At 34.0% G+C, this 244,080-nt stretch overlaps 31 protein-coding genes, 3 long non-coding RNA genes and 4 other non-coding genes across 60 annotated transcripts; 23 read left to right on the forward strand and 15 right to left on the reverse strand.

Moving 5' to 3' along the window:
- Window positions 1-12,146: 12,146 nt before the first annotated feature.
- On the reverse strand, window positions 12,147-16,369 carry LOC112326646 (uncharacterized). 2 transcript variants are annotated; one of them, XR_002980521.2, is made up of 3 exons: window positions 15,664-16,369; window positions 15,271-15,569; window positions 12,147-12,447 (listed from the first exon to the last, which is right to left on the reverse strand). It is a non-coding gene; the product is annotated as an uncharacterized LOC112326646 (long non-coding RNA). The 2 variants fall into 2 exon arrangements; XR_002980520.2 differs by lacking the exon at window positions 12,147-12,447 and having other exon boundaries at window positions 14,998-15,569.
- Window positions 16,370-17,432: 1,063 nt separating this feature from the next.
- LOC7494048 (shaggy-related protein kinase theta) lies at window positions 17,433-23,864 on the forward strand. 4 transcript variants are annotated; one of them, XM_002301298.4, is made up of 13 exons: window positions 17,444-17,778; window positions 19,346-19,600; window positions 19,742-19,834; window positions 20,236-20,295; window positions 20,407-20,682; window positions 20,834-20,908; window positions 21,347-21,403; window positions 21,490-21,630; window positions 22,068-22,118; window positions 22,221-22,316; window positions 22,407-22,490; window positions 22,644-22,746; window positions 22,833-23,864. In XM_002301298.4, the coding sequence occupies exons 1-13, from the start codon at window positions 17,716-17,718 to the stop codon at window positions 22,886-22,888; spliced, it is 1,410 nt and encodes a 469-aa protein (XP_002301334.2). In that variant the 5' UTR covers window positions 17,444-17,715; the 3' UTR covers window positions 22,889-23,864. The 4 variants fall into 4 exon arrangements, with proteins under 4 accessions (XP_024451570.1, XP_024451569.1, XP_024451568.1 ...); XM_024595800.2 differs by lacking the exon at window positions 22,644-22,746 and having other exon boundaries at window positions 17,439-17,778; XM_024595802.2 differs by lacking the exons at window positions 21,490-21,630; window positions 22,644-22,746 and having other exon boundaries at window positions 17,433-17,778.
- A 312-nt stretch (window positions 23,865-24,176) lies between these two features.
- Window positions 24,177-26,877, reverse strand: LOC7494049 (pentatricopeptide repeat-containing protein At2g03880, mitochondrial). The gene has a single exon (XM_002302527.4). It carries the CDS (start codon window positions 26,666-26,668, stop codon window positions 24,266-24,268), a length of 2,403 nt encoding a protein of 800 aa, XP_002302563.2. The 5' UTR covers window positions 26,669-26,877; the 3' UTR covers window positions 24,177-24,265.
- Window positions 26,878-34,425: 7,548 nt separating this feature from the next.
- LOC7461748 (E3 ubiquitin-protein ligase At1g63170) lies at window positions 34,426-38,183 on the forward strand. Its single transcript, XM_002301299.4, has 5 exons — window positions 34,426-35,241; window positions 35,697-35,819; window positions 35,915-36,047; window positions 37,093-37,257; window positions 37,714-38,183. The coding sequence occupies exons 1-5, from the start codon at window positions 34,703-34,705 to the stop codon at window positions 37,888-37,890; spliced, it is 1,137 nt and encodes a 378-aa protein (XP_002301335.1). The 5' UTR covers window positions 34,426-34,702; the 3' UTR covers window positions 37,891-38,183.
- A 564-nt stretch (window positions 38,184-38,747) lies between these two features.
- LOC112326719 (small nucleolar RNA snoR114) lies at window positions 38,748-38,832 on the reverse strand. Its single transcript, XR_002980649.1, has one exon. It is a non-coding gene; the product is annotated as a small nucleolar RNA snoR114 (small nucleolar RNA).
- A 5-nt stretch (window positions 38,833-38,837) lies between these two features.
- On the reverse strand, window positions 38,838-38,908 carry TRNAG-GCC (transfer RNA glycine (anticodon GCC)). Its single transcript has one exon. It is a non-coding gene; the product is annotated as a tRNA-Gly (tRNA).
- Window positions 38,909-51,848: 12,940 nt separating this feature from the next.
- Window positions 51,849-52,640, reverse strand: LOC7494050 (BON1-associated protein 2). Its single transcript, XM_002302529.4, has one exon. The coding sequence runs from the start codon at window positions 52,522-52,524 to the stop codon at window positions 51,973-51,975; it is 552 nt and encodes a 183-aa protein (XP_002302565.1). The 5' UTR covers window positions 52,525-52,640; the 3' UTR covers window positions 51,849-51,972.
- A 561-nt stretch (window positions 52,641-53,201) lies between these two features.
- Window positions 53,202-54,235, forward strand: LOC112326579 (uncharacterized). The gene is made up of 2 exons (XR_002980292.2): window positions 53,202-53,485; window positions 53,734-54,235. It is a non-coding gene; the product is annotated as an uncharacterized LOC112326579 (long non-coding RNA).
- A 3,864-nt stretch (window positions 54,236-58,099) lies between these two features.
- LOC18096349 (cell division protein FtsY homolog, chloroplastic) lies at window positions 58,100-61,512 on the forward strand. Of its 9 annotated transcripts, XR_002980623.2 has the most exons (7): window positions 58,102-58,250; window positions 58,341-58,399; window positions 58,811-58,848; window positions 58,992-59,989; window positions 60,081-60,163; window positions 60,843-60,905; window positions 60,979-61,512. XR_002980623.2 is itself a non-coding variant. In XM_024596286.2 (4 exons), the coding sequence occupies exons 2-4, from the start codon at window positions 60,104-60,106 to the stop codon at window positions 61,111-61,113; spliced, it is 258 nt and encodes an 85-aa protein (XP_024452054.1). In that variant the 5' UTR covers window positions 58,135-59,989; window positions 60,081-60,103; the 3' UTR covers window positions 61,114-61,512. The 9 variants fall into 9 exon arrangements, 1 of the variants encoding a protein (XP_024452054.1); XR_008058638.1 differs by having other exon boundaries at window positions 58,100-58,250; window positions 58,341-58,643; window positions 58,811-59,989; XR_002980624.2 differs by lacking the exon at window positions 58,102-58,250 and having other exon boundaries at window positions 58,257-58,643; window positions 58,936-59,989.
- On the reverse strand, window positions 61,327-62,733 carry LOC7494052 (uncharacterized). The gene is made up of 3 exons (XM_002302531.4): window positions 62,337-62,733; window positions 62,093-62,239; window positions 61,327-61,701 (listed from the first exon to the last, which is right to left on the reverse strand). The coding sequence occupies exons 1-3, from the start codon at window positions 62,568-62,570 to the stop codon at window positions 61,558-61,560; spliced, it is 525 nt and encodes a 174-aa protein (XP_002302567.1). The 5' UTR covers window positions 62,571-62,733; the 3' UTR covers window positions 61,327-61,557.
- A 2,021-nt stretch (window positions 62,734-64,754) lies between these two features.
- Window positions 64,755-66,994, forward strand: LOC7461751 (16 kDa phloem protein 2). Its single transcript, XM_002301301.4, has 5 exons — window positions 64,755-65,097; window positions 65,503-65,568; window positions 65,821-65,947; window positions 66,136-66,250; window positions 66,589-66,994. Exons 1-5 carry the CDS (start codon window positions 65,031-65,033, stop codon window positions 66,661-66,663), a joined length of 450 nt encoding a protein of 149 aa, XP_002301337.2. The 5' UTR covers window positions 64,755-65,030; the 3' UTR covers window positions 66,664-66,994.
- A 638-nt stretch (window positions 66,995-67,632) lies between these two features.
- LOC112326614 (uncharacterized) lies at window positions 67,633-69,431 on the forward strand. Its single transcript, XR_002980363.2, has 2 exons — window positions 67,633-68,891; window positions 68,975-69,431. It is a non-coding gene; the product is annotated as an uncharacterized LOC112326614 (long non-coding RNA).
- A 1,546-nt stretch (window positions 69,432-70,977) lies between these two features.
- LOC7494054 (uncharacterized) lies at window positions 70,978-74,358 on the forward strand. 4 transcript variants are annotated; one of them, XR_008058407.1, is made up of 7 exons: window positions 70,981-71,392; window positions 71,699-72,022; window positions 72,128-72,218; window positions 72,734-72,855; window positions 72,967-73,113; window positions 73,300-73,477; window positions 73,628-73,750. XR_008058407.1 is itself a non-coding variant. In XM_002301302.4 (7 exons), the coding sequence occupies exons 2-7, from the start codon at window positions 71,711-71,713 to the stop codon at window positions 74,124-74,126; spliced, it is 855 nt and encodes a 284-aa protein (XP_002301338.4). In that variant the 5' UTR covers window positions 70,997-71,392; window positions 71,699-71,710; the 3' UTR covers window positions 74,127-74,358. The 4 variants fall into 4 exon arrangements, 3 of the variants coding, with proteins under 3 accessions (XP_024451021.1, XP_052306166.1, XP_002301338.4); XM_002301302.4 differs by lacking the exon at window positions 73,300-73,477 and adding an exon at window positions 74,076-74,358 and having other exon boundaries at window positions 70,997-71,392; window positions 73,628-73,759; XM_024595253.2 differs by lacking the exon at window positions 73,300-73,477 and having other exon boundaries at window positions 70,978-71,392; window positions 73,548-73,750.
- A 169-nt stretch (window positions 74,359-74,527) lies between these two features.
- On the reverse strand, window positions 74,528-74,604 carry LOC112326721 (small nucleolar RNA SNORD18). The gene has a single exon (XR_002980651.1). It is a non-coding gene; the product is annotated as a small nucleolar RNA SNORD18 (small nucleolar RNA).
- Window positions 74,605-74,681: 77 nt separating this feature from the next.
- On the reverse strand, window positions 74,682-74,761 carry LOC112326703 (small nucleolar RNA Z199). Its single transcript, XR_002980633.1, has one exon. It is a non-coding gene; the product is annotated as a small nucleolar RNA Z199 (small nucleolar RNA).
- Window positions 74,762-77,565: 2,804 nt separating this feature from the next.
- LOC18096350 (uncharacterized) lies at window positions 77,566-80,695 on the forward strand. Its single transcript, XM_024595255.2, has 2 exons — window positions 77,566-78,286; window positions 80,360-80,695. The coding sequence occupies exons 1-2, from the start codon at window positions 78,098-78,100 to the stop codon at window positions 80,444-80,446; spliced, it is 276 nt and encodes a 91-aa protein (XP_024451023.1). The 5' UTR covers window positions 77,566-78,097; the 3' UTR covers window positions 80,447-80,695.
- Window positions 80,696-86,356: 5,661 nt separating this feature from the next.
- On the forward strand, window positions 86,357-93,213 carry LOC7494056 (NAD-dependent malic enzyme 59 kDa isoform, mitochondrial). The gene is made up of 19 exons (XM_024594277.2): window positions 86,357-86,677; window positions 87,087-87,183; window positions 87,633-87,751; window positions 87,845-88,012; window positions 88,168-88,296; window positions 88,564-88,624; window positions 88,769-88,872; window positions 88,966-89,049; window positions 89,178-89,284; window positions 89,458-89,560; window positions 89,890-89,997; window positions 90,129-90,194; window positions 90,562-90,634; window positions 90,726-90,812; window positions 90,962-91,016; window positions 91,107-91,178; window positions 91,743-91,805; window positions 92,344-92,458; window positions 92,890-93,213. The coding sequence occupies exons 1-19, from the start codon at window positions 86,537-86,539 to the stop codon at window positions 92,959-92,961; spliced, it is 1,824 nt and encodes a 607-aa protein (XP_024450045.1). The 5' UTR covers window positions 86,357-86,536; the 3' UTR covers window positions 92,962-93,213.
- A 923-nt stretch (window positions 93,214-94,136) lies between these two features.
- LOC7494061 (mavicyanin) lies at window positions 94,137-95,159 on the forward strand. Its single transcript, XM_024594134.2, has one exon. The coding sequence runs from the start codon at window positions 94,481-94,483 to the stop codon at window positions 94,976-94,978; it is 498 nt and encodes a 165-aa protein (XP_024449902.2). The 5' UTR covers window positions 94,137-94,480; the 3' UTR covers window positions 94,979-95,159.
- A 2,154-nt stretch (window positions 95,160-97,313) lies between these two features.
- Window positions 97,314-99,799, reverse strand: LOC7494058 (tyrosine-protein phosphatase RLPH2). The gene is made up of 4 exons (XM_002302532.4): window positions 99,061-99,799; window positions 98,643-98,710; window positions 97,978-98,157; window positions 97,314-97,775 (listed from the first exon to the last, which is right to left on the reverse strand). Exons 1-4 carry the CDS (start codon window positions 99,662-99,664, stop codon window positions 97,605-97,607), a joined length of 1,023 nt encoding a protein of 340 aa, XP_002302568.3. The 5' UTR covers window positions 99,665-99,799; the 3' UTR covers window positions 97,314-97,604.
- Window positions 97,314-113,161, reverse strand: LOC7494059 (tyrosine-protein phosphatase RLPH2-like). 2 transcript variants are annotated; one of them, XM_052450498.1, is made up of 5 exons: window positions 112,464-113,151; window positions 112,046-112,113; window positions 111,344-111,523; window positions 110,953-111,149; window positions 97,314-97,575 (listed from the first exon to the last, which is right to left on the reverse strand). In XM_052450498.1, exons 1-4 carry the CDS (start codon window positions 113,065-113,067, stop codon window positions 110,979-110,981), a joined length of 1,023 nt encoding a protein of 340 aa, XP_052306458.1. In that variant the 5' UTR covers window positions 113,068-113,151; the 3' UTR covers window positions 97,314-97,575; window positions 110,953-110,978. The 2 variants fall into 2 exon arrangements, with proteins under 2 accessions (XP_052306458.1, XP_052306459.1); XM_052450499.1 differs by lacking the exons at window positions 97,314-97,575; window positions 110,953-111,149 and adding an exon at window positions 97,786-97,962 and having other exon boundaries at window positions 111,329-111,523; window positions 112,464-113,161.
- On the forward strand, window positions 103,767-130,475 carry LOC7461753 ((+)-neomenthol dehydrogenase). Of its 4 annotated transcripts, XM_052450501.1 has the most exons (6): window positions 104,158-104,318; window positions 104,406-104,655; window positions 104,747-104,824; window positions 105,063-105,239; window positions 105,681-106,106; window positions 130,317-130,475. In XM_052450501.1, exons 1-5 carry the CDS (start codon window positions 104,284-104,286, stop codon window positions 106,059-106,061), a joined length of 921 nt encoding a protein of 306 aa, XP_052306461.1. In that variant the 5' UTR covers window positions 104,158-104,283; the 3' UTR covers window positions 106,062-106,106; window positions 130,317-130,475. The 4 variants fall into 4 exon arrangements, with proteins under 4 accessions (XP_002301344.1, XP_052306460.1, XP_052306461.1 ...); XM_002301308.4 differs by lacking the exon at window positions 130,317-130,475 and having other exon boundaries at window positions 103,767-104,318; window positions 105,681-106,268; XM_052450500.1 differs by lacking the exons at window positions 104,406-104,655; window positions 104,747-104,824; window positions 105,063-105,239; window positions 105,681-106,106; window positions 130,317-130,475 and adding exons at window positions 118,366-118,615; window positions 118,715-118,792; window positions 118,911-119,087; window positions 119,530-120,117 and having other exon boundaries at window positions 104,146-104,318.
- LOC127904995 ((+)-neomenthol dehydrogenase-like) lies at window positions 120,254-121,706 on the forward strand. Its single transcript, XM_052450506.1, has 2 exons — window positions 120,254-121,016; window positions 121,121-121,706. Exons 1-2 carry the CDS (start codon window positions 120,997-120,999, stop codon window positions 121,437-121,439), a joined length of 339 nt encoding a protein of 112 aa, XP_052306466.1. The 5' UTR covers window positions 120,254-120,996; the 3' UTR covers window positions 121,440-121,706.
- Window positions 121,763-133,432, forward strand: LOC127904994 (short-chain dehydrogenase/reductase 2b-like). 2 transcript variants are annotated; one of them, XM_052450505.1, is made up of 3 exons: window positions 121,763-121,898; window positions 132,632-132,808; window positions 132,995-133,432. In XM_052450505.1, exons 1-3 carry the CDS (start codon window positions 121,818-121,820, stop codon window positions 133,370-133,372), a joined length of 636 nt encoding a protein of 211 aa, XP_052306465.1. In that variant the 5' UTR covers window positions 121,763-121,817; the 3' UTR covers window positions 133,373-133,432. The 2 variants fall into 2 exon arrangements, with proteins under 2 accessions (XP_052306465.1, XP_052306464.1); XM_052450504.1 differs by lacking the exon at window positions 121,763-121,898 and adding an exon at window positions 132,121-132,256.
- LOC18096352 ((-)-isopiperitenone reductase) lies at window positions 122,151-123,177 on the forward strand. Its single transcript, XM_052450551.1, has 3 exons — window positions 122,151-122,164; window positions 122,241-122,385; window positions 122,501-123,177. The coding sequence occupies exons 1-3, from the start codon at window positions 122,151-122,153 to the stop codon at window positions 122,876-122,878; spliced, it is 537 nt and encodes a 178-aa protein (XP_052306511.1). The 3' UTR covers window positions 122,879-123,177.
- Window positions 128,504-130,475, forward strand: LOC7461754 ((+)-neomenthol dehydrogenase). The gene is made up of 5 exons (XM_052450502.1): window positions 128,504-128,652; window positions 128,738-128,987; window positions 129,083-129,160; window positions 129,279-129,455; window positions 129,891-130,475. The coding sequence occupies exons 1-5, from the start codon at window positions 128,618-128,620 to the stop codon at window positions 130,269-130,271; spliced, it is 921 nt and encodes a 306-aa protein (XP_052306462.1). The 5' UTR covers window positions 128,504-128,617; the 3' UTR covers window positions 130,272-130,475.
- LOC127904996 ((+)-neomenthol dehydrogenase-like) lies at window positions 130,924-132,064 on the forward strand. Its single transcript, XM_052450507.1, has 2 exons — window positions 130,924-131,374; window positions 131,479-132,064. The coding sequence occupies exons 1-2, from the start codon at window positions 131,355-131,357 to the stop codon at window positions 131,795-131,797; spliced, it is 339 nt and encodes a 112-aa protein (XP_052306467.1). The 5' UTR covers window positions 130,924-131,354; the 3' UTR covers window positions 131,798-132,064.
- A 4,924-nt stretch (window positions 133,433-138,356) lies between the features above and the next one.
- On the forward strand, window positions 138,357-140,950 carry LOC7494063 (ABC transporter G family member 20). Its single transcript, XM_002301311.4, has one exon. It carries the CDS (start codon window positions 138,546-138,548, stop codon window positions 140,766-140,768), a length of 2,223 nt encoding a protein of 740 aa, XP_002301347.2. The 5' UTR covers window positions 138,357-138,545; the 3' UTR covers window positions 140,769-140,950.
- A 1,386-nt stretch (window positions 140,951-142,336) lies between these two features.
- On the forward strand, window positions 142,337-154,837 carry LOC7494064 ((+)-neomenthol dehydrogenase). 2 transcript variants are annotated; one of them, XM_052450503.1, is made up of 7 exons: window positions 142,337-142,471; window positions 143,401-143,482; window positions 145,401-145,622; window positions 145,694-145,940; window positions 147,816-147,884; window positions 153,824-154,000; window positions 154,243-154,837. In XM_052450503.1, the coding sequence occupies exons 3-7, from the start codon at window positions 145,603-145,605 to the stop codon at window positions 154,618-154,620; spliced, it is 891 nt and encodes a 296-aa protein (XP_052306463.1). In that variant the 5' UTR covers window positions 142,337-142,471; window positions 143,401-143,482; window positions 145,401-145,602; the 3' UTR covers window positions 154,621-154,837. The 2 variants fall into 2 exon arrangements, with proteins under 2 accessions (XP_052306463.1, XP_002301348.2); XM_002301312.4 differs by having other exon boundaries at window positions 145,416-145,622.
- Window positions 154,838-156,933: 2,096 nt separating this feature from the next.
- On the reverse strand, window positions 156,934-159,099 carry LOC7494065 (bifunctional protein FolD 4, chloroplastic). The gene is made up of 5 exons (XM_002302535.4): window positions 158,679-159,099; window positions 158,172-158,497; window positions 157,834-158,070; window positions 157,538-157,705; window positions 156,934-157,428 (listed from the first exon to the last, which is right to left on the reverse strand). The coding sequence occupies exons 1-5, from the start codon at window positions 158,878-158,880 to the stop codon at window positions 157,258-157,260; spliced, it is 1,104 nt and encodes a 367-aa protein (XP_002302571.3). The 5' UTR covers window positions 158,881-159,099; the 3' UTR covers window positions 156,934-157,257.
- A 2,731-nt stretch (window positions 159,100-161,830) lies between these two features.
- LOC7461755 (K(+) efflux antiporter 2, chloroplastic) lies at window positions 161,831-171,656 on the reverse strand. The gene is made up of 21 exons (XM_024595448.2): window positions 171,339-171,656; window positions 169,552-171,188; window positions 168,934-169,105; window positions 168,732-168,822; window positions 168,280-168,416; window positions 168,127-168,186; window positions 167,902-168,021; window positions 167,405-167,473; window positions 166,952-167,017; window positions 166,529-166,618; window positions 166,218-166,322; window positions 165,979-166,107; window positions 165,382-165,591; window positions 164,870-165,019; window positions 163,950-164,003; window positions 163,784-163,842; window positions 163,300-163,366; window positions 163,055-163,231; window positions 162,907-162,963; window positions 162,436-162,510; window positions 161,831-162,293 (listed from the first exon to the last, which is right to left on the reverse strand). Exons 2-21 carry the CDS (start codon window positions 171,183-171,185, stop codon window positions 162,171-162,173), a joined length of 3,645 nt encoding a protein of 1,214 aa, XP_024451216.2. The 5' UTR covers window positions 171,186-171,188; window positions 171,339-171,656; the 3' UTR covers window positions 161,831-162,170.
- Window positions 171,657-175,077: 3,421 nt separating this feature from the next.
- Window positions 175,078-177,080, reverse strand: LOC7461757 (LIM domain-containing protein PLIM2b). The gene is made up of 5 exons (XM_002302538.3): window positions 176,616-177,080; window positions 176,184-176,283; window positions 176,043-176,068; window positions 175,743-175,832; window positions 175,078-175,528 (listed from the first exon to the last, which is right to left on the reverse strand). Exons 1-5 carry the CDS (start codon window positions 176,748-176,750, stop codon window positions 175,259-175,261), a joined length of 621 nt encoding a protein of 206 aa, XP_002302574.1. The 5' UTR covers window positions 176,751-177,080; the 3' UTR covers window positions 175,078-175,258.
- Window positions 177,081-179,736: 2,656 nt separating this feature from the next.
- LOC7461758 (uncharacterized) lies at window positions 179,737-185,221 on the reverse strand. 2 transcript variants are annotated; one of them, XM_024596028.2, is made up of 13 exons: window positions 185,053-185,221; window positions 184,735-184,936; window positions 184,561-184,635; window positions 184,357-184,458; window positions 184,238-184,272; window positions 183,821-183,934; window positions 183,162-183,276; window positions 182,848-183,038; window positions 182,647-182,763; window positions 182,021-182,101; window positions 181,614-181,852; window positions 180,867-180,906; window positions 179,737-180,496 (listed from the first exon to the last, which is right to left on the reverse strand). In XM_024596028.2, the coding sequence occupies exons 1-13, from the start codon at window positions 185,101-185,103 to the stop codon at window positions 179,939-179,941; spliced, it is 1,920 nt and encodes a 639-aa protein (XP_024451796.2). In that variant the 5' UTR covers window positions 185,104-185,221; the 3' UTR covers window positions 179,737-179,938. The 2 variants fall into 2 exon arrangements, with proteins under 2 accessions (XP_024451796.2, XP_024451794.2); XM_024596026.2 differs by having other exon boundaries at window positions 184,238-184,278.
- A 4,096-nt stretch (window positions 185,222-189,317) lies between these two features.
- LOC7461759 (DEAD-box ATP-dependent RNA helicase 8) lies at window positions 189,318-196,403 on the forward strand. The gene is made up of 11 exons (XM_024595470.2): window positions 189,318-189,800; window positions 189,905-190,226; window positions 191,600-191,660; window positions 192,322-192,556; window positions 192,998-193,236; window positions 194,274-194,525; window positions 194,601-194,781; window positions 194,932-195,020; window positions 195,166-195,239; window positions 195,340-195,481; window positions 196,042-196,403. The coding sequence occupies exons 2-10, from the start codon at window positions 189,937-189,939 to the stop codon at window positions 195,416-195,418; spliced, it is 1,500 nt and encodes a 499-aa protein (XP_024451238.1). The 5' UTR covers window positions 189,318-189,800; window positions 189,905-189,936; the 3' UTR covers window positions 195,419-195,481; window positions 196,042-196,403.
- Window positions 196,404-199,821: 3,418 nt separating this feature from the next.
- Window positions 199,822-209,978, forward strand: LOC18096353 (transcription factor MYB17). Its single transcript, XM_006386536.3, has 3 exons — window positions 199,822-201,017; window positions 201,919-202,048; window positions 208,977-209,978. Exons 1-3 carry the CDS (start codon window positions 200,885-200,887, stop codon window positions 209,659-209,661), a joined length of 948 nt encoding a protein of 315 aa, XP_006386598.2. The 5' UTR covers window positions 199,822-200,884; the 3' UTR covers window positions 209,662-209,978.
- Window positions 209,979-210,504: 526 nt separating this feature from the next.
- On the reverse strand, window positions 210,505-214,710 carry LOC7494067 (remorin). The gene is made up of 5 exons (XM_002302540.4): window positions 214,296-214,710; window positions 212,078-212,125; window positions 211,660-211,747; window positions 211,168-211,249; window positions 210,505-210,929 (listed from the first exon to the last, which is right to left on the reverse strand). Exons 1-5 carry the CDS (start codon window positions 214,471-214,473, stop codon window positions 210,735-210,737), a joined length of 591 nt encoding a protein of 196 aa, XP_002302576.1. The 5' UTR covers window positions 214,474-214,710; the 3' UTR covers window positions 210,505-210,734.
- A 2,387-nt stretch (window positions 214,711-217,097) lies between these two features.
- LOC7461760 (uncharacterized) lies at window positions 217,098-222,449 on the forward strand. The gene is made up of 6 exons (XM_024594880.2): window positions 217,098-217,452; window positions 219,587-220,107; window positions 220,327-220,519; window positions 221,300-221,364; window positions 221,526-221,736; window positions 221,835-222,449. Exons 1-6 carry the CDS (start codon window positions 217,342-217,344, stop codon window positions 222,174-222,176), a joined length of 1,443 nt encoding a protein of 480 aa, XP_024450648.1. The 5' UTR covers window positions 217,098-217,341; the 3' UTR covers window positions 222,177-222,449.
- A 1,357-nt stretch (window positions 222,450-223,806) lies between these two features.
- On the forward strand, window positions 223,807-226,498 carry LOC7494068 (uncharacterized). Its single transcript, XM_024595235.2, has 6 exons — window positions 223,807-224,313; window positions 224,389-224,915; window positions 225,054-225,246; window positions 225,328-225,392; window positions 225,480-225,690; window positions 225,795-226,498. The coding sequence occupies exons 1-6, from the start codon at window positions 224,230-224,232 to the stop codon at window positions 226,143-226,145; spliced, it is 1,431 nt and encodes a 476-aa protein (XP_024451003.2). The 5' UTR covers window positions 223,807-224,229; the 3' UTR covers window positions 226,146-226,498.
- Window positions 226,499-234,095: 7,597 nt separating this feature from the next.
- Window positions 234,096-238,957, forward strand: LOC7494069 (FT-interacting protein 7). The gene is made up of 2 exons (XM_002301317.4): window positions 234,096-234,317; window positions 235,574-238,957. Exon 2 carries the CDS (start codon window positions 235,659-235,661, stop codon window positions 238,683-238,685), a length of 3,027 nt encoding a protein of 1,008 aa, XP_002301353.3. The 5' UTR covers window positions 234,096-234,317; window positions 235,574-235,658; the 3' UTR covers window positions 238,686-238,957.
- The last annotated feature ends 5,123 nt before the right edge of the window (window positions 238,958-244,080 follow it).

Consider the following 244,080-nt stretch of genomic DNA (forward strand, 5'->3'; position numbering starts at 1 on the left):
CTTGAATTCAGTTATATCATCCGCACCCAAGAAGGCCAAAAATATTGCTACCTGTTGCTTATTTCCCTTTCAAGTGATGAGATGGAGAGACACAAGGACAATTTTCTGATGGTGGCTATTCATCTTCTCTCTGAGTACAGGGTAAATTGATATTCTTTTTTGAGAGTGTTTATCCACAAGCTAAACTTATGGTTGTGATTCTCTTTTTCTCTCATTCTCGCACACACCTGGGGCCTTCCATTAGCGGTATAATGAAATTTGTGGAAAACCTAAAGAATTTAAGTGGAGAGTAATGTAAATTGCTGCACCAACAGGTTGTTCATTATTTCTTTCTTTATCCCATTTGCTCGTTTATTTTTCATAATGCAGGTTGGAGATAGCACCCAGTGCAGAGAATGAAGACTCTAAAGAATTAAACCCTAGGAAAAACCTTGAGGGGGGATATTAGAGGAGTCTGGCTAGTTTTGTTGTTGTTTTGTGTTTTTAAATCTTGGGGGTTTTCTTATGTTAGATTTCTTTAGGCGTTTATGGGTTTAAGAGGAGGAGATCGATTTATTGCTGGGTGGTTCAGGTTAGTGTTGAGAGGGTTATGGTTTGAGGAGATCGGGTCGGTGGCTATGTGGTTGGGCGGTGGTGCTTTAGGGGGTTGCTAGGTCGTGCTGTGGTGAGAGAGGCAGATGTAGGGAGGCTCGGCCACAATGGAGCTTGGGTGTTATGGCGAATCGGGATCGTTGGAAAGAGACTGTTGAGGAGAACAATGGGTGATGTGTTGGCGGCAGCACTAGGCTTCTGGCAGTGGTTAGCGGGTATGAGAGGAAGGAACAACAACTAGTCTTTAATGGTTCGAAAAGGTGGTTTTCGATGGTGATTGGGCGAAGATTAGGCTGTGATTGGAGTTCTGTGATGGAAGAGGTGGTATAGTTGCGATGGTTTGGCCAGAATCTAGCGAGAAAAGGTAAAAGGGGCGACTGACGACTCTTTGTTGGTGTTTCAGCAAAATTTAGTTGTTTATGTTAATATTATATATGGCGGTGGATTTTTTTTTTAATCTAAGTTTAAAAATTAAACTGGACTTTAATGTAAATAGTAATTTTTAAAAGAAGACATGGGAATTGATAAATTATAGAATGCCTGTATAGTTTTTTTAAATTTTTTTTTTTTGATTCGATGAAACCCCACCTTCCGGAAAGCGCACTTTGTGGGTCCAAGTGGGTGAGTAAAACCTCGGCTGTCCCAGGCTCTTACAAGAGGTGCACGCCCTGACTCAAACTCGAGATCTGCTGTGCAGATCTCAAGCCGTTTGCCATTACGCTACACCCATCGAGGACAAAAGAAAAATTTACTTAACTCATGTTCAATGGGTTTTTTTGTTTTTTCATCTTATTATTTTAATTATAATCAAAGTTCACTAAAAACAATTTGGTATTTTAAAAATTATAAAATATAATTCAAAAACTAGAATTGGTTGGTGCATGCATTGCACGCATTAGAACTTACGCTACTCTATTATATTCAGGCAACGTGTGCGACAACTAACAACAACCAGAGAAGGCTTTCCTTGATTTTTTAGAATTGTCTAAGCGGATCCTTCGTCGCTAGACAATGTGTGGCTTAAGGACATCCAGTCTAGCACTAGAGGTCTTATCTCTTTTTTCCTCTTGTTTTCTCTCTCTTTGATTTCCATGTCTAATAGCCCTTTCACTTATTTTGTCGGTAGATTTGATCTTTATTTTTTTAATTATTAAATGATTTAATTATAATTAATTATAAAAATAGATTTTTTTAATTTTATCATTTTTAAAATTTTTTCATCTGTTAAATTTGGTTCTCATTCTTGTAATTGTTATTTGTTTTATTTGAGATAATTTTTAAAATAGATTTATTTTAATATTTTATTCTCCTTAGTTTTTTTTCCTATTAGATTCAATCCTCATTATTTTTGTTGCTATTAATTTTACTTTGAAAATTTTTTAATTTAAATTTTTTTTTATTTCATCATTCTATATTAAATTGGTTGGGAAATGAACTTTTCGATTGAATCAGGATCTAGGATTTCACAGGTTGCAAGTTTGGAAGATTAACTCGTGTTATTGAGATTTGCTCGAATTTGCTTGTTTTTCTTTTCGTTTTATAAGCTCATGTTTTTTTTTCATCATTGAGCATTTATTTAATTGGATATTGGGCTTCGTTATTTATTTTATTTGCTTATATAGAATTTCTCATTAATTTTGTAAATAACTTAGGTTATCTTGGGTTTTTTTATTTGTTATTTGTTTTGGTTAAATCTAGCTTGTTTTAAAGAAATTTTATTTTTGAATTAAAGTAATTGATTAAATATAAATATGAGATGTTTACTTTATGATATTGTTTTTTGGTTTGCTTTCCGGGTTGTTGCTCTAACAAGACGTTCAACCTTTTTCAGTGCTATTATGAAACCTTTTGTAATGTTGTTAGAACTGTCTAGGTGAGCTCTTTCTAGTGGCAAGGTGGTGTCCATGACAAAGCAATGTTAAGTCTCTGGAGGACTTTTTTATCTTTTTCTTCCGATTATGATATTGACAACTTATTTTTTATAGTTAATTATTTTTATTTTTTTGTTAGATTTATTAATTATTATTATCTATTTTTTTATCATATTATTAAATTAACCGAGCTTTTTGGATCCAATCTAGTCAGTAATTCGAGTCTCAATTTTTTTTTAATTTCTTAAGAAAACTAACTTCATTTGAGCATTTTTTTTATATTAAAAAAAGAATTGTTCAAGTTTACAACACAGCACTAAACACTAACCACCAATCTATCTAGCATGGTTACTATTCTTCAAAAAATTGTTTCGTATCCTTTAGTAGATTCCTTTCCATGCAATGTATGGCTTGAGCTTGAATACCTATTTCATGAACTTTTATTTCTTTCTTAATGGGTAAATTGCACAAATTGATTGTGGATCAATTAAAAAATTCATGAAATTCAAGTTGTGGTGTCCATTATTAATATTATGGAGGAGAAAAATCTTCTTGTGAATTTTAAAGCGCTAAAATTAACCATTTGCTAGCTTTACCATTTATCTACCAAAATATTACTGTTTTTAATCTATTTTTAGCTTGAAAAAACATTATTTTTTATATTTTTTTCAAATTAAACATAATTTAAACTATATAGACGAACATAATTTTAAGTCTCACACTTTATTCGCTCCATTTAATGGCAAATTCATTGAGAAAAAAAACGAAGAGGCAAAACTAACATTGTTTCTTGAAAATTACAGAGTCAATTTACTAGAAATAGCGTGGTTTTGTCCTTTTTTGGTCGTCTTAAAATACTTTTTTATTCTCAAAACTCATCTAGTCAAAAGATTTATGGTCTTACTTTTCTATTTTGTTCCTGGTTAAAAATTATATCGTTGTACCTTTTATTTTATTTCTTTTAATTTAAAAAGATAATGCCGTAAAGTCAAAAAAAAAAAAAAAAACTCGCAAAGCAATTATCGGCTATACTTTCGCTCCGTTTAGAAACATGATTGAAATCGTTTCTTCAAATTTCATTTTTTTTGTTAATTTTTTTTTATGTTTTTGTATCATTTTGATGTGCTGATCTTAAAAATAAGTTTTTTAAAATAAAAAATATATATTATTTAATACATTTCTAAACGAAAAACACTTTAAACTATAACCGCTACTACAATCTCAAACAGAATCTTAATATGTGTGCTTAATGAAAGGTGATACAATATTTTTTCCGGGAGGACGAAATAACTAGAAATACAAAGCACTATACAGTGATTAAATAATGGTTTTAACATGATATTTCTATATAGTCTAAAATCATTCATGATGAATGTGAAATTGATTAATTATTCTTTGTATCTAATTTTGTACATTGATTTTCTGCAAATTCAATGAATTATCATGAATTAATTCTACTGAACTGATTTTGTTTCATTGAAGCTTTTCAAGTACATTGTTTCTGCAATTCAATAAACTTTTAGGAATTAACTCTAATTAGTCTTAAATTAATTGTGTTCTATTAAATCTTCTCATATTTATTGTTTGTCCAATTCAATGAATTGTAAAGAATTAATTCTACGGCCCTAGCCTTTTGTATTAATTCTACTTCATTTTTAGAAACGAAGTAGAAAAAAAAAACACATTCTTCCTCTCTATCTACCTTGTTTGCCCTTATGCTCTCTGTAGATCGAGAAAATGAGCAAGTTTTCTAGTTCATAGGTCTTAATTGAATGCATAATTCTTTCATGATATTGATTTTGAAATCCTAAGAGGTGAGTTTTGCTAAGATCGTCTATACCTATTGATGGGAAATTTAGCCTTAAAAACAGAGGATACAATTATTGACAATACACTACTAAAAATTCGTTTAATACCAATGGACTTACCGATAGAATATTCCTATCGGTAATTTACGGTCGCAATTATCGAGGTAATTTTTTTCGTCCGTCATTCCGTCGGTATATACCGGCGGACTACTTCGGTTGGTATTTACCGACTGAATGACAGACAAAATATTTAGAATTAGAAAAAAAGAGCGGTTCGCTAACGTGAAAGTTTTGCGGGTGATTTTACCGACGGAATCACCGAGGGATTCAAACCGGAATCTTCGTACAGTGGCATGTCCTGTTTACCGTCAGAAAGGCCGACGGAATAGTTCCGTCGGTAAAACTGTGAATTCTTGCAGTGATAATTTTCTTTTCTTGTCTTAATCTTGATACGAAATTCTACAATTCTACTTGTAAGTATTCAATACTTTATCTTTTGTTTAATGCTTTATGTTCATGATTTATTATCTTGTAAATATATTTAAATGGTTTTACTAAACAATCTTCCCAATAATCTTAAAGCTAAATCAACTTGTTTGCTTAATTATTTAGTTAAAAACATTTTGGGGTTATTTGATTTATAAATTTTATACTACATTTTGGGGTTAAAACATTAATTTTTTGTTTAATTTTTATTTGATTTATAAACATTTCGTAGTCTTATGATCCAAGTCAAGGGTATAAAATTTTAAATTGGATCCATATCGGTCATTTTCTCCCCACCAATTTTATGTTTCAACTTCATCATTCAACATTGGATTTATTAAAAATTAAGCACCGTTATTTATTTTGTTTTGCTTTATATGATGATAATCTGACCTTGCAGTCCGACTCACACATTTGTCATTTTAGCTGAGATTGACTCGAGGTTTTTATATCATTTTATTTTTTATATCAAATTTATTTTCATTATTTTATTTTTTTTAATCCTTTTTTTAAAATTGATTTTGTTTTTTTTTTAATTTTTAGCCTTCTGCATTGAAGCATTAAATCGTTAAAGATTGAGTTTCTTTATTTTTTCCATCTTGGTGAGCCCCGTCTCATGACCCGAGTCATGGGTATGATATGTTAGCCTCTGTTGATTTTAATCTTCTTTTTTAATCTTTTTTTTACATATAATTTTTTTTAATTTTATCCCTCAACTTCGAGTTTATTAAATATTGAGTTTCTTTGATTTTTTTTATATATGATTTCTATTAGGATATCTTAATCTCACATTCTAGATTACAAGTTTGTTATGTTAATTTGAGTTGGATAGAATTTTTTTATTTATTTTTATCTTTATCTTTTAATATTAAGATATATAACTAGAGGTTTTTTTTAAAAAAAATTGATTTAAAACACACTTGCAGTGCTTTGTCATTGTTTTTGAAGTTATGAAAAAAATTGATGAACCACCAATTTAGTATCTAAGTGGTACACGTTTGTTTGCATGCCGTGCAAATATGATTGTGTTAGATTCTTCTTCTTCTCCCTCTCCTCTCTCTCTCTCTCTCTCTCTCTCTCTCTCTCTCTCTCTCTCCTTTTAAGAAAAAATGGATGAGATACGGAATGTTGGATGTTGTAGAATATTATTAAAGTTTTGTTTTTTTTTTTTTTGAAGATTGACATCATAATTAATGTGCATATCGTCCCCCAACTTTACAATAAAATTTTAATCGCTGGATTGTTTTAGAAGTTGTCGTACGTAGATTATTAAGTTACAACTCTTTTGGTGAATGAAGATTTTCTTTCTTTATATTCCATGCAGGCGCACGTAGGGAACATCGATCAGCGGTGTCTGTAGATCAGGAGAGAAGTACTGGGGACGAAGGAAATCAAAAGTCAAGGTGATGGAAGGCTATCCGGCGCCGAAGGAAATGGCGGTTCAGCTGGTCCTTTGCATGTAAAGGCCTTTCCGTATCTGGTACATTATTCTTCGTCTTTCTCCTCCTCAAATCTCAATCCCCTCATCTCTTCGACCTAGTATCATTATTTCAAAAAGTACCTCCGCCGAGACAGATTTTACTAGTCCCTACCTCAGATTCACATGCATCTGGGCTCCACCTCTTCCCCACCTTCGAACCAATTCAACTCGAGTTGATGGTGGTTGTAATCCTCCACAGTCCACTGCATTATTAGTCGTGGGCCACACCGGACTTGGACTATTGAGTGTCGATAGAAGTAGCTGTGGCTAAGATCATTTCGTCTCATCTCCGAAGAAGACTTCAAGTCTTCAGTCCATCTAGAGTATCTTTATAGCGAGAAGAAAGGATGGTTATGATTACTTTTAAAAATATTTTTTATTTATAAATATATTAAGATAATATTTTTTTTATTTTTGTAAAATTATTTTTGATATAATAGAATATAGCAGTGTAGAAAGGGTATTCCAACGCAGGCCCGGTCAACCCTAACATTGCAATCACTACTTCAAATTGTTTTCAAACTGTTTGGCGTGGACTCCCGAGAGCAATGCTGCTTTTTTGAGCTGTTCGATTACTACATCAAACATTAATTTGAAGTTGCCATGTTGAATTTGCTTAAATTGTTCCTACGCCGGATGCCAGCTTTTGTTGAACAGAGTGGCAAAATAGCCCACTGTATTATTTACCCGCGTTACATTATACATCAAATCAAATTTTTCTTTAATGTAAAAAATATTTAAATATTACTCATGTGTTTTTTTTCTAGTAAAAAAACAAAAATTAAATTGTTTCAGGATTGACCTTATATAACCCGGTTAACTTTATGAATTCAAAAACAACTTATATAACCCTTAAAAACATAATTTAAGTAAAAAGATTTCAAGATAACATTTTTTTTTAATATTAAGATAATATATTGGATTGTGTTAAATAATCAATTTAACCAAAAAACTTAAGCTGTTAAGTGAAGTTTCAAGATATGATTTATATTATTTTTTAACATACCTTCTCAAATAAAAATCTTCTTTTAGACTTGAAACTTGTATAAACACATATTATTTAATGCTTGATTTTTATCAAATAAATAAAATAATAAAATTCAATCTCCTACTACTTAATTATTAAAACTTTAAAGTTTAAGATGCTGAATCTTGTTGAAACTAGTGAGACGTCGTTATTATTTATTTATTGCCTTGATTGCAACGAAGATGATGCATGCAAGAAAACCCTTTGTGCTATGAATGAGAGAAATTGACGGTATGTAGGACCATAGGTAAGTAAATAGTAAATACACCTTTCTTATCTGTTGGCTGAGTGTAAAGTGTAAGCAAGCGGAAATATGAACATAGGACACAGTTGATATGTCTGTTTGTTCTCTTCTTTTGCTGAGAAAAGAAAATTCAGAGCTCGTGAGAATCGATTGAAGTGAGTAGAAACAAAAGACTTGACATTCTATGATGTTACTTGAAGAGATTATTCCTTTGTCATTTGGTTTGTGTGAAAGAGGGCTTCAAGACGTCCATCTTCTAACCTGCATCAACTTAATTCCTTCATTCAAACGATGATAGCTAGCTAGGTGCAGGTGGACCATTGCGATCTATGGCATGGCTATCATCATGCCTGGGGAGAGGTTGCGTGGATGTGGGATAAGGAGATCTTCAAGAAAAAAGAAAAGAACACGTGAATTTGCTGAAGTGAATCCCTTTTGAAAATAGAAAATTTGCTGTGTGTTTTTTTTGTTCAAATTATTTGCATGATTTTTTTTTTTTGATAATCCGGAATGTTCGGGCCAGCTTATGCGCATCACGACTAATCCCTGGATTCACTAAACACCCTGCAAATCCAATAGACAGATAAGACACCACAAGAATGACAAACATACATGCTAAGACTTGAACCCAGAATACAGAGATAGAAAAACTCTGTCAAGATCGCTGGCCAGAAGCGCCTCGGTGCTATTGGCATGATCTTTGATATGGTGATAGGGTACGTAAATTATATGTGTTTAACCGCCATTATTTGAGTGGATTTGACCCTTTTTTTCCCCCTCAGTTAGAGATCAAATTAACCATGAACTGCACAATGTCAATATTCCTTTTCGATCACTTATTCTCACTTCCATTTTCATAGTGAAATCTCTCGGTGAATTCCAATGTTTACTAGTATATTTGACATATTCACGTGAGCACTCTTTTTCGGTAGATATATTTATTTTGGCCAACAAAAAATTGAAGTATAAATTACTAATTAAATCAGAGAAAAATAATTGAAAGACAAATAATTATTAGAGAGAAAGAATAAAAAATTATTTATTTATTTTTTAAAATCAATAAGAGAGAGAGAGAGAGAAAGAAAAAACTAAAAAGTAATATCGATAAGAAGGTTAAATTATAATTATAAATTAAATTAAAACACATAAGTACTGTTTTACAATAGCAAATTACTGCAGTAGCACTGTTCACACACCCATCTCACTGTTCATAGCAAGTTTTTCCATTTTTGGTCCCTGATTTTTTTTACTCTTCTGTCAATGATCATTTTTTTTTTCTATTCTCGCAATTTCCGTTGGCATGGCTTTTTAAGTGGAAATTTATTTTGTTCCCCATACTATCGCATATGTAATATGTCAGTATTCTGATATTAAATTAAATATTGATATTATAAAATAAAATTTTAATTTATAATTAAAAAAATAAGGGTTAAAATTAAAAAAAAAAACAAAATTATTATATATATATATTTTTTTTTATATTTTAAAATAAAATCTTCTTTAAATTAATAATTACAATAATAAATAAAAAAATCATTTAATCATGCCAGAGCTTTTAAAATAAGATTGTAATTTTTATGGTAATAATTATAAATGATTATAATATCAAAAATAAAAATAAAAATTATACATGAATATTCAATGAAAATAAAATATATTTTTATCATTGATTTTTTATATAATTTTTACAAATTAATTATTCTCTTATTTTCTTCATATAGACACGTCAAAATTATCAAGACATATTTTTTTATTGTTCCCTTGAAACTTACTTTTAAAATCATGATAAGCTTTAATTATCTATTAAAAAAAAATTCAATGTCTTTCGAACATGTAAACTAAATTCATTTCTCATACAACGAGCATCAAAACTGAATTCTCTAGTGTTAGGATCTTCAAGCATGAGAGAGTTGCATAATTGATAATAATAATAAAAAAAAAAAACAGAGATAAATATCTTCTTGCCTTTTGACTCCCATTATAGCAATTGCATGTAGCTTTAGCCTAATCTCATGGCTCTAGTTAACCGTGTGCTTCACAATTCTTTGTAATGGTTTCTTATCGAGGATTATTCAGCGTTATACGAGCATGTGTTTCTTCTCAAGCCTCCAGGTAAATAGAAATACGCTGACATATGAACTATGAAAAATATAACTTAATTGGTTAGGTTCTAGATTTATTTTATAAAAATTACTAGTTCGAGTTTCACAAATCTCATGATAACTAGAAGTTTACATGGTCGTTAACTTCAGGACCTGTGTTATTAATCGAGATACGCACAAGCTGACCCAGACACTCATGTTAATAAAAAAAAAATTGAGTGAGTGAATACGTTCAGCTTTTCTACTCCATTTCTCTCTTCAAACACATGCAGACATTGAATTTTGACAACAAAAAAATATTCAAACTTCATGGAATCTTGGTGTCGTGACTCGGATTATTACTCTCATGTTTGAGATCGCATGTCTACTAGTTAGCTTGGTTGGTTTTTTTAAATTTTATTATTTAATATTGGATTAATTGATAATTATATTTCATAATTTATTTCAGTTTTTTAATGAGGCTATCTCTCTCTTATTACTTATGTTACTAGTTTGACATATTAACTCGAGTTGATTCAGGTTATTTTTTGTGTTATTTTTTTAATTGATTTTTTTAAAATTTCATTTTTTAACACTATACTGATTAGGAATTAGAATTCATTATTTATTTCAATTTGCTTTCTATTGGAGGTTAACCCAGGTTAATTCGGGTTATTTTTTTTATCTTTTTTTATTGCTTTTCTTTTAATTTCATCATTGAAAATTGGATTTGTTGGAAACTAGGCTTCATAGCTTGTTTTGATTTATTTTTTGTGGAGTTATCATAATCTTATGACCTGTTATACGAATTGGTCTATTAACCTAGGTTAACCCAAATCTATTTAATATAGTATTATCTCGGTATTTATAAAAAAAATTATCATTTTAAATATTTATTTTAAATTGAACCCATTAAATTGACCGGTCATACTAAAATAATCCACACATAGTATATAAAAAAATTTATTAGAAAAAATATTATCAAAGTTTAGACATTAGTTTTTTATGGGTTTTTTTTTTTTACTCGAAGTGTAGTACGATCCAGTTATTTAGTTAGAAAAAAAAGAAGGAAGGAAAGAAAACCAAGGACCTATCACGTGGAACTGGTGCAGGCTCATAGCCTGCCACCAGCCAGAAAGGCCCAAAATGCTGGCGTAAAGGCAAGAGCATACTGGGCTAGGAAGTGCATGACCACAGCAATAGCATATGATTTCAGCAGAACCAGTTTTACGAAGAAGGCCTTAAACTCCATGCCGTGAATGAATTCTTCGACAGAACAGAAAGTTGCCCGCAAGGCCTCCAAAACAAATACGATTCCAGTGCCATCTTCGGAAAATCAATGCTCGTAGGAAAACAAAACTGAGAAAAACTAAAAGCAGTCCTCGAGATTCTGCACCTGGCGACCATGAACCATGGCTGTAACTTGATTGCTACCTATCTGATAATTCAGCCCGACTTCTTCAAAATCTGTTCAGATAATAAAATGTTCCTTGTACGAGTGGAAAATGTCTCCCAAAACCAATTTTCTTTTCGTTGTTTCGAATCAGCCATGGCCAATATACAGTACCTTTGATTTGAACAGGCTTATACATGACTACTTGCCAACAGTACTCTGCTTGGAAGATTGCATTAAAAGTAGAAATGACACTACATGTGAATGGTGGGGTCTAATTGCACTCAGCTCGACCCTTTCACTGGATTACGGCAAAACAGAGACCTTTTCTATCGTACTACTAGAATTCACGTGCACGCTGTCCAGCGTGATGGATCCTCTCAAACTAGCAAGTTTGTCATCAAGGGTAGCTTTGCTATTTAAATTATTTTTTATTTGAAAAAAATATTAAATTAATTCTTTTTAGATAATTTTTAATGTGTTAATATAAAAAAATCTTTAAAATTATTATTTTAATACGTTTTTAATTGAAAAGCACACTCCACCACATTACTAAACAAACACACTTAGCTATTGTGGTAGCTATTGCGGTTGTGGTTTGAAAAAAATTATTTTATAAAAAGTACTTTTGATTGAGGTTGTTTTGGTATTTATATATGTTTGGTTAAAACTGTGGTTAAAATTGAGGTTGAACAAAAAATAGTTTAAATATGTTTGGTTAAGAATGCTTTTCAAATTGAGGTTATAAATTAATTTTTAAAAAATATATATTAATATTGATGGTTTTTAATTCAAATATTGTAGATTTAACTACTGTTATTACATCATGAAATGAATAATACTTAATATAAAATATTTTTTATTGTTCCATTAAACTATCTACAATTCCATCACGTATGAAATACATCCGACAAGGGCTACAGTTTCATTGGTTTCGTAAGCGTGCACCAACATCAGGTAAAATATTATCAGGAATAAAATTGGGATTGCGATCAAATTCTACAAATATTACGTTATCAAGCGATCTCCTTCTAATTTATGCAGTGTCATTGAATAATAAGAAACACTAGTTTTTCAAATAAAACATAATTAAAAATAAAAAAATTAATTTATTTTTATTTTATTTTACTGGGTCGGACCCAATTCAATGCATTTAGCTTTGGACTGGACCCGGTCCGGCCGGAACTGTTGAGACAATCTTCACTTTTCACGTGAACAGTGGAGACATTCTCTACTGTTCAAGTGAACAGTGGAGTCACTCTCCACGCAGAAGAGAAGGAGAAGCAAATAAAATTTTCTTTTCATAAACTGAGGTTCGACCTCAGTTTTTGAGTGGGACCCATGTGAAAAAAAGTGTAGTTTGTATTAACCAAACACTTTAATTCAATGTTTGCTTCCTGTCGCTGCCGCAATGCCAAACGGGCACTTAGTGTTTATGCTCCTACATCTTCAATTCTTCACTAGACCTTTCAAAGATGCGTCACATAGATACATAAGAGGCAAAAAGGTTATTCAAACTTCTAACATCATTCATTGTGTCCATGGCATTTAGACATTTTAAAAAACATATATCGATACTAGAGATAACAGACATGACCCAAACCCTAAGAATATAAGTTTTGGATTGACCACATGAGCCCACCTCCTCTAGGTATGGACTCAGGCTTAAACCCTGTAGGGCTCGCCATCTCGAGCCTAGCTTCTTGTGATAGGGATTGGGCTTTAAAGACCTAATATCTTAAGATTGGGTTCGGGATAATGGTGCCTGAACTCATCTATTCTTAACAAGTGGTTAGGCTTAATATCTCAAACCTGAACCCAACCATTGGACCAACTCATGCTTGTCAACCCTCTATTTTATAGGTATTAAACATTTAATATTAATATGATCTTTTTACAATTACTGGATTACAAAATGGTGTTAAGACATTCTTATGTTAGGACTTAGCCCACAAGAAACCTTTTTTCACACTCAATAACATCACCATCAATCATTATAGTTTATTCTCATATTTGCTAGTAACTCTATGTAAATTAGCATAATCCATTGGTATATAAACATTCATGAAACATCAGGTAAAGTTTTAAGCTTATTTACTCATATACAAAGACACACAAAAGACATTATATTCCTCTACATCTCTTGCATTCATCACCGTCATTCATTACTCATGCAATAGATAACACATATCATTGAAGGGTACACTCCTTTTATATATGTGCTAACTTAAACATTATAAGGTTTTTTACACTACATAAAAGACGTGTTTTGAAGGAGTTCGTGGACCACCAAACAAACATTTCACCTTCAACCTTCAAGGGTCACCAACCAAATATGAAAATACCTAGAATCTCTCGAAACTTGCTCCAAATTTTTTTTCAGGATCCCATCAAAATATCTATATACATGGACGAACAGACACATGAACCAAACTATCTTCTCACAATATGAATGAGAGTTTTAATTTTTGTATGGTTTTTGAAAAAAACAATTAAGTATTTTATTTTTAATAACTACTTTGGCTCACATTAGGGATACTCTAGTTTTTTTATTAACTAAAACTTGGGTTTGCACCTATCTAATCAAACATGTATGGATTAGATCTACCCCAATCAAGTTCTAATGGCCTTATAGCGAGAGAGGTTCTAATTCATGTATCTTTTCAAAAAAAAATAAAAATTTATGAATAATTTAATCCTATAAGCAACATGCAGTATGCTTTATACAATTGAAGTTATTATCAATAATTTAATTTAATAATAATTGTTTGCATGAACTATTATCTACATCCTTGTATAATATTAATGTAATAACACATTTACTACTATTTTTTTATTGAATTGGAATGATTGTTGGTGCAATGATAATATATTTATTTTCCTACAACATATATAATGCCACATGCAATTGTTTAGACAATATAAAATATATAAGTTACAAAACCATTACTTGTTACAGGTGTGGTAAAAAAGGTCATACGTCCTGTTTTTGTAAAATTAATACCAAACTTTTACAAAAGGTCATATATATATATATATATTATTGTTAATGTTGCCGGGATGTTTAAAAGGTGTTTGTGTGTTTGGTTTTGATAAAAAATAATAGTTTTGGAATATGTTAAAGGTAACAATAGGAATTTGATGGCTTTTTTCTATGTTGTTAATGCGTGTTCTTGATTCTTGAGTTTAGTTTGGATCTTAAAGTGTTTAAAGAGTTTGTTTGGATTGGGTTTTAATGTTTTTATTGGCTGATAATAGGGTTGTAGTTTTGAAAGTTGAAATTTTATACATGTTCTTGATTATTCGAGTTTATTTATTAGTGTTTTTTATTCAAACTTGTTTATTTATGAAAATATGGTTTGTTGGGACTAAAAGAGTTTAATTTGGAGGCCTAAAATGTATTTTCTAGGTGTAATAGTGTATACTGGGTTTTCTAGGCAACTTAGATTCATGTTCCTCATGTTCATTTAAGGAACATTGTCTTGAGTACTAGTTTTAGGTTTTATTTTGACTTGATTTTAGTTTTTACAATTTTATATATCATCATTAGTAAATAATTTAGGGTTTGTATGCATCAATAACATGTTTTTATGGGTTTTAATTTTAGGGTTTAGATTTTGAACCAAAACAGGTATATTCAATATCGGGTCAGTACCTTACAGTATAAGTTTACAACCCTAATATTAAGTGAAATTATTGGAAATAACATGCGAATGAGTCACAAATAATTTTAAAATAGTTCCTGAATTTTTTTTAGAATTTTTTGTAAATTATTTAAGGTTTGTTTGGAAAAAGTACAAAAAAATCAGCAAAAAAAACTGTAAAAAAATCATTAAAATGCGTTTGTCAAACACGTCCTAAGGATTAAAACAAAGGCATATCTTCTTTGTAAAAGTTTGACACAACCAAACACAACCTTAAAACCTTGAAGGGGTTCAGCCCAGTCATAAATTTATTCAAATATTTTAAATTGAAGCCCAATCCATGCAAAACAGGTAAATCAAGATACCCAAGGCTTAACTATCAGCCCATCAAGTAAAAATAATCAATCCATGCCCACGAACAAAAAAACGTAACCGTAGCTAATGACAAAAGATCTGTACCCAGTTTCTAAACAATACTTAAAAACCCCTATACTATTTAACCCAACATTCATTTAAACCCAGCAGCATGCATTCTCAAAAGTCAAAACACATGGAAATGGCACCATTTATGAGTTTCGAACTAAAAGATGTTAACTAAAAAAAAATATGCAAGAGTATCATAACAAGAAAAGGAGGGGGTTATACCTGGGCTGGAGTATTTACTGCTGGTGCTAACAATACTTGATCTTCCTTGCAACAAGATCCTTTTACTGGCAACGTGGGAGGACAATATTTGCTGCTTTCAGCTTGGAATGAGAAGCAAAACTTCTGATGCTGCTGTGGTTCATGATTTGAGGAGCTTATGGTACTGTTGCTGGAAACTACTGGTACGGCTGGAAGGAACCTACGGTGCTGCTGCTGGAAAAGTGGCTGTCCTTTCTAATAGAGGAGGTGCTGTCGATGTTGTGGTTCTTGTTCTTTGGCCGAAGATGTAGCTGTTTATGCTGTGAATGGAAAAGGAAGAAACTGGAAATGTTTGTTGCTGTTATCAAACAAACAATATTGTACTGCTACTGTTCTGGGCTAGAGAAAACCTACCGCTGCAGATACTATGAACGGGGGAGGAGAAGGTGTGAACGTTGCTTAGTTGTAGTGGTTGTCGTGAACAAAAAGAATACATAGACGCTATTGGTGTTGCCGTCATGACTCCTCAGCCAAAACCAGTTCTGCCATGGCTGTTACGGATCATAGAGGAGCTGAGGATAGTGGAATCAACGAATGATGCAGAGAGGAATGCTACCACTCACGATGGTTGGCCTTGGTCATGCTGTTGGTTGGTCTTTGAAGCTGTCGGTTGATTCTGGAGGATGGCTGGTGGCGATGAGGGTTAATTATTTTGCTTCTTTCCTTTGTATGGCTGACGGTTAAATTTGTGGTGGTTTCAGTCTTGAGACTGGATATAATTGGTTTCGGGTGTGAGAAGAGGGTCTGTGAGGTGTCGTGGGAAAAAATGGTGGTGAATAGCTTGGGGTCTACTGGTAAAGTGTTGGGTGCTGGTGTAGTGTAAGGTGTTGGCTTTTCTTTCAGCTGGAACAGGGGAGGCAATGGTGCTTTGTGTGGTTCTTTACGGCTGGAACCAGGGGTTGGTTTCAGGCCGAGATATAGATAAGCAGAAGACTGTTATAGTCATGGATGGGAGAAGGTGGTTATGACAGTGCTCATCCTCCTTCCAGGCTGCTTGCGTTAGGGTTTTCTGTGATTTTTATGGGAGAAATGGGGAGGTTCTAGCTAAGGTTTACGTGCTGATGGGATATCGATCCTTGATGTCAAGGAATAATTCTAGCCATTCATTAAAACTAAAGATAAAAATTTATTCTGCTCTACAACTAAGAAGAGAGGAAAAAAACATGTTTTTTATTATTATTTAAATATTGAAGAAATTTGTTGGTAGGAGATGCAGTACCTTTAATATCTATTATTTGGCTAGTTCATCCAGTTATTTGAACCGCTCAATTAGTTTAGCATAAAATTTATAATTTTTCAGGAATTTTTTTTTCTATATATATTTTAGGTGTCAAAATATTTTTTTTATCCAACTTATAAAATAGAAAACAAGCTACAATTATAATTTTCAAAATTTAGTATTCACATGTAAGCTTTATTTCTGTTTATGAATTGATTTAACTGATTATTCTAAAAAGATTGATTGATTTTTAAGGTTATTTGATTGAATATCATAATTATAAATATTGATATTTATTACAATCTTGTGATTTAATTGTGATTATAAAACTGATAAAAATAAAATATTTCACTAAATTTTTTTATTATTGTGTTAATATATTGTTTATTTGGATTTTGTATGCTAATTGGTCAATATATCCATATAAGAGTATGTTTGGAATTCTAGTAGTAGTGTTTAAAATACTTTTCACTTATAAATATATTAAAATAATATTTTTTATTTTTTAAAAATTATTTTTAATATTAGTAATCAAAACCATCTAAAAATATAAAAAAAATTATTTTTAAAAAAATTATTTTTAAAAATAAAATTTATACCGCATTTTTAAAAGAAAAAAAAAACTGTTTTGATCCAGTCCAGCCCGCCAAAAACAAAATCATCAAAGACCAGTCAAACCTACCCGAACATTCCGTTCAACATCGATATCTGCCCTCAAATCCCTTTCCAGTCATTACCGAACAAAGTCCAGGGCAATTTAGTAGCACCAACCTCTAACTTTTAAAAAACTTCTCAAGCAAGACCGTCCGATTATTCCTAACAATTACCGATCAACGGTTAAAAATACACTTTGACTGCCGTACAAGAATTGATTGATCCCTCAGGGCGATTAGATTTGACAAAGGAAATATATAAAAAAAACAGACACATGGTAGCTTCATAAGGATTATTTCTAGAGAGAGAGAGAGAGAGATTCTGAAAGAAACAGAAAGATTTTATTGTTGTTGTTGTTGTTCATTGTTTTTCTCTTTTGGGTTCCCTTCTTTTCCTCTCACCATTTTCTCCATCTCTCTCTTTGTTGGTGGAGAGAAGGTTGAGTTTGTGTCTCTTTTTTTTAATATTTTTTTATTTTCTTAAAAGGAAATTTAGGGTTTGGTTTGTTTGTTGGTGAAAAGAGAAAGGAAACCATGAATGTGATGCGTAGATTAAAGAGCATTGCTTCAGGTCGAACTTCTATATCATCCGATCCTGTAAGTTTGAATCTTTTCTGTTTTTATTTTGAAAATTCTTGCTTGCTTGGTTCTAAGAAAATGAGGTAAATAAATGAAAAAACAGGAGCTTTAATGTCTATGCTCATACCTTTTGGATTTTGAGTAAATTAGGTCAAGAAGGCTCTTGCTTGCTTTATGGTTTCCTATGGATGATAGCTAAATTTGAAACAAGCGGGTTATGTGTTTCTCTTTTTCTTCCATTTCTTTTCCTGCATGTTTCTCGATTTTTTTTTTGTCGAGCTTGACCACTTTTCATTGAGCTTGGACCGATTCCTGATTGGGCTTATGCTCTATTTTTTTTTTTTAAAAAAATGCTCAAAATTCAGTGGTTTTTCTGATTCCTTTATGGGAAGCACTGGGTCCAATCTGTTCTTATTTTGTTTTTTGCTATGGAAGGAGATGATATTTAGTAGTTGGAATTAGGCTTTCTTACTTTCAATGTGGTTTTAACTCGTGGGGCCCTATATTATAGCAATTCCCATTCTTGTTGTATGTTCATTTAATCCTGTAAAGAGGTTTGATTGGTTGGCTGATCAATGTCGGTTAACATAATGTTTGTAGCTCAGATGTAACATCAGATTCAATTATTACCTTATGATGATTCTATTACTGTGAGCGTTATTTTGATTGTGTGCCAACTATGATTATAATTTCTAGCAAATGTTATAGAATCTATTTAATGCTATTTGTTTATTTGGATACCCAATGGTGAAAGTGAAGTTTATCGGTTTTTTTTTTTCTTTAGCGTGTTGCTGTTGTGGTAGGTGGTACGTCATGCTGCAATTCTTGGTTCTTTTCTGAGAATGGTTAATATGTATCTTTATCAGCTTTTCCTTTTTTAAATAAAGGTGAAGCCGAGATGGAGCACTAGAAGAAAGTTATTCACATAAGATGCGGTGTCCTTTTATGATGATAACAATGAAATCTTATGATAGATTTGCACTTAATGATTAAATGCCTAAATAGAATCCTGGTTGATATCGAGAATCATTCTACTTTCAATTGCTCACTCGAAGAAGCATTAATTAGAGTGCAACATCTAGTTAAATCCTTGAATTATGAGTTTTTGGATGTGTCATTTCTGTTTACTTTGGTTCTACCTTGACTGAATTTCAAGTAGTAATGCTGGATGTGTTTTAGTAATCAAGTTGCCATATTGGCCTGTCTATAGTCTAATTATTTCGGTTCCACCTAGGGGTAAGTTTGAGTGTTCATATTGGATACATGTTTAAATAACCAAGTTGCCATATTGGCCCAAAGCTTATGAAATTATTAGCGTCCGAGTTATTTATTTTCTTTATTTCTTGGATCATCTGTTGATTTTTGAGAGTTGGTGCATCTTGTCTTGTCCTAAAATTATATTTTGTAATAAAATCTAATTGTCATAAATGAATATGAAATGGCTGTGCAATAACACTAGCAACTAAATGTGAGATATAATGTGCAACTAAATGTGAGATATATTTGTGAAAGTGTAAGATGAAAAAGAAAATGTAGTATGCTATTCATCTGATTTCTCGTGGAAAACATGATATTTTTCATATAGGGTGGGGATGCTGGAACAAAGAGGGCTAAGATTGATCAAGAAATAGAACGAAAGGTTGATGAAGAATCTTATTTAGTTGAAAGAAGTGTCACAGATCAGGAGCAGCATATGGCTTCTACATCACAGGAAAATGCTGCGAGCACATCCAACATTACTTCGGTGACAAGAACAGAAAAATCAGGCTATGATCAGCTTCCCAAAGAGATGCATCAAATGAAGATCAGAGATGAAAAAACCACTAGTCATGATGAAAAGGTAAATTTTTATATATAACTAACCCCACTCCACCTTAAACACCCAACACAATTGGGGAGATCTCAGTAATATTTTTATAAAATGAACTGTGACATAGTTTCTTGGGATGTTCTATTAGTCATTGAGTTTCTGATCATGTAGGAAGTGGAAGCTGCCATTGTGAGTGGCAATGGGACAGAAACTGGTCAGATTATTGCAACCACAGTAGGTGGTCAGGATGGACAGCCAAAGCAGGTTATTTGACGACCCTGGTTGAATGTTCTTGCAATTTATGGGTTGTTGTTTCATCACATTTTTCTTCATGTACTTAGGGAGCATTCTGAATGTTTTTATTTTGGAACTTCATTGCCATGGCTGTTTTATAAAAGTAGATTTTTTCCATGTCCTGAAGAATAATGCATTATAGATTTCCACTTGCATATGTGGAGATGTAATGAGGCACCATACCATCCCTCCAAACTCTCGGGTCCAGCAATACCATGCTAAGGAAGCCTTTGAGAAAGAATGTTATCGACCCTCAACTTCTCTTTATGTCATACTTTAACTATTTTAGATTCTTAGGGCTACATGTTAATTTTATACATCATATGGGTTAGTTTTTGACCATGCTGCTAAACATATGTTCCTTTTCCCAGACAATCTCATATGTGGCAGAACGCATGGTTGGCACGGGTTCATTTGGTGTTGTCTACCAGGTCTGTGGAATTAGCCAGCATCTTGCGTGCAACCACAATAGTTTGTTGTTTAGCATGTATTGTGTTAATAATATTATGTTCTGTTATTGTACTTTTTATTTTGGTCGGCAGGCTAAGTGCCTGGAAACTGGTGAAGCAGTTGCAATAAAGAAGGTATTGCAGGATAAGAGATACAAGAACAGAGAACTTCAAGTCATGCGCCTTCTTGACCATCCTAATGTCGTTCAGCTGAAACATTGTTTCTATTCAACTACTGAAAAAGATGAACTATATCTTAACCTTGTTCTGGAGTATATATCTGAGACTGTCCATCGAGTTTCAAGGCACTTTAACAGGATGAATCACCAACACATGCCCATTATATATGTTCAACTATATACTTACCAGGTAAACTTTGTAAATATGTTTATTTTTAACATGCCTTTTCTTGGTTTATTTTGGATACACTGAGATTCCTATGGTGTGCTCTGGATATTTTTCTAAAAAATTATGGTATACTGTTTCACGAGTCAAGTTATTCTACTTAATGGCTTTGTAGATTTGCCGTGCACTAAATTACTTGCACCATGTGCTTGGGGTGTGCCATCGTGACATTAAGCCACATAATTTACTGGTAAGTTTTCTCTCTGCCATTTTCCCCTTTGTTTTGGCATCAACATGAAAAAATGATATAAGTCTTTCAATCCTTGGTTATTCATAACCACCAAAATAAAAAAAATTCACCCGTCTAGTTTAGTTTCCTTCACATGAATTTTGTGCTGAAGATTACAGATCCTAATGAATTGCTTGTTCACCAGTAACAAATTGGAGAATACGCTGCCACAGTCCAGGACATGCTTTTTTTTTTGGCTTTCCTGCAATGAGACTAGAAAATATTTCCTTTTAAAGGGGAGTTGAAAGCAATTGGTCATCACCTCATCTTCATGCCTCTGAGTGATTTGTGCAATAAATATCATGGAAGTTTTTGCAAAAATTATAGCAGCTATGTGATGTTTTGTTGTTTATATATGTGGTAAAGGATTACTTTTTGAGGTTTTGTTGCATTCTGCAGGTCAATCCCCATACTCATCAGCTAAAAATCTGTGATTTTGGTAGTGCAAAGATGCTGGTATGTTAATTATGCTACTTTCTGTAGTGAATGTTAAATTATGCCAGTGACGTGTTGAAAACTCCCATTATCTTTTTTATCTTCAGGTGCCAGGGGAACCCAACATATCATATATCTGCTCACGGTATTATAGGGCACCAGAACTTATATTTGGTGCTTCAGAGTACACAAGTGCCATTGATATCTGGTCTGTTGGTTGTGTCTTGGCCGAACTTCTTCTTGGACAGGTGGGTCTATATGGCTTTTTTTACCTGGTAACTGTTGAGCTTGACAGCAAGTTATAGAATATTCTAAAGAATAATTTTGAATGCCTCTCTGCGCACGTTAAAAATTCCCACGCCCCTCCAATACTACCTGGTGTGCATGTAGTTAGGGCTCTAAGTTCCTGATCACTCATTAATCACCATATATATATATTCTCTTTCATGCTACTTAGCTGATGGCTTCTGAATTCTTTTCTACAATTTCACGTTTCTTTCTGGCTATGGAAATGCAGAGGGTTTACTAATCATGTAATGTTTACCATTATTCACTTTTCGCTTATTGATCACTTGAGTTTGATGCTGTGATTGTCAGGTTATTTGCATGTTGGTTCAATGAATTATTCTTTGAATGCCAGTATACACGATGACTTCTGATGTTTACTCAATGTTGCATTTTGCAGCCTCTTTTTCCTGGGGAAAGCAGTGTCGATCAGCTTGTGGAAATTATTAAGGTATGCTATACTACCTTCAAGCCCTTTGTTTTTATGTTATACTTCTCTACATGTTGGGTCCATTTCTGAAGTGTTCTTTCCCTTTCAATGGTCATAAATTAGGTCCTGGGGACACCAACCCGAGAAGAAATTAAGTGCATGAATCCCAATTACACAGAATTCAAGTTCCCTCAGATCAAGGCTCACCCATGGCACAAGGTCTGTTCACAATTTTATCTAAAGGATCTTTTCATTGTGATATTTTGTGTGTAGTTATTGGTGGATAACAGATTGATTCTCAAATTTCAGATATTTCACAAACGAATGCCACCTGAAGCAGTGGATCTCGTATCAAGGCTGCTTCAGTATTCACCAAACATGCGGTGCACTGCTGTAAGTGCTGATACTGCTTTAGATAAATTTAATCAGTTAACATTTCTTTCTATCTACTGCTTGTTTAGTTTGAATTGCTATTTTTCCTTGTAGAATTGCTAATTTACGCCCTACAACTTTTTTTTGTTAAAACTTCTCTTTACTGGCTGTCAGTTGGAGGCATGTGCACACCCCTTTTTTGATGATTTGAGACATGCAAATGCATGCTTGCCTAATGGGCGTGCGCTACCTCCTCTATTCAATTTTACTGCCCAAGGTAAACTATTATAGTATTTTGGTCGCCAGTTTTTTCACTAAAGATTCTCTTTGCCTTTCTCATGCCTATTCCTAATGCCTTTGCAGAGTTGGCTGGGGCATCAACTGAACTGCGTCAACGTCTCATTCCTGATCATGTATGAAAAGAAAATTGACGATGGGTACATGGTCAGATTTGTAGCCAAATCAGTGCACCTGAATTTTGAATGCCTAGTCACGCATGCAAGCATACTGCCTGCTCAAATAATTCAGACCAAATCAATTTTCAATCTTCACCTCGTTAGTTAGGACAAAGGGAGACCTTAGACAAGGTAGTGGGTGATGGTGGGTAGGCTATGCCAAGATTTTGGATGGCGCTTGAAGCATAATTATTTGACGGGGGCAGGATCTCTTGGTCACAGGGTTCCGACATTTAATATATTTAGACCCTGATTCTTGATTCTTTCATGTAAAGCCGAAAACTACTTTCAAAACTCTTTTTGTGTTATTTACTGACGAAAAATACTTTTCAGTTAAAAGAAAAATTTAATTTTGTTTTTAAAAAAGTATTTTTTTTATTATTTTAAACTGAATACTCTTCAGAATTAAAACTTCATAATTATCTTATTATTTGTTGTTGATGTTAAATTTCATTTAATTGATATATATTTTGTTTTGAGTTTTTTTAAAAATTTTCATTATTTAGAACTTGATTTATTTTAAATTTTATATAAATTTTGTTTTTTATTTTTTTATTGGTATTTATTTCTCTTATTATTTTTTTAATTAAATTTTTTTATATATTATATTTGATTTATATTCTGTTATTTATTTTATTCAAAATAATTTATAAATTTATATTTGTTTTTTAATTTTTATCCTAAATTTTATTTTTTTAATGTAAGATTTGGTTTTTATTTTTTAAATAAACAAGAATGTGGTGTGCTGTATGCCTCAATGCATGAAAGACAAGGTATTGTCATTACCCTTCCATGTTCCAGTTTCCGGTGTATAGTTTGCCAGTATTTGAGGAGAATTAACTGAATGGATGAGTTAGGATGTCGCGGTGTGTACTTTTCTTGCTTACCTCCTGTGTTACAAAGAAATTCAAGTTTATGAGAATTTCATGGCTGTTTACCATGTCTGTCTTCAGCTGATTGTTCCCAGGGTTTATTTATCAAGCATTGGTTTGTTTCTGCGCTGGGCTCCAATGTTGGTTTGTCCTTCGTGGTAGTTGCACGATCTGTATCTGAGAAGCCTGGAGAGATGGTGGGTTAAAGGGCACCTTGTGGTCGCTGTTTGTTGAAACTTACTGAACTTCCACTTTGGTTCGAGCTGTGAAATCCTGTGTTATTACTTGAGTTATCTGCAGTACACATTTCTGTTTAGTTAGTACCCAAAAGTGGATTGATGCTACGCATCAGCCTTGGAGGGGTTGTAGCTGCTGGAGGGTAAATCTTGTAAATAGCTCAACCACTCTATTAACCCCTTAAAAATTATATATATATACAAGTGGAGTAAATAATAGATAATCAAGCCTTCTACCAATAATCTCCACAAGAGCATCTTCCTTCTGTGAAATGATGGAAACAATTTGAATCCCTCAAAATTATATGACGAGCATATACTTTGGACGTGTATTTCATAGCTGTATGGCAGTCGCCGCAAACACGGAGATTCTTGAAAATACGAATTGGTGCTCCTTGTGGCACGGTGAGAAGCCCAAAGGCAACAGCTAGCTTCTCGCTGTGATAAGCTAGACCAAGCTCCTTGACTTCATCATCTGTGTCATGAAGGGCAAAACTCATGTCTGGCACATAACCAGCCTCCTTGATCAACATAATAATTTCATCTATCTTTGAATAAATCTCATTTCTCAATGGATGGTTTCTATCTTCAGACATAAAGGTGCTCACTTTGCTGTTTGTCTCAATCCAACTGTACCCAGGTTCCTTACATATTCCCCTGGACCTCATCAGTCGTCTGATTCTCGCAGCATCTTCCCATTTACCAGCTGCGGAATACATATTAGATAACATAACATAAGGCATGGAGTTCATGGGTTCCAATTCAAAAAGGTTCTTAGCTGCCATCTCTCCCAATTCAAGCTCCTTATGTACCCTGCATGCAGCAAGCAGGGCCTTCCATACTACTGCATCTGGCGCTACAACCATTTGATTCAGTAATCCTTTGGCCTCAGCAAGTTTTCCTGAGCGCCCCAAAAGGTCAATCATGCAAGCATAGTGTTCAGGACCTGGTTTGATCCCATATACTTTATCCATTGCTTCAAAGTAGGCACGGCCACTTCCCAAAAGACCATTATGGCTGCAAGCAAAAAGTAAACCTATGAACGTGATGTAGTCTGGCTTTGTTCCAGTGGCAATCATTTGATCATAAAATTGTAGAGAATGCTTTCCTCTGCCATTTTGTGCATATCCGACTATTAGAGCTGTCCAGCTGATGACATCCCGAGTTGGCATATTGTCAAAGGCACGATTTGCATCGACTATACTGCCACACTTAGCATACATTGTCACAAGAGAATTATCAACTGATAAGGATGACTCAAGACCAGATTTAACAAGGGTCGCATGAATCTGTTGTCCAAAGTCCATAACTGTCAGTTCTGCACAGGCACTCAAAACGCTGGCAACAGCAATTTGATCAGGATATACACCTGAAATTCTCATTTTACAAAATAGCTTGATAGCTTCCTCATAAGAGCCATTATGCGAGTATCCTGTAACAAGGGAGGTCCAAGAGACAACATCCTTATCTACCATCTTGCTGAACACCATGATTGCACAATCTAACTTTCCCTGTTTGGCATACATGTCAATAAGAGCATTATTGACAAGCTTATATGCTTCAAAGCCAGTTTTGATTATCAAACAATGGACAGAAATTGCATTCTGCATAACCTTCATGGATGCAAAAGAGTTCAAAACAGATGGCAACGTATATTCATCAATCTTCATATCTCTAGAACGCATTTTTTGGAAGAAAGATAGAGCGTCCTCTTCAAACCCCTCCCTCACACACCCCAAAATCAAGGAGTTCCAAGAAACCTCATCATCAAACTCCATATTCCCCAACACCCTCTTTGCACTATTCAAGTCCCTGCACTTTGCATACATATCAACCAGTGCACTCTGAACGAAAATGTTAGCACCAAAACCAGTCCTGACTATGCAACCATGTACTTGAGACCCAAAATCACATGCCATAACCGCTCCGCAAGCTCTCAAAATACTTGGAAAAGTAAATTGATTAGACTCAACCCCTTCATTTCTCATGTTTCGAAAACACTCAATCGCTTTATACCCATACCCATAATGAGAATATCCAGCAAGCATAGCACTCCAGACTGCATTGTATTTGCAATCAGCCACCATTTCAAAAAGACACTCAGCTTCAAAAACACATTTGCACTTCCCATACATGTCAACTAAACTAGTAACAACAAACACATTCCAATCAAACCAAGTCTTTATCGCATAACCATGAATTTGTTCCCCCTTTTGAAGCAAACCATTTGTCGAACACAACCCAAGAACACTCCCTAACGTGTATTGACTTGGCCTTTGTCCTTCAAGCTGCATTTCCAAAAACAATTCAAAAGCTTCATTTTCAAAACCATATCTACAATACCCCGATAAAAGACTCGTCCAGGTGATCGAACTCTTCATTGGGGTCTCATAAAACAATTTTTTCGCTTCAGTCAATCTCCCTGAATTGGCATAACCAGCAACCATTGTGTTCCATGAAAACTCATCTCTGTCAAGCATTTTATCAAACAAATTCCGCGCATCATCAATTCGACCCCGTTTTGACAAATCTTTGAGAACCCTGTTCGATTCTAGTCTTGAATAACTAAATCCATTTGACTTTGCAGCACTGTGTAGATAATCACGAGAGATATTTAAAAATCTTGATTTGTGCATAACCGCCAAAATTAAGAGTCCTTTTAATATGGGTGATTTTAACTCACAAACCTTGGTAGCTACCGTACAGGATTGGAAGAGGAAAACGGTAGAAAACAAGGAAGGCAGGAAAAAAAATGGTTGAGAAGTAAAAGAGCCTAACCCTCCCTAGAAAATCACTGTAGATGTACACTCAAAAAGACTGTATCTTGAAACAGTGTAGTGAACTTTTTGCCTGAAATCTTCAAAAATTTAACATTGGTTTTGAAGGGATTAAAGTATTTTCACTTATTTTTTTATTTTTAAATTTTTCATTAATAAATAAATATTTTTTCATATTAATTACACGGTTCAAATACTAAAATATTTTTTGAAGTCAAAAAAATTAAACCTAACATGAAAGAATATTTTTATATTTTTAAAATGATTTTTCATTATTATAATTTAAGTAGAGGAACAATTTGATATTTGATCAAATATAAAAAATAATAAACAATTAAAATACATAATGAAAAGACCAAAATGCTTGTAAAATTAAAAAAAAACTAAACTTGAAATCAAGGGGATTTTTGGTCTTTTCACAACAATTTTTTATATATATATTTATAAAGTTAAGGGCAATTTCATATTTGACTAAATAAAAAAAAAAAATGGACACATGTGCATGGCACTCAAGGGGCATGGGAGGTGCCCGCACACTCTGGATGGCACATGCTGCGCATCTCGCCAACCAAAAATGTCTTTCCACCATGTTTTTTTTTTTGATGCGACGCGTGTCTCTAGTGATGATTTGATTTGTTGTCGGTTGGTCTTTTATTTTTCCCCCTTCTTTTCTCTCTTATTCCCTAAAAGTTGTAACTTGGTCTTTTTTGTTGTTGATATTTCAACTTCAATCATTATTCTTTAATTTCTAATTTTTGTTCTTAGCCCTTTTGTAGAACTTTTATTTGTTTTTAATTTTAATTTTAACATTCAATCTTAATATACCAAATATTATATTTTCTAATTTAATCCTCATTCTTTTGATTTTTATTTTTTTTCATTAACCTTTTGTAAAAGTTTTATTGATTTCCGGTTTCATCATTCAATTCAAATGGATGATATTATGTTTTCTAATTTGATCTTCATTGTTTTGATTTTTATTTTTTTTCTTATTCCTTTTATAAAAGTTATTATTCTTTTCAATTTCACCTTTCAATTAAAAAGTTGTTTTTATTTTTATGTTAATTTTCATCCTCATTCTTTTGATGTTTTTTTTGTCTTTTTACTAAATTAATTTTTTTTTTCTAATTTCATCCTTTAATCAAATAAAAAACTCATTTTGTTATTTTAAATTTTGATCCACATTCTTTAATTGCTATTTTTTAATTGTTTTGTATAATTATAATTTTTTTTTTCAATTTCATCCTTCAAAATTTGATTGATTGAAAATTGAACTTCATGGTTTTTCTAGATTAGGTGCTTCAGATCCAATGATTCGGATCACGAGTTTGAAAAGTTAACACAATTTTTTTAAAAAAAAAACTTTAGAATTCTCTTTATTTTTTTAACGAGTTATTCGAATCTCATGATCTGGGCCTCAGGTTTGACAAGATATCTCAGGTTGGCTCGACCTTGATTACTAGGATTATAGGTTTATCATGCTAACTTGAGTTGATCAAGATCAGTTTTTTATGTCATTTTTACCCTATTTGTTTTTCTGTATTTAATGAGTTGTGGATTGATCTACTGATGTTTTATATTTTTTTTTATGTCTAATTGAATTAAAGTCAGCTTATTCGACCCAATCGGGTATATGACTTGAGTCGTGTTTTTTTTTCTTTTTTAAAATATGTTTGCGACGCGTAAACATTAATTTTTACATGAAAAAATAATTTGACCTTGCAGCAAAGCGCGCACACTAAGACTAGTATGTGCTAAAAGAATAAGGCATGTGGTAAAAAGAAGTATATATTGATTGTTGCAGAGAGACCAGAGCAAATAAATTGGAATTGGGATTTAAAGTGGCTTTTATACTTGAACTAGGATTGATTAATTCTTGTAATTGCAAATTGCAAATCAAGCCAAAAGCGGTTTCTTTGTTGCCCCCCCTTTTGTATTAACATTTTCTATTTCTTCCCTCTTTTCAACGGCTAATTTGGTAAGAAAATTTAGATAAGATAAATGAGCAAATAAAATTTATATGTAGGAACTTGTTTTTTAGGCAAACATCTAGCCATCATCTAAAGTAAAGGTTAAAGCACATCATTCCACCAACCCAACTAGGACGTAACTATGGAAAGTTCATATTCTATTTAAAATTTTTTCATCACTTCATTAGTGACACTGTTCATAGAAAACTAAACAAAAACTAGTTCATTCACTCTCACTTATTATATTTTTCTATAGCTTACACAACTCTTAGACATGAGAGAGTAATTGATCTCCTCATTATAAAAATCCCGATTGTTTTAGCTCTAGCCATACAATAATATTGTTCTAGTGGTATAAGAATAGCTTCATACTTTTTCATTCCATCAACAAAAAATACAACACACAACTCCATTACATGCACAAAGGCATCTCTAGTTCCACGAAAAAACAAGATAAAATAGCATGACAATACTCTAACTCTTCAAAGGATTCGTTTTTGCTATGAAGAACACTCCTCCATAGATCCTATCCATAGGCATAACTATCTTAAAAATGCACAATACTTTGGTACTTGAAAGTTACTAGGTGTATGATTATTTTATAAGAATGAAAAGAGAAGTCATATTTGATTGGCTTTATTAATAGTGATTATACAGAAGATCAAGATAATAGAAGAAATGCTTATGGGTTTGTTTTTTAGGTTGGTCCATGAGCTATGTAATAATCTTCAAATAAGCAGGTAATTGTTTTATCAACCATGAAATCTGGATTTATGGTCGGGACTTTGTGAGCATATCAAAATATGATTGAAAGATATTTTTGAAGAACTTAATTTTAAGAGACTAGGGCCTATGATAATTTTTTGTGACAACAACTCAACAATTAAACTCTCTAAAAAACCCAGTTTTGCATGTTAGAAGCAAGTATATTGATGCGAATCTTCATTTCTTAAGACATCTCATAAATGATTGAGATGATTTATTGCAAAAATAAAGAACAAGTTGCTGATATATTTTTCAAGTCCTTTAAATTAGAATCATTTGTGAAGCTCAAATATTACTTGGTGTTTGCACCCAAGAAAACTATGTTTAGAGGAGAGTTTATTATTAGTAAAGTAAATGTTTAAGAACATCAATTTAAAAAAGGTACTGTTAAGATATAAGTTGAAATCCTAGTTTAAGTAGAATTCCTTGATAAAAAAAAGTTGTGTTTAGAATCTTGTTTAACTAGTTAATTATAATTATTATTGAATTAGCATTTAGAATTCTTATTGGATCATGATACTTTAAGCTTGTAATTTCCTATGAATATAAGAGTCTTGTATATAAAGTTTACGAGGGTTGAATATATAAATAAGAGAAGGGATATTTAAATTGTTTATGTGTTTAGTTTTCAACAAGTTCAACTTTGTTCAGGTTGTCAAGTTAATAAGCAATGAAAATCTTTTTTTTCAAGTAGACCATTAAATAAGTATAATGATTAAACTGGTTATTAAGACTAATACGATGTTTTCATAAGGTTCATTGATAATTATTAGAATAATCAAAGACAAATTAGTCTTTTAATATTTTTTAAACATGGTGTAATAACTAAATTATCTTTAAAAACAAAACAAAAAATTGACATTTAGGAGCTTTTTCGAGTTTTCGCTTTTAGTTCTAATTATTTTTATTATTTCTTTTAGTTGTTGATTTATATGAAAAAAATGAAACAAAAATTCAAATTGCATTTATTTATCTATTTTTTTTTTCATTTTTAATTTCCTAACAATAATTGCCAGGTTTCGTCGTACTGGTGGCTTAAGTTAATTTACAGTTTGCCTTCGAGGTAATAAAACTAAAATCTCCTGGAATTTTATAATAGTTTATTTAAAAAAAACTATCTTGGATGTTTTCTAATATTGGGAAACACGTCACGCACATATCACTTATGGCTTGGTGAAATGATAAAAGGAAATAAAATAACTATTGATTCCGATGTCGAGTGTGGTGAAATGTGAATTTGATGCTTTTAACTACCGACAATATCTAATCTTATTTATTAGCTGGGCTATTTATTTTTATATTTTAAAAATATTTTTTAAAAAATTTAAATTTTATTTTATTTTTTATTTTAAAAATATTTTTTGGTATTTTTAAATCATTTTGAAGTACTGATTTCAAAAATAATTTTTAAAAAATAAAAAAAATATTATTTTAATACATTTATAAATAAAAAATACTTTAAAAAATAATTACGAATATATTTTCAGACTCTGGAAAAGCTTATTAGAATCAAAGGAACATGAAAACTGATAATACACAAATTTTATGGGGAAAAAATAATTTTTTCAGCCGTTTTGGACAATCCTAAACAGCTAGAATTCAACATGAAACTCTTCCCTATACCGTGTTGACTTGGTCTATCAAATCCTGTCTGACCATTCTTTTATGTATTTTTTGGCATGAACTGCTCACATAAAACTTTTCATACACACCAAAGTTTTTTTTATGCAAAGTAGGCACTATTTTTTTCTTATACTAAAAGCATGGATAACTCTCTCGAACCAATTTTTTTTTTAATAGATGATCAAGTGAAAAATACAAAGAAACTAGGTATTTGTTTAACACTTGGAGGGAAAAGTTCACTTTTATCCTTCTACTTTTAAGTTGATACATTTTCAACCCCTAGAGTTTTTAACAAATAACTTCTAGTCCATATCTTTATTTTTTTATTATTCCATCCATAGTTTGAGAGAGAAGATGGAGAGTCGCAAGATTTTAGTCAAAAAAAAAGAAAATCATTGCTTGAAATTGATTCAAATCATGAAAAATATTGATATTGGTGTCAATAAATTTATTTTTCACAAAGAGAGTTCTATAGGGTTTTTTTGACCTTTAACTTGTCAGAAAAAGTAGATATTGCCAACGGTATTTGTTAGATTTTGGTTGAGTTCCAATTTTTTCATCAAATTTTGGGTTATTTTATAGAAAAATGAGTTTATTTAGATTTGTGCACAGTTTTATAGGTGTTTTCAAATAAAAAATAAGTTTTTAGATCCAAGAATTACCTTCCTTATTTTTTCCGTCACCACAACAGATGATGTGTTGTTTGACACGAATAACTACGCGGTAGCTGCTTCATATTTTTAAAAAGAATAAAAACAAAGTGTTTTTTTAAAAATAAAGATTTGATGTACATTTTTCAACAATTGTTGACATGTTTGAGTAGTTATGAAAAGAGACATAAAAACTTTGTTTGTTTTTGTGTTTTATAACTGGTTTCATTTAATTAATTAATTAATTTTAGATTAATTTTTTACGATATTTTTAAATATTTTGATTCTAATATGAAAAATGTTTTTTAAAAAACATTTTTTTAATATATTTTAAATAAAAAATATTTTAAAAAATAGCAACCACATGAGATCTTCTTGGCTACGACGGTGCAAGTTCAAATATTGCTGTCGACATTTCTCAATTTTCTTCTTCATAGTTCATTTCTTTTTCGTTAATTCATTCTAGCTGGCGATTGAAATCAAGAAACCCCCATCAAGCCCAAGAACTAAAGAATAATGTTAATGCTTTTGCTTTCTTATGAGCTCTTCCTTCTCTGTTTATATATATATATATATATATTATTTGAAACACAGATTTTTTTATCTTATTTATTTTTTAAAATGTCATTTTTCGGAAAATACCTCCCATTTTACTTCCTGGGATTTGATATATGGAGTTTTTTACGGTGCATCGAATCATACTATCCATATTTTTTTTGTTTTAGTTTAATGTAGGTGTTCGGGTTAGCTTGCGTGCATCTCGCTTAATTTCACGGGTTCTAAAATTAACCACCATGTAATTGCTGTCCACATTTCTTGATTTTTGTCTTCTGTCTTCGTGTTTTTTTTTTTTTTTTAATTCATTTAAGCTGGAATAAGATTAATGATAATATAAAAACAATTCTCGTGGCTTAGAATTTTTTTAAAAAAGTTGTTTGGGTGAGGGAGTGTAGATCGTGGAGTTGACAAGTGGCAGCTCCTTTAAGTTTTGATGGTGGCTCCATAGATTGAGGTGGGACCCCTTTAGTTTATTAATTCTTTGGTTTATTCTAGGGGTTGAGAATCTCGTTCTCCGCTGCTGAGGTGTCCTGGAAACCAACTCGACGTTTTGCAATCATTCTCCTTTGTTTGGTGTTAACGTTTCCTACTTAAAAAACGAAAAAAAATATATGGTAAATTTCTCTGTAGGATTGGCTTGCAAATTTTTAATTTTTAATAATTGCTTTAGGATGTACTTAGATTGGTGGCCCAAACGATTCCGTGGGCCGTATTAAAAAAAATTAAATTAAAAAAAAATCATGAGATGGTTGCGTTTTTAAAGAAATAAAAAAACCTAATAATCGGATTAAATTTTAATTAAATTGATAAAAAAATAAAAAAATTAGACAGCAATAATAATAAATAATTTTTCAAAAATAATATTGTCTCGGGTAAAGCTGGGTCACGTGAAATCGTGATAATCCTATAAAAGAATGATATCATCAAGAATCAATTATAAAAAAACACTTGAAAAAAAAGATTTAATCCATCCCGACCCAATATTACAAGTCCATGACCTGAAAAAAAAAGTTTTTAAAAAATAAAATTAAAAACAAAATAAATAGCAAACAATAAAAATTTAACATAAATTAAAATAAATTAAAATATTGAGAGATGCATTTGGAAGATAATTTAATTAAAAAATAATTTTAAAAAAATCAAATTCAAAAGTATGGTGACCAAATCTAAAAGGTGAGAAAATCAAATGAAAATTAAATTGAAAGAAATTTTTAATTTTATGAATAATCTAAAATAAAATATCAATAAAAAAAATAACTAAGTTTGAAAGATTTATTGACTGATTTGAAAATGTGCATTGCTTGGCTCTAATGAAGGAGGATAGAGGAAAGAATGATGAAAAAAAAAAAACGACATGCACCGCCCAATAATAAAGGCAATGCCGTGTTAAATATCGTCGTGAAAACTAAAGTTTAGCCGCTACATTCCTTCACTCGTTTTTTAAGTGTAGTTGTGATTACTTTTTAAAGTATTTTTTATTTGGAAATGCATTAAAATGATGTTTTTTTGTTTTTTAAAAATTATTTTTAATATCAGCGCATCAAAATGATTTGAAAGTATTAAAAAAAATTAATTTAAAATAAAAAAATAAAATAAAATTTAAATTTTTTTAAAATACTTTTCAAATGTAAAAACAAATTAGGGGTGATCATTTTCGGTTCGGTTCGGTTTTTATCAAAAAAAATAACCAAACCGAAATTTGTTTTAAAAAAAACCAAAACCGGGTCAAACCAACTGGTTTCAGTTCGGTTCTGTTTTTTTAGGGCACAAACCGGTTCAAACCGGTTTTGCTCCGTTTTTTCAATTTTGGCTCGGTTTTTTTTCAGGTTTTTTTCGGTTTCGGTTCGGTTCGGTTCTTTTGGTTTTTTGCTTATAAAATCAAAATCGAACTGAACCGACAGGTTTTTTTAAAATTTTAATCGATTTAATCAGTTTTTTTCAGTTTGGTTTTTTTAATTATTTTTTTTTAATTTTTTAATTTTTTGATTTTTTTACATGTCCCTAAAACAAACAGTACTTAATTAAAAGAGAAGAGTACAAACGACAAACCCAAAACATGGGATAGACATATTCGGAGGTAGAGAGATCCTTTTCTTTCGATATCCAGCGAACAATAATTATTACCCTGACTCACAGCGCGAGCTCTCTCTCTCTCCAAATATAAAAAAAAGTTTTTCATTCCCTCAAAAATTTCAAACACCTCAAGCCTCAAGGAAGTACATCCCCTCAAATTCAAAAACTTGTTAAAAATTAAGCACACCTTTCTTTCAAATTCTGATTTTTCGTACAAATTAGAGAGAGAGAGAGGGGGGGCGAGCGGGGAGAAAATGATGCCTTCTGCAAATTCTTCACTAACATCACCACAATCCGATGCCATAGACTCATCACCACTCCTAGCCCATTCAATTGCCAACCACCTCCTCCGGAGCCGCCGCCTGTTACGCCGTCCACCACAACTCCGTGGCGCTGCCGCCCGTATCCTCCGTCGGGCGAGCAGCCGCCGAATGATGCTCCGAGAACCCTCTGTTCGTGTTCGTGAAAACGCGGCAGAGCAGCTTGAAGAGAGGCAAAGTGACTGGGGTTACTCGAAGCCGGTAGTTGTTATTGATGTTTTGTGGAGTTTGGCGATTGTGATAATAGCTGTTGGTGTCCTGGGGTTAAGTTTGGAGGAGAAGCCAAGGGTGCCTTTCAGAGCGTGGATTGTTGCGTATATTTTGCTGTGTTCGTGTCATGTTGTCTGTGTTGTTGTTGAGTATAGAAAGAGAAGGAATTTGGGGTTAAGAGAGAGTGGGATTTTGAGTTCCGACTCAGGGGATTCGTTGGATTTCAGTACTCAACAAAGTGAAAATGATGGTCAAAATACTAGGTAAGCTTTCGCTATTTGTCATTGTTTTGATCGTGTGCGTGCGTGTGTGTTTTGTTTTAGTGTAAAATAGAACAAAAAGGTTTGTTTTGGTAGAAATGATGGTTTAATTAGCTTGCTTTGCTTGCAAAGTTTGTTTGTTCGTCCTTTTTTTTTTGTGAAGTTGTTTGCATGGTTGTGCGATGTGCGGTTTTCAGCTTTATTGTTAATGGAGTTATTTTGGGACTTGGTGAGAATTGATTTTTTTATTCATGTTGTTTTCTGAAAATTGAGAACAATCTTGCAAGAAAATAAACTGGGAGCAATTCTTCTTCTTCGCTGTAAGTTGCTTAACTGTAGTGCATTTGATGATGCTCTTTTATTGTTATTATTATTATTATTATTGGAATGTGAAGATTTGAAGCCCATGGATTTTATGAATTCGTAGATATGCGAATGCTTATTCTCTATTCTCACAGTGTTGCTAAGCGTGTGGAATCTGCAATGACGACGTTTTCAATTATATGGTGGATTATTGGATTCTACTGGGTTACTACTGCTGGTCGCCAAAATGTGGCAAAGGATTCACCTCAGCTTTACTGGTTTGTTTGAACATATTTTTCTTTGATGTGTTTTAGCTTATGGCTCTCATACGTTTATTTATGTTTATCGGTTTACTTGTTGTTTTGCTTTGCAGGCTTTGTATTGCATTTCTTGCTGCTGACACGCTCTTTGTAATTATTTGCATTGCTGTTGCATGCCTCATTGGTATTGCTGTTTGCTGCTTCCTACCTTGTATAATCGGCATCTTATATGCTATGGCAGACCAGGTAAAAAAATACTCTGAACAAAATTTGTAGTAAGTGAACTGGCGATGCAACAACTGAATCTATAGGGAGTTAGAAGCGAGAGCAGAAATATTGTTACTCTATTTCTTGACATCATAATTTTGCAGTTTAGGACTTGGAAAAACTTGTCTTCTCTTCCCAGTCATAAATACAAATTAGATAAAGCTTGGAGCTTTAAATCTTACCAGATTGAGTCCCACCTCCAAACTCCCTTTAGATGATGACAAGTGATGAATCTTTACCCTTGCTCTTTTTTCTCAACCTTTGATGAAAGACCTTTAATGCCCCATCATGACTTTGTCCCTTTGATGAGGTTGGACCCTTTAGACTTAACATTTTTAACTTCCTATTGGTGGGAAGCTGGAGCAGTAGAACAACATTAAGGCTGAGAAGAATGAGCATATGCTGCTCCAACCTGCAAAGCCTTAAAGTCTGGTGTGTCGGCTTGAAGAAACAGTAACCTGGTACACTGTTGATTATGATGACGACGACCACATTTTGTGTGAATGATGTCAAATTATGTTGCATTGTTGCTTAATTTTGAGGACAGTGTAGATTCAGGTTTTTTTCTCTGTAGACCATTTTGATTTGTTATTCTTTGTGATCTTTAAAATTAACTGGAATAGTTGTCCATTTGAATTGGGAATAATACATATGAATTATCTTATTGGGCAAAGTTTAGAATCAATGCCCATCAAAGACCTCATGCCCGGGGAGAGACATAGACAAGTGTAGGGACATCATTGTTGTCTTAAAGCAATATTCTTTTTACCTCTTTTTTTTTTTAATCCGGTGATGTAGATATATTAAAGTTTGAGCTGTCACATGTGCTTTGGGTACTGGGCAATGGCTTTGCTTGCCAATTGTTTTTGGTCATCTGACCTTTTTCTTGAGATTCAGAAGGCACTGCCCAACCTATGCGCAAAGAGTTGTCATTTCTGTTTGCATTTCATTCGTAGATTGCATCTATGTCCTTGTCCTTCAATATTCTATGCCTAATATTGCATTGCCTTTAATTCGAAAACAGGAAGGAGCGACTAAAGAAGAGATTGATCGATTACTAAAATACAAGTTTCACAGGATAGGGAATTGTGAGAAAGTTAATGATGAAAGTCAAGAGTCTTTTGGTGGGATGATGACTGAATGTGACACTGACACACCCATTGAACGTGCCCTTTCCCGTGAAGACACGGTAAGTATCCCAACGGGAATTTATTGTCTCTTCTAGAAATGCATGCACTCTCTGCCTTCTAATGGTAGAAGGCCGGGGTAGGTTGGGCAGCTATTGGGTCTATAAGGCAAATTGAACGTGAAAAGTAGAACAATTGGCTCACGACTATTTCAGAGGGATGACTTGCACCTCTGCATTGAACCCGAAGCTTTACACTGCAAACACTCTGGTTGGGAAAGGAACACAGGGCACCTTTTTTTTTTTTTTAATTCCTGACCAAATTCCCTCATCGTACTACTCATGACGTGGGTGTATAAATATATTAGAAAAAACCTAATGGCTGGATCTCAATTTGCAACCTCACATGGTCTCCTTCTCTCAACGATATGGTTACTTTAACGTTAGGGGTTGGTTCCCCATTTTCAGCTCTTTATTCTTGATTCACTTCTGACATGAAAATTTTGTTATAAACCACAGGAGTGTTGCATTTGCCTTTCTGCCTATGAAGATGGAAGCGAACTACGTGAACTTCCTTGTGGTCACCATTTCCACTGTATGTGCATAGACAAGTGGCTTTGCATCAATGCAACCTGCCCTCTCTGCAAGTTCGACATTCTAAAGGCTGACAGTCAAAGTGGCAGTGAAGAAGCATAGAGATCAGCCATTTGGAGTAGACATCTTCCCTAGACGAATCATGTGGCCCTGTAATGTGGAGCTTTTTTTCTATTTTTTTGGTCACAAGCAGCATCTGCTCGGTGCTTTTGATAAGAGCGACCAAGCAATCTGTGCATTACTATTACTATTACTATCCACGAGTCCTGGAGGATTTTTTTTTTTTTTTTGTGTTTCTGTAAAGATGCAGTTTTCTCTACTTCTTCCCCTCTTTCTCAGTATGTAAGTGACAAAATAAACATGCTCAATTAGATGGTGGTTCCTCTTGTGCTAAATGCTTGCTCTTACCTGGCATATGTGAATGGTTTACGCTTTGCATGGATCATTAACGCTTAGCATCGATGTAAAGTGTCTGTAACGTGTGAATTTCATGTAATGTAATCGTATTTACTGTTGCTTTTCCAAATACTTTTGAGAAATGAAGAACACCAAATTGCTTTTACACCTCTTTTTTTATTTTGGCAGGTACCAGGGATCAGTAACTCATAAACAAATAAATAATAATAAACTATCAATTTTCAAGATCTCATTAATTTTTCTGACTCTATTATTTCGTGGAAGCAAATAATTTTATTTTTATAATTTCAAAAGAAATTAAAAAAAAAACACAAATATATTAACTGATAAATGAAAAAAAAAACTTGGTACACTTGATAGTTTTAAAAAAAACTATAAACCATCGTATTGTATTATAGATTTTTTAGGTGAGGTTGGATATAAATCATTAATCAATTATTTTTTAAAAAATGTTTATATGAATGTTAAATAATAATGAAAGTAATATATATATATATAATCACGCAATTTTATATATATAAAGAGGTGAAAAAATATTCAAAGAGCTCAGCAGAGCCAATATCATCTGGTGATCAGATGCTTGCGATAGACCCTACCATCGCTACGGCACAGCTTTCATCATTGCTCCTCCATGCACCAGCCGGGAATCGAACCCGGGTCTGTACCGTGGCAGGGTACTATTCTACCACTAGACCACTGGTGCTTGTTGATATCCATCTGCCTTTGATATTATAAATACATTCAACCAATAAGTCTTGTCGTTTTTGACCCATCCTTTGCTAGGTAAACTAATTCTATATTTTAATTTCTCCTGATCCCTAAACTTCTCCATTTTTTTTTTATTGAGCATCACATCTATTAATCAAATTTTCTGATTTTAACCATTGATGTATCTTATTTGATGGGTTTACCGATAAAATAACTTCATTAATATATTCCAAGAGAGAATTAGAAAACAATTACTATAAATACCAATATTATTGTTAACTCACCAACATAATAACTCCATTAATAAAAACACCGATGACATTACATATAGTTTTCTTTTCGATGACATGTTAAATTTACTGATGGATATATATACCAATGGAATAAAATGAGTGATATTTTTTTAGCGAGTTTTTTCTATCTGTAAATTCATCGGTATATTTATTACTAACGGACTTACCGACAAACCATAAATTACAGACGAGAGTTTTTTTGATGGATTGTTTCTGTTCGTGAGTCCATTGATAATATATATACCGACATAAATTTTTGTCAATAAAATTGTTAAATCTAACAGTGAATGTCGTTGGCAAATAAACACATCCATGAAGGAGGAAAGACACTAAAAAATAAATAAATAATTTCAGCTGGACTTAAATAGATTGAACAAAAAAGCTGGGGTTATACATGCAATTCTCCCACCTAGAATTGAAAAGAATAAATGGAATAAGTTAAAATAACACCCCCGAAAATCAAGAAAAAAATGATGAATAAATTACTTAAAGTTAAACAGCTTCTTAAATATTATTCATAACTGATATTTTCTTGCACTACCTTTTCCGGGAAATTATGCATAGAATCAACGTCCATGGCAAGCTATTTCTCTTATTCAGTTTCCAAGCATTTTCGATGATCCATACTAAGATCATAGATAGTTCTTCAAGTTTGGGAAAAGACTTTGATTGATTAGCTCGAAAGTTCGGATAGGAAGTTAAATAGAAAGCAACGAGAAACAGGCATGTTGTTTCTTGTTCTTCTTCTGCAGGGTTTTGCACCCTCGCCACGCGCGTGATATTCAAGAGCGTGCGTGCAACTATGTATGAAGAAGAGAATTACTACGACGTATTGACTTGGAAAGTTGGAATAGTATAATAGAATTCCACTCCCTTATATAACAACAATGGCAAGTTTCATTTTCAAAAGTCAATTCTCCAATCAAAAGTCAATTTATGTTGGCAAACAACCCTGACTAAGACTTCCACGTTTATATATATATATATATATATATATATATATATATAGAGAGAGAGAGAGAGAGAGAGAAGAGTAAAAGCTTGTGGAAAACAATCCCCGGCATTGCGAGACAACTCGGTTGACCTATTTCTCGAAAGTTTGTAACGTAAGGTGGTAAGCAGCTCCGAAGTTTATCAGAGGTTGACTGCGGTGTTTTGAGCCTCGGACGCTACTGGATATATAACAAGTGCTGTATTTGACCAAAAACTCTACCATAATTATGTGTATAATCTTAATTGAAAAATGGATGGGGAGAATGCTGCCTGCATGCGGTTTATTTTATCACCAAAGAATATTTCTATCCCCTAACTATCACCTAATTCTCGATTTGATCCCTGAACAAAAACATTTCTTAATTGAATTTCTCATTTATTGGGCATCACCTAATCAACCCTCTATTTAATTTTTTTTCCTAAAAAAAAAAAACAAGGTGGCCTAATTTGTCTTAAACAATGTTTTTTTTTTTTTATATATAAATCTCAATGGTCCAGTTATATACTGGGCAATGCTTGAAAGATAAGAGATCCAATTAGGAATTCTTTTTGTTTGAGGATCCAATTGAAAATTATATTGTAATTGAGAGACAAATGCTCCTCTTATCCTATTTAATTTATTTTTTATATTAATAATGGATTGTCAAAATTAGAATTCCGCAACATGATGCGCTTTGTCATTGTTGATAATTCAGGGTCCTTTATTTAGAAATTTTTCGACGGTAATTTTTTTTTTTGGTAACCTGGGGTGTCCGGGTCAGTTTACGCGCACTACAACTAACACTACAAGATTTCAAAGTTTTACCGACGGAAAAATTCCGTCGGTGTGTGATTAGAAGTTCGTCGGTGATTTTTTTACCGACGTCATCATCGACGGATTACGTCCGTCGGCTTTACTTTCGTCGGTGATTCCCTATTTTGTCGCTATATCGGTCGGCAAAACAAAAAAACCATTTGCCGATGGTTTTACAGACGGAATTTGCGCGCAAAAAAAAGAAAGATTCCTGCTTGAAATATACCGACGGATTTTTATTCCATCGGGATATTGTGATTGATCGACGGAAAATATCCGTCGGTAAATCTGTCGGTGAGTGTATGAAATACCGACAGAATATGTCCGTCTGTAAATTCATCGGTGATTGTGGAAGCTACTGTTAAATGCCGACGGATTAAGTCCGTCGGTACGTCTGTCGGTGAGTGTTTAAAATACCGACCGAATTCATCCGTCGGTAAAATCCTTGGTAATAGTTTTTTTCTTAATTTGTTTTTAAAAAATTATTTAGATATATAATATAAAACTATATAAATTAATTGTAATACAAACCAATTATGCAAATAAAATTTATATTAAACATAAAAAAAAAACAAAGTTAAATAATATTCATTACAAACTGAATATGTTTCAAGAAAAATAATAAATGAAGTTTTAAAGGTAAATAATGTTGATTACAAATTAATATAAAGATGATGGAGCTTGAGGAGGAGGAGGAGATCCTGGCGGAGGCTGGTGGTTATACGGCCAAAAAGGATTAGGCGCACGTGTTCCGCTATTTGACAATTTCATAATCATTTCGTAAAGCTGGTCATAAGCCGCTTTTTGCTGTTCCTGAGCTGCTTTTTGTTGTTCTTGAGCCGCTTCATACTCCGCTTTTTGTTGTGCTTGAGACGCTTTGAATTGCTCAGACTCCGCTCTTTGTTCCGCTCTTTGTTGTGCATGAGACGCTTTGAGTTGTGCGTACTCCGCTTGTAGGTTATCGTATTTCTCGGTGAGTTGCTGCAAAGCCACGAACTCCTTAGATTGGGAGCTCGATATTGATTGGGAGCTCCCAACGGTTGAAACACTACGGGTCGACCGCAAGTTGTCGGCCGTAGTGTTGGAGAGCCCGTAAACCCGATTTTTATCGGGTCCACCTGACGAGCCAACCTTCATCCACAAATCCGGATCGAATTCCGGATGGGTCAAAGTATCGTCCCCGTATCTCTCCCTCAACCGATTATTATAGGTCTCCTGAAAATTAAAAAAAAGAAGTAATCATCATATTCAATACAATAAACATAATAACTTACATAATAACTTACAAAATAAAATGGTTGAACAAACATACCACGAAATATTGAGCACGGTTATCAACGAACTGTTACGTCCCCTTCTGGCGGTCTTGACTCCGCACGTGCGTCTCCACAAACAGCTCCATCGGGCTCGGCTCACGTCCAAGAGACGCAGCCTATAATGAAAAAAGATATATTAACAACAACTGAATTTAACGATATATTTCATTTAAATTAATCTTACCATCCGTTTCTCATGTGCAGCAAACGGAACGGAGCCGCCAGTGTGAGTTGTCACCCCGCCATGAATTGGCCGATTCCGGTTGCCAGCACCGGACTGTGAGCGTCGTGTGAACCGCTCAGACGTCACGTGCTCAAGATAGTGCGGCCATATATCTTCCGGGATGTATATCGGTTTGAAATCCCTCCAAACCGCAACATCGTTCCAGCCTTGGAAACCCCTATCCCTCGCGGTTTTTTTTTCCTTTTTCTGTGTTTCATACCAAAAATCACGCAACCTGCTTCACGCAACCAAAAATTACATTTCGAAACATAAATTTTTGTCTAAAAAAAATCCTGTATTGTTTTCGATCTTACCTAGTTGCCGCGTGATTTTCCCACACCCTCCTCACAACAGTGTTATGCTCAATGTCCCAGCAGAATTTGTGCTTTGTATAAATAAACAAGTTTAAATAAAAATAATAATTTATTTACAATTATATTAATAAGCTGAAAATTATAATATAATACCAACCTCAAACATGTTAAACCATGCATTGATTTGAGGCATCCATTCAGGATGCTTGGATATCTGACTCCATTGAAACAATGGAATCTCCATCAACGATTTAAACGCCGATGATATTACTCGGGCGGCTTCAATATTTGTGAACCTGAAAATAAATGAAATAAATTCAATAGTGATTACTTGATATATTATGTTGTAATTTTTTTTAAAAAAAACTAAAACCTTAACAAACTTACATTGAAAGGTCGTCCTTCCACTGTGCCTCGTACTTGCGGGTAAATTGATTCCGCTGCGAAGGCACGCCACCTCTGCGCTGTGAAGTACCGCTGGAAGCGGCAGCATCGGTTGACGGCGCAGGTGGTGTAGGTGCCTCTTCTTGAGAGGCACCTAAGGAAATATCATCCTCGCTGCTAGACGAACTAGCTGCGACTGCACCTGAGCGACCAACTCTGGTTTTCGTTCTACGCATCTACACAATTTGATACAAATAATTATATAATTAAATTCAAATGTAAAAAAAAAATTCGACAGCACCTCCCCTATACCGGATACTACCCAAATCCACAAACCTGCACATATTAACAATAGCCACAACCAATTTACCCAATCTATACTAATTATTCCAACATATTCAATTACTAATCCTAAGGTAAATTCAACATTAAGAATTACAATTCAAGTAATTATTCAATAATTATGCCAATACAACAAAACAATAAATAAAAAAAAACTCTAGAATAACAATCAAAATAAATGGAAAAAATTAAACACAAAGCATGCAATAATAGAGTAAAACTAATAATTATTCCAACATATTCAATTACTAATTCTACGGTAAATTCAACATTAACAATTACAATTCAAGTAATTATTCAATAATTATGCCAATACAACAAAACAATAAATTAAAAAAAACTCTAGAATAACAATCAAAATAAATGGAAAAAATTAAACACAAATCATGCAATAATAAAGTAAAATTAATAATTATTCCAACATATTCAATTACTAATTCTATGGTAAATTCAACATTAACAATAAAAATTCAACAAATTAACTAATAATAATTATGCCAATACAACAATAAAAAATATTCAATAAATTCAAAAAAAAAACTATATACTTTAGCAATGAATTATGGAAAAAAAACTATAGACTTTATCTACATTACAAAAAATACACCAAAACAAAAAAAATAACCAAAATAATAGCAAAAAAAAACTATTAAAGTAAAATGAAATAGAGAAAACACTAACCTTTTAAACTGATGAAGATGATGAAGAAAACTTGCTAGAGATTGGAGGTGAAAGCTTTGAAGAATGGAGAGGAAAAAATCAAAAGCTTAAGGTGAGAAACGAAGGAGAAGAAAAAATAAACTGAACGGGCGGTCACTTGAACTTATATGGCAGTTTTACCGACGGATTCACCGACGGATATAAAATTAATTATTATTTTAATTTATTCCGTTGGTGATGTGTTAAAAATCCGTCGGTAAATTTTGAATTTCGCACCAAAATTTTTAATGACCCTCCATATTTTTCATGGTCCGTCGGTAATTCCGTCGGCAAGATTACGCGGTCAGAGGCGCATTTAATGCGCAACCCTTTGAAATTCGCGCGGTCCATCGGTAATGTTGTCGGTAAAATTGAACCGCCGACAACTTACCGACGGATTTAAATTCGTCGGTTTGGCCGTCGGTGATCGGGTGACATTTCAAGTAATTATTTTCGAACTCTCTGTGAAATGCCGATGGACGTAAGTTTGTCGGTGTGGCCGTCGGTGATTGGGGCATTTCAAGTAATTATTTTTGAACTCTCTGTAAAATGCCGACAGACTAAGTCCGTCGGTGATTGGGTGGCATGCCAAGTAATTATTTTCGAACTCTCTGTGAAATGCCGACGGACTTAGTCCGTCGGTGATTGGGTGGCATGCCAAGTAATTATTTTCGAACTCTCTGTGAAATTCTGACGGACTAAGTCCTTAGTCCGTCGGTGTGGCCGTCGGTGATGTGGTGGCATTTCAAGTAATTATTTCATGTCACAAAATATATCATCCATTATCAATAATTATTTCAAGTAATTATCTCATAATTGTGGCATTTCAACTAATTATTTCAAGTAATAAATATTTTGTGTTTCAAAATATATATATCATTCATAATCTAAATTACATGAAAAAAAGGGTTTTACATAGGGCTTCATTTTGGTAGTTAGTCAGAATTTTCTTCTTCTTCGTCATCAATTGAATTGTCATCACCTTCATCGCAATCTTCAATATGAATATCATCTTCTTCATCGATATTTGGTTGTCCGCTAGAGCTCAAAACAAAATTTAACTCATCCCGTGATTTGACTTGATGGTGAACACCTGTGCTACGACCGATAATTTACTGTGGTTCGTGCAGCCATCCCATAATGGTTCGTCAGAATCTTTCAACAAATAAAAAAACCTAGCTGCATCTACATTAGGTTCTTCTTCTACGATTGGACATTGACTGCCATTACCTTGATTCATTCTCATTGCATCCATAACCATATTTCTGTAAGGATTAGTGTTGTCATTTGCCGTTTCATGCACGTTGCTAGTACTAGAAGTAGACCCAACCACCGTTTCTTCCATTCTCCTCTCACTCTCGCTAACAAATACTTCTCCATGTGCATACCAACACTGGTAATTCTCCATAAACCCTTTGTGTAGAAGATGCATCATTACAACATCTGGATGCAGATACTTTTTATTTTCACACTTCCTGCATGGACACCTAATACCGCCTCCAGTAAAATTTCTGGGAATAGATGTTACAAAATTAATAAAACCCTGAACCCCATTACAATAATCCATCCTCCGCAATCCTTGGGGTGAATCTCGATACATCCATGAACGATCATCCATGACTTATATCGAACCTCTATAAAATTATGATGACATCATGTATTAATTAACTAAGTTAGGTAAATAAACTTGTAAAAATATTACTTTAACTCGAGATTATCCAACAAACCAATCACAACTTCTCATAAATATTAAATATTCATTATAATTTATCAACGTCCATACGAATTAAAATATATAAATTTACAGAAATTACCACTCCGCAATACCATTGATAAAACTTTAAACGGGCCCATTAAGCAAGCTATTAATTATTTCAAAATAGCACATGTAATTCGGTAATTCCATAAAGAAATAACAATTTACAAACAAATACAATCTTGCAAAATCTAAAACAAACCATAACAGGTACAAAATTATACATTCATATACTACAAGTTTGTTTGAGAAATAACAATAAAACATGTACATCTACTAACAAAATACATATACTAAAAAAACAATAAAATTGACATTTAATTAAATGTTAAAATTTAAAAAGATATAATTACTTACAAAAATTGATAAAATCCGTCGGTAAATCAGAACACGCGCGGATGCTGTGACCACAAAACTTCAAGAAATATAACTTGTTGTGCTGATATGAGGAAGATTTTTTTTTTGGGGGAGGGGGGGCTGGTTGTTTGCAGATGGGGAGAGTTGGGATGAGGAAGAAGAAGGAGAAATAGGGGATGAGAGGGTCGGCAGAGCTGTCATATATTAACGTTTTCCGACGGTTTTACCGACGGACACTCCTTCGGTTATTACGTCGGTTATTCTGACGGAAACATAGACATGTCACCGTACGGATCTGCCATTTCAAATCCCTCGGTGAGTCCGTCGGCAATTTAAACGGCGAACCGGTCACATCACTTTACGGGCACTGTACGGGCAGTCGTTTTGAATCCATCGAAAAAAAATAACCCGCCAAAACCTCCACGTCAGCGACCCGCTTTTTTTTTAAATTCGGAAACTTTTCCGTCCGTAATTCATTCGGTAAATACCGACGGAAAATTTCCGTCGGTATTTACCGACTGAATTACAGACGGAAAGGTTTTCGTCGGTTTTTACCGACTAAATTACAGACGGAAAGTGGCCGTCGGTAATTTCGACCTCAAAATACCGACAGAAAATATTCCGTCGATAAATCCGTTGATATTTAGCGAATTTCTGGTAGTGTAATCCCTACACTTGAGGTTGTGGCCCAGCAGTGGAAGGGACTTGTTCCCTTCCTCTGCACCAGGATTCAAACCTCATTATACACGTCTGTCACTCCCGCGGTGCCTTACATGCTCACTGGGCTTGCCATATATACATACATACATTTTAATTATTTAAAACATGAGATAATTCAAATTCACACACGTGTGTGTGTGTGAATTTGAATTCTCTCATGTTTTAAATAATTAAAATGGGTTGTTTTTAACTCAATCTAGATCATTCGTTTGCAACAAATTAATGCTAATGATCTTGTTAGATTTCAAGGATATGTCAATGCCTCGTACACAATATCGCAATTATCACTATTTAACATTTATAAACTTGATTTGTTATATAAGTGGATCGAAGTGTGTATAGCAAACAGATTGAGACGCGAAGATCATCATATTTAAAATATTAATTGCTTTTATTATATTTATTATAGGATTAAAGTAATATATATTTAAGATACAACAAAGTCATAAACTTATAAATAACAAATTTTATAAATTTCTTAAGAATTTTTGTTTGCATACAGACATCTTCTGCTGCCCACTAAAACAATTACGTAAATTTAGCATTCCAAACAGGAATACCGTTCACAACCGCATCATACATAATTCTTTCCATCCAGTACCGGCAGCGCCGACTTACGCAGGTTGTGATGTTGAACATTTGTTTTCAGGCACAATGCCAAATATTCCGGCACTCTTAGTCTCACCGAAACATTAATGATACCGTTCTGATCAAACCCTTTTGGGACCTTCAATCTATAACTCAAAAGGATGAAATGACCCTCTGGTAAATGCTCTCGATCCCATGAAATCATTCACAGTCAAAGATCCTGCAACGCCCTTCTAGGGTTATAAAGATTTCTCGTATTGACATGTCTAGAACAAGTTTTTGGTCCCATGAAGGATAGCTTCCTCCTCCGTGCCGGTTGTTGTTTCGCGACAGTTCAGAGGGGCCGTTCGAACAACGTAGGTGTTTTTCTTCACCGATCTGCCATTAAACCACCTTCGGTTTAATTTGATCTAATTAAAATCTCTATTCGATATCTTTGATGTTTCTATTCAATATAAATTATAATTGATTTATTTTCAATGAGAAGCATAGGGCATCGTCAATTGTTAATTTAATGACAGCCTTTTAAAAACTTTAACTTAATTTTTCATTCTCTGAAAATAAGTCCGTTGGTTAAAAAATTGTCTATCCAGGTAGGCAACACGTTGTCGCCTATATTTCTTTTAAAAAGAAATATGCGCCGGCCAGCATATTGTCTGCTATTTTTATTTTATTTTTTTAAAAAAAAATGGTATTTGAGATTTTTTTTAAAGGTTAAGCATACAGCCTGACCCCACTTTATTTATTTTATTTTAAAATAAAATACTTTTTAATTAATATTATTATAATAAAATCTAAAAAATCAACCAATTATGCCTTGCTTTTCAAATAAGATTTGAAATTTTTATAGTAACATTGTCAATTAATTTGTAAAAACAATTATATGACTCTAATATACATAATATTTTTTAAAAAATTGTTCATAAATATCTAATAAAAATTTATTTATTTTTATTTACTTATGTTAATTTTTATGTAGTTTTAAAACAGTAATCATTGTTTATTTTTTTAATTATATAGTTGAGCTATAGTAATTACAACAAAAAAATGTTTTTCAATTGACATTTTTTTTCATATAATACTAAGTTTTATTTAAAAAAGTATTATTCTTATAAAAATATATTTTTACTAAAAACAAATCATGAATAAAGAGTCATATAATATTTATTTTGATTGTGTTAAGAGTTTTATTTAAAAAATCATGCTATTTATAAAAAAATACATATTTTTTATCAAAATAAAAATGAAATGTTTTGATAAGAAAATAATATTTTTTCTAAAAATGAAATTCTTTCTTTAGAAATTAAATAATCTAAGATTATTTATTCTGGATAATGTGTAGATTAATAGATTTTTTTTTTTAGTTTAACGTGGGTGTCCGGGCCAGTTTGCGCGCACCTCGACTAATCCCACGGGCCCTGAAGTTAACGATCATGTAAGCCTCCAGTGACCATCATATGAGCAACCACATGGTTCGAACCTGAAACCATAAAAAAACAAATTTTTTAATCTCAAATTTTTATCACTAAACCACTACCTACATCATTAGAAATATAGAATTTTGTATTTGCTTGTCCACCGCATTTGATTTGTTGAGCCGACAACTCAAATCAAGTGCTAAAACCAGTATTAGGAACGACCATTACGATTTTTCCTACAACATGACAAAAAGGTGTTCGGTGGGAGCTTCTAGACCAGTTGCAGCGTTATTGGCGGCGCCTTTATTATAGCCGGCAAAGATCAGATCTCGCTTGTGTCAAGGGATCTCTACCAAACGTGGCAGCCACCTGGTCTTTTCCTCTTCGGTCATATATTTTGTGCTGTTCCACTTGTTTTATTTTGCAGGCAACGAACATGATTCATGCAAAACGCAAAAACAATGGTCTAAGATGGACTAAATTAATCAAGTAAATCCTTATTCATAAATTATAAATAAATAGAAAGATGAAAACCAGTTTGGCCACGTCCACCCTTTTTCTTTTTTCTTTTCTTTTTCTCTTGGTAAGGTTTATTACTGTGAAAATTACTGACCGGCGAAAATATTCGCATAGTATACACCGAGGGAATACAATAAGAAAAAGAAAGAATAAAAAAATACAAACAGTACGATGACATATAAGTTTTGTAAACGAAGTTACCAACGTGATTAACTCGACAGTAAAATTCGTTCGTGAATATCCCGACATAAAACTTTCATCGGTATATATCGACAACATTACGGACAATATTATAGTGAGATTGAAGAAAGTAAACCGTACGGTGACATGACATTTCTACCAACAGAATTGCTGATAGAGTTATCATCAGAATAATTCTGTCGGTCTATCCGTCGGTAATATTAAATTTATGATCTGCCGCTCGACCCTCCTCTCCCTCTGTCCTATTTGTACTTCTTTCTTGTTTATTTTTTCTGCAACAAAAAGTCACCCCCCTCAATCTCAATACGACTCAACCTCTCATAACTTTTCTAGCACCACAATACTTTGTTTGTCAGCATCCGAGTTTCGATTCAAATTTTATTGAGGATTCTTCACATTAAGCGAACAAATCTACCTTTTTTTTTTTTTAATTTGAACACAATTTTAAAATGTTATTTTTTTTGCATAATTTTTGTAGTATATGTTTTTTATTTGAGCGTTTACTTGTTTTATTGTTTTTTTCTTAAACAAACTTGTTGTATGGATTTATGATTTGTACATGTTAGGATTTCTTTCAGATTTTGTAAAATTATATTTGTTTGTAAATTGTTGAAACATATGTTGAATTATCAACTTAGGATTTGGAAAAATCACGTTGCAACTAGATAACATCAAATCATGATAATTTTTTTATTCCTTATATTAAAATTTTATTTGTCATTTACTGATAGATAATTCGTTTGTACTATATAGATTGCGTGATTTTTGGTATGAGACACAAAAAAAATCTAAAAAATATAGGAAGGAAAGCGATCTACCAGGCTGGAATGACACAGCGATTTGAAAGGATTTCAGGTCGCCATACATCTCAAAGGCTATATGGACAGAATACATTCAGCACGTGACGTCCAAGCATTTCACGTGATGGTCATGGTCTGGTGCGGGGAATTGGAGCCAACAAATTCAAGGTTCTGTTACTACACACACTAATGACTCCGTTCTGTTCGTTTTGCATGCAAGACAGATGGTAAGATTTTTTTAATTACATCAATTTTTTAATTTCTTGTTTTTTTCTTATAAATATATTTAACTGATAACATTTTTATCTTGCAGGTTACGACTCTTGGACATAAGCTAAACCCAAAAAATCTTTTTGTGGAAACGCACGTGCAGAGTGATGACCGCCAAAAAGGGATCCAACAGTTCATCGATAGCCGAGTTCAACACTTTGTGGTATGTTGGTTTTCAATCTTTTTTATTAAGTTATTATTTACTTGAATTTGATGGTTTTATTTTTTATTTCCATGAGATATATAACAACCAGTTGAAGGAGAGATACGAAGACGAACTTTCGACCCACCCGGATATCGATTTGGATTTGTAGTTGGAGGCAGGATCATCCGGTAGCCCCAATAAAAATCGGGTGTACGAGCTTTTTAACACTACGACCGAGAACTTGTGGATGACCCGTAGTGTTTCAACCGTTGAGTGTTTGCAATAGGTCCTGAGCACTAATTATCCGGAATTCGTGGCCTTGTTAGATCAAGGAGTACAAGAACGTATTACCCATTTCAATGAAAAATATGAATGACTCTCTGCGGATTATGAAAAATCCATAGATATGAGATCATAGATGGGTGGTACATGTGTATCATTTTATTGGTCTCACGGTTTCGGAGACGACCAGCCTCCAACTCCTCCTCTAGCATCGCTTATATTCTAGTTTCTTTGTATTTAAACGTATAAATTTATAATAAATATTTGATTTTTATACTAAGATAATTGATTTTTAAATATTTGAATTTTATATTAATTTAATTTTTATATTAAAATAATTTTCGTCGGTTAAATATGGTAGTTTGTAAAAAGTAAGAGATAGAATTTATTATACTTACAGTAATGTTCAAAGACATCACGACAAAATGATAGGATATTTTAAGTTAACAAAACTAGTTAACAGGTAACATAAACGAAGCTAAGTACATTAAACCACACGAGGTTAAATCATTCGTAAAACCCTTTTATGCTCAATTCAATAAAATTATAGCATTAATGATTAAATTGGGATCGATCAGTCAAATAATTAACAACGCTCCAAATTCAATAAAACAAAAAGCCTCTAAAAACCACTAGAAAATTAAAATTAACTCCAAACAGGAACCCCAGTCACAACTCCACCGTAATATCTCTTCTGGTGACCAGCAGGCACCCCCAGCGTAGGCTGCTGCCACGACGATGAGCACCCATTCCTCATCGGATTCTTTGTCACTGCCGGACTCATGGACTCTACCTGCACCTTAACTCTTGCCGAGACATTAATAATACCATTCTTCTCACCTCTGGAATCCCTTAACCGGTAACTCAAGAAATGTAAGTGACTCTCCGGTGTATAATCACCCGATATGTCAGAAATTGGAAGGCTTGCTGTGCCAACAACTCTGTCACCTGAGCTAGTCTTGCATTTCACTTCAAGGGTTATAAAACGAGTCTGAAATGGCATGTCTAGGGTAAGCTTCTCGTTCCATGAAGGGTTACAGCCTCCTTCAAAATCAGCTTTAGTTGATCCATAGTTAATAGGGTCGATTCTAGCAATAACGTATGCATTCTTCTTCACGGATTTGCGATCGAGGCTTAGGTTTTCTGCTGATAAGATAGTGATTTCTATAGTGCGAGAAGCCTTGTGACCCTTGTCCATACTGAAGAAAATCGCTAAAGATTCAAGAGCTTCTAGGCGTGTAAAAGCAACTGTGTGCGCGCTTTAATGCTTGGTTTTCGCAGCTGAAACAATTGTTGATGGAAACTGAGGGACATGGGAGGGCTTTTTATAGGAGTAACGAGTAAGTTCGCTAGAAGCAACACCGAAGGAGGGGCGTTTCTTCTGTTCAATATTGTAGCCGTTTTTGACGAACGGTCCACCTAAACCAAAACGACTAGTAAAACAACGTGACCTTCTACGCTCCTTTAATACGGAACCCGCCTGCGTTGGTTCCTTACCGATGCGAAGTATACGGTCAGAAAGTAGAGGACAATTATGGGTTAATTTCTTTATTGGTTCAATCGGAATCCATTTAGTTTTTTAACCTAATTTTTATTTTATGGAGTTGTTATTTTATTTTTCAAGATAATTACACGGAGCTTTCTATAATTTGCTCATGATTTTGACTTACCCCCAGCTTACCTTTATTCTTTCAAAAATTATATTTTAAATCCTTAGGTTTATAAATTCATAATATTTTACATCTCACCAAAATAAAAATCAATATAAATATTGAATTAATTACAAAATTATTATTATATTTTATTTAATAATTAAAAAAAAACTCTTATATTAAACATCTCAACTTTTCCATCAAATTAAAAAAAAAACTAGCCACCATTGGCTAACTTCTTCTTCTTCCCTTTTCTTTTCAATTTTCAGTAAGCCCACAAGAAATAACCGAAGCCATGACAAAATAATCCCCACCACCTCTTTTCTTTTTTCTTTCTATGTGCCGACGACCATCGTCTAGCCATCACAGCCACCATTGATAATTCAAGGCATATACTTGCAAAGATCAGTACTCCGTGCTCGCTGAGTTTGGAGATCGGGGACTAAACCTTAAACACATAAATTGTTTAAGATCCAAATCCTAAATCACAAGTCATGTTCAAGAAAGGTTTGTTGTTGTTATGAACTCTTCTCCTCTTTCATATGCTATCATCTATGAAGATCCAAAGATGTTTTGGTGGAAAGGGAGAGAGGGTTGTTGCATGTTAAGGCATGTTTTGGTGGAGAGAGGATTAGAGTAATTGGGGTTATCTCGATGTAATCGAGGGTTTTTTTTTCTTTTCTCCAGAAAATCAAGTTTTTCTTCTCTCAATTTCAATCCAATGTTTTGGGAATTTTTTTGGTGTTGATGACCAGGACAGTAAGAATCTTGGGTGGCTAGATTCTTAGCTGAATAGAGATTTTCAGCATGTTGGATGAAGGAAAAGAAAAGATGGACCTTTACACACACACCATCGACAACAACCACCAGTTCTTTCTCTCTACGTCTAAAAGACCCAGTCTGTTGATAGAAGGAGGCTTGGTACTTCTTCAAGGCCAAACCCTTGAATGCCCACTGAAATGTCAGCTGCAACAAATATGTTGATTACTTCAAAGAGTTCATCGATTTCTTTTCTAGAAGTTCTCTTGTCGGAGATTCTCTTGTTCTAGAAATTGGTGAAAGAAAAACTTTAGCAAACAAAGATAACATTTGCTGGGTAATTACTAATTTGGACACTGGAGTAGCAATCAATTAATATTACTGCCCCTGTTACAATTAAGATGTTTCCAAACATGTTGATAATGATTTGAAATTTAGATTATAATTTATGATTTTATGATTTATGGATATGGATATGGTTTGTTCTTTAAACTTAAATTTCATTTTTTTATAAATCAAATAAAAAAACTAGATCAGATCGTGCATCTACAGAGTAGAGAAATTCCTTCCTTCATCCAATTCAATCCAACTGGGCGGGAGTTAGGTGGGGATGGATAATGGATTTAAATATTTCAGATTGGCGATGAGCAGACAAAATCTACCTCTTAGCTAATCCATTGTCATCCCTGCCGTCACCAACCTCTCATCTGTACAAAGAATTATAAGGTTAACTTCCACACGTAGCTGGTGTAGTCCTATATATTTCTAAAACGTTGACCAATACATTCCTTATTGTCCACACCCTCGTATTCTAGGTTATGCTCAGTTATAAGAGTTTGAGATTAAGAGATTTATTTTTTCTGTGGTTTCAGATTCTAACCCTGTGGTTGCTCATATGATGGCCACTGGAGGCTTATATGGTCATTAACTTCAGGGCCCGTGAGATTAGTCGAGGTGCGCGCAAGCTGGTCCGGACACCTACGTTAAACTAAATATATATATATATATATATATATATATATATATATATATATATAAATTGGATACATAATTTTCTATATTTTATGTTTCTCCTGTCCAATTAATTTGTCAATAGTTGAGGTTTGCTAACTTTCCTAATTATTAAACTGAAATCAACGTCTTATTAGATGACATATAGTTAATGGAGATTATTTAATATATATTGAAAAATAAAACAAAAACATGTTTTGAAAAGAATAGAATTGAAAGGGCTAGAGAGAGGGAAATTGAAAAGAAAATGCATGGAAAAACTCAAGAATTACGTCAACGTGTAATTTTCTTCAAACAATAAGAGTATTGAGATGAAAATTAAAAACAACTCACTATTAATCGCGTGAGAAGTTTCTCGAGTACATATAAAACGACTAATCAATCATAGATACATATCGATCATATACAATTTAATTGATATACCCTAATACACGTGTGGACAACTTGGGGCCTACACACCTCCACGTGGCTTGATAAGCTGACATGCCAAGAAGAATCGTGCCCCCTTTTGGATTATCAATGGAAGCTCGATCAGGGCTCAACCTGAGAAGGCCCTTCACTATAAAAAAAAAAAAATCATTTAAAAAATATTAATTTAATGTTACATCTAAATGAAAAACAATTTGAATAACATAAGCTATTACAGTGCGAGCACTCCCGTCTAACCTGAAATCATGGTTGGCATGTGAATTGACCAATTTGCCCAGAATCCATTCAAGCCACGTGATCGTTGAACCCTATAGTAAAGAAAGCTCGGTGCATTTGGAAACGTGGTTGGCATGTGAATTGACCAATTTGCCCAGAATCCATTCAAGCCACGTGATCGTTGAACCCTATAGTAAAGAAAGCTCGGTGCATTTGGAAACGTGGTAGAAATAATGGTTTTTAAAATTTTAATTTTTTGTAGTAAGAATTATTTTTTTATATATTTTCATATTGTTTTGTTGTGCTAATTTTAAAAATAATTTTTTTAAAAAAAATATTATTTTAAAACATTTTTAAATAAAAAATAATTTAAACCGCAATAATCCCAAACAAGCCAACTTTATTTATATTTTTAATAATAATACATGTACAAGCATAACACATTAAGAAAATAATAATAATAATGCCCTTGCTTTATGTCAGTGGGTGGTTTGAGCAAAAAGTAGAATACTCGATGTGATCTGAAGAAGTGTTGAGATGAAGTACCATTACCTAGTTTTCATATTGTCGAAGTAGCATCACTTGTAAAAAATATGTAAGACTTTGTCTCAATTGACCTTGTTTCGGAGAACACGTTCCTCTAACCAAAAGTACCGAGTATGGCATTTTCGTCACGCAAATTATTCTCGGTCCATTCGGCCAATGGATTACACATAGTCTTCCACCGTGTAATTAAAATGTATTAAATGATAAGAACACGTTCCTCAATTATATATTTAGAAATTATAACTATGGATTTCCTCGTTTGATTCATTCGACTTGATAATCTAAATATTAATTAGGAGCTGTCTTCCTCAAATCCGCACCTCTCGTAATATCGGGGTTAAGGCCTTGTATTTTGAGTTGATTATATCTAGGTCGGCCTTCATTATTTTAAAAAATATTATATAATTAATCCTTTGGTCCCTTCTGTGTCCTTTCCAAATTACTTTTTTCTTTTCTTCTTTTAGGAAAATATAAATAGGAAAAATAAGTGGGAGACAGGAAGATTTGTGTAGGAAAGATTTGAAAGAATTATGTATAGGATGATAGTCAACATTGATCAAATAATTATTTAAGCTTTTGAAAATGTGTCTGTATGGAGTGACTGTCTGTTACTATATAAACCACAAAGAAGACTCTTGTAATGAACGTCACATATATTTCATGTAATAAAAAGGAAAAAGGAGGAGGAGGAGAAGAAGATGAGGCACGCCACCTCAATTGCGTGCAGTAGTGGAGAAGATACTGATCGTGTCAATACGTGATGAAATTGGATGCTGACGACGTTTCCCCTTTCTTTGCCTTTGAACAGTGAGTGGATAAGTTCTTGGAGCATTTTACACATTTTTAACTTCCCAGCATGTACTGTAGATGGATCATGGATGAGGGTGAGGCGACTGATAATTTCCACGAAAGGGGGAGTTGAAATTGGATTCACAGGTTTTGTCTCGCAATTCTCCATGGTAGTTGAGGCCAATTATGGAGGAGCTAGATCTGAAGGTTCTTGGATGGATACGTGGGGTGTTAGAATTTGACCTTCTCATGGTGAGAGAAAAGAGATTTGCTGATGACTCTCGATTTTGTTTCTGCCGCCATTGCATATGCATTCCTTGTATTTATTTATTTATTTATTTTGTCAAGATTATTCTCGAAGCAACTTCACACTTTTCAATTAAATCCACTTCTTCAGTATAGCTGAAGGGAGTTTATTTATATCAATTAAAGATTAGATAACGTTTGAAAATTTCACTTCTTGATTTGAGGTTTCAACTCTAGTAGTTAAGAAAAGAGTGTATACTCTCTTGATCAATGAGCCAATTTCTTCAAGAGAGAGAGAGAGAGAGAATTGTAGATCAATTCGCAATAAAAATCTTGAATTTGACCTTCTTCAATTAAATTAATTTTATTGAACATGTATTGATTATATATATATGTGTGTGTGTGTGGGGCAATCAAGTTATAAAACCATTTTTTTTAATAATATCATTTAATTTGCATTTATTAAAGTTGGGGGGGGGGGGGGGGGGGGGGGGGGGGGTGGAGCAGCTGCTCAGGAAAAAGAAAAGGAAAACAATGGGTGGTGGAGCTTTCGAAAATAAGATTATAGCTTACACTAGATGGATATCACATCATGATATAGCTTACACTAGATTATAGCTTATGAAAATTATGAATGCTGTAAGTTGGATTTAAAAAATAATATAAAAAAAATTCTAGTAAAAAAAATTAAAAAATATAACTTGACTAAATAATCAAGGCTATATTTTTTTAAAAAAAAATATTAAAATGTCAATATATAAAATTAACCCGTAAAATTGACGGCTTGTGCCATGAGACTATAATAAATTAATAATCTCATATAAAGTAAGTTAAAATAAATTATAAAACTTAATTTTTAATTAATTCAATATTAAAAGATAAAATTGAAAAAAACTCAATTAAAAAGAGATAAAAACTGACTCAAGTCAACTTGCAAGATCCATAATCAAAGTCATGAGATCATAATAACCTCATAAAAAATAAATTGAAATAAATTATGAAATTCAATTCTTAATTAATTTAAAATTAAAAAAAAATAATTAAAAAAACATAAAAAATAATCTGAATCAACTCAAATTAACTAATCAAACCCATGATTTTAGTGATAAGATTAGGATGACGTCGTAGTAAGAACAAGAATTCATAAAATAAAATCATTGCCATTTGAATTGTAATGGTTTTTTTTCTCTTTTGGTTTGTAGGATGCATCGAAGAAGAATGTGTTGAATTTGTTAGAGAAGAAAGGGAATAAAACTGAATTTCAACTAGGATTCAGGTTTTTTTTTTTTTTTTTTTTTGTGTGGTATGTGATGATCAAGTTTGGTTTTTCAATCTGGAGCTGTTATGGTTTACGCTGTGTTGTCAGGAAACCGGCTGTCGCTATGATAGCTGGTGTTGATGGAGGTGGGAAGACAACATCCCTTGGTAAGTCAAGAATTTAGCTACTAATTATTGGTTTTGATTTGAATTTTGGAAATGAGGTAATTTTTTTGAGTGGTTGGAATATTTACCTAAACCAATTTAATGATTGCCAAATTTTTAATGGTTTCTGGTAATATACACATTGAGAGAAGTGTGGCTCCAAATTGTGAGAAGGTTTGAGTTGTAGAATTTGACTTGGAAGCTTAGAGAGGCTTCATTAGTTCATTGCTTTTTTGAGAAGTTTCAGGTCCGCCCAAATACAGTCTCATGGACTTGTGTTCTTGAGACTCTCTCTCTCTCTCTCTCTCTCTCTCTCTCTCTATATATATATATATATATATATATATGCAACTTCTTTTTTTCCTATTGGTTGCTAAAGAAATGTGATCTCATTCGCTGCTGCTGCTGCTGCAGGAAAGCTAGCATATAGATTGAAGAAATCAGGGGAAAAGGTGAGATTTTGCTTGCTTTTGTTGCAATGTGATAGATGCCTTTACAAAGAGAGAGTATTAGGATATTGAAATTTGCATTATCTGTAGAGCTGAATTGAAGATAATATTGATCCAAGTTTCTGGCAACTGATTTGACATCCCAGGGAAAAAGTGCTCATTGTGATAAGGACTCAAAAGGTTTATGAATATGTTGTTGAATTTTGGCTCTTGACGATGCTGTTTTACCAAATACCAATACTATCTGTTGATTCCACTGGTATGGATTAAGATTTAGATTTATTTTGGAGAATTTGAAAGTTGTAGCCTTTTCTTGGCTTGCAATTAAAGTGCATGGTCTATGTTTCAGAAGGACTTCCTTGTTCCTCCACACAAATTCCGTAATGAGTTGTGGATGTAGAGAAATGCATGCTGTATAATTTTTCTTTCAAAAGACAACATTTATTCTTCCTTTTGGCTGTATCCTACTACCCTGGGTTAAACTGGAACACTGTGGAAGAAAATTTAGAACTGCCCTTTATTTGAATGTTGTGTTATAGATCTGCTGGAAAAGCATTATATCAATTGCTCGAATATATATAACTATCACAGGAGCTTAGTAAATTGATATTGACTCCTAGGGATATGAATAAAGTTATTACTTTGCGAATGTAGAGGAGGGTGTACCGGTGAGTGCAGTCAGAGGACATTGTTCAGGGATCTTACTGCAGTACTTGTGCACATGTGATTTATTTTCTTTCCATTTTTTCTCGTTTGGCTTGAATTGTTGCTTAGTTTATCCTTTTGTCCTTTCTGAATCTCCCAAAAAGAGAGATTGTCTCGTTCACAAAAGGTCTTTCCTTGGGCTTTTGCTATCATTCCAGATACTGATGGCAGCAGGTGATACATTTAGGGCAGCTACCAGTGACCAGTTGGAGATGTGGACTGAAGGATCTGGGTGTGAGATTGTTGTGGCTGAAGGAGAGAAGGCCTAATCATCATCAGATAGACAGCTTCTTTAGCTTTTTCCAATCTTTAAAAGTTTGAATACTTGCTATAGCTACTAACATATGATCTTGAAGTGTTTTTCAAATAGTTCTTTCTCAGGCTGTAAAGAAAGGGAAAGAACAAGAATTTGATATTGTTTTGTGTGGCACATCTGGACGTAAGTCAACAGATATTCCATGATTAGCTATCTAAGTTCTATGTGCTTTCTACCTGTTATATCTTAACTGAAACCTATATATATTTATCAGGTCTCCACACTAATTACAGCCTCATGGATGAGTTAAAAGCATGTAAGAAAGCTGCGGGCAAAATAGTTCGTGGCGCACCTGATGTAAGCTGTGATCATGATGTTTTATATTCAAGTCATTACTTCTATACCATTTATTTCTGTCTCCAACACCATCTTTCATGGTCAATTTACACGTTCCTAATCTGAAAGATTTTACCAGAAATTTTAATCCTTTGAAATCTCTTGTTTGGTGTTTTATAATTACAGTTCTATCTGGATTTATAAGATAAGATATATGGTTATAATCATCGGTTATGGAAAACTCGTTTTAGGGATGAAATATCATCAAGCAGTTGATAATTTACTCTTAAAAATTGCTTTGCACTGCCAAAGACTAAGCTTGAACAATTCTTGTAGAATGGATTAGCAAAATATTTTAGTGATTGCCTCTTCATTTATATCGTATATGTTCTCAACGTTTTTGTTGGCATTATTATGCCCGTGGTAATTTTTGGAAGAAAGGAACATTCTTAGAACATCCAAAGGGAGGAAAGAGAGAGAGGCCACTTTCTAAACATGATTATCTAGGTGTAGAAACACGACCTAACAACCTTTTTGAGCAATGAACAATTAGGCAAGTTACTTGCAACACAATCACTTATTGCTTTTTTCTGTTTTTCATATATGTAATGTTTCCCGATTGCCACGCTTTGATGCTATTATTCTTTCTTCAAGTGTTAAACATCTTGTTCAAGTCTTTAACATGCAACTGTGCTAACAGGTTGTTGGAATAACTGGTTTCATTTTGACAAAACTCGATGGTTCTGCTAGAGGCGGCTGTGTGGTATGCTCCAGTTTCAATGAATTCCTTTTGTTTCATGACTTTGGTGATTAGATAGGCTAATTTCCTTATGCAGGTCAGTGTAGATGACGAGCTTGGCATCCCTGTAAAGTTCGTGGGTGTTGGAGAAGGTGTAGAAGACCTCCAACCCTTTGATGCTGAGGCTTTTGTTAACGCCATATTTTCAACGAGACGTTCATGTCGCAGATGATGTGAATATGCAAGTCCGATTTAATAATTTTGCCAGAGATGCTTCATCATTTGAAACAGTGATTGCAGTTGGCCATGATGCATATCGAATTTCCAAGCAAAGAAGGAATCTTATCAAAGAAACATGCATCTAAATGCACAACATTACAGAGGACGAAAAGGCAACAGCAGCAGCTGCAGAACGCAGAAGTGAACACTAAATGACCCACAAAAATATTAAATTGGTTTTCTAAGATTATTATGTCCTGTTTTGAGTTCAAGCACGCCCACACACTCGCACACTTTGAAAGGCACATAAACATAAACTATCAGCTACCTACAACAGGATATCAGAATACTGCAACGAGCACCTCATTCTTATTGAACAAATTAAAAGAACTCGTTAATGTTTGCAGGCAAAGCATTCAAATAGATAAAACAACAACATATTTCAAATCACAGAAATTCATAACTTGGCAGGAGGCATGTGATAGATGGTAGCACGAGAAGTGTAGACCAACTTCCTGGTTTTCTTGATTCTGAATTCGGATGCAACTACAGTCAAGTTCCTTCCACTCCTCGCTACGGCCGCTTCAACAACCAACACCTCCTGCCAAGATAATTTTTTTTAAAAACTTGTATGACTGTAGTATATCAGATAAGAATCCTCAGGCATGTAAAGCCAATATAATCAACACAGGGGAAATAGTCATTATACAGAGTTAAGTACCACATTGTAAGCCAACGAATTACGAGTTAAACTAAACCATAAAATAAATGCAAATGAAGGAAATTGAGTGGGGGGGGGGGATTTTTCTAAACTTACACAAGTTAATTGCATTTCATGACAGCGTTTCTTTGTACACACACTTGCATTCTCAAACACTTACAATCTTGAAGAAAGCAATACGGCTAATATTGACAAACCACGCCATTAGTCTTGAGGCTTTTTCTATATTGCAAACGAGACAAGCATAAAAGACACCAAAGGAAAAACTCACATTTAGTGTTGCTGCAGAGAGATAAGAGATGCTTAATTCACCAAGAAACAGCTCTTTATCACCAGCCACTACCGTTCTAGCACAAGCAATGGACACCCTCTCTGCTATAGCTCCAACAGCCCCTCCGTGTAGCCCATTAAAGTAATTCTAGAACAGTAAATTAAAAAGACGGTTAAACAAAAATAAATCATTTTCAATCCCATTTCTTCATGAATTTTTAGAAAGAAATGAGTGAGAATCTTACACCAAGAGCAGGTGAGACAGAGAAGATGCAAGAGACGCGGCCACGTAGGACATTGTCGACTTTAAGGAGATCGCGAATGAGATCAGAGTAGAAGTCTTTGGAGAAGGAGTTTTGAGGGAGAGAGGCATGGATTCCGACGTCTGCAAAAAAACCTTTGACTGCTGAGACATAATCTGAAGGTAGGTCTTTGGATATGGTTGTCGTGGAAGAAGAAGAAGAAGAGGTTCCTGTCATCTCTCTCTGCCTCTGCGTCTATCTGCTCCTTCAATCCCACCTAATCTTCTGGGTAGTTATGCTCATAATTTTTGGATTTAAATCCTAGGACCGGCTCAAATAGCAAAATTCAACTTCGTGTCTAGATCCACTCTAAAATTTTTATTAGGGGATGTTGGAAGAAAAAGTGAGGGAAAAAATAAAGTTGTGGTTATAACGTCCGCTCTTTTTTATTAATTTTTAATTTTTTTTCTAATTTATTCAAAAAAAATATATTTTGTAATTTAATCCTTTTTTCATCAAATTCCATGAAATTAATTTTTAAATGGTGAAAAATAAAATAAAATAAGAGAGAATTGCAGTGTAAAATAGGGAGAAAAAAAACCTCAAAATAGAAAAAAAAAAAAGGGTGTTTTTAATTTGCCAATTTTCCTTATTCTCTGATTCAGTCCCTTTCACTCTTAAAATTTTGGTTTTGGTCTAAAAACTTTTTTTTTTCTAATCCTTGGTTTTTAAAGGATAAGAGAGAAACTTATTGAAAAATAACGTGAAAGAAAAAAAGTTGTTGATTGATCATATCCCGTAACAAAAAAAAAAAATCAATTTTAATGTAGGTGGATTTCATTTGACAATACGAGATCCATTGAAATGTTTTTAAACTTTCTTCAAACTAGAAAAAGAAAATTTTTTCTCAATTTAACTTTATGTTTTTAGACCAATTTTAGATATTTTGAGTTTAAAACATGAAAAAATAAAACCTTAGAAGGCATGGGTGATAAGCCATGACATTAAGTTGGAGATTTTTGTTTAATTTGATGCGGAATTGTTGAATTGGGTTGTTCTGAAATTGTATTGTAACTCATGTTTCAATAATATTACGAAAGTCATGTGTTGAATAAGTGATGGAAATACAGAAGATTAGATAAATGGCATGAAAATTATGTGATTGAAAATAATGATTGGAAACGTGGAATGATTGGAAAATTGTATTGAATTTGATGTTTCAAATGGATACTTATGTTTTGGAATGAGGATGGGATGGTGCTGAGTTCAACTGTAATTCATGTGTAATAGATCATATAAGTAATGGGTCTTGTGGGTAGATGAGCAAGAGAAGAAGTATGAAAATTTCATAAAAATTATTTGGAAATGGAATTGAAAGGTTGTAAGCTGGTTTGTCTTAAATTTTGCTATATAGTTGTGAAGATAGAGAATTTGAAAAACTTGAATTGATGATGTGATTTTTGTGTTAATTGATGATATGTGAGTTAATTTTTATAGAAATTAGAGTGAATTTGGAATTATTGTATGATTTGATAATTGTCACCATGTTATTGAAAAATATAGGAATGTTAAACCCTAAGTTTGATGATATAGTTGAGATGTGTATTTGCTAAAGACTTGGTTATGAATTAAGAAATAATGGAAGAGATTAGTTATCCAAAAGGTTTTACTCATAGTTTTTAGATCCGGCCTAGTTTAAAGCTCGGGTTTTGACTGGATCGCTCAGATCAAATTTTTTTTTAAAAAAAAATCAAAATGATGTCGTTTTAGGAAAAAAAACAAGACAAAAGTCAACGGGTTGCAACAGGGTTTTGTCGGGTCACACCGGGTTTTTTCTTCCCCTGTTTTTTTTCAACCCGGCCCGGTTTCAGTACCGGGCCGGGTTTTAAAACTATGGTTTAACTTAAAAGTGGCCAAAATGTTGGTGGAGGGGATTTTGGAGAATTCCAAATAATTATTCTAGATTCTTTATTAAATTATATTGTTGTAATGTTTTGCGTTTGATTTTGAGTGTGAGTAGGATTGCGTGATTATTTATATGTGAGACTATGAAAATGGAAATTAAATTATGTAGGTGTGAGAATTGAATATAATTAAGGTTTTGGGGTCAAGTTGCCATGTGTTTATCAATATAAAAGTAAAAAATTGTGTATAACATTATATTGAAATAGTGGAAATGTGGAAATTTCTATGTTAAAACCATGTATTGATAAGTTAAATATTAACTATTGGTTTGTGATGTATTAAATAAGAAATTAAAAATTTGAAGTGTAAAATTCCTAATTATTTTTAGATTGATAAATATCGAGCTTCATAAAATTTTTATTATATAAATATTTTTAGATTTATTTAATTAAATGCAAAAAAGAATCATCATAAATGTCTACGGTCAGAGGATGTTGTTCCCAAATATGAATTTTGTCATAATAACCGCTCTATGTGTGTATGTGTGATGGTCAGCAATCACTAAAAACAGGTCAACTCCCCAAATAAATAAAACAAGATCGGACAGATCATTCCCCATGTCTAATTAGCTGGAAAAAAGTTGGCAATCTATAAAAAAAAGAAGCTGATTCATGTATTTATAATTTCGAAATCCTCGGAGAATCAGAAAAACACAATCGTCTGATTCTCCATCTCTTCTCTGTAATTTAGTGCAACGTTTCTGGTCCTAAAAGAATAACCAGAGTTTGCAAGATGCCTGAAGGGACTATTCAAGTTGTTCTTGTCGGAGCCAAAGGTCTCGAGAACACCGATTTCTTCAGTAAGATTCCTCTCCGTCTCTCTTCCTTTCCACCTAAGTCCTAAGATATGTTTTCATAGATAAGTTGCATCTCGAGTGTGCTTTATGATCAAGGAAGTTTTGTTTTATCTATAAATTCAATTTCACACTAACCATATGATTTCTTTCAGTGTTTTCTTTGAGTTTTATGTAAGATCTTGCTATGATCGATCCAGATTATAGGGTTCCCTGCAATGATGTCAAAACATATCCATGTAATTTAACACTAACCATATGATTTGTTCGTGATCAGATCAGACAAGTTTCAACTTCTCAATTTCTAGTTGATGATGCTGATTTTGAAAATCTACATACACTATTTTATTCATTAGTTTTGTGAAATTAACCTGGCAAATTAATGCATTTGATTTACATGTTCACGAGCAGCCAATATCGATCCATATGTGCTTCTCACTTGCCGATCTCAGGAGCAAAGAAGCAGTGTTGCTTCAGGTTCATTTCTAGACCCCTTTCCAAATATATTTTTAGGCATCGCATATTCAAGATTAATTTGGTTGAATAACAGAGGATGCCATAGATTTTTATTTAATTAGCGTTTGTTTCTGAGATCAAATTAGAAGGATATTTTGCTGATCACAACACATGTTGGTCAACTTGTAATGTATCTGCTTAAATCCTTCAGGCAACTACAACATGACTATATATATATATGTTTTCAAGTGAATAAGTGACTGGTTTATGCAGGACAAGGATCTGAACCAGAATGGAATGAAACCTTCGTTTTTACCATTTCCGAGGGTACTTCAGAACTCGTTCTGAAGATAGTGGATCATGACACTCTCACGGATGATGATTACCTTGGAAAAGCAAGGTGGGTCACATTCATTTTCATCTAATTTTATTTTATTTTTTTCACCAGGAAGATCGATATACCAAAATGTTTGTGGATTTTATCAAAGAGGACCGTACTATGCTGTTAGTTCTGTATATGCATAATTATTTCTTTTGCATTGGAACATGCAAGGACTAAGATTATCTGCATCATATTCCCTGTTGCAGCATTCCTTTGGAGCCACTATTCATAGAAGGAAATCTGCCAACAACTGCATACAATGTTGTCAAGGACGAGGAGTACCGTGGAGAGATCAGAGTTGGCCTTAGTTTTACTCCCGAGGTATTTTTCTAGTTCTTCGGTTCTCTTATATGTAGCTCCTTTAGCTGGGTAATAACGGTTCATTTCATGGTCCTTTTGGGCCCTAGCTGGCTCCTGTGACCAAGAGTTCTACGATTTGTCTCGAAGCCATTAGTTAGCAGTAAAATGGTCAAGTCCCGGAGACACGGTAGATTCCAAGCAAGAACACGGGCTGATATTTTAACTGTAGTATGTGAAGAAAAAGTATTGTTCAGTTCATTTTCTGATATAATTACTGTTTTCTCTCTCTGATTTCATAACCATGACAATTTAATGTTTTATGCTAATTTTTCCCTAATCGCAATATCTCCATCCTGCAGCGTCGCACTAGTAGGACATTTGATGCTGGGGAGGAGAGTTATGGAGGCTGGAAAGAATCAGCTTACACAGATTGATTTCATGTCTTCAGGGCAAGCTCATTGTTTTCTGATCCTTGGTGTTGAAAGTGAAGGGAAAATAAACACTTTGATTTGTTTTGGGAATTCCAGTTTGTACGGGTTTGTATTAATAAACTCTTCTAGTCTTCTTCATGGATAAAATTGTTGTAGAGACCTGTATTTCCTCACTTTGCTACCCATGGTTTAACCCAGTGGCCAAGGATAGTTTTGAGATAGGAATTTTATACACCACAGGGAATCTGCATCACTGTACTCATTTTCTACCACTGGGCGATGGTTAAATATATTCAACAGCTGAAACGCAATGTAAAACAGCCTTTTAATCCAAGTGATAGTGCTCATGTTACTATCATGCCCATATCACAGTGCATGTATATTAGGAACAAGGACAGCAAAACCATCACCAGCATTACCAGAGAAACCTCCAGATAAACTGGAGTAGATTTTGAACAGGATCGTTTCAAGTCTAATGCAAACTGCAACAGGTACAGGTTTAGGAAAAAGTACCAAACTTCTGAATCACAGGTACAAAAACATTTCTGCAGAGACCATACCTCCTAGAGGCTCGAGTTCGTTCGTTCTTCTATATATATATATATATATATATATATATATATATATATATTTATCATCTCTTTGCACAGGTGTTGTTGCCCTTAGAACCCTTTTACCCCTGCTAAAAACTGGCTTTTGCAGATGAGCTGTCTCAGCTCGGATAGGTACCTGCTTCTCTTCAAGCTCAGCCTGAGTAGCTCCAAAAGGTTCTGATGCTGAAACGAAACCTTTCTCCCTTGATCAATCCCCTTCCAATGTCAATTTTTTTGTTGCGAGGCCAGTAGCGGATTAAAAAGTATTGTTAACAAGAAAAAATAGAAAAAATTCAAAATCAGTGACCGAGTAACGGTAATGTTAAAATGTCATAATTTTAGCATGACCTCTCTCTACATTATACCTTGCACTATAAGTAATGCTCAACTAAAGCTTTTTTAAAAAAATATTTTAATATATTTTAAAATAAAAAATACCCTGTATCACAATATCAAACATTATACTTTGCACTATCTCACAAAGTAATGCTTAACTAAAGCTTTTTTAAAAAATTATTTTAATATATTTTTAAATAAAAAATATCCTGCATCACAATATCAAACACGATTATTAACAAGAAGCTTATTTTTTAGCATAATTTTATTTTAGTTTTTTCTTGTTGTGATCTCATTATTTCCTCTCGAATCCTTATAAATGTTATGATTTCACATTAAAAGACGTAAAGACCTAAAAAGTCTCAAAAAAATGGATTAAAATAGCAATTTATTAAATTGTTTGGAGTAACATTCGAAACTTTATGAAAATTAGAAGAATAACATCGGGTTTTCACCAAGATACATTACATTAAACAGTGTTTCCTAATCTCTTTTAAAATATTAAAAAGAATAAAAAAATATTGTAAAGATGGATGCAGGAAAGAGGGAAGGATAAAGGATTGGGACAGAATTTATCAACAAAGGAAGCGTTGGGACAATTCTGCATGAATGAAGAAACAGAATCAAGACATAATCCAGGGAACAAGAGCTCCCTAAATTAAATTTGATGATGGATAATTAGATATACGGGTGGTTTCTATTTCTTTTGTCATGTTCATAGAAATAGAATTTTTTTGAATGATCAGCTATACAGTAATCACAACTGACTCTAGGATTTATGAGGAAAGATTTTGGATGCAACGAACATAAGTAGCCTAGATGAGTAACATGGTTTTGTTAGAAGTTGGAAACTTATAGCACCTTTAATCATGTTTGAACTGCTTTTGCACCTTTAGATATGGTTGAGTAGTCTAACATGGATTATTCGTAAGCTTAATGTTTTTTATGGTATACTTTTCCTGGTTGCTTATTTGATACAAGTTTCTTTTTTATGTGATTGGTGGATGGGTTCCAGCAGAGTGTTAAAGTTTTGCAGGCAAAATCTATCTGTTGTGCCCTTGATATTTTTCAGTAGCCACCTCATACTGAAAGAGAAAACCATTAATGCTGGCTGTCGAACTTTAAACTCTCCTTTTCTTCACAAAGTTTGATCTGAAGGTTCTGGGTTTGAAAGAATTTTTTATTTCACAGATTCCACACTTGAGACCTGCTGAATACAAGAGGGTCTAGATTGTCCAGGAACCACAGGACTGTGAATCGTGTCTATGGTGGTGTGTTGTCGGGAGGTGCTGTTAAAGAGAGGTACAGTGTCTTGATCGTGGTTGTTTTTTGTTTTGTTTGAGGTGGGAAAACATGTTAATTTGTTTTGCTGTGTTCATTTGTAGGATTATTCGAGCCTTCCTGGTGGAGGAGCAAAATGATTGTGAAGAAGGTCTTGAAGATTCAAAAGGCGAAGGAAAAACAAGCCTCAAAGAGCTAAAAGAGAGGTTGGTAAAATGAAGTCTTCCAAGCGACATGATTGCTTGAGCGAAATTCAACTGATTAATCCAATGAAATATCGAATTGCTTTTGAATATTTTGATTTCAGCTTGTTAGATATAATTTCGGTACCCTGTTTCATGACAAATACAAATGAATACCTCTGCCTTTTAACATTCTAGTGTTATCCACTGAAGTGGGCAACACCACCTGATCTTTCTCAGGTTGGGATCTCTAAGTGCTTCCAATCCGCATGATTTTTTTTCTTCTTTTTATAAGAACTTGCTGCCATATCCAGTTGTGCAGTGGTTTGCTTGTAGTTTGTTTCACACAAAATGGCTCGTCTCTGCTGCTTTGTTTGTCGATGTGGTTCTGTAATTTCTCTAGCTCGATTATGCCCGAGATCTTTCAGGTGCTTGGGATTTATTACTTGCATTCCAGCGTCCCATAATCGATTTTGAATATCAACAGGTGGCCTTGTGTTTACAATGTCTAGGATTTGACGTCTCAGTGTTTCGAATGAAATCATAGGCCCATTAGTGTCTTGCAACCTGGAAGTTTCTGGGCTCATTAATTTCTGGGCTCGGGCCCTATCTCATGCTCGACACCTTGGGTACTAGGCTTTGCCTCGTATCTTGTGATGTTGGGCCTGGGTTGTTAGTATAAATTCCTTGACCCATCTTCTACTACAATCTTCCGAATCATCTTCTCTTTTTTTTACCGCCCCGGCAAGGAAGACGTGCATCAAATGCTCTGGCATTTATTGAAAAATCGATTAAGATTTATAAATCAACTGAAACTGGAGTCATAGCAAACTCCTCTATCAGCCGTATTTGTAGAGCCTCGCTTGTGGCCTCAACAATTTTGCCCATTGCTAATGCTTCTGCTGTCGTTGTGCAAACCACGTCTGTGGAACACTTTATAACTGGTGGAAGAGCAAGAAGGACATTCATGAAAGTTCCCCGTAAGAGGAAGAAAAAAAAACAACAGAAATGGTAGATACTCCTGATTGGATTGCAGTTGCAATTTACTGATAAATTTCAAGAAATTACTCGATTTTTCCGGATTTAGAAATTTAATCTATGTATTAATTATATTTTAATTTTTAATTTCTAAAATATATTTTAATCAAGTCATACTTAATTAAATCATCCTAGTTTAATTTATCACTAATAATTTTTAATATATGTGATCCATTAAGTTCCTAATATGTTGACTCGTATATAAATTATAATTATAATTAAATATAATTAAATAATTTAATTAATTATTAATTAAACAATTGATAATTTATATTTCAAGATCATGTGCATCATCTAGCAATGTGTCATGATTCTCCAAATATTAGAAAAATCATTAGTAGTTTAACTTAACATTTCAGTTATTAATATAATTTTATCAATATTATTATGATTTAATATTAGAGCATAAAGTATGTCTCCCGTATTAAATCATGTTTGTTATCTACATAAATGTTCAGTATTTAAGAGAGTATCAATCAGGAATATTTTAGGAATAATATTTTGATGCAATAAAAATCTCATAATTATAACAGCTCTATAATTTTTTTTACAAAGTATTTTTATTTCATAAACTTTATTTTTATTTTAAATTTATTAATTTAATAATAAATATATTTTTATTTAAATAGAATAATAACACATATAACCAACTAATTAAATACGAAAAATATTAAATCTACCTTAAGCCCAGTCAGCTTCTTTTGCCTGTCTCGAAAACGTTTAATAAGCTCCCTGTAGCTTTTGCTCCATACTAATTTTCCAATGTAATAAACATCTATGGGTCTACGGGTCTACCGGGTCTCGAGTCTACCCTCTAGATTAACCAGGTATTGCTAGGCTAAATTTATGGCAAATATTTGTCCATCGTTTTTGCATGATGTCAATAATTAACGTAAACTAGAAGTAAGTTAGACGGAGAAATCACATAAAAAAGAGTTTTAGATTAGAGGTGCCTTGTTAAAAACAAGAGTAAGCGGGCCATATCGAGAAACTTTCAGGAGAATAGGAACCAAACAGTACGATTAATCAAGTTGTTGAATGTTAAAGTACTTTGGTGGTGAGAACCATGTTTAAGGCGCTTCCTTTGGTCTTAAAATTCTCTGATTATTAACTTCTGGAAGCATAAATAATAAAGAATTGAAAAGGAAGAGAAGGGAAGAGAAGAGCATGGAGTGGACTGGTAGTTTTGGCTAACCATAAACCTCCCCAAATATTCAAACACCAAACCCCTAACAACATATCTTACAAAATTCAAAACTCAATTTTAGCATTTGGGCTCTCAAGATTCGGAAGACTTACCAGGTAAAAGCTAAAATACACTCTCTTTGGTAATCTAAGACTTCTTTTAAGTCTTTATTTTCAACTATTTGGTTGCTTATAAAAGCTCTAATAGCATCGATTTAGCTAAGTGCTTCAAAATGAGAGTGATTGTCTAATTCTGAACAATATTGTTATGAACGTTTGATGTAAAAATTTTGGGGTTTATTTCTTTTAGCATTCACAACTGTAGTTTAGCTTTAATTTTTGTTCTGTTGTGTTTTTGGATCAATCAGTGTTATTGAATTAGAGTTGCGAATGAAGTTTAATTTTGATGTTTTGTATTCTCAGAGAGCTTGAAGCATGATTTTGGGACATACTGATGGTTTATCAGAACTTGGGTCATCAAGAGATCCCCTAATTGCCTATCCTGAATCAGAGTTGAATGTTGAGGATGACGAAGAACAGATATTGTATGCAGCTTCCTTTGAAGAACTTGCGAAAAATCATGTTAAATATGACACCATTATATGGATTTCTATATCTTTGTTGCTGGTTTTAGCTTGGGGGATTGGCATCATTATGTTGCTCTGTTTTCCCATTAGAAGATACATGCTTCAAAAGGATATTTCCTCGCGCAAACTGTATGTTACCGCTAATGAGATAGTTTACAAGGTACTCGTATGTGTAGTGTTTTTTTTTTTTCTCTGGATAAATACAAGGGAGAATTGGCAGCATAGATGCAATTCTTACATTCAGTATTATTTTTATTGTGTGAAGTTTTCAAGGCCTTCGATACTCTTTTGGCGTGTTTCCACAATCGAGAAGTGCATTCCTCTTTCCTTGGTGATTGATATCATTATCGAGCAAGGTATTGATGCAATATCAAGAGATTTTTGTTGTGACAGATTTCCATTGCTCTTTTCTTGTTCGCTCTTCCACTTGCTAGATAAAGTTTATAATTTGTGTGTTACATGTATGATAGTTTAGGCTAGAAGTATGTATGTCTTTCTCTCCAAATCCCTGTTGCCCAAGGCCAAGGATATGGCCTAAAGAGAAGTATAGGCTATGCAGTTTTTTTTTTCCTGCCAGGCTACATGATTGTAAATGCTATTTTCCTGTTGGTTGGACAGCTGCTATGCTTTTTTTTAATTACTTTTTTTGGTTACTCCCAAGTATTCTTGTCAAAAGTCTGGCTAGCTAATCATTGAATGCACTGCAAATGTGCGTATTTTTTTGTCTTTTTGGATGACTCGTGAATTGTATATGCTTCTTCTTCAGTGAAAGATGAGTGATTTAATCAATTTTCTTTGTATGCGAACCATGTCCTCTTGAATGAACGCTTCATAAAGACTGGTGAGATTAATATGTTCTGATTCTTCATAGGTTGCTTGCAGTCCCTTTATGGAATCCATACATTTAGAGTTGAAAGCATTGTGCGTGGAAAAGCAGCACCTGTAGATGAACTCCAGGTTCAAGGTGTTGCCGACCCTGGAGTTTTGAGGAAGGTATTGCAAACTTGATTGGTTATTTTGTTGTCTTATTTCACTGTGAATGTTCTTGTTTTTGAAACAAGATGAGCAGGATACAAGTTGGCTATAACAATGCATTTCTTGCAGGTGATAATAACAGAAGCTTCAAAGAATGTACAGGATTTCGGGAAAGGTTGGAATCCTACTCTTACTATTGAAGAGGAAGGCCTGTCCAGAGTGGGATCATTGAACGAGGGACCAGCTGTCTTTAAATCACCACCCAAAAGCTGGAAGGTAATTTAAACTTCAAACTTTTTCTATGTATTCTTTAGAAGTTGTTTCCAATTCTTTATTTATGAATGCCAACACATCCTTTTCCTCCCATTGAAATATCCTTACTCTAACGACTTCAATCTCACTGTAGTAACACAGTTGAGGTTTTTATGCCTTGTTCTAGCTGAATTATTCAATTTGTAACAGCCCGAACCATTATGGATTAAGTTCTTATTTTAGCTACCTTATGGTGGAGAATGAACCTTGGATGCTGTGGTTCTTATGATACACCTTAAGGTGCGAGTCGAATTTGGTGCAGCGCAAGTTCTATTCTCCTTTGAAACCAAGGGGTACCTTAAACTGATTCTGCTTACAAGACATTGAGGTTCCGTGACTTCTACTTCCCTTGCAAAAGTGGAGTCCATTTCATTAGTATATGTTTTCTAAACTCTCAGGAGGATGGATGGTGGGTGCGGATGTGTTGCTGCATTCATCAAATTGACTTTCCTTAAGAGATGCCGCCTATGCTTTGCAGATGACAGGTTCACCACGCTATGCTTCATCAGAGCATAGGGGTTCACCACGCTATGCTTCATCAGAGCATAAAGGTTTAATACACGGGGAAATGCTGCTAAGTAAACTTGGAGAAGTCTGTGAATCAGTAAAGGTAAGGACCTTTATCTGGTCTTGGCAAATGCAAATAAAGAAAGAGTTTCCGGTTTTCTGAAAATGTTTTTCAAGTGTTCATCCATGAATGAAGTGGTAAGCATTCCGTGAAACACTTGCTCGCTTCCTCGGAACATTCAAGTCAAATGATTTTTTGAGCTGTCCATCCACACAAGCATAACTTTCAAGTAACCTAGCACATCATGCTTTTTTTTTCACCTTAGTTTCCTGACAAGCCAACAATAGTTGCTTCTGCTTGTATTCTCATTTGTTTTTGCAAGTGTCCCTCATTGCTCTCTCTTTTTTTTTCATACCAGAAAATTGAGTCTCTTATTGAGAAGTCCCAGACTTCCCCAGAAAGCAGATAAAGTGGAGCAAGGCTCTTTTGGACTGGATCATCAAGGCACAAGCGTATTATACAGAACTGCTTGACTAACCACCCTCCAGCAAAGATAAGGGTGGAAAGTTTTGATTGCAAACCTCGCAGCCGACTCATTCGCGGCTCGTTTTGTTTAAATTCAGCTGGGATTTTTTATTTCATAAATTGTTGACATCTGTGGCAATTGTTCAATGGATTTTTATCGAGACTGATTAGCGTGATGATTAGTAGTCTAACTTTCCTGGTAGGAAAACATCTCTGAAGTCTGACATGTGAATTCATTCATGACTCATCACAGCAACAGATAACTTGAGTTTAACATTCCATTTCTAATCTAATGATGATAAAAAAAAAAAAAAATCACCTTAATTCTTGAGGCTCAAATTGGAGGAGATCAGAAATTGGTAAAAATTATCGGTCACGGTTAAATCAGAAACACGGACCAAAAGTTTATCTCATCATATCTCCCAGTAAATCGCATTGAGATTAAGAAAATATCCACATTACTAAACATAAAATTAATAAGAAAAGGTAGGGCAAATGGAATCATCAGAGACTTAAATACAAGTAATCACGAAATTAATCGATCATTTTGTTGCAGTTTTTTTCTTCATCGCATGATTTCATTTTGTCCCTCTAGTTTTAAAAAACAGATCAAATTCCCAGAAACAAAACCTGATGAATTTCTACCTAAAAAGAAAGCAACGTAAAATCAGAGAAAAAGAGATACACGAGCGAAAATACACGCCGATAAATAGAGGGAAGGTTGAGTGAGCTTGGTGAGGGAAGGAAAGAAAGGGTCGAGCACTGGCGGAAGCGAACGAGTGTGGATTATATTTATATTGTAGGAGGCTACGGGTGGAGAAACCCTAATTCAATGCGCTCCAGTTTTGCAACTTGTTGGCGTTTAGTTGAACCGTTCGATTTTCCTGTAAAATATTTACATCGACGGTCCTTCTTTTTCTCATTTCTTTCTTTGTGTTTTTCTCCGTTATATAATAAAAACCTTTTAATTTTTGTGTTTTAAAACTATTTTTTAAAAAAATATTTTTTTTAATTTAAAATAATTTATTTTTTTTATTTTCAAATTATGATGATATTAAAAATAATTTTTTTAAAATTAAAAAAAATATTATTTTAATATATTTTTAAACAAAAAATATTCTAAAAAATAATTATTACTATACTAAAATAAATTATTTTAATATATTTTTAAATAAAAAATTCTCTAAAAATAATTATTACTATGCTCAAAACAATCTCTAAAACTAGTTTAATTAACAAAAAAAAAACACTTTTTTTCTAAATAAAAAAAAGAGGAGTTTTTAGTAGCATTTCCTTATAAATTACTATTTATTGAAATTGAAATGGTGCTTTTTTTTCTTTTTTTTTTTCAATACAGATTATGGATTTTATATATTAATCTAGTTGACTTATATTTTTTTATTTTTTTAATTATTATTTTTTTTATTTCATCATTTAATATTGGGTTGATTAAGAATTAAGTTTCATGATTTTATTATTTTTTTTGCTTTTTATTATGTTGTTTTAGTCTCATAACCTGAAAATAGTACTTAATGAGTTAACCTGAGTTGACTAAAATTGTTTTTTGTGTCCTTTTTAATTTAATTATTTTTTTAATTTTATCATTCAACATTTGATCGATTGAGAATTGAACTTTATAATCGGGTTGATTTATTTTCTATAAAGGTATTTTGGTCATATAATGAAGGTCACAAGTTTTGACATTTTAATCCCGGTTAAATCGGGTTATTTTTTATTTTATTTTTAATATGTTATCTTGATCTCATGACCTGGGTCATGGATCCTTCAACATTGAATTTGCTTTTTATTATGTTGTCCTCGTTTCATAACCCAGGTCGCGTGTTTAGCGGATTAACCTAGTTGACTTAGTTTTTTTTTTAATTGAATTTTCCCTAATTTTATCATTTAATATTGTGTTAAATTGAAAATTAAGCTTCATGATTTGTTTTGATTTACTTTTTATTAGGTTATTCTGATCTCATGATATAAGAATAGTGCTTAACGAGTTAACTCAACTTATTTTTTGTATTATTTTTTTAATAAAAGTTTTCATAAATTTCATTGTTTAACATTGGATCTGATATGTCAATTAAAAATTGAACTTCATAATTTGTTTAGATTTGTTCTCTATAAGGTTATCTCAGTCTCACTACATAGTTATGAATTTGACAGGTTAACACATGTTAAATCAAGTCTTTTTTTTAATTTTTTTATATGAGATTATATCGATTTTATGACTCGGGTCATGGTTTTGACTGATTGACTCAAGTAATTTTTTTATATTTTTTAAGTGATTTTTTCAATCTCATCCTTTAATACTAGGCTGATTGAGAATTAGAATTTGTAATTTGTTTTGATTTTTTTTTTATATGGTTATCTCGGTCTTATGACCCGGTTTGCAAGTTTGACAGATTAATTCGGGTTGCTCTTTTAAATCCTTTTTAATTGATCAATTTCATCGTCCAAAATTAATTTGATTGAAAATTAGACTTCATAATTTGTTTTTATTTGCTTTCTACATTATTATCATAGCCTCATAACTTCAGTCGTGAATTTAACATGCTCATCGAGTTGACTTCAATCAATCCAATATGTTGTTATCTTAATATTAAAAAAATATATCCCCTTTGTCAAATTATGGTTTTATAGATTATCCAGGTTGTTTTTAAACTTGCTTTTCTCAACTAATAAAACATATTATCAACGTTTGAATTTTTTTTTATGTTAAAAAAATTTGATCCGACCCGCAACATAATAGTATCCAATGATCTCGTCTTTATAATTTTCAGAAGGGGATGGATTGTAATTATATGCTCCTAAAAATATTTCAATATGCTCCTAAAAATATTTCAAATAAAACTAAAAAACATTAATGTTTTATTGTGTAGTGTGCATAATGCAGCTCACAATAAAATGATTTTTATTGATGCCCTTCCTTGAAAAACTAAATAGTTTAACAAACACTCGTGAGGTAATTTTATATTTTCATTTATTTATTGTATGATGTAATTGCTCCTATGTCCTTGAAAAAAAGAAAAACACAACTAAGATTTGAGTCAAAATTTTATTTTTTTATATAATCTAATTACTCCATATCTCATGAGGTTAATTTTTTTCTTTCAATTATCGTGGGCGTCAAGACTGTTATAATCATTTTATAAATAAAAGAAAAGGTGATTAATTGCACGCGTTAACAGGTGAGAAACACCAACACCTCCCGATAACTGTTAATCGCCTTCAAGAACAGCATCCAAAGGGGCGCCACCCTTTACACGGCAGGAAACATTCTCCACACACATCTGAAAAGACACCGACTGCATCTATATCGAAACCGAAGCTAAGGATATCTCCTCAAAAAGAACATACTAGTTGTCTTCTATTCTTGGCTGTTGAGCCTTTCAACCACAGATTTTCCTGGCTTGAAGAGAACACCAGCCAAATGAAACGTGGCAGTCTCGAATCTAGCAACGCACTCGGGTACTGAGAGGAGACGTGCTTGAAAAAATTAATTTGTTGTGATTTTTATTTTTAAAAAGCCCAGAAAGAATTACCAAAAACAAAAGAAAAATAGAGTTTAAAAAGGACTTTAATTTCTGAAATGAAAACTGCAAACATTATATAATGGAAAGGAGGCGTCGGTGCTAAAATCGGAGCACAAGTACTATTACTTTTTCGACCCCATTTTACCTCGTCACGTCTGTAAGGACAAAAATACCCTCCTCCATTCCAAGACATCAAGACCAAGCACACGCACGCCGTACGCCTACTCCACAGCCCCCACTTGGCTGGAATGACCCCAACAGATTGAACATCTTCATTTCCAACTCTATCCGATTGATTGGTTATTCACCTGTCATCATCGTCTCTCAGGTAAACTCAACTTTCTAATATTAGGGTTTTGACATTCGATCGAAGATGGGAGGAGGAGGAGCAGATCATGGACACGGAGCAGAGGGGGCCCACGGTGACTTTAGGGCGAAGGTTTGGAGCATGAGTGGAGGTCCATACTGCAGGCCTAAGCACTGGCGCCGTAACACCGCCATCGCCATGTTCGGCGTCTTTCTCATCTGCATTCCCATCGCCATGAAATCCGCCGAGCTTGAGGTAATTTTATATTCTTAAATGCTTTTCTTTCTGTTTGTTTGGTTGCCGAGAAACTGTAGGAATGATAAGGTGCTTGAATTCTAGATCTTAGATCCTTAAAACAGTGCAGGGGACGGCGATTTAGTTAGAGGGTGTAGCGTAGGACTTTGGAAGGAATTGGATTCTGGATTCAAAATTTTTGATTGGAGTGTTTGGTTTTAGTGAAACCTAAGTTGAATTACTTTGGTCTAGTTAATCATTGTAAGGGAGTCTAATTAAGTTCTTTTAATCTTTTGATTTTCAGTATTTTCTCAGTTCATACCAATACTAATGCTTAGTAAATTATCTACATCCAATATCACTTATCATTGGGTTTAATTAAATTCAAATTCCTAATCAGTGTTAAATAATGATGTCTTTCACTTGAAAGGATCAGCTATAATTGGGATAATTGACACTTTTCCTCTTCTTGTTCCTCTTCTTTTTTTTTGCCAGGATCCCTTATAGTTTTATTATTATACATTTTCTATGCAGTTTATATGACCTGTGGCAATTCTGATAGTTTCTGTACATGGGCGGATACCTCTTGGTGCCTACATTAATTGTGTCTTTAACACTTTTACTCATAAAAAAGGTACCAACAAGTCTGTATCTAATCAATGATTAGCTATATCAATAATGGGCTTAGTGGTGGTTTATTACTAATGTAGTGGAGTCCTTGAATTTTTTTGAGATCAGTATTTCAAATATGTTCATATGTTGTGTAAGTCTATGAAATTGTAGTTCCTTTTGTTTCTGTGTGCGGGCCATGTCTTGTGGGGGACTGCATTAGTTGTTTCTTTTATGCATATTGGAAAGGATTAGCTATATTGATGGGTAATCTTATACTCCTGTTTCCAACATGTTTCTGGGTTCCTGCCATCACCAGCAATGCCACTGTAACTCATTCATTTTAGCTCCTTGTTCTGCTAATCATCCTCACAAGTCCTCCAGCAACTGCCACTGTAACTCAATTTGTTGCTCCATTTTCCATTATCCTTGAACAGTTGCACATGTTACAAAATGTTGTTGCTCAAACTTCCAGTGGCCCTTCTTGCTAATGACAGAGGTTCAAATTGATAACATCTCACTAGTTCCTAACATTACTAGCGTAGATGATCATTTCAGCTTTCTCAAGCCAAATGTTTTTCTTCTTGATTTTTTGGTGACCAGGACGCTATTGTCCAAATCATATTTCAGATCACACAAACACTGTTCTAACAAAGGAATGTATACATTTCTTTTATATCAAAGGAAAATATTTTTTATGATTGAAGTCTTATTTAGTCTTGGGACTCTCGTGGAGTTGAGTGTTTGGTAAAATCTCTGCTAAGCCGTTCTGTTTGTCTCATGCTTTTCCTTTTTAAAACCCAGGTGTTAAACTTTTCAAGTGGTCAAATTTTGGCTGTCTCATTGTTCCTAATTTAATAATCACTACGTCCAGTTCTATTGTCTGTGTTGCTCTTTTTACATTTAGAAATAGCCTATAGATTCCTGAGCTATATTTTTGAACTATGTACTTGTTTTTATCAATCTTAGCGAGTGCAGTATCCCCTCCCTGGGGTATCTTTTTGATCTCACTCCTTAAAGGTGAGAGGAATCAAGTGGTCCCTGAGACATGCTGTGTGAATTGATTGAATATTGATCCATTCTTGGAATGCCGTGACTCATGAGATAGTACAGAGGTTGCTGTATATGCTGATATGGAATGGGAGGCCATTCCAGGGTTTCTCCTGAGAGACTGCAACATGATTGTTATGGAGATCTCTTCCTATCAAATGGACATGATGCTGATTATTTTTTTTGCGTTTCCTTCTTTGGTCTCATAGTGTACTCACTTCATTTAGTAATTATATGTTAATGGATGAGTATGATATAGAGTTATAGACATTATATGCCTAGCTTTTCTAGCATCAGTCCGATTCTCCATTAGTAACTTAGCAGAGTAGGGAGCTAAGAAGAGACGTTGCAAGCACTTGCTTGTCTAATTTATGTTTGGTTTTGAATTCATAATTTGGTTTCGCATAAATGCCTAAAATGATAATTTTACTGCAGCAACGGCCACATCATCCTGTTCGCCCAATTCCATCACAACTCTGGTGCAAGAACTTTGGGACTAAAGATTACAATGACGTGCAGTAATTTTGGAGCTTCTATTGCTGGAAGTTTCTGCCTGGCAAAGTGCCTGCTGTATCTTTTTGGTTGCAGGTTTGAGAAAATTGAGACTTGTTCTGGTAATATTGGAACACGATTTTAAATCGTACAATTTAAGGAGTGGATTGTCATCCTTGGTGATATTGTTAATAAATCGTTGTCTGTCTTTTGCCATCAAGAAAATGTTGAAACTGCTGCTTGAGATTTCAATTTGATGCTATTTTCCTTTCCTTTTCATCCGAGTCTTGAGACATGTGACGCAGGAAGAGAACTAAAATAAAAGCAGAAAAGCTTAGAATTAGAAGAAAGTGGTCGAAGGAGGAGAAATGGGGGTTGGAAAACAAAAAGTTGGTAATATTTTTATCAATTCATTATACTATGATCATAATGTTAAAAATTACAAATAAATAGTAAAACTCTAATCATAATTAAATTTGGCTAAAACCCACCAAGTAATAAAAGTCCAACAAAAGAATATTAACTAAATTTCAATAATAAAACTAAAAAAAATCGTGCTTGAAAGAGTACATGATTGTGTTAATTATCATTCTTGGTGGCCTCTCTTGGTGTCAAAGAAACCCAATTCTATCGAGTGTAGTTTAAGGTTGCTTTGATAATATTCTTGAATATCAATTAAGTTATTGTTGTTGTGATGTTTCCACGCAATTCAAGTACAATTTGAATTTAGTCACGTAGCTTATTTACTGAATGAAAACTTCATTATCCTAGTAAAAAATTAAAAAAACTTGTGGATTCAAAATAACATTAATATGTTTATTTTATGTAATGATAAGAATAATGAGATATGAGTTTCAAAAGAATCATCATGGATATGTTTTTGTGTTCTATATATAACAAAATTTTTCATATTGAAAGTAGAGTTAACATTAAAATTTGATGGAAATTTAATGATATAATTAGATGGTATAATCATTTAAAACAATTTGAATGATCTAATACCATTTTTTTGCTATTTTTTGTTGGTTTGTGAAGTACACCATTCATGTATAATCTGTATTTTAAAATAATCTTTAATAGTGCATCATTATACTTATATAAATCAACTTGAAATTTGAATTATTCATTATTTGCTTGAATTTGTTTTATGATTTCAACATGCAAATTATAAATTATTATACATGCAAAAAACTCAGTTAACTCAAATATCATAGCTTCAAGAGATATGAGAAGATGTATATGTTTCTTACTCAAATATCATAGCTTCAAGAGATATGAGAAGATGTATATGTTTCTTAGTTTTATAACTATGAATACTATATAATTGAAATAAACACTATTCAAAACATATATATATATATATATATATATATGTGTGTGTGTGTGTGTGTGTGTGTGTGTGTGGACTTAGTCTAGTAAATTAAGATTATCTTAATCTTTCTCATCACGTGTTGAGGTTAATGTATTAAAGAGTTTAACATGATGCTTAAATCTATTAAGTTTTGGATGTCAAGCTTAGAAAATAAAGAACTTGAAAGCTTAGAAAGATAATATATAGAAACTCTTTTAACATTTTATTTGTCACTTCAAGCGATTCTACTAGAGAGTTTCCTAAAACTTTTTCTACAACTAAAACGAACACATTTGATTCTTCCTTAACCTCATTCTCAAACTCGTTTGGACTTATTATGTTAAGATTTTTTTCTTACACATTATTTTCATCTAGATCACTAAAATCCTCAAGATTAATCTCGTACACTTGATTACTATAATTTTTTCTCTTTACCTATATCCTTGTTTTCTTGGATAACTACATTTGATGAAAATTTAACTGAAATCTTGACATTTAACACATTGAATCTTTGAACTCATCCAAGATATTTTACTAATAACTTATTTGCCGTCGTCTTCTTTTTCTTTATAAATTGAACACTATTAGAATTAGGTTTATAAAATGAAATGTCTAACAAAGAATTATTATTTCTGAATTAAAACCTAATAGAGATACTACAAGGGTTCTAACGTTTTGTTTATTTACTCTCGTAACTCATTCATAGTTATGCACTAAGGTATAAGCTTGGTATGAAAATACATTGGATTACAAACTCTCTTCAAATATCATCTTTCAAGCCTTTACGAAATCTAAGTAAGAGTGTGGCCTCGTTCTCTCTAATGACACATCAAATTGTGCTATATATTTGCTATTAGACTTGTATATTTGCCTGACATTGTTGGATGGTGATTAGCTTGATTTGTGGATGTGGCTGCGGCGATAAAAGAGATTGAGTCGAGCTATTGGTGTATCTCTGGTATATGGTTGTCTCTAGCATGGTGGTTGTCTGTTGATGGGTGTACTATTGGTGGCTGGTGTGCCGGGGAAGAAGGTGAATAGTGAAGAAGAGAAAGAACGGACTTGAAGAAATAGAGAAAAAATAAGGGTTGAAAAACTAAAAGTGCTTGTATGTGTACAATCTCCGAACTAAAGAGTAATTAGTTGAGCTATCTTTTTGTCATCTTTGTTTGTACACATACGTAATCTATGCCACGAGTCCCCCATTAACATGACTTCAAATTTCCAAGGTTTGACACTGACAAAGCAAGAATTTGCAGTAACAAGAGAATTGTGGGAAAAAAACTGATTGACTTGTGTCTTTGTGTGAGAAAGCTTGTTAGATAGTGAAGTTGCCGGATCACGGCAGAACCCTTCTAGGTACCGTGGGGCAGACTCTGAAGCAGCAGGGGTTCCAAGCGACCCCAGTAAAGTGGCATGGAGTCCTAATTTTCGAGCATAGTTTTGAAATCTAGTTTAGCTTGTCGGGTTAACTTGGGATCTGGCTGATCCGGAACTGGAATTGGATTGGGTTTAAAAAAAATAAAAGAAGTAAAAAATCCGGCTGACCAGGCAGGTTGATCCGGTGATTCAGTCAAAAATCCAGTTTCAACCTGTTGACTAGTTATTTTTTTAATAAAAACAATATTGTTTTGATTTCTAAAAAAAATAAGATTAATCCGGTTGACCCGAATAAATCCTGTAATCTAGATCTTAGACCAGGTTGAACATCGGCGGGGGTTTAAAAACCCTGTTTTCAAGTGCAGGTCACCTTCTCCTTGTGTCGCCCACAAATGAAAATGTGGAAAAAGAGATGAGAACAACCTTTCCATGTAATAAAAGGAAAGCATCAGAAAACCAAGGACAAATGAGCAAACGACATCAGTTCGCCGCAACTGGAAAAAAAAAAAAGACCAAAAAAGTTTGTTTTCAGTCTTCTAGACAATGGAATAGGCATCGCATTTCAGATGGAAATATGGAATCGATACCATTCGATTGGTTAGAATTTACAAGGTCTGGCCAGGATTACAAGCACTGCTCAAGATTATCGGTATCAAGTTCTCTCTGGGCTTACAAGCACTGCTCAAGATTATGAAAAAGGTGAATTATTTAGCATCATGTTCTCTTAGAGTCTATACTTTAGGAAGTATCTATCACTGCTAGCCATCCATCCATATGACCCTTCAGTTGATCTGTACAAGATGAATTCGTGATGTTCTCCTTCGATGCACGAAGCGAATAAGAGAAGCTTTTTGCTGTGGCCATTCTCCTTTGAGCTGCAGACTTTAAATTCTTCACTGCTACAACTTTGGAAACCAATTTGCAATGTATTTATGGAACAAGATGGATTAGAGCAAAACCAGCGTGCTGTATATGACCAAAACTGTCCCCATGCTTGAAATAATTCCAGCTGCGTCACTTAGAGGGTAGAAGAAGTGTGAAAGGAGAAGGAAATATGCGGAGAAAAGTCAAGTGAGGGGTCATGGAAGATGACATATTCTTAATCTCCTCGGAACAAAATCTATAATTTGATGGTTTCTTGATATGTATAATGAGGTGTACAAAGTAGTCGTATATTTAAAAATATATTAAAATAATATTTTTTTTATTTTTTAAAAATAATTTTTAACACTAACATAGTAAAACAATACAAAAACAAAAAAAAATTAATTTAAAATAAAAAATTAAAAAATTAAAATTTTTTCAAAAATATTTTTGTAACTTAAAAAGTTAAACTGTTAAGTTATATAATTTATATTATTTTCTAATATATATTCTCGAGTGAAAGTTTTTTTATCTTGAAATTTGCACATGGTTCATATTATTTTATTTTTTATTTTTATTAAATAAATAAAAATAATAAGATTTAATTTCGTGATTGATTGATTACATATTAAAAAATCAATTTAAATATAAAAACTTAAAAAACAAAACATCACATCATCCCTGTTCCACTTTTTCTACACGGGATCCACACGATGAAACCTACCCAGGTACAGCCAAGCTCTTTTTAACTTTATGCTTGATTTTATTCTTCCAACATCATGAACATCTTCCCTGGATGAACTTTGGATTTTCAACACTGTCGTGCTCAGAATGAAAGACCTGAAAACTAAATTGCTCTGGTCCACCCTTTGTCCTGATGTTGATTCATGAACAAGGATCGGCATTTTATTTGATTGGATAGAAGAGAAAGATCAACGGAATAAACCAAAATCAATGTTCGCACCACAGAAAGCAGTGGACGACCTCCTCTCTCTCCTCTTATGCTCCGAGTTTTTTTCTTTAATCCGCCTAAATCGTTTTATCAAGAAGAGTAGTAGGTTCTATAACTATTTATTTTTATATTTTTAAAAAAATTTAATTTTTTTTTAAATTAATAGTTTTTTAGTGTTTTTATATTATTTTGATGTATTAATATTAAAAATAATTTTAAAAAATTAAAAATATATTATTTTAATATATTTCTAAATAAAAAATATCTTATAAAACAACTACAACAACACTCCTAAACACTCATCGTCTCCCTTATTTTACCTGTATGTATTTAAGGAAATACGAAAAGCTGTCCCCTCTAGTCTTTACTGGCTAGCTAATTAATTGAGTGCTTTTTTAGTATTGTGTTTCCAGTCTGTTTCCGTCTTTAAAGTATATTTGTTTAAAAAGGAATATTATAAAATTATATTGATATATTTTTAAATAAAAAATAATAAAAAACTATTTATCATAATACCAAATAATTGAAACTTTATTCATCATTCTTCTCATTCCACCCTTTCTTTTCTCCTGTTGAGTTTGTCAGCTATCTCCTATTGATCCCTCAACTTTGGCACGAACGAGTTTGAAGACAAAGGGAGTGTTGGTTTTTAAGGCAGAAATTGTTTTCTTACTAGGAAAAAATATTAAATTAGATATCATTTGATGTGTTAATATTAAAATAAAAAAATAATTTATTTTGATATATTTTATATTAAAATAATACCATTGAACCACATCACTAAACACACATCAAATAACTTTTTAATACAATCCTAAATGTTAAAATAAACTAATAATGGTAATATTTTTTGTAAATAAATATGATTGAGTATGATAATTTTACCTAACACTCAATTTAGGGTGCTTAAGATAGTGATATAGATTTTTTTTCAAGGTATTTTTTGTTTGAAAATATATTAAAATAATATATTTTTTTATTTTTTAAAATTTATTTTTAATATCAATCCATCAAAATTATCTAAAAATAAAAAAAATAATTTAAAAAAATAAAAATAAAATCAACAAAATAATGATGCAACTGCTGATACCATGATAGTCCACCTAAAACTGCTCGTAAATACCTTACAACTAAAATAAAAAAAGAAAAAAAATCTTCCAATCAAGCATGAAACAAAAAAAAACCGACCCGAATAACTTGATCCACGTGGCAGAAATTGACAGGAGACTCCTCGGCTAAAGGGACCCCATAACCTACCCGATTCAATTTCAACCAGTCCTCGAGCTATTTTGGGCATCTTAGCCTACTTTTCCTTTAAAAATAACAGCTCCAACAATTTCTATTTCATACCCCGACAAAAATAAAAATAAAAATAAAAATAAAGTGAGAGAAAGTGAATTCATTTTAATATTTTTATTAACACACTATAAATTGACCTCAAGCAGTGAGCTTAGTTGAACTGTCATCATTACTGGTCTGTATTTAACATGCTTTGAAGCCTTCTGTAGATTTTTTTGATTCAGCTAACAAGGTCTGGTTGGTTCTAGATTTGTTTGTGTCTAAGGAAAAAATAATGTGGAGATTAGCGCGATGTGCGTCGTCGAATTTGAGCAGATCGTTGCGGAGGCGGTTTTTCTCCACGGCGGCGATTCCAGCTCCTTGTATTATTCATAAACGTGGCACTGATATTCTCCATGATCCATGGTTCAATAAGGTTAACAGTTCTTTATCTCTCTCTCTCTCTCTTTTAGTTTTTGTAACTGTATTTTCAAGATAGCTGTTTCTGTTATTATGTAACTTCTTGATTGTCTTTGCAAGAAAAGAAGCTGTAGGATTCGTTAGTTCCTCGTGAATTGCAAGATTCTGATTTTGTTGAAATGTACTATATTGTGATGCATTTTGAGTTTTTTTTTTAGGTTTTCTGCATAGAGTGAATTTATTGGCTCTGAAATCTTGCAATTTCTTTGTTTTTTTGCACATCTTGAGTTGGACTTTTTTAAGAAACTACAAGTCTTCGAAATCCTTGGCTTTTATATTTTCTTAACCCTCAAAATAATAATTGCTGCTCAAAAACTGAATTTTTTTTTAAATTTTTCATGGTTTCTATTTTAATTTAAGAGCAGGATACAGGATTTCCTTTGACTGAAAGAGATCGACTAGGGCTGCGTGGCCTGCTTCCACCTCGTGTTATATCCTTCGAGCAGCAATATGATCGTTTTAGTAAGTTTAATTCCGACCTCCTTGAAGTTGTCAGTTTCTGCTTTTTGCTCAAGTAACATAAAGCTAAGCTAACGTGCTTGTGGAATTGAAAATATAGAATAAGTTGAAAAAATAAAAACTTGATGAGTGCAATAATTAGTTAATCCTTAATAAAATTGCCTCTGAGATCTCATAATTCTGGAATTAAGTAGGCAGTTAATTATTTAGGTTGTCAAAATACAAAGTACAGTAACTTTTGCAAAACATGTTTATTGGAATTATTTGATGTCTCGTCTTTATAAATGCCTATGGTCTTATCTCTTCATAGTCCATTTCTTTGATAGAAATTGGAATTTTGAGGAAAGCTTTCTCTGTCTTCTTTATCATGTAGTTTTCCTTGCACTGCCTCTTTTAAGTGAATGGTCTCTCTGTTGGTGCTTTAACTAACATTAATAAGCTTTGGTTGTTAGTGGAATCTTATAGGTCCCTTGAGAAGAATACCCAGGGCCAACCATACAGTGTTGTATCTTTAGCAAAATGGAGGATCTTGAATCGACTGCATGACAGGAATGAGACATTATACTACCGAGTAAGTTCCATTGCAAATTTCATCTTTAATATGTTAAAATACGGTTGAAATTTAACTTGCTTTAATTGAACTTTTATGTCTTTTCCTCGCCAGGTCCTCATTGATAACATTAAAGATTTTGCTCCAATTATATACACTCCAACAGTAGGGTTAGTATGTCAGAATTACTCAGGATTATTTAGACGCCCACGTGGAATGTATTTTAGTGCAAAGGATAAGGGAGAGATGATGTCAATGATCTATAACTGGCCTGCTCAACAGGTATTGTGTGAATCTTGTACGAGTGTGGCGGATATGACAACATTTTCCTTTTGCCTCTCTTCCTTATTGGAGCTTTGTTGTTGACAAAGTAATGAAGATTGTGTTTTATTCTATTCATGATACTGCGTGTTTAAATTGCTTTTTGTGTGGTGCAGGTTGACATGATAGTGCTTACTGATGGCAGCCGTATTCTTGGCCTAGGTGATCTTGGAGTTCAAGGAATAGGAATACCCATTGGAAAACTAGATATGTATGTTGCTGCTGCTGGTATCAATCCACAGAAAGTATGTACTCTTTTTCTCCCTGCTGGTTTCTGTGTGTGCTTTTTAGCTCTGTTTAAATATTTAGAGACGGAATTTTGCTACTATGCTTGTTTTTTTATCTACATGTACAAAAATATATAATGAATGACTTGGCAGTGCTTGCTTGAAGATCCGGAGTTTCTGAAACTTTGGAAATTAAATTTAGTTCTACTCATTCTCATATATTATTGGTTTTGTTACTAATTCTATTACCTCTTGTATCACTGAACCCATGCTCATGGCAAACAGATACTCCCAGTTATGTTAGACGTTGGTACTAACAATCAAAAGCTGCTTGAAGACCCTCTTTGTGAGTAGAACATACACGTTTAGACCATTCTGTTTCATTTGGATCGTAACAATTTCTTTTTGTTGCAGAGAATGAATGAATTGTATAAAGTGCTCTTTAAACTGCTCTTTCTAAGAAAAGACCTTATGACTTTCATTTTCACAGATTTAGGACTTAGACAACCTAGGCTGGAAGGAGAAGAGTATCTATCAATTGTTGATGAATTCATGGAAGCTGTTCATACTCGCTGGCCCAAAGCCATTGTACAGGTATTGCCTTTACTAAGAATGTCATTTTTTTTCCTTTTCAATTATGGTAGTCTCATTCATGCCATTACCTTGATGATTGGGAAAATCTGCCAGTTTGAAGACTTTCAGATGAAGTGGGCGTTTGAAACACTGCAAAGATATCGTAAGAGGTTTTGCATGTTTAATGATGACATACAGGTGAGTACTGCATACTTGCTGCAGTATGCCAGTGCATTTACTTGGAGTATATAATCTATTGCCGAGTGCTATACACTATCATGGATGATCTGCAATTAATGCAATTGTGCTTGCTTTGGGTCTTATAGGGAACTGCTGGTGTTGCTCTTGCGGGGTTACTGGGAACAGTGAGAGCCCAAGGCCTACCATTATCTGACTTTGTTAACCAAAAGATAGTCGTGGTGGGTGCTGGGAGGTAATTCCAGAAAATCATTTTGATATATTAAATTAACAGGCTTTCTCATCTTTTTATCCCCCACCCCCATAAAAAAAAAGAAAAAAGGTTAATGCATTCGCAAATGATTTTTCCATGCTTGCATGTGCTTATCCTTTGTATTATTTTTCCTTTTCTTTTTTTCCTGCTTACAGCGCAGGGCTTGGTGTCCTAAACATGGCAATACAGGCTCTTTCAAGAATGTCTGGGAACAATGAAATGGCTGCAAAGAATAAATGTTATCTACTTGATAAAGATGTAAAATGCTACACTTTTCTCTTAGACCACAGCATTTTGTGATATCAATTTTCTATGTTTTTCTGACATGCCAGTAGGTTCTTATCCTTGATAAAATGGATCAGTGATCTGATGGATTTATGAGAATCTATTTTACCAAGTGGTTCAATTATTTTGTGCTAATGATCAGCATGATATTAATGGGGTTGTTTTTTTGGGGCTACTGGTCAGAATAAGAAAATGTTATTAAGATCAAAGGGTATTTATCGGCATGTGATTGAAATATCATCTGCATGATTGGGATCATTCACAGAATTTTGTTTGAGAAAGAGAACTTGTCTCACATGCAGGGCCTCATTACAAAAGAGAGGAAAAATATTGATCCAGCTGCGGCACCATTTGCTAAAGACTTGAAAGATGTTGAAGGGCTTAGGGAGGGAGCTAGTCCATTTGAAGTGGTAAAATCTCCATGAACTCAAGGCAGATGTTTTATGATCCGTGAAAAGAAGCATTTACTTTTTACCCGTTCAACCTTAGAATTATATTTCTTTGTAAGAGTTATAGTTGCTGACAGCTAAATTTTGTTCAGGTTAAAAAGCTGAAGCCCCATGTGCTTCTTGGTTTGTCTGGGGTTGGGGGGGTCTTTAATGAAGAGGTAAAGTCCTTGGCTCTTTGTTGTCTTTCATAGTTCCTTATAATTAGTTGTTACTGACTTTTGGTGCACTATTACCTTCCTTACTGGTGGGAGTTCTACTGCATTTATGTCATTACTTTTTCAACTGTGTTCAGACATAATGATTTCAACCTGAATTAAAATAAAGTACTGAATGAATAATATTTCATCCCCATATTCTTTAAACAAGAACTCTGAACTACCTGCAAATATGACCTTTACAAGGATCGTAGTAAGTTAGTTTCCATATAGTCCCCCAAGTATAATACTGTGAGATGTTGCTGTCAAATAATACTACTTTCATAGTCACCCTTCCATCAATCTTACTATTGATTGCAATTTGAATCAGGTGCTCAAGGCCATGCGAGAATCAGATTCAACTAAACCGGCTATTTTTGCTATGTCAAACCCCACAATGAATGGTTTGTTGTGGCAATTTCCTCAAACTTCCAGAGTTTATGATGGCTGTTAGATTTTTTCTATTTATACCCTGTCTGTTTTTCGGTGGAACAGCTGAATGCACTGCTGCTGATGCTTTCAAGTATGCCGGACCAAATATAATTTTTGGAAGTGGAAGCCCATTTGAAGATGTTGATCTAGGTACGCTACTTTCATATTTATGTTTTTTGTTTCGAAGTCTTTTGACAGAATACAACAATGATCTAGAAGAGTTTGTCCTGTTACTGCATATAATAATATGTTTAATGGTTGTTTTTATTGCCTTCAACAACCTCGTGACGTGTTTGCAGGAAATGGAAAAGTAGGACATGTAAATCAAGCAAATAATATGTACCTGTTTCCTGGGTTCGTGTGTCTCTGTTGTTTTACACTTTGAATTTTTTCCAACCAGGCTTAAATGATGAAGTTTATGTATAATTTTGTTTCCCATTTCAGGATTGGTTTGGGAACTCTTCTCTCAGGTGCGCACATTATAACTGATGGAATGTTGCAAGCAGCTGCTGAATGGTATAGACATAATTTGCTCACTTGCCTCCCTTCTCCTACCTAAAACTGTTTTGCTTTATTTGAATGAACTATAGTTGATGTTGTAGAAAGTTCATAAATGTTTTCAATGATAGCAGTAGTTTACTCACTATGATGCAAACTGACACACTGTCCTGAAAATTATCAATAACTAGCTGGCTACTGAATTTTGGGTGATATTAGGTGTTACCCATGTGTCTTATATTTTTGGATTGATAGATCTATAAGTTGGTTATGAATTTTGCAGTTGAAAGTTGTCACATCCTTTTGCATTAGGATATTTATGTCTTGATAGTTCTGTTAAGCTGTTCAATAAGATTCATGCCCACCTAGATGGCTTGCAGAATTATATATTTAGTTTATGTTCTTAGACATCCACTATTGGTGAACAAATTACCTTCATGAAAACGAAACATAATGCATGCCTTTCAAAGGTCTGCAAGTATCTTTAATATTTAGTTGATATTTTTTAAATGTTTCTGATGATATCACTTGGCTTGAAGTTTGTTTTCCCTGTAAATTGCTGACACGAGTTAAGTTGTACAGCCTCGCTTCATACATGACGGATGAAGAAATCCAAAACGGCATTTTGTATCCATCTATTGATAGGTAATGTTTCCAGTTGTAGGTGGTTACAGTTTCTTTTCTCCTTTTGGGAAGTAGGGGATTTCATACCTGCATTTTGCTATTTGAAATATTCAGTGTTGCATGACTAATCTGCATTCTTATAGCATTGATATAATTTTCGGACAGTACAATTGCTTGATGAACCTGCTTCTGGCCACACACATTATCCGTCTGCAAACTATACCACTATCTTCATTTTGTTTCATTTTATGCCAAAAATGTCATATTCTACTTGCATATCACTGCAATTTGAGCAGCCAATCATTCCTTGATGGAAGCAGATTATCATTTTCTTAAAGATCATGATTTAGAAAAACATCATGTAATTAGACTTAGAGGGTAGATTGGCAAATGGATATTAAAATTTATATTGTAAATAAAGTGTAACTTATTTGTGGTTGATACCCACTGTTGTCTTGCCTTGCTGGTTAGTTGTCATCGCCACAAGAAGAGGCACATTCCACTCTACTTTATTTTGGAGGCTCATTGTTGACTGATGCCACTTTGTTTATTTATGCAGTATACGACATATTACAGCAGAGGTAGGAGCTGCTGTTCTGCGAGCGGCAGTTGAAGAAGACCTGGCAGAAGGACATGGTGAGGCAGGCCCCCGGGAGCTCAAGCACATGTCAAAAGTAAGTAGCTATTGTAAATGCAATACGGATGATGAAAATACATCCAATAAAACAAAAATTCTATTTTGATTGGAAGCAATACAATTACAGGAACCTATATTAACTTGAGAAGTGTTAATAAATAGAGCAAGGAATATGTGCAAACATAAATTTCTTTTTCTTTGTTGATTGAATAAATAAACACATAATAGAATCATATATGTATGTTTTCTTTATCAAAGTAATTGGGTATTTGCACTGTATGGAGCAAGATAGCTGGAAGACATGATACAAGGAAATTACCATCTAGTCGTTACATATCTCGCATGCATATACATCATCTCAACCAGCCTTTGCTTGTGTAACAACTATAAGAATTATCTACTCGTTTATTTTATCGTGTGAATGTCTTAAAAATGTCTACTTATTTTTTTCTGTGATTTTGGGTGCAGGCGGAGACAGTAGCATATGTGTCACGGAATATGTGGTTCCCTGTTTACAGCCCTCTTGTTCATGAGAAATAGGGCTCGAGTGGCCTTTCCTAATATTTTCCATTGGGGCCATTTTCTTCAAACTAGGTCAGATCCTGTAGCCCAACCATTATATTTTATTTCTGTTTTGTTTTCCTGAACTCATAATTTGCCAACTTCAGAAATAGAAGGGCAAGTAATGGAAGCAGGAATTTAATATTCTGGCTCATCCACCTGAGTTCGTTCTGATTTGTTATATGTAACGGATTAGTTTATGTATACTAATGAATTCATTTTCTGGAGGCAGTGTCAGAATTAGCATTTTTCGTTTTGAGATCGTGCCAGGTTTCATACAGAGAAAAATACCGTGTTTTTCCTATGCCTATGCTTACAATGAAAAGTCAATTCGCATCCTCCGTTTCGCTTTTGGTTGATTGCACTTAAAATTACCGGTCCATGTGAATAACGTCCTTTCCTCCTGAATTGATTAGCATTCCAGGATAGAAAGTAAAAATGTGTATTGAATTGGGAGATATTGATCCACAAATAACAAAAGTCGGTATCTTGATGAATATACCGACTTTTGTCGTTTTTTTAAAGTCGGTATCACAATTTAAAGTCGTTTTTTTTTTCCTACTCACAAGTACAACTCAGATTTTCAAATGAATATGCACCACGTGTATTATCTTACATGTGCATTTTTTTTAAAATATTTTCTTTTTACCTATAATGATGTTAATTGTTTTTCATTCAAATTTAGTTTATAAAAACTTATATAAATAGTTAATCAAATTGAATAAATATATATGTTTGGATAAGTAAAATATAATATGTGTAGAGGTTGGGTGTTAATTGCATTGAGATTTGAGCGAATTATTTTACTATAGTGTCTCAAATATGCGCACGGACACTCAAAAACACCGGCTCATACACTAAAAACAATATTGAGAAACTAATTACATTAATTAATTCAAGTTATCATATAAAAAAATACATTTTTTAGTATAATACACAAGTTATATATATTATAATTCAAAATATTTTTATAATCAAACTAAAAAAATCTATAAAATAAAAACTGAGAATCACCTTGTAATGGGATGTAGACAATTAGATCAACATCATATGATCTCTAATAATAATTTTTAAAAACTATACGATCAATTTACTATTTAATTAAGCTAACATAAACGTAATGCTTATCGCCTATTGGTCTCATTCATATGCAGAGATCTGCTCAAACCCGAGTTCGCTACGTAAAGGATTAAACATTCTTTAGCCCAGCAAGGTTTGAATTATGGCAGCTTCACCAACGCGAATCCATCCGAACTCAGTATGGACACCTGAAATTAGGAACTTCTCCTTCAGTGATATGGATTACGTTAAAAAGAATATACAAATCAGGAAATCCGTTTCCTTGAAGAATCCGGATTAGATCCGCACTATAAATACAGGATACCTGAGGCGATTTATCTCACAAACCCATTCAAGCAAACCTTAGAATTCTCTCTCAGTGCTCTCTCTTTACGCACCAGCTTCCTTGCAACCCATATTCATTGTCTTCCAAGCGATCATGGCTAATTTCAGGAAAACAATACTGGTGGTTTCTTTCTTGACGACGGCTCTTTGCGGAGTCTCCATGGCTACCGTTTACCAAGTCGGTGACTCTGCTGGTTGGACAAGCATGGGTCAAGTTGATTACCAAGATTGGGCTGCCAGCAAGAATTTTCACGGTGGTGATACTCTTGTCTTCAACTACGACAACCAATTCCACAACGTGAAGCAAGTGACGCATCAGGGTTTCGAGTCATGCAATGCAACGTCACCACTAGCTACTTATACCAACGGCTCCGATACAGTCACTCTTGGAAAGCAGCTTGGCCACTTCTACTTCATATGTGGTTACCCTGGTCATTGCCAAGCAGGACAAAAGATTGACATCCTGGTCGTCCCTGCAACTTCAAATTTGAGTCCTGCTGCGTCACCTAGCAGCGCTTCATCTCTTTATTTTAGTAATCTGTCTTGGACTCTAGGGGTGCTAGGATTCTGTCTCTTGGGATTTGCTTATTAGGAAGGTTTTCAAGTTGCCTGTCTTCTGCCAACCTCTAGGGGTTTTTTCGGTTTCATTGATGCAGTGCTTAGTTTCTTTTTTCTTATTTTAATTAGCAAAGAGATGATTAATGACAGATTAAAATTGTTTTCTGTCTAACTTTCTTTACATGAATACTTTGAATAAAAATACTATTCGTCCATTATAATTGCTGCCGCTTATTGCACTTTGTAATTAACCACGTTTTCCCCCCCGATCTGATAAAGCAAGGAGTAGCAATTAAAATTAAAAGAAAAAACGAACGAACAAAAAAAAAAAAAAAAAACAAAGGAGGCTCAGTGTTTTACCATGTACCGAGAATAATTACACATCGCAATGCTACAGTTTAGATTATTAATGAAATCGTCTAAATACATTTTTAGATTATTAATAAGACATTAGTTTCTTTGCTATTATAACAGCTAAATTGTCATCACAATACAAAGCTACTAGATTAATAATGTTAAGAATCACATCTAATTTAACGATGAACTTATTAATCCAAACGACGTATTTGTTGCCTTAGACATAGAAATGTATTTAGTTTTAGTTATAAAATCTATTATGATCTTTTATTTGAAACCCTTATAACTTATAATACCATCATTCATAGTAAAATATATCAAAACTGAGATTTGTTAGTGTCAATATCTGATTGAAAACTAAAATCTAAATAATCATGAACTACAAAATCATCTCTTACATGGACAAGAAACACACTCATAGTTACTTAATAATGTTTTTAACTATCAATCTATGACCTTTAAATGGATTAAATTGATATATAATCATTATGCTTAAAGCATAAGATAATTTGATCTTGTACATAATGATATATACATGATAGATCCTATAACCAAAGCATATGAATTTCTTTCCCTCCTATCTCTCAAGATTTGTGTCTTAAGGCTCATGTCTTTAAATAAATGTATCCATATGTATTAGATTGGTATATACTCATGCTAGATATGAAGTTCTTCAGGATTGTGTGCTGGCGAAATAAACTCGGGAGTAGCTGAATCCACATGTATGGATGAGACCAATCGACTTTCAACCAAACAAGTGAAGAAGCATCAAGCCGGCCTAATTGAATCCTAAAGTTCAATGATGCAGGACAACTTTGATGATGGCTAGGATTACAGGTTATAGATCAAGGGCTGGGGTTGATGGGTGTGTGTGTCATCAAATCCTTATATCAAGCCTCTGAAAAAGAGGTGCTGCTAGTCGCTAGTCAGGAGAATATGAAGCCAGCCTCATGCAGCTACTGAACGAACTAAAAATGATTCACTGTAATCTAAAAATGACAAGAGGAGCAAACTTAACATATAACAATCTGGATGTTTGTATTAATAGTTGAATGAATCCATCTCTGTTAGTCCTGAGGTAGTTTTACGCGAACAAGCAAGACAGTCCGAAGTGTTCTTAGATGTTTCACACTCTGTTTCTGTTTCTATCAGCATAAGATTAAGAAATCGTCAATGATCGCAATGGAGATTTATATGGACATCAGCGAAAGATTCCAGGTAGTTTTTGGAGTAGTTTAAAGAAATTTAGAATAGAATGATTGAATCAATCAAAAGAAATTTAAAAATTATTATTATCACAATACCAAACATGATTCATAGGTTATCATAATTTAAATTTGTATTTATTTCGGTACAGCTATCATTAGTTTTCCTTGATTTTTGATGGCATCCCTTTCTGATGGCATCTCTATGGTATCTATGCCATTTGATCCAAAGTCGTCTGAAATATGCAGGACTAGAAACTAGGAAACAAAATCGATCCATTTTCTGCCGTGCTCATTAAAATGTCAGAAATAGACTGTTGTCCTACTAAGTCAACATTAAACTGTGAATGCTAACAGCTACAGATGAAAAGAGAGGTCTTCGAGCTATTGAGAAACTGAAACGGTCTCTGGTCTCTGATTATGTGGTCTTTTAACAGCTTGATGTGATGGACCCTGCAAACATTGCATCTGCAGATTTTATGAAGACCAGATACAGAAAACTTGATATTTGGTATGGCCGAGACTCCATTTCTACAGAACCAGTTGGTTGGGTTCATGTCAGTTTAACCAATCTTTTTGAACAGGATACAAATCATATATGCACTCGACCATTTTTTACATTTGCAAATGAAAAACTGGTATAATTAAAGGCTGCTTTTGTGTGTATACCCCAACATAAATGTAGGCCAGCCTCTTAGCTCTCATCTTAGAAATCAGTAGAAACTGACAGACATGCCAGTTTCCCATCAGCATTTTCGTTATTTTTCTCAAGGAAAAAAAAACTAGAATGAAACTAAATTCAATGTATTGGACAATTTCCATTAGGCAAGTGCAATGGACACAAGCCCATTTTATTGATATCCCCCAAGAAATTTCTACAATATTAGATACGACATTTGATAAAACCAAGCATCCCCAGTCACAGGGTGAGAGAAAAAAAAAGCAATGAGAAGAACATCCAAGGCCAGTACTGAAACGATTGCTCGGGGTATGCATCCAACAATGTTACCAGTAAGATTACATGCCTGGATGTGTATGCTAGGCTAAATCTGGAAAGATTGTGGACACTTGCTGCATCAATCTATAATATACTCCAAGCTATTTTGTCAAATTATCAGTATCACGAACAAGCTTCATCGAGGGAAGCGCAATTGCAGCCAATGGTTTATTCTCAAATCCACCACTTTCATCAATAATCAATCTTAGACCTTCAATATGAAGTTTCCCGTGGTGGCCGCTAACCACAATGGTCGGTTTCTCAGTTAATTCCTAAGCGAAATTAAACATCAAACATCCACACTTCAGTTATATATATATATACATATAAAAAAAGAACAATGATTTATAATGTCTTGAATGTGTGACGCTGTCAACATCCGAGTCCTTTCCCACTAAAGAAAGCTGGAGAAAATGGTAGATTAGGATAAAAAGTTTCAGATAAAAAAATTAATAGCAGGTATCGAGCCATCACCTTTGGTATATCCCAAACTGTTTTCCTCCCACTTAGAGCCTCTATCTTGGGGACATGAGTCTCCTTAGCTTTCAAAAATCTCAGTTGTTCGCCTACATTTTTCCCTTCCTCTAAACCAGCATGCGCGGCAATCAATTTACAGTGTCTAATTCCTTCTTCATCCTCTATGCACACATCATCCTGGAAAAGAAAATGTTAAGAGATTAATATAAAATTATTCTTGAGACTTCACCTAATAGCTTAAGTTTTTTAATTGATATCTTAAGTTTTTGAGTTGATAGCTTAAGTTTTGAGGTTGAGATAATTATTTGATATGATTTTAAAGTTTTCATAACCAAACGCTTATGAATTCAAATATCACATGGTATTAATAATCAAATGATTATGAGTTCAAATCTCACCATCTTTTTCTAACAAATAAAATTAATCACCGGGTAATAATATAAAACCATTATCGGGGCTTCACTTGATAGCTTATGCTGTTGGGTTGGGTTTTTTGACAGAAAATTGCACATTATGAAACCCACCAAGCTTCATCCATTGTCCCTACTGATCACATCAAACTACAAAGTATGGAACTCGCGTTATGTAATATACTCGCGTTATGTAAAATCATCATTGATCAAAGTTCTAAACGATAAAGGTGGCAATGAAATAAACTTCACCTCTTCATGGACCCAAACCGTATCAGCTAGAAACTTCTTGTGATCATCAGGAACTGCCTTCAATAAGTCTGTCTCGATACAAAAATTTACACCAATAAATCACACTATTAATTGTATTGAATTCAGAACCATCTCAAGTGTAAAAAATGCAAGAATCTAAAGATTCCAATCCTCCATTAATGATTATACTAATCCAAAATATATTATTTTTACCCTCTTACATTAAAAAACTAAGAATCAAACAACTCAAACACAATCTACTCAGTTCAAAACTGATAGACAACAATAGCCTATTTCATATTTAACAACTAAAAAACCAAACAACAGCGATACATTTCCAAACAAACATGGAGACGTAATTAAGCTATTGATAATTAAAACTTCAATCAATGAAAGACTAAAAGAAAACAAGACATACCAGAAGATCCATGAGGGACACCATAAGAAGTGAAAGTGGGACCAGCATCATAAATAGAGCCCTTACATTCAGTCCCTTTAATGGTATTGAATCCCACCTTAATATGACCAGCCCACCTTCTCCCTTCCAAATGCATATTCTCATACCCGTCTCCTTTATACCACCCTTCCCTGTCCTCACTCTCTTCATACTCCTCCCATCCTTCCTTAAATGACACCCCATTTTGCGGTTCAGGCAGGACACCAACAAAAGCAGCAAAAGCAAAGTCATGATTTCCCGAAAGAAACACATGCTTTTGATTTGGATACCTTGAAGGTAAGTCTATCAAGAAATCTAGGACTTTCTTGGTATCTGGGCCTCTGTCACAGTAATCGCCTAAGAAGATAATTGTTGCAGCGTTAAAGTGTTGGGGGTCGAATTGGGTTTCGAGATTTGACCAAAGATTTTGAAGCTTTGTGATGTGGCCATGGATGTCGCCTATGCAGATTACTAATCTGGGTTTTGCGACCGTGCTGTTGTTGCTTGGCTCTGCCTCTGTCATTTTGGGTTCCGTGGTGGTTCTGTTCTGTCCTTCGATTGATAAAGAGAATGCTTTTGGGTACATCTATTAGTATTGGTCTGGTTTAGTGCTTGATTTTTTTATAACTAGAGCTTGAAAGAGAAGTTCTTCTTGCCTTCTTGGCTGGCTGATAACGACTCTTTCTGTTGCCAGTTGTGTCGTAGGGATAGGATCCCCTCTTCTCAATAGGTAAGCATCAACCATCATATATTGGTATTGGTTGATTATGCTTTTTCATTTTGTTATCATTTATTTTATATAAATTTATCTCATTTTGATTATACGGATTATAAATTTTACAGTTAATTCAGGTAAATTTAAATTATTTTATTGTTTTATTTTTTTTAATTTTTTTATTTAACAATAATTTTATTATTTATATGATATTTCATGATCTCGCAATATTAATTTTACAGAATTAAATTTTTTAATTTATTTTGATTTGTTTTATATGATATTTCATGATCTCGCAATATTAATTTTACAATTGCTTTTAATTTAATTTTTATATATTATTTTCCTACTCTATATGCTCATCTCGCTTATCATTTGGTTTTAATAATTTTTACATCATGTTTGATTTTAATACTAGTCCCTATTCTTGAGTTGATTTAAATACTTTTCAAACTATATCCCCACTCACGTGGTTGGCTCGATATACACATGATCAATAGCCCTCATGGGTTATAAACATCTGATTAGTAGTCCCTACTTATATAACCAGTTCAATAAACATCTAATTAGTTGCCTCCACTCATGTGACCAGCTCATAAACATTATGTGACAAGGTCCATCATTGGGAATGAATACAATTTATGCATAATTATTTTTGTTATTGCTATCAATATATGGTTACCGTCATTGCGATTAATTTATATTCACATTATTGTCATTGCATTCAGATCTCAATTTATATACTCGGTATCATTGTTGTGGTCATTTTCTAAGAATATTGAGAGCAAACAACGTGAATGATATGTATGATAACAAATCTAAAATTTGTTTCCCAAACAACATCTTATCATAATCATAACAATTTTTAATTAAAAATACAATATTTTGATAACTTAGATATGAATGAATTTGAAATATTAAAAAAATACACTGCTCACATTTTATCATGGGAGACTTTCTTGGCAATGTTAGTAAACCTGACCCAACGGTTTAACCTAGGAATCCCTAACCAAACCTCTTATCTTATCTGACTTTAAAATCAAACCATATTGAAGTTGCTCTGAAATGACCTTTTCAATTTGGCATTGTTTGAACTTAAAAAAAATATATTAAGACAACGACATTTTGGATCGATCCGAGTCAACTTGAGTTAACCCGCCAAACCATAATTTAGATCCTAAACCTTGTTGGGTTTAATAAATTTATTTTCTAGATTATTTTTTTATTTAATAAAATAATAATAAAAACAGATATGCATAGAAAAGCAATAAGAAAAATAAGAAAAAAAAATCATAAAAGATTATACAAAAAGAGTGCTTTCAAATCTTATAAAAACACTATCATGATATAATTCAAGAACTAAGTAAATAATTAAATGGCATTTAATAAACAACATCCCTAATATATTTTTGATCAATTAATTTTAATGAAATTTAATTAAAATAGTAGGAAAAAAGTTCTTAAAAAATCCATGAAGGGCTTAACAAAAAGAGTTTAGGTGCCTACACCCGGGGCAAACATGGTAGGCCCGTAACAAAGAAGGCAAGATGCTCCTGAGCCTACAAGCCCAGACTCACATGCCTGACCATTCTTTTTTTTTTTTAACATATCGTTCACTCCTTTAAAAAAAATCGAACAAAACGTCATTTACAGTGGTAGATGACATGTTGTTTGCCAGTGCAATTTTCAATCACATGAGGTGACTGAAAGGTTGACTTCACCTTCTTTAACCCAAAATACCCACTTCCATCCCTTTTTCTCATTGTTAAACACCTAATACATACTCCATAAACCTTGACAAACCCATTCTTAACTTTAAACCAACCTTTAATGGGTCAAAAAACTAAAAAATCACCTCAAATTCAAAAATCTCCCGAGTCTCGATCTATGTTTTCCCAGCATAAAGGGTTAAAATCACTCCAATAAAACTCTTCTCATCAAATGAAATTCATTGAAATCAAGATCAACTTTTTTATATATTTTTTTATAAAAGGTTTAACAAAAAAAGTCTAGACAACTAAGCTTTGGGAAAAATACGTCTAGCCCATAACAAAGAAGGCAAGACACGCGTGGGCCTACAAGGCAAGACCCATGTGCTTGCCCATTCTTTTTTAATGCATCCTCCATCCCTTTAAAAAACAAATAAAATGACATGCCATTTGCAATGAAAGACATGTTGTTTACTAATACAAGTTTTGATCACTCGAGATGACTGAAAAATTGAGCTCTGCCTCATTTGACTTAAAAAAACCACTTTTAACCATTTTACCACTTTTAACCATTTTTTCACCTAAAACCCCCAAATATATAATCTATAAACCTCAATAAATCCATATCTAACTTCAAACGAACCGTTAACCTGTCAAAGAACTGGAAAATCACCTTGCATTTGAAAAAACTTGAGCTCTTATCTATGTTTTTCCAGCAAGATAAATAATAAAAAACACTTTAATGGAGCTCCTCTAATTAAATGAAATTCACGAAAATTGGTTTTTTTTTTTGTTAAATCATGGCCAACCAATCAATATCTCTCTTATTCATTGTTTTTCAATAATATTCTTTTGAAACGCGATTAAAATGATGTTTTAGATAAAAAAAAATTCTAAAACTAAATGTACCAAAATATAAAAAGCAATTGGGGACTAATTTTATAAATTCACACCACATTTACAATAAAAAAAAATTAAAAAGAGGTTTTTAATTTTATTGTCAATTTTGATACTTAAAGTTTCAATTTTTTAACAATAAAATTGAATTCTATTGTGTCAAATCAAGCATCAACCTAATGCTGAAATATTTTTTTAAGGGCATGAGAACCTTATAAGAAGTTAATAAAAAAGATTATTAGCCTTAAAACCTATTAAACACACTATTTAAAGATAAAATTAAGAGAAAAGTTAGCAATCAAATTAGAAAATTCTTCAAAGATGAAAAAGAGAAACATGGTTGAAATTTTCATAAGCCCAGTTTGTTTGTTTTTTCCTTTAGTAATTCAATATTGGTCTGTATTTTTTTAAAAAAATTTAAAGGTTATTTTTATTCTTATTAAAAATGATTTTTTTTAAAAGTGTTTTTCTATGGTTTTTCAATTTTTTTATGATTTTAATATAAAATTTCAAAATCATAAGAAAAAACATAGGAAAAACATCAATTTAATATCTTTTTAGTAAAAAAACAAATACTTTTAAATAAAATTTTTAATCATGTTATCAAACAAATACTAATGTTAGAATATTAGTTCGGTCACTAAGTCATTGAACTACGTATAACTCAACTGATTAGGTTCTAAGTTTATTTTTTAAAGGCCACCAGTTCAAGTTCTACAAATTTCAGAGTCACTGGAAGTTTATTGCTAAATATTTTATTTTTTTTTCTTTTTAACACTTATTTTTCATATATATCAAACACCCAATAATTATTTTTAAATATTTTTTATTTACATAAACAAACAAAGAATATTTTTAATATTTTTTTTTACATTCAAAAGTCTTTTGATCTAACCCGTAAGACAATGCCGGCTTATAAACTAGTATAATAGAGACTCAAGAAATCAACTAACTTGAAAAACAACTTTGCTAAAATAAGGAAAGGAGACGTACACCAACCCTTCAATCTCTCCTTTTTCTTGTTTTCTTTTTATAATTGGCCTTCTTAAAGAAATATATATTTAATGAAAAACTTTATATATGTCAATGCATGGCCATTTTTGGATCATGAAGGGACATACTTGATAGAACAATAGACATACAAATAAATAAATAATAATAAAAAAGGGTTCCTTTTTATTTTTTTAATTTTAAAGCTTCTTGGGTGAAGGAAACGCTTTCTTGCAATAATTAAAATGCATTGAGATAAGCATTGACAGCATCTAATTCAACAAAAAAATAATAAACAGCACTGTTGTTGTTGTTGAAGAAGAGGCCAACGAAAGGATAACTATGGAGGTGTATAAAACATATTTTCAGTTTTTTCATGTACGAGAATGATATCATAATCTATGGAGATGAATGATACGGCACCAACATGCAATAATATTCCTCTTCCGCTCGTAAGAGAGCGACAGCCATACAGAGGCATCACATGAAAACAACTAAGCATGTTTGCTCTGTAGCACGGCGAAAATGAACGACCTGCTTTCATCAAATTCATCAACTCATCATTTACTTGTCATCTTCCTGGCCAGCTATTGCTATGATGATTTTGAATCAACCATTGCGGGCTAAATAAATTCAAAGAAAATCACCTTTAGATTTTTTTTTTTAATTTGTATGACAAAGAAATCAAGTCTATTTTATATTATTTCTAGAAAGAAGTTTGATTCTTGCACCGTCTTCGGCTGATTTTTCTCCTATGCCTAGTAGGTCTGGCACATGGGATAGTGACGGATATAAGAATCGAATCTATTTGATGTTTCTTACAGTCATTAAGAAAGCCATTAACTTCTGCCTTCTTTCTAAATTCATCCGATATCATCTTTCACACCATCAGCCATGGCTCAAGAGTCCACCAGTCTTGCAACAAAGAGGTAGCTATATGCTCTTTCATCTTCTTCTTTTTTTCCTTGAAGAGTTGTTAAGAGAATCATTACGTTCTTAAAGTATTTCTGTCTCAGGTATGCAGTTGTGACAGGAGCAAACAAGGGGATTGGATATGAAATATGTAGGCAGTTGGCTTCTAATGGGATTTTGGTGGTGTTGACAGCCAGAGATGAAAAAAGGGGTCTTGAAGCTGTTCAAAAGCTGAAAGATTCTGGCATCTCTGATGACCTTGTGATTTACCATCAACTTGATGTGGTTGACCCTGATAGCATTGTTTCCCTTGCTGAATTTGTGAAAAATAATTTTGGAAAACTTGACATCTTGGTATGAAGTAATGAATTTCTTGGGCTAATCCTTTTATTTATTTATTTATGTTTATCTGATAGTTTCTTGAAAATCTTGTAACCTTGTGCAGGTGAACAATGCTGGGATTGGTGGAGTTGCACTAGAGGCAGATGCTTTTCAAAGAGCCTTTGAACAAGCTGGTGAATTTGTAAGTCTTCATATTGTAATGACTAATCACTCGGAAGATCATTGCCTGTTCTATGTATATTTACGTAACCCTTTGATAGACCAGGAATCAGGCATTGGGACTAATTATTGCTTGTAAACATCATTTAACGGATATTGAGGTTATTTTGAGTAGTAAATTAAGTAGATTTTCATTTGTTTCCGTGGATATGGTCTATGAAGTGTTGGAGAGGGTCTAAAATTCTTTTGTTCAAATGCAGCCATATGGGGAGCAAGTGTGGGCTGAAATTGGAACTCAAAATTATGAGATGGCAGAGCAATGTGTGAAAACAAACTACTATGGTGCAAGAGGAATGGCTGAAGCACTTGCGCCCCTCCTACAGTTGTCTGATTCACCAAGAATTGTAAATGTCTCTTCAATGCTGGGGCTTTTAAAGGTACACGACTGTCTTTCAAGAACGGAGTCTTGGTATTTTGGTAGTAGTTGTCTTATCTTGAAATTTGGCCGAGTTATTTCTCCTCTTCAAGGAAATCCAAATTTTACTTCAGACTGGTTGATGTGCAGTAACATTTACATGCTTTCTTATTCTGAATTATCGTACTTTCTTTATGGTAATGTCCAAGAATACAACTCCTAGAAAACATGATTTTTCCCATAATCCCTGTTTGTCATATTCTCCCCTGCTTGGTACTTTCATGTACAAATTGTTCCGCAAATGCAAATTCGCTTCCTGTGTTAGCTCATAACAATTAGCGTTACAGGAATAGTCTTGTATTTATTATCCTCTGAATTTGTGTTTCATTCAGCTCAGACTAGTACTTGCAGCATTTCTATAAGCAGTCTTACCAAAGTGTTTTTTTCCTGTTATGTGGCTTAGAACATACCCAATGAATGGGCCAAAGGATTGTTAAATGATGTTGAAAATCTCAATGAAGATAGACTAGACGAGGTTGTGAACGAGTTTCTTAAAGATTTTAAAGAAGATTTGTTGGGATCCAAAGGCTGGCCAACTTATCTGTCTGCCTATATTGTTGCTAAAGCTGCCATGAGTGCCTATACAAGGATTCTGGCCAAGAAGTATCCAAGCTTCCGCGTCAATTGTCTCTGCCCTGGCTATTGCAAAACTGACATCACTACCAACACCGGCCCCTTCACCGCTGCCGAAGGAGCCGAAAATGCTGTGAGATTGGCATTGCTGCCTGATGGTGGGCCTTCTGGTTGTTTCTTTTATCAGAAACAAATGCTACCGTGCTTTTGAATGAAAATCAAACATGATAATCATGATGTCGTAAACGGCTACAAGGTTTTGAAAATTTTCTCGTCGATGTATTCTCATCCAGACAGGTTAAACTGAAAGATATTGTCTATGTTTAAAGAATGTCTTAGAAAGCTGCAGAAGACCAGGAAGCTTTGCTGTTACTTGTTCAGGGGATTTCGTCAATAAAGATCTTTAATTGAAAACCAAGATTTTAGGAATAAAATTTCTGATCACATTTGATTTGTTGTTATGCAATTTTTAAATTTTGAATAGTCTTGGTTTCCAAGTAAAACTCTATCTTTATTTAAGAGTATTCTAAAATCAATAATACTATCTTCTTCTAATTCTTCTAAACGTCTCCTACTGCAACTAGAGAATTAAAACCAACAAATTGATATCAGAGTCATAGATTTTCTTGAGGGACTTGTGAGTTGAGAGAAACAACCAAATCCAACCACAAACACAACAAAAAAAAAACACAAAAATGGATTCTAAAACAATCATCTCACACGGTTCACCAATGGTGAAAACTATGAAACTTGAGCCATCAGAATGACAATTCATTTGGAGGCGTTAGATATCTGGGAAGCTGTGGAAGAAAATTATGTTGTTCTTTTTTGCCCGCAAATCCAACAGTAGCCCAACTAAAGATTCACAAGGAAAAGAAGACAAGAAAATCCAAGGCTAAAGCTTGCTTATATGCTGCAGTGTCAAATACAATATTTACAAGAATCATGAATTTCGAATTTGCAAAAGGTATTTGGGACTATCTTAAAAAGAAATATCAAGGCAATGAAAGAACTAAAAATATGCAGGTTCTTAACTTAATCAGAGAATTTGAAATGCAGAAGATGAAGGAAACCAAAAATATCAAAGATTGTGCTGACAGATTGCTAAGCATAATAAACAAAGTAAGATTACTTGGAAAAGAATTTTCTGATGACAGAATTGTGCAGAAAATACTGGTCACTATGCCTGAAAAATATGAGTCTAAGATTTCTTCATTAGAGTCAAAAGACATAACCAATATTTCTCTTAGAGAATTTGTAAATGCACTGCGTGCACAATAGCAGAGAAGATCAATGAGACTTGAAGAATCAATGCAGGGAGCTTTTCAAGCAAGAGCTCAATACTAAGGAGGAGGCAAAGACAAGAGATTCAACAAGAAGAAAAAGGTTCAAACTTACAAAAACAAGGTGGAAAAATTTCCACCATGTACCTACTATAAAAAAACAAATCATCAGCCGATCAAGTGTTGGTGGAGACCAAACATCAAGTGCAGAAAATGTGGACAGATTGGACATGTTGAAAGAATCTACAGGACACAACAACATGAAGAAAAGGCGAATCCTGTTGCTTAACAACCTGAAGAGGAGCAGCTGTTTGTTGTGTCATGTTTTTCAACAAGCAACAGCTCGACAGATTCCTGGTTGATTGATAGTGGTTGCACAAATCACATGACAAACAATCAGGATTTGTTCAAGGAACTTGACATAACTGTTATTTCCAAAGTTAAAATTGAAAATGGTGATTATATTGATGTCAAAGGCAAAAGAATTGTTGTTTTAAACAGCCTGTCAGGTTTGAAGTATAAGTATATTTCAGATATATTATATATGTCTGACATTGATCAAAACTTGCTTAGTGTTGTACAACTTATGGAAAAATGTTTCAAAATAATATTTAAAGATCAATGGTGTTTGATCAAAGACAATTTGGACAACAACGTGTTCAGAGTAAAAATGAAAGCAAAAGGACTTATGACTGATGTATATGCAAAAACATACTCTTGTAAAAGGAGTTCCACAATTGGAGAACAGATCAGCTAACTGCGCAGCATGTCAGCATGTCAATATAGAAAGTAGGTCAAACTAAAAAAATCTATAAAATAAAAACTGAGAATCACCTTGTAATGGGATGTAGACAATTAGATCAACATCATATGATCTCTAATAATAATTTTTAAACAATATACGATCAATTTACTATTTAATTAAGCTAACATAAACGTAATGCTTATCGCCTATTGGTCTCATTCATATGCAGAGATCTGCTCAAACCCAAGTCGCTATGTAAAGGATTAAACATTCTTTAGCCCAGCAAGGCTCGAATTATGGCAGCTTCACCAACGCGAATCCATCCGAACTCAGTATGGACACCTGAAATTAGGAACTTCTCCTTCAGTGATATGGATTACGTTAAAAGAATATACAAATCAGGAAATCCGTTTCCTTGAAGAATCCGGATTAGATCTGCACTATAAATACAGGATACCTGAGGCGATTTATCTCACAAACCCATTCAAGCAAACCTTAGAATTCTCTCTCAGTGCTCTCTCTTTACGCACCAGCTTCCTTGCAGCCCATATTCATTGTCTTCCAAGCGATCATGGCTAATTTCAGGAAAACAATACTGGTGGTTTCTTTCTTGACGACGGCTCTTTGCGGAGTCTCCATGGCTACCGTTTACCAAGTCGGTGACTCTGCTGGTTGGACAAGCATGGGTCAAGTTGATTACCAAGATTGGGCTGCCAGCAAGAATTTTCACGGTGGTGATACTCTTGTCTTCAACTACGACAACCAATTCCACAACGTGAAGCAAGTGACGCATCAGGGTTTCGAGTCATGCAATGCAACGTCACCACTAGCTACTTATACCAACGGCTCCGATACAGTCACTCTTGGAAAGCAGCTTGGCCACTTCTACTTCATATGTGGTTACCCTGGTCATTGCCAAGCAGGACAAAAGATTGACATCCTGGTCGTCCCTGCAACTTCAAATTTGAGTCCTGCTGCGTCACCTAGCAGCGCTTCATCTCTTTATTTTAGTAATCTGTCTTGGACTCTAGGTGTGCTAGGATTCTGTCTCTTGGGATTTGCTTATTAGGAAGGTTTTCAAGTTGCCTGTCTTTTGCCAACCTCGAGGGGTTTTTTCGGTTTCATTGATGCAGTGCTTACTTTCTTTTTTCTTATTTTAATTAGCAAAGAGATGATTAATGACAGATTAAAATTGTTTTCTGTCTAACTTTCTTTACATGAATACTTTGAATAAAAATACTATTCGTCCATTATAATTGCTGCCGCTTATTGCACTTTGTAATTAACCATGTTTTTTTTTCCCGATCTGATAAAGCAAGGAGTAGCAATTAAAATTAAAAGAAAAAAAAACAAAGGAGGCTCAGTGTTTTACCACGTACCAAGAATAATTATACATCGCCATGCTACAGTGGAATGATAGTTTTGCCCTCTATAAGGATAGCCAAGAAAGTGCAAATTTAGAGGCAAAATGATCTATACTAACAAATGAACAAGTTATTAAATTTTAGGAGTACATAATCAAGTTTATGAATTTTACGAGGTAACTTAAATTATCTTAGCTCATAGATTTTGCGTCACACTTATAATATATTTTAGCTATACAATATTATATACATGATCATCTCTTACATGGACAAGAAACACAAGGGCTGGGGTTGATGGGTGTGTGTGTCATCAAATCCTTATATCAAGCCTCTGAAAAAGAGGTGCTGCTAGTCGCTAGTCAGGAGAATATGAAGCCAGCCTCATGCAGCTACTGAACGAACTAAAAATGATTCACTGTAATCTAAAAATGACAAGAGGAGCAAACTTAACATATAACAATCTGGATGTTTGTATTAATAGTTGAATGAATCCATCTCTGTTAGTACTGAGGTAGTTTTACGCGAACAAGCAAGACAGTCCGAAGTGTTCTTAGATGTTTCACACCCTGTTTCTGTTTCTATCAGCATAAGATTAAGAAATCGTCAATGATCGCAATGGAGATTTATATGGACATCAGCGAAAGATTCCAGGTAGTTTTTGGAGTAGTTTAAAGAAATTTAGAATAGAATGATTGAATCAATCAAAAGAAATTTAAAAATTATTATTATCACAATACCAAACATGATTCATAGGTTATCATAATTTAAATTTGTATTTATTTCGGTACAGCTATCATTAGTTTTCCTTGATTTTTGATGGCATCCCTTTCTGATGGCATCTCTATGGTATCTATGCCATTTGATCCAAAGTCGTCTGAAATATGCAGGACTAGAAACTAGGAAACAAAATCGATCCATTTTCTGCCGTGCTCATTAAAATGTCAGAAATAGACTGTTGTTCTACTAAGTCAACATTAAACTGTGAATACTAACAGCTACAGATGAAAAGAGAGGTCTTCGAGCTATTGAGAAACTGAAACGGTCTCTGTTCTCCGATTATGTGGTCTTTTAACAGCTTGATGTGATGAACCCTGCAAACATTGCATCTGCAGATTTTATGAAGACCAGATACAGAAAACTTGATATTTGGTATGGCCGAGACTCCATTTCTACAGAACCAGTTGGTTGGGTTCATGTAAGTTTAACCAATCTTTTTGAACAGGATACAAATCATATATGCACTCGACCATTTTTGACATTTGCAAATGAAAAACTGGTATAATTAAAGGCTGCTTTTGTGTGTATACCCCAACATAAATGTAGGCCAGCCTCTTAGCTCTCATTTTAGAAATCAGTAGAAACTGACAGACATGCCAGTTTCCCCATCAGCATTTTCGTTATTTTTCTCAAGGAAAAAAAAACTAGAATGAAACTAAATTCAATGTATTGGACAATTTCCACAAGGCAAGTGCAATGGACACAAGCCCATTTTATTTATATTCCCCAAGAAATTTCTACAATATTAGATACGACAATTGATAAAACCAAGCATCCCCCGTCACAGGGTGAGGGGGGAAAAAAGCAATGAGAAGAACGTCCAAGGCCAGTACTGAAACGATTGCTCAGGATATGCAACCACCAATGTAACAGTCAGATTACATGCCTGGATGTGTATGCTAGGCTAAATCTGGAAAGATTGTGGACACTTGCTGCATCAATCTATAATATACTCCAAGCTATTTTGTCAAATTATCAGTATCACGAACAAGCTTCATCGAGGGAAGCGCAATTGCAGCCACTGGTTTATTCTCAAATCCACCACCTTCATCAATAATCAATCTAAGACCATCAATATGAAGTTTCCCGTGGTGGCCGCTAACCACAATGATCGGTTTCTCAGTTAATTCCTACGTGAAATTAAACATCAAACATCCACACTTCAGTTATATATATATATAAAAGAACAATGATATATAATGTCTTGAATGTGTGAAGCTGTCAACATCCGAGTCCTTTCCCACTAAAGAAAGCTGGAGAAATTGGTAGATTAGGATAAAAAGTTTCCGATAAAAGAAATTAGTAGTAGGTATCGAGCCATCACCTTTGGTATATCCCAAACTGTTTTCCTCCCACTAAGAGCCTCTATCTTGGGGACATGAGTCTCCTTAGCTTTCAAAAATCTCAGTTGTTCGCCTACATTTTTCCCTTCCTCTAAACCAGCATGCGCGGCAATCAATTTACAGTGTCTAATTCCTTCTTCATCCTCTATGCACACATCATCCTGGAAAAGAAAATGTTAAGAGAGTAATATAAAATTATTCTTGAGACTTTACCTAATAGCTTAAGTTTTTTAATTGATATCTGAAGTTTTTGAGTTGATAGCTTAAATTTTGAGGTTGAGATAATTATTTGATATGATTTTAAAGTTTTCATAACCAAACGCTTATGAATTCAAATATCACATGGTATTAATGAACAAATGATTATGAGTTCAAATCTCACCACCCTTTTCTAACAAATAAAATTAATCACCGGGTAATAATATAAAACCATTATCGGGGCTTCACTTGATAGCTTATGCTTTTGGGTTGGTTTTTTTGACAGAAAATTGCACATTATAAAACCCACCAAGCTCCATCCATTGTCCCTACTGATCACATCAAACTACATAGTATGGAACTCGCGTTATGTAATATACTCAGTTGATCATCTTTCTTTTCTGGCAACTTACACCATAACACGAGTCAAAATCATCATTGATCAAAGTTCTAAACGATAAAGGTGGCAATGAAATAAACTTCACCTCTTCATGGACCCAAACCGTGTCAGCTAGAAACTTCTTGTGATCATCAGGAACTGCCTTCAATAAGTCTGTCTCGATACAAAAATTGACACCAATAAATCACACTATTAATTGTATTGAATTCAGAACCATCTCAAGTGTAAAAAATGCAAGAATCTAAAGATTCCAATGCTCCATTAATGATTATACTAATCCAAAATATATTATTTTTACCCTCTTACATTAAAAAACTAAGAATCAAACAACTCAAACACAATCTACTCAGTTCAAAACTAATAGACAACAATAGCCTATTTCATATTTAACAACTAAAAAACCAAACAACAGCGATACATTTCCAAACAAACATGGAGACGTGATTAAGCTACTGATAATTAAAACTTCAATCAATGAAAGACTAAAAGAAAACAAGACATACCAGAAGATCCATGAGGGACACCATAGGAAGTGAAAGTGGGACCAGCATCATAAATAGAGCCCTTATATTCAATCCCTTTACTGGTATTGAATCTCACCTTAATATGACCAGCCCACCTTCTCCCTTGCAAATGCATATTCTCATACCCGTCTCCTTTATACCACCCTTCCCTGTCCTCACTCTCTTCATACTCCTTCCATCCTTCCTTAAATGACACCCCATTTTGCGGTTCAGGCAGGACACCAACAAAAGCAGCAAAAGCAAAGTCATGATTTCCCGAAAGAAACACATGCTTTTGATTTGGATACCTTGAAGGTAAGTCTATCAAGAAATCTAGGACTTTCTTGGTATCTGGGCCTCTGTCACAGTAATCGCCTAAGAAGATAATTGTTGCAGCGTTAAAGTGTTGGGGGTCGAATTGGGTTTCGAGATTTGACCAAAGATTTTGAAGCTTTGTGATGTAGCCATGGATGTCGCCTATGCAGATTACTAATCTGGGTTTTGCGAGCGTGCTGTTGTTGCTTGGCTCTGCCTCTGTCATTTTGGGTTCCGTGGTGGTTCTGTTCTGTCCTTCGATTGATAAAGAGAATGCTTTTGAGTACATATATTAGTATTGGTCTGGTTTAGTGCTTGATTTTTTTTTTAACTGGAGCTTGAAAGAGAAGTTCTTCTTGGCTTCTTGGCTGGCTGATAACGACTCTTTCTGTTGCCAGTTGTATCATAGGGATAGGATATCCCCTCTTCTCAATAGGTAAGCATCTACCATCATATATCAGTATTGGTTGATTATGCTTTTTCATTTTGTTATCATTTGTTTTATATGAATTTATCTCAGTTTTTATTATCTTATTTTTTTTTAGATTTTATTTTTTTAATTTTATTATTTATCAATAATTTTATTGAGAATTTAGGTTCGTAAATTATTTTATACGAAGTTATCATGTTTTCATAATATTAATTTTAGCATTGCTCTTAATTTAATTTTCATATATCATTTTCCTATTTTAGATGCTTACCTTGCTTATCATTTGGTTTCTTGTCCTCTAACAATTTTTACACCATGTTTGATTTTAACACTAGTCCTGTTCTTGAGCCGACTTAAATAGTCCTGTTCTTGAGCCGACTTAAATAATTTCCAAATCATATCTCCACTCACTTGATCACTAGCCTCCACGGGTTATAAACACTTGATTAGTAATCTTAATTTATGTGACGAGTTCAATAAACACTTGATTAGTAGTTCCTACTCATTTGCCGACTCATAAGCATTGTGTCACCGTTGTGAATGAATACAATTTATGCATAATTATTTTCATTGTTGCGGTCAATTTTTATTTACATAATAGTTACCATCGCCGCTGGGGTTAATTTCTGTTTACGTAGTGATTACTGTCATTACATTCAAATCTCAATTTATATACTCGGTATCATTGTTGTGGTCACTTTCTAAGAATATTGAGAGCAAACAACGTGAATGATATGTATAATAACAAACCTAAAATTTGTTTCCCAAACAACATCTTATCATAATCATAGCAATTTTTAATTAAAAAAAATAATATTTTTATAACTTAAAGGTGAATGAATTCAAAATATAAAAAAAATACATTGCTCACGTTTTATCACGCGAGACTTTCTTGGCAATGTTAGTAAACCTAACCCTACGGTTCAACCTAGAGACCCCTTGACCAAACCTCTTGTCTTGTCTGAGATTAAAATCAAACCATATTGCACTTGTCCTAAAATGACCTATTCAACTTGACGTTATTTGAACTTAAAAAAAAATATTGAGACAACAATGTTTTGGATCGATCTGAGTCAACTTGAGTTAACCCGTCAAACCATAATTTGGATCCTAAACCTTGTTGGGTTTAATAAATTTATTTTCTAGAGCCTTTTTTTTATTTAAAAAAAGAATAATAAAAACAAACATGCATAGGAAAGCAACAAAAAAAAATAAGAAAAAAAATCATAAAAGGTTGCACAAAAAAAGTGCTTTCAAATCTTATAAAAACACTATCATGATATAATTCAAGAACTAGGTAAAGAATTAAATGGCATTTAATAAACAACATCCCTAATATATTTTTGATAAATTAATCTTAATGAAATTTAATTAAAATAATACAAAAAAAATTCTTAAAAAATCCATGAAGGGCTTAACAAAAAAGTTTAGGTGGATAGGCCTAGGGCAAACATTATAGGCCCATAACAAAGAGGTAAGACGCTCTTAAGTCTATAAGGTCAAACTCACATGTCTGACCATCTTTTATATATATATATATATAACATATCAATCACCCTTTAAAAAAAAATCAAACGACACATCGTTTACAGTGGTAGACGAAGTGTCATTTTCTAGTGTAATTTCCAACCACCTGAGATGATTGGAAGGTTGACTTCGCTTTCTTTAACCTAGAAAACCCACTTCCATCCCTTTTTCTCACCCTAAAACATCTAATACATACTTTATAACCATTGACAAACCCATACCTAACTTAAAACCAACCTTTAATAAGTCAAAAAAACTAAAAAATTTCCTCAAATTTAAAAATCTCCTTAGTCTTAATTTATGTTTTCCCTGTATAAAGGGTTAAAATCACTCAAATAAAACTCTTCTCATCAAATGAAATTCATTGATATCAAGATTTTTTTTTTTTTGTTTTTTTATATAAAAGGTTTAACAACAAAAAGTCTAGACAACTAAGCTTGGGGACAAATGCATCTAGCCCATAACAAAAAAGGCAAGACACGTATGGGCCTCCAAGGCAAGACAATGTGCTTGGCCATTTTTTTTTAATGCATCCTCTATCCTTTTAAAAAACAAATAAAATGAAATGTTATTTCCAATGAAAGACAACATGTTGTTTACTAGTATAATTTTTTGACCACCTGAGATGACTGAGAAGTTGAGCTCAACCTCATTTGACTAAAAAAACCCATCTTTTAACCATTTTTTCACCTAAAAACCCCAAATACATAATCCATAAATCTCAATAAACCCATATCTAACTTCAAATGAACCTTTCATATGTCAAAGAACTGAAAAATCACCTTGCATTCGAAAAAACTCAAGCTCTTATCTATGTTTTTCCAGCAAGATAAATGATCAAAAACACTTTAATGGAGCTCCTTTAATTAAATGAAATTCATTGACACAAAGATTGATTTTTTTTTTGTTAGATCATGGCCACCCAATTACTATCTCTCTCATTCATCGTTTTTAAATAATATTTTTTTGAAACGCAATTAAAATGATGTTTTGGATAAAAAAATAAAATTCTAAAACTAAATGTACCGAAATAGAAAAAAACAATTGGGGACTTATTTTTATAAATCCAGACCTCATGCACAATAAAAGAAATTAAAAAGAGGTTTATTATTTCATTGTCAATTTTGATCCTTAAAGTTTCAATTTTTTAACAATAAAATTGAATTCTATTGTGCCAAATCAAGCATTAACCTAATGTTGAAATATTTTTTTAAGGCCACGAGAACCTCATAAGAAGTTAATAAAAATAATTATTAGCCTCAAATTCTATTAAACACACTATTTAAGGATGAAATAAAAAAAAAATTGGCAATCAAATTAGAAAATTCGTCAAAGATGAAAAAGAGGAAACATGGTTGAAATTTTCATAAGCCGTGTTTGTTTTGTTTTGTTTTCCTTTAGTAATTCAAAATTGGTTGGTATTTTTTTAAAATGTTTTTAAAGGTGATTTTTATTTTTAAAAACTAAAAAATATTTTTTTAAAAGTTTTTTTCTATGGTTTTCCATTTTTGTTTTATGATTTTAATTTAAAATTTCAAAATCATAAAAACAAAACATAGGAAAAAATCAATTTAATATCTTTTTAGTAAAAAAACAAATACTTCAAACAAAATTTGAATCATGTTATCAAACATAAGTCAAATTTTATTATCAACTGAAGGAGTAAATAATAATAAAAAAATTAATTGAGAGTAGGAGGATGATATCAGGACTAAAAGAAGACGAGAGCAGGAGTAATAGGAAATTAAGAAAAAATTAAAAGCAAAGAGGCTTAAAATAGACCTTCAGCCCGTTCGCCTGCAATTCAAGAGCAGTCTACTGCTAGGGCCTAGGAGGGTTATTGAGATCCAATAGCTTCCAGGCCCAATTAATTGGAAATCGGGCTTTCCTAATAGCCTTAGCTACCCAAGTTGCCACTTTTAAGCGCTGCTACCATTTCTAGACATGGACTCGTGACACGTACGAAGTAGGTGTTTTCTTTCTAGAAGGCCCTCAACTATTTTTTTTATGTTTTGGATTTAATATGAATAGCATTTTTGGTCCATTGAAATATTCTACAATAAAAGAGAAAATAAATTTGAAATAAGAGAAAATGGTTTACAGTTTTCAAGAGATAAAAATATTTTAGAATATTAGTTTGGTCACTAAGCCATTGAATTATGTGTAGCTCAACTGGTCCGGTTCTAAATTTGTTTTCTAGAGTTCATCAGTTCGAGTCGTACAAATCTCAAAGTCACTGTAGGCTTACATGGTCATTAACTTCAGGGTTAGTGAGATTAGTCGAGGGGCGCGCAAGTTAGTCCGAACACGCACGTTAATAATAAAAAAACTAATTATTTTATCTTTTTTCTTCTTAACACTTATTTTTCATATATATCAAACACCCAACAATTATTTTTAAATATTTTTTATTTACATAAACAAACAAAGAATATTTTTAATATTTCTTTTTTTTTTTACATTCAAAAGTCTTTTGATCTAATCAGTAAGATAATGCTGGCTTATAAACTAGTATTATAGAGACTCAAGAAATCAACTAACTTGAAAAACAACTTTGCTAAAATAAGGAAAGGAGACGTACACCGACCCTTCCACTATAATCTCTCCTTTTTCTTGTTTTCTTTTTATAATTGGCCTTCTTAAAGAAATATATATTTAATGAAAAACTTTATATATGTCAATGCTTGGCCATTTTTGGATCATGAAGGGACATACTTGATAGAACAATAGATATACAAATAAATAAATAATAATAAAAAAGGGTTCCTTTTTATTTTTTTAATTTTAATGCTTCTTGCGTGAAGGAAATGCTTTCTTGCAATAATTAAAATGCATTGAGATAAGCATTGTCGACAGCATCTAGCTAATTCAACAAGAAAATAATAAACAGCACTGTTGTACGTTGTTGTTGAAGAAGAGGCCAACGAAAGGATAACTATGGAGGTGTATAAAACATATTTTCAGTTTTTTTCATGTACGAGAATGATATCATAATCTATGGAGATCAATGATACGGCGCCAACATGCAATAATATTCCTCTTCCGCTCGTAAGAGAGCGACAGCCATACAGAGGCATCACATGAAAACAACTAAGCATGTTTGCTCTGTAGCACGGCGAAAATGAACGACCTGCTTTCATCAAATTCATCAACTCATCATTTACTTGTCATCTTCCTGGCCAGCTATTGCTATGATGATTTTGAATCAACCATTGCGGGCTAAATAAATTCAAAGAAAATCACCTTTAGATTTTTTGTTTCTTTTTTTTTTGTTTTTTAATTTGTATGACAAAGAAATCAAGTCTATTTTATATTATTTCTAGAAAGAAGTTTGATTCTTGCACCGTCTTCGGCTGATTTTTCTCCTTTGCCTAGCAGGGCCTGGCACATGGGATAGTGACGGATATAAGAATCGAATCTATTTGATGTTTCTTACAGTCATTAAGAAAGCCATTAACTTCTGCCTTCTTTCTAAATTCATCCGATATCATCTTTCACACCATCAGCCATGGCTCAAGAGTCCACCAGTCTTGCAACAAAGAGGTAGCTATATGCTCTTTCATCTTCTTCTTTTTTTCCTTGAAGAGTTGTTAAGAGAATCATTACGTTCTTAAAGTATTTCTGTCTCAGGTATGCAGTTGTGACAGGAGCAAACAAGGGGATTGGATATGAAATATGTAGGCAGTTGGCTTCTAATGGGATTTTGGTGGTGTTGACAGCCAGAGATGAAAAAAGGGGTCTTGAAGCTGTTCAAAATCTGAAAGATTCTGGCATCTCTGATGACCTTGTGATTTACCATCAACTTGATGTGGTTGACCCTGATAGCATTGTTTCCCTTGCTGAATTTGTGAAAAATAATTTTGGAAAACTTGACATCTTGGTATGAAGTAATGAATTTCTTGGGCTAATCCTTTTATTTATTTATTTATTTATTTATGTTTATCTGATAGTTTCTTGAAAATCTTGTAACCTTGTGCAGGTGAACAATGCTGGGATTGGTGGAGTTGCACTAGAGGCAGATGCTTTTCAAAGAGCCTTTGAACAAGCTGGTGAATTTGTAAGTCTTCATATTGTAATGACTAATCACTCGGAAGATCATTGCCTGTTCTATGTATATTTACGTAACCCTTTGATAGACCAGGAATCAGGGTCTAAATTCTGTTGTTCAAATGCAGCCATCTGGGGAGCAAGTGTGGGCTGAAATTGGAACTCAAAATTATGAGATGGCAGAACAATGTGTGAAAACAAACTACTATGGTGCAAGAGGAATGGCCGAAGCACTTGCGCCCCTCCTACAGTTGTCTGATTCACCAAGAATTGTAAATGTCTCTTCAATGCTGGGGCTTTTAAAGGTACACGACTGTCTTTCAAGAACGGAGGCTTGGTATTTTGGTAGCAGTTGTCTTATCTTGAAATTTGGCCGAGTTATTTCTCCTCTTCAAGGAAACCCAAATTTGACTCCTAGACTGGTTGATGTGCAGTAACATTTATATGCTTTCTTATTCTGAATTATCATACTTTCTTTATGGTAATGTCCAAGAATACAACTCCTAGAAAACATGATTTTTCCTATAATCTCTGTTTGTCATATTCTCCCCTGCTTGGTACTTCCATGCACACATTGTTCCGCAAATGCAAATTCGCCTCCTGTGTTAGCTCATAACAATTAACATTACAGGAATAGTCTTGTATTTATTATCCTCTGAATTTGTGTTTCATTCAGCTCAGACTAGTACTTGCAGCATTTCTATAAGCAGTCTTACCAAAGTTTTTTTCCCCTGTTATATGGCTTAGAACATACCCAATGAATGGGCCAAAGAATTGTTGAATGATGTTGAAAATCTCAATGAAGATAGACTAGACGAGGTTGTGAACGGGTTTCTTAAAGATTTTAAAGAAGATTTGTTGGGATCCAAAGGCTGGCCAACTTATCTGTCTGCCTATATTGTTGCTAAAGCTGCCATGAGTGCCTATACAAGGATTCTGGCCAAGAAGTATCCAAGCTTCTGCGTCAATTGTCTCTGCCCTGGCCATTGCAAAACTGACATAACTACCAACATCGGCCCCTTCACCGCTGCCGAAGGAGCCGAAAATGCTGTGAGATTGGCATTGCTGCCTGATGGTGGGCCTTCTGGTTTTTTCTTTTATCAGAAAGAAATGCTACCGTACTTTTGAATGAAAATCAAACATAATAATCATGATGTAGAAAACGGCTACAAGATATTGAAAATTTTCTGGTCGATGTATTTTCACCCCAGACAGGTTAAACTGAAAGATGATATTGTCTAGATGTGTGAGAAGTTGCAGTTTATCTTCCTGTTATATATTGAACCAGATTCATGTCCTGTGGAATAAAATTTTGGCAATGCTCCAATTATGAAATCCTGGAATACTAAGCACCAGGTCACATTTGACAATGAGTAGATGATTCTGATGGATAAAGTAGTTTCACAACATTATGTATTATTGGATTAAACTCAGGTTTGAGCTAAATCTATGCATATGAATGAGACCGATAAGCAGCGTCCTTTATTATGTATTTTCACATCAAGCTAACCTTAATTAAATTATAAGGATCATCCAATAATTTTCCCTATCCCTGTTATCCTATTTGTATGATCAAGGAGTACTCGCGCATTGAAAAGAGGTATTGCAAGGGAGGAGAAAATGGAGCTGTCCTGATGCTTACCCAAACAAATTTCAATATGCCAATTAATCAGTTTCTTTGTTTCGATTGTAACGAGCATGATTGGAAGTAACTTAACATATTATGATGAGATTTGGATTTATATAAATTGCCTATTGTAAAATGCGAACACATTCTTGGATGCTCACACTCTGTCTTCATCTTCGTCTTGTTTTGATTTGTATGTCTGAGAATTGAGGACTCGGAATCTGTTAATGATGGAAATAGAATTTTATGTTGATGTATGTGAAGGGTGCCGGATAGTTGTTTTATTTATTTATTTATTTTTAATTTTCAGTAGTTTAAAGACGTAACAATCAATGCAATCAATATATATAAATATATGTGCGCGCAAGACAGGCAGCTTGATGGATCAGCAGATTATTGCTATGCCGTGTTAAGTTTTCAAGATATGGAACTCGGCTAAATAGGCAGGACAAGAAAGAAGAAACAAAGCTGACCTATTCGCAGTCCTCCCATTAGAGTGTCAAGAATATACTGCTGTGATATTAAGCTAACCACAACACCATATAAAAATGAATCCGTAATGCTCATATTTCAGTACCTCGTCATCTATGGAAGAATCAACAAAGAGGTAAGAATCATTACTTGTATCTCCGACACTTCCTACACGGCTTCTAATGACGTTAATCTCTCTTTGCTGACCACAGTTTTTTTTTGGGAAAATTCTTTTGCTAGGTATGCAGTTGTTACAGGAGCAAACAAGGGGCTTGGTTGGGGAATAGTAAAACTGTTGGCGTCTAAGGGGGTGATGGTGGTACTAACAGCTAGAGATGAAACGAGAGGTCTTGAAGCTGTTGAGAAACTGAACGAATGTGGTCTCTCCGATCATGTGGTCTTTCATCTGCTTGATGTAATGGATCCTGCAAGTATTGCATCTCTTGCAGATTTCATCAGAATTCAATATGGAAATCTTGATATTTTGGTACGACCGAGAGCCAATTTACACAAAACCTGTGGTGCTAAAGTCAGTTTAGCGTTAATCTTCTCAGTTTAATGAATTGCCAGATGGAAAAGTAAAAGTTCGGTTAAGTTTAGAAATTGTCTTCATCTTGATTTTCCTGCTTCCGTATTTCTTCAACCTCACATTCAAACGAGGAAGTGGTTTAGACAGCAAGGTGTCGCAGTAGAGGGTTCAGTAAAAAATTTCAAAATTGCTATGCTGACAACTTCCATTGTTATTTTTCTTTGTAAATAGATGCTGAATGGAATATTAATAACTGATGATCCTTGAAACATCAATAAATGACTATACGGTTACTAAGGTCAAGGGATATAAGGTTCTTGAAAATAGTTCAAACGAACCTGATAAATTGTTCATATTGCTGAGTTCTGTAATGTGGAAGAACTAAGACATGATGGCTGCTTGAAACATATGCAAGTGAACAATGCAGCGATCCGTGGAACCACAATAGACTCGGACGCTTCAGCAGCTTCAAAAATTACTGGTACAGAAGTAAGTACTTTCCTCAGGATTTATCTCAGTTGAAACTAAACACGAGTTTGGAAATGGACATGAAAAGCACGTTTATTTGCAGAATTAAGCTTAGAAACACTTACATGGAGTGAATAATATTTTAATTTCTTTTCATCAACTGCAGATGTTTATATTGAGTCAAGGATAGAATCCTAACATTAAGAAGTTAAATTAAGGAAGAATGTTTCTTAAAAATATAGAGTTTCTATTTTATTCAGGACGATTTGCAGAATGTTTGGAAGAAGGTATTGATTCAAAATTATGAGTTAGCAGAAGAGTGCCTGAACACAAACTGCTACGGTTCTAAAAGAACAGCTGAAGCTCTTATTCCGCTCCTCCAGCTATCCGACTCTCCAAGGATTGTCAATGTTTCTTCCTTCTTGTCAATGCTGAAGCTACAATACTAAAGCAACTCTCATTTAAAAATAAACCGTTTGCAGTGGGGGTAAGAAAAAGGAGGACTAGGGTAATTCTTTAATTTGCTTTTAACTCACGAGTCAGCTGAGCTGAAAGCAGATGATTCAACTTAAAGTTAATATCCATAAAGATGTTCACCAAGCGTTATTTTTCACGTTTTTCAGAATATACCAAATGAATGGGCTAAAGGGGTGTTCAGTGATGTTGATACCTTTACAGAGGAGAGAATAGATGAACTATTAAGTGTATTTCTAAAAGATTTCAAGGAGGATTCTTTAGAAACCAAGGGCTGGCCAGCTTTACTGTCAGCCTATGTACTCTCAAAAGCAGCCTTGAATGCTCACACAAGGATTCTAGCCAAGAAGTACCCCAATTTCTGCATTAATTGCATCTGTCCAGGGTTTGTCAAAACAGATATGAGCAATAACACCGGCACCTTATCGGTTGATGAAGCTGCAGAGTATCCTGTGAAATTGGCGCTGCTTCCTGATGGAGGACCTTCTGGCCTCTTTTTCATTCTGGATAAATTATCTTGTTTCTGAATGCAAAACAACCCCACTATGATCTTGGATAAATTAACCTTGCTGAATGGAAAATGAATAGAACAGCAACCTGTTCTATGCATTTTCCTTTCAGCAAGATTAATGTAGAACCTCGTGACATCTTAATTCTCTTTGTCAAGTTACCTCGGAGACTCATAATAGAATACGAGAGAGAAATAGCTAGAGAGAAAAGGAAGAAGCTGTCATGGATTATAATCGCATGTTGCTTTCCTGTATTATGTTCCAAAATAATCAATCTGTACAAGTATGTATAAATATATTGGGATTGATTCAACTAATCCTATGAGCTTTGTACAGTAGACCCTAATATCATAGAAATAGTACTAATAAGACAACAAATAGCTGGGTCTCGAGTTATGTTTGATTATATTGCTTTAATACTCCCCTGTAAATTCAACGGGGGAGGCACCGCCTTCAAATTTGGTTGTAGAAATATAAAATGAGATGACGAGAGAGGTTCAGTGAGTGCATTGATAATCTAAGATTATTTTGGGTCCATGATTTCATGTGGTTTTAATCAATTGTTGGAAGGTTATTGATCATTAATTTAAAATTATAAAGGCTTGAAAAGATGACGAGATTTGATGATCTCGTGATTGTTTGGTTAATAAAAAAATAATACAATGTTAACAAATCAATTCAACCTAAAAACTTAAATTATTAGATAAAATTTTATAATATAATTTATATTATTCTATACCATACATAAATTCTATCAATTATAAAAAAAAAGAGAAACTATATTTGAGTGGTTCTCCATTGTGAAAGCGAGTCAAACTATTAGTAGCTATTATTAGGAAGCAATGAAGCATGCATATATAGCAATTATGAGAAAGAGTGAGTGCCGGAACTTATTGCATCTCCCTCTTGTTTAATTCTGTTGCGGCCATCAAGAATTACAAGGGTCATGAATCCCTTGTAATACACTACTCACATTTTATCATAATCATAATCATAATAATTTTTAATTAAAATTTGTTTTTCAAACAACATCTTATCATAATCATAACAATTTTTAATTAAAAAAACAATATTTTAATAACTTAAATGTGAATGAATTCGAAATATAAGAAAAATACACTACTCACATTTTATAATGGGAAACTTTCTTGGCAATGTTAGTAAACCTGACCCAACGGTTCAACCTAAGGACCCCTAACCAAACCTCTTGCCTTGTCTAAGTTTAAAATCAAACCATATTAAAGTTGCCCTAAAATGACCTATTCAACTTGGCGTTGTTTGAACTTTTAGAAAAATATATTAAGACAACGATGTTTTCAATTGATCCGAGTCAATTGAGTCAACCCGCCAAACCATAATTTGGATCCTAAACCTTGTTGGGTTTAATAAATCTATTTTCTAAAGTCTATTTTTATTTAATAAAATAATAAAAAAAACAAACATGCATAGAAAAGCAACAAAAAAAAATTAAGAAAAAAAATCATAAAAGGTAGTACAAAAATAATGCTTTCAAATCTTATAAAAACACTATCATGATATAATTCAAGAAATAAGTAAAGAATTAAATGACATTTAACAAACAACATCCCTAATATATTTTTGATCAATTAATTTTAATGAAATTTAATTAAAATGATAGGAAAAAAGTTCTCGAAAAATCCATGAAGGGCTTAACAGAAAGAGTTTAGTTGCCTACACCTAGGGGCAAACATGATAGGCCCATAATAAAAAAAGGCAAGATGCTCTTGAGCCTGCAAGGCTAGACTCACTTGCCTGACCATTCTTTTCTTCTTTTTTTTTTTAACATATCATTCACTCCTTTTAAAAAAATCGAACGAAACGTCGTTTACAATGGTAAATGACATGTCGTTTGCTAGTGCAATTTTCAATCACCTGAGATGACTGAAAGGTTGACTTCACCCAAAAAACTCCACTTCCATCCCTTTTTCTTACTGTAAAACACCTAATACTTACTCTATAAACCTTAACAAACTCATTGTTAACTTCAAACCAACCAAGGGTCAATAAACTAAAAATCACATCAAATTAAAAAATCTCCTGAGTCTCAATCTATGTTTTCCCAACATAAAGGGTTAAAATCACTCCAATAGAACTCTTCTCACCAAATGGAATTTATTGATATCAAGATCAACTTTTTCTTTGTTTTTTTATAAAAGGTTTAACAAAAAAAGTCTAGACAACTAAGCTTGGGGACAAATGCGTCTAGCCCACAACAAAGGAGGCAAGACACACGTGGGCCTACAAAGCAAGGCCCATGTGCTTGGCCATCCTTTTTGTAATGCATCCTCCATCCCTTTAAAAAACAAATAAAATGACATGTCGTTTGCAATGAAAGACGACATGTTGTTTACTAGTACAATTTTTGACCACCTGAGATGACTAAAAAGTTAAGCTCTGCCTTATTTGACTCAAAACATCTAGTTTTTAATCATTTTTTCACCTACAAACCTCAAATACATAATATATAAACCTTAATAAACCCATATCTAACTTTAAATGAACCTTTAATATGTCAAAGAATTGAAAAATCACCTTGCATTAAAAAAAACTCGAGCTCTTATCTATTTTTTTCCAGCAAGATAAATTATCAAAAACATCTTAACTGAGCTCCTCTAATCAAATGAAATTTTTTGATACAAAAATTGACTTTTTTTTTGCTAGATCATGGCCAACCAATCACTATCTCTCTTATTCATTGTTTTTCAATAACATTTTTTTGAAATGTGATTAAAATGATGTTTTGGATAAAAAAATAAAATTTTAAAACTAAATGTACAAAAATAGAAAAATCAATTGGGAACTAATTTTTATAAATCCACACCTCATGCACAATAAAATAAATTTAAAAGAGGTTTTTTTTTATTTCATTGTCAATTTTGATCATTTAAGTTTTAATTTTTTAACAATAAAATTGAATTTTATTGTGCCAAATCAAGTATGGATTTAATATTGAAATTTTTTTATAGGCCACGAGAACCTCATAAGAAATTAATAAAAAAAATAATTATTAGCCTCAAATCCTATTAAACACACTACTTAAAGATAAAATTAAAATAAAAATTAGCAATCAAATTAGAAAATTCTTCAACGATGAAAAAGAGGAAACATGGTTGAAATTTTCATAAGCCCTGTTTGTTGTTGTTTTTTTCCTTTAGTAATTCAATATTGGTTGGTATTTTTTAAAAAATGTTTTTAAAGGTGATTTTTATTTTTAAAAAATAAAAATGATTTTTTTAAAAGTTTTTTTCTATGGTTTTCCAATTTATTTTTTATGATTTTAATATAAAATTTCAAAATTATAAAAACAAAACATTGGAAAAAAATCAATTTAATATCTTTTCAGTAAAACAAAAAATACTTCAATTTTTTTTTTTTTTATCATGTTATCAAACAATGCTATTATCAACTGAAGGGGTAAATAATCACAAAAAAATTAATTGAGAGGAGGAGGAGGATATCAGGACTAAAAGAAGACGAGAGCAGGAAAAAATTAAAAGCAAAGAGGCTTAAAATAGACCTTCAGCCCGTTCGCCCGCAATTCCAGAGCAGTCTACTGCTTGGGCCTAGGAGGGTTATTGAGATCCAATAGCTTACAGGCCCAATTAATTGGAAATCGGGCTTTCCTAATAGCCTTAGCTACCCAAGTTGCCACTTTTAAGCGCTTGCTACCATTTCTAGACATGGACTCGTGACACGTATGAGATCAGCCCTGTATTTCCGGAAGTATGTGTTTTCTTTTTAGAAGGCCCTAAACTATTTTTTTATGTTTTGGATTTGATATGAATAGCATTTTTGGTCCGTTGAAATATTTTACAATAAAAGATAAAATAAAAATAAGAGAAAATGATTTACAGTGTTCAAGAGATAAAAATATTTTAGAATATTAGTTTGGTCACTGATTCATGGACCTATAACTAATTATTTTTTCTTTTTTCTTTTTAACACTTATTTTTCGTATATATCAAATTATTTTTAAATATTTTTTATTTACATAAACAAACAATGAATTGTTTTTATTTTTTTAATCTCTTTAAAATAATATATTTTACAAGAAGGTTAAATCTCTTTCCAAGAAAGGATTTTAAGCAAATTAATTCACAAAAACTATTTTACATTGAATGAGTAGTTATACTGAAGGATTATATTATACATTAAAATTAAAATAGTTGGGGTAAAATTCACTTGTTTTTGTATAAACAATGAATCAAGGTCCTTTTTTTTCCTTTCAATCTATTTTTTTATATAAACCAAATAGTTGGGTTTGTATTGAGTTTTTTTATTAGTTTTTTAACTTTATCATTTAATATTTAATTAATTTTGAATTTTCATAATTTATCTCAGTTTGTTTTTTATAAAGTTATCGCAATCTTAAATAAACATTCCGATATTTAATTTATACTTGATTTTGCGAGCGTATAATTTTTTCATCTATCAAATCTAGTAAAGTTCATGACTCGGGTCACTGGTTTGACGAGTTAAGTCATGAAACCTAAGTCGATTCAATATGTTGTCACCTCAATATTCAAAAAAATATCATCTTGAATTTTTTGTAAAGCCAAACTATGCTTTTTACCTGTCATGTCTATGTTGCATTTGAACTTGTCAAGTTGACCGAGTCATATCGAAATAATTGTTACATGATTTAATTTTAAATTTGAATAGGATAAAAAATCAGATTGTGAGGTTTCAGATTGATATACTAAAATAAATTTAATAATAATACTAAATAATTCTAAAGTTTTTTGATCTAACCCGTAAGACAATGCTGGCTTAGAAACTAGTATTATAGAGACTCAAGAAATTTGCTAAAATAAGGAAAGGAGGCGTGCACCGACCCTTGCACTATAACCTCTCCTTTTTCTTGTTTTCTTTTTATAATTGGCCTCCTTAAAGAAATATATATTTAATGGAAAACTTTATATATGTCAATGCATGGCCATTTTTGGATCATGAAGGGACATACTTGATAGAACAAAAGATATACAAATAAATAAATAATAATAAAAAAGGGTTCCTTTTTATTTTGATTTTTTTAATTTCAATGCTTCTTGCGCGAAGGAAACGCTTTCTTGCAATAATTAAAATGCATTGAGATAAGCATTGACAGCATCTAGTTGAACAAGAAAATAATAAACAGTACTGTTGTTGTTGGAGAAGAGGCCAAGGAAAGCATAACATCCTGCTTTCCAAACTTGTGAGAAATCCCCTATCTGCATCGTTTATTGTTATGAAGGTGTATATATTGCGTATTAAATAAAGCTTCACTTTTATTTGACGAAGGAATTGAAATCTTAGAAATTGTTGTCACAACTTTCCAGAACGCCACCAACATCTCAAAGCAGATGAATAAAGCTCTGTAGCACGGCGGAAATGATGAGCGACCTGCTTTCATCAAATTCATCAACACATCATTTACTTGTCATCTTCCTGGCCGGCTATTGCTATAATGATTTTGAATCAACCACTGCGGGCTAAATAAATTCAAAGAAAATCACCTTTAGATTTGTTGTTTCTTTTTAATTTGTATGACAAAGAAATCAAGTCTATTTTATATTTTTTCTAGAAAGAAGTTTGATTTTGGCACCTTCTTCGGCTGATGTTTTTCCTTTGCCTAGTAGGGTCTGGCACATGGGATAGTGACGAATATAAGAATCGAATCTATTTAGTAAGAAAGCCATTAACTTCTGCGCGCCTTCTTTCTAAATTCATCCGGTATCATCTTTCACACCATCAGCCATGGCTCAAGAGTCCTCCAGTCTTGCAACAAAGAGGTAGCTATATGCTCTTTCATCTTCTTCTTTTTCCTTGAAGAGTTGTTAAGAGAATCATTACGTTCTTAAAGTATTTCTGTCTCAGGTATGCAGTTGTGACAGGAGCAAACAAGGGGATTGGATATGAAATATGTAGGCAGTTGGCCTCTAATGGGATTTTGGTGGTGTTGACAGCCAGGGATGAAAAAAGGGGTCTTGAAGCTGTTCAAAAGCTGAAAGATTCTGGCATCTCTGATGACCTTGTGATTTACCATCAACTTGATGTGGTTGACCCTGATAGCATTGTTTCCCTTGCTGAATTTGTGAAAAATAATTTTGGAAAACTTGACATCTTGGTATGAAGTATTTAATTTCTTGTGCTAATCCTTTTATTTATTTATTTATTTTTGTTTATCTGATAGTTTCTTGAAAATCTTGTAACCTTGTGCAGGTGAACAATGCTGGGATTGGTGGAGTTGCACTAGAGGCAGATGCTTGTCAAAGAGCCTTTGAACAATCTGGTGAATTTGTAAGTCTTCATATTGTAATGACTAATCACTCGGAAGATCATTGCCTGTGCTATCTATATTTACGTAACCCTTTGATAGACCAGGAATCAGGGTCTAAATTCTTTTGTTCAAATGCAGCCATCTGGGGAGCAAGTGTGGGCTGAAATTGGAACTCAAAATTATGAGATGGCAGAACAATGTGTGAAAACAAACTACTATGGTGCAAGAGGAATGGCCGAAGCACTTGCGCCCCTCCTACAGTTGTCTGATTCACCAAGAATTGTAAATGTCTCTTCACTGCTGGGGCTCTTAAAGGTACACGACTGTCTTTCAAGAATGGAGTCTTGGTATTTTGGTCCAGATTGAAACTACCAGTTGTCTTATCTTGAAATTTGGCCGAGTTATTTCTCCTCTTCAAGGAAACCCAAATTTGACTTCTAGACTGGTTGATGTGCAGTAACATTTATATGCTTTCTTATTCTGAATTATCGTACTTACAACTCCTAGAAAACAAGATTTTTCCTACAATCCCTGTTTGTCATATTCTCCCCTGCTTGGTACTTTCATGTACACATTGTTCCGCAAATGCAAATTCGCTTCCTGTTTTAGCTCATAACAATTAGCGTTACAGGAATAGTCTTGTATTTATTATCCTCTGAATTTGTGTTTCATTCAGCTCAGACTAGTACTTGCAGCATTTCTATAAGCAGTCTTACCAAAGTTTTTTTTTTTTCCTGTTATGTGGCTTAGAACATACCCAATGAATGGGCCAAAGGATTGTTAAATGATGTTGAAAATCTCAATGAAGACAGACTAGACGAGGTTGTGAACGAGTTTCTTAAAGATTTTAAAGAAGATTTGTTGGGATCCAAAGGCTGGCCAACTTATCTGTCTGCCTATATTGTTGCTAAAGCTGCCATGAGTGCCTATACAAGGATTCTGGCCAAGAAGTATCCAAGCTTCTGCGTCAATTGTCTCTGCCCTGGCTTTTGCAAAACTGACATAACTGCCAACACCGGCCCCTTCACCGCTGCCGAAGGAGCCGAAAATGCTGTGAGATTGGCATTGCTGCCTGATGGTGGGCCTTCTGGTTGTTTCTTTTATCAGAAACAAATGCTACCGAGCTTTTGAATGAAAATCAAACATAATAATCATGATGTAGAAAACGACTACAAGGTTTTGAAAATTTTCTCGTCGATGTATTCTCATCCCAGACAGGTTAAACTGAAAGATACTGTCTAGATGTGTGAGAAGTTGCAGTTTATCTTCCTGTTATATATTGAACCAGATTCATGTCCTGTGGAATACAATTCTGGCAATGCTCCAATTATGAAATCCTAGAATACTAAGCACCAGGTCACATTTGACAATGAGTAGATGATTCTGATGGATAAAGTAGTTTCACAACATTATGTATTATTGGATTAAACTCAGGTTTGAGCTAAATCTATGCATATGAATGAGACCGATAAGCAGCGTCCTTTATTATGTATTTTCACATCAAGCTAACCTTAATTAAATTCTAAGGATCATCCAAGAATTTTCCCTATCCCTGTTATCCTATTTGTATGATCAAGGAGTACTCGCGCATTGAAAAGAGGTATTGCAAGGGAGGAGAAAATGGAGCTGTCCTGATGCTTACCCAAACAAATTTCAATATGCCAATTAATCAGTTTCTTTGATTCGATTGTAACGAGCATGATTGGAAGTAACTTAACATATTATGATGAGATTTGGATTTATATAAATTGCCAAATGTAAAATGCAAAAACATTCTTGGATGCTCATACTCTGTCTTCATCTTCGTCTTGTTTTGATTTGTATGTCTGAGAATTGAGGACTCGGAATCTGTTAATGATGGAAATAGAATTTTATGTTGATGTATGTGAAGGGTGCCGGATAGTTGTTTTATTTATTTATTTATTTTTAATTTTCAGTAGTTTAAAGACGTAACAATCAATGCAATCAATATATATAAATATATGTGCGCGCAAGACAGGCAGCTTGATGGATCAGCAGATTATTGCTATGCCGTGTTAGGTTTTCAAGATATGGAACTCGGCTAAATAGGCAGGACAAGAAAGAAGAAACAAAGCTGACCTATTCCCAGTCCTCCCATTAGAGTGTCAAGAATATACTGCTGTGATATTAAGCTAACCACAACACCATATAAAAATGAATCCGTAATGCTCATATTTCAGTACCTCGTCATCTATGGAAGAATCAACAAAGAGGTAAGAATCATTACTTGTATCTCCGACACTTCCTACACGGCTTCTAATGACGTTAATCTCTCTTTGCTGACCACAGTTTTTTTTTGGGAAAATTCTTTTGCTAGGTATGCAGTTGTTACAGGAGCAAACAAGGGGCTTGGTTGGGGAATAGTAAAACTGTTGGCGTCTAAGGGGGTGATGGTGGTACTAACAGCTAGAGATGAAACGAGAGGTCTTGAAGCTGTTGAGAAACTGAACGAATGTGGTCTCTCCGATCATGTGGTCTTTCATCTGCTTGATGTAATGGATCCTGCAAGTATTGCATCTCTTGCAGATTTCATCAGAATTCAATATGGAAATCTTGATATTTTGGTACGACCGAGAGCCAATTTACACAAAACCTGTGGTGCTAAAGTCAGTTTAGCGTTAATCTTCTCAGTTTAATGAATTGCCAGATGGAAAAGTAAAAGTTCGGTTAAGTTTAGAAATTGTCTTCATCTTGATTTTCCTGCTTCCGTATTTCTTCAACCTCACATTCAAACGAGGAAGTGGTTTAGACAGCAAGGTGTCGCAGTAGAGGGTTCAGTAAAAAATTTCAAAATTGCTATGCTGACAACTTCCATTGTTATTTTTCTTTGTAAATAGATGCTGAATGGAATATTAATAACTGATGATCCTTGAAACATCAATAAATGACTATACGGTTACTAAGGTCAAGGGATATAAGGTTCTTGAAAATAGTTCAAACGAACCTGATAAATTGTTCATATTGCTGAGTTCTGTAATGTGGAAGAACTAAGACATGATGGCTGCTTGAAACATATGCAAGTGAACAATGCAGCGATCCGTGGAACCACAATAGACTCGGACGCTTCAGCAGCTTCAAAAATTACTGGTACAGAAGTAAGTACTTTCCTCAGGATTTATCTCAGTTGAAACTAAACACGAGTTTGGAAATGGACATGAAAAGCACGTTTATTTGCAGAATTAAGCTTAGAAACACTTACATGGAGTGAATAATATTTTAATTTCTTTTCATCAAGTGCGGATTATTAAAGTAGAAATGGTTAAATAGGCATGCCTTAAATTAACCCCCATCTTACAAAGACTGCAGATGTTCTTTTATATTATGGCCAACACAAGGCTGAAGGCGCATGGAGATTTCAAGTACTGGATGCCGTACCTTTTCCTTGTTTGAGTCAAGGATAGCATCCTAACATTAAGAAGTTAAATTACAGGAGAATGTTTCTTAAAATAAAGAGTTTCTATTTTATTCAGGACGATTTGCAGAATGTTTGGAAGAAGGTATCGATTCAAAATTATGAGTTAGCAGAAGAGTGCCTGAACACAAACTGCTGCGGTGCTAAAAGAACAGCTGAAGCTCTTATTCCGCTCCTCCAGCTATCCGACTCTCCAAGGATTGTCAATGTTTCTTCCTTCTTGTCAATGCTGAAGGTACAATACTAAAGCAACTCTCATTTAAAAATAAACCTTTTGCAGTGGGGGTAAGAAAAGGGAGGACTAGGGTAATTCTTTAATTTGCTTTTAACTCACGAGTTAGCTGAGCTGAAAGCAGATGATTCAACTTTAAGTTAATATCCATAAAGATGTTCACCTAGCGTTATTTTTCACGTTTTTCAGAATATACCAAATGAATGGGCTAAAGGAGTGTTCAGTGATGTTGATACCTTTACAGAGGAGAGAATAGATGAACTATTAAGTGTATTTCTAAAAGATTTCAAGGAGGATTCTTTAGAAACCAAGGGCTGGCCAGCCTCACTGTCAGCCTATGCACTCTCAAAAGCAGCCATGAATGCTCACACAAGGATTGTAGCCAAGAAGCACCCCAATTTCTGCATTAATTGCATCTGTCCAGGGTTTGTCAAAACAGATATGAGCAATAACACCGGCACCTTATCGGTTGATGAAGCTGCAGTGTATCCTGTGAAATTGGCGCTGCTTCCTGATGGAGGACCTTCTGGCCTCTTTTTCATTCTGGATAAATTATCTTGTTTCTGAATGCAAAACAACCCCACTATGATCTTGGATAAATTAACTTTGCTGAATGGAAAATGAATAGAACAGCAACCTGTTCTGTGCATTTTCCTTTCAGCAAGATTAATGTAGAACCTCGTGACATCTTAATTCTCTTTGTCAAGTTACCTCGGAGACTCATAATAGAATAAGAGAGGGAATTAGCTAGAGAGAAAAGGAAGAAGCTGTCATGGATTATAATCGCATGTTGCTTTCCTGTATTAAGTTCCAAAATAATCAATCTGTACAAGTATGTATAAATATATTGGGATTGATTCAACTAATCCTATGAGTTTTGTACAGTGGACCCTAATATCATAGAAATAGTACTAATAACACAACAAATAGCTGGGTCTGGAGTTATGTTTGATTATATTGCTTTAATACTCCCCTGCAAATTGAACGGGGTAGGCACCGCATTCAAATTTGGTTGTAGAAATATAAAATGAGATGACGAGAGAGGTTCAGTGAGTGCATTGATAATCTAAGATTGTTTTGGGTCCATTATTTTCAAGTGGTTCAATAGATTGTTGGTTCTTACATATAAGCTTACATATTCGTTTAAGTATAAGTTTGTTAATCATTAATTTAAGATTATAAAGGCTTAAAAAGAATGAAATCTCACAAAATCAAAAAATCATGACGATTGTGATGATCCATCCTCAAAATTTTGCCTGAACAATAATTTTATATATCTTTATGCCTATTTTGTAAAATCTAGTTTGAAATTGAATCTGTGTTTTTTTTTTTCTTGTTTGTGGCCCGGGCCTACCAAGCCTAGGTTATATGGCTGGGCTGACCCATAAGACTTTAAGATCTTGTTTGGCCCGTTCTAATTTTGCAAGAAAAAAACCATTTTTTCCTTATTAAGGCCGTGTTTAGCAAACACGATCTTAGCCTTAATTATATATTTTTCTCTTTTGAATTTTTTATCCATTACCAAAGAAACCTCAAATGATTTCCAAAAATTATGAAAAAAATTCAGGAATCATTTTAAAATTATTTGTGGAACCCTTGCATATTTTTCAACTATTTGATTTAATATTTGGGTTGTAAACTTACACTATAAGATACTGACTCGATATTAAATATACATGTTTTTCTTTCAAATTTTAGAAAAATACAAAAAATTCAAAATCCCTTATTTTAAAAAAATACAAAAACAATTTTTTTGTGCATATGGCTAAATTAAGAAACTTTTCATGCATATTTTATTAAAAAATAATTATCATACTCAAAAAATACAAAAATCAATTAATAATTATCATAACAAATTTGTGATTATCCATTAATATTTGGCCAAAATCTAAAAAATACCACAAAACCTAATTTGTTTAACTAATATTTGGGGTATGAATTTTACAACGTAATGCATATTCCAGTATTAAATTAAATGAATTAACAAAAATAAAATGTTAAGAATTAATTATAGACTTTAATATTTGAGATATAAAATTACACTATAAAGTATATCCTCAGGTATTAAAGACACAAAATAAAAATAAATACTCAATTAAAATTTGGGCCTTAAAATTATTAGATTTTAGCTTAATAAGGTAGAGACATCCTTACAAAGAAGGATCTGTCTTGAGCCTATAAAGATAAAAATCTCCTTATCAAGAAAGATCTACCTCAAATTTATAAGATAAGAACTTTCTTATTAAGGAGAATCTTTTTTTAATCTTAGACAGACCAACAAATAGAAACATGATTTAGAAAAAATAAAGATAAATAATTAATTAATAATACAACTTACAATAGGTAGGGTTTACTAGAGGTGATGTGTTTTTCTCATGCATAACTAGTCATTTTATCCATATTCTTGCAAGCCAGTATGTTTTCTAGTGATCATAATACTAAATGACGACTTCGAAACCTTTCAGATTATAATTTTATAATTAATTCCAACACATCCAAATTAAAATCCCCTCGATCTAGAGGGAAGATCTGGCATTCAACGGTACCATGCACACAACGACATTGTGCACTAATAGTTATTCAAAATGTACTTGATAACTAACTGTTGTTTTTGGTTTAGCCATTGAAGTGTGCTTGTTGAGTTTTGCTATATAGCACGGCACGAATTTGGTGAACCTATTTAATAACACGTTGATTTTCTTGCATGTATAGCTGTGGATACTTCGATATTACTGGTTATAGCACTTAAATTCCTGCAATTATTAATTTTAATGGTTGCTATGGCCTATGGACAGACAATTCACACTACTTGCTCATAAATATAGTTTTCAAACCCACTCTTTATTCGTTAAACCAGTACTGTCAAAATTCGACGATTTGATTTAATAATCTAATAATTTGATCAAATGAAGATGATCCAATGAACCTGGTTGGAGTCCAACCATGTCTAAAGAACAAAGTGAAATCCTTTCTTTTCCTTTTCTTTTTCGTGTTTCACTAAGAACATAGAAAAAAGCTGATACAAGTGGACCTAATGACGTGATCAATTAATTATCTTGATTGGATCAAACAGTTTGATAATTATGCATTCAATCAAGGACCCACTGACTATATATATATATATATATATATATAGAAATGGGGCAAGAAGAACCTCCCACTTTTAGACTTTTCTTCAATCTCTTTGGCAGTACTGAGTCCAGAACAGATGAACACCCCAACGCTTTCCAGTCCACAGTAGATATAACATCCATACCTAACACTCCCATAAAGCCAGCCCTGTGCTGTGATTTTATTTAAAAAGGCATGGATTTCAAGTGAGGTGATGAGAAAAGTAGAGTCATATGAGCCATCGCCATGTGGGGGGTTTCGTGAGGTAACGAAGGCGTGTAGTAAAGGGATTAGGAAGTGTAGGTTCACCGCTTAGATAGTCTTTAGCTAGCAACAAGGAACAAATGAAAGGTTAGCAGATACAAGAAATCAATTGCACACGTCTACTATTATTGAGGTTTCTTGTTATAGAGAGACAATGGCATGTTGATGCCACTCTCAAGTGATGTAATCGGTGCATTAATTCTTATTTTTGCTTCTGGAAGTAAGATCGATACCTTTTGTCTTGGTTATATGTGGCCCACGCACCGCAAGGATTTTCTTTTCTTTTTGTAGTGATATTAAACCCAGGAAATCGTCAACATTGTTACCCAATGATACGATCTTTGAATTGTACTAAGATGAGGTAAATTGTTTCCAACTTAACCTAGTTGACCCGGTCAAAATCTAGGTTAATTTAAAAAAATTAAATTGACTTCAATTAAATGTTTTTTATATATAAAAAAATAAAATAATGACGCATTGGATTGATCCAGGTTAAATCAAGTTAACTCGTTTAACCCATGATACGATCTTTGAATTGTACTAAGTTGAGGTAAATTGTTTCCAACTTAACCTAGCTCACCCGGTCAAAATCCAGGTTGATTTAAAAAAATTAAATTGACTTTAATTAAATGTTTTTTATATATAAAAAAATAAAATGATGACGCATTGAATTGATCCAGGTTAAATCAAGTTAACTCGTTTAACCTATGATTTAGATCATGGTCTTTATTGAGTTTAATAACTTTATTTTTTTAAAATTTATTTTTTATTTAATTATATGATTATAAAAATAAATATTTTTAGAAAAGACAACATATAAAATTATTGAGGAAGAAAATATTTCTTCAACCTAAACTTCATTTCCTTATCAATGCATCTCTTGACTGTTTGAAGGGAAGCATGTTTTTTTTTTTTTTAATTATGAGCATTGTTTTTTAAATAAAAACCTATCATAATATTAAAATTAAGTTTTTTTTTAATTATTATTGTTATTATTAGTTTAGGGATCCAGGCCCCACTAGCCACCTTGTCTTCACCCCTGGTCCGCTATTTATTTGTAAAAGATAAATGATGCCTTTGTCTGTCAGTTCAAATTCTAGCCATAGAAGAAGTGGTTGAAAAATAAAGCTAGGGTTTTTTTAATCTAAAAATTTATTTTTAACTTATTTTAATTTAAAAATATTTAATAAACACCTTTACTATCTCAATAAATCAATTTTCAACTCAAAACATCCATAAATCAGTTCAAAAAAATAAAACTAAATTAATACAAATTTTCTCAGTTTCAATCTATTTTTTCCAGCAATATGAAAATTAAAAAATATTTTAGTGACATTCATCTCGTCAAGAGAAAAAACAGTGACATCAAATTTGACTTCTTTACTTACTGAATTTGGAAAACCAATCACTTTTTTTTCCACTGCTTTCTAGAGACCCTTTATCTCTCTCATATTTCAAATTGAAGGACTGAACGTGAATAAAATAAATTTTTGGATCAAAATATAAAAGTTCAAAACTAAAGAGATCAAAAATAAAATTGGAAAAATCTTACCGGCAATTAAAAAAAAAACTGGATGAATAGTATCTAAAAAGGAAAAATATCTTTTCTTACCTCATTGTCAATTTTTATCCTTGAATTTTTAAATTTTCTTAGGTAATAAAACCGAATTTTTCATGTAAAATCGAGCACCTTGTAATAAGATGTAGAATAATAAAATTAAAAAAAATTAATAACCGAAGCAGGAAAAAAAATTAAAAGACAAAAACAAAAAACACAATTGAAATCCAGTGTGTTATGAGGTGATGAAGATGAAGTCAGATGAACAATGAAATCACCTTCTATTATAGATATTTTTTAATAAAAATCTTTAGACTGGCCTGGAAGTTTTAATAAGTGGACATTGTTATTAGCAGGAAGAAACAATTCATGATATGAGAGGTTTTGTTTGATTTTGACTGCCTACCTGAATTGGTTATACAAATCTTTCAAGTTTTAACCTTTTCCATTCGACTTATTGTATTTCTTTTTACAGAGAAATGATTTTGGGAATTTTATCTACCAAAGATCTCCAATATATATAAAAAAATTTGATAATGAATAGAAAATAAACAGATTGGTTTGGTCTCACGACTATACAAGAAAAACTATTTAATTAATTCATGTTGCCACCTGATCCTTCGCTTGAGTGAGTTTATCCAAATACGAGTTGACTGGGTCACCTTCTTCTTCTCTACAACTTCTCTCACCTACTATATACTCTGTACCATGGTTGGACACTTGATACACCAAACCTACTAAACTCCTCTCCCTCCCTCTCTATAAACTCTCTGCAAAAGCAGTGGTGCAAGGACCGAACATTCACAAATGTCCGATTCAGGACATTCAAACATGTCACAAGGAAAAGGACTGCCACCCTTTAACCATAACAACCACCAAATGGAGCTCCAAAATTATCCTAGAAGATCCAAACCATCTCTTTCTCCCACTCTTGCCGAGCTCCTAAAGCGTGTAGACGATGCGCAAAGCGACACATCCAATTACAGCACTCCCGTCCATCAGCATCAAGTCCTTGAGCTAGGATTTGCTTGTAGCTCTATGCCACCATTAACCCCTTTTGTCCTTTCTTTTAACAACTTGATATACAGTGTCAAAGTTAACCAAAAACTGTCGTTTCCATTCTGTGGAAAGGACTCTTCACTTGGTTCTTCGGATACTTCTGGCATGAAGGTTTTGTTGAATGATATTTCAGGAGAAGCAAGAGAAGGGGAAATTATGGCCGTTCTTGGGGCTAGCGGGTCTGGTAAATCCACATTGATTGATGCACTTGCTGACCGAATTGCGAAGGAGAGCTTGAAAGGTTCTGTGACTTTGAATGGTGAGGTCTTGGAGTCAAGGCTATTGAAAGTGATATCTGCTTATGTTATGCAAGATGATCTTTTGTTTCCTATGCTTACTGTGGAAGAGACGCTAATGTTCTCGGCCGATTTCAGGCTTCCTCGCTCCCTCTCCAAGTCGAAAAAGAAAGCAAGAGTTCAGGCCTTGATTGATCAATTAGGCCTGCGTAATGCAGCCAATACTGTGATTGGAGATGAAGGACATAGAGGCGTGTCAGGAGGTGAAAGAAGAAGAGTCTCTATTGGAATTGACATTGTTCACGACCCAATTCTCTTGTTTCTTGATGAGCCAACTTCAGGGCTTGATTCAACTAGTGCTTTCATGGTTGTTAAGGTCTTGCAGCGCATCGCACAAAGAGGAAGCATTGTAATCATGTCCGTACACCAACCAAGTTACAGAATTCTGACCTTACTTGACCGTCTGATCTTTCTTTCACATGGACAAACAGTATATGCTGGCTCTCCAGGAAGTCTTCCAGAATTCTTTTCTCAGTTTGGACATCCAATTCCTGAGAATGAGAACCGAACTGAGTTTGCTTTGGATTTGATTCGTGAACTTGAAGAAGCTCCAGAAGGAACCAAGACGCTTGTTGAATTCAACAAGTCATGGCAAGTCATGAAAAACCCCAAGAACAAAAACTTCAACGCATCCAAGCTTTCACTTAAGGACGCAATAAGTGCCAGCATTTCGAGAGGCAAACTGGTCTCTGGTGCCCCAAATAATTCAAGCTTGACATCTTCAGTTCCAACCTTTGCCAATCCACTTTGGATTGAAATGATGGTTATAAGCAAAAGATCGTTACTAAATGCAAAAAGAATGCCTGAATTGTTTGGAATTCGCCTTGGTGCTGTTCTTGTTACTGGTATAATCCTGGCCACCGTTTTTTATCATCTTGACAACTCTCCTAGAGGTGCGCAAGAGCGATTGGGATTTTTTGCTTTTGCCATGTCCACTACTTACTACACCTGTGCAGAATCTATCCCTGCCTTTCTGCAAGAACGTTATATTTTCATGAGGGAAACCGCCTACAATGCTTATCGTCGCTCATCCTACGTTCTTGCTCACTCTCTAATCTCGATTCCCTCTCTGGTTGTACTTTCTATTGCCTTTGCCGCAACAACATTCTGGGCAGTAAGACTCGATGGTGGGTTTTCTGGGTTCTGCTTCTTCTTCTTCACAATCTTGTCTGCATTTTGGGCTGGAAGTTCGTTTGTTACGTTTCTTTCAGGAGTTGTCTCTCATGTTATGCTGGGTTTCACCATTGTGGTTGCCATTTTGGCCTACTTTCTTCTCTTCAGTGGGTTCTTTATCTCTCGAGATCGAATTCCTTCGTTTTGGTTATGGTTTCACTATATTTCTCTAGTGAAATATCCATATGAGGCAGCTTTGCAAAATGAATTTCATGATCCAACTAAATGTTTTGTTAGGGGCGTGCAAATGTTTGATACCACACCTCTTGCCGCAGTGCCAATTTCATTGAAATTGAACATGTTGAAGAGCATTAGCAACACTTTGGGCATGAACATTACAGGAAACACCTGTGTAGTCACGGGAGCAGATATTCTTAGGCAACAAGGGATAACAGATATAAGCAAATGGAACTGCTTGTGGATCACTATCGCTTGGGGGTTTTTCTTCAGGATTCTATTTTACTTTGCTTTGTTGTTTGGTAGCAAGAACAAGAGGAGTTAAATTATTCTCATGCTAGTTATTGATTACTATAAAATCCATTGATGGTTCTTGGCTTCTGTACCAGGAAAAAAAAAACCCAAGGCATGCTCACAGCTTTCCTTTTTCTTCATATTCTTAGGAGGCTTATTTTGTATCTGTTCATTTATCATTCAGAAACTATCTTTCTCAAAATTCATGATCAAGTTTGATGTAATTCAATCAGTAGAGAACAATTGACTGGCCATGGACGATTCGGAAAATTTTGGAATAAATCATGCTACCCATCAATGTTTTTTGAAACATTAATAATGACTTTGTATGATAACTGAGGATATGGATTCTTCACATGACTGGAAATAAACTAATGGTTATTGATAGGATTTGCTAAAGCAATAGCAACAGTCAAATGCAATATACCTGCTGGAAATCTGTGCAGGGGAACAATGCAGGGTTGGGCAAAGTATTTAGACTCTGATGCTTTAGCAGCCTCAAGATTTTCTGCGGATGGGGAAAGGGCGTTGGGGACTTGAAACTGGTTTAAATCAATTACATGAAGTTGCATATCTAAACGTATTGAATAATCATAAAATCTCTGACTTGGTGTTTCATCAGTTGTCTACACTACTTGATGGGCTTTTCCAATGTCACACTTGGTCAGTTTGACATTATTGCTTAGAATAGTCCCTGTCACTCACTGGTATACCTTAACTAGACCGCCGCCATCATCTTAGTCCAATCTCCTTGCCAATGACAACCAAGATCCTCTCCTCTCTGCTACAAACTCAACCACAGCAGTCCTGAATTCCAGTCTCCATCCTCTCTGCCGGAAATTCAGCCACAACAGTTCTGAATTCCAGTCTCCATACTTTTGCAAATCCACTTCGAAGTCAGAGGCAGCGCTTGAGGAGCATCCTCCGCCTGTGTTCAATCAGTCAGTGCGTACACTCCAAGCGCCACTACTGCCCCTTTCGGTTCCACCCAATTCCAGCGGTTTTCGGTCAAGTTCCAGCAGCTCTCAAGAGATTAACTTCAATCCCATGTGATTTACCCTCTTTTTTTTTAATGATTTGTATCTAAATGCAATATTTTGACGGGGCTTTGATAATTGATGTAAGTTTAAATTTTTTTGGGGATGTTGAGATGTGAGAGTGCTGAGATTTTCATATGTACAAATATGTTTTGATTTACATGCATCCTGCATTCAGAGTTTACATATGGTTGAAACTGCAAAATAATTGTCATGTGTGAATAATGTTTTGACAAATATGGTTAGAATCATGAACTGCATATCTTTGTGCATATGTTTGTGTATAATTTTTTTTAAAAAAAAATGGTAGTCAAGTTTTGTAAAAAAGGAGGGGTCTTTTGATTTCATGTTTGTGTGTTTGTGCATGTAATTGTTTGTTTCTAATCCATGAAAAAAAGAGGTTTTTCGTAAAAAAAAAATTATGAGTCTTTGTGTAATGTTTTGAAAATAAAAATGAATAGAAAAAAGCAATAAAGCCCTTGGAGGCTTAGAAGTAAATATAAATGAATAAAGGGTATTATGGTAATTAAATAAAATTTGATAAGTATAAATAGAGAGGAAAAAAAAAGAAAAGGAAAGAGTGATCTGAAATTTGAGAGTGAGAGACGACAGGAGAGAAGAAAAAGAAAAGAAGAAGAAGAGAAAAAAGAGAAAGATAAAAGGAAGGAGAAGAGAGCTAGAGAAAATAAGTTTGAAGGTAAGATTTTGATTTTGATATATATAAATGAGTTTTTTTTTAGCTTTAAATTTTTGTTTTGTTGAATATTAGGGTTTTGAAGATTGTATTTTGGATTTAATTGATGAATTGATTTGAATGTTATGGGTTGATTGTTATGAGTAATGAGTTATTTAGTTGATTTTGAAAGATTTTAGGTAAAGATGATGATTTTGAGTTATAATTTGTTTAAATGAATGAAGTTGAGTTAGAAAACTTGATATAACAGTAGGTGATCTATGAAAATTCTGGGTTTGAGGTTGAAGATGACAAAAATTTAGTTTGGTCCCTCAATTTGTGAAAATTACAGTTTAGTCCTCAAACTTTGGGAAAATTACAGATTGGTCCCTGTAGCATAATCCGAGATTCTGGACATAATAAAAGATGAATTATGGGCAGAATTCCAGTATAGTTATGAATTTATAATACTTTCAATTTGGTCCTCCCATTTGACAAAAATTACAGTTTGACCCTACAAATTTGATAAAATTCCAGAATGGTCCCTGGAGCCTAATTAGAGATTCTGGACAGAATTGAGGTGAATTATGGGCAAAATTCTAGTATAGTCATGAATTTATGATATTTTTAGTTTGGTCCTTCAATTTGACAAAAATTACAATTTGACCCCTAAAAATATGATAAAATTCCAGATTGGTCCCTAGCTGTAATATTAGATTTTTCAGATTGGTTTGATGAACAATTGAGGGTTATTTAGTGAATTATTATCAAGTTTTATTAATTGTTTTCTTATGAATTAGATTTCAGTAAAACCGTTTAATTTTTGGATTTTTGGAAAAAATGACTAGTTTAGTTTAATAACATATATGGTTATGGAATAGACCCTTAGTTAAGTGTATTAAATAGGTTGTATGTTCTTTTGAGTCGTTTTTGAATGTCTCCTTTGTATTCAGACAATCCTGATATTCAACCGGCGGGACATTAGTAGGATTTCTTTCGGTATCTACTTTCGAGTTCTGTTTGTTTTCGAGTCAGGTGAGTGGATAATTTCCCATATGCATGAGAAATATTATAAATATTTGAGTTGTTAATATGAACTGGATCATGCTTTTTGATAATAAATATGTTGATTATTGTTCTTGTTACGATAAAGCATGATCAATTGTTAAATCTGAATTCTTGATATGAACCAATATATATTTTGAATTGATTTTTGAATTGATAGCTCTTCATTTGATTGATGTCATGAGTTAAGCCTTGAGATATGAATATGTCTATTTGATTATGATTATGAACGTATGGTATGCCAGTCAAAATACACATGCTAACAGGGTAATGTTAGTCTTTGTGCACATCGTATCTGAACCCTAGTTGGTTGGAGGAGTAACCAACCTGTGTTGACTGATCATCCCACATTACGGAGCATCATTCTCATTGCATTTTGATTTTTTAACGAGTTTTACCTTATGATATTCTTATTATGGCCTATTTGAGAAACCTTCCTATAAGAAACTAGAGCCGTAATTATATATATGTTCCTCATTGTTGTATTATCTTTTGTGTGTGTGTGTGTGTATTGAACGTTATCTACTCACTGAGTTGTTGAACTTACCCTCTCATTATTTATCTTTTCAGGCTTATAATTTGTTAGCGGGTCACTTTTATTGGACCTTCAAAACCTGTTTTTTTGTTGAAATTTGTACTTTTCCTTTATGTTTAGTTAGTGCTCCACAACTATGAATTTATATTAACTTTTGTATTAAGACAATCAAATTATATTATGAAGTTAATTTTGTTATTAGTACTGCGTTGAACTCTGATTGAGTTATTTGAATGATAAGTTTGTATGTAAGTTTGGGTTCGCATAGGTATGGAACCTTAGAGAGAAATATTATCTATGTACTGATCATGAATCCGGGAATCGGGTCTTGACACTTTGATTTTGTGTTTGTGTGTTCTGTCCGAAATGAATAAAATGTCTTTTTAGAAGTGAATATAATTTTTTAAAAAAAAATGGTAGGAAAGTTTCGTAAAAAAGAAGGGGTCTTTTGATTTCATGTTTGTGTGTTTGTGCATGTAATTGTTTGTTTCTAAACCATGATAAAAAAAAATGAGGTTTTTCGTAAAAAAAAAATTTAAGAGTCTTTGATTTTGTGTTTGTGTGTTCATGTCCGTAATGAATAAAATGTTTTTTTTAGAAGTGAATCCGAATCCGTGAGGTGATGGATGCCTTGCAATACCTTTCCAACTTACTTTTTCTATAGATAATGACTCGTTATCCTACCAATAAAATCACCTTTAAGGTGATAATATTTTTTAAAAATATAATAAAACAAAAAAAAGTAAAAAAATATATATTTAACATGTCCTTATATTTTATATCTTTTATTTTATTTTATGTTTATTTTTTTATTTTAGAAATAATGCATGCTAGAATTTTCTTTTATTTATTTATTTATTTATTCATTCCTTTTTATTATTCCTTTTTTTTTCTAAACATTTTATAATATATTATTAGTTGATTTGGACTAAGTTTATGTGACCCCAAAAGTCCATTGAGGATAAGTGATAACCCATGATCTAAATATTCATCATCTTACGAGTTCAATGTCTGTAATTTCAGGAGGATTGGGCCTTCAATCCCACCCAGATTTCAAATTACTTTTAAAAAAACTTAGGTCTAAGTTTAGACAAATAATTAGAAAGGCATAATATAATAAATATAACATCACAAGTTTAGAATATAAAAATAGCTTATTTTAGGTATGATATATACTTTAAAGATGTATTTTCTTTTTAATATAATCAGCTCTTTAACTGAGAATCTTTAATTACTAGTTAGAATTCTTAGTTACTGTAAACTAGGTGGTAACACGATTTATGAATTATGACGCCGTCTGTATTTTTTTTTATGGTGCTACGTTCATCTCTCATAATCCATTCATTGGTTAAGTGGTCCTCATTCCAGCCAAGAGTTGTCCAGTTTGCGATTTTTTCTTCTTGTCGGGCTACGGAAACTTGGACTGGTACTACTTGATGATAGCATAAATAAGGCAAGAGATTACCTTAACCGTGGATCGAAGCTGCAAAACCATTACTGTGGACAAAGAGACTTCAAGCTTGTGTCACTCTTGAGTTCTCAAATCCTATCATCAATGGCAGAAGCAACCAAGAGGTATTCTTTCATTACATGCATAACCCCAATAATAGCTGCTGCTTCTTGGTGACAATTTTTTTATTTTTCAGTTATGCAGTGGTTACAGGAGCAAACAAGGGTATTGGGTTCGAGATTTGTAGGCAGTTGGCTTCTAAAGGGATTGTGGTGGTCTTGACTTCCAGAAATGAGAAGAGAGGCCTTGAATCTGTTCAAAAGCTCAAGGAGTCTGGCCTCTCCGATTTTGTGGTTTTTCATCAACTTGATGTGGCCGATATCAACAGTATCGCTTCTTTGGCAGATTTCATCAAAAGCCAATTTGGAAAGCTTGATATCTTGGTATGATTAAAGCCTAGTTTCTTCAATGCTCTAGATTTCTTGTTCTTCTTCGAAAACTCAAATTTAAATTTTTTTTCAATATTTTATCTAATCAAAACTCTATATTATATATAGCAATTCTGCTTATATACTAGGAAAAACATTCTACTCAAAGTTGAAAATAATAATTCTAAACCAAATAAAAAAATAAACCTAAATCAACAAAGAAAATATTATAAATCCTGAATAATAATGTTTGGGCTTTTATTTGAAGGCCTTCTCAACCTTCGATGACCAAGGAATGTCAACCCAAAAGTAAACAATGCATTTAGAATCTCTAAGCAAAATTTCATCCTAAGCTAACAGTCGGATCAGACTTTATATTCATTAATATAAAATTGTGAAATGTGAAAAGATTTCTTACCTTTAATGTAAAAGATTTCCCTTTACATTGAAGGTATACGCGTTACGTTGTTTGCCATGTATAACATTTGTATCATATTTCCGTGACCCGCCTAATAGTTAATGACACATTTATAGTAACCATATCACATCAAAAACTATTAAAATATTCTTTATAGAAAACAAAACAAAACAAAACAGTACTTATCTATGATTATCTTATTGTTTTAATTAAGTCAATTTAGTTTGTAGGGCATGTGATTTTTTTTTCTATCTTAAGTTGCAACTTATCTACTACCTCAGCCAACACCATATTTTTATGGATATCACTGTTGATGATTAGATTACATACCTTGTCCTTGACAGTATAAGTATAAAACCTTCAATCTCATTATAATAATTTATCCTGCATAATTTTTCGGGTGAAACTTGATACATGTAACAATGATCATCCATAATTATATGAAACCTATATAAAATATTAATGACAACATGTATTAATTACTAATATGAACTAAAAAAAATTATCAATACCCAAATAATTAGTTATCATTGGTTTAACTTAAACTTATTCAATTTATTTTGATAGTACCCTTAAATCATTATCAATTTTCTACAAAAATTCAAATTCCTTCAAATTTATCAAAATTTTCAACTTAACAATAAAATTGATAAAATGTGAAACGTACTCATTAAATAAGTCATTATTTATTTCATTATAAAACACCCAAGTTACAAAATTAAATTAAATTCATCAAATGACAAACAAATATAATTTTTAAAATCTCAAAGAAACCCTAATATGTATAAATGATATATTCATACAATAAATTTCTACATAAAAAACTATAAAACAAGTAAACACACAAATAAACTACATATATTACATCAAAATGCCAAAAAACAAATTAACATTTTAAAAATAAGTTACAAAAAAAAATGGATAGTTTTGCTTACTTGATGTGACAAATCTTTCAAAAATATTAAACCAGACCAAGGATATACTGATAGGTTGAGTATTGGGGTGGCTGGATTTGTGATGATGGGAGCTTGATTTGTGACAAAATATAGGGGTGTTGTGTGTGTTTGTGTGGGGTTTTTTTTTTTTTTTTGTAGAATAAAAAGGAAGAAGAAGAAGAAATTAGGGAGGGGTAGAGGGAGGGTCGTCTATCAGGTTATAACTTAAATATTATCGATGGATTTACCGACGGGTATTAGGAACGGGCATATTCCCTTGGTATTTTTGTTCATGATAATGACACATTATTTTTCTTTTTCTTGTTTTTTTTCATTTCTTGATTTCCAACTTTTATTCCCTCGGTATTCTCTGATGGAAAATTATTCTCGGTGAATAACAAGAGAAATAGCAAGGTAATATTCCTTCGGTAAAAATTATTGTTATTTACCAACAGGTTTTCATCTGTCAGTATATTGTATTTGACTATTTTCTGTTCCGACTCCATTGTCTGATGAAAATGTTGGAACTATGCACAGGTGAACAATGCAGGAGTAGGTGGAGTCAAAACAGATGGGGATGCTTTAAAGGCTGCCATTTCGGGTAAGGTAAGTCTCTAAATGAAGATGTTTGATGAAGTTCAAAGGAAGAGTAATTAGCTTTACCGTCAATTGAGGTTAGACTTCTTACCTGTCAGAAGAGTGATGTCGAGGCTGAAACTTTTGTATTAGACAAGATCTAAGAATTTCCTGGAATCTCCAGTCTTCGCTATATTTTCTCTCAGTAATTCATATAGGATCATGCATGTGTTGGTAAAGATTATTGCTTATATCTGTGTTTTTCATTTTCTTAGACATATGCGGCCATTACATGTGCTGTTTAGATCAGATTTACTATACAAGACTTTTTCCAGATTTGTGGGATAGGCAGACAGGATCATGTTATCACCTCGAAAATTCCTTCTCTTGTATGATTGACAGTGATGCATATAGCTGCCAAGTGTTAGTTAGTGGAGACAAACAATGTCCCACCATATGCAAGTGGGAATACCTAATCTCCCACTTGGCACATGGTGGAGGACACAAAGTGGAGGCAATGGTGGGCATCAATCATGCCCCTTCAATCATCAATTGTATATGTATAGCTGTGTGTGTATGAAGAACAGAGTGAGCAGCGTGAGAAACACAGAGAGAAGAGAGAACAGAGAAGAATAGAGAGAGCTTGAGAGAGTAGAGTTGAGTTGAGAGAGTTTTATCTCCTCCTCCTTTGTTTGTATTGTTTGTAAGCTTCATTAATACAAACCAGTAGCTCCGTGGAGTAGGCAAGTTGCCGAACCACGTAAATTGTGTGTGTTTGAGTTCTGGAAATATCCCAACAACTGGTATCAGAGCTTGTTCTTGACAAAGAGGGTGTTTGATCCAAACTCAAAAATCAAAGTTCTCCAAACGTGTTTTTAAACATACCATCGTGTAGAGGACAACCGGACGAATCCACTGTTGCAAACCCGGCGAAGAACCGACGTCCTGCATGCCCGCACGCGCCAACACGCGCCGACGCCCAGACTGCCCACGCGCACCAACGCGCCGTACGCGCGCCACGCTCCATCTTCGCCCGGCTTCTGCAAAACGGGTCGGGCTGACCCGCCACGTCATCACAGCCGTACGGTCCACGTCCGCGTCACCTGCCACGTCACCTGCCACGTCACCTGACACGTCATCTCTGAGTTTTGTTCCGATGTGTCGCAGAAGCTGATATTCTGACACGTGGCTACATCATAACCGTTGAGGGGTTTTGATCCAGTACGACGCAGGATCCAATCAATTGACACGTGGTTAAATCAGGACCACTATTGAGTATTGATCCAGTGTGACTCAGGCCATAATCTGCTGACACGTGGCTTCAGCATAACCGTTACTGAGTTTTGATACGGTGTGACGCAGGACCTAATCTGCTGACACGTGGCTTCATCAGAACCGCTACTGAGGTTTTGATCCGGTGCGACGCAGGCGGTACTCTGGTTGACACGCGGCTGCATCTGCACCGTCCGTTAATTCAAAACTTTGATTGCTAAAATCTGAGCCATCCGAAGTCCGATTGGGGTGATCTCAGTGTCATTTCCAAGGTTTTCGGCTGTTCCGGACACATCTGTAAGGTCAGATTTGGGAAATTCGAATCGGAGAAGTAGTAAAAATGGCAGATGAAATAAAAGCAGCTGGAATTGAAAAATTTGACGGGACAGATTTTGGATACTGGAAAATGCAAATTGAGGATTATCTATATGGGAAGAAACTTCATCTTCCCTTGTTGGGGAGTAAACCAGAAAATATGCAAGAAGAAGATTGGCTACTTCTTGATAGACAAGTTCTGGGCATTGTCCGGTTATCCTTATCAAGAAGAGTTGCTCACAATGTTACGAAAGAAAGATCCACTGCAAGATTGATGGAAGCCTTGTCTGGGATGTATGAGAAGCCATCAGCAAATAATAAAGTGCACCTGATGAAAAAGTTGTTTAACTTGAAGATGGTCGAAAACACTTCCGTTACGCAACACCTCAACAACTTCAATACCATCACAAATCAATTATCATCTGTTGAGATTGAGTTTGATGATGAGATTCGTGCACTCATCTTGCTAGCTTCACTTCCAAGCAGTTGGGAAGGTATGAGGACAGCCGTGAGCAATTCAGCTGGAAAATCCAAACTGAAGTATGATGACATTCGAGACTTGATTTTGGCTGAAGAAGTGCGAAGGAAAGACTCGGGTGAAAGTTCAAGCTCAGGATCAGCTCTCAACATCAACACTCGAGGGAGGAGACATGATAGAGGCTTATCCAGAGGCAGATCAAAATCAAGATATAGAAGTAAAAGCAAGTTTGGACCCAGAAAGCAGGTTGAATGTTGGAATTGTGGCAAACCTGGTCATTTCATGAGGAATTGCACAAAACCAAAAAAACCTGAAGCTGACTCTGCAAACGCTACCACAAATGAGGTGCAAGATGCTTTGATTCTTGCTGTGCATAGTCCTGTTGATGATTGGGTTCTTGATTCTGGTGCTTCATTTCACTGTACACCACACCATGAAATGATGCAAAACTATATTGCTGGAGATCACGGTGTAGTCTATCTGGCCGATGGACAACCATTGGATATTGTGGGTTTAGGAGATGTACAAATCAAGACAATGAATGGATCTATATGGACCTTGCAACATGTAAGGCATGTTCCTGATCTAAAGAAGAAGCTGATCTCGGTCGGACAACTTGATGATAGTGGTCATTCAATCCTTTTTTCTGGAGGTATGTGGAAGGTATCAAAGGGAGCAATGGTTTTGGCTCGTGGAAAGAAAACCGGCACCCTGTATATGACCACAAGATTTGCAGACATTATTGCCTCTACTGAAGCAGAAAATCAAGCACATCTATGGCACTGTAGACTCGGCCATATGAGTCAAAAGGGGATGAAGATACTTCAGTCGAAGGGAAAACTGGCAGAATTAAAAAATGTCGATCTAGACATTTGTGAAAGCTGTGTTCTTGGAAAACAGAAAAAGCTCAGTTTCTTGAAGGTTGGCAGGACTTTAAGACCAAGAAAGCTAGAGCTGGTACACACAGATTTATGGGGACCGGCTCCAGTAGCATCTCTTGGAGGTTCTCGGTATTACGTGACTTTCATTGATGATTTCAGCAGGAAGGTATGGGTTTACTTTCTGAAAAATAAATCTGATGTGTTTGAAACATTCAAGAAATGGAAGGCTATGGTTGAGACTGAATCAGGTCTGAAGTTGAAATGCTTGAGATCCGATAACGGAGGAGAATACATTGATGGAGGTTTCAAAGAGTATTGTGCTGTCAATGGTATCAGAATGGAAAAGACCGTTCCAGGCACACCGCAACAGAATGGCGTTGCTGAACGGATGAACAGGACCATCAATGAACGAGCTAGAAGCATGAGGTTGCATTCAGGGTTACCTCAAACATTCTGGGCCGACGCAGTTCATACTGCAGTTTACTTGATCAACCGTGGACCATCAGTTCCTTTGGAGTTCAGACTGCCCGAGGAAGTATGGAGAGGAAAAGAGGTACAACTCTCTCATTTAAAGGTCTTTGGGTGTGTTTCCTATGTTCATATAGATTCTGATGCTCGCAACAAGTTGGATGCCAAATCCAAGAAATGTTTCTTCATCGGCTATGGAGATGAAGAATTTGGCTTTCGGTTCTGGGATGATCAGAATAGAAAGATTATCAGAAGCAGGAACGTGATCTTCAATGAGAAAGTTCTGTACAAAGCCAGATCAAGTGCAGAAACAGATAAGGCTGATTCAGATACAAGGCCACAAGAATCTGAATTCATAAGATTAGAAGGCCTTCCCGATGTTACTGAGCAGAACAACAATCAAGAGTCTTTACAAGAAGACTCAAGCATATCTGTACCCGCTACTACACAAGAAGATGCGGAGCAAATTGAACCAGCTGTTCGCAGGTCTTCGAGGACGATAAAGCCCCCGCAACGGTTCACACTTTTACTGAATTACATTTTGTTGACAGATGGTGGTGAACCGCTAACTTATGAAGAATCCTTACAAGATGGAAACTCAAGCAAGTGGGAGTTAGCCATGAAGGATGAGATGAGTTCGTTGCTGAAGAACAAGACTTGGGAGCTAACCACACTGCCTGAAGGAAAGAAGGCTTTACAAAACAAGTGGGTTTACAGAGTGAAGACTGAGCATGACGGAAGTAAACGGTTCAAGGCAAGACTTGTTGTCAAAGGGTTTCAACAAAAGAAAGGCATTGACTACTCTGAGATATTTTCTCCAGTTGTGAAGCTCACAACAATCAGAGTTGTTCTGGGGATAGTAGCTGCAGAAAATTTACATCTTGAGCAATTAGATGTAAAAACAGCCTTTCTTCATGGAGAATTGGAGGAAGACATTTACATGCAACAACCAGAGGGGTTTGAAATACAAGAAAAGGAGAACCAAGTCTGCAAGCTAAAGAAAAGCCTATACGGTTTGAAGCAAGCTCCAAGACAGTGGTACAAGAAGTTTGACAACTTCATGTGCAGTTCCGGGTATACAAGATGCCAAGCTGATCATTGTTGCTATGTCAAACATTTTGACAACTCCTACATCATTCTACTATTATATGTAGATGATATGTTGATTGCAGGATCCAGCATTGAGGAGATTGATAAGCTGAAACAACAGTTGTCAAAACAGTTTGAAATGAAGGATCTGGGAGCTGCTAAACAAATACTTGGCATGAGAATCTTCAGAGATAAAGACAAAGGCGTACTAAAGCTTTCACAAACAGAGTATGTCAAGAAGGTTCTCAGCAGGTTTAGTATGGATAATACTAAACCAGTAAGTACACCACTGGGGAATCATTTCAAGCTCAGCAAAGACCAGTCACCAAAAACTGAGCTAGAAAGTGGATACATGGATAAGATTCCATACGCCTCAGCTATCGGCTCTTTGATGTATGCTATGGTCTGTACCAGACCAGACATTGCCCATGCAGTGGGAGTTGTAAGCCGATATATGAGCAATCCTGGAAAGCAGCATTGGGAGGCGGTCAAATGGATCATGAGGTACTTAAAAGGGTCATCAGAGACATGTCTCACCTTCACAGCTAGTGGTTTGAAACTTGAAGGTTTTGTAGACGCTGATTTAGCAGGAGATGTTGATAGCCGAAAGAGCACTACAGGATATGTATATACTCTAGGAGGTACTGCTATTTCCTGGAGTTCTACCTTACAAAAGATCGTCGCTCTTTCAACAACAGAAGCTGAATATGTTGCAGTCTCAGAATCTGCAAAAGAGATCGTATGGTTGCAGAGTTTTCTGAAAGAATTGGGCAAGATGAATGAAAAGGGTACTTTGTATAGCGATAGTCAGAGTGCAATCTTCCTTGCCAAGAATCCAGCATTTCACTCCAGGACGAAGCATATTCAGATCAAATATCACTTCATCCGACAATTGCTAGACGATGAACAACTGATGCTAGAAAAGGTCTGCGGAAGCAAGAATCCAGCTGACATGTTAACCAAAGGAGTTACACTTGATAAACTGAAGTTGTGTAAAACTTCAGTTGGTCTTCAAGGATAAATGATGATTTCATTGTTTGTCTCCAAGTGGGAGATTGTTAGTTAGTGGAGACAAACAATGTCCCACCATATGCAAGTGGGAATACCTAATCTCCCACTTGGCACATGGTGGAGGACACAAAGTGGAGGCAATGGTGGGCATCAATCATGCCCCTTCAATCATCAATTGTATATGTATAGCTGTGTGTGTATGAAGAACAGAGTGAGCAGCGTGAGAAACACAGAGAGAAGAGAGAACAGAGAAGAATAGAGAGAGCTTGAGAGAGTAGAGTTGAGTTGAGAGAGTTTTATCTCCTCCTCCTTTGTTTGTATTGTTTGTAAGCTTCATTAATACAAACCAGTAGCTCCGTGGAGTAGGCAAGTTGCCGAACCACGTAAATTGTGTGTGTTTGAGTTCTGGAAATATCCCAACACCAAGATGATTGAGTTTCATTTCATTGATGCAGGAAGGTGCAAAGATCAATTGGAGTGAATTTATCACTCAAACTTGGGAGTTAGCCGAAGAGTGCCTGAGAATAAACTATTATGGTGCAAAGAGAATGGCCGAAGCACTTATTCCCCTACTCCAATTGTCTGATTCACCAAGAATTGTTAATGTTTCCTCTTCCATGGGAAAGTTGAAGGTAATACCTTTCAAGACTTCTCAAGAAATAATTCGGTGTTTTCTTGGTGAAGAAACTCATTCGATATGATTTCAGTTTCTGACTGGGTTAAAATCCAACTAAGTTGAAACGAAAGAAAACTTCTGGAAATGAAGATCTTCATTCATCCACTGAAAATCTTAAACAGGCTTTGCTACACTGCTAGATGTTACTTGATGTGGTAGGAGCAATCATTACAGACTTCTCTTGTGATGTCTTTACAGGGTGTATCAAATGAATGGGCTAAAGGAGTGCTAGGTGATGCTGAAAACCTTACAGAAGAGAGAGTGGATGAGGTTTTGAGCAAGTATTTAGAAGATTTCAAAGAGGGTTCTTTGGAAACGGAAGGCTGGCCTGCTATGATGTCTGCATATATACTCTCGAAAGCAGCTATGAGTGCCTTCACACGGGTCCTGGCCAAGAAGCACCCAACTTTCTGTGTCAACTGTGTCTGCCCTGGTTATGTTAAAACAGATATAAACTTCAATACAGGCATACGTCCTGTTGAAGAAGGTGCTGAAAATGTAGTTAGGCTAGCTCTGCTGCCTAATGGTGGTCCTTCTGGTTGTTTCTTTGATAGGACGGAGGAGTCGCCTTTCTGATCGGATGCTATCCATCTCTACAGAAACAAATTAAACCTACACCCTCTTGCTTACTTTGTCAGCAATAATATCTAAGAATATACGTGTATCTAAGAATATATGTGTATCTAGGACTTGAACAAGCCAGTTTGTAGCTATCCTCCAGAATTCGGTCAACAGTACGTAAGTGTGACTTTTTTCCAATGGTCATGAATGCAGCGCATGTCTGATTGGTTTTGCTTGCTGAGACAATGATCTCAAATGGCAGATTAATTATATACTTACCAGGATGGAGTATATACTGGTAAATGAGTTAGTCATTCACAAATTTTTAATCTGAAATGTGTTATGTTTTCAACTGGACTAAGAACTTATTTCATCACTAAAATAAATCCTAACCTATATATTATCTAAGAAACAAATAAAATAAAAACATATATCAACTGAAAATTGGTGTAAAAAATGGATAACATTTTTTTTAAAAAATGAAAATGTTTAAAGAGAGATCATTTTACAAAAAAAAAAATAGAAATTTTAAGGAATAAAAAATCCTGACGATACTTAAACATTTAAAAAAAAACATTATCATATCAAAAATTTATTTTGAAAACATTATAATTTATTTTATTTGTTTAAATTATATATATATATATATATATATATATATATATATATATATATATATATAACTGTTTTTGTTTCTTGATTGCTACTTTTGTTTTCTTTGGGTTATTTTTTGAATAATTTTTTAAAAGTTTCATCTTCAACGTTAGATTGAGGGGGAATTAGACTTTTTTATTTTTTTGATGGGATAATCCCGGTCTTATGACCTGGGTTACGGTTTTAAAAGGTTAACCTAATTTGACATCGGTTTTTTTTTAGATTTTTTTTTTACAATGATTTTTTTTTCAATTTTGTCCTTAAACATTGATTTTGTTGAAAATCAGGCTTCATAATTTTCTTCACTTCTATTTCTACGGGGTTATCCAAGTTTCATGACCTGGTTGCGGGTTTGACGAGTTAGCTCAGGTTGAATTAAATCTTTTTTTTAGGTTGTATTTTTAAGATTTAATATTTTTTTATTTTATCTTTCGACAATTTGTTTGTTTGAAAATTAGGCTTCATAGTTTTTTTCATTTTATCTTCTATTAGGTTATTTTATTCACATGATCTGGCTCACAAGGTTTGGTGGGTTTACCTGACTTTGCTAGTGTTTTATTTTTTTGGGTTCTTTTTATTAACTGATTTTTTTTTTTTTTCATCCTTTTATATCTGAATTGGTCTTTATAATTCTTTTTTAGTTGCTTTTCATGAGGCTATTTGGCCTTTATGACTCAGATCGTAGGTTTAACATAGTAACTCAGATTGACTCGTATTGTTTTTATGTTTTTTTTAACTTTTTTTCTTTCAATCTTATCCTTTAATATTAGATTGTCTTGAAATTGAGCTTTATGATTTTTTCTCTTTTAGTATTTTTTGTTTTTATGGAGGTTATCAAGATTACTTTTTAAAAAAAAATTAGTTCATTTATTATTATTTTTTTATCATAAAATAATTTTATTAGACTAAACCGAATCTATAACCTGAATTATAAATTTGTTTTTTTATGTTAAAATTTTTTTGGCTAACCTGTCCCACGGTGTAGCGCCGCAACCTATTTAGGCACCACTAGGCTTTTAAGTTGCAAATTACGTGCTTTGTCAATTGTGAATAATAACAATCCCTATAATGTTTTCCTGATAATGTTTTTTTTTCCTCAGGTTTCTGTTATCCGCAGTACGAAACAGCAAAGCACAACTGGAACAGACCATTTTGAAGCACGAACTGATCTTTCGGCCAAAAACTTATTGCGACTGGATTTTAATTCCTCTGCTTCTAGATTTTCAAATTCATTAGGAAGTAAGGAAAATACAGAATCAGTGGCAGTGGCAGTCTTTGGCATTGATGAAGTGCGTGCTGAACTTCTATGAATCTCTTTTTAATGGATAAACGAAGTCCAGGTAGATTAACTGGTGTTGTGTTCTCTCCTGCACTTTGCCTTCCAGAACAGTTTGTGTTTGGCAAAAAGCAGATAACTATGCACAGTTTGATTTCTACGGCTTAGACAATTCAGGAAAACGAAAGACATGGTTTTGTAACACTATGTTATTTGCAATCTACTTTGTACGTGGCCTGGGAATTGAAATTGGGCGTACATAACATATGAATCCAATCCATAATTGCTGTCTTGTGTCGATTAGTTGACTTGTTCAAGACATCTGAACCTGGGACTGATCAGTTCTTTTTCTTATTCTGTAAGCACCCATAAATCTGGTGAATTAAAATAGCTCAAGCTGTCCAAGATGGAATGCTGGGTTTTGGATTGACATATGACAATGATGGCCAATTCAAATGTGGTTGAACCTACAAGCTCTCAGCATTAGGTAAAGGAGGGTCTAAACTCCCACAATCTGTTGTCCAATTTTCCTAGCTATATAGAATATCTTAAAACTGCATAAAACCTCACTTTGTCAAAAAAGATCAACTACTACAAAGGCAGCGCAGTGGCTGAAACTAAATTCTCCCTGAGACGAAATGGGAGCTCAAGCAAACACCAACCTGGTCCCTGAGAAGCCACCCGTATCCTATTAAGCATAGATCTTTAAAATCTCATAGCAGTCACTGGAAGTTGTGTGTCCTCTTTGCTGAGCTGAGAGTATTAGAGAGGAGCATTGCTATAGTCATAGGACCAACACCTCCTGGAACTGGAGTGACAGCTGAAGCAACCTTGCAGGCCTCCTCATAGCAGACATCTCCAACCAATTTGTAACCTCGAGGGCTATTTGCATCCTTTTAGACATGCATGCATACAAATAGAAATGGCCAATCGCATAAGAATATAACCAGGAAAGCATGTTGAGGAAAGAAAAACCACAGGCCACTATAGAATTTTTCTCACCTCAACTGGATTAATTCCAACATCAATTACAACTGCACCGGGTTTTAACCAGCTGCCTCTCACCATATTTGGTTGCCCTACAGCAGAGATTATTATATCTGCATGTTTTATAATCTCCTCAGGGTTCTTGGTTCTAGAATGGACAATGCTCACTGTAGCATCTTCCCTCTTACAATATCAAAAACATCAAGACGAGTTTAAAAAAGGACAGATTCAGAAACATTACACATATATCTGATAACATCAAAAGGTAACAGAAAATGAAAAAACACTCCCTTTCAGGAAGACTGAATTACCTGAAGCAATAAAGCAGCCGGCATCCCAACAATATTGCTCCGACCAATCACAACAGCTCTCTTCCCTTTGATTTCAACATCGTATCTATGCAACAACTCTATGCACCCTTTAGGCGTACACGGAACAAACAGCGGGTCTCTTCCTCGCATTGCAAGACGACCAATGTTCAATGGATGGAAACCATCCACATCCTTCTCAATGTCAACAGCATTCAACACATTCTGCTCATCCATATGCTGGTAAGAACATACAAACACATCGATTTCTAATCAAACAATCACAATTCAACACAAAATTCTTTCAAATTGTCAAACATTGATCAAATTCAAAACCATACCGAAGGCAGAGGCAACTGGACAAGGATGCCATGAACTGAAGGATCATTATTGAACTCCGAAATAAACTTAATCACTTCTTGTTCGGTAGAGTCTTCTGGCAAACGTACTTCAAAAGAATTAATCCCAACAGACTCACAAGCTTTTTTCTTGTTGCGTACATAAGTAGCAGAATCTTTCCTGTCGCCAACAAGAATCACCGCTAACCCAGGAACAACACCAATTGCTTCCTTCATCTTTAACACTTCGGCTGTTATCTCATCTCTTATTTGCTTTGCAACCATTTTCCCATCAATTACCTTCGCAGACGCTTCCCCACCCGATTTATCTGCACAATAAATCCATCAAGCACATTAGAGTTGCATACAGCATGTTCGACAAAATAACTCCTTGAAATAGACTCACAAACGCAGTCACAGTTCTTTTTTTTTTTAAAAAAAAAAAAAAAGGTTCAGCGAAGGATGCATAAAAATGGAAATCATCAAACAATGTATCAGGGAGTGGTTAACCATTGATTACAGGAGACGGGTTGTTTGAAGAATTAACAGAGAGGGTTCTGAGAGGGGAGAGGACAAAGGGTCTGACATTGAGAGGACCCACTGAGCGGCGAAGAGAAACGGCGCCATTAAAAGGGGTGCTGATTCGCGAAAATGGAAGAAGATGAGAAGCTGTGGAGGTGGAGGAGTCGATGAAGACGAGTGATGAGGACATTTTGGTGGTAGCGAAGCAAAGTCGAAGTAACCTCGACGTTTTGTGTTTGTGGGTTTGAAAAATAATTGGACGACTTTGGAGGTTGAGCAGGAGCAGAGACAGAGAGAGGAGTGCAGTTTTTCAAAAAAGTTTTTTTAAAAGCAAAGCGGCGTCTGTGGCTTTTTACAGGGAGGAACTCGGGGAGTGGTGTTTTTCTATTTTGTTTATGAAGATGAATCAAACGTTGCGTTTTACTGCCTTTACAGTCGCATGCTCTTGTGTTTTACATGGATTGGATTTAACATAAAAAAATCAATTTTATTACATTTGTTTGATTAATTAATGTATAGTTTTCAACTAGTTTTTTTTTTTTTTTTCAGGCTTTCAATGAAAGCATCACTAATAAAACCGCGAAAAAACTTTATACAAAAATGAGCTTTCCACATATTTTGATCTTGGCACAGTACAAGTAGGGTTAAATTAGGATTTGTATCCGGACTTGATTATTCTAGAAAAAATAAGTTTTTCGTGGAATGAAAAACTCTTCAATGTTAAGTAAGTAGGTGTGTGAGAAAAATAATGTTTGAGAGAATTATGAGTTTTAAGAATTTGTAATTTGTCTTGTTTATTTAGTGAGTCAAGATATTTATAGATTTTAATAATGTAAGCTTATTTCAGGAGTTGTATGGAAATTGATTAATGAAAACGTCGATACCTACCATTGGATATAGTGTTTAGTATATTATTAATAATATATTGGTTAGAAATAACCATCAATGATATTCTCCACTCATAACAAGGTTCTTCAACATTGCTCCGCTCGTGATAAGCTGCACGCTTCACGAGGCAAGTGTAATCAAAGTATATAAAAATCTTAAATCACCAAGTAAAAGAATATATAAGTAACTATCCAACACTTTTAATAATCACAAGTAACCATCCAACACTTTAATAAGTTCACATAAAACACCTAACATTTACAAAGATACTTTCTCGTATATTTTATTTTCTTGTTCATTATTTCCCTCCTATATTTTATTAACTTAAGTATCAAGGGGTCCCTTATTTTGATAGAAAATTTATTTTGCAGGAAAGCTTGTGGACTAGTGGCAAAACTAGTTACTTCTCCGGCCTAAGATTATAGCTCAGGAAAAGCTCAACCCAGTTTAAAGTTTTCCATGACTTCACCAATTAGGTTGATGAGATTGTAAATAGGCTTGATTAACATTTTCTTTCCTTGTTTTATTATATTTCTAATATTTGATTCATCTAAAGGTTCAAAAAATTTAAGGTAAATGATAAGGATACTTGTCTTCCCCGTTAGCATTATAACGGAGAAAAATAGAGTTATGGGACTTAACTTGTTTTACCAAAACAACCTACCTTACACATCATCCTAGCCCAAGTGTGCTTGTAATTTCTAACCACCCATTTATTTATTTTTTTGTTAGAAACAGAAATATTTAGAAATAGATTAGGATAAAAATAAAATAAAATACAACAATTATTGGCCCTACAATTAGTAACAAACTAGACATGACTAGAATGGCCAATAAGCTAATAAAATTAGATCATATCTTTTGGATGTCAATGTACCCAACTTAGACCAACATCATCATAAACATTTGTTTTCAATAACCATTATGTTATCACCATACTTTTTAGATACCCAATAGAACTATTTAGATATTCTAATCAATTTTAACTCCTCCCTAGTTAAGAAAGGATAAAATTGTTAATGAACTTGTCGCTCAACCAGAACCCATGTTGATGGACTAAGATTTATTGATATTTTTAAATATTTGTTTGATTTGTTTTTTTTTTTTTTGCATAAACCTACAATGGGCTTTAAGAACATGTTTTGGCCCTGTTCGTAGTCATAGGCCCAATAACTGGGCTCAGCACCCTGTGGACTCGAGCGACATGCTCGAGTCCAAGTGATGGGCTTATGCCCAACATCTCGTGGGCCTGGGCGGCATGTCTGATTCTAAGTGTTGTGCATAATATGACCAAATGTTCATGGGCTCAACAAGTGTCCTGAATCACTATTTATCATTCATTAATGTATGTGTAATATATATTTATCATTTATTAATGTTGGTGTAAGAGATATTTATCCCTCATTAATGCTATTAGAAAAAAATAACTCTCAAGCACCGTCATTAAAGCAAAAAAAAAGTTCATGAGCTATAAATACCTCTTGAACTATCTAGGTAAAATGTTCATGATTTACATTAAAAAAAAACACATAAATATCCAAGAAGAAGAACAAATAACATTGTTATTAGTATTTAGTGCTCTCTAGCATATTTATTACTCTTTTCCTCTATAAGATTACTAATTTTATTATCTAAGGGTTCTTGAATCCTCTAAAAGATGACTTTTTATAGGTATCATGAGTCATTCTTCAAGAGATATTTTTATTTACTGTGAAGAGTAAAGTTATTTGAATGAACATTTGATTAATTCATAATTCAACTACAAAAAACTTTATTCCTAATCATATTGAATTTAAAAACATCATCTTCTCCATTTCTCCAAAGATTTCAAGTTCAAACCCTTGGTCCGTAAACAAAACAAAGAAAGGATAAAATTGAATAAGATTTTGACTTAGCATGAAACTTGCACCCTTGTTAAACTACGTTAAGCAACAAGTACGGCATTCTTTCCGTAAACATAGAAAGAAACTTCAGAATTAGATTAAGTTTTCCGTGGCTTCGTCTTGAACTAAAGTGCGTGGACTTGAGATAACTTTTTGTGTTTGGGCTTGATTGTTCCTACAAAAACAAGTCCTCCAAAAAAACAAAGAATCATTCGATGATCAAGTCAATAAATGAAGAAGAAGAAATAATATAAGAGAAATAGAATGAATGTCTTAGACAGTGTGATTGAATGAACTGGAGTGAAGTTTTTGAATGACCTTAACTTGCCTGGCTTAAATGAAATATGAAATTGATACATTGCTGGAATCTTTCTATTAATGTAGCTGCATTGCAGGAAACCAATTCTTCATAGCAATGAAATATGAAATTGATACATTGCTGGAAGTTCCTGTTAGATTCCGAGGTCTCAGTTCCTTTTCACTGTTTCTTAGGAACCGAAGTGAGATTAGACTATTAGACAAAACTGGAAAAGTAGTGGTCTTTTCCACTTGTTCTGTAAGAATGTCGATCAAAATTTTATCAAAAATGGTAAGTGTGCCATTGCATCTTCTTTCACTGTATTTCTGTACAATTTATGCCAATAGAGAATGCAAATTGCTATAGATTTCTCCGGAATATTTTTTTCCCTTTGTTCACATGAGGCAATTTTCATATTGCTAATGTTCCTTCACTGAATTGGTTTTCATCTGAAGAATCCAAGGACTGACTTTTGGGTTTAGTCATGACACGAGAAAATCCATATCCGAGAGAACTTCCACTAGTTTCGCATAGCTGCAAGGGAAAGTAAGCTCCCAAATGTCAAACTAAGTCAAGGAAAGTGGGGTAATAAAGTTATACACTTGTGAATTAGGCAGATGACTGAATTTGTCAAGATAAAAAAATTAAATTAAATAAGACAAACAGCACTGATTACCTCAGTAAGCTCAGACAAGTGGCGGGATCTAAATGCATTGATGGTTGCTGCAATCTCTGACATGGGCAGTTTAGCCTAAATGGAAGAGGAAAAGAAGAAAACCCGAATCAAAAAAGATCCACGAGAATGTTATGAGGGCACTGTGGCCTAATGAATACTATAATATGCTCATTTGCTTCCAGAATTGCTTTGTTATATTGTTTCTCGCAGTCTTACACCTACAACCTGATTTTTTATTGCACTTGGCCAGTTCAAGCAATCAGATTCTAAGTTTCAGATATTTCCATCATATAACTCAAAAGAATGGAAGTTAAAATAAAGCCAACACAAAGGACTCGTTTGGACAGCATAAATGGTTATGTAGCTCCAGCTTGTTTTGACGTAGAAAAACTTAAGTATTTCCAGTTTTCAGCACTTCAAAGTAACTGTGACTAGAACAAGTGATGCGCAACTCAAGAAGCAAGATGTTACCTGCGCAAGAACAGCAGCTGCCAACTGTAGACTTGGTTCCAATGTCTCAGGTACAACCTGTAAGTATTAGTTGTTAACAGGGTGTGATCGAGTTGTTTTATAAATCAAAGGAAACTAGTAAAAAAAGATTCAGAAGTTTAAGTATTACAGCTGTAGCCCCAGCCTTCTCCAAATTAAGGCCATGATCAACATCATGAGCACGAACAAACGTCTTCACATTGGGAAAGTACTTGCTCAGAGCCCAGACAGTTCTATAATTTGCACCAGGTGTATCTAGAGTTATTGCAGCAGCACATGCTCTTTCAGCACCGACTTTATGGAGGACCTAGTCACACAATACAAAATCAATTGTTGAACCACCACATAAGCAACCCATGATGCATTTAGCTTTACCTCTCGACTACCAGCATCTCCAAAGTACACGGGAAGATCCAGGGCACGGCCTGCTGCCACTCTATCGCTGAAAAAAGCAAACTTCTAATCATCAAGAATCTTGCGACACCTCTCCACTCATAATCACAAAAAAATAATATTCCAAGCAATATTATGGCCACATCCTGGCATAAACAAGTAATAAGAAGGGGAATATATTTTATTTTGTAGCATACCAAGGAACACAAGAACCACTGTAGCTGATATCTAAATCCAATTAGCTAAATGGTATCTAAGAAAAAAATTTAATTTCTATAAAGTCTTTGATAAAGATATGTTGTTTTTAAAGGAGCACAGTAATAATTTGTTGGGGGAATCAAAAAAAAGAAATTCTTGTAGAAAAAGTACTGCATCAATAGGGAGAATAGGCAATGAACCAAAAACATAAACATTCTGAAATAACACCAGAAAGTTTGCTGGTAGTATTTCTCAATCTTTGGCTTACCTACTCACGTCAAGAGCAACAAATGGAATTAATCGTTCTGAGAGAAGCTGTGCTATAATCTGGCAAATCCAAATGAATGTCATGAGCATGTATATTAAAAACTAGCAAAATTCACAATATTAGCCACTTTAACATATGCAACAAATCAAATAAAATATGTATCAACCTGGCCAACACGTCCAAATCCACAGATAATAATATGATCCTGCAAATCATCTGTCTGTAAACAAAATAAACCAAGAGAAAGATTAATCAGCAAGTACTCATATAATTGTCAAGCAAACCTAGCATCACAAACATATAATCTTAAACAGCTGAGAAAAATATAACTATAGGTAGCTGTTACGCTGGTATCAAGAAAATATTCAGTATCACTTCCTGAGAGAGGATAGCACTGGAATTTGATTTTTAAAAGAACTGCCTATGCAACAAGAAGAAAAAAATCCCAGGGTGCCAATAAATGATACATGCAGATTAAATTATTATTTTTTATCATATGGGATGCAGCTATTTGTTTATTAATGGTGATGGAGATGAATGAATGACCTGATTTTTGTAATAGCTTATACACTATGACTAATACAGGCTCACCAACATTCAAATTAGGTTATACAAATACGATCAAGAGAAGGAAATTACCGTGAAAAACAAACCACGATTAGGCCACTTATTCTTGTTGCTGTAAAACTCAGAGTATGAAATTTCACACTTGAAAGGCAAAACTAACAGGTTCTAACTCAGCATGCAGGAAAAAATGGATGTTTTGAAAGCACATCTACAAAATTCATGCATTACACTCAAGCAATCAATTGAGATTTTGTTTGTTTTCGCTATTCATTGCCCCTCCCATGCATGGTAATAATGATCACATATTTTCTCAGGGACACGTCACTCAAGTAGCATAATTTTTCCAAATGACAATGATACTTCAATTGTTTATATGAAAGCACCCATGTTTAGCAATTCACCATATCTATCAAGTGGAACCCAGTCACCATGCAACAAAGCATCAAGCTCAGTAAACTACCAATAGCAAGGTTTGAACTTTGACCAATGTATCACTGAGGGCTAAAACTGTGACCTTACCTCACTCTCAACCGGTAACAAACTACGAACATCATGCTGCTCAAAGCGAGAGGCTATTAACTGGCCGCCAGCAGCCAGCCATGGTGTGAGGGCCATTGAGATCCCCACCACAAGAAACAATAAAGAGGATAGCTGAGGAGACATTATACCCTGCAGATGACAATAATTAGGCAACAAGTGTACAAGAAACAAGCATTTTTAAATATTATCATCACTTGGAGTGAAGAAAATTATAAGAAAAAAAATTGCATTTCCACTTCTCAATTTAACTAGTGAAAATTATTCAGTACTGATTTCTTCCTTATTAAACATTATGAATGAGATACTTCCCATATCTCAATATTTTTGTGAAATGTAAAAAAGATATTTTGAAACAACACCAAATGCAGAGAGGATATTAAACACATGGCCAACTAATTTGTGGACTTTGTATGGAACACTATAATAAAAAGTTGAATCCACTGACCATGGACACATTAGATTGGAAAAAAATATATATTTAGAAAAGAGACCTGGTTAACAGCTTCACCAAATGCTACAAATGCAAATTCTCCACCCGGAGCAAGAAGAAGACCAATCCTTATTGCAGATATAATAGAAATACCAAAAAACCTGCCAACTAAAGCAACCAACACAGTCTTGCCTCCAATTAAAAGCCCTAATGATCCCATAATGGCAGGAAAATTTGAAACCAGAAGCTTTGGGTCAATGGACATTCCAACCTGAGAACACATAAATGGACCGATGTTAACAGTTAATGATTGAGGATCAACATATTTGCATCATCAAGAAAAAATCAAGCAAGTTCAACAATTAACATATCATCAATCTTATAACAGAAGAAATGTTGTAAGTTGTATGCTAATATAGTAAAAGAAATGTTGGAAGACACAATCTTGCAGAGTTGGCCTGTTCTTCCAGTACAAAAAAGAAGAGAAAAGAGAAAGAGCCGGCCTGAAAAGTTACTATACTGACGAAGGAGAAGATTTCACATATAGTCCTTATATGTTATGAAAAGAACCAACAAATGGCTTCTACAAGAATTAAAAGAGAACTAAAAGTACTTAATAGATAGATCTTACAAAAGACTCCTTTTTTAAAACACCTACCGTCATGAAAAAAAGGCCCAATAGAAGCCCGCGATATGGAGCAATATCTGATTCAACCTGCAAGGAAAATTCGGTTTCTGCAAGAAGCAAACCAGCCAGAAATGCCCCCAGTGCCATGGAAAGTCCAGCCTGCTCTAGGAAAAAGATACAGCACAATTTCATTAACAACAGCAGCAACAACAATAATAGTAACAGAAAGCAAAACATGCTCAAACAATCTCCTGGAAGCATTTCCATACCCTGGCAGTAAGGAGACTGGTCCCCAGAATAACAAGAAGTGTATTGGCTGAGAATATCTCTGCATTTTGATTTTCTGCAATTTGTTTATAAATTGGTCGAAGCAGCTGCAAAAGGCACAGAAAGGGAACATCAATAAACTGTTCAGATGACACCATGCATTGCCAACTAAAGTCAACGCCACCTTGTGTAAGAAATTTGCCAAGATTTCCAGTCAAGACCACAGAAATGGAAAGTTTAAGATATAACTTCAATCAAGAGAAATGCCATCCATCCACTTAAATGCCATAATTCTAGAGAAAATAAGATTTACCAATCTTCCACCAGCAATTATCGCGGTGATGGCAACTGCTGCCTTAACAGCAGCCAACCCAAGAGCCTCAGCAATTGCTTGAAAACCAACCTGGAAAGCAGCATCATATCACTCATAAACCAACATTGAGCACAACAGCAGTGGGAATGACAATAATAGTAAAAGCAATTGATGTACTTTGGTAACTTTATTTGCATTCGGCAAGAAATAGAGGATAGATTTTGCATTTTTTTAAAATCTATCAACAGCGGGTGCTGTTGAAAGAAAAGGAACACACTGAAAAGTGCCTTCATTATATCCAGAATATTCTGTGTGGCTCACAAACTGACAAAACATGTGCAAATTTCTTTCACTTTTAAAGCAAAAAGATACCAGAAGCTCACCACCACATCCATATACAAACAAACTAGTATAGAAAGTTACCCCTCCTTTGGATGAATTTGGTGAAATAAGTGGAATGAGTATTAGCAACACCACAACAGCCAAATCCTGAAAAGAATAAATAAGATCAAAGATTGCAATGCAAAAAAGACTACATATAACATGAACATGGTTTAAAAGATATTTCAAAGGAATTATAAGGAGAAATTCCTACTCCACAAAGGATTGGGGAACTTTTACATGATTACAGGCATAATTTTACTACAACATACAGCAGTGGAATTTTATTCTCATCTTGAATATTATTATGATACAGATACATGTGATATTCACTAAAGAAAGTGTGAGCATAAAGAACCACTCCTATGGCATAACATGGCCAACAAGAAAAAGAAACCATGTCACTACCAAGACAAAGTAGCTTTTTTCTGAAGCTATACCACTACCAAGACATAAAAGCTTTTTTCTTTTCTTTTATGGGAACTGTGGAGTGACCTGGAATAGTAGGACAGAGAAAGTAGCACGTCCATGGCGTGATGTGCTCTCACCTCGCTCCTGCAACACCTGCAAATTAAGACCACTATCTATCAATTCTCTTGTTCATCAAAATAAGTAATTGCAGATTTGACAGACAGGTTCATAGAAGAAATGAGCCTTGATCAGAAGCTCATTTTCAGTGGGGGAAGTATGGCATGATCATGAGTGTGCAATCATAATATTGACAGATTGCATCCAAAACTGACTTTAATGAGTTACAAAGATTCTAGATATGCGATCAAAATGTTGATATTTCAGATCAAAATTACCAATGGTGTTAGTTTAACTTTACCATTTTGCTGGGTGTGGACAGTAGATAATGTAAAAGGTTCAAATATTTTGGTCTAGGAAGCTTGTGTTTGATCCAGAAAATTATCTTTCCTGAACCGAGGGACTCTTGGTTAGAGAAAGCTGCAATGCTTAAATTTAAAGCAAAATCTGCACTATTATGCTACCTGTAGAACAACAGCAGTAGAAGATAGTGCCAGGCCATTTCCAATGACAATTGCAGCAGGACCAGGCAGCCTGGAAACAAAATGTGTGACCAAGCCAATAACCACTGCTGTCACCAAGACCTGCATCATCCACATTAAAATGTAAGTTAATCGACATATGAATAGAAAGCACAGAGCATAGATGGATTGAGCAATGAAAAATGTGGGAGAAAAAATCCCAAGTACCTGAGCAGAGCCTAATCCAAAAACATATTTTTTCATGGAACTAAGCCTTTCAACAGAGAGCTGTAAGAAACAGAAGACTACTTTAGCATCAATAGTTTAAATTTGAATGAATGTTAAATTCCAGCCACATAGTCTAGATGTAAAGACTCCAACCTCAAGGCCAATATTGAATAGCAAGAAAACAACTCCAAATTCAGCAATCGCTTTTGTACCAAGCACATGACGGATGATGGAGAGACCATAAGGACCAATCAAGATGCCAGCAGCCAAGTATCCAAGAACAGGACTGCCTGGAATTGCAGATCAAAGACAATTCGTGAAACATGATCACACAAATTTCCAATTTCATTTTGGAAAACAACTTGTTGGCATAAATATAGATAATGATCAAGTAGAGAACTGGCAAACAACAGCAAATCAATAAACTACTATGGACTAATATCAAGAAAGCATAATTGATATATAAATGGCAGGAAAAAAATGCTTGGCAGAAGGACTAAGCTAATATTAAAAAAATAGAAGTTCTTGAAATTTCACATTGAAACTTTAAATGCATGTATAAAGGTACAAACTTATTTTTACACTACAAAATACAGTGAGTTCACCTCCTGGAATTTTCTGAAATAAAGGCACAAAAATAACACTAGCAAGCAGCAACCACAAAACATCAAAGAGAGATGCTTCCTCCTCATTCATCTGTCAAAACAGAACAAGCAACCAGATTAGAAAGTACTGCATACATGTTGACTTGAGAGATGTTAACAGATTAGACCCAAAGCAGAAGTGAAGGATAGTGTGAACTTATGCCTCTTGATGAGGAAGCATTGCAATTAGTTTTTTGACTCTCTTTGGGAGTTTCTGAATATGTTGAATCAGAGGCTTTGCATTTGATGAAACTTCTTCAATGCTTGTGGTGACCACTTCTGGTTTTTGAAGCATCTGGGTACTCTTCTCCACTCGATTAGAGTAGAAGGCAAATCTGTGCACAGTTTCAGTACACTGTGATAAAAACAATGCAACTTCTATGCTAGATGTAAGAATCTAGTAACAGAAGCAGATAGTGAGACATGAACCTATTGAAATAGCCTTCAGAGTCCTCTAGGTCATCACAACCAAGATGCAGTTTATTTCTCTATTGAATGCCTCAATAAAAAACAACATGAAAAAAGATACCAAGAAAGGCTTTGGCAAGGAATTGTATTTTCATGACATGTCGTGAAGATACCAAGAAAGGCCTTGATAAGGATTGTATTTTCATGACATTTCGTGATTACCCTGCTGATGCATTATTACAATCTCATTTTATTTATAACCTGAAAATATTTTTTTTAGCATCTTACATCCACTGGGACAGGTGACATGTCTCTTAAAGGAGGACTGTTGACAGTGATGGAAATAAAATTAAAGAGCAACAGTAATACATACCCTGCTCCAAACAACAATAGGCCAAGAAGAAATTTGGGCAGTTGCTTCCTTGCAGGCTCCATTAAGCCCTGAAAAACTGATGCTGCTGTCAACTCCGTCTCATCTCCACTGAAAGAGAAGAAGGATGCAGAAAAGAAACGAGAGGATTTCTTCAACAACGCCTTGGGAGCACTGAGAGGTGAAGATGAACTCTCCCTGGTCAGGTCCTTCTGTAATTCCTGCTTTTTTGTCTGAATGCCACCTTTTGACTTTTCAGCTTCTGCTTCAGTATCTTTAATAGAGTGCAAACTCGATTTTCCATTCTCGTGGTCACTAGAATAATCAGAAAGATATAACTCTTCAGAACTCGGGCTGGTTTTATCAGATAGTCTATCTATTGAAGGCTCGCCAACTAAAACATCACCATTTACAGTCATATCTGTTTCTTTCTCAACATCGGAAAGACTGCCTCCGCGCATCTTCTCCTCCTCGACTACTGCCTCATCACCAGACACATATCCCCGAGCTGTTTGCTGGATATCAACATGAGAACTAGAGAGAGATTTCTCTGCCTTTTGTAACGCAATTTCTGCATCACTCACTCGTTGGGTAGCCTCAAGTTCAAAGGCAACAGCTTGCTCTGCTAGAAGCATAATGTTTGCAACATCCTCCTCTGCTTTCAAAGCATTCATTTGTGCTTTCTCTGCTTTCTCATTCAACACGTCTACCTCCTTTTGTAATTCTTCCTTTATACTTTGCAAGCGCCTCAGCTCTGCTTCACAATTTGCCAAATTTGCCTGGCATTCCCTAATATCATTCTGAGCAGCCAAAATTGTCTCGTAATCTTCCTTATTATCATTTTGCACATCACTCTCTCCAGAACCCTCCAATGAATCAACCCCTTCTTTCGTAGATTTTATCGACTCCACTGCCACCTTAAGCCTTGCCTCAGCCAAAGAAAGCGCCATAGTTGCCTTTTGAAAAGCTTCTTTAGCAACACCCTCCTTGTTCACAATGTCCTGAATCATATCAAGTGTTGAGTTAACATCATTCCAAGCACTCGATGCCTCATCTTGCAAAGCTATTGCAGTTTCTGATATACTCTGTGCCTTTTCCTCGAACATGGTACTATTAAGCCGTGCAACCTCCAATTCCCTCATTGCTTTCTGTAACAATTCCCTCAATTCATCCAAACTAAGTGCCTCTGCCGCCATTTCAGTCTCCATTACCTTTTCTCCTCTTCCATCCTCTTCTCCCAAGCCACCATTAGACCCTGCTCTCAAGTTCTTATCATTACCCTTACCAATTTCTACATTTCTACCATTCCCATCAATATATGTTAACGAATCATTACCTTGACACCGCAACTTAACACTTCTCAATCCCTCAAACCCATCAATAAAATTGCAAAACAACGGATTACTTGCATAACCACCAACAAGCAAATGACTACGCATTCCACTTCCACTACCATATAAAACACTTTTCTTTAATGTCTTTGAAGGTCTTTCTCTCGAAACAATCTTCAAATCACCAGCATTATACCCATAACTTTTATGTCTAAATCTCGAATATAACCTATTTGATACCCTACAACTAGTACCTTGTCTGCTATAAAATGCATTCGTCTGCTGAATATTGCACGCAAACTCCATGCCCTATAGTAAAACATATAATCAGACTCTCTTAGGCATTTAATCAAACACGTTGAAGTCAATCATTAAAAAAAAACAAGAAAGAAAGAAAAAACACTCAAAGCAAAACCCCTTTGCGTGTATAACTAAAAATGAAGAGAGAGTGAAACTAACCGATCAAGAGGAGTCAAAGATAAGAGAAAATCAATGGTGGAGTTTGTTAGAGTAGAAAAGGACACAACAACACTGACTAATAACAAAAATCAACAACACTGACTAATCAAAAAGGCAGAAAGGAGGGGGAGAGAGCTTGAAAGGACATGCCGAAAAATAGTAATATAGTACAGTTCAAATACTACTGTGGTCTTAGAACTTTCCTTTTCTTTTCTTTGTTTGGAAAGTGAGAAAATAAAAGGGAAAATTATTGGTTGGGAAAGGAAATTCAGTTATTGGTGGATTTTTTTTTTTTTTTTTTTTGCAACACCCATATACTACAGTTTAATATTGTAACGACCTTATATTATTACGTAGGTGGATTTTGATATTCTCAAATATGCTTAAGGATATTCTAATATTTCAGTAAACTATAATTTAGTCCCTTATTGTTTAACAATTATTATAATCAAGTCCTCTGTTTTCTAAAATCAGTAGTTAATCCTTAATTTCTGGTTTCTTGCTAATTTATTTATTAAAAACAAAAAAATACTGGTTTCTTTCTAAATACCAAAAAATTATGTTTTTGCCAATTTAAATTCTTAATGTATTTTCTAATAAGAGGCAATTGACAGTTAATTTGAAAAGATATTGATTGTTTTTATAGTTTTAAAATATTTTATATTAAAATCATTAAATGCATAAAAAATATTATTAAATTTTTTTTCTTTTTAATTCAAACTCAATTTAAAAATCACTTTCAATTACAGTCCAAGCATAATCTTTGAGAAAATTTGATTTAACAAGTTTATAAAATATCCAAAACGTTTTAGGTTCTGTTTGCAAATGTAATCCAAATCATATTTTATAAAAATTCAAAAAATTAATTTAAAAATTAATCTTTTTATATTTTGGATTGTTTTGATATACTAATTTTAAAAATTATTTTTAAAAAATAAAAAATATATTATTTTAATATATTTTAATATAAAAAATAATTTAAAAAAAAGATATGACCAGGAATTTAGGTACTAATTTACATGGATTTTTCAAAAAATATAAACCTGGAGAGTGAGATACACGTTGAAATCTTATTGGCCTAAGTATGTCCCCGGTGGGGGGAATATGTGATGAGAGTAAAACTGTGAACATGAAATGTCAGAAGTTTGATTTGATCGAAATTTCCAATGGAACCCCCTCGTTTGCGGAAAAGAGAAAGCATCGACCCGGATAAATCAAGAGTTACTTTTTGGAGGCTTGATCTGTCCACCGGAAACCCTAGTGGAAATCCAGAAACTGCATGTTTCAGGCTTTCAGCGACATTAAATTTCGGAGCATTGATTAATGGTGGCTTCCTCCAGGTGAAGCGACAAAAGTTGCAATTTCTCAAGTCGTTGGCTTGAAATATTGATCCTGTTCGAAGAAGCGAAGACACAGCGCGTTCAGCTCTTCTCGGGCCCTGCTTTTTCGAACCTTCAGGTGGTACCTTCACAGAACAAGCAAAAGCAGGAGGGAATGGCGAAGGCCGACGGACAATCCAAGAACAGGACTTTAAGGCAGGAAACTCACAACTCAGAAATAAGGCAGTCGTAAGCGTGGTCCACAGTACTAGTACTTGACTTGAATTCAAGCACCTCTAGATTCTTAGGGTTTTATCCCTCCATGCATGAAGTCAAAAGGCTTCTTGAATGTCATGCATGAACAATTTGATCATTCTGATAAGAAATTAGCTAACACCATGATGAAAAGGCTTTCTGAAATATCATTTTACTATTCTAAAAGCGTGCGGTCATTTTATTTTGAACTCTTTTCCTATAAAATATAATCCATTTGAGAAACTTGAAAGTGATTATTTGATTTCTCAAGCTAAGAGAAATGCCCAAAAAAACTAAAACAATTTTTCAAGTGAAAAACAGAAAAATATACCAATAAAATAACGAGTCAAAAATAATCAATGTTTCTTCTACAAAAACTATGGACATGTTAAGAGAAATGATCTTAAGTATAAGATTGTCCTAAAATAAATCATAAATAACTTTAAATCTATTTCACAGGATCTTGAGACTCTAGAAAAAATTTTAAATTTATTTATATATATTGCATATATGTATTTCAATAAATCCAACCTAAATATCATCACTCATTAAAAGTTTCTAATTATAGGTCAATTTCGTATTGTTCAGCCATTTACAAATGTATCTCTAAGGTTCTTGATAATAGTTTGAGGAGATGTCTTTCCTCTCTTACTAGTTTGAACCAATCAGCATTTGTAGAAGGGAGAAGAATTGGAGATGACATTTACTTGTTAAGAAGTAGCGAGGGGTTATCATAGAAATACTTAGAAGCTAAGTTGCACTTTGAAGGTTGATATATTGAAGCCATTTGACTCCGTTAACTGGGATTATCTGTTTGTATTGGAAGCCATGGATTTTCCAAGATACTTCCTGTTATGGCCAAAAGCTTGTATAACATCTTCTATATTCTCCATTATGATATATGACGGGTTGTGTGGCCATTTTGAAGAAAGGGTTTGAGACAAGAAGATCATCTTTCCCCCTATTTGTTTGTTTTCTCTATAGGAATCTTGTCCTGTTTATTGAATGATGCTGTTAAAAATGGATTGCTTGCTTATCATCCAAGGGGCAAGTGCTGAGACCCTAAACTGGCCTCAGCTTGTGAGGGGTGCTCACGCCTTAGAATGAAAAATGACACTTGGATGTCCAATGAGCGAGTGAAGCAAAGATGATTCATGGCAAAACCAAGCTTATCATGGGCAAATGGCGAAAAGACAAACATAAGGTCAATGATGAAACAAATAAGCGAATGGCAGTATTAAGGATATGGGCAGTTATTTGCCCAGTTAGTCACATATCTAAATTTTAAGAAAAAATTAAGTTTTTTGTTGGAATCTATAAATAGTCCTTGCAGATATTCAGTAATAAGGTTCGACCAGTGAGTATGGGGAGAAATATCGATCCTCTATGTGTTCTATGCAGTCAAGAGATAGGGATCATCTGTTTTTTACTTAGCTCGTTTGCTAAAGATATTTGGAGTTCTATTTTGCGGTTTTATTGAATTCAAGGAGCTGTACGAGACTGGCAATGTGTTTGTTTATGCTAAGAGAAATTTGAGGAAGAAGTGCTTTTCTTCAGTTATCCTCAGACTTCGTTGGTGTGGGGTCATTATTCTGTTTGGAAGGAGGGGAATGCCAGGATGTTTAATGAAGAAAGCTCCCAAGCCACTGCCGTAGTTGCTCATATTGTTCAATTGATTTAGTTGAGATTGTGCAATGCTAAATTCGCTGATCTTTGTAGCAGGTGGAATTTTCAAATTTCTTTATAATCTGGTCATTGTTTGTTTTATGGATTGGTCTTCAATACAGGATTGTCTATTGTATTGGTTTCTGGGATTTGTAGCAGATTTTAATCCCCTGCTTGGTTGCTTCTTGATGAAATAAATAAGAAAAGAATTTGAATCTTCTAGTTTATCTCTTTAATCAAGAAACTTGTATACAACAATTAGGCCAAAACTCGACGTAATTTTGTTCTTCTTCAATGTTCAAAAAGTTTAAAATCTTCAAGGTTGCTGGAATATAAGTTTGCATGGTAGAGAGTTCAAACTCTGGCATCCACAGAAATGCAGGAAGCCATTTAAGCAAATAGCCGAGAAAGAACAATCATTCAATCAATGTTGATATTACTACTTGAGATCTTTCATATTTTCTCAGTTTGCCAAGGGTACTAAATTTCAAGAGAAAGAATTTGGAAAAACTAGTGCAGTTCAATATCTTGTACCAAGGCATAATTTGTAACAAAGTTAATCAAATCCAAAAATAGACTTTGAATACAATCCGGCAATAATATTCAACAACATGAAAATTCAAAACAGTCCTGACAGCTTGAACAGATAGCAGTGCAAGAAACCATGATGTGCTGCTTCGTTTAAGATTGTTCTTCTGACTTATCCTCAGCAGCAGCTGCTTCCTCTGTGTTTGACTCGGCCAGTTCAGGAGGTGGCGTGGAGGTTGATCTCTTATGTGTAGCTCCTGCGAGGACATGGCTATAGGTTCCCTTTTCCATGAAGAGCTGAGCAAAGTGGACCTTGCAGTAGAGGACTCCGTCAAGAGCAGCATAAGATGAGTGTGTGAGTGGACACCCACCATGAGCACACCTGAAGCACGTCTTGTGGTAACATTCTCCCTCCATGGTAACCTATGTCATGAACGGTTGCAACACATGCTTATTCCAAATTATCATAAGCAAGACTGTTAAATAATACACTTATCAAAACTCTTAGATAGGTCCATGTCTATGATAGACAAGATGTATCTCAGAATAGTTTGTCATTCGTATGATAAATGTAGAGGTATAGGACATAGATCTTTAAGACCTGTGTATTTATTCAAGTTTAGAGTTAAAAACAAACCTTCTCCAATGGGTACACTGTTTTGCCGCAAGTGGAGCATTTGTCTTGGGTTCCACAGAACACGGAAGAGAGTTTGCTTGGGGTCCTAATCTGTAAAATACAGAGAAAATACAGTAGCATTATAAATCTTGAAAGAAAAGGATACAGGATCTGAAAGCTGGAATGGATTTTGAAATATCCCAGAATAATATCATTCATCAGGGTGGTTTCCAAAGGCCACCATAAATCAGTTTACGGGACATACAAACACGCCCCAAGTTTTTAAATTAGTGATACGATATATATGTACGAATATCATACCAGCTCATGAGTCCTCTCAGGCTTGCCTGCAAGAAAATGTCATAAAATTGTTAAATGTGTATGGGAAAGAATTAAACAATGGCAACTCGTTGAAATACTGTAAGAGAATTGCATAAAAGACACGTGAGAAAAAGATATCACCTTTCTGAAAATTCTTGCTGAAATCGCCACCCTCCTTGAAAAGTTGCTCAAAATGAGTCTTGCAGTAGAGGACTCCATCCATGGATGAGTAGTTGCTCATCTGCCAAGCACAGATCAATTTTCAAATCATGAACATTTTATTTATTTTTTATTGTGGAATATCATTTGTCACAGATCCAGATTAAGCCAAAACAATGAAAAGCAATGAATCACTATCCGGCGATTGACACCATTGTTGAATGCTGGCCTGCTGTTTTCCAAACCCAATTGATCCTAGTTAGCTTGTCGTGTATGAAGATTACATAAATTTTAGCTATGCTATTGGCCTTCAATTAGAACCCATTGCATGTTGTTTAAGATAATTCCCATTCTAATAACACTAAGATTATCAAGAAAGGCTATGGAAAGGGAAGATCAGAAAGGAAAACATACCACAAGAGTTCCTTTGCAATGGGAGCATTTGAAGCAGGATTTATGATAAGGCACTCCTTCAAGAGACATCATATCAACAACATAAACAGTCTTGTCACAAGCCTTGCATTTATCCAGGGTTCCAGTGAATGCCATTGCTTTCTTTCCTTAGCTCCTCTTTCCTCGTCTCTTCCAAAATGATCCTGGAAGTCAGGAAAGTATTTTTTTTGTTCAAGTTGTCTGAGAAACCAAGAAATGTCCTAACAATAAAAGCACCCTGGGATTGTTGTTCGCTCCCTCCTCAGACACATGGAAATTAAACAAAGAAGTCTTTGTTTTGTCAAAACAAAACTAACTTATATCACAAATTTTTGCCTTCTCGTGTAATGGTGTAAATTGCTTTGTGTTGAGCTGTATAAGATGGACGCGTGATTGGAGATCCCAAGCATCGTGAGATATAATTAGACTGCTAATTATGGATGTAAACCTGTTGGATTGGAGTAAAAAAAGGTCTGTGCTCTGACTTTTTCTTGAGGAAAATTGTAAGGGAGGCAAAATGAGGAAAATCTTTATCAAGAAAATGAAAAACCAACTGTTTTTTGTAATTTCCCTTGATTTTTTTTTTAAGTTGTAGGATTAAGATATGCTATCAATTTGTCTAATGTACACACCAAACCAGACTGTTTAAATGCTGTTCCAACCCCTTTTGTGGCCCTTATGTGAATCAATGTTCCTAGTAATTAGGCATTACAGCAGTCAAAAGTTCAAAAACCTCTGGAATTCTAACATTATCACAGGTTGGGATTGGTGGTCTGCTCTGCTCTGCTCTGGGATTGTTCTCGCCACTTCAAGGATTGGATTTCTTTTTTCTAACTTCAAACTTGGACATTCAGATTACGATGACTGGTTGCTCTTCCACAGTTCCATCCACCATGTCTCAACTATCTTTTTATTGTCATCACGTTACACACACACACACACACACATGCTGTCTTTGACTTCGAATCTAGAAACTAATTTGATCTTTAAGTTATATAACAGGCGACATGCTTTTCTTTATCTTTCCAATTCGAAGTATAAACAAGGTTTTAACTCATCCCGTTCAGTATTGAAAAAAAAAAAAAATTTCACTGCGCATCAGGACTCATTGTAGTGTAGATTAAAATAGTATAATGACTAATTTGTCTTTATTAGAAAAAAAAACAATAAAATTTCTATTAGGGTGAAATTAGTCTAGTCTTGCTGAACATTCCCCTGTAATTATACATGCTTCCAATAACATATTTCTATTCCGGAATTTGTTCGAATTGTTTGTTGACACGAATTAAGTCCTCTGAAATTATTTCAATATTAGACCTTGGAGATAGAATAATTCTGAATTTAACCTCTTTAAAAAAAAGATTTTTTGTTTTATGGTAGCCTGCTTTAGTCCCCTTACAAAACTTTCGTTATTGGATTAGCCATACACTTTACATATTTTGTTTTTTATACATAGTCCATTAATTATTATCAGATTGATCAGTAACAACTCGGTTTTTTTATATTCTTATAGCATAGTACAATAACTAAATTATGCTTAAAAGTAAATTTTATTTAACTGGTATATAGGGATGTTTTTGAATTTTTATTTTTAAAAGTATAGTAAAATGACTAATTACCCATGAAAATAAAATTTCTTTAGTTGGCTTTCAAGGGCTTTTTGTATTTTTATCATCGTTTTTTTTATTATAATTAAGTTAATTGGGAGAATAATATGATATTTTAATAAATATAAAATATTATTTAAAAAACAAAACTATTTAGCATGTGCATGTGTCTCCAATCTTCAAGTGGTGCACAAGGGGATGACAATAAAAACCAGCACAAGCAAGCCACCTAAATAAATTGACGAAAAAAAATCTACAAAAGATCATAAAAAAAGAATGTTTTCTAATGTTATAAAAATAATGTTATAATCTTACTAAAAACAAAACAAAAATCAAATGGAATTTAATAAAATAATATCCTAGAAATCTCTAATTAATTTATCATAATTAATTGCAATTAAAATGAAAAAAATACTATAAAAAAAAGTTCAAACATCTAGACTTGGGTGAGTCAAAATACTTAACCCGTACGCCCACCCATTAATTCCTTTTTTAACTTGAAGTCGGCAAACGATCATCTTTCCTTTTTTTTTTTTTATAGTCCCCAAAAATTTTTATCTTATAAACCTTTTTCCACTTGAAAATATTTAACAAACATCTCATAAATCTCAATAAACTCACATTTAACTTTGAAATAATTTTTTATAAAATCAAAAAATCAATCTGAAATTAAAAAAAAAAATCATGAGCATGATTTTTAAACTTGAAAGTCAAAAACATTTAAATAGAACTCATCTTGTTAAATATACTAATTGACTTCAAGATTAACTTTTTTTAGTTGTTAAAATGTTAACTAGCAGCAATTTTTTTTTTCCTTTATTATTTTTCAATGACTTTATCTCATGTCTCTCAAACTCATTAATTAGACCAAAGATGAGATTTGCAAAACTCTGAGGCAAATTTCTCAACAAAGCAACCTATGAACAGTGTTTAAAAAAAGCCTCCATCTTTGCATTATGTCAATTTTGGTCCCCTAAGTTTTGTTTTGTAGGAAGTAATAAAACCAATTTTTTTCTTGTAAAACCGAGCATAAACCCAACATTGTAATGTATTTTCAAAACTGTGAGAACCCTTAAAAAAAAAAGAAACTGAAATAAATTATCAAAATCAATTCCCAAAGTGGAAGGACAAAATTGAAGGGAAAAAAAAGTTTGATAACCAGAGTGAAAAGAAATACTATTATAATCCACAGAGTTTCCCTCACATTTTAGGTTTCTTGTTAATTGTTAATGTTCTTCCTTGTGACAAATTTCTGTTATACAATCTATTTATCCTCCAAAATTATAATCAAATTGCTTTTGTAGCAGGTTGAGTTTTCAGTTTCGGAGGTTACCGTACAAAATCTGAAAACCCTTCTTTGAGTTTCTTGAAACAGAAAAACTGGTAGACCGATAGGAATTACATCATCAGGTGAACCGTTTATTTTATCTTATTTCGTTTTGAGAATTGCAGTCTTTCAGAAATTCTTCGTAGTCTAAAATCGAGTAGAAATACAATTTACGAAACAGAATTATATTATGAATATGACGATTCAGTGCTGCTAAGTAGATTTTCTAAGATCATTTAATCATGTTTCATTACATTTCAGTATCCTTGTTAACATGTAAAGGAGGCCACGGCCACGGGCGATTTACAAATTTATTGCAGGAGTATGTGCCCCAAGAGGTCAAACAACGCTAGGGGAATCAAGGATCACAATCATGGAAGCAACACAACTTTCTGACACAATATAAGATCTGAGATGGTCTTTCCATGCCGGTCGATCCTACGGGAGCAGTTGACGCCGCCATCTAGAATGTTCCGGACCACAATATTCAAAGACTTGATTCCCTTGACTTCATAAATTTCTACATTAACATGTTCACTCACCCATTTGTCTCTCTTCATTGTGGAAACCGAGTCAGGAAAAGAAGAGGTGTTTAGAAGAGTTGAGACAACTTCCTTCACCCACTGGGGTGTTATAATTAGCTTCAGCCTCTCAATATCGGAGGGGAAGTGCGGGATGATTGAAAAATTCATGTCATTTCCTTTGTCTCCAACTCTGCTATGAGCTACAGAATAAAGAGGAATCTTCTGGCCAGATGGAGCGGGAGAGGTCTCGATTACTGGTGAAGAACTTTTTGGATGAGGTGGTGATAAAGGGTCGTGCCAAATAGTGGTTTTCACTAAATTTCCAAGGTCAACTTCTTCCTTATTTGGACGCATTCCCTTCCAGCTCTTTACTCCAGTCCGCCAGAAAACACTTTCACGCTCAACCTGAAAGCACAATAAACTTCTCGATGTAAGAATATCTCCCAATGCCGACAGAGAATTCAACCTCCCTCGCAACATGATCGGATTAAAAGACTTGCGAATTCAAGGTTGATTAAAGTCATATAAAAGGAACAAAAAGAGGGTTCAATAGCAAAGGGGAGCAACAGGAACAGAACATAGTTATAACACTAAATTTGTAGTGGAGATGACAGATGAAATGCAGTCAGATTTCCACATGACTCCAGCAAGCGAAACTGAATTGGCTAGCACATCCTTTCAAGTAATGATATTGACTAGCACATTGTTTCAGGTAAATATCAATTGCAGATAAAATTTCAGAGGCAAAATATGCACAGAAAGAGAGAGAGAGTACCAATTGCTTTCCGAGAATTATCTCTTTCTTGTGTCCAGTGCTGCGACAGTTAAAAAACAAGAATGGTCACTTTCCAGCATTAAAAGGGATGCTAGGGAAGTAAGGAAAAACTAATAAGTAGAATCTAAAAGTAATTTCCATGCAAATAAAGCCTTCAACCACGCAAACTCTGTATAAAATGCATCAAATGCCATCTTTCGCTTTCTTTGAGAAATAAAAATAAGCTATCAACAAATTCAAAACAGAAAGGTTTACCACACCCTAGTGCTGTTCTATCAGTTCTTTAAGAATTCTTTATTTCTTTTCTTTTCTTTTCTTTTTTCTATTTTCTTTTTTTTCAAATGAAGATCTTTTTTTTTTAGTTACACTAATATTGTCTTCAAGTAAAACATAAAACTGTGCATAAAGTAGTCAAAATTTCATTTAGACAACTGTTGGTATTCAGTAAAATCCACACCCAGATGGGTTAAATCATTCCTAGGTTTAGAAATCTGACTAACTAATCCTAGAACCTTCTGACTTAATGATCAAATTACTTAAAAATCAAATTAGCTAGTGCAGAGGAAAAAAAAGGCTGACACTGAGAACAAGTACCCCTAATAACAAGATTGAGTTTTCCTTCTATTGGCTCATTCATCAAGATGAATATATAATGGTTAGTAACCAAGGCCTCATTGAAAAACTTCCTTAAGTGAGCTGCTTCTGATCTTAAAAACTATAAGAAGGACGAATTCAGAGGAAACTGACCTGACACCACCACCACCAGCTGGGCCATTTGTATATAAAGCCGTAAATTCTGTTTCAAATTGGACTGCATGCTCCTTCAACTCAAATAGTCCATCCATACGTAACCTTATATCTTCACAAGCACCACATGATATATTGTTATCATGAATGCTAATTGTCTTCAGGCTATCAAGTCCAATAATATATGAAGCAACATTACAGCTAACACCAGGAAATACTTCTTCCATCCATGACCTGACCTAATAAAATATGACAGAATTATGTTACTTCACAGACTGTGAAAAGGGAAAATAAAGAGACTTCTATGAGCTGAACTAGTCTCTTCAAAAGAAAAATCGGCATGATGATGGTCTTCGACAAATTTGGCAACAATTCAGTCATCACACTCTAGTTAACAGTGTGCTCACCAGATATTCAGCGGCTTTAGCACGTTTTACACACTCATACCCTCCATAAGATATCTCTCCCCATCCTTTCCATCCACAATCCTGATAAAAAGAAATCAAATAAAAAGAAGAAAGAAAGCAGCCAGAAACCAGGTGAATGCCCATTTGCTGACCAAGAAATGCTCAAGTATAAGCATATCATACAGCAATGATCAGCCCCAGATTTAGTAACATAAATGAATGAATTATAGGATATCCAGTAACCATTCATAGTGGTTTTAACTGCATTGTCCTAAAGAAAACATAATTTCTCTGCTAGTCCTCCTACAAACTAATTTCCAGATCAGTCAGTGAATGTATCATTGTGACCATTGTTGGCAGTGACTGAAGAAATGCCTCTTACTTGCACACTCACATATACACACAATAATACTATTATTCATAAATATATGGTATCATTCAAGTGACTAGAACGTAAATAATTCAGACTTTGAATGTGAAACTGCACTATTCTCAGCAAAAGCTGAAACGAAAACAAAGCAGAAATTTGAGGCTGAACTAAAATGATAGTTACTTGTCAAAATTAATCCTTCTATTAGTTTATGTTGTGCAATAATTAGAATCAAATGATGAATACAAAAAGCTACCTTTGGAATCAAGCGCAAGAGTTCATCCGGTACTGAATTAACAGATGGTTTAGCTCCAGCACAGAGAACTTTATGAGCTGACAGTGAGTGAAATGAAACATTCCGGAAATCAATTACCTGCATTTCAGTACAGCATTCCATCTTTCAGTTCTTCAATACTCTCACCTTTTGCAAGTTCTCAAATATGCACATCTAACTTACCACATCAGGGGTAATATAAGCACCTGGATCCCCAACCTCATAGAGAAGTTGTTGAGCACAAGTACTAAAATTTAACACCCCACCACTACCCTCTGCTTTTGCTACACAAAGGCTTCCATCGAAACTTATTTCTGCATAAGGAAGTGACAAGTCTAGGAGAGAAGGAAAAGAAATGTCTCGGTATTTATCACCTACAACAGAGCAAATTCAGAATATTACATCAATAGTATAAAATTTGACCAGTAGCTGCAGTTCACTCTTTATGACATAATATATCAATTCAGTACTGATCAAATAAAGCTAATCATGCTCACCTGGATGCATGAAGTATCCCCCTGTGAGTTGACAACCACACTCCAGGAGGTGGCCAGCCATAGATCCTTGTGCTAGCTCCTCTAAGTCATTCCAATTCCAACCTAGTTCATAAACCTAATCATATATATACCAAAGTCAATCAGATTGCTTTCTGAAATGGAGTTAAAACTTAAACAGCAGATTTGACAAAACAAGAGCACCCGGGCTCTACATATGAGAGTAGCTGTATGTCATTGACTAGCACATAAGCAGCCAACCCATCAGCTGCATAGTAATCCAACAATCTAGCATTACAAATGAATACACAAATTGTCTGTGCTAGTATACTTCTTCCAGCAAAAGATGTCCGCTCAACCATACACTTGAATATCTTCATTTCCCTTGGCATTTAGTTAATGTACTTCAAAATATGCACCTCAACGTATAATCCTACTAGATGCTTAACATACCAATGACTAACATTTGGCCAAAAAAGGCCTCTTACAGTCATCCTTCTCAATGCAAAGATTTAGAAACATATAAAATAATGCAACAGTGTCGTGGAGATGCAGAAGAACTGATTTCATTAACTAAATTAGGAAAAGAAAAAATTACCAAGCTTCTTGAAGACATAGGGAGGAGGAGGAGGAGGAGGATGAGAAGTAAAAATATATCATACCATCGGAGCTAAAAACAAGGCAGCATCGGCAACCCGTGAAGTAATGACAACATCTGGTTGATATTTCTCCAAACATTCAACAATAGGAGCTGCTCCAAGATAAGTGCTAATACCCTTCAGAGATCACAGCCAAAAATTGAGTTATTGTTTTGACTAAGGAAAAAATTGAAGAGAAATCAAGCTCCCCAAATTGGGTACACAGATGTCAACATTTTCTTGTTCCTCAAATTTGTAATCAATCATAAGAAAAGTTTACCCCCTTTACTTATATTCATGAGCAGATTGAATTGTATACAAAACCAACAATAAAACTGCCCGTGTCAGTAACATGCAATGCCAACAGCAAATTAAGCATAAAAAGTAGAACAGGCTTGGATATACAAAAATAAAAGCAAACAAAAAGTACCGGATTCTTACACCTTCCATAATATAGGACTTCTTGGTCGACGATCCTGAACCTGAAAATGAAAACATCTTACTTCATATCCACATCCATTAAGCATTTTTACAGTAACGAATGACGATATCACCAATACCTAATTTAGCAGAAGAAACCTCATGAGCCACAGCAACAGAAACGCCAAGCCCCAAACTACTAGCTAATTCTACAACCTTCTCTTGTGCACCAACCGGATCCACTAACAAGAAAACCAAATATATTTAAGCAAAAAACAAATAATGATAATAATAATAATAATAATAATCCAATATTTATTCAATCTATTTTAATTAATCCTCACTTGCACCCATATTGGTGATTATACAAGTCCCTCTCTCCACAGCCAAAGGCAGTAACAATCGCATCCAATCCGTAACTGCCCAGAATTATTAGAAAAAGAAATCAAACTTAAAACAACAACATCACATAAATCAGAATGAGGGAGAGAGGTGACATTGCGTGAAGGAAACGTAACTGCGAGAATCATAACCGTCGCCACCAGAAATCATTATCTGATAACGATCAGCTAGAGTTCGCTCGGCTAAGCATTCAAGAACTATGTAGTTTAGCTCTTTGACTCTTTGGAGTAATTTAAGCGCTGCGATTGGTCTGTCGCCGCCAAATCCTGCTCCGCAGCCTATGTACACCTTCTCTCTACGTTTTTTTGGTTTCTCTCTCTGCATTTATTTCAAAATTAAAATAAATTAGCTCCTTAATTTCATTGTCAGGTAATATAAAGTGAGAGGAGGAATGGGTTGCAGAAATTAATTGATTGATTGATTGATTAACTAACCAGTTTGATCACGCAATTGTGAATTTCATTCCCGTCTTGATCTTCTTCCATTGACAGGTCCGGTAGTAAGCTACACAGTACACACTAGTAATGGATAGGTTCGTTTTGAAGAGAAGCAAAAATGGAACTGAATTGCAAAATCAAAATCGCCACTTGGTTGTTGTTTGTAAGTGGCGTTATCAACAAGTTTTTTTAAAAAAACAAAATTTTTAATATATTAAAATAATATTTTTTTTATTTTTTTAAATTTATTTTTAATTTCATAACAACAAACAATTTAAAAATATTAAAAAAATAAAACTAAAATAAATTAAATAAATTAAAATTTTTAATCATAAAACTGAACTACCATGTCAAATACCTCCTCAACTATTTGATAAAGAAAAACAAAGCTCATCTTGTAATTTGTTTTTTATTTTTATTTTTATATATTTTAATAATTAAATTTTATTTATTTTCAATTATATCTTTTATAATTATTTGACATTTATATATTTTATCGTATTTGATTTGTCATTATATTTCAAGATTGAATTAAAGATTAATTTTACAATAAAAAAAAGTATTAAATTATTTTTATAACTAAAATTAGAACATCAAAAATCAAATTTGATATATATATATAATCATATTCAAAAGGCACATAAATGCTCAATTTGATCCCTCAAGATATATTTTGTTTATACCCGATCTATCTTTTTAGGCTTTTTATGATTCAGTTTGTTAATCTATTTTTTTGCAATTTAGTTTTTAATATTTATAAAAGAGAGAGAAAGTCTTAAAAAAAATAAAAGATAAAGTTTTTGGATGGTTAAATTCTAGACATTAATAATTGTGATTTTGATATTTCTGAATTTGTTTTTAAAATAGTAGTTTATGTCTTTAATGATACTCGAAATGAAAGATTGGGCTAGAAAATAATTTTTTATTTGGTTTGATTTTAAATTTATTGTCCCATTAAAATATATTTTAAAGTTACTAATTCATTTTATGGATACATGTGATGTTTTTTTATTTTTTTGAATTAAATAAGGTTTAATTTTAAGTTTTTTGGATTAGAAAACTTGTTTCTTTACTTTTCAATCATCAAAGTTAGCTCAAATGATTAAAAAAAAAAATCATGGATGGATAATAAATCGTCAGGCCATTTGAATATGTGTGTGCGCGCGCACGCATTCATGGACAACATATCCTTCATTTTTTATTAAAAGTAAAAGAGTATTTCCCTTACCTTTCAAGCTTCACCGTGTCAGACTTTATAGTTTTAGGATAAGCATGTGTATCGATCTTTTTAGCCTAGGTGTGCTAAGCTTTTTTTAAATTGCATTGAATTTTAATTTTTTATTACATTTTATAATTAGGATTGGCTTTAAATAAATCTATTCAAATGATATCTAAATAATTATCTGATTATATATAACATAGTTTTTAAATGATAAAAAAACTTTATGATAATATTAATCATTATTTTTATAATAATTATATATGAACCTAATATGCTTAATGTTTTAAAAAATTTCCTCGTGAATATTAAGTGCAGATAAAATATTTATATAATTAGATTTTATTATAAATTCTTTATATGTTTTTTCTTAGTTTTTATGTTTTTTAATATTTCACATAGAAATTATTCATCTGTGATTTTATTTTGTTTTTTTTTTATTCAAACTTTATTTTAAAAGTATAATAAGTTTTAATTTAAAAAACAAGATTTCTAAAAATGACATGTTTTTATAAAAAAAAAATAAAGAAAAAAAACTTGAATAAGAAAAACCGATTAGGGATATACATTTTTTTACTCCTTGTTTCAAATAAATATATATTTTTATAATTTTTTATTGGAGTTCCCTTAATTGTTTATTCAATAAACCATATTGCTATTAAAAAAGATATTTTTTTAACAAAAAAATAATAAAAAAGAAATTTTGACTAAAAACCAATTTTGTTTCATAATTAAATCATTATTGTTATTATGAATATCCATTTGTATTGTTACACAATTAAATAAAATTTTAAAAAGTTATCCATATCACCGGGTCAAATATTTACATATAAATTTATCTTTTGCTTCTTGTTAATCTTTAATTAGTGTTAAAAACTCTATTTATAGTTTATCAATTAATATATTTTACAATTCATTTTATAAAATACAAACATTATCTTTTAAGTTCTCAATTAAAAATTTGATGGTTCTAAAAAAACATATCCATAATGCTAAGCCTTCTTCTCTGGCATTGCAAATTAGCTTGGAATATCATCCTTAGCATAAAAATAGATACCTTAATTAAGAAAAATTTAAAAGACATCAATATTTTAATGTGTCATGTGAGAGATTTTATTGTGGATTCACGGAGTAATATATTTTTTTCCCTTATTTTTTTCACTTAAGTTCTTTAATTAGTTTTTTTTTTAATTTAATCCTTTAAAATTATGTTTTTTTAGGATTAGTCATGGTAATTTGTTTTTATGCTCATGTATAGAGTCCTCGCAATGTTAAGGGAATATTTCATCGTTCAGTTGATGCTTGATTTGATAAAATAATGTTTAATTTTATTGATTTATAAGAATTAGAGCTTTGAGAATCAAATTTAAAACTTCAAACAATATTGAGTTCTTTTTATTTGCTAACATTAGCGGTTGATTTGCACCATCAAGTAAAGTTATTTTTGGTCACCCAACTTCTTTTTTTCTCTAGTTTGATCCTTTCAAGTTGATTTTATCTGGGATTTGACTTGGTAGTATATTTTTGTTGCCTAAATATAGGGTTTTCGCAATGTCAAGGAAAAACTCTGGTGCTCGATTTGGCAAAATAAAATAAATTTATGTTTATGTAAAAGAATTAAGAGTTAAGAGACTAAAATTAAAACTGAAACAAATATAGTGGATCGGGATAAATGGTTAGGGTAAGTTGGTTGGTGTGTGCGTTGCACGAACCAAAGAGTGAAAGTTGTCTATCGCACTCTAAAGGCCTAAGTGGTGGATTCTAGTTATGGAACACGACCGTCCATTGTTGTATTGGATTTCTCGCGACAAAAGTTTCTAGATGAGGCTTCGCATGTACTAGTTGGAAGAGCGTAGCGGCTTGTTTTTTTTTTTCCTTCTTCTCCCTATGTTCTCTCCTCAGGATTTGTGTTGCTCTGTCAAAAATAAAAGATATCCAGTTATTTTGTTTTTGTTTTAAATTTGGTCATCGTTATTGATTGCTATTTTTTGCTACTGTGTCCTTTTTTTATTTTTTTTTCCAATTCAATCCATCAACATTTGATTTTTTTTAGTTTTTATATCAAATTTGATCCTTATTTTTTTTATTTGTTTTATTTTGGATCCTTTTTAAAATGTTTTTTTTTCAATTTTATCCTTTAGCATTTTAATTTATTTTTTATTAATTTTGGTCCTTATTCTTTTGATTTTTATTTGTTTTGTTTTAAAACCTTTCTTGATTAATTGTTTTTTTTTCAATTTCATTTCTCAACATTTGGTTGATTTAGAATTTAGTTTTGTGAAATTTTCAGGTTTGTTTTCTATTAGGTAATCTTGACCTTACGACCATGGACACGAGTCTGGAAGATTATCCCGAGTTAATTTTAATATTTTTTAGGTTTTTTTTTAATTTTTTTTAATTTCATCGTTTAATATTGGGTTGGTTGGGGATTGGGCTTTGTGATATTTTTCACTTTTCTTTTTATGGTCATGAGCTTGGTACTTCAAGAGTACTTTAAATATTTAGGATACTTTAAATATTTTTTTTATAAAAAAATAAATAAAAATTAATTAGCATTTCGATTTATTTATGGTACTTCAAGAGTACTTTAAATATTTTTTATAACAAATAAAAAAATAATAATAATTAGACATAGCCACAAGACCTAAGGCTATAGGATCTTGCTTGACCACAGACCCAAGATCTTGGGTCTGGAATTATAATTAATTCAAGAAACTTAAAATATTTTATTTATTTATTTTTTACTTTAAAAAATTTATTATTATCCCACCGTAAAAAAAATGGATAATATACTAATTATGATTTGTAATTTGAACGGTATCCTTGACAACAAACAAATTAGGATTTGAGAAACATTCAAACCACAACCAAGGTTTGCCCTGCCATCCTCTCTCGTTCTTGCTTATTTAAATTAACTTTACATTCAAGCTTTACAATTAAAAAGAAAAATCCTCCGATTTTCGTTAAAAAAAAGGGCCATAAGCAAAGCAACAAGAGCAACAAACATCTTTGTGCGATCATTACAAAAATATTTCAATAAAGGTGGTGGCGGAACACAATATTCAAGAACAAGGAGGGCACCAAGTGCAAATAACAAACAATCTTGAAGCCCTAGAAGCCGTTTCCTCCCCCTCCCCATTTTCTCGCCTTTCCATATAAAAAACACAGACACAGTACAATCGCCACGAATCATCCTATTCATTTCCTCTCTCTGTAGAATTCTTAAAACGAAACCATTCAATTTCTCTAAAATCACTCCATTCTCTCGTTTTCTCCTCAGATCCGTACCATTCTGACCCTCGATTATACATCTCCTCCCAACGGAAGCCCCACCTCTTCACTCCCTCACTGAACCAGTGATACCCTCCTTTTCCTCTCTATTTTACTATTTTACCCCGTCAGATAACCCTGTGTTTTCTTTTCTCCCTCCACACTGTATAAATTTTCAACTTCCAACTTACAGAAGAAACCTCCAGTCTTTAATTCTTCGAACCAAAACGCTTCCGTTTGAATCTCATTGATCCTTGTAAGTATTTTTTTCCAACCGTCGCAACCTTGAAACCCTAGGCTCAGATCGTTCTTGTTTTCTAGTTTTCTGTACAAATTTTGGAATTTGAATCGGTGATTTAGTTTCCTAGTTAGGGTTAGGCTTCTATTTTGTGATGAACAACAACAATAGAGGAAGGTATCCGCCGGGGATCGGTGCCGGTAGAGGCGGAGGTATGAACGCGAACCCTAATTTTCAATCAAGGGTTCCGCAACAGCAGTATGTGCAGAGAAATTTCGGGCAAAATCATCACCAACAACAATACTATCAGCATCAACAGCATCACAATCAGCAGCAGCAGCAGCAGCAGCAGCAGCAGTGGTTGAGGAGGAATCAGTTAACTGCTGCGGATTCGAGTATTGATGAGGTCGAAAAGACTGTTCAGTCTGAGGCTGTTGACTCGAGGTCAGCCTTTATTCATTCAAATATTTACACGTGGATATTGATATTTTATTACTCGTGTGTGATTTTTCTTAAATAAATGTTAATGTGTTGCATGAGCTTTGCTATTGTTGGAAAAGAGTTGATTCTGGAGTATTCTAAGCATGTTGTAGGAGAAAGAGTTGCACAGAGATTGTTTGCTATAAGCCTATAATTATAAGTTATCATAAAAGGATGAGGGATAGGAAAGCCTTGGACTGGATGTGAGCTTGGCTTGGTGTTTGATGATTTGGTGTGATGGGCTGGTCAATGTTCGCATTTAATACATTGCCACAGCTTGCTCTGAGAGGCAGTGGTTGTTTACTTGTATGGGGATTATGAAGCAAACTTAACAAGTTTCCACATCCTTACCCATGGGTTAACTTGGGGGATTCCAAAAGGAAAGTTCATGGGTTTTCTTACCGCTACAAGTGGTTTGATGGATGTATCTTGTTCCTGTTTGATTTAAATTTCAGTTTTTAACTACCTCTGCAATGATTGATGCATCCTTTGGGTACTTTATTAGAGGTGTTTCAGTAGTTTGCAGCTTTTCAACCTTGTTTGATCGTAATTTTGCTTTCAAATATTTTCATAATTTTGTTGTCTTTTTTAATCATATCTTGGTCCATTTTGAACACCATATGTGCTCCTGCTATAATGTTTGCCCTGCTTGCTGCATGAGCAGAACTATCTTTTGTCTTAATAAGTAAAAGAAGATTTATTATTATCATTTTTGGATCAAGACTCTCCATTATGATTAAAAGTTTGTTTTGATAAAGATTATTCATCTAGAACACAATAAGTACCTTACTGGTTAAAATTTCTAAATGGTAGCAGCTTGCTAATATTCAATGAGAAGTGCTTTTCACGAGTGATTTTACTGTAAAACTATTAATTTTCTGTTGACGTAGTTTTCTTAAAATCTGCACATTAGTAGCAAGTTTTCAAGGGTATTCTATTGTGAATTGAGATTTCTGAAATTTAAAATGTATCAGTAGCTGTTGTGGGAGTATTCAGTTAAAAAAAAAATTACTAATTTGATTACAAAATCTTGTTAAGTGCCAGTCATCTGATGGATTTGAGACAAGGAAGTGACCATGCCATCAAAATGAACCACAAAGATTTACTTGGCATTGTGATTGCTGTGCATGTTGCCCTCTATTTACAAAATGGTCTCACATGAAGGAGCATCATCAGATCGTGGGCTTTTGTTGGGATTTCTAGATTTCTTACCCTGCTCTACATGCATGGTGCTAATCTATGCTTGTTCAAGTCCAATCCTTGAGTTTTTGCGACCATGCAATGCTTGTTGTAGACTGAAGTCTTATTGTCTTGTATTTTTGGTTTGTTCTATCTAGTTCACAAGATTGGAAGGCAAAGCTAAAGATACCACCAGCAGATACGCGATACAGAACTGAGGTAGGACTTTTAATCAGATATTTACTTTCTCATGGTCATGGATGCTGTATTATTTTGTCACACGTATGTTAATTTGTACGCATAAATTTATTGTATTTGGAGCCATGACCAATATTTTTCTTCTCTCTTTTGGAGAGGAAGCATTGTGTGTTCAGCACCTGGCTGCATGGAAACTACAAATTATGTAAGATTGACTATGGAGTCTAACATTGACTCTGAATTAGGAGATTGATAACTAACTTAATGACAAGTGCAGGTCATGTAAGGTTAAAGTTAAACTTGTACCCTATGGTTTGTTAACTGCATCCAGCATTCCTCTGAGTAAATTGACGAGTTTGCTTAGGAAACTGCATCACTTGTTTACTCTCATATCATCTTTTGAGTCATATCTGTTCCTTTCATGCATGAACTTAGGTTGTCTTGTCTTAACAAGATAGCTCTGCACATGTAAAGAGCATTCATGTGACTTAAATATTGTATGACAATGTTTGAAATGGTTTAATGTTGTAGTCTGGTAGATCCTTTGTTTTCCTTCTAAAGATTTACTTTCAAAGAACGATGGAAGTACTGTCTAAAAAATGAGCTGGTGAACTTCATTAGTGAACTTTTTTAAAAGGGAATGACTATATGAATTCCATTTCACTATTTAAATGTCTTGCAGGATGTGACAGCCACAAAGGGGAATGATTTCGAGGACTATTTTCTGAAGCGTGAGTTGCTTATGGGAATATACGAGAAGGGTTTTGAAAGACCATCTCCTATTCAGGAAGAGAGCATACCAATTGCTCTTACTGGTAGCGATATTCTTGCTAGAGCTAAAAATGGGACAGGGAAAACAGCTGCATTTTGCGTCCCTGCCCTGGAAAAAATTGACCAAGATAACAATTTTATTCAAGGTCTGATATTCACAATCAATAAACTTTTTTATTCACTATGTACATGCACGTTTTTTTAAGGTATGTGTATGGTTTGTTGCTTTCACAAGTAATAATTACTTACAGTGGCTACCATGGCCTTTAGGAGCATATTACTTTTAGGTTTTATGGATATGAATTGATAATAAATGAGAAGATAGGAATATAAGAACTGTTCCACGAGGAGGTTGGGATGATGTTTTGAGTGTGAAGGAGTTCTGCTTTCCTTTTAATATACAGCCATAATGTTTTTTTTTCAAGCAATGTCAAACATGAGCTGATTATTTGTAAACAATTCACAAATAGCAGCCTTTCTTAGCTCTTGATTTTATTTGAAGTTATTTAAATTTAATTGACTTATTAGTTCTGGATATATATTTATGAAAATTGTATTTGATGACTTAATTATGCATCTGCGTGCAGTTGTGATACTTGTGCCAACACGTGAGTTGGCTCTTCAGACATCACAGGTTTGTAAGGAGCTAGGGAAGCATTTGAAAATTCAAGTGATGGCCACCACTGGCGGTACGAGTCTAAAAGATGACATTATGCGTTTATATCAACCAGTCCATTTACTTGTCGGAACTCCAGGAAGAATACTTGATCTTGCAAAAAAGGGCGTGTGTATTTTGAAAAACTGTTCAATGCTTGTTTTGGATGAGGTGAACTTCAACCCAGCTAGTCCTTAGTAATATCACTGCATGATAGTTTTGTGTGATAATTGTTGTTCAACTTCTATTTCTTTTTAACTTTTAAAAGTTGTTGAAATAGGTATATTGATGAGTACAGGAGGCTGGTTTTGGTTTCTTAAAGAACACGAGCTTTGTTTAGGTTTCTCAGTGTTCTGGCTGTCATTTATATATAGATAGATGGCAACTGGAACACTGAGCCAAAGCCTTTGAATTTTGGTTGAGATAATATTATCTGGCTGTTTTTAATGCTCAATATACTTTTGAAGACTTTGAATTTTGGTGATGGTTGAGGGGATTTTTTTCTCTGTTTCATGTTGGCTGAGATACTATTCTTACCTGGCTATTTGCCATGTAAATATATTTAAACTCAATTAGCCAACTTTATTTATTTAGTGTTGGTTTAGTTCAGATTTTTTTTTTGGCTAGAGAATGAAATTAACATTGCAATTTGAAAATTGAGAGCGAGGGGAGAGAGACAATGAAATCAGGGTCTTTTGTCTCTCTGCCTAGCGATCTTGTTGTTGAGGGAGAAGGAAGATGTGTTTGTTTGAGCTCTAGGAAATAAATGCTCTAAAACATAAATGAAAAAAAAACCTTTATTGCTGTTTTTCATAGTAAAAAATGATATATTTTGTCATAAAAAAATCTGGCTCAGTGCTGTGATATACGTATAAGCTGTGAACTATCTGGGGTCTTTTAGTTTTCCTCAAATGGTAGATGTGTTTGCATTATGATGATGTGTGTGTATGCGCGCGTGTTCACTTGTAAAGTGCTGTTGGACCTTTAATTACATGATTGCTTATTCGTTTAATTTTCTACTAAGAAATTTTGCATTTGCCAGATGAAGGCTTCCAGCCACATTCATGAACCTTCAAGTTCACCAATTGCTTCTTGCAGTTTCTTACCTAATCTGAAATAATGTGCTATCTAATTATTATAAGTGCTATGATTTAGTTTAATTTTTTGACGGACAAGCATCTGAATGTTTATTGCTTCATGTTCCCCAGGCCGATAAGCTTTTGTCTCCAGAGTTTCAACCTTCAATAGAGCAGCTTATTCGTTTTCTTCCTTCAAATCGTCAGATTTTGATGTTTTCAGCTACATTTCCAGTTACTGTTAAGGATTTTAAAGATAGATATCTAGAGAAGCCTTATGTTATCAATCTTATGGATGAACTTACTCTCAAGGGTATTACACAATATTATGCTTTCGTTGAAGAACGACAGAAAGTCCATTGCCTGAACACTCTTTTCTCTAAGGTTTGACCTCAACTAAACAGTTATTATGATTCCTGGTTTCTTTTTGAATATGATGCCATTGTGGTGTATATGCAGCTGCAAATAAACCAATCAATCATCTTTTGCAACTCAGTGAACCGGGTAGAATTACTGGCCAAGAAGATCACAGAACTTGGCTATTCATGTTTCTATATCCATGCAAAGATGTTACAGGACCATCGCAACAGAGTATTTCATGACTTCCGCAATGGTGCATGCAGGAATCTTGTCTGTACTGGTGTGTACTTGTGTTCTTAGCACTCATGAATATCTTTTCTTTTTGCTAGTTGACTTTCATGACTTCCTCCTTTTGCTAGTTGAAGTATTGGTAATGTGTGCTTTGCATATGCATTGATCAAGTCCTGATGATACACTATGCTTGTTGCAGATCTTTTTACCAGGGGTATAGACATCCAAGCAGTGAATGTTGTTATAAACTTTGACTTCCCCAAGAACGCAGAGACATACCTTCACAGGGTATGTTGAATGTGATATTTATGCAATCAACACCATGGCAGACATTTTTATATTCTTATGTTTGTTTTGTATACTGTTTTCGTGAACATTATATCATTTTATATTCTTATTATTTTTAATACCTTTTTGTTTGTTTCACTCTCAGGTTGGTCGATCAGGAAGGTTTGGACACCTTGGTTTAGCTGTGAATTTGATCACTTATGAGGACCGTTTTAACCTGTATGCATTTTTTCCTCTGCCTTACACAGTTCCACTTGAACTTTGCATCTATTTTTCGGGAGTTCCCTAACTTAGTTAATGTCTTCTTATTTTTCTGCAGGTATAGGATTGAGCAGGAACTTGGAACTGAAATTAAACAAATTCCTCCACATATTGATCAGACAATATATTGCCAATAACCTGTGGTAGATGCCTCTGTCTTTGCATTCAACAATGGCGAGTAGCATCAGTGATTAGCAATGGTGAGTAACATCAGAAATGTTTGTTTTCATGATGATAAGATATAGATCAACTGACCCCATCTCTTAAGATCAATTGCAATCAATCTTGTTCTGATTCTATGATTTTTGCTTAAAAGAATGAAGAAGAAGAACATTGGCTTTCATAGATCAACTTGAAATGAAACTGCATGCTAGAATATCAATTACTAAATTGATTCTTTTCTGTTAGAAACAGAAAGCAATATTTCTCTGGAATAATCTGATGTATGTTGACTATTGATTGGTGAGTTTACCAGATAAAGCTGAATTGGATTATGGTCCATTGTTTTTCCCACCCAATATTTTCCATGTTTCAAAAGGGGAAGATCTGTTATTATGAATTACAAGACTTAGTTACACATCCTTGATATTTTATTTGATTAAGAATTGGTTAATATAGAATTTCATAAAAGTATTGGACCACCTCTTTTTGTGTGATAACAATAAAATGTTTGGAATCTGTCGTGATGTTTCTTTGGCCACTGGGAAATATCCCACTAGAGATTCACGTCACCTGACCTGAATGAACTTTGATGTTACAGGGTTCAAGCTGTCCAATTCAAGATGAAATAGCTCTGCATCCGAGGGAAACTTCTAAGAACTAAATATTAATTGTGGAAGGCTTATGATTGCTTTATGCATTTAATCCTGGAATGCTTTAGTTAGTTTCTGGATGGAGTTTTAACGGATTATGAAATCCCAGATAGATAGATGCTTGGTCCAGTTCTGGTGTTGCGTTTGATTTCATTAATGCTCTGGTTTCATATTATCTGCTCTTAGTTTTCTTACTGTTGAAATGAAGGCTGTACTCCATGGAGATAAGATCAGTTACTCCTCTCTTGCACTCTTCTTCCGTTAATAAAGTCATTAACCTAGGAAATCCCCTGGAGCGTGTTTTTTTGTACTTGGTTCCTGTTTTTTTTTTGTCTTTGGGTTGTGAAAAGGTTTGATGATTGCTCAATGTGACCAAGTTTCTTTCACGACATGAGGCGCCTGGATAAAAATAAGTTGTCAATCTCGACCATTGTTGCTCATAGGAGTATGATCACAACAGCCATTTACGAGCACTATATTTTTGGTATGCCTTGCTATGGAATCACAACACCAAGATTATTCCCCTACCCATGCATGCTCCTGGATTTCGTTCTACATGAGCAGTATCATCACTTTCATCCTTCCCCCACAGGGACTAATATGGTTTGTGTTTGCTGCTTTGATAACTATAATAATGAGATGACAGCAGAAGCACCTAGCCGAGTCGCAACAGCAGCCGAAAACTGTTCTGGGTTTTGATTCCAGCTATATGGTATTAAAGCAATGCAAAGGTTTGGATGTTGAACTGGGAAGCGAGTGGCTGCAATTTGGCTGGTTAGTGTTTTTTTTGGCACTGTGGTAGCTAGCTCTTCATTTTGATGAAAAAGAATTAAATTAATTTTTTTGACAGTTTTGACGTTGCATATATGAAAAACAAAAAAATAATTAAAAAATAATAATTTTAATTAAAATTATTTTTTAAAAAAACCCTCTTACCATTACACACACCAATTTAGTGGGAGTGATGCTGTTCTTCTTGCGCTCGTCTGAAGATGTAAAGAACGCCAAGGACTGAAAATGAAAATTGAACTGGAGAGTTTTTTCGGAACTGAAGACTGTATTTTCTACTATCATTTATGATGGAAGTAGAAATGTACGGGCAATTCAGATCTGCATCTATTTCCTCGGCAGGTTGCGTGTAAATGGCCCACGGTTTATTAAATGCAAGAACTAGAGGGGTTAAAAGTGCTCTGTTAATCGCCGACATCATAACTGAAAGATTGATCACTTGAATACGAAACCTTTCACCCCTCTTCATGGCAAAACCGCTAGTCTGGTTATAATAATAATTATTATTATTATAAAAAAAAATCTAAAAGAGTGGGAAAACTACTGTAGCAGCCATTCATAATAAAAGGTTGATTTTTACATTTTGAAAACAAACCAAATAACTAGTTGCCCGGTTAATATTGTTTTTTTTGTAGGTATTCACCAGTCATTCCGTGCTGATGGAGGATAAATTAATTTTTATATATTTTTTAATGTGTAAAATAATTAGTTTTAAAATCAATTTTTTAAAGTTAATGTCTATGGACGTTTTGTATTTTCAATTTTTTCAGCTCAATAAAATGATGTAAATAAAGTAGAAATTTTCTTTAACTTATGTTAAGAGATATTTTTGTATTTTCATTCGATTTTTTTTTGTTATTACTAGGTTTGATAGAGGAGCATTATTGTAATTTTACAAATATAAATATTATTAAAAAATAATTAAAAAGTGCATTACATGGGCCAACTGTAATGGTTGCGGCGCTATTTAGGCTACGTGCGTGACATCCCCTAGCGTCGAAATGCTAGCTTTTGAAACGACAACCCCTTCATTTCTGGGTAGTACATATGGTTAATGAATCTCTGATTTGGTGCCGATTATATTTTTCTCTTCATTTCTCTCCTTTTAGTTTCATGTTTGTCCGTATAAATTCTCAAAGTAGACCTTTAAAATGTCTTTTTCTTTGGATTTGTTCTATACTTTATTATTATTATTTGTTTTATTTAAAATAGTTTATGAAATTGGATATTTTTTTTTTCAATTTCATTCTCTAATTTTTTTTGTATGTCAGATTTGATCCCCTTCTTTTTAATTGCTATTTGTTTTGTTTGAATACGATTTCACTATCCTTCAATTGTTTTCCTATTTGATAAAAAACTTTGTTGGATGTTTTAAATTAATATTTTTTTTTTCTGATTTTATCTTTTAATATTAAATTGGTTGAAAATTTAGCTTCTTAATTGAACATGAGTCTAGGATTTCATAGGTTGCGGGTTCAGGAGATTAACTCGAGTTTAGAAGATTCATCCGAGTTTGCTTGGTTTTTTTCCCTTTCTTTAAGCTCATATTTTCTTAGTTTCACCCTTTAGTATTTATTTAATTAGAAATTGGGTCCTGTTAATTTTTTTATTTGTTTTCTATAGGATTTTTCATTGATTTTGAATATAACTCGGGTTATCTAGAGTTTTTTTTATTTCTCATTCTTTTTTTAAATTTATTTTATAAGGATGTTTTATTTTTTAATTAAATGAATGAATGAATTAAATATAGATATGAAATACTAATTTCATAATATTTGTTTGGTTTTATTAAATATAAATAAAGAGACGAGTTTGGAGATTTTAGTATTCATCCATTAACCATATAATTTGTTTTTTCATTATTTGAACATTTTTCTTGGATGAAAAAAAGAGAGAAGAAATTCGAGTGTAGTCCTCGGTATAGCATGGCCCGTAGCTAGTTTCTTCTGTGATTTGTTGGGCACTGTAAAAGAATTTCTTTAAACCAATGGAGCATAGACCCATGTTCATATAGTTTATGGTAATCAAGTCTTTGGAGTCTCTGACAGTTTGTTGTGTCCCATCAGATTTTACGATCACTTGATTTGACGTGAAAGGAGAGAATAAAATGAAGAACAGTTCAAAACGACATTTGAACTTGGTTTGAAGCTTGTAATGATGCAGCATCCACAGTAAGAACAACGAAGCACAAGAACATACGTTAAGAGTAAGATATTTTGCCTTGACTCCTGCTAATGTGGAATACTGGCATCATTATAGTCGTCTAGTCGAGAGGCTTGGCGGAGATCTTCCATAGACGCCGACCTTAAATTTTGAGTTCATAGACTCACAATAGATTTTATCCTGAAAAGACGTATCTTAATGAGAGAAGCGATACCAAAATCTTTAGGTTATCTAAACCCTCTACTGTTCAGTCTGTAAACACATACAAGGCCACAGAATTCATGCGTGTGAAGGCGTATGAAAATTCTAATTTGCGGAAGAAGCACTGCAGCAGCTGTCAGTCAAAAACCAGGGAGCCATGGACCTCAAACCGCGAGACCTTTTGACTTGTTGCTGACTGTATTTATTGCAGTTCAAAGGACATGCCACAGCCCCCATTTTTGACATCTTTTAAATGGGCTGCTCGCCATCCTTTCCAACAAACAGACAAATAAGCCATCAAGCATTCATCATTTATGATCCTTTTCTTCTTCCTTTTTTCTGAAAGGATCTTTATGGGAAGGTCATAAACGAGTGATAATCAAGGGCCCCACATGCCCCTACTTAAATGCCAGGCTATCAGATAACTCTTAAATTTTGTGTAAGAGGCAAAAGAAAAAAACTGAAACCCACAAACCTAGTAGTCTCTGCTAGCTAGCCTTTCCAAATAGTAAGAACAAAAAAAAAAGAAAAAAAAAAGAAAAAAAAAGGGAGGTGAGTTTTCTTTTCTTGCATGTTCTTCCATATTTCGGTGCAGTAGCATCGTGTCCGGTTGTTAAATTCTTATATTACGTTGACTCTTGTGATCGAGAAGCAATCCTGATGAGTTAACTCTGTGAGAAGATTTATTATTTTATATTTTTATATGCTCCTCATTTATGATATTTTCATTTTTTATAAGATTTATTGTGTTTCTTTATCACAAAAAGTAGTCCACATAATACATATCCATACGAATTTATCACACATTAAATAAAACGGGTCTATCCTAGTCAACAATCTAGCTGCCAGTATAATATTTCAATTGAATGATTAATTTATTTTAATTGAAATTGCTTCTGCTTTGCTATATATGTTTAGAATCCTTCTCGGTTCATTCTTGAATCTTAAAAGAAAAAAAACTCCAACATATAATACTACAATTTACAGTTTTCAAGAAAGTAATTAGAGGGGATGAGCGGGTTAACATATCATGGTCTGTCCGTACAGTGTAGGTCATCGTGAGCGCCATTATTTCTCTCTTTCCCCATAAATTTTCTCGCTGTCAAGAATTCACCATTAATGCTTTCGCTTTCACCTTCACTGTATGCCCCTCTCACTTGCCTGTTCTGTTCAATAAAAAATGTACGTCAAAAACAGAAAAGAAACCCCATATTAATTAACTCTCTTCAATTCCCTCATAGTTCTTAGGACAAGTTTTTGGTTCAATGATGATACAGGGCCTCTCTCAAATGGGACAATATACCTGTAATTGTCATGCATAAATACTCACACTTATAATATACATGTATTTATTGCATTGCCGGCTTGAAACTTGCTGATAATCCTTTCTTGCACAACCCGCGGTAAATTATCACTTTCGATTTCCCTAGATAAGATCACTCAAGCATTTAATTTATAGCCTCTCTCTCTCTCTAGTACAAAGCTTTTCTCTTTGAAAAAGCATGTCTTTGTATGCGTGTGTGGACTTTACAGGCTATTGCTTTTGTTTTTTTACATTCATGGTAAATTAAGAGTGAGTACCTAGCATTTGTTGGAACATTGTTGCTGTAATAAAAAGTGAAGGATTCGGTCAAGAAGATGGGGAGGACACCTTGTTGTGACAAGAAGGGTTTGAAGAAAGGGCCATGGACACCTGAAGAAGATGACCTTCTTGTTACTTACATCAAGAAGAATGGACATGGCAGCTGGCGCTCTCTCCCTAAGCTCGCAGGTATTTCATATAGTTAAACTCTAGCTACTGCTTTCTTTTGATCTAGGAAGCTGAAGTTGCATTGATCTTAGTTTTTAGCTTTCATGGAGTTGTACACACACACACACACACACGTGTGTGTGTGTGTGTTCACCAGCTTCAAAAGTGCTGATAATGTGTTGCACTTGTAGGGTCAAATAGAATATTTGTTGGACTTGGATAGTAGAACTATTATGGTATTGTAAAATGCTTTGAATATTCAAGTGGTTAAATTCTACAAGCTACTTCACAGTATTGCATTCCTTCCTGATGAATTGATGTTGTCGCTGTTTACTGGGCAATGTTTATCTGGATGTTCACAACCAGGTGGTAATTGATTACTTCACATGACTATTTAACACTCAAAACTACAATTAATTTATTGATATCTTTCTTGTCTTGATCTTCGTAATTATCAACTCCTTACTTGTACGAAATTAACTTGTCTGCTATAGGGATGTTTTCTGTTGTGTTGATAGGAATCTGCCCTCTTCCGAGAGGATACTGACCTTTTAGAAATTTTCTTTCTTGAAAACTTAACTTTCTGTACTTGAATTTCCTGCTTGATCGATCATATCTGCAAAAATAATAAGTTCCATGCAAGATCTGCTTAATCTCAGGTAACTTGGACAATGGTACAAAACTCTCATTTAATAAAAATCTTGAAGAATATATAATGTATATTTGTTAATTATATTTTATAAAATAAAGATTACCTTCACTTAAAAAAAAATAATCTTTGAGTAACTTATTAGATATATATAAAAAATAATAATAAAATATTTCTTAAATATTTTAAAAGATTTCATTTATAATTTTCCCAAAAACCGCATTCATCTTAAATGGACTCTGATCCCTTGTAACTCTTTTCTTTGTTTTGCAGGTCTTCTTCGCTGTGGAAAGAGTTGCAGGCTTAGATGGACGAACTACCTCAGGCCTGATATAAAACGGGGTCCCTTTACTCTCGAGGAGGAGAAGCTTGTCATTCAGCTTCATGGCATTCTTGGAAACAGGTAGTTTCTAACTATATGAAAATATATATAATGCTCAAGTAATTCATAATTAATTTAATGGACAAAAGTGGCTTAGATTAATTGTTTTCTTCTAATAAAGCATTAGGATTGTGACTGAATATAGTGTGTGCAGTGAAGCACTTCTTGGCTAACCAATTCTCTAAATATAGGTGAGCTACGAATAGAGTTATACTAGAATCTATTATATATATAAGGATCAACAGAATCCTCTTCAGATTATGTTTATAACAATTCCCTAATTATGCCATCTAACACATCATTTAATCCTGTAGCCTCTAACACATCATTTTCCTCCCTGTCCTTCATCACCTAATCATTAAATTATCTTCTTTTCTAGCTATCTCCTTTGACGCAGTCAAATATTACCACTATTGTAGACCCAACATCTCTTTGGATATGTTGATGGTTTTGTTGTTATGCCTTCTGCAATTGATGCTTCTGGTTCAAAAAATCCAGAACTTGTTAAGTGGCTATAACTGGACCAATTTGTGCTAAGCCTTTTACTGTTTTCCTTAACCGAGGAAGCCATATCTGTTGAGGTTGGATTACATTCCTATCATGAAGTTCAGTCTATGTTGGAGACCATTTTCAATCATCGTTCCAAATCTCATGAGCTACGTCTAAAAGGTGACTTGTAACACATGAAGAAGAACTCGCGTAGTGTTGAAGAACTTGCTAGAGAATTCAAAGCTACCTGTGATCAGGGGCTGTAATGGGCAGACTTGTTGATCACCTTGACAAATGTATCATGAAGAATGTGTGTAGATAATTGAGTTATCATTAGGATTTTGATGAAGTATTATTTTTTTATTTTTCAATTGGATGACATGCTACATATAATGACACAGCTCAAGTTTTCTCAAACTCTAAGATTGACCTGAAGAATAGATATAATCAAATTAAGATCCGTTAGGGATATGAATAGAAAACTACGTTTAGAACTAATAATAAATTATATGAGTGACTAGTCATGTATTTTAGCTTTTTCGATGTACCAGGTATTTTTATGAGAGTAATGACACAAGTGTTTAAGCCATTTATGAAAAATTTTTTAATGGTGTATTTTGATAATATCCTTATTTATAGCAAAACCAAGGAAAAGCCTTTAAATCATCTTATTCGAGTCTATAACACTCTAAGAAAGGAAAGTTTGTTTGTCAATGTCAACAAATGTTCTTTCTTTGCAGATCAAGTAGTTTTCTTAGGGTTTATAATGTCATATAAGGAAGTCTCTACTGATCCCTAAAAAGTACAAGCCATAATAGATTGGCCTGAGCCTAAGAATATTCACTAGGTTCGTAGTTTTTTGGGCTTGTGACTTTCTATCATCGTTTTATCAAGGAATTTAGCACCTTCACATCGCCTATTGTAGATTGTTTGAAATAGGGCGAGTTTCAATGAAGTAAATGAGCTAATAAGGCATTTGAGGAGGTTAAGAAGAAGATGATGGAGGCCCCAGTAATACAGCTCCCCGACTTTACTAAGATGTTTGAAGTAGAATGTAATGCCTCAAGAATTGGTATAGGTGAAGTACTTAGTTAGGAGCGTCACCCTGTAGTCTATTTTAGTGAGAAACTTAACAAGGCCAAACAAAAATACTTAACCTATGATAAAGAATTTTATGCGATGGTTCAGGACCTGCGCTATTGGTGCCATTATTTTCTACCACAGGAGTTTGTTCTTTACTCCGACCATGAGGCCCTCCACCATCTTAACTCCCAAAAGAAGCTCAACCATATGCATGGTCTTTGTGTTGAGTATTTGTAAGCCTATTCATTTGTTTTGAAACATTAATATGGAATGGATAATAAAGCAGTAAATGCCTTGAGTCACCGGGTAACGATGCTATCCGTAATGAGTGTTGAAAATACTAGATTTGAGAGATTTAAAGAGGAGTATGAATCTTGCCTACAATTTAGAGACTCAAATGAGAATAACTGTTTTGTAGATGGTTATCACCTCTACAAAGGGTATTTGTTTCGGGATAATAAGCTTTGTATCCCGAAAACATCAGTGCTTAAATTTTTTATATGAGAGATTTATGTTGGAGGTCTTTCAGAACACTATGAAAGAAATAAAACCATTGAAGAGGTGAAACGTTAGTTTTTTTGGTCTAGTTTGAAAAGAGATGTAGCTAAGTTGGTAGGTCAATGTCAAACTTGTCAACTAGCTAAGAAAACAGAACACTAGGCTCTACACCCCGTTGGTTGTTCCTATTTGCCTTTGGCAAGATGTAAGTATGGATTTTATGTTTGGGCTTCCACGTACTGCAAAGAAGCATGATTATATTTTTGTGGTTGTCAACTGCTTCTTTAAGATGACCCATTTTATCCTTTGTATTAAGACCACATATGCTTTCAAAGTTGCGAAACTTTATTTTGACAAGATTATTATCAAGTTGTATGGTCTTCCCCAAACCATAGTCTCAGATAGGGATGTTAGATTTATGAGTTATTTCTGGAAAATCCTTTGGTATATGGTGGGAAATAAGTTGAAGTTTTCTAGTGATTAATGGTCAAACTAGGTAGTTAATAGAAATTGAGGCAACCTTTTGAGATGTTTAATGAGTGATCATAATAGAAATTGAGATTTGGTTTTTCCTACGACCTAATTTGCCTATAATAGCTTTATCAATAGGTCAATAGATATGGGTCCCTTTGAAGTTGTACATGGTTACAAGCCTATGAAACCGTTAGACCTTCTTCACATATCTCTTCATGCTAGGGTGTCGGAGTCAATTGAATCTTTTGCACGTAGAGTTAAAGATTTGCATGTTAAGATCACTAAACAGATTCAAACAAGTAATGCGCCATATAAACTTTAAGTTGATTTACAAAGACGATATAATAAATTTAATATAGGAGACTGTTATGATATGGATTAGACCCAAGCAATTTATTTCAGGAATTAATCGAAAATTGCATGCATATAGTGTGAGGCTATTTAAAGTGCTACAACGGGTTGATCCAAATACTTATGTTCTTGATTTACCACTTGATCTTGGCATTAGGTCTACATTTAACATTAAGGATCTAGTTGCATACTAGAAACCACATCCTATTCTAAATGATCCCTTTGAGATGCCACCCGACTCCCCTCTTGATGATCCTATTGAAACCTCTACCCCTCTTACCTTGATCTCAGCACAAAAGGATAATACTGATGCTATTCTGGATGAATAAGTTGTCTATAATAGGATGGCGAGGTTCAACGATTTCTAGTTCATTGGGTGGGCCGACCTAATTCATATTGCATTTGGATCACTAGAGATACTTTGCGGTAGATTGATCCAAATTTTTTAGAGTACTCTCAAAGTCATCTAGAGCTACACTCGATGAGGTTGAGTTTCTTTAACACTGTGAGAGTTGGTGGGGACACTAAACCCACACCGCAGATTACACGAGTATATAGATCGAGACGACATAGGATGACCCAACCTGTCACTATTTGGTTGGGAGACTAAGCCTGTTTGGTCCTATTTCATTGTTTTATTTTATTTATTTGACTTATTTATGTTAGACAGGTTTAATTGATGGTCTGAGTCCAATAGATGAATGTTTTAGGGTAATGCTGTTTATGTTTTTTTTTTTCAATTTGTGAGACAATTTTTGATAATTAAATAAAAATGACAGACTTTTCCCTTCCTGGACGCTCTTTTCTTCTTAGCTTTTACCTTTCTCTACTTTTAATTCTTAGCTTCTTTCTTTATTGCTTTAATTCTTTTTGTTCATGGATCCGCATCAATCACTCTCTAATTTCTATTACTTCTACTCATTGTCCATGAGCTTATTTTGATGTTTGACATGCTTGTTTAGGTCATGTATCTAATTTCATTATTTAAAAAAAAAAAATATCGTCAATTATGTGTGACTTCATAGCTTCCCAATCCTACTGTGCGTTCCAGTTGTTAGCTTGCTAAAAGTCATTGTCTTTCCTTTCAACTTAATGATAAATGTGCTTCATCTATATTAGAACTTATTCATTGTGATATGTGGGGGTCTATATACAATCTCTTCAAATCTTAGTTTTAAATGTTATATAATATTTGTTGATGATTATTCAAGATTTATGTGGCTCTATCATTTGAAACTCAAATCAGATTTCTTTTAGCATTTTTACTCATTTTATGGAGAACCAATTTTTGATTAAAATCAAGAAATTTCAAAGTGATAGAGGAACTAAATTTACAGTTTACAAATTCCAAGACCATTTAATTCAATCTGGAATTCATCATCGAATGTCTTGTCCATATACTCCATCATAAAATTGTCACATAAAGCGCAAACATAGACATATAACTAAAACTGGACTTGTTATATTTTTTTATTCTCATGTCCCTCTAAAATTCCAGGTTGATGCTTTTAACACTGCCAATTTCATAATTAATTGGTTGCCAGCTCTTACACTTTATAACATGTCTTCATTTGAGATATTATATGTTAAACCACCATCTTACTCTAATTTTCATCCATTTGGATGTTTAGTTTTTCCCTACTTATGAGATTACGCTCCTCACAAATTGAATCTTTGTAGTTGTTCATGTGTTTTGTTTGGCTACAACATGTCTCATCATGGTTTTCATTACCTTGATCGTTTAACTAATCAAGTCTTTACTTTTAGACATGTTATTTTTTATGAACATAAATATCCTTTTTCAGAACTTGCCTACTCTAGATCTCTATTTAGTTTCTTTGTTAATGCATTTCTTGAGCCAATTCTAATCATCACCACAGACTCTGAGGTCCATTCCTCACAGCAACACAATTCTTTATTACTACCGTGTCGCTCTTGTTTAACTAATACATGTACAAGTTTTGTGCCACCATCTATTTTGCAGGATTCAATTACAAATCCATCTTTGGCACATGAACAAGACTTTAGATCCTCATCATAATCAACTTACATGGCTTTATCATCATTGGATCCATCTCTTGTAGCTCTAATTTCCTAGGTATCTAACCTGTGCAAACTTAAGCTCATGTTGGCTTTTTTAAACCAAAACACCAAACTCATGTTTGCACTATTCTAGATTCTAGCCCTTTTCACTATCTGCTTACCATGCGTGATCCTAAAGGTTTCAAATCAGCCACTAAACACCTAGGTTGGACAACTACGATGGATGATGAAATTCAGGCCCTTCAACAAAATCAAACATGAGATCTGGTACCTCGACCAACTCATAAAAATGTTGTGGGTTCTAAATGAGTTTCTCGAGTTAAGTATTTATCAAAGGGCTTTATGGATCGTCTTAAGGCCTAACTTATCGTATAAGAGTACACTCAACTACCGGGTCTAGATTTTACTAATATTTTTAGCCCTATTGTCAAGGCATCCATATTTGAGTCGTTTTATCTTTGGCAATTCCAAATCATTGGCCTCTACGTCAACTTGATGTCAAGAATGTATTCCTTAATTGTTTTCTATAGGATGAAGTATACATAGAACAACCACCCGGTTATCTGGTTATATTGATTCCTAACATCCCACATATGTGTGTAGATTCCATAAAACACTTTATGGGCTAAAACAAGCTCCTCAAGCTTGGTTTCCTTGTTTTATCTCATTTCTCATGGATGTTGGATTTTCTTTTAGTCATTTTGATTCATCATTGTTCGTTTTTTTGAAGGATGATAATTTAATTTATTTATTATTATATGCTGATAATATTATTGTGACTAGCAACAATTCGATTCTTCTTGATGGCTTTATTAGGCTACCAAAGACATGGGATTCCTAAGCTATTTTTTAGGCTTGGAAGCACATCTACATTTTACTGGTCTTTTTCGTAATGTTAAATATGCATACGAAATTTTGCTGTGTGCACAATTATTGGACTGTAAACTAGTAGGCAGTCCCATGGTAGTTGCTCAACATCTCTTTAGCACTGGTTTTGGCTTTGATGGTCCATCGTTATATCGGTTTCTTGTTGGAGTTCTTCAATACCTGACGATCACCAGACCGGGCATTGCTCATGCCATCACTGCTGTTTGTCAATTTATGCACAAGCCATCCGTTGCTCACTTTCAGGCTGTAAAACGAATCCTTCGCTACATTAAAGGGACTTTTTGGTTTGGTTTATCTCTCACTGCATCTTCTTCTCAAGCTCTTCTTGCTTATTTAGATGCTGATTGGGATGGTTTCCCTGACACGAGAAGATCTATTTCTGGTTATGCAATTTATTTTAGTGATAATCTCGTGTCCTAGAGTTCTAAAAAGCAACCAATGGTAGTTGTGAATCTGAATATCGAGCAACGACTCTTACTGCAGCTGAAGTCAAGTAGCTAATTAATCTTCCTCAAGACCTCAGAGTATCTCCATCCTTGCCTCCTGTCCTGTTTTGTGATAATAAAAGTTCTATTTTTCTTGTTGTCAATTCTGTAACACTTAAACGTTCTAAACACATTGATCTATATTATCACGTTGTTAGAGAACGGGTGGCTTTGGGAAAACTACGGGTTTGCTACGTTCCAACTGATCTTTAGATTGTAGACATGTTCTGTTATAGAAGGACCAACAAAATCCTATTCAGATTATGTTTGCAACAACTCCTTGATTATAGGAGATAACCATAGATAGCTAGATTTGAATGTGTTTTGCTATATCTATAACTCTACAACTCCAGTATAAATAAAACTAGAGTACCACAGAAAAGGCAGTGTGGTGATTTCATAATCCTTTCAGCTACATTCTTTGAACTCTTGCTACCTTTTTTCAGCTGACTGTTCCCCATATAGATGTTTGCGTATATATACAAGCTAGGGTGAATTTATGTTTCTGTTCATGCAAATGGGATAATTGAATCCTGGAACTCTTCTTTCTTCTTAGTGAGTTTGGTTGCTTATATGCGGTATAGACCCTTGTGCACTTTGTAATTAACTCTTGCAAGTGTTGCATCAATGACATTCAGGTGGGCGGCCATTGCTTCTCAACTACCAGGGAGAACAGATAACGAGATCAAGAACTTGTGGAATACACACCTGAAAAAGCGCCTTCTTTGCTTGGGACTTGATCCCCAAACTCATGAGCCCTTTTCATCCCGTGGACCAGTCAATAAAGGACCTGCATCCCCAGCTACTCGCCATATGGCGCAGTGGGAGAGTGCTCGGCTGGAAGCCGAGCAACGCCTTTCAAGGGAATCCTCACTCTTCCTTCCACCGATGGTGGAAAAAATTGATTGTGATCACTTTCTGCGCATATGGAACTCTGAAGTTGGAGAATCCTTTCGAAGGATCAACATGGGAGACAATAAAACTGCATGCCAAAGTCCTGTTTCTCAGGCATCTTCGTCGACAAAATGTGGATCAATTTCAGCTATCACTGCAGATATTATCCCCAACTTATCACGGTCCCCCGCCACAGCAAGCAATCAAAATGAAGATATGGAGTGGAAAAGCCCCAAATCCTATGCAGAAGATGTGCTGGCTGGGTCTGATTCAAGTTCAGCTGAATTGGAGGATTTAACAGACTCCACATTACAACTTCTGCTGGATTTCCCCATTAACAATGACATGAGCTTCTTAGATAAAAATATTGACAGCTATGCCACTTCATCTGCGATGTTGACTGGACCCTCCATGATATGCCCTCTATGAAGCATGCACGAAAATGTTGCTGTGTATAATGAATCTTCTTTTGCCAGGATGTTCATATGCTCTTTTTTGGCACTACAATTTCTGAAGCTAGTTTGAGAGCAAAGAAAGTTAAGAACCAAGCCAGCGGCAATTGTGGGTAGTTTTTCAGCCTACAGTTACAGTTACAGATGGTGATGTTAGAATTTCCTTTCCTAGTTTTATTTACTCGGTACCTTGCTGATTATATATCGAAGATACATATATACTTTACGACCTAAACTTCCAGGTTTAGTTTCGCAACTATGCTATATATGCGATGCTAAAATCATATTTTGCCAGGATAATTGTTTCTACTATCCATTAGAAATCAATCTGCACCAAGCTGCACCAGGTTATGACTCTGTTTTGTGAAGATATTGGCATGATTATGTTAATGTGATTTTGGACTCGATAATATTTATTTACGTGGAAACTGTACTGTGTATCTTGGCATGATTATGTTAATGTGATTTTGGACTCGATAATATTTATTTACGTGGAAACTGTACCGTGTAGGAATCAGCAGTTGATGCTATAGCCCTTTACCCTGCCATTGCAATATGGTAGATTAGTAGTTATGTTCCGAAAGGGAAGGATACTACTGAAGGACCAAAACACAGCCTTTCGATTTTGTATAGACCTAGTTGTGGTGGTATAATGTTTCTGAAATCATCTTGGCAATCAATAATGGCTTACTGTCACCAAATATAAGGAAAAATTCTCACTGTGACTTCTCATCAGTCATTAGCTTTCAGAAGATACCGAAAAATATGAAAAGGATGTGCTCGACAAGGCAACCTCACTAGTATGCCAAGAGAAGCCAACTTCACAAACATGTTAAACTTGTTTCTCACAGATCAAATATTGTATTCCTATACATAAACACACTGAATATTTAAATTTTCCGATGTTTAATGAAAGAAGACATGAAACCATGTGGGAAAAAAAGAAGAAGCAAGCAAGCAAGAAAAACAAGGAGTTAAAAAACACTATATGCAGAGGAAGAATGATGATTCAACTTTCCGCTTCCATGCTAGGCTCCTAAAGTTGCGACTTCAGAAGCAACCAAGGAGCTTCTTTGGGGTTTGCCCAGTAGCACGGTATTTTGCAGCCGTCTCCCCTGCCTTTAAGACCTCTTCCCCGCGTTTGGCTTCAACAATTGCCTTCTTTTCCTCAGCTTCTTTGTGAATTAAAGCAATCTTGTTTTTCATTTTCTCTGCATATTCTGCCTTTTGCTTCTCCAGTTTTTCCTGTCAGCCACTTATTTTGTTAACGTGGATTCCAAAATGCTAAAAGAACCACATATAAATGGCAGGATAGTAACCCGTCAATTTCTTAATTTTAAAGCCTCAATCATCCTGAGATTGTTACAAGGATGTTTTAACTGGGTGGGGCGAGGGATTGTCAATCACTTGGAAAACTATGCACCATAGCATCAAAAGAATTTCAGAAATTAACAAAGAACCAAGATGACAAGAGTTCAGTTACCTCCATCTTTCTCAGTTTGGCTTCCAGAGCTGCCTTTTTGCTGTTCTCCCAGGCAGCAACAGCAGAGAAATTTTTCTGAGACCTGTTAATCAGTTATAGCACGTGCAATTTGTCAGCAATCAACTTCTTCTAAATCATTTAGAAAACAGAGAAAAAGTTAAACAGCACCCCTCAAAATTTGCCGCACCAGAAAAAAGACATGGTCAATTGTTTAATGCACAAAATCAGTTCCAATTCTTCAACTTTCAGTATTTTTAGGTCAAATAGAGGACTGATCCTTGCTCTACTTGTACACACACACACACACACACACATATATGATGTGTGTTTTAAAAGCCGTACTGAAAAAGGAATTGAGGTCTAAATGTTTTTCGAGAGGTTTTCTTAATGAGATTAAATAAAGCATTACAGTAAACCCCACTTGCACGCACAAAGCAAGCAAAGTATTCTGTAAACTCAAAGCAAAGAGTGAGAGGGACGAGAAAACCTTACTTGTTCTCGGCTTTAGTTTTCTCGCTGTCTTCCCATGCCTTGATAAAGGAAAGTCTCTTTTCTTTTTCAAGGTCAGCAAGAGCTACATCTGAAAAACAAAACATCAAACGTCAGGTCATTGCTTGGCGAACATTAAACCTACGCTCCCTATGCAAAATGAATTTCTTAATTGTGTTCTTCTCAAGAAGTTGGGATATATATATACAATAAACAACCTCAAAACTGCCCGTAAGAAATTCCCAAAAGATGACAATGGACTAAAACTGGACAGAATCCCTCAGCCAGTACAAGAGAATTCAGCCAGAAATAAACTCATTCATTTTCCAAAGAACATCCTAATGCTCCATTACTCTTAGTGACTACCATGTCATGGAAGATGGGAATAGGACTAAGAAGGAGTCTTGGCAACTACAAGTACCTCTGTCAATTGATCCGCCTGAAACCTTCTTCGGAGCAGGTTCTGTCTCTGCCAAAAACAGAAAATAATTAGAAGCAGCTAAAGATTTGCATGGATGGTAAAATTAGGTTGTTGAGGATGTGATTCATATAGAAAGAATTTTGTTTTTAATTTTCAGTCACCAACACCCTATTTTAGTTCGAACAAGCAATGTACACTAATCAAATTACAAGGAAAAAAAGAAATTTTTGACAAAGCAACAGGGTTTAGACCTCGTGATCAACCCTGGGATACATTAAGTCATGAAATGTATTCTTAACACCTTAATTGGTATAGAGGAAGTGCTCAATACCACTTATATTGATCCCATTCATTATTCATCATAAAATAGCTTGTTTTACAGCCGAGGCACCATCACTTTTGAGTTAATTATTATTTAATAAGAAATTTATTCTGCCAAAAGACAACAGTAAAAAGATTAATGAGGAAAGTCATACCCAAAAGGGTCACAACAGGCAACAACTTTCGTCTAAGCTATTTGCAATTTTCACATGGGAGAGTGGAGTTCCTATTCAAGAGCCTGGAATTGCATGATCTATGCTACTTCATGTATGCCTTTATCAAGCCATATAAAAGCATAAAACCATTTATGGATAATAGTATATCAAACCCAATTAGTTCCTTTTTGGGTGTCATTATATACCAAGATACGGGCAAATCTACCAAGTAGGGACTGTATTCCAGCTAAATTTTTATTCGAGATACCATTTTTCTCCAAATAAAGTTAACTATTGTAATGCCACTGTGCTTAGTAGGGACTTATCCTCACAAAATGTAAAATAATTGAGCAAGCAACTTGCAAGGTTGTGAACAACAGCTAATTTCACATGGGAGAGTGGAGTTCCTATTCAAGAGCCTGGAATTGCATGATCTATGCTACTTCATGTATGCCTTTATCAAGCCATATAAAAGCATAAAACCATTTATGGATAATAGTATATCAAACCCAATTAGTTCCTTTTTGGGTGTCATTATATACCAAGATACGGGCAAATCTACCAAGTAGGGACTGTATTCCAGCTAAATTTTTATTCGAGATACCATTTTTCTCCAAATAAAGTTAACTATTGTAATGCCACTGTGCTTAGTAGGGACTTATCCTCACAAAATGTAAAATAATTGAGCAAGCAACTTGCAAGGTTGTGAACAACAGCTAATTTCATGAGATAGAGAGAACAAACAGCCTAAAAGTCTTTGAATTACAGGTACATGCCACCAAAAGAAATATGTTTATCCAATAAAGTATCCAGTACATACAGGTTGTATTGCATTTATCAAGTCTTCAAAATCAAGATACGAATTTGACACGAAAATCATATTAGCTAGGATTGCTTTGGATAACCGAGGATTAGCTCTCTCTAAAAGAGGATTCTCCTTTTAAATTATCAATTCAATCATGAGAGTTTTCCTTTTCCTTTTCTTTCTTTTGAGATTAACGATGGACTAGTTAACAAAAGGTGGGACTCAAGCTCAAAAGCATCCATGAGCTTCAATCCCGTTGGCGAGTCCTGTCTTTGATACATTAAATCAGAAAGGAAAAAAAAAAGGTTGTAAGAAATTTAATCCCTTAAAAAACCTGTTAAATAATTCTTTCAATTTAAAAATTTAAGCTATTAATTAAGTTCCAGAATATTTATATTATTTTCAAAATATTAATATTATTTTCTAATACATATATCAAGTAAAAATTATTTGCCCTGCAACTTGTATAGATCCCGTAATTAATTTTAAAAAACTAAAAACTATTTCAATCTAAAAGTTAAGCTAGCCACGTCTATTTAGAAATTTTACTTACAATTTTTTGTTCTTAAAAAACAAAAGCCAAGACAGAGAGGCACAGAAGGAGAAGATAAGATTCCAAAACAAAGAGGAAAAAAAAAAGAAGACTCTATGTAGCGTTATCCAGACATAGCCATAGGAAGAAAGAAACATCAGAATCGGAAATTGATCGATTTATTTCTGAAAATGAAGTTTTCAAGTCAATATCATATTAATTATACCAACTTCTAAACACAAAATCAATAAAATTAAAAACTACCAAATTCAGCCATTTCCATTCCAACCTCACTAAAAACTCCTAATCTCATCCATCATTTCAAGAGAAAATGAACATGAGTTTAATTTGGTTTCTCATTATTCTCCTGAAAAATAAATAAAGAGTCAGGGACAAAGAACTTACTTTCAACAACAGCAAGAGCTTTTGATTCCTCAGCAGCAGTAGCTGCCTTCTGTTTCTCTGCAGCCACTGGAGGTGGTGGAGCCGTAACTTTCCCATCGGCCACATCACTTTTAGTTTCCACTGGAGCTGGAGCCACGGGCGTTACAGCCTCTACCTTCTTCACCTCCTGCTCTGCCATCTCTTCCTCTTCAGCTTCTCTTCAACTATACAGCTAGCTCGAAAAAATCTCTATTTGGCAACGTCTATAATATTTTATCGTGTCCTTTATAGCTGCAAACAACGTGTGTCGCATCACTGCCAGTTATTTTACTGTTGATTTATGAACCGTTGATTAGAACACAAGAGAGGTGGTTTTCTCGATCCAGCGGTGGGTGTGTAAAGCAGGCATAAAGAAACATTCGCGTAGGAAGCGTGGAAAAATTGCTTTTGGGCGACAGGTAAAACAGGTAAAGAGAGGCGCATAACAAGGAGTGATGTCGGCATCTGATACGACGACGTAGAGCGGATAAATACAAAACGGGCGAAATGATTGTCCGAGGAAGCGGGGCCCAGTTTAAAGCAGAAGCCTGAAGACATTGATTGGAAATAAAATATGACAAGTGTCATGGTTTTATTGCCAACACCTCTACTGTCAGAGACCCAAAAAAAAACCTATCTTGATGGGATACTTTTGAATATATTGCCGTACGCTTGCACATTATACTTTCGAGCGTGTTTGTCAATGTGATTACGAGTATTTTTTAAATAATTTTTTATGTCAAAATATATATTAATGATGTTTTTTTATTTTTTAAAAATTATTTTTGAAATCAGCACATCAAAACGATCCAAAATATACAAACTATATTAAATTTTAATAAAAATAAAAATTTTCAAAAGTTTTGGAAACACGTTTCTTCGACGCCCTGCCCTGGGTCCAAAATTCACTCTGTTGCTGCAAAGTGCTGACAACAACTATAGAATTACCCATGTAATATTTCTCCTCGTAGATTTGGTATGTCGTGAGATTAATAATATGGGGTTTTCCAAGTGGCATGTTACCGTTTCAATCTCTTTTAGATTATGATCGTTAATCGTGGTGCTAACAAAAGGCCACCGGATGCCTGCTGGCTGGCGAGCATGTGCGGCATGGGACCCCAAGATGGGCGGTTGCTTTCACTGCTGTCATGTGGAGGATTATGCCGATGAGTGATGACTAACTGGCAAAGCACAGCATTGAATCTGCTTTTGAAGACCAAAGATGTTAATTTGCATGCCCTACTGCCTTGTCATGCTTAATCATCTTCTTTGATTGATTTTTTTTTTGGGGAATATATACTTTAATTGGATTGTTAACGATAGTCTGGGAATGCAATTACCATAATCATAAAATCTAATAGTTTTCTACTGGGTAACTTCATATTTGTCCCCGGCTTACAAATCTTTTCTCAATTGGGCTCCTAACCTATATTTTAAACCAATTGGGTCTCAAATGTGTCCAGGGATCCCTGGTTGTACCCTTTCTTCAAAAAATAAACACCATCATTTTCTCAATTGATTCCCAACCTACAGAAAACGGTAGATATTCTTGCTGACAGAAGGATGGAATCGAGAATCTCTTTGTACATTAGGGACTCAATTGGTGAAATAAATATCTTGGGATCCACTTGAGAAACTGTAATGGATTTGGGTGCTAAGTCGAGCCTATCCTATTTATGTATTTCTCTTCTTAGCTCGTCAACTAGCTAGGGTTGAATTCCGAAATCAAGTGGAGTAGATGTGGTGTTTTTTATGCTCCAGCATGTGTCGAGTAAAATAACATAGTTTTACTAATTAGGGTAGCATAGACCACTCTAAGGCTAGCGAGAAGACTGGTTACAAACCTACAGGTGAAAGGACTGACGATGGTGGAAAATAAAAGAAAAAATAATAATTCGCATGTTAAATGTTTTAAGAATTGCAGTGAGCACATTGATGTGACGTTCGACACGAGTACAGTGGCACTGTCCCACTCCCGGACTTTTGTTTGGCTCGACAAACTAGAATTAGAAACATTGCACCTCACCTCATGCTCTGTTACTATGATCGACGATACTCCTCGAGAGTCGTTGTAATTTGACAAGATATCCCTTTTCCCCGAGGATAAACGAAACACAATTGCTTGTCATTCAAATCTAGGAATTAAAATCCTCCCAAATGGAGTTTTAATGGTTCGAAAGACAAAAGTATCATTCAGACTCGAGAAACAACATCCATGCCCCATTTTTTTTATTTGTTTATCAACGGTGGGTGGAGGTTTTTGTCCTCGACGTCCGAGAGTCAGGTCAGGACGAAAGAAATCCATCTTAAGACACTTCGTGCCATCTACAATTGTTGGGGGTTTCAACGACTCGGCAGAAAAAACAAACGACGAAAAGTGCCGCCGAGTTTTATTTGCATTTCAAAATCGCATTTCATGAAAGTATTAAAAATAATTTTTTTTAAATAAAAAAATATTTTTAAAATAACTGTAATAAATGTTTGAACATATGCCAGGCTGTTATTTGTACTGAGCTTTGCGACTTAAAACTTGAACTCTAAGATACCTAACTTCTGGGTTGGACCATCTTTTATTACATCCTGGCCAGTAGGTTGATTCACGCGCTAGGGGCCCAAGAAGGATGCTCTTTCATCCTACGGTATCGGATTCAAGTTGGTCATTCACTTCTTTCTTCAGAGAGATTAATTAATTAATTAATTTTATATATATACTCATTTTAGTTTTTTTTATATATATATATATATAAAACTAAAATGAGATGGGCATTTTTCCGTCTCAACTACTATGCACGCCCACACAATCCCAGTATGAATTGAATTCGTATCACACATGTTTCATTCTCCACCTTTCATTAGTTGCCTAGCACAATTATACTTAATTTTAAACCCAACGCAATGACAACGTGACATCAATATCCATGGGGGAAAATGGCTGTTGCTGATCATCAGCACCAAGGAGAGAAAAGACTTACATCTAGTGAATTTTGATGGTGATACACTTCATCGTTTGCAAGAAATAGAGAAGAGTATGATTTTTATAAACACTTTCCGAGCCATGAAGAGATCATCAGCTTCAACAATTCTATTTCTTTTCTTCATCATCCTCCTTGCCGGTGCTTTGTGTTTTTGGATTGACATGGTGAGTTTCTCAGTCCATTTTCCACCTGCCCTGTCCTCATGTTTTTGGAATGAAAAAAATATGATACCCAGTCCTACTAGATGTTTCAATTAGTGGAGGGGATTAGCTTTGAACCTATAACTCCTTTATGGAGATATTTTATAGGTTGTATTTTTCCTCCTTTTCTTTTTCCTCTCTCTCTCTCTCTCCCCCTCCCTCCTGTGTATGTGTGATGCAAACATAAGCTAATACGATGACAACAATAACACAAAAAACAAAGAGCGAAAAGAGTTAATTATAAATATAAATTTTAAATTCATAGTTTTATTTTCTAATCTCCTCCATACGTTTACAAGAACTTTAAATAAATAAGAAAACCCTACTTCTACTGGAAATCAACTAAAAATCTGAAAGCCTAAAAAAAATTAAACCAAAATCCAAATTAATAAATCCAAAAAACCTAAGAAAAATAACAAAATTGACTCAAACAACCGTTGCTGGTCCTAATTTTAAAAGATCCAACAATCCAATAAGCGATCAAGTTATTTTTTATAGGAAAACTATGCATAGAATTACTTGAAAAATATAAGCTCAATTAAATAGTCAAATACTTTGTTAGTGTTGTTTTAAAGTATTAACCTAGTCTGAAACAATCAAACCTCCTTTTAAATTTAGATCTATTTCAATAGTTTATAAAAGCATGTGTTAGATCATTTATATGATTTGACTATGTCAGATCTATATCTGGTTGTGTCAGATTCTCACCCGAATACTCAAAATTTTTAGTTTTAATTTGCAACTCTGACTGGATGAATATGATAACCTATCTTGAAATACTAATCTACTTTCTAATCTCGACACCTTTCTTTCTTTTTTTTTTCTTTCTTTCTTTCATTTAAGAACATATGAAATCATCATCATGTCGTTTTGGAATCACATGAATAGTTTGGCATGAGCCTTGTAACTTATTGGCATCCGTGTCTTCCTCCCACCTAAAGGTTATCTTAAGTTTGAATATGTTGAATTGTGGTTTAAATTGGTGAAGTGGTTTGGGTTAGATTGATAATTATATGGTGTATTAATATAGTCTTGCAATATAGAAAAGAATTCAATTACATATATCAAATAAGAATGGAATGTGCTGACATATTTTATTTAAAAAAAAACATTTCTTAGAGCTGGACTTGAAGTATTTTTATTAATGAAAGAAGCACTGCTTTTCTTTTTTTTTATGTAATTGGATTTTAGATAGTGAAATATTTGTATGAATGATTGATCACTGGTAATAATTCTTATATTTGATAGTGAAGTTTTTTATGAAGTAAATTTTGTCGGTCAATTGTGTGGTTTTAGCACAACATAGCCTCTCTTATGATAAAAAAAAAAATCAGCTTTAAAAAAAAAACAAATTAACTTGGTATTAATTAAATCCAAATCAATGTTTAATTTGTACAACATTCCTAATTTCTCACACTTGACCGCATTTCATTCTTAATTTGGCATGTTTATGCATGGTACAATTTTCATATGTATATAATAAATAAGACTTTAATTTATAATACAAATAATTGAGCTTATAAAAGAGATTCCTTTTGTTTTTAATTGTTTCGATTAGTGATTAGAAAAGAGTTAGGCCAACAAGAGGCGGGATGGAGTTAATTTTATAAAAATAATTTTTCAATGTGCTTTTTTTAATTAATTAATTTTTATAGTAAGTGGTGTTTGTAGACTAGTTTTTATATTGATTAAAATTAAATTTTATTAGTTGTTCGAGTTTTATAAATTTTAGAACTATTGAAAGTTTACATGGTCGTTAACTTCAGAACCCATAAGATTAATCGAAGTGCAAGTAAACTGATCCGGACACTCACGTTAATAAAAAAATAAATAAATTAAATTTCATTCGTGAACGATCTTAAGAATGTATTCCATATCAGACTAGTACATTAGGATGAATTTAATAAATTCTTCTTGGTGTCGACTCCAAGATTTGAAGATAAAAAGTTAAGAAATATTTATGAGCAAATAAATCTTATAATGAACGAGACTAAACCTCAGATCTTCGGACAACACAAAACCATATGGTAATTGCTTTAGTTTTCGGTTTGAATTATTACAAATGTACTTTACACATTCATCTTTCTTTGATTTTCAGTCTGTTATAGTTGCTGTGCCTCTCAGTCTGAGAAATCGTTTTACCGGAAGACCAAGGACGTCGACCGAGTTTTCACTCAATTGTTCCAATCAAAGCACCACCACATCATGCGTTGGAGCCAATGAATCATCAGCCATGGCATGTCCAGGTTTTTTCCGATGGATCCACGAGGATCTACGGCCGTGGAAGGATACGGGAATCTCAAGGGACATGCTAGAAAGAGCTAGGAAACATGCACATTTTAGACTGGTGATTGTTGAGGGCAAGGCTTATGTGGAGCAATACAGCAAGCCCTATCAAACAAGAGATGTGTTCACAATATGGGGTATTTTGCAACTTCTCAACTTGTACCCTGGAAAGATACCAGACTTGGAGCTGATGTTTCGATGCGGAGATAAGACTGTGATACAGAAACATGATATCCAGGGCTCCGATGCCATGTCGCCCGCAGTGCTATTTCAATATTGTGGACACAGTACAGCGTTGAATATCGTCTTCCCTGACTGGACATTCTGGGGCTGGTGAGGCTTTAAACATGCTCCACTCTTCACATCTCTCCAAGCACCGTTGGACAATCGTGACCGAGAGGCACATGGAATGTCAACATATCATGCACGAATTATTCCAATAATTGAGATTCAATAATTGAATCATTTAGAAATTTTCTTCCCTAAATATATATAGATTTTTTCCTGGAAAACTTTTTTGGAAATTAACTTTCATTTTTATGTTTATGGCAGGGCCGAGACCAATATAAAACCTTGGAAAATTGTGCTAGAAGGAATGGTTGAGGGCAATAAGAAGATTAAGTGGCAGGACAGGGAACCATATGCTTATTGGAGGGGAAATCCCCATGTCTCTCCAAATAGGGAAGACCTTATGAAGTGCAATGTCTCGGACAAGTATGACTGGCTTGCTCGCCTCTATGAACAGGCAAGTTTTCTTGACCATAGCCCTATGAATTTAGCCGATTGGAAGGTTTTTAATTCACAAAAACTAATAGAAGAACATATAATTAATGTGCTCCTAGATATGAAATAGAGAAATTATTGTGTAAACTTATTTAAGTAGACTAAATCCAATATTTAACATAATAATAATAATAATAAAAAAGAACTAAAGCAGGAAGGCCTTTTACGTAGTTGTCTTTGTTCATCCTCTCAAATCTCTTATTCATAAGCATTGTACATGTGCTTGATTTTCTTCTTGGTCCCTCAAGTTTTTCCTTTATCTTCGAGCTACGGATTCATTCAATTTGGTCCTTAATTTTTTGTTTTTATCCTAGGTTTTTTCGTTCTCTTCAGCTTTCATTTTTACACATACCTGAGGAGTCGGAAATTGTTCCAGGATATAATTTCATGGTGATTTGAGAAGGTTTTAAAATGTTTCAAAAGACAAATTAAAAGAACCGGGATTAAATTTGACATTGCCACTAATTGACAGCTTTTTCCATGTTTGTTGTTCAGAAGGTGCTTAAATCTACACTCTAGTCCCTAAATTTTTTATTTTGGTCCATCCTGGTTTTGGATTTTTCTTCTCGGTCCCAGACTTTATTTTTTTTGCGTTTCATCTACTATAGTCTTCAAAGGGTTTCTTCTTAGAAGTTTTCTTGGTCATTGGACTCATTAATTTCAGTGTGATTATGTCTTTAATTGTCATCATAATTTAATTTCCCGAAATAATTGTATAAAATTTCCCGTTATTTGTGTTCAGAACTGGGGTAAAGAAAGGGAGCAAGGGTATAAACATTCAAAACTAGAAGACCAATGCACCCACAGGTATGTCTCAAACTCTCTTTTTTTTAACTGTTCTCGTATTTATTTATTTATTTGTAATCCTTCTCAAGATCACTACTAATTTTTTTATCATTAAAAAAAATCACTACTGCTTCTTTTAATGATGGAATTTATTTTCGGTTTGTGTACCGATTTTGGTGAAGATACAAAATTTATATAGAAGGGAATTCATGGTCAGTAAGTGAGAAGTATATCTTAGCATGCGATTCCATGGCTTTGCTCATAAAGCCCGAGTACTACGATTTCTTCAGTAGAAGCATGGAGCCAATGCAGCACTACTGGCCCATTAGGGCTAGCAACAAGTGCAAAGATATCAAGTTTGCTGTAGAATGGGGCAACAACCACTCAGTTGATGTATGTATATGCATGCAAGACTCCCTCTAATAATTTCTATTAATTCATGAAAACCAGCAGGAATTAATTGATCAGTCCTTTAATTTGATTAATTACAGGCACAGGCCATTGGGAAGGCAGGAAGCAAGTTTATTCAGGAAAACCTGAAAATGGAATATGTGTACGAGTATATGTTTCATTTGTTCAAGGAGTATGCAAAACTCCTGAGATTCAAGCCAAAAATACCGGCAGGCGCCGTCGAGGTCAGTTCTGAATCTACGGCAAGTTCTCTGGGTGGTTTATGGAAAATGTTCATTTTGGAATCAGTGGTGAAGTCTCCCGGTGATGCACTTGTTCCATGCACTGCGCCTCCTCCTTATGATGCTCACACCCTTCAAGATTTATTTCAGAGGAAGGAGAATGTGAGGAGGCAGGTGGAGATGTGGGGGGATGAATACTAGGAAAATTTGAATAAGAAACAGTAGAAGCCTCTCCTCCCTTGAAGGGAGCAAATAGAAATATAATTAACATGGAGTCATTCCATATTGTTTTTCCCTTGTATTTTTGTAGGATATCCATCCTGCTGGGAGGTAGAGAAGCTCCTTTAATAATTAAGTTATATTTCTTGAAAGAATCGAATTCGAAGGCGTCTGACAATCGATGAAGTAAACTTCTAATAATGTTGGATTTTCCATATACGATATTTAATTGGCTTCGAAAACCTTTTTGGAGAAGGGATTGGCTACTGATTCAAAAGATATTCTGTAAAACAAGTTCAACGTATAAGATATGACATTCTCTAGTGCCCATTTTAGTAAGGATACAAAAGAAATGTAATGAGGAAAAAAGAAAGATAAAATGTGAAAGAATTTTAATTTCTTCTCACTATAGTTGTGAGTAAATTAAATTGTTTTTTATTCCCATTTTTCACTCACCTTCACGAAAAGATAAAGAAAATGATATTATTGGAGAACTGTTCATTAGGTCAGCACTGTTAAAAAAAAATTGAATTCTCCAAATTAATTCGGGTAAAAAAAAAATTTAAAAAGGAAGAACAGAAAATTTAAAGTACCCGAATTACCAAAAATATTGTATATGAATTCACGTGTACATTAATTTTTTTTAGTCTATGGTCTCAAGTTCATTTTGACTTCGATCAAATATAATTTTAAAAAATATTAATTTAAATATTTAAAAAATCATTTTAAATAGGAGAATATGAAAAAAAAAAAAAATTCCTCGAAATTATATATATGTTAATTATGTAGAAACTCACCCATAACTCGTCCAAGTAAAGCGGTAGTGTGCACTTGAGGTATTGGCCTAGCGGTGGTAGGAGCTTGTTCCTTTTTTCTGCATTCGGATTCGAACCTTATTGTGCATGCATGTCATCCCCGCGGTGTCTTACATGTTCACTGGGTTTGCAGGATGTTCAGTGGGCCGTGGGATTAGTCGTGGTGCGCGTAAACTGGCCCGGACACCCACGTAAATTAAAAAAAAAAAAAAACAATAGTGTTGTGCAACCATTTAGATAAAGCGTCGTGCAGTGTACAAGATTCCCTTTTTCCTTGTTGGGAAACTTCATAAAGAGTAAAACATCTCCCTTTTTTTATCTTTCCTCTTCCAGACTTCCGATTCCTGATCTCAGGCAACTGGCAAGGCCTACGTGACCGGTCTTTCCTGATATGGCTCATAGAGGATAGAAACGTTTTTTCTCTCCCTTTTCAATGGTTTATTCTATTTCTCGAAAAAGGAAACAATGCAAAAGAGGCCAGGCCCGAGTTAGCCATATCAGGCAAGACCAGCATCTGGTCTGTTTGTTTCTCCACCGCTAGGATTTCCGTATCGAAGACATGGATTGTATTGGGAAATTTCATGGCGTTTGTTGAGGAAGCGTGAGGAGTAGTTATTTTTTTAGTATATTTTGAAGAGAGATGTGGATAAATTATAAGGTTAATTTTGATATTTATAAAAAGTGATAAGAATATTTTTATTAAAAAATATTTATTTATTCTTTCTTATTTCTCTTTTATGCTTATATATATATATATACAAGAAAAATGGCAAAGTATCGACGCCCTGCACCCTTCTTAACAAGCACATGCTTTCTTGATTGTGTTTTCATAAAATTCTTGTAAATTTAAAATGTTCTGAGTGTTCAAATCACAAAATATAATCATAATATATTTTGGACAGCGGATTGGATGGGAGAGCCAGCATCGTGAGCAACATTTTGCTTCGTTTTTTTTTCCCTTTAATTCCTAATGTCAAGCCCACTAATTGAGTTCCGCGCTTGTCAATTAATGAAGAAATTTTCTATTAACTCCGGGAAAGTTGACTTGCAAAGAATATCTCGATAGAAAACTTGAACTCTCGATGTATTTAGGATCCCTTCTTCCTCTCGAGCCTGGATGATTGCCATGGTTTGGTCAAGGATGTATTTCTTGGGTTCAGCAGGAGCTTAATCTAGTGCATAATCATTTCTTAGAAGACTTCCGTAGAGTTTGTCGGCTAATGAAGAGATGGGGTTCGCCAACTGTTTTCTTCTTCTTCTTCTTGGTCCTACTGCTTGGAGCTTTCTTTCACTGGGTTGATCATGTAAGTTGAACCCTAGATAGCTATATATTTCTGTTTCCATTTGAACACTTCCCTGATAAATTTAAATTTTTTCAGACTATTATTACAAGTATCAAAGGACATAAGAAATCCCCCAGCATAATTGAGCTCCCGCTCAAACGCTCCCTCGATGGAAGCATGGAGCAATCACGCGTGTCCAATTATCCAGTGATATTCAGGCCTAACAACTTATCATCCACAGCATGCCCGGAGTACTTTCGGTGGATCCACGAGGATCTACGGATCTGGAAGAGCACGGGAATCTCAAGGGCCATGGTGGAAAGAGCTAAAGATTATGCACATTTTAGATTGGTGATTCTCAAGGGAAAGATTTATGTGGAGAAATATAAGAAGTCATTTCATACAAGAGATGTGTTTACAATATGGGGTATCTTGCAACTGCTAAGGTTGTATCCTGGAAAGGTGCCAGACCTGGAACTTATGTTCTGGTGTGATGACAGGCCTGTGATCCTGAAGAAAGATTACCAAGGAACAAATGCCACTTCGTCACCATCCATATTTCAATATTGTGGGCGTGAGGATGCTTTGGGCATTGTCTTTCCTGACTGGACCTTTTGGGGTTGGTAATGCCTCGGAACCTTTTGCATTCTTCTAGCTTGAAGGTCAAATTTCCCTTTTGAATGGATCCAAGACAATATTAGTCACTTCATCTCAAGCTCCTTGTTACTAACACACACACACTTTATTTCATTTTTGGTCAGGGCTGAGACCAATGTAAGCCCATGGAAAACCCTGTCCAAGGACTTAAAAGAAGCCAACAAAAGGACCAAGTGGAAGGATAGGGTACCCTATGCTTATTGGAGAGGGAACCCAAACGTGGCTGCATCTAGGAGACAACTCATGTGGTGCAATGTTTCTGACAAATACGACTGGAATGCTCGTCTCTACAAACAGGCAAGCTACATAGTTTAAGATTATATGAAGACTTGTTGAGGTAATTATAGTCACTGTAATAACTTCATTGTCTGTGTTCAGGATTGGCGTACAGAGAGTGAGCAAGGATATGAACATTCAAGATTGGAAGACCAATGCACACACAGGTATAGGCCCGTTAGTGCCAGAAACAAAAATTAAACACCCGTTTTTTATTCTTAGTGTAAGAAAATTTAATCTTTGCATGCGTGTAGGTACAAGATTTATATAGAAGGAAGGGGATGGTCAGTGAGTGACAAGTATATATTAGCATGCGATTCCATGACTTTGTTCGTAAAGCCCGAGTACTACGATTTCTTCATTAGAAGTATGGTACCGTTGCAGCACTACTGGCCCGTTAGCGCCAGAAACAAGTGCAGAGATATCAAGTTTGCTGTCGAATGGGGCAACAACCATACTGATAAGGTATTAAAAATGTGCCTGATGTTCAAGTTTTCTCTTTCCACTGGTTTTTAGTTACCAGTGAAGTTTAATGCAAACGCACTTCTTGTTGCTCATAAATTTTGTAGGCACGGGCTATCGGGAAGGCAGGGAGCAAGTTTATTCAAGAAAATCTAAAAATGGAATATGTGTATGATTACATGTTTCATTTATTAACAAATTATGCGAATCTCTTAAAATTCAAACCGAGAATTCCTGAAGGGGCAGTTGAGGTGTATTCAGAGACTATGGCACGCCCTCATAGAGGTTTATGGAAGAAATTCATGGCAGAGACTCTGGTGAACTTTCCTAGCGATACACTCCCATGTACAATGCCGCCTCCTTACGAGTCTCGTACACTTGAAGCTTTTATTGAGAGCAAGGAGACTGTTACAAGGCAAGTAGAGAGGTGGGAGAAAGAAAATTCGAAAAAAAATTAATTAAGAAGCAGCAGGTTCTTCATCTCTGTTACGGGCATAGCATTTACATTTTGAATGGACGGTCACTGAACAACGAAACATTTTGAAGAATAGAGCTCCAAAAACAATAGATTGATAGAACAAACCTGTATGTCAATCCAATAAGAAGCCCTATAAGTTTTGGGTTACACATCAGATTAGAGCCCGTTTGTTTGCTGGAAAATAATTTTTTTTAGAAAATGAATTCAGTTAAAATGAATTCCGAGAAAGTGAATTATTTTCCGATGTTTGGTAGTGTAATGAAAAATAAGTTGGAAAACACTTTTCAGTGTTTGGTTATGTCATGGAAAACGAGCTGGAAAATAACTTATTAATTTTTTATTTTTTTCAAGTTTATTAAAATAATAAGAAATAAATCTTACAAATTAAAAGGTTGAATGAGAATGAAATTGAAAAAAAAAATATAATTTCATAAATTATCTCAAATAAAATAAATAATAATCAAAATAATAGAAATCAAATCTAACAAATAAAAAAAATTGAAAGATGAAGAAATTAAAATAATAATAATTATCATTTCATAAATTATTTCAAATAAAATAAGTAACAATCAAAAGAATGAAGACCAAATTTAATGGATAAAAAATTTCAATTAAAAAATAATAAGAAAAAAGCAAATAACAATTATAAAAATAAGGATCAAAGTTAATATAAAAATTAAATTTAAGGGATGAATTGAAAAAAAAAAAATTCAAAACAAAATATATATAGCAATCAAAAGTTTAAGAACCAAATTTGATATAATCAGCAAATAATATAACATTTCTAAATTTTTCACAACTTCCAGAAAGTGTTTTCCGCTCAAAATAAAAAGAAAACATTTTCCTGAAAACCAAACCAAATTTTTCTTTGATTGAAAAATGTTTTTTATTGACTAATTTTTTTAATAACAAACAAATATAGAAAAATTTAAAAAATTATTTTTAAAAAATTATTTTTCAGGAAATAAAGACACCGGACGCCTTCCTACTAAATCTCTTCTTTCATGTCCTCTGTTTGAATCCAAAATCCAAGTCCCTAAGGGATGCTTTATATTTCTTATTAGACTAAGCCTGATTATTAATTTATTTATTTATGTTTTTAAATTATTTTAATATATTTTTAAGTAAACTACAGGGTTGACAGAATCATTCCATGTCTGACTTCCAAGCTTTTTTACAGTAACCTGTTGGATTTCCTCATCAATCTTGAATACAATGAAGCGGTAGCTGATTAAATCTGAAGCTCTATTTACAGACGATGGACACTTGATGATCTGTTCAAATACTTTTTTACTCTTCACCAATAGTACTATTAATGAGTTTGACACGTTTTACCCTTTCAATTACGTTTTCTAGTTCTAGGGCTGGATTGGTTTCATGGGGGCTGGTCAGTGGGGCTTTAGCTCATTATTAATAAAAAAAAATAAGACATGCGTGAAAGTGAAAGAGTAAGTATTTTTTATTTATAAATATATTAAAATAATTTTTTTATTTTTTAAAATTTATTTTTAATATAGAATATCAAAATAATCTAAAAATTAAAAAAAATCAAAATTAAAAAAAAAATCAAAACATTTTAAAAAAAATGTTAGATCCAATGTCTAATTTAACCTCGTAATACGTACAACCTCAGCAATGATGCCTCCTATGCTACTTTATTACAACAACTATAGTCCACGAATAACGCAATTTATTGATAAGGAAAGGCGAGATATGTAGCATAGTTTTAAAACATGGTCTGCTATGATAGATTGATCTAGGACTCGGTTGATTTGGAGCTGGAATCAGGTTGAGTTTAAAAAAAATTAAAGAAAGTTAAAAACTCGGTGACTCGACAAGACCCGGTCAAAAACTCGATTGCAATCTATTGACTATTTATTTTTTTAATCAAAATAACATCGTTTTGATTTATAAAAAATTAAGGTTGACTCGGATGATCTAATGACCCGATCAAAATCCGATGATCCGGACAATCCTATTACCTGATTAAAAACTCTAATATGTAGTGAACAAATTGAATTTCAAAATTAAAAAGCTCTCCCCTTCACTAGATCCAAGCTCATTTCGCTAGAATTAGTTGCTTGCAACTCGAATTGAATTCCATCCAATTCTCTCTTGAATCTGTCTTTGTTGTTTGCATAAAGTATCTGACTCCTAATTTTTGAAGACAGAAATGGAAAGAGAGAATTTGTGGTTGTGCTTTCTGCAATGAAGAAAATTCTGATATTTTTTTAATTAATGCAATGTGTAGCATAGACAGATTTCCTCAATTCTTAAAGTTTTATAGTTCTAATATATATATAAAATCTGGGCTCTCAAACTTATAATTCATAATGATAGAAAAAGCTCAAAACTTTGATAATCACTTTGATAAGCTCATAGCTCATAATCATTAATTATCTCCTGAAAAACATCCTACAAAGTTATTTAAATATATAAAAAATTATTTTAATAAATAAAATCAAGACTCCTCATCTAAATAGAAAAAAAATTCAAAAAATATAAGAAAAATAAAGTTCTTCTAAAGTAGCTAACAGCAAGCTAATGCTTAAATGCCTTTATATAATTAGGTATTAAAATTATTTGATAAAATTTTAGTTCAATTCAATAAAAAAAAGTATGTTTTTTTCATATTTTTTGTTTAAATCTTTTAAAACTCTTTAGAACCTAAAATTATTTAATGAAGAAAAGATAAAAAAAAATAATTATTCTAGGAATAAGGAAGAAATATCCCTCGGGTAAGGAAGGAGAGATTATCTCATTTTCATGTGAGAAATGAAGTACAAGGGTTGGTACTTGGTCGTGTCAACATACTTTCAAGTTGCCACGTTGCAAGGCGTTTTAGATACCTTCTGACCTCCACATATTTGCGTAATTATTGGAGTGAGGATCATGTCGTTGAAATTTAGGTTGTTAAGGTTTCAAATGTTTAATTGACATGTCATTATTTCCATTCTACAAATTTTTTCTACAAGTTTAAAATAAGTTTTTTGGATTTTATCATTAGGATATCTTTGAGCTGGAATTCTTTAATTTTTAATCAATTTTAGATAAAATCATTTACACTCAAGTCTCTATTTAATTTTAATTAAATAAAATCATTTATTTAAAAATTCTAAAATTTTTAATAAATTTTAGAAATTAAAAACTAAAATATAATTTATATAGTGAATTATAATTATAGATCTAGAAAAATTAAATAGACACTTGAATGAATAAATTTATAAAATTATCCTCAAATATTATACGTAGTATTATTCAAGAGACACATTAATATTTTAATATTTATAGAATTTTCAGGTTTACCTATAAATAGAATGTTATGTCTCTTATTTTATACACAAAACATAGTACATAACATCTGAAAAACATAAAAAAAAAAAAAAAGTTAGCACTCAAAAGCATAACAGTCTCTCTCTTTTAAAAGGATTTATGAGATTTTTCACTGATGGTTTATAGAATTAATGTGAAGATTTGCAATAGCTACCTAGGTTTTCACCACTTAATTCCATTCGATGGCTCAAGAGAATTAGTTCGGATATGTCCATAATTATCCAATTAAAATGGCATACTAGGGGTATATGTTTATATATAACCGTTATATATGATATATCATTAATGCCATGGAATAAAACTTAATTCAAATAAAAAAAAATCCCTTGTTAATATATTAAATACATGTTGAGAACATGATTTGTTATCTTTCAATTTTATATACATAAAACCAGAGTCTTATTCATGGATAACTTATCGAGCTACTCAAGGTTACCATTAATTGATTATGTTTAATGCTATAAAATTGAGTCCTACTTAACTAACTTATATGATTTGGATGAATTACTTATGACTATATAAGATTAGAAGCAGTAATTAGACGAAACATTTATAACATGTTTAGATAAAGAGTTGTCACCTAACTAATCTAGGAGTCACATAAAGATATGATTGATAAGTTATGTTATCTATCTAATTTATTTTATTTTGATTTGTTGAATTACTTAAGATCATATAAATTAAATGAGATCCTAGCTCACTAGGAGATCTAAGTGAGACTTCTTGAATTGATAGTGAAGGCTATTAATTTGAAGAAAAATAGCGATAGACCAAATTATTATTAAAAATCTTATCTAAATTATGCATGAAACCAATACTCGTTATCTTTACATGAATATGTTAATAGATTACCATGAGTAAAAATAAATATATCCTTACGTAGCATACTTGATGCTACTAAATTAACTGAACAAAACTTCTTAAATTGGTACCAACATGTGAGAATTCTTCTCAAACAAGAAAGAATGTTATATGTTCTTCAAAATCTGATTTCTTTTGTCCTTGATCAGGACACTGATAACAAAGTTAGGACTAATTATCAATGTCATATTGATGTTGATGAGGAGGCTATAAGTGTGATGTTAGCCAACATGTCGTTTGAACTTCAAACACAACATGAAAATAAGGATGCCCATATAATAATCATGCATCTCAAAGAGTTGTTTGATGTGGCTTCTAAGAAATGTATGAAACTTCTAAGAAATTATTCCGCTGCAATATGATAAAGGGTTCCTTGATAAACAATCATGTGTTGAGAATGATTGGTTATTTTAGAAAATTAGACCAATTAGGTTTTGTCATGGATCACGAGTTAAGTGTTGATTTGATCTTACAGTCTAAGTATGAAATCTCAATTTAAGCATCAAGAAAGACAAAGGTGTTTATTATTATTGTGGCAAGAAAAACACTAGAGAATGATTCTGCAAATACTATCTTGCAACTGCGAAGACTAAACAACTTATTGAAACTTTTGCTTCGTATGTGTTTATGTTGAATAAAGGTAAAATGGATCTGCGTGTTCGTAATGAAGCAGGGGTTGCTGAATTAACTTTGTTAAGTGGACTGATACTAGAACTTGATAATTATTATTTTGTTTTAGCACTTTCTAGAAACATCATATCCATTTCTGAATGAATTTAAATTTATCATTAAGGGCAAGTATTGTTCCTTTTATAATAATGATGTTTATCATGGATCTAATACTTATATAAATGGTTTGTATATACATAATCTTTGAATGCCTAGGCTCAATATAAATAGCAAGAAAAATAGATTAGATAATCAATATTCATATTATTTATGGCATTATAGACTAGGTCATATCAATTAAATAAGAATCACTAAGTTACATGAAAAAGGATATTTGATCATTTTGATTATGAATCATATGAAACTTGTAAAACTTGTTTATTGAGTAAGCTTGGTTTAGGTTTAAGAAGAAATTCAAGATGATTTTTTTTTTAATATTGAGACGTTGACATATTAGATCGATCCGGGTTTCGCAACTTAATCCGCTAAATTCACGATCCGAATGATGAACTTCACTCAGTTTAAGAACTATGTTATTTTTAAAATATATCCCATTTAATTATATGATAATAAAAATATATCTTCATAAAATTTAGCGTAAATTAAATATCAGAATATTTGTTTAAGATTGCAAAAACATCACAAAAAGCAAACCTAAATAATTTATGAAAAAAATTTAAAATAAAATAAATATTAAATAATAAAATAAAGAAAAAATTAAAGAAAAACAACAAGCAGGAAAAAAATAAAGGGAATGAAAAAGAAAGATCACCTCCTCTCCTTCGATGTTTATATAAACAATGAAAAAGATGAGTATTCAGGTAACTTACCGCGTGAGTTATAGATTACGTGGCTTTAGGACCGCACAAAATGGGAACTAAAATATTTGATAGGTAAAGGTCTTATCCCCCCCCCCCTCATAGTGACTTCTAAAACATTTAAAAAAACAAGAATGCAAAAACGGGTTCATTCTTGTTATTTGAATTTTAATACCAATTATTTTTTAAAATTTATTTTTACCATCATACACTAAAATAATAAAAAAATATTTTTTTTAAAAAATATTTTTTCATTATAAAAACAAACAATCTCTTGAAAACATCGAGTTTTTCCGTAGCAGTATTTTTAAATCCGGTCCGGTGATCAACCCGGTCCAAGACCCGGATCATGAGTTTTGACCGGGTCACCCGGGTCAACTCTAATTTTTTTTATAAATCAAAATGATATCGTTTTGATAAAAAATAAAAAAATAATCAACAGGTTGCAACCGGGTTTTTGACCGGGTCAACTGAGTTGACCGGATCAATCAAGTTTTTAACTACCTTTATTTTTTTTATAAACTCAGCCATGTTCTAACCCTGTTGACTTATTTCCCCATGAGAAGGAGACGACATTTGTTCTTGGAGCAATTTTACAATCGGATCCTTTGATAAAAGAAAATGCAAACCTAGATCTGGTTTCCATTTGGTAGAGATGTTGGGTTGAGTTTAAAAATACCTACTTGGAAAATTCGTTGTTTTTCCATGAATTGAGTGATTTTCATTGATTTGGTTGTTGTACAAGTTGAAGACAGAGTTGGGTGGTGGAGGTGACTTAAATTATTATAATATATATATTAATATTAAATACAAATTTTAAAAAATAAAAATATATTATTTTAATATATTTTCAAAAAAAAAACATATTAAAAAATAATTACCAACTTTAAAATACTTTTGATTTGTAACCCGAAAACAATTTAATGTGTTTTGGGTGTGGAGTATTTTTATAAAAATATTTTTAATTAAGAATAAATTTAAATAATACTTTTAAGTTATTTTTTATATCATGCATTAAAATCATAAAAAATAATAAAACAAGCTAATTTAAATAAAATTTAAATAAAAAAAAAAAAAAAACTTAAAAAAGAAAAAGTTCAACCATCAAGCAGCTGTCAAAGTGACAGCACACCCCCCCGGATCCAACCTTCAACAATAAACAAATATTTCTAGTGATGGCTTTTACGAACAACCCCCGCGTAACACGTAATCTGACAATGTCCGCATAAACTCATCAGTTTCCTTTTATAACACACACCGACCTTTCCAAGCACGTCATTGCTTAATGGGATAAACTCATAAAAGTATTAGGTTGATGTGTTTTTTAATAGTTTTGATTTTTTGGTATTAAAAATAAAAAAATATAAAAAATTTATTTTAATATATTTTCAAGTAAAAATCTATTTTAAAAAACATTTCATCCCATAATCTCAAATACATTAGAAGTAACATGGAATATAGTATGAAAATCCGATATTTGAAATTCTAATATTTTAAATTATCTGTATTTGAATGTGGATAATGTATTTAAAATGTAATAAAAAAAATTAATTTTGATATTAAAAAAAAAACAGTACTATTATACTCTTGCCACCAAAACAAAGAAAAACCCAATACTAAACATGAGTTTTTAACAATTTTAAGAATTTGATAAATGCACGGTAAAGTTATTTTCAGCAATATATTAAATAAAAAAATAAATTTAAGAAAGCAACTCCACGTACGTAGAACAGCAACATAGAAGAAAATGAAGTGAATATAATTAAAATATAATAGATAAATACGAACTTTTGAAAGTCAAACTAGTTCAAAGCCAACGGATACTGGTCAAGAAGAGATGAAGAACTAAATTCCCGTTACCTTATTTACAGCGAAGATCACCATTCAGGAACACGTGTCTAACAGGGGAAAGCGATTCCTATCTCCTGTTACGTTACATGAAAACCCAAACACAAGAAACCAATTAATTTCTTTCCCGGCAAGGACAACAATTATACCCCTCCTCTCCTTCTTCTTCTTCAAGGCTGTGTTTGTTTTCACAGTGTTATCGTATTAAAAAAACAAATCTTTTATTTAAATTATTTGGATATATTAATATTAAAAATAAAATTTTAAAATAAACAAATATTATTTTAAAATATTTATAAATAAACAACACTTCAAAAAAAAAAAAAAACTATTATTAAAGACCAAACACCGCCTTAACATGCTATTTTCTGTCGTCAATGAAATGAAAATAACAAAAACCTCTTAACTCGTTTTCGACGACTATTTTGCAGTCTTTTTCTCTTCGAGGGAAGCATCGCAGAAATTATTATCAATCATGTCCGCGACTTGTTTATTAAGTCTCCGTTTCTTGTTTTGAGGCTGGCCAAATATATCAAAAATCTTTGTGACTTTTCTCTCCTGTTCTTCTTTTCACTTCCTCAACCCATCAACCTTCCAAGGATTACTTTTTTGAAGCAAAAGAGGTATGCTACCCTATCGTTTTTTCCTTTAATCTGAATGGGTCTTTTCTCTTTTCTTTTCAGCTGTTCGGCGAGTTTAGCAGTCCTTTTTTTTTGGTTGGGTTTAATGGGTTTTAAGTGAGACACGTTTTGTATTTTTGTTTGTCCTGGCTTCACGTTTGTGTGGAATCTTTCCTTTTTGGGGTTGTGCGTCTTTGATCGCTGATGGAATTAGAGAAAGGTTGAGTTTTGTGCGATAAAGGAAGAGCTTTGGTCTTGATAAGTTTCTGGCTTTTTCTTTCTCTTTTTTTAATGATCAGATGATCGAGTTATGTGTTTCTCCGTTTGCCTAGAGTAAGCGAATCCTTGTTGATTTTCTGTGACCTTGAGATAAATGGTATATACTCAATAAATTAAAAAGATATTCCCGGGTCATGAAAAATTCTCTTGTGCTCTGCTTGGTGGCTTAGAAATTGCAAAAGCAAAATGTGAGGATTCCAAATATTCTGGTCCACCTCTTTGCCTATAGTATGCGGAAGAAAAGGGAACATTCATTTGTAAAGTCAACTATGGTATTTGGACAACCTCAAGGCCTGTCGGTTCTCCTTTTTAACTTTGTGATTCGTAATTTCTGATAAGAAGCAAAAAGGTCTCTAGACTTTATATAAGAGAACCCCCTCCCTTGTTTCTTTTGAATGTATTTATTGTTCCCCATGTGTAACTTGTAAAAAGGTATTTCTTTTAGTTTTTAATTACTTAATTCATAATCTCAGAAAGATAAGTTGTGAAACAAATTCTATGTGGTCTGTAGGGTTTTTTGGAGGGAGGGTCATTCATGTGAATTAGAGGATTTTGATGGGGTTAAAGAAGGTTAATACTCTCTCTGCTGGGACACATATATGAAATAAATTTGCGCTTATAAAATAGTCTACCATCATTTTAGATTGAAGTTTCGTAAGTGGTTGTCTATTAGGCTAATTTGCAAATGTTTGGTTCATGTTGTATTTCTGTTTTCACATGGCTGCTCATGCACATATGTACTGATCATCTGTTCTGTCGTTTCACTTTTGAGTTCTCTCTTGAAATTTTTCACTTCTAGTTTGCCATTTGGTACCATTATGAATTTAAAGTCTTCTTCTGCCTTGTATATCCTTTTCCGTGTACTTTTGGGGTCCAAAGGTTGCTAAGCATTCAAATCAATGTCGTGTTAGGACTAACATTTGTATTGCTCTGTATTATTATCTGAGTACAACGTAATTTCTTTGTTTCATTCATCTCAGGTATCAGCTGTTTCCTGTCAATTCCTGCGAAAGCTACTTAAATTTCCCCTTAAGTAATCCTTTGTCAATTTGATAAAGAGACTTGATGAGTAATCTCAAGCTGGGAGTGGAGGTTGTCGGTGCCCATGACCTTATGGCAAAAGATGGTCAGGGCTCAGCCAGTGCTTTTGTTGAGCTCCATTTTGACCAACAGAAATTTCGCACTACTATCAAAGACAAAGATCTCAGTCCTGTTTGGAATGAAAACTTCTATTTCAACATCTCTGATCCAAGCAGCCTTTCTAACCTCACTCTTGAGGCCCATGTCTACCACCATAAAAGAGAGAAAAACTCCAAATCTTCACTCGGAAAAGTTCGTCTCACTGGGACATCATTTGTACCCTACTCGGATGCTATTGTTTTGCACTACCCTCTTGAAAAACAAGGCATTTTATCTCGTGTCAAAGGAGAGCTTGGTTTGAAAGTATTTGTTACGAATGATCCTTCAATAAGATCCTCAAATCCACTTCCTGCTATGGAATCTTCTCTGTTTTCAGACTCTCGTGCTACTCAAGCTCAAGCTCCAGAACAACAGACTCCAAACGTGGCTCAAAAAGTGTTTTCTGATGGAAAATCTGAGTCAAGACACACATTTCATCACCTTCCAAACCCTAGTCAGTCACAGAAACAGCAGCATGCTCCACCAGCAGCAACTCAGCCATCAGTGGATTATGGGATACGTGAGATGAAATCTGAACCTCAGGCTCCAAGAGTTGTTCGCATGTTCCCAGGCTTGTCAGCACAGCCTGTTGATTATACACCTAAAGAGACGAGCCCTTTTCTTGGAGGGGGGCAAATAGTTGGAGGGCGAGTCATACGTGGAGATAGACCTGCCAGCACTTACGATCTTGTTGAACAGATGAAGTACCTTTTTGTGCGAGTTGTGAAGGCTCGTGACCTTCCTACCATGGATGTGACTGGGAGCCTTGATCCATATGTTGAAGTAAAAGTCGGGAATTATAAAGGAACCACAAAACACTTTGAGAAGAAGCAAAACCCTGAGTGGAATGAGGTGTTTGCCTTTGCAAGGGACAGAATGCAGTCTTCTGTCTTGGAAGTTGTGGTCAAGGATAAGGATCTGATCAAGGATGACTTTGTTGGGATTGTAAGGTTTGACCTGCATGAGGTTCCCACTAGGGTTCCACCTGATAGTCCACTGGCTTCAGAATGGTATCGACTTGAAGACAAGAAAGGAGAGAAATCAAAAGCGGAACTGATGCTTGCTGTCTGGTATGGTACACAAGCTGACGAGGCATTCCCTGATGCTTGGCACTCAGATGCAATTTCTCCTGATAGTTCTTCCATTATCTCCACACTCATCCGCTCTAAAGTATATCATTCTCCAAGACTATGGTATGTCCGTGTTAATGTGATTGAGGCGCAAGATCTTGTGGCATCTGATAAGAGTCGTTTCCCAGATGCTTATGTTAAGGTACAGATTGGTAACCAGGTTTTGAAGACAAAGATGGTTCAGAGTCGGACATTGAGCCCAGTGTGGAATGAGGATCTATTGTTTGTTGCTGCTGAACCCTTTGATGATCATCTGATCCTTTCGGTTGAAGACCGCACTGGACCCAACAAAGATGAGAGCATAGGGAAGGTTGTTATACCATTGAACACTGTTGAGAAGCGTGCTGATGATCGCATGATTCGTAGTCGGTGGTTCGGCCTTGAAAAGTCTGTGTCAGCTTCCATGGACGAGCATCAGTTGAAGAAGGATAAGTTTTCTAGTAGACTCCATCTTCGAGTTGTGCTTGATGGAGGGTATCATGTGCTTGATGAGTCAACTCACTATAGTAGTGATCTTCGACCAACAGCAAAGCAGCTGTGGAGACCATCTATAGGTGTTTTGGAGCTAGGGATTTTAAATGCTGATGGGCTCCACCCAATGAAAACAAGAGAGGGGAAGGGTACCTCAGATACATACTGTGTGGTAAAGTATGGTCAGAAATGGGTTCGGACTCGAACCATAATCAACAGCCTCAGTCCAAAATACAATGAGCAGTACACGTGGGAGGTTTATGATCCCGCAACAGTTCTCATTGTGGGGGTGTTCGATAACAATCATCTCGGTGGTTCCAATGGTAATAAAGACACAAAAATCGGCAAGGTTCGGATACGATTATCTACCCTTGAAACTGGTCGTGTTTATACACACTCATATCCGCTTTTGGTTCTTCACCCTTCTGGTGTCAAGAAGATGGGCGAGATACATCTGGCCATAAGATTCTCATACACATCATTTCCGAACATGATGTTTCAATACTCACGACCACTTTTGCCAAAGATGCACTATGTAAGGCCATTGACTGTAATGCAGCAGGACATGCTACGTTTCCAGGCTGTCAATTTAGTAGCAGCTCGTCTTGGTCGGGCTGAACCTCCTCTTAGGAAAGAAGTTGTAGAATACATGTCTGATGCAGACTCGCATCTTTGGAGCATGAGGCGCAGCAAGGCAAACTTCTTTAGGCTGATGTCAGTTTTCTCCGGATTACTTTCCGTAGGAAAATGGTTTGGTGAAGTTTGCATGTGGAAAAATCCCATCACTACAGTGCTAGTACAAGTCCTCTTTGTGATGCTTGTCTGTTTTCCAGAACTGATTTTGACAACTGTGTTTCTATACATGTTTCTAATAGGGGTTTGGAATTATCATTCCCGACCGCGTTACCCTCCTCACATGAGCACGAGAATTTCTTATGCAGATGCAGTGAGCCCTGATGAGCTTGATGAGGAATTTGACACATTTCCATCCAGAGTGAGTCCGGAGGTTGTTCGTTTTAGGTATGATCGACTAAGGAGTGTTGCTGGGAGGATCCAGACTGTTGTGGGTGATATGGCTACCCAAGGAGAGCGGGTTCAAGCGCTACTAAGCTGGAGGGATCCTCGTGCCACAACTATTTTCTTGATTTTCTGTCTAGTGGTTGCCATTGTTCTATATGCAACACCGTTTCAGGTGCTTGCTCTTCTTGGGGGGTTTTACTTTATGAGGCATCCTAGGTTTCGTCACAGGGTTCCATCAGCACCAGTTAATTTCTTCCGTCGTTTGCCAGCGAGGACAGATAGTATGTTGTGAAGTTGTAAATGGCGTGTTCAGGCAAAGCCTCTCTTGCCAGTGTGTCAGACTCTGGTTTTTCACAGCAGCGCTTGTAAATCTTTGGATATCTTGTTTTTCGTGTAATGTTCTGTTTACCTGAAAATCGGTACAAATTCATACATGACAGTAGATCAAGTTTAATAATAGAGATAGTATTTTCACTTATGGTATGTAATGGAATTGGCTCGGCATCAAATGCCATTGTTGCTTCTGGGTTCCTGAGAAGAATTATTTAGTTAATTTTTGTGCCATTGTCAGCGGATTGGTGTTATGAAATACTTCTACGCTCTGCAGGAATTCCTGATGCGGTAGGATGGTGCCTGTGGTATGTTTCTGTTTCTTTAGAACAGCAGAGGGTTTGTTTTGGGAATAGGGGGTGGCCTCTTGCAGAAAATTGTCCGGTCGCATTTCTGGTCAAGAAATAGCTCTCAGTGGCAGAGCTAGGGGTTTCGGTTCAGTTTTTAATAAAAATAACAAACCAAACAGAATTATATATATATATATATATATATATATGTATATATATATATATATATATAAGAGGAAAATGAGAAAAACATTGCTTGTTTACCCTCTCATGTTTTATTGAAGATTATATTAATTGTTTATTTTTTGTTTAATTGTTTTTTAGGTTTACTATAAATTTAAGAGGAAAAAAATATTAGGTCCAGTTGAATTCATGGTCCGAGTTTACCCCCACAAGTTTTACTATAGATGACACTATTTACTTTTTTTTGTTTAAGAAAAAATATTTTCTTTCTTTAGTTTCTATTTTTTAAAATTAATCTTAATCTTATTTTTATTTTTATTTTTATTTAAATTAATATACTTTCTCTCTTTTATGTTATTTAGAAAGCCTATTTGAAATGACAAATTATTTTTTAATTATACATTTAATGTTTGAGGAGGTTTTTTTGATTAATCTATATTTTTTTTAATCTTTTGTATAGATGAACTTTATTTTTAAAAATAAAAATAAATTTATTTTTAAATAATATTTTTAATATGTGCAACCTTGCATTATTTTTTTGCTTTTCTTTTATTCACAATTTAATTTGTATGTCTATTTTTATTATTGTTTGATTGAATAAAAAAATTATTTGAATTAACAAATTTAGCAAATACAACCGTGTAAATATCACGTCTTGCGAAATTAAATATATTGATCTACATCATCTTTTGTATAGATGAACTTTATTTTTGAAAATAAAAGAAAATTTATTTTCAAATAATATTTCTAATATGTGCAGCCTTGCATATTATTTTTTCTCTTTTATTTTATTTTATTCAATCAATTTAATGTGTGTGTCTATTTTTATTATCATTTGATTGAATAAAAAAATTAACAAATTTAGCAAACACAACCGTGTAAATATCACATCTTGTGAAATTAAATATCTTGATATATATCTGTCTCTTGATTTTTTCAATTTTTATTTTTAGTCATCGTTTATGGTTTTTGTTTTTCACTTATTAACACACATAATTCTCAATTTATTTGATTACATGTATGCATAAATTTTTTTATTTTCACTTAGAATTTTTAAAATGCAAAAACATGTTGAAAAAGTTTTTATATAAATTTTTTTATTAAGAAAAAAAATATTTATTCCACGGCGAAACGTGGGTCAAATATATATATATATATATATATAGAGAGAGAGAGAGAGAGAGAGGAACCTAACCGGAAATTGGTTTAAACCATAGTTTTGAAACCCGGACCGGCCCGGCGGGTCGACCCGGGACCCGGGCCTGAGACCGGTCCGGGTCTAAGTAAAAACCCGCCGAGGAGTTGACCCGGCGAAACTCGATCGACCCGGAACCCGGGCGACCCGGACAAACCCGACTGAGACCCGGCCTCTTTGTTTTTTTGTATATACACAGCCGGGAAACGACGTCGTTGGTTTTGGCCTTTTAAAGTCAAAATGATGCAGATGCAGATGCAGATGAAGGATGAAGGATGCAAAATTGCAGATAGAGATAACAAGTAAAAGCAATTTCAAATTCAATCGCATAGCTCATGTGCCCGACTGCCAGTAATACACCTCCACCCCAAACATGGCATCCTCTTCGTAGTGATCCCTGCGCGTTCTTGTAGATTCCATTGAAGCCAGCATCCCCGGTTTTGATTAGATCCTGCATTAAGACATGATTGGAAAAGCTCCTCTTCAAAGTTCTCACTTCTGTGCGTGAATATCTGCGTTGTCTTGCTGTTTGTTTTCTGTTTTGATGCCCGTATTTTCTCAATCTCTCTCTCTTTCTTCAAGATTTTCTTTTCCTCTTTACCTTCTATTCTCAATTTAAAGAATGCCTATTTGCTCAATCTGAAATCAGAGACTCTCTCTGGGAAAGACAAAAGGCAGTTCTTTCTGGAAGCTCTGCAACCGAACCATCAGCGTTCATTGCCTGCAGGTCATTTCACCAATGTGTCACAGGTCAAAGGTGAACCCACCAGCTTCAATTGGTGTAGCCAACCACGTGTCAAAGGTAGTCGATTCGTTGAAAAGGTCAAACCAAAAAGGTAAAAATGTAAACACCTGTGAGTTCTTTCACTCTTTGGTAAAGTGTTCGATCTCTAGGAGCAAAAAATCAAAACCTTGCCCAATGGAGTTGCTTTCTTCCAATGAAGATTAAAAAAGAATGTTTACTTGTGATTGGAAAGCTGGAAAGTGGATTGAAAGCTGGAAAGTGGATTGAAAGTTGGAAAGAGGATTGACGAGAGAGGGATAAGAGAGGAGAATTGTATTTGTTGAAGTTTTTATTTGATTTTTTTTGGGTTGACCCGGGTCCACCCGGGTCAACCCATCTGACCCGTGACCCGATCATTAGACCGGGTCGACCACCGGGTCGGGTTTCAAAACTATGGTTTAAACTGACCAGTTTTGGTTTGACATTTTTAAAAAGAAAAATCAGCAAAACCTATTGTTTTTTAATGAGCTTTTATGGGTTTTTGAGGTTTTTTATGGCCAAATCCAATTGATTTTTATAGGATAAGGGGCAAAATCAAAATAAATTCATAAAATGGATAAGATAACTGCATATACTCAACAACATATATAAATGTAATTATAAAAATAGAAAGAAAAAGAATATATGAACTTTTATATATATAATCACAAAAGTTGTAAGTAAAACATTTTCAAATATTGGACCTATTCTCTTTAATACATTAGAAACAATATTTATATTATGTTTTAACTAAAGATGCAAATCTTAAGGGTTAGAGGCAAAAAAAAAAAAAAAGTATACTGTCATTATGAATAACTAAGTATAGAAAACAAAATATTAGTCTTTACACCCTGTTGTCTGTTCTCACTTGCCTTTGACAAGATGTAAGTATGGATTTTGTGCTTAGGCTTCCACGTACTGCAAAGAAGCATGATTCTATTTTTGTGGTTGTCGACTGCTTCTCTAAGATAGCCTATTTTATCCCTTGTACTAAGACCATAAATATTTCTAGAGTTACGAAACTCTATTTTAACAAGATTTTCAAGTTGTATGGTCTTTCCCCAAACTATAGTATTGGATATGAATGTTAGATTTATGAGTTATTTCTGGAAAAACCCTCTGGCATATAGTGGAAAATAAGTTAAAGTTTTCTACTGCCTACCACCCCCAAATTGATAATCAAATTGAGGTGGTTAATAGGAGTTTAGGCAACCTTTTAGGGTGTTTAATGAGTGATCATAATAAGAATTAGGATTTGGTTTTTTCTATGCCCAAGTTGCATATGATAGCTTTGTAAATAGGTCAATATGCATGAGTCCATTTTAAGTTGTACATGGTTACAAGCCCAGGAAACCTTTAGACCTTCTTCTGATGTCTCTTTATGCTAGGATCTCTAAGTTGGCCGAGTCTTTTACTCATAAAATTCAGGATTTGCATGTTAAGATGACTAAACAGATTCAAGCAAGTAATGCGTAATATAAATTTTGAGTTAATTTACATAGACGACATAATGAATTTAATGTGGAAGACTATGTATGATATGGATTATACCTGAGTAGTTTCTTTTGGGAAATAATCGAAAATAGTATGCACGTAGTGCGAGACCATTCAAAGTGTTATAATGGGTTGGTCAAATGCTTATGTTTTTTATTTACCATTTGATTTTGGCATTAATTTTATATTTAGCATTGAGGATCTAGTTGAATACCAGAAACCACATTATATTCCAAATGATCCCTTTGAGATGCCACTTAACTTCCTTCCTAATGATTTTATTGAACCCTCTACCCCTTTCACTTCAACCTCAACACAAAAGGATAATATTGATGTTATTCTAGATGAATATGTTGTTTTTACTAGGAATGGTGAGGTTCAACAGTTTCTAGTTCATTGGGTGGGTTGACCTGATTCAGATTGCACTTGAATCACTAAAGATACTTTGTAGCAGATTGATCCAGATTTTCGGAGTACTATTAGAATCGCCCAAAGCTACATTTAACAGGGTCGAGTTTCTCTAACCCTGGAAGAGTTGGTGGGGACACCAAACCCACATTGTAAATTATACAAGTATATAGACGGAGACGATATAGGATGACCCAACCTGTCACTCTTTGGTTGAGAGATTGAGCTCATTTGAGCCTCTTTCATTGTTTTATTTTATTTATTTGAGTTATTAATGTTAGACAATTTTCATTGATGGGTTGAGCCTAATAGTTGAATGTTTTAGGGTTATGATATTTATATGTTTCTCTTTCAGTTTGTGAGACAGTTTTTTATGATTAAATAAAAATGATAGATTTTTCCCTTCCTGAATTCTCTTTTCTTCCTGGCTTTTCTCTTCATTACTTTTAATTCTAAGCTTCTTTCTTTTCTACTTTAATTCTTTTTGTTCATTGTTCCGTATCAACATATTTGAAGGTTATGTTGTTGTGGAGATGTACTTAGCTTAGATATCCTTGTTAAAGATCTTTTCACGAATAAAATGGTAATCTATCTCAATATGCTTTGTTCGAGCATGAAAGGCTAGGGTAGATAATAGTGCGAGAGCACTAATATTGTCAACCCAAATACAAGGAGCAGTTGGTAAAGGTATATGAAATTCTTTGAATAATATCCCCAACCAATAGAGCTTGACTACTGTATGTGCCATTGATTAATATTCAGCTTCGGTGCTTGATTTTGCCAACACTGGTTGTTTATTGGCAGCCCAAGAAATCAAACATGAGTCAAGGTAAATGTAATATCCAAAAGTTGATTTTCTGTCATCCAGACTGCCGGCCAAGTCAAAATCATGAAAACCATTAAGTTGAAGTGATCCTTTGCTAAACTAAAGACCAAATTGTAGAGTACGTTGAAGGTATTGTTGTACCATTTTGGCAATTATGAGTGAGTAGTTGTAGGACAATAAAGGAATTGGCACAATTGG

This window comes from Populus trichocarpa, chromosome 2 (assembly GCF_000002775.5).
Source record: "Populus trichocarpa isolate Nisqually-1 chromosome 2, P.trichocarpa_v4.1, whole genome shotgun sequence".
Lineage (NCBI taxonomy): Eukaryota > Viridiplantae > Streptophyta > Magnoliopsida > Malpighiales > Salicaceae > Populus > Populus trichocarpa.

What these genes read in the sequence shown, in the direction of transcription:
- LOC7494050 (XM_002302529.4), bottom strand. Translation starts at nt 52,524, where the DNA reads ATGGACAAGGGTCACAAGGCTTCTCGCACTATAGAAATCACTATCTTA.
- LOC7494069 (XM_002301317.4), top strand. Translation starts at nt 235,659, where the DNA reads ATGAGTAATCTCAAGCTGGGAGTGGAGGTTGTCGGTGCCCATGACCTT.
- LOC18096349 (XM_024596286.2), top strand. Translation starts at nt 60,104, where the DNA reads ATGGATGAGTTAAAAGCATGTAAGAAAGCTGCGGGCAAAATAGTTCGT. An exon ending in TAGTTCGTGGCGCACCTGAT is followed by an intron (nt 60,164 to 60,842) that starts GTAAGCTGTGAT and finishes CTGTGCTAACAG; the next exon opens with GTTGTTGGAATAACTGGTTT. An exon ending in CTGCTAGAGGCGGCTGTGTG is followed by an intron (nt 60,906 to 60,978) that starts GTATGCTCCAGT and finishes TTCCTTATGCAG; the next exon opens with GTCAGTGTAGATGACGAGCT.
- LOC127904996 (XM_052450507.1), top strand. Translation starts at nt 131,355, where the DNA reads ATGGAAGAATCAACAAAGAG. An exon ending in ATGGAAGAATCAACAAAGAG is followed by an intron (nt 131,375 to 131,478) that starts GTAAGAATCATT and finishes TTCTTTTGCTAG; the next exon opens with GTATGCAGTTGTTACAGGAG.
- LOC7461748 (XM_002301299.4), top strand. Translation starts at nt 34,703, where the DNA reads ATGATGCCTTCTGCAAATTCTTCACTAACATCACCACAATCCGATGCC. An exon ending in AATGATGGTCAAAATACTAG is followed by an intron (nt 35,242 to 35,696) that starts GTAAGCTTTCGC and finishes CTATTCTCACAG; the next exon opens with TGTTGCTAAGCGTGTGGAAT. An exon ending in TATATGCTATGGCAGACCAG is followed by an intron (nt 36,048 to 37,092) that starts GTAAAAAAATAC and finishes ATTCGAAAACAG; the next exon opens with GAAGGAGCGACTAAAGAAGA.
- LOC7494063 (XM_002301311.4), top strand. Translation starts at nt 138,546, where the DNA reads ATGTCCGATTCAGGACATTCAAACATGTCACAAGGAAAAGGACTGCCA.
- LOC7494056 (XM_024594277.2), top strand. Translation starts at nt 86,537, where the DNA reads ATGTGGAGATTAGCGCGATGTGCGTCGTCGAATTTGAGCAGATCGTTG. An exon ending in GGGGGGTCTTTAATGAAGAG is followed by an intron (nt 90,195 to 90,561) that starts GTAAAGTCCTTG and finishes AATTTGAATCAG; the next exon opens with GTGCTCAAGGCCATGCGAGA. An exon ending in GTCAAACCCCACAATGAATG is followed by an intron (nt 90,635 to 90,725) that starts GTTTGTTGTGGC and finishes TCGGTGGAACAG; the next exon opens with CTGAATGCACTGCTGCTGAT.
- LOC7494064 (XM_052450503.1), top strand. Translation starts at nt 145,603, where the DNA reads ATGGCAGAAGCAACCAAGAG. An exon ending in TTGGAAAGCTTGATATCTTG is followed by an intron (nt 145,941 to 147,815) that starts GTATGATTAAAG and finishes AACTATGCACAG; the next exon opens with GTGAACAATGCAGGAGTAGG. An exon ending in AGGCTGCCATTTCGGGTAAG is followed by an intron (nt 147,885 to 153,823) that starts GTAAGTCTCTAA and finishes TCATTGATGCAG; the next exon opens with GAAGGTGCAAAGATCAATTG.
- LOC7494052 (XM_002302531.4), bottom strand. Translation starts at nt 62,570, where the DNA reads ATGACAGGAACCTCTTCTTCTTCTTCTTCCACGACAACCATATCCAAA. An exon ending in CTGTCTCACCTGCTCTTGGT is followed by an intron (nt 62,240 to 62,336) that starts GTAAGATTCTCA and finishes TTACTGTTCTAG; the next exon opens with AATTACTTTAATGGGCTACA. An exon ending in TCTCTGCAGCAACACTAAAT is followed by an intron (nt 61,702 to 62,092) that starts GTGAGTTTTTCC and finishes TTATCTTGGCAG; the next exon opens with GAGGTGTTGGTTGTTGAAGC.
- LOC7494067 (XM_002302540.4), bottom strand. Translation starts at nt 214,473, where the DNA reads ATGGCAGAGCAGGAGGTGAAGAAGGTAGAGGCTGTAACGCCCGTGGCT. An exon ending in AAAACTAAAGCCGAGAACAA is followed by an intron (nt 211,250 to 211,659) that starts GTAAGGTTTTCT and finishes ACTGATTAACAG; the next exon opens with GTCTCAGAAAAATTTCTCTG. An exon ending in CCAAACTGAGAAAGATGGAG is followed by an intron (nt 210,930 to 211,167) that starts GTAACTGAACTC and finishes AGTGGCTGACAG; the next exon opens with GAAAAACTGGAGAAGCAAAA.
- LOC18096352 (XM_052450551.1), top strand. An exon ending in TAAGAAAAAGGAGGACTAGG is followed by an intron (nt 122,386 to 122,500) that starts GTAATTCTTTAA and finishes CACGTTTTTCAG; the next exon opens with AATATACCAAATGAATGGGC.
- LOC7461751 (XM_002301301.4), top strand. Translation starts at nt 65,031, where the DNA reads ATGCCTGAAGGGACTATTCAAGTTGTTCTTGTCGGAGCCAAAGGTCTC. An exon ending in AAGAAGCAGTGTTGCTTCAG is followed by an intron (nt 65,569 to 65,820) that starts GTTCATTTCTAG and finishes TGGTTTATGCAG; the next exon opens with GACAAGGATCTGAACCAGAA. An exon ending in GCCTTAGTTTTACTCCCGAG is followed by an intron (nt 66,251 to 66,588) that starts GTATTTTTCTAG and finishes TCCATCCTGCAG; the next exon opens with CGTCGCACTAGTAGGACATT.
- LOC7461759 (XM_024595470.2), top strand. Translation starts at nt 189,937, where the DNA reads ATGAACAACAACAATAGAGGAAGGTATCCGCCGGGGATCGGTGCCGGT. An exon ending in TCTGAGGCTGTTGACTCGAG is followed by an intron (nt 190,227 to 191,599) that starts GTCAGCCTTTAT and finishes TGTTCTATCTAG; the next exon opens with TTCACAAGATTGGAAGGCAA. An exon ending in CAGGAATCTTGTCTGTACTG is followed by an intron (nt 194,782 to 194,931) that starts GTGTGTACTTGT and finishes TGCTTGTTGCAG; the next exon opens with ATCTTTTTACCAGGGGTATA.
- LOC7461760 (XM_024594880.2), top strand. Translation starts at nt 217,342, where the DNA reads ATGATTTTTATAAACACTTTCCGAGCCATGAAGAGATCATCAGCTTCA. An exon ending in TTGCTCGCCTCTATGAACAG is followed by an intron (nt 220,520 to 221,299) that starts GCAAGTTTTCTT and finishes ATTTGTGTTCAG; the next exon opens with AACTGGGGTAAAGAAAGGGA. An exon ending in GAAGACCAATGCACCCACAG is followed by an intron (nt 221,365 to 221,525) that starts GTATGTCTCAAA and finishes ATTTTGGTGAAG; the next exon opens with ATACAAAATTTATATAGAAG.
- LOC7494058 (XM_002302532.4), bottom strand. Translation starts at nt 99,664, where the DNA reads ATGTACCCAAAAGCATTCTCTTTATCAATCGAAGGACAGAACAGAACC. An exon ending in TGTCCCTCATGGATCTTCTG is followed by an intron (nt 98,711 to 99,060) that starts GTATGTCTTGTT and finishes GTATCGAGACAG; the next exon opens with ACTTATTGAAGGCAGTTCCT. An exon ending in CGGTTTGGGTCCATGAAGAG is followed by an intron (nt 98,158 to 98,642) that starts GTGAAGTTTATT and finishes TTTCTTTTCCAG; the next exon opens with GATGATGTGTGCATAGAGGA.
- LOC7461755 (XM_024595448.2), bottom strand. Translation starts at nt 171,185, where the DNA reads ATGGAGTTTGCGTGCAATATTCAGCAGACGAATGCATTTTATAGCAGA. An exon ending in TTGGTGAAGCTGTTAACCAG is followed by an intron (nt 165,020 to 165,381) that starts GTCTCTTTTCTA and finishes TGTCATCTGCAG; the next exon opens with GGTATAATGTCTCCTCAGCT. An exon ending in TGTTACCGGTTGAGAGTGAG is followed by an intron (nt 164,004 to 164,869) that starts GTAAGGTCACAG and finishes TTTTGTTTACAG; the next exon opens with ACAGATGATTTGCAGGATCA.
- LOC7461758 (XM_024596026.2), bottom strand. Translation starts at nt 185,103, where the DNA reads ATGGAAGAAGATCAAGACGGGAATGAAATTCACAATTGCGTGATCAAA. An exon ending in CCTTGTTTTTAGCTCCGATG is followed by an intron (nt 183,277 to 183,820) that starts GTATGATATATT and finishes ATATATGATTAG; the next exon opens with GTTTATGAACTAGGTTGGAA. An exon ending in TCTTGCGCTTGATTCCAAAG is followed by an intron (nt 182,102 to 182,646) that starts GTAGCTTTTTGT and finishes TCTTTTTATCAG; the next exon opens with GATTGTGGATGGAAAGGATG.
- LOC7494065 (XM_002302535.4), bottom strand. Translation starts at nt 158,880, where the DNA reads ATGTCCTCATCACTCGTCTTCATCGACTCCTCCACCTCCACAGCTTCT. An exon ending in CCCGTCTCCTGTAATCAATG is followed by an intron (nt 158,498 to 158,678) that starts GTTAACCACTCC and finishes TTTATTGTGCAG; the next exon opens with ATAAATCGGGTGGGGAAGCG. An exon ending in TTGGAATTAATCCAGTTGAG is followed by an intron (nt 157,429 to 157,537) that starts GTGAGAAAAATT and finishes CATGTCTAAAAG; the next exon opens with GATGCAAATAGCCCTCGAGG.
- LOC7494049 (XM_002302527.4), bottom strand. Translation starts at nt 26,668, where the DNA reads ATGCACAAATCAAGATTTTTAAATATCTCTCGTGATTATCTACACAGT.
- LOC7494059 (XM_052450498.1), bottom strand. Translation starts at nt 113,067, where the DNA reads ATGTACTCAAAAGCATTCTCTTTATCAATCGAAGGACAGAACAGAACC. An exon ending in TGTCCCTCATGGATCTTCTG is followed by an intron (nt 112,114 to 112,463) that starts GTATGTCTTGTT and finishes GTATCGAGACAG; the next exon opens with ACTTATTGAAGGCAGTTCCT. An exon ending in CAGTTTGGGATATACCAAAG is followed by an intron (nt 111,150 to 111,343) that starts GTGATGGCTCGA and finishes AATTTCACGTAG; the next exon opens with GAATTAACTGAGAAACCGAT.
- LOC7461757 (XM_002302538.3), bottom strand. Translation starts at nt 176,750, where the DNA reads ATGGCATTCACTGGAACCCTGGATAAATGCAAGGCTTGTGACAAGACT. An exon ending in ATTGCAAAGGAACTCTTGTG is followed by an intron (nt 176,284 to 176,615) that starts GTATGTTTTCCT and finishes TGTGCTTGGCAG; the next exon opens with ATGAGCAACTACTCATCCAT. An exon ending in CTGAGAGGACTCATGAGCTG is followed by an intron (nt 175,833 to 176,042) that starts GTATGATATTCG and finishes TGTATTTTACAG; the next exon opens with ATTAGGACCCCAAGCAAACT.
- LOC7461754 (XM_052450502.1), top strand. Translation starts at nt 128,618, where the DNA reads ATGGCTCAAGAGTCCTCCAGTCTTGCAACAAAGAG. An exon ending in TCCAGTCTTGCAACAAAGAG is followed by an intron (nt 128,653 to 128,737) that starts GTAGCTATATGC and finishes TTTCTGTCTCAG; the next exon opens with GTATGCAGTTGTGACAGGAG. An exon ending in TTGGAAAACTTGACATCTTG is followed by an intron (nt 128,988 to 129,082) that starts GTATGAAGTATT and finishes AACCTTGTGCAG; the next exon opens with GTGAACAATGCTGGGATTGG.
- LOC127904995 (XM_052450506.1), top strand. Translation starts at nt 120,997, where the DNA reads ATGGAAGAATCAACAAAGAG. An exon ending in ATGGAAGAATCAACAAAGAG is followed by an intron (nt 121,017 to 121,120) that starts GTAAGAATCATT and finishes TTCTTTTGCTAG; the next exon opens with GTATGCAGTTGTTACAGGAG.
- LOC127904994 (XM_052450505.1), top strand. Translation starts at nt 121,818, where the DNA reads ATGCAAGTGAACAATGCAGCGATCCGTGGAACCACAATAGACTCGGAC. An exon ending in CAAAAATTACTGGTACAGAA is followed by an intron (nt 121,899 to 132,631) that starts GTAAGTACTTTC and finishes TATTTTATTCAG; the next exon opens with GACGATTTGCAGAATGTTTG. An exon ending in CCTTCTTGTCAATGCTGAAG is followed by an intron (nt 132,809 to 132,994) that starts GTACAATACTAA and finishes CACGTTTTTCAG; the next exon opens with AATATACCAAATGAATGGGC.
- LOC18096350 (XM_024595255.2), top strand. Translation starts at nt 78,098, where the DNA reads ATGGGAGGAGGAGGAGCAGATCATGGACACGGAGCAGAGGGGGCCCAC. An exon ending in TGAAATCCGCCGAGCTTGAG is followed by an intron (nt 78,287 to 80,359) that starts GTAATTTTATAT and finishes ATTTTACTGCAG; the next exon opens with CAACGGCCACATCATCCTGT.
- LOC7461753 (XM_002301308.4), top strand. Translation starts at nt 104,284, where the DNA reads ATGGCTCAAGAGTCCACCAGTCTTGCAACAAAGAG. An exon ending in ACCAGTCTTGCAACAAAGAG is followed by an intron (nt 104,319 to 104,405) that starts GTAGCTATATGC and finishes TTTCTGTCTCAG; the next exon opens with GTATGCAGTTGTGACAGGAG. An exon ending in TTGGAAAACTTGACATCTTG is followed by an intron (nt 104,656 to 104,746) that starts GTATGAAGTAAT and finishes AACCTTGTGCAG; the next exon opens with GTGAACAATGCTGGGATTGG.
- LOC7494048 (XM_024595800.2), top strand. Translation starts at nt 17,716, where the DNA reads ATGAATGTGATGCGTAGATTAAAGAGCATTGCTTCAGGTCGAACTTCT. An exon ending in TTCAACTATATACTTACCAG is followed by an intron (nt 20,683 to 20,833) that starts GTAAACTTTGTA and finishes ATGGCTTTGTAG; the next exon opens with ATTTGCCGTGCACTAAATTA. An exon ending in AGGCTCACCCATGGCACAAG is followed by an intron (nt 22,317 to 22,406) that starts GTCTGTTCACAA and finishes CTCAAATTTCAG; the next exon opens with ATATTTCACAAACGAATGCC.
- LOC18096353 (XM_006386536.3), top strand. Translation starts at nt 200,885, where the DNA reads ATGGGGAGGACACCTTGTTGTGACAAGAAGGGTTTGAAGAAAGGGCCA. An exon ending in CTCTCTCCCTAAGCTCGCAG is followed by an intron (nt 201,018 to 201,918) that starts GTATTTCATATA and finishes TTTGTTTTGCAG; the next exon opens with GTCTTCTTCGCTGTGGAAAG. An exon ending in CATGGCATTCTTGGAAACAG is followed by an intron (nt 202,049 to 208,976) that starts GTAGTTTCTAAC and finishes AATGACATTCAG; the next exon opens with GTGGGCGGCCATTGCTTCTC.
- LOC7494061 (XM_024594134.2), top strand. Translation starts at nt 94,481, where the DNA reads ATGGCTAATTTCAGGAAAACAATACTGGTGGTTTCTTTCTTGACGACG.
- LOC7494068 (XM_024595235.2), top strand. Translation starts at nt 224,230, where the DNA reads ATGAAGAGATGGGGTTCGCCAACTGTTTTCTTCTTCTTCTTCTTGGTC. An exon ending in TCTTTCACTGGGTTGATCAT is followed by an intron (nt 224,314 to 224,388) that starts GTAAGTTGAACC and finishes AAATTTTTTCAG; the next exon opens with ACTATTATTACAAGTATCAA. An exon ending in GAAGACCAATGCACACACAG is followed by an intron (nt 225,393 to 225,479) that starts GTATAGGCCCGT and finishes GCATGCGTGTAG; the next exon opens with GTACAAGATTTATATAGAAG.
- LOC7494054 (XM_002301302.4), top strand. Translation starts at nt 71,711, where the DNA reads ATGATTTTGGGACATACTGATGGTTTATCAGAACTTGGGTCATCAAGA. An exon ending in CTAATGAGATAGTTTACAAG is followed by an intron (nt 72,023 to 72,127) that starts GTACTCGTATGT and finishes TATTGTGTGAAG; the next exon opens with TTTTCAAGGCCTTCGATACT. An exon ending in AAGTCTGTGAATCAGTAAAG is followed by an intron (nt 73,760 to 74,075) that starts GTAAGGACCTTT and finishes TTTTCATACCAG; the next exon opens with AAAATTGAGTCTCTTATTGA.